Below are 288,358 nucleotides of genomic sequence, written 5' to 3'. Positions count from 1 at the left end.
ATTTTTGTGATGCATGATTATTTTACGTGTCCTCATGTTGAATGGGGATTCAAATCCTATTTTATCGGCGAGGTTGCCTCTCCTCCTCAGTTCCGGTTTTTAACACACGGCACACCTCTCTTTTATCCACTGTGACGCACCGTGCAGTCGCCAAAAAACAGTTTGTGACTCAAATGACGGATAATGTGAAGATTTCATTCCCGAACACGCTATCCTCATGTGTCCGTCACATGAGAAGGCGAGCCGACGGCACAGTCCAGTTGAGGTTAGAGTCAAGATTTCGGCTTTTAAAACAATTTGGTTGAGATTAGGTTACAGTTTGACATGTTTAATAGGTAAAAAATCTTGCTGAGAGCTCCAGTGAGGGTATAAAAATTCTCAGCATGAGTTGGGAAGTTAGACGGGCTGAAGGTAAATGCATCCAAAACCCCTGTGAGGCTGTGTGTGACCTGCGTACCCTATGACTGCCTGTTTCTGGCTCTTGAATAGGAAATCCTTAATTTATTTTGCACCAAGAAACAATAAGTTACAAGGTGCTTTGTAATAAAAGAAGGGATATGTAACAAGAGAGCCCAGACACAAAGCAATGCACAACAGATAAAAGCATAATAACACGACCAAGAAACCACCAGTGAAAATAAATGAGTTTTGTGATTTGCTTTAAAAAGGTGCACTGACTCAGCCTCCCCGAAGCTTTGAGGGAGGTTGTTTCAAGGTTTTTGGACCTCAATCGTGGAGGCAGGGTCACCTTTAGCTCTTAGCCTTGACTTTGGATAGTTAAGAGTCCACGCTCTGATGACCCAGGGGCCCTGACAGTGTTGAAAGGGCGCAGCGCATCGCTTAAATACAAAAGAGCCAGAGTGCGCAGTGACTGCCACTAAATCATAACTTTAATTTCCCTTGATGAATGCCTTATTATAAAAAAATAAATAAATAAATAAAAAAATACAGTTTGTTCTATCCCATTATGTTTCTGGGCCCCTCTGGTCTGAATAAATCTCTGCATCAAACAGTGATCTGAATCATCTGAACAGCGTTTTTAAATTGTGACGCCGATTGTCTAATGAATCTAAATTTGGAAAACGTGACCCCCCCCCCCTGCTCGAATTAGGTCATTTACAGGAGAGCATCATAACAAATCATGGTATTTTTGGATACCACCACACCTCTTAATCGACTAAATTAAGACTCATTTTAGGGATCTGGGAAGGATGTGCAGTGTACGTTTGCCGAAATCGGAGTGCAGCTTGTACACGGTGCTGCACATTCCTAGTGCAGCAGCCATTGGAATTGAACTAGATTACCCATGGCAGGATGAAACTTTCACACACAGTGGAATTAAGCACACTGCAGTGCATACTGAAAATGACCCCCGCATGCACACACACACACACACACACACAGAAACACACATACCATTCACAAAAGTTCACAGGAGTCAGCTGGACTACATCTTGTTGCTGGAAGGCTTCTCGGGCAGCTACAGAAGTCTGATCATAACTGACTACAGAGAGGAAGTGTTGTTCCTCTGATTTCTTTCTCCTCTCAGCTGTGAGCCGTGTGTGTGCAGAGTTCACTGAGCACAGAAACAAAGGGAGAAAAACTCACCCAGTCACCAGGATAAAAACACTGGTATTTTCACATTACCGCAAACAAGGGATGCATTGAAATGTGAGGTTTTGTGACGTGGTATAAAGCGAGCGGTGAAGAGGTGGCGGATGGCACAATCAGCAATCAACCACAACTTTGCTGCTGCACACTGGGTCCCATGTTTGATTTTAGCTAACATTAGGCACCTGACATTTCATAATGTAAGACAGGGTTTTTGGGTGTCTTACCAATTGTCTTAAATTATAGGAGGGCTGTGGATGTCGTCAGAGCACAGGGACAACTTCTCTCATGCCACTCGAACCACTTTATTGACCAGAGCGAGAAAAAGACAGCTCACCACTAACAACCAAAATGACATCTCACCAGTTTATACAACACTCCGCCACTCCTAACCACAACTCAAATTACCTGCACGCAATGCGCACCACACCATATAGTTCCAAATGAAAAACTAAACAACTGAACACAATATTTATAAATGCAGTGACCATTAATTAAATTATGTGTACTCAAAATAATAAACAATACAAAATAAGGCAATCTGGTGAATATGTCCTCAAAAATAAATCTCTTCTTACAATAATGTCAACCATGACCCTGTCCAAACCATAACCACGTAGTTTTGGTGGCTAACAAAGCCAGTAAAGCAAATAAAAGTGGCTAATGTTGCTAACAAGCACTGTTGGAGGTAATGCATTTCTGCAATCACATTGCATTCGCCTGTAACACAGTGAAGTAATGCATTACTGTTCTGAAATGCAGTAATCACATTGCAGTTAGATATCAAGCAGCTGTGGTGTTGCTTGTGTTACATATGTTTTTCAGTTATCTGCATAATAGGCGGATAGAAAAAAAAATAGTCTACCGTGTCTTCATGCTTGTGCAACAGTCGCCTGACCTTTGACCTCTCGTGAGTCGTTACCTCACTTTGGCTTGAGTTTATGCAGGAGAAAGAACAAAATGGCAGAGCAGGCTACAACTTTTAAGCAGTGGAGATGTGCACATTATTTCCAATTTGTTGCATGAAAGGAGAGGAAGTGCAAACCGTGGCCAGAAACAACTCTCCACTGCTGCGAACACAACATCAAACGGGCTGCTTTTATTGTGCTATTACTTTATTAAAGAGCATAAAAGAAATATCTTGTGTATGTCTTTTGAATTAGGATGGAGATTTATGCCAGTAGGTGATCATATGTAAAGTTTAATGTCATATTGTTAACTGGCAATTGCATGAAAACGCATCTCAGGTGATGTTCCAGAGTAACACATAAGTAAGTAACTTTCCACCAGGATTAACTAAGTAAAGTAAAATGTTGGCATGTGACATTGACACAGGCTCCAGTCTAAATGTTGATATGCAACCCACTTTGGGGTCATAAATTTTAACATTTCAACGTATTTGTCATTTGCAGAAAAGTAAAATTGCAGCATTTTACTCTGGCGCCTGGGTCGGAGGAAACCGATACATGCAAACGAGGGAGAAAATGAATAATTTTCCATGTTTAACTCGAGTGCCATCTCTGTTAAAAGTCTTCTTTTGACCTGTGGCTGCTACGTAGACTACACTGTTTTACCGCTTTATCGCATAAGAAAAAAGTAAACAGGCAAAAGAAGTTATAATTCATGTGGTACTGGAAATGAAATCTTAAATTCTGTGGATGCTTGAGAAGAATGAAAAGAAGCTAATTGCCACAATCAGAAAACTGAATCCTCTAATTGATGTCAGCTGTGAGTAGAAGAGTGCCATCTCATCTCTCAATTTTGGCTGCGGGCATAATGAAATAAAAGCCAACACAGCCACATGTACATGGGTAAAACATTTATATTCATTATGACCGTAATTTAAAAAATGCTCTGTAATCATATCAGTCTTTGGATGGCACTGTTTTGATGATGCACAGATAGTTTGACTTTATATCCAAAATGCTCCCAGTTGTAGAGAAAAGTTAATTCCTCACCTGAAATATATAAATGATCCAATTCGTTTTTGCTAAGCCCCGCCCCCTTCCGGCAAAGTTTACGTTATAGGAAACACCCCATTGGGCCAATCAGTGTGCAAAGTGCTGCTTTGACCCAAAACCAACCATCCTATGTTTGTAGTGTTACATGAATGCATTTTATATGACCATGTGTGTGCTAAGTCCCGCCCACTGCCATGCACACATGATGCTGATTGGCCTGCATGTATTATTATTTATTTGTTGGCCCAGTGATCAACCTCCTTGTCAGATTTTGTGATATACAAAAAGCAAAAAGAGGATCTCTATTATATGCATGTTAAGAGCTACCCTAATGTTCCTAATAGCAGGTGTCTTTTTTTTTATTTATTTATTTTTTTAAAGGTGGACATTATATATATTGCGAACAGGTTTTGCCAATGACTGAATTATCTTTTTGAGCACCAGCCACAGCCACCGCTGTGTTTTGTGTCATCCGGTTTTTCCATCCGGTCTACCCTCGTAGCCTCCTAGTGCCTCAGTGGAACAACAGGCTTAGTGCAGCATTTTCCTTCATGTCGTTTTCAATTAAAGTCATCCTCATCAAATCTGGTCGGCCGGATTCTTCTCGCTAAATATCGTGGTGCCTGGAAGCGGTGCTCGTGTTAAAAGCAGACCACCCCTGCTATGCTGCGCCAGTCAAAAAACTCTCTCTTGGTTTATGCATTTTTTTTTTTTGTTTTGTTTTGTTTTGTTCTTTTTTCGGTGTAACGGTGGGCAGAGGAGGAGGAAACACAGTGTGTGTGTGTAAATAGATGCTAGAGTGGAAATCAAATACAGCCATGTACAGTATGCGATCTCATAAGAAAAGCTCTCTGATAGTGTCAACCTTGGTGAAATATCCAACAATATTCAGACATGACAGCTATATCTGTTTGAAATGCACAGCACCGGCTCTTATTCTCATTCATGATCACTGAAATCTAAAACTCTGGAATATAACATCAACAAAATAGCCAAACGATGTTCATCCAGAGGACAAATTATCTGCGGCACGGGTAATTTTTGTCTCGGCTCATGAGTCCAAAACCTCTTCCTCTCCTTCTCATTTACACCGTCACATGTGAACTCATGGAGTAGGCAGCAACTGGAGCCCTGCCAGGACAAATAACACAGCCATTAGTCTCGCAAAGACATAAAATGTCTGCAGATACCTTCAACTACTTTGTAAACTAGTGAACGTATTGTCTGCTCTCCGCTGCTGTGTTTATGATTCATGCTGTTTTTGGTGCTGGCCACGCAAAACGAAGTTCCCGTGGGACGTAAAAATTGTGTTGCTGTTGCATTTTGTATTATTCTGCCAATATGGTCAGTTGAGAATGAATAATACATATCAAAAGGACCCCGGTCAGAGAAAAAAAAACAAAAGGTACACTATTTTCCGGATGAGTCACACCACAAAAACCTCCATCTCCTGAGTTCATTTCAACTTGAAGTGGATCTTAAAGTGCTTTTCTTCAATAAAGTGACGATATCTGCCAGTGGGATGAGGTAATCCCACTTGTTTCCAGTGCATTGTCATTCAAGTGTCATTTTTTTTCATTCATTTCATTCTTTTTTTTTTTTATACTATTTGTTCCCTGCAAAAAACATCCTGAAACTGCACTGGAAACAAGCAGGATTATTTCATCCTTTCCCCCCCAATTGTTTAAAGATATTAAAGATAAACAAGATTTTAAGACATAATCTGAGGCTAAATGATTTGATTTTTTTTTTTATGTTTTTACAGTGCAGAAGAAGCAGGAGCTTAAACTTAATTCCCTGCAACATAAATTAAAAAATAAATTAAACAAATATTAAAAATTAACAAGCTGTTTAGTCAGGTACTGAGGTGTTAAAGTGTTTTGTTTTGTTTTTTGTTTTTTTCCTCAAAACAAATGAAATTATTTGCATTTGTTGCCAGTGGCATTTTTTTTTTTTCTTCCTCTCTTTTTCCCTGAAAATACAGACAGAAAACAACATTAAGTGACAGATTTATTATGCGCTACATGACTCACTGGATGAAAACTGCAAAGCTGACGTGGCTCAGACTTGCTGACGTGATTCAGATGACTTCATCTGCAAAATTCATGTTGATTCACTCTGGAGACACTCACTGTGAGACTGTGAAGCCACTCCTTGCAACAGGTAGTTATTCAAAAAGTCATTGAGCTGCCGCTTTTCACACCGTTTCCACACAAACCCACATTTCAATGTACAAAAATACAATAAAGTCATGGAAACAACATCACACCCTCATGTAGGTTAACACAAAATATGCACATAAGTTTTTCCTGGAGATGATGCCATCACTCCGACAATATACACAGCAATCTTACCCCTGCTAATGTTGATTTTTGTGTGACAAATATTTGGCGTTGACAAGCCCTGATTGGAGACTTGTTTATTGACTCTTTGAGCTGATATGGCTCTGGGGCAGCCGCTCAAAACTATCGAAAGTGCTAAATTAACTCTGATAGGTGTGAATTTACATAAACACTGGCGTGGTGTTGATTTTTGCACTCTCAGAGTGTAATTCACATCGACAATTTCGCTGGATGAAGGCTTTGCAGCTGCCTTGCGTATCTCCAAGCAACCGTGAAAGGAAAACAGAGGCTTAATTAGCCGTGCACAAACATTTGCTAAATATAGCGCTATACCTAGAAAATACAGGAACCTGAAAAAGAATATGTGTGAGTGCAGATCCGTTCAGCACGTGAATGTTATGCGCAAAAGAGAATAGTTTGATGAGTTCGACTTGTTTCTAAGTACGTTCTGTCACAATGAATTGTCTTGTCTTTAGCCCTGGTCACTCTGGGTTTTAGGTTGCTCTCTGTTTGCATGGTCCAAATGTTTATTTGTGCATCGAGGAGGATTCGAGAAACAGAGAGGCTGTTCCCACCCAGTGTTAACAGCCATCTAGAGAAATCTGGATACAAGCTGACACCTTTAAGTGCCAGTGTAAACAACAGCAATGCATCCTGAGTGATGGGATCTCAGGCTGCATTTGGAGGTGGTCTAGGGCGCTTGTGTCTGCATCACATTAGAGGTGTAAACACACACGTGTCCCAGGATGCATTGAACGACCGCCTACTAACCCAATGTCCTCTGTCTTGTCCAGCCCAGCACCCCCAACGCCGGCCAGATCGTCATTTTTCCAGAAGAGAAAATATCTCACCTGACTCTTCCCAGCAGCTGAACTATCAGATCGGTTGGTTAAATGCAAACTGAAGTGCAGGTCGACTATAAAACAGCAGTTTGATGAGTAAAAACTCCCCGTAAGAAGACATGAGCTACCCTGAAAACAAGGTACAAGAAATTTTGGGGGTCTCTCTCTCTCTCTCTCTCTCTTCCTCTCTCTCTGAAATGTCACATGTTTATTTGCATACACAGAGGTGGTAAAGTGAGATCCGAACACAAGTGGGCAGGCGAGATGCATGTGCAGACGCATGTTAATGCCAGGCGTGTACGGGCGGACTGACAGCTGTCCACTTGTATTCGGATTTCTCAGGACGGTTGTTAAAACCAGGTGGAAACAGCCTCAGAGTGTCAGAGAGGATGAGGTGAGGATACCGGTCTGTTGTTTTATTTGAACAGTGCTGGGGAGCAAATAGTGACATGTAACTAAATGCAGCTAATTCAGTTACAAAATAAATGAAACTGTAATCAGTTACAGTTACTGAAAATTAGTTACTAATCAAAATGCTGATGATTACTAAGGGGTTCCATCCGAATATATTCTCGTTTTTTTTTTTTTTTTTGATAAAAAGCCTCTATGTAGCATATTATTTTAAAAAAAAAATATATATATAGAAAATTAATTCTGTCGTTTTGCATCTTTTCGTCGTGCATGAATGTCTTCTTTTGGCAGATTTCCAGACAACAGGAGTCAGCAAAGTCACTGAGACAAATTTAAGTGCAACATGTGTGCCCTGGTAGCTCAAAGGATAAGAGGCGATTCCCGATCGCAGTGTCCTGAGTTCAAATCCGACCTCAGACCGTTTGCTGCATTGCTGCATGTCGTCCTCTCTCTCTCTCCCCCAAATGAGTGAAGTATATTCCAGAAAGCCAATTTATTGTCACTGCATGTTCACATTAAACGAAATTTGCTGTCTCACATAAAAGAAAACTGTCCCTTTCACTCTGCCCAAACACACACTCACATACCCACCGACACCAACCCCCCACCAACACCCCACCCCACCCCTCCCGCCTTTCCTGTCTCTCTCTACTGTGACTGTCAAATACAAAAGCAGAAATGCCAAAAAAATAAATAAATTAAAAAAATCTTTGTGTGCAACACCATCAAAGGTAGGAGAGTCAGTGTCGAGACCGGCTCCATTCACTTGGCTTAGAAGCTTGTTTACCAACAAAAAAATGTTAGGAAAGTCATCAAAAAGTAATCAAATGCAAGTTACATTAGCGAGTCACCTTCCCAACACTGATTTTGAAGAAGGTGCTCTGTCGTCGGAGCTCAGGACCAACGTGGAGGGTGGAGATACAACAGCAGGGTCGTGATTTCATAAGTGCCTCACAAGGGAGATGGATGAGATACGGCAGGCGATAAATTCTTTTCTCAAACCACCGTTGGCAGCGTTGGCGAGGTTACCTTTCTCCCTTCAAATGAACCGCTCCAGAGTTCACTTGGATCTGATCCAAGACCACCTCTATTTGATATTTATTTGATGCGCACCACATGTCGATTAGACTCTCGCCCGAGACGTAGTGAAGGGGTAAACGCGCCAGGGTTTGGACTCAGCTGGACCAAAGGGATCAGTTTCAGAAGCGCCAGTTCTGCTACGACCTGAACAAATGACTGTTTTCTGGCATTGTGAACGAGTGAACCAGCCAGCAGGACAATGTGGCAAAGTAAAACATGACCTCTACCCAGTAGTAATACTATTTTCTAGTAGATATATTCGCTAGACAGAGGTATTTTGCTGAGAATGTGAAGAAACAAAGCACCACACCAGGGGTGGACCAGCCTCGTGTCCTGCTAGTTTCCCTTCTCGCCATCTGATCAAGGCAACGGTTTGCACCTGGGATTCGCCATAATTAACCGAAATTAGCTGGCTGACAGCACCGAAAACCAGCAGCGCTCTGCGTGAGGAGCCACCGCTGCAGCGCATAAAAAAAAAAAAAAAAAAAAAAACACTGCTTCCTGCCAGTGTGTGTGAATATTTTATTTCACTTATTCTTAGCCTACATCAGGTAATGCATTAATTCTCCGTAATCCTCAATTTAACAGTTAACTTGTTTTCACATGGAGGCGGAATAAATAAATAAATAAACAAACAAAGAAACAGAAACAAAAGAAAAAAAAAAACAGATCTCCAAAGGCTGTGTGATATTATTCCTCAAATCATAACAGGCATAAAAGCCAAATATTGGAAGCATATAAAGTGAAACTTGACCCAAAAACATATTTCTTGTGAGTTGCACAGGGTTGATTAACATATACCCGGCCTTTATTTTATTTTATTTATTTATTTATTTATTTATTTATTGTGAGGGTTAGGGTTAGGGATCAAACTCAAACAACCCCCTGCAGATAAAGCCATATTATATCATCAGTCATTTTGTGTTATGGACGGTAAAAATCTTAGTTATTATAGCACAGTCAGATTACTATATTAGTATCATATATGTGATAATGCGATGGTTAGAGAGGCAGGCTTGTGACTGGCGGGTTGCTAGTTTGAGACCTGCAGCGATAGCTATTACCGAGGTGCTCTTGAAAAAGGCTCGGCAGCTGCCACAGTGCCCCGGTGGAAGATTGTGCCAGAATTAGATAATTGAATGAGATGAAAGCAGCTGAAAAAAAAAAAAAAAAAAAAAAAAAAGATTATGAGTGGTTTAGCGAGAAAAAGAAAAACCTTGGAACGGGCCCAAAAAAATGAGTGAAGTAAATGGGAAGAGTTCAAGTGCTCCTCATGCAAAAACATGCACATGATTTCTGCCGGGTCTCAGAATCATGGAAGCTCTCGGTCGTGGCAACGTGCAGGAGGTGGCAATGTTCAATGTCAGCTCAAATGAGGACAAAATTTTAACAATCTGATATTACGGCACAGTGTCATGGAGCGTTTGAAGCTTGTAGAGGAAGAAGATGATGTCTGAAATTTGTTTTGTTGCTATATTTATACATAATTTGCTTGTTTTCTTCTCTTTTCTCTCTCTCTCTCTCAGATCTGTGCCAAGTCAAAACCTTGCAGAGGAAAGATTGATTTGGGCAGTTCACTGTATTTTTAAGGATCATTATCTTTGACTTTTATTGACCTCTGCAATCAAAGACAAAATTGTTGTTGCAAAACAAAATGCAGGGCAAAAAGTGAGTTTATAACCTCATGAACTTTGTTTTCCCCTTTAATAGCTTCAAAGGTAGATTTTTTTTTTCTATCTTTTAGAACAATGTCATATCCGTATTCTGTGTCTGCTGGTTGCAGAGTCATTGAAGCACCATCCCTCTTACACCGAGTGAAATATTAGATGTCCATGCATCACTTTATGCATATTTCCTTGTAATTCAGCAGCATGTATTTGGCATATTTGGAAACTTTTGGGTTTCAAACAGGATTTAAATTCAAGGCAATGGTGAACCCTTGCATGGGAGTTGAAGAGGTTAAAGAAATCTCGAACTGATCACCAGCCCGATCAAACTCAAACAACCCCCTGCAGTTAAAGCCATATCACATCATCGGCCATTTCCTGTTATGGACGGGTAAAAATCTTAGTTATTGCACCACCTTTTAATTTAAAAATGTGGGCGGCTCGGAGGAGGGGCGCACCAGATGCAGCTCATGAGCCACCGGTTGCTCGTCGGTGGAGAAACACGGGTCACAGGTGAAGCAGGAAATGTCCACAAGCTCACACCTTGCTATCATTAGTGCCAGATGAGGCTCTGCAAGCCGATACGAGGCAGACAGGCGAGACAGAGCTGTGACCCGGCGGTGTGGTGACTAATGGCCCCGACAATGCTCACTAAATCTCCCCGGCAGAAGTGTGTCACCCAAACCAAAAGGCTCGGAGCGGGTGTGTAGGCTGCAGGCACCCAAACCGTATTTTCCATCTCCCCGTGTGCAATGACAAATCCACGCATGTTGCAATCGAGTGTGAATTCCAGCAAATAACACGTTCATTCTGGCTAAGTCCTCCACGGTAAACAGCCACTGATTTTTACAGAGTGTGTACAGTGTTTTTCCTTGGGTTTTTCTATTCATACATTTTGAGTTTCTGCCAGTGCTGCTCTTTTCTCTACTCGTCTATTCAGCCGCCACGGCTATCGTCGCTCATGCTTACTAACCGCCGTCGCTGTCTGTTCCAAATAAAATGCTGTTGCTGCAGCTGTAGAACATAAAACGCTTCACTTCCTGCGCACCAGGAGATTCTTCCTTGGAAAACGTCTCCCTCACAGCAGGTGTGCATCCCGAAGCTGTTCTCCCTCGCCACCTGTCCTGTCCAGCGTTGGGCGAGTTTCTCGGAAAATGGAGTACATCGCTCATTAGTTATTAGTCATCTTCAAAGTTAATCACTTTACTTTTTAAAGTGCGTATAAAAAGAATATAATGGCGCTAACACTTCAACACAACAAGTAATTAGTTACATTACCAGTTACTTTGCCATTTCCCTGCAAACAAAAGACGTCTGACACAATTATATTAGATTGACATGGCTTTATGTAGTCCAATTGTCCTCCAATAATTGTTATAATTTCATTTTAGTCATTATTCCAAAACCAAGATCCACATCAGCTATATGACACATCTTAAATTAACCCCCGAAACTCTGATTTGCATTTAAAATTCCCCTCAAGTAGCCTCAAAGTAAAATGAGGAATACTTAGTTTTCACTAGTATTCAATTAGAATTGTTCTTACTGTCGTGGTCCTGAGGTAAAATCTCTTCAAACGGGAATACGTGGCTCGGTGAAATTCAACTTGGAGGTCCAGAGCATTAAAAAAAAAAAAAAAAAAAAAAAAAAAAAGGTTTTAGGCCGTTTCTGTCTTTTGTTCATGTCGTTTCTCAGTCATCACTGGTCTTAACTCCCTGAGAGCGCCGAGCCGAGTCTTCCTGCTGGCAAAGTCACAGATCAGGTCTTTGAAATCCAACCTCATAACCTAAAGAGAGTCCTGACTCTGTGGTGCTCATAAGACACAGACTACATGACATATCCTATGTAATATCTTCATCATGCCATATCACCTTCAGGCACCACCCTTCTGCTTACTTTGATTTTGCAATACGTACATTTTATCAACTGTCAATATAACATGTACATAACAGTGGTGATAATATTGAGTGACTGATTGTAATTTAACACTGCCAGTCGGTGTTCTGACTTTCATTCATTTATTCATAATAATAATAATAATAATAAAAAAAGTTCCCAGGGACAAAGGTAGTGTAAGTAGGTTACCTGTCTGACATTGTGCTCTTCAGGGATTCACCCAGTTCACTTTTTAGCCAAAAACAAGAAAAAAAAAAAGAAAAAAAAAAAGAAAAAAAAAACAAAGACAGAAAGCTATGGTTTCATTTCTAGGAGCCTTCCTGCCGGCAAAGTCACTCTTATGTCCCCAGGGTCCTGTGCTCCCCGGATTTATATGGAGTCTAATAGGAACATGAGGAAGGGGCCCATGTTCCCAGAGTCCTATGTTCCACAGTATTCGGGGTGTGTGTGTGGAGGGGTCAGGGTTAAAGTGTGTTAACGGCACAATAGATACACTACCATAAAATAAACAATTAATACCGATTTGGTCATTATGGTCATGTATGGCTGAATAAATAAAAGGTGTTTGTATTATAAACCTTATAATCTAATATTGTCTGAGGGCCCTTAAAATCATCCCAAAGCCCCCTATCCCATATTGTCCATATCCACCATGATTTGTTTTGCTTTGGCTACATATAGAGGTTGCATGACATCCCCATATTAAACCAAACAAGGAAAATATATATATATATATATCAAAGGTGATAAAAGGAAAAAGTTGAAGGGTTATAAGAAGTACCAGAGTGACTAAGGTGTTACTGGGGAAAGTAAGAGTAATGTCATTACTGAATTTGAAACGGTAATTTGTTGCTCTGCTTGTTACTGAGTAAAGTAATGGTACATTAGTGGGTAATGCGTTACTGCCCGACACTATTCCCCTCCTACAGAGAGGCAAATGATGGAGGCGAGGGGAGGAACGGAGTCGGGCAGGGAAAAGTGAAAGCTATTTGGACAGTTCATTTGCTTCTCCATCCTCAAAAAAAGGACATGTGCTCATGAAATGCTGAGATTCACCAGTCACGATACAGATTAGAAAGTGAGAACTCGTGGAAAAAAAAGAGACTCTCTCATCTCCTCCACAACGGGGACAGCCAGCAACGTGGCAACACCAACATCGGTTTGTGGGTCATGAAGGAAAGGGGTGGTAATTTTGTAATTTTGGAGCTTTGAGGAGAAAAAGAGGCAGCGGCAGAAAGGGGCGATTTTTGTAATTTTTTTTTTTTTTTTTTGCTTTAGCTTTGGGTGGCAATTTAGCAATTGTAAAAGCCTCCGTGAACTGGGTAGAGAGAAAATCATTATTGTGGGAAATCAATCAGTAAACGAGAGCGGCGAAACCTAAATTTATTTGTACAAAAAAAATGTCACGGGTGATCATTTAAAATTTCGAAATGAAATCAGCTGTGATGTTTTTCAAGTTCAGAGGCTGCACCTTCGGTTTTCCTTCTGTGGCAGGCAGTTAGAAAATATTTCCAATCAAATGGCACGGACACACAGACAGACACACACACACACACACACATAAGAGACGCGATGTTTATGGATGATGCAATCGCGGCATGATTGAGCCATAGGTGAGGAGGAGGGGATTTCTAAAACCTCAATTAGGTGTGGGTATAGTGTGGGAAGAGTCCGCCGGGAGAATTGCAGTGTGAGTGGAGGGCTAATGCTTTTTTAGGATGGGTCACAGATGGAAGAGAGGCGAGAGTAAAGAGGCAGGCCCTGATGTCGCTGATTGGCCTCAATCATCGTGGGTGATTGGACGACAGCATGATGGAGGGGTTATTTTCTTCCTCGCTCATCGCTTTACCACTTCATATGGATTAATTAATTCATGTGTGGGGGATTACGCGTGCAAGACGAGGTAAACATGCTACATGCACGTACAGACAATCCTGAGAGTCTCATATTGCCATAATAGTGAGACGAATAATGACAAGAGAATGGAAATTTAGCAGGCATGGCAAGCTCTGTGAATACCTAAAAACTATGCCACGTTTCACAGTCATTATGTTTCATCCATTCTGTAATAATCAGCTAATTTCGCCGAACAAGGCGGCCAAGTGTATGCCTGATGGAATACAAGCGGTACACAGAATGTTGTTAACGGAGCAGAGCAAAGCAACAGCTAGCACAGAGAGTGACCTTGGTATCGTCCCGGGACGGGGCAGTGGCAGGCAGAATACACAATGCACGTCCAGTCACTCGGCGGCTAATGAGCTGCTGCGTTGCTCAGCTTAATCTCCTTAATTAATGATTGAAACGTGACTCATCAGTTCCTGGTGGAGATGTGCAAGTCAGCTCTGCGGGGATGTAACAGTAGCACCTCATGCAGAGCTATAATAGGGAGGCATCTCACAGCAAAAAGGGGGGATTATTAGGTGAGATGCTGTGTGGTGTAAGCATAAGTGCCCGGGTGTAAACGCTTTTATAGACGCACAGCTTTGTTTCCGTCACCCCGCCGCGGAAAAGTCAAAGCTGCAATAATGGAAACTGCAAAAATGAGGACTGTATAGATTCAGCTGGCAAAATGAGTAGAATAAGCAGTTAATTAGTCAGTGAGTCGGGACAAAGATGACAGCCATGTAAACTCAACCAAATTATGTGCTTATCCCACTCGTTTTGCCAGCTGACCCTGTGAGTCCCCGGTTAAATCGACCCTCGCAGTTTTTGTTTACCGCAGCTTTAGCTTTGCTGCATCTCTGCCCAATTAGAAAAGCTTGAAAACAAAAAGGTAACATGGACTGATCAGTAGCTCATCCGTCAGTGACATGAGGTTCTGCGGAGATTTTGTCTGCAGGAGGGCAAATCACATCCAGTTCCTGCAATTTTAGTTAAGAATGATGGACTTGCCTGCGCTCTTTGCCGCAATTTACCTGTTTTACCGGTAAAGGGCACTTGAGGAAATAACTGAATATGAGCATCCCTCTAGACTTCACTTTGACCTTACATGAGAATTTCCAAGCAATGAGTAAGTGCTGGCTGCCAGATGTCAACATCCGCCTCCATATTACCTGTAAAACCTTGTTGTGTTTTGTGGTCATTTATTCAGGCTGGTTCAGGTTCTGTTATAACTCACAAACCACGCTGCAATCTGTTTGGAGGAGGTGTATTCTCAGGTGTTTTGGTGCAGGTATTTGCCAGCGCCTTGGTTGAAATTGCATTGCTCTGAACTGGCCGTAAAACAAACTAATAAACACTCAAGTATGCGATTTTATCTGACCACTAGATGGCGACAAGAGGAGCAACATGTCGACACGTAAGTCACTCACCCCTTCTGCGTTATTATGAATCCCACCAGACTTCCTGGCAAGATACAGCCGCCTGGTTCAGTTTTAGAATAGACTTTAAAAAAAAAACTTTTATCGGTGTTCAAATCACTCCGAATTTTAATTTTAATGTATGCTCCCTCTACATCTCTAAGGTCCTCTGACACCCCAAGGTGAGGACAAAGAACTACAGGGAGGCGGCATTAAGTGTCTACGGTCTTCACCAGAGGAGCTGCAGTAAGGACGACACAAGCTGTAAACACCCTTTTAAAAGAAATCTTACAACTTACCTTTTAAGCCTAGAATTCTCTTAATCCATTGCATTTATCGTATTATCTTTGCTGTTATTATTTTTTCATCATTGTTTGTGTTTTAATCCACCTTAATCCCTCTTTTAGTGTGGTTCACTGGTGTTTGTCATATTTCTTATTTTATCAGTCCTCTATTTTCATGGTATTGTTAAGCACCTTCTATTGCAATTTTGCATGAAAGCTGCTATATAAATAAAGTGTGATTTGATTTGATTTGACTTGATGGTTAGGTGAGGGCTCATGTCAAGGCTGTTTTAGCAAACAGGCAACAGGCCAACAAAGTTTATGCCCAGTCACTGTGCTTGTGGGTGCAGCCTCGCCCAGAAGTCCGGTGGGATTCACACTGTGCTTCTTTGAAACAGCGGGGGAAGACGATTTTGGCAACAGAAACTGGAGAGGAGAAAAGGGCTGAAAACAGCAACATGGCTCCTGTTGAGTTCATGTTGGTTTATCTCAAAATGTCTCCGCAAACTTTCAGAATTGCTAACAGGCTGTGGAGTCGCGCGGCGCAGGTTTAACGCTCGAGATAAACTGCTCAAACATGCTCGCTGTGAACGCAGCCCCTGTCTATTGTAGCGGCAGCATATGCCTTATCAGAGCTGCGACTGTATAGATGTATTAAGGCTGAGTGATTCTGGGACGCTGGTATATATATATATTGCCGAGCCGTCTGGAGGTGTCACCGGGTGAATTCAACAGAAGACAGAAACAGATGGTGCCTTTTGATAAGTCAATGACCTACCTGCTGTCATCCGACCTTCTTTCCTCTGTCTTCCCAACCGGGGGACCTCGTTCACCCGAGTTTAACAGCAGCCATGGGAGACTCTAGATTCAGGTGCTCGATTGATTTCTAGATCTAGTTTGTAACTGTGTCATGCAAAAAGAGAACGACTTTAGAGCAAATTGCTCGATGGATCTTGGGATTACGGGGCTGCACATGAGGAGTTTCATATCTAAATAATGGCAGCGTCATTTGGAAAAAGTGGCCTACTCTTCAAAAATGTTTCAGTGGCCGCTTTATTAGGTCCACCTGCACAATATAATCAAATCCAATCCAACTGTTGTGCCATAAAGTTTCCTTTCCTGCTGCCTATAATGCTCAGGTTTTCTTTTTGTCACAGTAATAGAGGTGTTCATTCACTTCTGTGTTTGGCATTGAGCTCATACTTAGTGCTGCTGTTGGACTGGACTGCATTTTATTGAAAGGTGTTTCCACTATTCTGCCCCCCTCATTTATCTATACATAGGGAGGACAAAAAATTAGAAACACCTCTCACTATAATGTAATCCAGCAAGGCTTCTGCAAACTACAACCTCGGTAATAAACATAAAATTAAATTTCTCCACAATGTCAACAAAAACTGAACATTGTAAACTTTATTAAAACTGAACTGCATTAGACTGTGCAGGTGGACCTAATAAAGTGGCCACTGAGTGCAGATATCTGTTGTTTTTTGCTGCTCGCTTCATTGCCACCTTGGGAACACGTTGTCTTGTGACCCGTTGCTGTGTAAGCTCTATATATATAAACTGTGAGGATGCGGCCAAAAATTAATGTGCCAGACATTATTGCCACACTTCTGCTTCAGCATTTACTTAGTTGAGTGGAATTGACAATAAGCTCGACGTCAGCAGCTGTGACTGTTTATTTTCCTCTGACACTCGAGATCGAGAGAGAGAGAGAGAGAGAGAGCTGCTGCAAAATTCTCACGGTGTTAACAAGGAAGTAGATCATAAATAGATGCAGTATGCAAACAAAATGATATTCAAACAGTGGCACAGCGAGGAGGAAATGTGCTGAATCGCAGACCATAATTTTGGAGCACTCAGGCACCAAAATAAATGAGAGAGAGGAACCGTTAGTGCAGAAGGAGGCATAGACTCTGTCTACTAGCTGAACAAGCCACTACTTAAGTGTCTTTTTTTTTGTTTGTTTGTGTGGTTGTTTGTTTGTTTCTGCATGCTAATACAGCAAGTGGGGCGAGAATGTCTTCGGCACCTTTCTGTACGCCACCTCTTATTTTTCTACCCCTTTAAACTTTAAAAGCATGTTTAATAATCGCATTGCTTGCCAATTTGTTGCCATGGGGATACAACTGACATAATGGGTAGACACATAAGGCAGTCATTTTTTGAAAGGAAAATAGACACTTATCTCTGTGGAACTCAAACATGGCCGCTCTAAAAATAAACCACAGAACACAGAGGGAGGGAGGCAGGCTGTACAGTATATATTTATATATTCATCTCCATATAAGTGCATGTCTGTGCGCGCGTTCTGCATCTCCATGGATGCTTATTTATCTGCCTGATGTGCTTGAGCAACATAACCCTGTGAGACCTCTTGGATCACCAGGGAGTGGATTGCCAGTGGTGCCCAGGGCAAAATGGAGATGCAGCACAGCGTTGGAACCAACAGCCTGATGGGATATCATAACGAGCCGGGCATCGCTCTCTTTTAATAAAGTTTTGATTTCCAAGGTGCGTGGTCACAGACAGTTAAAGGGCTGCAGACCGAAATGCCTGTGAATGCAATACAGCCAATCGGAGCACAGATCGTGCGTCGGGTCTCAGCGGCACTCCTCTGTCAGTCATCGTTTCAAACCCGCCCCAAATGAGTTAAATGGTGGTGATTGGTCCAACCCGGGCTGGATCGGCTGGAAATCTGTCTGCACGGGAAGACGGGAACGTGTGCTCGCAGATACGTCTGGTTCCTAGGCCCAATCCATGCAGCTTTTAAAGCCCTTAATGTTCTCAACTCAGTGTTCTTAAAATTGAAGGTCTTATTATCATTGCATTAACCCTATAAAGCCATTCGTATCATATATGATACACATTTTCAATTCCGTTTTTCGTTTTCTGTTTGATCAAAACTTGACCAAAATACTGTTGTATTCCCCTGTTCACCCTGGTCCATACCATTGGCACTTGGCAAGTACATATCATATATCATACACCAGAAAGGTTGTGTAATAACATATTTTTTGATTTTTTTTTTTTTAATATATATTTTGTTATAGGACTAAATAAAGGGTTCAATTTCAAAAAAATTGAATTTTCTGCCAATTCTTTCATAGTTCAGGCTTTATAGGGTCAATATTATTTTTAATCTTTTTATGCTTCTATTTCTATTTCTTCACCTTTATTTTACCCTTTAGTTATGTCTTTTATTTTGCTCTTTTTCAGTTGTGTTGTTTTAACTTGGAATTGAGTTGGTTTAACTTTGGTGTTGTGCCGTACAACACCATCTACCTCTGTCTATGCTTTGTAAATAAAAAATGTCTCTGCCTTGGCTTGCCTGTCACTCAGCGTATCCACATGTGTTTAGACTGTGTGAGGGTGGAAAGTGCAAGAGAGAGAGAGAGAGTAAGGGAGAGAGAAAGAAGGAGGAGGTGCATAACCAAAGCCCGACCTCCGCCTCTCTGTCACAGGTCGTCATTTAACCTTTAGCGGGACGGCAGCCGGGGCCGTGCATGGCCACAAACCACATCCAGTATGCCTCACACCAAGAAAAATAAATAAATAAATAAATATTGCTCCGTATGTATTGCTCTTTTATTTGCATTTTCCAAGTCTATTTCTAGTGGGCCACACCACAGCTACTCCTTGTGTGCGCTACTTTTTCTTTACATATACCTTTCACTCATTGCACTCATACACCTTGACATGTTCGTGTGTCCTTTAGCTGAGTAGCTGAGAAGCATAAAGCTGAAATATAACATCAATAAATCTCCCGTTCTGTTTTCACATTGATTATTAGCCATATGGTTTCAGTGGTGAGATTTTGCATCAGTCAAAACTGTTTCTGATAATCTATATATTCTCTAGAGGATAATGTATTGATGAAAAATGGAGAGAAAATCATCTGCACTTTTTTGAACTGCAGTGCACGCAAGCATCCGTTGAATGTGCAGTAGCTAATCTGATGCAATGACGGTGGAAAGTTCTTTTTTTTTTTTTTTTTTTTTTAATCAAAAATAGGAGAAATTGATAGCAAGCTTCCCCAAAGTCTACGACACTTAGAAATGCCAGTCTATATGCCCACCCTTTTCCCGCAGCGGCACACCTCTATTTCCATATTCCAACCGCACACAGAACGGATCCTATAATACATTCATCCATTTCATCCTTTTCATCATTTTCCTTTTCTGGCTGCCCCCTAAGGTCAACCTATTTAAAGACTTACCACGAGCTATCTCGCTATGAAACGACTATACAGTATATGTATATTCCTGGAGAATCCAGCAGTCGGTCTGACTTCAGCGTCACTGTCGAGAACTTGTGTTTAATTCCTTGTGAAAAACTTCATTACCCGCAAGCTTTAGGGAGCCCCTGCCAACCAGAGGTGTTGCTTTTACCACAGGAATATTCCATATAGTTATAATCCAGACCTGCAGGGGGTTTTTGTACCCAGAACACAGTCAGGGGAACCTGTGTCAATGATTGGTGTTGTGGTTTTACTGTCTGCCTCAAATCCGTAAAAAAAGGCCGGCATTCATGACAAATCAGAATTATTAGCATTGTTCGCGTTTTGAAAATGAATTAAAGGGATCATAATGTCATTTGCCTACCGTATACATTACATTTTACATCTTATCTTTTTTCGTTTTTCATATACACTCCCGTCCTCTGAATCTCCTGTCACCAGATTATGATTGAACTTGAAGCATGTTGGTTCACCTCTCCATATTGGGATTTTTCTGAGGGCTCTATGGACAAAATGGGCAACTTAATGGGAAACTTGCCTCCGGAACCAGGGTCACTGAGAAACGACACATCATTTTTGATGGACATATATTGACTGCTGCATGGCTCACCTGGGACATTTTGGTTGCAGGACAGTCTCTCTAAAGGCCACATGGGACATGTCGTTTACAGCCTGAAACCCCTCCCTTTTCCCAGTAGTTACACTAATTAGTAGGGATGCACCTGATTCCGAATCAATATTCAGCAGGAAATGAATAATGTCTTTCCGTCAAAAATAAATGACCCTTCTCAACACTTTTCTTAAACTTCGGCTTTTAATTAGCCATGCAGTTTCTTGACAATCTGAGTTGACTTGCTAAGATAATCTTTGATATCCAGCCCTTTATTTTGAAGTTTTATGAACATAGTGGATGGAGATGGACCAAAAAAATAGACAATAACCATCACGGTGCACAAAAAAATGTGAATAATATTTTATTTCTAGAGTGGGTTTCCTAAACCTATACAGTTTTAATAAGCAGCAATGTCAGTCATTTTATATCTATTTGTAGTTAAAATCCAATAATAATAAAAAAAAAAACCCTTCCAGTTTAAGCTACACACACTTTTTTCCTGAATCGGAATCTGAAGTGAACAAATGCGAATACAAATAGCAGTGCCTCAGCACACTCCTACTAATTAGTTGCACTAATCACATATCTTTAATTCGTCCACCGTTTCATGAGAAGACAGCAGTAGTGACTGTATTTACGTTGTGTTGGTTTGGCTACTTGTCCGATGACTTAATAGGATAAAACTGGCTCAAGTGATCACTTTCTGGATGGATTAAATGATCGATTGAGTGAGCACAGCACTGCGTTATAGATTGTCAAAGTTACAGCTCGGCTTCTTGCATCTCAGAGCGAGATTCGGCTCTTAAGGTGCAAATATTATGCAAATGGGTAGAGGGGATATCATCCGTGTAAGACCTTCCTAAAACAACCTCGGGGGTTGTTTAACAAGGGCTTTAAAGCGAGAACACGTGCCCGTGTCACCGTGTTGGAGTGCGTATCCCCGCTAGCTGTGTGTTATCCATTCTGCTGCTGGATTAATGGGGCAATTGATCAACGGCAGACTTGTGTATCCCAGAGAACTGCTGATCAGTCACCTACAGCAGGCCCCGACACAGGAGGACCAATCAGCGCGGCGACTGCGAGAATGATTATGGACGCATGGCTGGGCCGCGCTGCAGAGGAGCCGACGCCGACTCCCGCCTTCCCCTGACAGCCTGACATTGACAGGGGAAGAGCCGTGGCGGGAGGAGGCGCGGGAGGAGCCGGGGACGGGTTCAACAAGGCAGAAACGTAACAGGGATGAAAACACAGGTGTAAAGCTCAGTCGCAGAGCCGAGGGCATGCTCAGAGGGAGACAAACGCTCCTCGGCGCCGTCAATACAGCGATGTACACCCGAGGAGGCATCGCAGCTGATGGTATGGATTGAAATAAAGACGGGAGAAGAGTTGCCGTCGATGGTTTCTCCAGGAGTGAAGCGTGAAAAAGAGAGAGCGGCGGCTGCCACGCATTGGTATTCAATCGGGGCGCGCACGTGCAGCCGTCTCTTAAACCAGAGACTCCAATCAGCTCAATCACCCACCTCAAACGAAAAGAGGAGAAAATGTGTCTTGGAGTAAATGGTCTCTTTCTGTCTACAACAATAACCGTTACAGAGTGCCCCAAATCTATTGTAGTACTTGTGGTGAGACCTTCAGGTATACTGGAGGAGGCTTTAACCCTATAAAGCCATTCGTATCATATATGAAACACATTTTCAATTCCGTTTTTCGTTTTCAGTTTAATCAATACTTGACCAAAATACTGTTGTACACCTTTGAACACTTCCCCTGTTCACCCTGGACCATACCATTGGCAATTGAAGTACATATCATATATCATACACCAGAAAGGTCGTGTAATAACATATTTTTTGATTTTTCTTTTTTTATATATATTTTGTTATAGGACCAAATAAAGGGTTCAGTTTCAAAAAATTGGAATTTTCTGCCAATTCTTTCATAGTTCAGGCTTTATAGGGTTAAGGGATTTGATAGGGGGGGAAAAAATCATTGCATCTCGGCGCACATTAAATGTAAAATATACATTATGCATTATGAAACATATCCTGCATTAGCTCAGTTACTAAGCCACAATTTCTTGGATATATTTAGAGGACTACTCAAGGTTGAAGGCTATTGCAGCGATTTATTATGGATGGTATTCGCTGAAACACAACCAGTAAGAATGTATTAGTCGAAGTGGTGATCTGCGAGATCTTGCTTTTTTTTTTTTTTTTTTTTTAATATTCATCATCATCTTTGGTGCTAAGTGCTCCGTGGTGTTTCGGCACCGCACTTCCCAGAGATCATCTGTCAATCACGCGGCGCTGGCGGGTCTGTGACGTCTTTTTTTTCCTTGGATTCCCTGTCGAAAGGCATGCGAGTTTTCTCTTTGCTGCTTTGCTCTGTTTAGTCACGAGCCGGCTGCCGCTGCTTATGCTAACTACCCAGCTGCCCTGTTATCTGTGCAGATAAATAAGCACAGAGGGGAAGTACAGTAGGAACTCCGCGGTGTCCCTGCACACCAATACCTCAGCGCTGATCTTGAATGGAAGTCTATAGAAGTTAGTCACATAATGAGCTGTGGCTGCTTACTGTATTGGTTCCTGAGCATTTTAGAAGTCTCGATCCATTGCATTCAGACTGCTGGGTAATTGTGACTGTGCTGCTTAGGGCTAGTTAATCAGAGCAGATGAAGTTAAAATCAGAGGTGAACCTCCGTGGTGCACGCGCTGCAGGCTCATACACAAACAAGCGTCGAACACCATTTGCATATCAGTGCCTGTCATTAGGGTTTGCTCTCCACATGCAGGAGCCGCACAGACTCCGCTGTGGTTCTACATGACGACTGATGAATATTTGAGTGCATCAGATCAGCTGGTCAAGGGAAATAGAACGGCGCAAGTGCACAACAACTCCTGCCAGCAGCTAAAGGGATTCACATCGATCTTTGTTCTTTGTTTCCTCCAATCATACCACTGTTGCTGTTGTCAGAAAGTAAAGTGCATCGCTTCATGTGCTGTGGAAGATTTTTTTTTTTCATTAAAGATGCTAAGAACAACAAATGTAAAAAGCTTGCAGATAATTACTTTAATAGATAGATAGGTAGATAGATAGAGATATACAATAGTGATTGATAGTGATTCTTTAGGTGATGGACGTTATCGTGTACCTCGCAGAAGAAGATGAAGATGTTTGACTCTACATTAGATATTTGCACATCATAGCATCGCTGTTCTGTTACTATGAAAACAAGTTTTCAACTGGAGGAGAGCAGATCTCCTCCAGGCGTATCTCCCGTTTTCCGGGCTACGTGCTAACCTTTGTGCCGAGCGAAACTTGGGAGCGACCCAGCAGCCAAACACATTTCAGATTCCAAATTAAATCACTGCGTGTTTCAAATATAATTCAGTACAGTACAGGGAGTACACTGCAAAACTCCCACTGCCTCTCTGGTTGAGTTTTTTTTCTTGCTCTCTCTGTACCTGTTTCACTTTATCACACACATTAAACCAGTGGCCTTTGCCAGAAGTCATATGGCTTTCAGTAGAAACCGTGTTTCAGAAAGAGATTGAATTAAAATATAAAAATTCAGACGACTAAGGTCTCTCTCGATTCCTCTCACTGTCTCTCTTTCACACACACACACACACACACACACACCACTTGGTCTAGCACTGCACACACACTGGCTTGCCCCGCCCCACCTCTCTAGCCCAACACACACTGGCGGCGTACGATGCGCGTCAAACAGCCGCCCCCATTATTTTCTATGTATGTCCACACACCGGCGGCGGCTAGACGCACGTCAACGTGCCGCTACCTTTTACGCCACTGTCCTATTTCCAGCGTCAACGCGCCTGAAAAAGCGTATTTTCTCCCTTCTGGATGTCCATCCCAGCTTCCGTAGCTGCTCTTCTTCTCTGCTTCTGTGGCACTTTCCTGGCTCTGTCCCAATTCAAAGGCTGTACGCTACCCAGGTCGTATTTGTAGGCTGCTTACGTCACGGCGGCGCGACAAGTGCTGTCCCAATTCAGTTTTACCGCGCAGGGTCCTGCAAATGCAGCCGACAGATCCAGCCTATTTTTGACTAATTTGCAGGAAACACCTCCACGATGCTTCGTGGCCGACATCACAGCCTACTTCCCATGGTACCTTTCGGTCCAGCTGAATTTCTGCATCAGCCACCATTGCTGGAATTATTAAGCCTGTTTTAGACCGTCTTCATGTTTATATCATGACGTTTGGATAAGTTTTCATGCCTATAATTACCACCATAGATTCTCTTTAGCTGTTAACTGTATCCCAACAACGCCTGTAAATGCAAGTTTAGTTAGATAAGCTAGATAGGCATTTTGCATGATGTTTCCATAGCAACCATCAGCGCATCAGGTACGTTACAATGTAGCCATGTGTACAATTACTTTAATTGGGATAGTCTGTTGCAATTTGTGAGGTGCAACAATTATCTTAATTTCCTGCATCTTCACGAAGACAAAATAAAATAAAATACATAAAACGACAGAGTCAATGTTGTCCATCTTGAGAGCGTTGAAGCTGCTTATCGTTTTTTTTTCATGCACAGGTGTTCACTGACACACCTCCCAAACCTACTTTGGCATTTTACGCTGCAACACTCGAATGCGCTTCGGGAAGCCTCGATAATAATGACGTAGGAATCCTCCGCAGGCTACACCGTCCCAATTCACTAAACTTTTAGTTCCGGAAAACTTGATATCGGCACCTATGTCGGACACCTCCTACGTGGGCACTGTGGGCTGCGACCTAGTAGTCATCTAGCCCTTCAATTGAGACAGACCCCCTGTATTTTCGAGCCATAGCGAGCTGTAGCTCTGGAGATTGGCTCTTCAGGTGAGAAATCCAGTTTCAGTAACGTTACTGGGTGTCAACACATGATTTTAAAACGTTACTGTCTTCACTTTGCTGTAAATCCGTTTTTAAATGAGCCATGGCAGTTTTACATATAGCTAAAACGTTGTGTTTAATTATTTTCATGTATAATAAATAAATGAAATGTAATGGATTATCTTGGTCATATCATTTTTTTAAAGATAAAACATGTTGAATTCAAGGTGATACAATGGGCGTTGGATCCTTATATATCCTTAATTATAGACGTCCACAACTGGCACAGTAGGTCAGCAGGGGAGTTATCACATGAGGAAGGTTATTGACGATCTACAGCGCGACGCCTCCAGTTTGTGTTGGGCTTCTCTGTCTCTGTCTGCTCTGTGCTCTGCTGACTTTCTTCATCAGCAGTGTGTTTTATCACTGCAAAAACTCAAAATCTTACCAAGATTATTTGTCTTATTACTAGTCAAAATATCTCATTATACTTAAAATAAGACATGATCACCTCAGAAGTAACTTGTTTTAGACAATTGTCTCTCGTTTCAAGTGAAAATTTGCTTGAAACAAGTGAAAATTTGCTTGTTTCATTGGCAAAATTTGTTGCTTGTTTCTAGCTAATTTTCACTTGTTTCAAGTGAATTTTCACTTAAAACAAGTGAAAATTGTCTAAAAACAATTTACTTCTGAGGTGATCATGTCTTATTTTAAGTGTAATGAGATATTTTGACTAGAAATAAGACATTTTTGACTTGAAATAAGACAAATAATCTTGGTAAGATTTTGCGTTTTTGCAGTGTATAAAGTCAGTAGGATGTGTGCAAAGAAAGTCACTGTGGTCGAGCAAGCTAGTCAGTGAATGAAGAAAGCGAAGAGAAATGTTTTTACAGGCTTTGAATCTGAGGCACATCTACGGGTGGGCCTGGATGGGCGTAGGCCCACCCAGATTGACAGCTTGCCCACCCTATCAGATTCAAGACCAAAAAATAACTAACTAAATAAATAAATGTTTTAATGTCCTTTTTCCAACGTGTATTTTATGCTCGTTTACAACCTCTCAGCTCGTTTACCGAGAGTTTTTTTTTTCTTTCATCATATCATTTTATACATGTCTATCTAAAAAAATAAACAAAATGAAATAACAGGCCCATCCAGAATTTTTTAGGCCCACCCATTAGCCATGTTCTGTATCCGCCACTGCTTTGAATCACTGCGACCACGAGAGGCTCTTCATCATACAGTCACACACACACACACACACACACATATATGCATGCAACCAAACACACGGTTCCCTCCAGGCTGCCTCCCGACAGAGATAATTACTCTAAAAACTACATCAGTCGTGAAGCAGGAGTTTGCACAGAGGCTGAAAAACACAATTGTTTACGTCCGTAGTCAAGCATAGCCGGGGATGCAGGCCATCAAGAATCCCAAGTCGTGATTGGCTGGTTAAAAAGAGGACCATTAGCTGCAGTCAGGGTGTACTGATTAGACAGATGAGGAATGTGTGTGTGTGTGTGTGTTTAAGTGTGTGTGTGTGGGGAGGATGGAGTGAGAGAGGAAGAGAAAGCGCCAGCGAGGGGGAGACAAGTCGGGGAGGGAAGGGGAGAAAAAAGACGAGTGTTTAGCACGCCAATGAAGAATCGGTCCCCTCTGTAACACTTGTGCTGTGAGTCTCATGTAGCATAACTCTACTGTCCCCATCCAACCCCTCCAACCTCAAACCTCAAACCTCCCAGAGCCCCCCCCCCTCCACACACACACACACACACACACACACACACACACACACACACACACACACCCCTCCTCTGCTCTGTTCACCGCACCGACCCAGCCCTTCAGTGGACTGTGCCATTTGATCCACGCAGGAGATGATTCACGCTTCATAATCTGGGGAGTGAGAGCAGCAGAGGAATCTCTCTCTCTCTCTCTTTCTCTCTCTCTCTCTCCTCCACATCCATAATTCAGCGTTTGCGCCTTCCTCCTCCTCCTCCTCCTCCTCCTCCTCTTCTTCTTCTTTTTTTTTTTTTATTTCCCTCCCCTCTACCTTCCTCCTCCTACTGCTTTCGCTGCCGCTGCTCGCTGTCGTGTGCACTCCGGCGCAGCATCCGCACAACCTGAGGTACCAGTTCGTCTGTGAGCCACCCATCTGGAACTCTCCACGTCGAGCCGCGCAGGTAAGGAGAGAGGGGGAAACAAAGTGCTGTGTACTTTTGCCTCCTTGAGACTCCAGACTTTGCGGCGTGTGTGAAATGCGCGCCCACTGCATGCGTCTCTTAAAATCTTGTGGCTGGTTTGCTTCCTAAGTTGCTGCATAATTTACCTTTTTAGTAATGGGAGGTTTTGGGATATGGGGGGGGTGGAGGTTGTGTGTGGTGGGCAGACTTGGTGAAACTGTTGCTATGCTAACCTGGAGAGAAGAAAGTAAAAGCTTGTGGTGGTCTTAACACATTAGGGATTCATCAGAGACCGTTGGAGCGTTCATATGCAATAAAGTTTTATGTCCCCCCCTCGCATCAACCCCCTCCTATTCCACCCTCCACTCCTACCAGCCCAGACACACACACACACACACACACACACACACCTACACCTACACACACACACCACTCGCCCCTCCTGCCGGCTATTGTAACCCCTCTACCTGCTCATAAAGACGGATGATGAAGCTAATCATGTGAGTTCGCTCATCCGACTCTTGGTGGAGCTCAAAGGAAAGTGGACGGCGTGCTGTGCCTGTGCCGTATGAAGCACAGAAGCAGGATGGAGCAAATTCTCTGCTGTGTTTCATGGACGGATATGGAGAGCTCAACCACGATGTTTACCATGTGGTGTGATTTTTTTTTTTTTTATGATGTGTCGCTGTATCTCGTATCGATTTCATCAGAGAGGGTTGTCTTTTTGGATGCCCGTATGGCAGATTTGTCTTTGCAGATTCTGTGTGTGTTTCTGTGAGTGCACAGGCACTGTTGTTTTGTCTGGTGCATGTCTTTTTGAGAAACTTGTGCAAAAATATGTTCATGGCTGTCTGAGTGCTCTTATTTGGGACGATAAGAGGCTTTCAGCGAAGGCAAAAAAAAGAGCCAAATTTAATCAAAATTATCATTTCAAATCAACAAAACTCAAGACATTGATGAGCATTATCCCATATTTATGTTTCTGAGTGCCAAATTGAACAAACTGCCAGAAATGAATATTTCTGAGCTGAAAAATCACTTGAATCTGTTTTGGCCTTTAAGGGAATATCTGTGCATGCCATTCACATACACACTCTCTCTCTCTCTCTCTCACACACACACACACAAATGCATTCACAGTCACCCACAGTGGCCATACAGAGTGTAGCCGTACAGAGATTGATATGCGGCCAGTGCCTGGTGAAGTGAGTTAATTTAAAATACCAAGGCATTCCTATCGGTTGATTTTGGCTTGACTTTCCATTTTAGAATGCAGTGCAGTGCACAGCAGAGTGCTGGAGAGAGCAGACAGGAAAAGGAAGAGAGAGACGCAGACGTAATATGTCAGTGAGACCGGCTCCTGATGTGCTGCACATTAGAAAGTGTTAGGGCGCGTTAAAGCCAACGTCTGAGACAAGACTGTCAACACAGCTGGATTTCAAAGAGAGTGGGATACCAAGACTGGAATAACAATGTTTACCAGGTAAAAAAAAAAAAAAAAAAAAAAACATCCTAAAAAATATTGCTTATGACTTGATCCTGGCCACTCAACTGTTCATTATTCTGTGTGCGAGTAAACACTTTTATCTTCTTTGTTTCATTTGATGATTATGAGATGGCATGTTTGCTCAGCCTTATCCCGCGTGATCCATTTTTGATCCCGAGTATGCACCGAGTATGCACAAGTCTAACTTATTCAAGACCGAGCTCACGATGCTTATAGCTATATGTGCATACAAAACAAGATGCACACTGAAGACTGTTGCCTTGGCTGCATGGGTGCAGAAGAGATGTGTTTCGGTGAGGATGGGGCATCTTCATGTCCATGAAAACAAAAGTAAAGAAGGTCTTTTTTTTTTTTTTTTTTTTTTTTAAGTGGTGATTCTTGGGATTATTTTCAGTCTCTTGTGTATTGCTGATCAGCCACTGCTTCTGTGAAAAATCCAGTGAGGAAATATGCTGGGTTTATGACAGTCTCCCACAACTCAACATCATGGTCCTGCTTTGATAGCAAATAGATATTATTGAAAAAAAAAAAAGACAACACCGATCCACCTAGGGGTCTGTCTAATCACAAATGAGTGTATTTAAAGGATGAAATTATGGGCAAATGATAACCTGAGACCATATTTATTTTCGCCATCATATGAATCTGGAACACCAGGATTGCTTTGGGATCTGTAGTCCTCAGACTGGGATTGTGCTAGCATAACAAAGGGATTTCATGAAAGACATTTGTATTTGTTGTATTGAATTGAGTTTTTTCTTGCCTGCTATGAGGATGGAGTCAGGGGATGTCGTCTTGTGGGCATGTAAAGCCCTTTGAGACTGTAAAACAGTGATACTGGGCATTAAATAAACTTGAACTTGATCTCCATGGGATTAAAATGCATAATCAAGTCGGGCTGCAAATCACTAATTTAAAAGTGAGTTTTGAAACGTAGAAGTGGCGACATGATCGTCTGCAAACAGTGAGACGTGCGCGTTTTCCTGCTCTATTTGCACTGGGAGGTCTTTCTCAGTTGCGTGTCTGTAGGTGGCGCTCTTGTCTTTGTCTGTTCAGTCACGGTAGCCATCACCGCTCATGATACCCCGCTGGTTCTTTATTTAATCCTAAGAATTTTTGACGTTTTTGCTCTGCCACTGAAAATACACGACTTTCTGCCAGGAATAGGATTTTTTTTCCCCCCAGGAGAGACGCATGGCACCAGGTGGTTGAATTAAAATATGAAAACTTTTAATAAACTAGATCCGTCAGTTCAGTGTGTGATAAGGTAAATTTCTTTCTTTGTGCAAAGTGAAGAATCTTCGTTTGGGACGCTGACGGTTGCGGCGAATCTCATTAGGTGAGTGAGTTTTATGAAACACAGAGGTCGAGGGATAATTTATTAATACTATACACAATATTAGTCTTGTGCAAATTGGACCAATGGCGACGGATGGTCTGCATCTGGGTTTCACTGTAACAGGATTTCTCTGTTGTCGCTTGCTGTATAGCTGTTGATTAAAAATGCCTCCAGCGCATGCATGTGATTAACCAGCTGCTACCTGATATTGGAATACAATAAATATAATGGTGGGGATGCTGTGCGGTCAAATTACAGAGGGCTTAGTTGTTTTGCATGTCACACACTATTCAAATTAGGAGTTTAAATGGGACCCAAATGTGTGTACGTGTAAGCACGGATGAAATAATCACTGAAAACTTTAGATATCAAGCCGGTGTTTTTTTTTTTTTTTTTTTAACCAAAGTAGTTGACACGAGATTCATGAATTCATTTATGTGCAATGTATCCTTCCTTTATCTGTTTCAGGTAAAGAATATTTGGTAGGTATTGGTGTGTTCTGAAACAAGAAATCTCAGCGTGTGTCATCGGAGTTGGTAGATGATTATTTCACGTTGGGGGTTATTATTACTCAACGATGGTGAAAGCAGTTGTTGAAATTTTGTGTGCAGCAGCCGTAGTAAACAGTGCAGCGTTTGGCTTTGAAGATGAGTTGTACAGTAGAGGCGGATATCTCGACACTCTGCAAAAAAAAAAAAAAAAAAAAAAAAAAAAATACAGATGCCGGGCTCACCAGAAAGTAATTGAGTCAAACATTATTCATGGACGGCATAAACGCAAACCTCAGCATTCATCATTACTTAAGTTATCAGATATCTCAAGCCTTCGGGGATGTAATCATATGTTATGCAATGGACACCAGATTTTGTTTTTCTCTCTCCTCCCGAGTTTTCAGAATGAAACCATTTATATTTTGAGCTGCCGCTGGTGATTTATGGACCTTTTTTTTTTTTTTTTTTTTTTTAGCCTGACTTCCTTTCTTTGAGTGAAGTTTGCCTCACTTATTATTCTGCTCTGATACATTTCTTGCCAGGCAAATCAACCTTTGATATTTACAGGCTGTGGCCTGTTTGGTGTGATTTCATTGATCCTCATCGATCCATTCCACATGGGGCGTCTCACGGAGTGTGTTTACTTTGATCAATGGCTCCAATAGGCAAATACAAATACCTGCTTCCCTTCCCCTGCTCCAGCCAGCCCATACTAATCTCCATGTATGGCTTGATGGAGATAAGATATTAATTGCACTGACCTAGAGGGCAACGGTTTCTTTCTGTCTTTGGATACCCATATGGCACATACTGTCTTTGTAGATGCTGGATTTCAGTGAGTTGTATGAATTGTATGGATATTTGTGTTTATTTATTTGGTTTATTTGTGTGGTGGATGGTTGTTAGGAAGCTTGTGCAAAATATCTTTATTGCCATTTGAGAAATTACTAAGATATTACCGAAATACTAAATGAGAAGGCAGCTCTCGCTTTGAATTCTTTTCTCTTTCTGTCTTTCTTTCTTCATCACGCCGTATCTCGATCTGTTTCCCACTTGAAATACCCCCACAACCCTCCACCCCCCCTCCTCTCTCTCTTTTACTCTGTCTCTCGCAGCTCATTTCTTTTTATGGAGATGGCACACCATTAGGGAGATGATTCTCCTACAGATTTCACAGTAAGGTACACCACAGAGAGAGGCTGCTTCAGTCTGAGAGATGTTCCGCATGAACAGTCTCTTTGGGTGGGAAAATCACATTTTATCGCCAGCCGGCTGCAAGGCCTTACGCAGCCAGAGGAGTGGATGCAGTGTCAAAGCGGCCCTGTGGAGGCGCTGTTTTTCCACCAGTGAGCTGCCTGCAGAGAGAGAGAGAGAGAGAGAGAGAGAGAGAGAGAGACTCCTAAACCAAACCTCCACTAAGCTGATGGGGAAAAACTGAAATTGGGTAAAACTGAGAAGAAAAAAAAAAAAAAAGCAAAAGGAGGCAAATGTTGATTCAAGTGAGTCATACATTATAGCATGGAAATATTTTTTTAAGTCTCAGGCTGTTTATTTCATTAACATTTCACACAAAAAGCATTCAAGCATTGACAGATTGGGCTCTCTTCTAACCACATGCACAGTTGTGTTATTATTATTATTTATTTTTTTTTGGTGAGTGTCTGTCTGCTGTCTGCTGTGGTGCTTCCATTCAAACTGACAAGTCCCACATTAAACAGTGCTACAACAACATATCATGCGGCTTTTTTTTTTTTCCTAACACGATGAAAAATGCAGTTTTGCCTCCTCCATCTAATTTCTGAACATCACACTGACTTCTGCTGCACTGAAATAGTCCAATTCATCAGGGCCTTTACTCAGCAGTGAGACTGTGGTAACACTGTGTGCTGTAAAAAGCACTTTAGAGGTGTGGGAGCCCACAGTGATGTAGAACACAAGCATGTGCCTGTTGTCTTACAATGCTACTGTATCACCACAGAGAGCCCTTTAGTCTCATATTCACTGTTACAATCACATTTTTCTTCGTATTTGAGAAAAATCTGGCATTTTTTTTGCCATGCAGTTTCACTCGTTTCAGGATTTTCTGGGGGAGGGGGGGCAACGCGCATAAATATTTTGAAACAAGGCAGATTAGTCCCCTACTATCAAGACAATTACACTTGATTCAAGAAAATTATGGAAACACGTTGATTAGTATTGGAAACGTGGGATTTCCAGACTTTTGCACTTGTTTGAAGAAGAAAAAACTGCATTGCGTTCATTATCAAGAAAATGACAAACAAATTAATTTGATTTAAAACAGGTCAAATTATCTCACTTCTGGTATACTTTCCTCACTTATTTGGAATATTGGTATACTTTCCTCACTTATTTGGAAAGAATTGTGCTTTAAGACTCAGTATTGGATGTAGAAGACTTGGCATGGAAGACTTTTTTGTTTTTGCAGTGTATAGATTATAGGAGTAATACCTCCAGGTTTGGCAATCCTAACTAGGGCCACATATGCAAAATTGTAAAATGGTAAATGGACTGCATTTCTATAGCGCTTTTTTAGTCTACTGACCTCTCAAAGTGCTCACATTCACCGGTTCACACACACATTCACGCGCTGATGGCAGAGGCTACCGTGCAAGGTGCCTAGCTGTCCATCAGGAGCAGTGAGGGGTTCAGTATCTTGCTCAAGGACACTTCCACACACTTTGGAGGAGCTGGGGATCGAACCGGGAACCCTCCGATTACCAGATGACCGCTCTACCTCCTGTATGCACACACTGGATGAAAACACCTACCTAACAGCATGTGCATGCCGTATATTAATTTTCAGATCCGTGCAAATAGAAGGAGGGTGACAAATGTCTGGCACTTCACCCCATCAAGAGGACAGACATAAAAGCTGTCATGATAGGCCATGACAGCATAAGGCGATTTTACATACACCACTGGCGTTCAAAATGCCGCACTCGCGAGATAAAGTCCCAGTTTTTAAATTGCCTCCAACTCTAAATTAGCTCTGAATCTAATAACCATTTTGCATGATTTCTTTTCACCACATGAGAAAAGTCATTATCAAGTCTCAGCACAGTATGTCAGCGATATTGCCAGCAGCGCCAGTGCAGCAGTTTAGCGCGAGGTCAGGGAGTTTTGACAGTATCTCTGTTTGTTTGTCAGCTATCAAAATCCACTGTGTTAAAGATCAAAAGACCCACGGGGGCGTTTTCAGACCTCATTCTGGTACCCGAAAGTACGGCGCGGTGCACAAAGCAGCAAAACGGCGGCGGCTGCAGCCATAGTTATGTGTGTGTGACCTCATTTTGTCATATTCTGCTCAGCACTGAGTCAGTCCCCAAACGGCGCCATGGGATAACTACATTTGTGAGCTCTGAAATTGAAAGGCTACCACGCCGAGGGTACAGTGCAAAAAAAGACTCCTCCTTAACAAGTCCCTTAATCTTGACTTGAGATCAAGCGAAAAAATCTGCCATGGTGGACAGATTACTTTGCTCGCTGCCTGACGTCTTTGAAGAGTTTTCACTTTAATCACTTGACATCTTGCCTTGTTTGAAAGAATTGAAAAGTGAAAGGTGATTGTTTTTCACTTCTTCAAGAAAGAAAGAAAAAAAAATATTTGCTTTGCTCCCCCTAGATTCAATATACCGACTCCTATTCCTAGAAGATTCTTGAGTCAAGTGAAACTGTGCTGGAGAAAAATGGAGTTATCTCACCTGACTGGCAGCATTTTTCGCGTTTTAACCTCATCAGCTCTGCCGCTCCCATTGTTGGGTTTGTCATTGCTGTGTGGCGGAGCTTCTCAAACCAGCAGAGCTTCATTTTAAATTTCAGTGGACATCAGGCGGTTTCCAAAGATACCAAAGATGTCCAGCTGAATTGAAGGGAAATGTGGAGAAAATGATGCACCAGACATTGCGATATTTTTCTATTTGATGTAACGGTGCAAACATAAAACCATGGCATCCTGAGGTTGGATACTTCACTCAATATGAGTGCAATGTGGCTTAAATAAATTTGCAACCAGCAGATGCAGAATATGGAATATGGAAAAAAAACACTTGTCATGGGGAAATTTAAGGGAAAATCAGCTCTCAGGGGGTTAAAAAAGAAAACAAGACTTTTAATATAATGAGACAATATGAGCCTAAACTCACTTGATAATGTGGACATATTTTCAGTGCAAGATAAAAATATTTTGGCATTGTGGGGGAAGAAATAACTGAAGAGCCTAATCCTTAATCCAAATTTCAACAAATGTGTTCCATGAAAGCCAAAATATCCGTTACCAAACAGCTGCTGCTCGCGATTCAGGTCCAAATATCACAAAAATGAGGCTTTATCATCGGCAATAACTCACTATTAGTCTTACTGTTATTACAACATAAGTTTTACTTTCATGTCAGCAGTCGTTTTTCAAAGTAGTGGGGATCTCATCTTTAATCGGCCGAACTTTTGATTAAAGTTCTGACAATATGTAACGTCTTATTATAATTATTATTTTAATGTACTTTGAAGCTCTGGAAGATCTGTTTACATTTATGCTGCTGGGAAACATTTGAGTAACCGCGATATGAAGCATGAAAAATGTCACACAGTTAAAAAAAAAAGAAAAATCATGTTTTTTACGGCTATAGCAGAGCAAATTAGAGCCTTAAAGGAGCCGGCAGTGACAGTATCAGAACAGTGTCAGACTGTTAAAGCGGCTACTGTTTGTGCAAAAATGCCAATTTATCATTATTTTTGACTTTCGACAAGCACAACCTGAGGTAATTTCACAGCACTGTTGCTACAAATAAGACCAAATGGCCTTGAGTGGAAGGAGGGGGTGCATATTCACCGCCAATATGAAGGTACACTCTTTAGCCATGACCTATTCTTTTTGGCCAATGGGAAAGAGAAGTGTGCCAGCATGATTAATGGTCATGATTACCTACTCAGAAAATGTGGTTTTCTGGCCCAGCAGCTTCACTTTTATGACTTAAACCTGGGGCAAGATGCTTCATCATGCAGGCGACGCTGCAGACAGACCTCAAAGACGCCGCGCCGCGATGACCAAACCAAAACACACACACACCGATAAAATGTTTACCGCCATGCTTTTTCGGTCTTTTACATGGGAGAGGAACACCTGACATAAATCGTTACACGGATATTCATGCTGAGGTGTATGCATCAAAATTGCCCTGGGAAATTTGGATTTATTACGAGAGCAACTCTAAATGCACGCCGTCTCTCTCACTGCTTGCTTGTAGGCGTTTGTGTGTAAGGGAGGGCGAGAGAGAGTGAGAGAGGGAGTGAAAGTGAGAGAACAAAGTAAAGTAATTCAATTACAAAATGCACTGAACAACACAAGCAGAGCAGGCGAGTGCACTGCAGCTCAGATGCCTCTCAAATCTCCTGCAGTACCTGACCTGAATCTAGAGCGGCCAGCTCATATCGCCCAAGTGACTCTCGGCCAGTCGTCGCTGACCAAATAATCCCAGGGAGTCTCGAGGTTTTAATCAACAAAGCCATAAGTTTGACACTGCTCATTTGCCGCACCCCTTGCTAAGTCTGTACGTGTGTTATGTTGCATGCATAAACAGCTGTGTGTGTTTGCGTGCGTGCAAAAGTGTGCCTGCATCCATGTGCTTGCCTGTGCAGTACCTATTGGCGTGCGAAGTGGCACCCAAATGACACTAGCTAATCATTAACCTTAAGTTAATTTCTGTCACAAACAGCACAGCGGCGCTCATTAGAACCCAGCACTACTCAGCCTCCTCTAAATGACTCTCCATCTTGCCACTGAGCCTCAAAGGTTAGCCTCTGTAAAAGGTTACGTCTCCATGTGACATTTCCCTTGATGACTTATTTGGTCCTTTGTTTTTGAGAAATATCAACTAGCTTGTTGTTGCCACTTGGAATTAGTCACTTGTTAAAGCATAATAAGTGAAGTGGGCATAGATTAAAGTGAACAGATACAGAGGGGACTGATTTGTGAGTCACAGATGATGAAAATAATCATGCCTGTTGGAGGATCCATTTAGTCATTTATGACTCTGTCAGTCTATCAGTGATGAAAGAATTGCAATAACATCAATAAGTCTCTTGCATAGCCTATGGTGGCATGTAAATAATAAAAGAGAGAAAAGAGATTGATCAAAAAGAGGTCATATATTAGGACCTAAAAGTATCATCCCACTTCCAAGAACTCATTTGTTTATATCACCTATCAAAAGGCCAATACAATATTTCTCTCAAATAACATTTTTTCAAACAAGACTAATGAATTTTTAAGTAAAACATAAGAGGATTCTAAGTGTTTGGCACTGTTTGCACTCTGACATCTACCTCTACAACTTTTTGATAGACTGAATAAGAGGTGAGTGGGAAAATAGCTTTTGCATTTTGGGTGAACTGTGCCTTTAATGTTTGAATGAACAACACGGTGTGGCAGCAGTTGAAGAACCCTTACCAAATAACATGTGGACGAGATGTCCAGATCTATTTCAGTTTCACACCATAAGATCTAAAAGCTGGATTTGTATCAGTTATAAATAATACATTCTTGAATAAAGTATCAACTGAGTGAGAAAATATTACTTTTTTGATAAATGATGAAAACAAACTGTTCTTGGCAGCGCTCTGTATATCACCATGCAAAAGAACTGTAATAGTGATACTTCTTTGTCAAGGCTTTTTTGGCCGGATAACAAAATGTGTTATGAGGCCAGCCTCTTGCTTTTAGCACCATCCTTCATTGTTGAGCAGTTGAAAATGCAAGTTGGTGTTTGTGTGTGTGTGTGTGTGTGTGTGTGTGTGTGTGTGTGTGTGTGTGTAACTGGGGTGGGGGACAATGACACGGATAGCATAATCCACAGCCCTTGGGGGTAAAGAGTTTCTCTGGGAACTATTTCCTACACAGGAGAACTGTGGGAGGCAAGCTATTTACCTCAAATAAATACAAATTTCACCTCGCCAAATCAAACATGGATTTTATTCTGGGTGAACTCCTCCTTTAAACTCCCTGTGAACTCGTACAGTGACTTAAATATTACATTAAATATTGTGTTTGAGGCTGGTTGAGGTCCACACACGGTTTCCTCTATCAAACATATTCCTCACTTAAACTGGCTCCCAAAAAACAGCACACCCACACAGTGTACATAATTAAGTATCACAACCTACACAAAGGAGTGAAATGTGCCACTTCGCTCCCGTCTCCCTCCTTCTGGATCAAATCAGCATTTCAGTCATTTCTGTGCAAGCTCAGCCATTCCTCTAATGACTGGCAGCTCCTGTGCTGCTGCCAGCAGGCGGACTGCAGCGGCTCAGCTGAGGCTTTAGGTGCTGCACGGCTGGCGGCCCCGTGGAGTTTGTAGCCACCAGACGTGCAGAGTGCAGCCCCGCTGGCCAGGTTGTGGACTTTTGTGCCCATTTTGGTGGCAGAGATTCATCATGGCCCGCTGTCTTGCTTATTTCTCACTTCACAGAAAAAAAATCTCCATCCTGACAAGTCATCTGGTCTCACATTCAGTGTTAAAATCTTGTTTTCTGACAACATGTGAAAAATCTGCCAGTGGGATGAGATAATCCCACTTGTTTCCAATGCAGTTTCACATCTTTATGATTTTTTTTTTTTTTTTTTTTTTTTTTTTTTATGGGAACAAGCATAAAAATCAGCCGATCAGCCCACAAGTATCAAGACGATGATGCTTGATTCAAGAAAATTCTGGAAACAAGCTGATTAAGAAACAAAGCCCAGTCGCCATGAACAGTGGCGGTTCTGCCTATGTTGCCGCCCTAGGTGAAATTACTGGCTTGCGCCCTTCCATGTTACTACTCCTACCGCCCCAGCTGCTCACCTGTCAGATCCGGCAGACCTGACCGGGTGGGCGTGGTACTGGCCGGTGCGGCGGCCAGCCCGCCTGATGCTGGCCGGTGGCTTTTTTATTCAAAGAAGATTCTGTCCATATAAAAATTAGCCTATTTTTTCTAAAAAAGGGTTTTGAAAAAGAGGGGCTGTCTTAAAATCAGGGTCGTCTTTTATGCGGGTCAATATGGTAGTCTTTTTTTTTTTTTTTTTTTTTTTTTTTTGGAGGGCGCTCGTGTGCCCCCAAGTAGATTGCGCCCTGAGCCGTTGCCCACATTGCCCATAGCAAAAACTGTCCCTGGCCATGAAAAAAAAAGTTGGAATTTCATGTTTCTGCAAGTTAAAGATGCATTGAAATGTCATGTTTTCAAGTGTTTTGATGTTGCATAAAGCAAGTACAAAATACAGCGTTCACTGTGACATACCAGATACCTAGCTAACTAATATTAGGTAACATTTCCTAATCTGAACCATGACCTTTTCCTAATTGTAACCATGTTGTTTTGGTGGCACATGAAGCAAACAAAGTAAACAACAAGCATCTAAAGTAGCTAACAAGTTAACATTAGCCTAGTTGTACACATGCAGCCACTTGACGTTAACATAGTGTTTATCAGTCTAAATGTTGATTTGCAAAATTTTTTTTTTTTTTTTTTTGGCTCAAAAACATTGACATTTCAACATATTTGTTGGTTTGCAGAAAGGAAAAATGACAACATTTTATTCCGGTGACTGGGTTGAGGGACAAGTGAGATTATCTCGTCCCACTGGCAGATTTTATTCACCTGTTTGAAGAGAAAAAAACAAGATTTTAAAACTGAATGGTGTGTTGAAACGGATTTAGTTTTTCCCCCCAGTGTCCCTTGAGAAAAGCAAACTGAGTCCTATAGTACCAGTGTGCATTGTGCCTCAGACAGTGGGATAAATATAGGCTACAGATTATAAAAGAGGGGGCTCTGGCTGGGTAAAGTCAACATTTAATACATACAATACATAATTCACATCTGCTTTGATGGAGCTGCTCAGTGGCTTTAAGTAAAGACTGTAGTTTTGCTCAGAGTGTGGATGTGCTGTACACTGCGAAAAGAAGTTTTAATTCAATAATCATAACACCACTTGTTTCCAATGTTGATCGACTTGTTTTCTAGAATTGCCTTGAATCAAACGTCATTTTCTTCATCCAAGTCGGCTCAACTCTCTTATTCTGCCTTGTCTTGACATTTTTATGCTTGTTCCCATGAAAACTCCTGACACAAGTGAAACTGCATTGGAAACAAGCAGGATTATCTCATCGCAGTGTCAGATTTTTTTGTTTCACTTGTTTGAAGAAACACTGAATAACACTGAATAAGGGTATTATATTTGTTGTGATGGAGTTTGTTTTTTTTTCGTCTTTTTGCAGTGCACTGTGTGATTGTGAAGCAAGACGTTGCTTACAAAAAAAAAAAAAAAAAAAAGGGGGATGCATGCTCAGCAAATGTTCCCCAGATGAATGCAGTGTTATTGTGTTGATTCGTGAACCGGTGCTGCTCTATAGGTGTTCCTGCGAGACGTGTTACTATGCTGAGAAGGTGTGTTTATGTTGCATGGAACAGATTAAAACCACCCAGCATAATTGTCAGTATTAATCTAATTCTAAGAGTGTAAAAATCAACGCAACGCCAGTGTTGGTGTACGTCTGCACCCATCAGAGTTAATTTAACACTTTAAATTGCTTTGAGTGCACAAACAACACTGCCAACATTTGTCAACACCAAATACATGCTATTCAAAGCATATCACTTCTTAACTAACAATGTAAAATATTTGGTGTAGACAGAAAAAAACAAATCATATTAATTAATTAACACCAAAAGTATTCTGTGCAGACAGAAAAAAATCTGAATCATTAGACATACATCATCTCAGAGGACTATAAATAAATATATTGCACAATTTTCCAAAGTGGTTCTTGATGGAAGGACAAAAAAAAAAGCTTATTATTTCCTTTGATGAATAGGCCTATACAAAGTAGAAAATTACTATGATCTTGAATCATTAATAAAACTTGTTAAGAGGCTTGCAAGGCTGAATTTGTCTGGCATACAGTAACATTATTTAGATAAGGCTCAGTTTAATGCACAGCACTTCTATGGATTGTCTATCCTTTGCATTTGGCATCGCCATTTCAAAAAAAAAACAAAAACGTATGGGATTATACTATAATAATCCTCTCATTTATTATCAACTCACTCGTATTATGGTTTTCGCGTACCCCACACATCATTGACTTCTGTGTGTGTGGATACTTGTCGAGGTTGCGCCGGGGTGAGCGCACATTCTCACGAAAAAAGGTGTACGTATTGTTTTAGCGTGCATGAACGCCTCATCCATCTGTCCCTTAATGTGCCTCTTTTAGCTGTGTTACATGGGCCGTGAATTTAGAGCCTTCTCTTGTGGACTTCCGCTAATGTCTCCAATCCCAAGGGAGAGCAGCCCTCTCCCAGGCAGGGCGGTGATTCATCTGAGGCATCGTCTGTGTTACGTGGTACCTGTGAATGTGTAGTATTTTTTTAAAGCCACAGAGAATATTTAACCCGTTTTCTAAGATTTAGGACATCTCGCTTTTTATATTTTATGTTCTGCTCTCGAGTATCTTGTCATTGTGCGGTGGAAACCATGCATCTCCAAAATGTCAGCTTTCCAGGAGCTAAGGAAAAAAAAAAAGCCTTTGTTTTTTAGCTTGGTGACAATTCATTTTGACTTTATCCAGTGAGTTTTGGAAGGGTTTCATAAGCCCAAGAGGTCAGACGATTCACTCGGCCCGTGGAGAATGATGTAATCCCCCGACTGGAGGGAAAACATGAAAATCATCAAAATGGGAGTTCAAAGATTTCCCACACAGCAGCAGTGATATGTCACAGTTTGATTCACATCTGAAGCCTCTGTGCTGCCGTCCATGCGTGACATGTCACTGTGTGTATCTGCAAGCATTTGCAAGTAGAACCAGAGAGGCAACAGAATATAAAATATATTAATTAATAATAATAATAAAAAAAAAATCATTTGACACCTTGTAACAAGAGATAAAGTTATAACTCCATTAACGGAAAGGGATATAACACCCCTTAAGAAAATGTCACATGTGAAATATGCCTTTTCACATGTTAAAATTTGAATTTCACATGTGAAATTACCATTTTCACATGTGACCCTCAATATTCACATGTGAACTAACATTTTTACAAGTGAAAAGGAAATAATCTCACATGTGAATTAGATATATTCACATGTGATGCATGACTGAAAATTTCCACATGTGACAAGAAAATTGGTCACACAGAGTCATGTGGAATTAGCATTTTCACATGTGATTGGCCTCTGAACTGGACTTTCCACATGTGAAAGCAACATGAAATCACATGAGATTTGTATCTTCACATGTGAATTCCACATTGTCACATGTGAATGTATTCACTTCATGTGGACTATAATTATCACATGCAAAATGTGGAAAAACCAACTTGCTTTTTCACATGTGAAATAATCAAATGTGGTTTCATACCACACGTGGAAAAACCAACATGAAAATCGCATGTGAAATCATTAAATCACATGTGGTTTATCATGTGATTTTTTTTCATAAAGGCTGTTGTGAACATATTGTTATATTTGCAAATTGTACTTTATCATATGGTTTTCTAATTGATCGCTGATTAGTAATACTAGGTTTGCTCTCTGTAAAGTCCTTTGTGATGAACTGACTTGACTTGAAGAAGTTATCATAACTTTATTCTTATAAAAGTTTTGTCATTACTATTATTCTTAAATCATGTCCTTTCTTAATTTTTTGTAGTTTTGTTGCTGCTGAATGTGAGATTTATGGCAAATTTCTGTAATCAGTTGACCTTCTATTCTTTTTCATTTTAATCTCTTACATTTACAAAAGCCCTTCTAGGGATGGGTGGATGTTGCAAATTAGCATCCACTACAAACACTATGATACTTGAATTGGATAGCTGTTTTCAGTTTACGCACACTATTTTGGTACCTATAAAATGAACCATGAAAAAATAAATCATCATCAGTTAAAAATGTTATACTCCAAGGGAATGTGGTACTGTAATTTTTATGACATCTAATGATTTATCACATTAACAGTTTGAACATGGACTTGTTATTGTTACATTATCAGTTGGTACACTCTTGTTCATAAAATTTGCAATCATAATAATAACACTGATAATTTATTTTATTAATTTGATTTATTAATCTTTTATTTAAAGTTCAGTACACCTACTCTTAATGAGTGAACCTGGCAAAGCCTATAGGCACATGTTCATCCCAATGCATTTATTATAGACAAGATATGAAAGTAACAGAGCAAGTTGAAAGCCTTTTAGTTCCTTCATTACTGCGTCGATTTTTCCTGCTCCAAGAAATCTGGCAGTGTGCACAGGGCATCTGCAACCTATGGGATTAAGACGAAGAAAAAAAATAAAAAATGCTTAGCCGCCTCTAGGAAACTAATGGTAGAAACAAAAATACCTGATTCACTTGGCAGCCTGTGCACTTCTTTGTAAAACAGCCAACTAATACTGGCTATTTATTGTTCAAAGAGTCACTCAAACTGCTGATGTATGACAGCAAACTGTGTTGTCAGGGAATGGTGGGGAGCCTGTGTTTGTCAACATTTAACAATGATGGATTTCAACTTTAAGGGGAAATCTCTATTTCATGACAGATGAATGGCAGGCATTCCTATGAAAAGTGCTCTGCCGCTTGTACTGAGAATAGCTTTGTGCAAAGTGCGGCACAAGTAGCACGGCTGTCTGTACCTCCTCCGTTTAGCAACACATATCTGCATGTTGTTAGTGTTGTGTTGGGTGCTGAGTGCAGGTTTCCCATGCAAAATAAAGGCAACGTGTACTAATCTGACTTGACGAATGGACCGCGCAAATAGACCGAGTGAAAATCCTCCCTTAAGCAACCGAAAATTAAAATTATCATCAATCCAAATTCTCCCAAAAACACTAAGAGTAGAGTGCCTGAAAGTCCTGTAAGTGCTATTGGTGGTCGGGCCTTAATGGAACAATAAAAGCCCTCCGCAGACACAATAATACCCAAGACAAATCATTACATCCGCTTAAATGAATAATGATCTATGCCCGTATTTAAACCGCTAACTACTCTTAATAAATTAAAATAGTAAATGTTATCACCACAGTAAAAAATGCAAAAGAGGTCCCACATGCAAAAATCTTGGGGAAATCTTTGTTTAATTAGCAGCGAGTTCAGCGTGTGGAGGAACCGAAAGCCCAAATGAAGCTTTATGGCTTCTCTCCAAGTAAAATCTTGACAAATCATTATAAATCAGGGGCATTGCCCTTAAAGTGCTGACTGTGCACATCCCGGCTCTGAAGCCGTCCTCCGAGGGCCCGGGGACCTGGTTCGGAAAATAGAGCTGACGACTCCACGCTTTAATTATTTGAACATAAAACGTAGTCGCTGCAAGTGTCTGTGCTCTGTGTCACTAACTATTGTCTGTGACAGGCATAGCAAAGAGAGAGTCAAGGTTACGTTTTGCTGTTGAACAGTCAGTCACGAGCACACAAAGCCTCGAGTGAAGGAGTCCGTCGATACTGCATGTTACAGGAGTGCAAGAGATCTCTCGCAATGCACAAAACTGCACTATTGATATGCTACGCTTCAAAAATGTGTGTGAAGTGAAGGATTGTGTGCGTTTGTCGTTACTCAAACTCAAAGTCCATCATCTCTCTAATCAAAGTGAGCCTCGAATGCAGAGGCTTTATAATCTACATGATGACTCAAAGGTAAAGAAGAGTCAATGTCAATTTGAATTAATCTCCCAACTCCATGATTGCCCCTAAAGTCTTTGAGCCGCCTAAATATCTCCCACTTTATTACTCATAAAGCAATACCAATTGTATTACTCATATCTGGGCAGATTTGATTATGGTAAAGCTCTTTGGACTCGATCGCTGTTGATTTCCCTGGAGGCCATAGAGTGAACTTTAATGAATCTTCATTTTTACCAAAAAACCCCTCGCTGTGAGGTGCTTTAATTTTACATGCCACGGGCTATGAATGAGTCAAACCGCCAGACATCTGAGATGACTAAAGGTGGCAGCTTTTGACCCGAGTCAGTAATTTCTGATTAAGTTCCATCAAAATGAAGTCCTTCATCAAAAGAATTGGCAAAAGAAACGTTTTAATATTTCAAGTGATGACTCAGTGCATCCGTGGTGACTCGCCGACGTGAGTCCTGTGCGCTTTTGTCATGCTAACGAAGTGAATGAATTACCAGGCTGGAGCTTCTCCGGTCATACAGCACCCATGCGCATGTATTTCAGGACCTCCTCTCTGTCTTTGGACTGATCACTTAAAGGCCTCCAATGTTCCTTCACCACGAAACGATTCTGTGACAGTATCATTTTCATTCCAATCCATTTTGTCTAAAGATTAATCCTAGGCACATAAAACAATATGGCTGAGGTTAGAGTTAAGGTTAAGGTGAGGTTAAGTTAAGTTTGGGTCATGGTGAAATAAGAAAACACTTAATAAATCAATTTGAAGTGTGCTATTTTGACATCAAACTACTAGCTGTTTGTAGCTGTGTAATTCTCCATGTAATTCTGTAATGGCAGGGAAATGTTCTTTGCCTGCTTTTTGCAGACAGAGCACCTTATTTCCATTTCAAAAAAAAAAAAAAAAAAAAAAAAAAAAATCTTGAGATCAGACTGACCTCTAACAAATGAGCTTCACTTTGCTTTGTAGAACATATTTATATCATGAATGTTTAAATATCTGGTTAGATGTTGGTAATTGCTTGCTGAAATTCCCCAAGATGACCAATATCCAGCATGAAAGCAAAAACTCAGAACCAGAATCCTGCTTTTTTTTTTTTTTTAATTTGCTGAATTTATTTTTTAACTTCTTTACCGACCACATTTCTGTCAAAATATGCCCGGGATACAGAAATATTTTATATGTGTTGTTGTGACACTGTGGCTCTGACCTCTGCACTCCTTACTTTATGCTCGCGTCTTGTAATGTCAGCGAACTGGGAATTTCAGCGCGCTCCGCCGATGCCCTCTTCCTCAGCTGCTTTGCTTAAGAGTGTCAACAAAAATGCCTTGAATCCAAACTATAAGTGTATAAAACTGGAACTGAAATCTAATCAAAGAGACAGCGGTGACCTGACACAATTCTACAACATGGCAGTCTGATGCAACTCGCTTGCAATGAGAGTTTAAATTGAGCATGTCTGACTTGGGTATTAAACCAGCTCTGCGTGAGCCATCGATAGCCTTTTCCGCTGACCTCCATGGCGCTCACGAAGGTTATATCTTACTAATTGGATAAGCTTGAATAAATGTTTGCCTGCTACCGCTGCAGACCAAAAAAGTCTAAATTATGTAGGTGTGGTGCGCTCCTGTAGATTTATGACGGCCCGATGTCCTCTGTAGTCACCGTTTGAGGATTAGTACTTCATTCTCTTGACGTCTGAATCGGGCTTTTGTGAGAATGCTCTCTCAACGCGTTGCAAAATCAAATTGTGTTTGTTAGGCAAATGCCAGCGTGCCTTAAACTATGATGACTGATGTTCCAGACAACCTCATGCTCTGTGTTTACGCTTTACATTGTAGGCATTTTGCTAACACGCTCATCCACAGTGTCTAATAAAAGGTGCCTCCGTGGAATGAGCTTTCCTTGAACATCACAAGGGTCAGTCAGAGCCACAGCACCTTTATCACAGATGAAGTATACAGCATATTCAGTGTGTGTGTATGTTCCAAAAAGAATTACACATGATTGAGAAGTGCTATAGACAGAGAGGTAATAACACCCAGAGAGAAAAGAGAGATGTGTTTTTTTAAATCTAATGCGTCAATTACTTTGTCTATATTCGCTTCTCAATTTCAGGTTTATTTGCAGTCTCAGTGTGTCTGCTTGGAGCCAGACACGTTGAGGAAAATGGTCGATGATTAGCAGCAGGTGAAATAACAGAGCGATTTTTTTAATGACTTGATATTTACTGTACACGTTGCCTCGCATTTTGCGCTGGAATCGGCTCCAGCCTCAGCTGACCTCAAGAAAATGAGTGAGTGAATAACTAAAATGAATGATCTTTTGACTTGTCAGGACATTGTACCCACTCCAAGTGTGTAGCCTTGCTAGACCTTTCACAATGTCACTCTCACAGATGTATGAAGAAAAAAAAAAAAGCTGAATAGCCACAGAGCAGCGTTTTCTCTAACACACTTACCCTTCAATCTGATAACTTCATGGAAAATAATCATTTTACCAACTTTCAAGCCTGAGAATACACAATTGATTATTCTTTTTTTAGGGCACACATTTGTTTATCTCAATGGAGTAGGGACCAGTCATGGTGACAGCATGTCAATTTCAAGATCAATTGTTGGCTCCTTGCCTTCAGCCATTGCATTGCATTACCATAGTAATGACTTTTTGACCCTCCTCTTAAAGTGGAGGTCTACATTCTCAGATGCTGGGGAGACAAATGGTGCACCTGAAAGTCATTTGTGATGTATAATGAATTACTCCAGCGCAGGAACTTGCCTATCCGAACCTAAAAAATCATAACTGACAAATACCAAATGGATATGATGAACTAGGAAAGAGGTAGGCTGAAAATATCATCTATTAATGGTGTACATTTTTCATCAAACTTTATTATAGTCCTATTATAGTATATTAAACTATGGAAAACCATTCTTAGTACAGTGTCAATACTGTGTTAAACTATTCCTTGTAAAAAATGTGCACAGAATAAGGTAAACACATGAAATATGCACCATAATGCACTGTGTTATGCCCTGACTTGTTGTGTCTAAGTCACAACATGAAAAAGCCCCATCTTCCCCAAGTCCCAAGCAGCCACAAAGACAAATATGCTCAATATAAAGAATGCGAATGTACTTACAATGTGAAAATAATAATAAAGATATGGCTGAATGATGTAGCTTCAGGGCAGACCAAGGCCAACATAACACGCAGAACACATCTAACTGGGAAGTAATCAATGTAACTGAACAAAACTAAAGAAACCAAATAACAATAACTTACTTCCCAACCAAATAAAAACTTGAGAAAAGAAGGTCTAACAAAACTCGCAGTCCACCCCCACCACCTGCAAATAAAGTTAACAAAACTATAAACTACGCCCCAGTCGAGCCTCGAGGAGCAGCCAATCACCGTCGAGAGCTCAGAGCCGGTCCAATCACCTCCTCATCCATTCACACACCTATTTACATAAGAGCAGGCAAGCAGAGACACCTATACTGTACATACACACCCAATATACACTCAGTGGCCACTTTATCAGGTCCACCTGATAAAGTGGTACAGTATAATGCAGTTCAATGCAGCAGCTCTGCCATAAATTCTACCTTTTCAGAAAGTTTATAATGTTCAGTTTTTCCTAAGTTGTTGTGCAGGAATGTGTAAACTTAATTCTGTGTTTATTATTGAGGTTGTGTTTTGCATTATAATGAGTGGTGTTTCCATTTTTTTGTCCTTCGTGTTTATATACAATGAGGGGGACAGAATAGTGGAAACACCTCTCAATAAAAGGCAGTCCAGTACAACAGCAGCACTAACTATGAGCTCAATGCCAAACATAGAATTGAATGAACACCTCTATCACTGTGACAAAAAGAAAACCTGAGCATTACAGGCAGCAGAAAAGGAAACTTTATGGCAGAGCTGCTGGATTGGATTGTATTATATTGTGCAGATGGACCTAATAAAGTGGCCACTGAGTGTAAACAGGAAAAAAAAAAAACCCAGTAAACAAGAATTACAACCACAGCTGCAGCAATACTGCATTAAACTTTTCCATAAATTAATGTGCTACGGAATTATGCAGATGTGCCTCTTTTTTTAAAGTGTTTTGATCTACAAATTAGATATGTGCATGGTACATTTTTTGCGAAAGCCTCAGTGTGGTAGCTTGCAAGTGTAAATGCATGCATCTGTATAAATGTAAAACAGGTCACGGCTGGGAAAGAACATGCATGCTCAGCGAACCCTCCGTGCAAGAATTCAGATTAAAAAATAGGGACTGAGTTGGCATATAACAGCTGAACCTGCACTGCAAAAATCTCCATCGTAACAAGTCATGTAGTCTCATATCCACTGAGATATGTGATGTTTCCATTTTTTCCCCAATGCTAATCAATGTGTTTCCAGAATTTGCTCGAGTCAAGTCTCATTTTCTTGATCCTAGTGGGCTGATCTGCCTTATTCTGCCTCGTTTCCAACATATTTGTGCTTGTTCCCACAAATATTCCTGTGAAACAAGCGAAATTACATTGGATTATCTCATCCCACTGGCAGATGTTTTTCACTTGTTTTGAAGAAAAAACAGATTTTAAGGCTAAGTATGAGACTAAGCGACTTGTCGAGATAGCAGTGTTTTTGCAACATATCCTTTAAGCACACTACTTTTGATTCTATCTGCAGAAAAATGTGTTGCATTTTGGGAGAATTAGAGACATATTTGCTGTTGTTTGAGATTTACATTGACCGACCCATAATGCTTAGACAAATACTAATTCCTCCACACTTTAATCAGCATCCTCATAAAGCAAAATGTCCTTGGGATGTAATTAATAGCAGATATTGTACTGTATGGTGACCATATGGGAGCTATAACATTAAGGAGTGGCGGTTTATGTAGTTTGGATTTCAAGTAGGTGCTGCAGACAGGCAGAGGGGGGCTAATTAAAAAAGAAAAAAAAAGAAAAAAGAAAGAAAAAAGAAAAATAAACAAATAAATAAATAAATCCGATGCCTATTCACAGATGGCTGAAAGCCTGCCATGCAAGATGTCCCTCAGGATAGAAACTTGTCTTCACTGCCAGGCAGAAATTTGGCTTTTTAAAACCATCAGCAAGCCTCATTTACTCTCCTGCCATCCTGTGCTCACATAGCCATATAGCCCTGGGTAGGTTAACGTAAGGCATGCCTCCACCGCTTGGCAAATAAAAGCAAATATTTTATTCTGGAGGATGTACACAATGTCACAAACAGCTCAGACGACAAGCTCAAAAGACAATTTATCTGTCAGCGGTAGAGCCACACAGTAACGTGCGCTCTTCAAGCACAGCAGTTGGTGCGGGAATTACTTTTTGCTCAGCTATACAGAACATATTCGATTATTATATATATTTTTTAATACTTGTTCTGTTACTGTTTTAAATCCACAAGAGTCAGGGGAGTCACTCAGACAACAAAGCTGCAAGTCTACCCAGCATGTGTGTGTATTTATTGAATAAGTGATATGCAGTCTGAGGTTTTATTTCTACAAACAGATGAATGCCATTTCTGACAATAAATGAAATGACAGTTAATATATATACTTTCTGACTCAGCCCAGCTCAACATCTTTATCGTGTCATGAAGGGCGACTGGTTATGTAGCGAGGCAAGAATTAATGTTGCATTTTCAAATGTCTGTCTTAAATCTAAAGTTTTGATGTCAAATGTATATAATAAACAACGGAGAACTCCTGAGGCATTTCTAAATTCTATTTTTTCCATGAGTGAGACGACACCAGACGAGCAAAAAATAGATCATAGATAATAAAAACTATGACGAGTGAGTGTGTTTGGTTATCATTGATGAAATGAGACGAAAATGTTATAGTAATAAAAGCCACTTTCAGTGCAGGGCCCTATTACCTGAAACGTCACACTGGATCATTAAATGCATGGAGTTCAGACTGAAGTGCATCTAAAATCATCTGTGTGTGTTTTAGGAAAAGTTACTGTGTTGATTTCATTTTATGCATTTATGCATTTGACTGAAATGAGACTAAAACTGGACTAAAATTAATAATTCAGATGACTAAAATGTGACTAAAACTAATATGCATTTTAGTCAAAAGACTACAACTAAATCAAAATCAGCTGCCAAAATTAACACTGTTGGGGTGCCCATGCCTTTGAAACTGCATAATCTGCCTTTAAATTAAGGAAAATATGGATGATTTCATCAGCTTTAGGTCTCTGTCGTATTTAAAGGGTGAGTTCGTATTTTTTGAAGTGGGGTTACATGAGTTAATTGAGCATAGTCATTGTGCTACCTGCAGTAGATGGGAGTCAGCAGGCCCATAGCATGGAGAGGGTCTGTCAGATGGCAAGGTAAAGTAATGAAAATATTCTAAATAATGCTTAAACTGATATACATTTGCTGATAAAATCACCCATTCACAATTTTCTTAATTGAAAGGCAGACTGTGCAGTTTCAAAAGGCAGTGATGTGGTAAAGAGCGATGAACGCCACTCAGTTTTCAAAAGAGTAGAACTGAGAAATGCCTCGGGAGTACGGCACAACTTTTTTTTTTTTTTTTTTTTTTTTTTACCCCAGAGCATTTCTCTCCATTGAGCATTTGACATCAAAACAATAGACTTAAGACAAGACATTTGCCAGTGTTGCATTAATTCTATGGGTTATTAGTCTTGGCATTAACCTGAGGGGTTTTTTATCATTCCTTCCTCCTCCTTAACATTAGGAAACAAAATGGCGTGCCCTCCCATTTGAAGCCACATAGTCTGCCTTTAACGGCAGACCGTGCAGCCCGCAATGAAAAACGGGATCACACGCTGAATAAAAGAAGCCAAAATTTCGGTGTAAAATCCAATTTCACCTATGGCCTAGTACAAGCACGGTAGCTTTATTTGATATTATCTGGGAAAACAGCATGGTTTCTAGAAATGACTACAGCTGGAGAAATCTGTGGTTTGGAAATGAGATTGAGACTGAACAGGTAAACCAAAGCTTTTATCATTCAGTGACTGCAGGCTTAACAGTCTGGCTTAATCAGAGCAAAGTTCAACAGAAAGGTGATTTCGGCTGTTTAAACAGGTGAGCTGGTGTCCGTCAATAATGCGGCTCGGTGGCAGTAAAGATGATGTCATTGTAGCGGGATGAGCGGCTCCCTGTCCGTCGTGCGCTATCAGTTGTGGGCAGCAGAAAGGAGACAGGACTTGTATTTTCCAGCTGTCCGAAGGCATCACCTTGAGTCACCTTAAACTGGAATGACAAGTTGATTGATTTTTTTCTCTGCTGAATCAATACATTCTTATACACCGGCCCTGGCAGACATTTTAGAATTGTTTTAAGGAACAGTTTACCCAGAATTGAAGCCGTGTCGTTTTCTACTCATCCCCGTGTCAGTCGAACCTCCTCTGAAATGAGGACGACCACTAAACGGACAGACAGATAAGCAGTCGGATCCCGGGGCCTCGGCTCAGTTAAAGTGAGCTCGGTCTGCTTGCCTCCAAGTTTCTAAAAAGCAGCGCCGTTCAGAAAATGTTGAACCATTTTGTATTGCAGCTCCGAGCTTTTGGAATCAGTGGAGTCGATTCCATACACAGTTTTTCTTGATTCTCGGTTCCAAAAATCTAAGCGGATCCTGTTAAATAACTAGTGTAATATCAATTAAGTGTAACAACCTTTTATTATATCAATTAATGTTATGAATGAGAAGGGGATATTGCTCTTCAATATGAATTTATTAAGTTTATCAATACATTTTGCCATCACTGACTCTTTGCTAAGAGGCTTGAGCACAGAAACAAACACACACACCAATATTCAAAACACAAAAAAAGTTTTCTGAGGTAAGATATTCACAGATATGTATGACAAAGCTGTGAGTGTTTCAGTTTTTGATGGGAAGCAGTGGGTGGGATTTGAGTCAGAGAGAGGGAGGGGATGTTTTCTCTCCAGTTTTGTATTTTCAAAATCATATTAATTTCTCATCAATCAGGGATTTTGATATCCTTTACTTTCAGAGTCTTGCTCATTCCTATGTAATTGACTATACTAGCTTTAAATGCTCAAGAAGGGAGTCAAAACTTCTGGAGTTGATTCTTCTGAGTGCAGTCAGCTCCACAGAGTCGGCTCTCACTTAATAGTACCTGAAATCAGAGAACTGACTCTTTTTGGGACTGACTCCCGGCTCCACTGTACCAAAGAGGGAAAATAACTACCATGAAAATGTACTGCACATAAACACGTGCAGCATGCATGATCCAAGTATTCTGTGGCCAAATGGTTGCATTGTGAGCCGCAATAATCGCATTTAGCCCTTTTACCTCCTATATTTATCTTGCTGACAGTTACATAACTGTGGTCGTGCACACCGCTCCCCACCTCCTCTGTTGGAGGTGCAACATGATTGTTCGCACATTAACCTACACAAATGTTGCATACATCTAAATAGTACATCTTCATCATGAAGGTTTTAGAATAGGGGAAAAAAACTCCTAGTAAAGCACTAAACTTGGTCACATCCTCGATGAAGTGTGAGTTTCTGTAGGTGGCGCTCTTTTCCTTGTCTGTTCATCTATGGTGGCTATTGCTGCTCATGTTAACCACCCAGTTCTGTTTGTGCTGCAGCTGCAAAGTTAAAAGATGTTGCTTCCTGTGCACCAGGGGATTACCAGACACCTACAACGGAAAAAAATAAAAAACGAGAGCTTTCCGAAAGCTGCCGTGAACTGGGTATAGGTTGAATCACTGTTGTGTTACGTAATTTTTGGTGACTGGCAAAGGAGACGTTCATTTATATGGTAATGTAACAGATTATTAGTTCAAAAATACGGAACTGACTTGTAAATAAACTCTCCTGGGCAGCAATATCCAAAACAATGACAAACTTCATGCCTAAAGGGAGCAGTGACTTTGGCTGTGTGTTCAACTGTTGGTCCTGACAGGCTAGTGTGTGTGTGTGTGTGTGTGTGTGTGTGTGTGTGGGTTGGTGGGTGGGTGTGAGAGAGGAAGAGCGACAGAGAGAGAGAGAGAGAGAGAGAGAGTCCATGTTCAGAAACTCCCTCAGGATCACTTCGCCCAAAAATTCCCGAAGTGCAGCGGCGTGACTTTCAGATTCGGCACGCTTTAAAACTACAAATTTCTTGCGACTTTAAAGAGGATTACCATCATCATACCTTGATAAAAGCTTAAAGTTTAGACTTTGACCATGAAGCGGTGGTCACATTCAAATGAAGCCCCCGTGGCAGTGTTTCAAGTCAATAATGAAGCGAGTTCAGTGAATGACAATGAGTAGCGTTTCTCTCCCAATCACCCACACTCAAATTTAAGGACACCACACAAAAAAAAATCCTCAGCCTACATACACGGCCTCCTCTTCATGTTTGACCTGCGTGCAATGCTGAGGAGCTGCCGTTTTTTTTTTTTTTTTTTTCCCCCCAACAAAACACCACATATTCAAATCTAACATAGCGCTAGTTACATGCTTGCCAGCTGTGGCTTGATAAATAACATCATAAAATTAAATCACCACTAGTAACTCACTCCTACGGCCTAATAACTAACATTACAGCTCGCGCGCACTTTGCAAGGCCTAATACGTTAACATTATTTATTCTATCAGGCCGGGCATAAAAGCGGTGCTACTACATTAACCGGCTAAATTGTCTCACTTAAAAACAGGCTCAAAACGAGTCGAGCGTGGATTATGGTGCATGATGACGGGACAGTGTCGGACACTTGAGCTCAAGCCATTCAGAACAAAACACAGTGCGTTTTGGTCGCTATTTCTGCTGTGTGCACGGAGGGAAAAAATGACAACTAATCCACTGAAACAAAAAAAAAAAAAAATTACAAGCCTGTTCAGGCATGGGATGCATGGCGGGGACTATTTACATATTTATCTATCCACACATACTTATTTGTACTTTTTGTACTTTTTGTATATTGTTTTATATTGTATACAGGTTGTTCATTGTATATAGGAATGTCATATATTCTTTCTATTTTATCTTTATTTTTGTTTTATTTTATTTTATTTTATTTTTTTATTATTACTATCGTTATTATTATTTTTATTTTTATTTTTTATTTTTATTTTTTACTTGCACAGTGCTGGAGTTGTCGCAATTACATTTCACTGCTGCTGTACCTGTACATTCATGCATGTGACGAATAAATCTTGAATCTTGAATCTTGAATCTTAATGAGCGCAAGGTGTTGCGTTAGAGCCGTTTGAAGGTATGATGTGATAAAATTAATTATGTAATATTGATGAGCAAAGATGATTTTTCAGGGGTTTAATCAATGGCTGGAGGGGGGGACTGCAATGCTGAGATGTGTACTCGGTGAAAAAGCTGCATCGTTGTTGTTGGACACCACAGCCTCCATGGGGGTAGTCGGTGGTTTAATGTGTTTTTCTGGCCATCACTGTGAACAGGAGCTGCTAAGTACTCCCCCATTCTCAGGATCTCTGCCCGCCTCAACTCCCTCTCCTCCATTTGCAGTCTCCCCTCCGCCCGTCTAGACTCCCTCCACCGCTCAATTTTCAGTCGCTCCTCTGTCCACACTGTCGGCCACCTTGCTCTCCTTTCAGCGCCCGGGTCTGCTCAAATTTGTAAAAGTGATAAAGGGGGAGAGAGAGAAGAAAACCTTGTGGGTATATATTCAGGGTCGGGTGCATTCTGGCTTTTGGCACCTGGCGAGACAAGGGTTGAATTATAAAATGTGTTGATACTGTATGTCAGGCGGAATTAAAGGCAGCAAGCAGACGACTGTCTACAGGTTTCTTTCCCATGCAAAACAACTGGAAGTATGAAAGATTAATGTGACAACAGAGCTGTAATACCTGACACGGGATTATTCAGGCAGATATACAACCTATGTCTTGCCTATGTCAGCCATACCGACCAATGATCTCCCAGTAGGATCAACCTCTGAGAATTTTTTTTTTTTTCTTCTTTTGTTTTCAGTGTTTTTGCTGTACTGTTCTGGCTGAGATACTATTAATATTTCCCCTTTTTTTCTTCTTAAATGAAAGATGGTTTGATGGGTTAACCACATCCATAAAACCACAGTTTTTAAACCACGTAGCCCGGCCTCGGGGACCCACGAGCACAGCGTTCCCTGCCAGATTAGCTGACATAACGCTGACAAGGCGAGAAAGAAGCGGCATCCAGAAAACACTTTTAGACAACTTCAACCAACTTGGCTAGTGGACATTTTGTCAGGTTTAGCACAGACTACAGCTACAGGGGGCTCTCAAAGTCCAGCCCTCAACACAATGAGGAACATTTTCGCCTCCACAATAATTTAATTTCCCAGAGACGTCTTTGATGCAAAAACAAATGAGTTATTATTAGTGTAACATTATGTTCTAATCTCACCTCTTTGAATCCATTTGTCAGCGTTCAAGTATGACTTCTTAGCAATTTAATGCATAACACAAGCCACAGTGTCGTTTCATATAAGGGTCCCTGCGGCGAAATCATTTCAAATGGGGATGTAGAGCTTAATGAATGTCAACTTGGGAGTCCAGAACATGAAAAAGTCTTAAAATCTCTGTATAACCAAAGCAGGCTTTAAATACAGCAGCCCAGTCGTGGCTCTCTGCAGCGGCGGATTCCCCCAACACAAAATGCCCACTGCAGCTGGGAGTCATTTCTGTTGTCTGTCTTGTAATCTATAAAATGAAATAACCTCTGTCACCTCCCTTTTTTTTTTTTTTTTTTTCTTTCACCCCCAGCTTTTTTCCCAGTCCATCGTCAGTATGGCAGTGTAGTATCTCATTTTTTTTTTTTTTTTTTTTTTTGTTGCTTCAGTCAGGTTGTTCAAGAGGTCAGCTCAAGTCAGAGCCCTGAAATTGTACAACGGTGGCTTTGGGGTTGTTTGTTTTCTTAGTGCAACATTTTTTTTTTTTCTTTTTTTCTTTGCATTTTTGTGTTCGGTTTGTACGGTTCACCCTGTCCAAGTTCAAGTGAAAAGGGGCTGATCAGCTGAAATCACACTGACATGTATTGGTAGCCAGTCCTACTGAGAGGTGAGAGGTTTGGATGGCAAAGGAATCAAAACAAATCCAATTCCAGCGCCTGTAATTTCGACTAAGCGTGATGGACTTGTCTGTGCTCTTTTCCATAATTTGCTTTTTGTTGCACCACTGTTTGGAAAAGCACAGAAACCTGCATTAAGGCGATCTTTTGGGCATGGGTTGTGCACCCTCATTTGACTGGCACCGAGACTCTGGAGCAATTACAGAAAGCTTTAATTGCTCCAAAGTTTGAATGAACTGCTGCAGAAACGGCCGGTGTGGACGCAACCACCCCTCGCAACCACCCCAAACCCTAACCATAACCTTTTTTAATTAAGACTGCAGTGACTCCTATCTTCAGCAGCAGTCAGTAACACACTTTCCTCTCATTTCATTTCAGTCACTTTGTAAGGGAATCTGCCAATTTCCTGAAATGGTTCCAACCTTTGACAGAAAAAATCATTTGATGGTCCCGAGTCCCTTTAAATTTTGGCTTCAAATGATTGCACTTCCCTTTTAAACCCCTGTTCACTCTGAAAGGGGGAGCTGGAACACCTGCCAACTTTTTTTTTTTTTTTTTTTAACCTTCAAAGAGTGTATGCACAGGTATTCTTTCTTTATTTTTCTAACACAGTGTCATTCTCAATCTAAATATGTAATAATATATAAAACACACTGAGAAAACAAAACAAAAAAAACTTGATGCTGGACTGCAATTGAAACTTCATTGCAGAAATAACAAAGCAGTGTGTATGACCACCTCTTGAAAACACAACTAATGCATGACACGTCCTGCGCGCGGAGCCGGTGGGCCTCTGAGTCTGCAGTTGTCGGGTGCGATCCCACCTCTGCAGAAGAGTCCGGCCAAGTCCGTTTCAGGCGGAAGGTCGCGTCTCCTGTTGCGATCAAGGGCACCCACAGGTGCTCCGTGGGGTTCAGGCAACCGGATCTTGGTGAATCACGCCCAGTTGGGACAGTGTCTGGCGATGCTGGCATGTGACGAGCCTGCCTACAGCATGCCGGTGGCCCTGAGTCACAATAACGTGGTTGTTTTTCTTGCAGTAAGCTTTGAATTAAAGGCTTACAAAGACGACGTGACCTTGATGCTTTTTGTGTTAACAGTAACGACCTGCGAGAGCTAAACTTGGGCCCAACCTGTCATGTCAAGGAAAAAATGTTAAGTGTTGTTATGTCTTGTCTTGTGATTTCCTGTTTTATCACTTGCCCTTCCTCTTGTGTGTTCCCTTGGTTCCCTATTACCTTGTGTGTGTATATATAGTTGGTGTTTCCCTTTGTCTTGTGCCAGTTTGTCTTGTGTCGTCTTGCTAAGAGAACCCCGCCGTTCTTGTCAGGTTTACCACAGTTTATTCTTATTGTTCTTGCCTTGTTGCAATTCTTTATTTGTTACTTTGTTGCCATTGCCGTTTGTTTTACCTGTCCTCGCTACGAGTGATTTCTGTTGCTACTTTTGTATTGATTTTCAGTTGTTACTTTTGATTATTATTGCCTCCTTGATCGAGTGTTATTTTGGTTTTGTAGTTCCTCCATGAGAGTGATTTTTGTGTTGATACTTTGTGCTTTATTAAAGACTGTTAATTATTTAAATTCTTGTCTGGAGTCGTGCTCTTGGGTTCCCGTTTTTGCTCGGTCTTGTCACAACCCGACTGTTCGCCCCATCTGAACCCAGCTTGAGCCCGAATAAAACCGTTTTTTTTTTTCCGAGTAACAATAGACAATTATAGACTAGAATCAAACAGATCAGTGGCTGCAGAGAGCCTATAGGATGACAAGCTAGAGCAAATAATCTCAAAAACAAACAAGAGAGAAAGTCCGTGTTTATGTCATTCAGGCAAAACTCTTTTTGAATTGAGGAATTAAGTCAGAAATTCGGCCTGATCTGAACCAAACTCGCTCAAACGCATAAATATCATGCTCTATGCTCTGTTTTGTTGGCCATAGGTGTTAGGACAAGTCTAGAACTTTGTGTAAAAGTATACAAAAAATATATATATATTCTGGTGCTGGAAAATCTTGTGTTTTTCTCAGTAGCCTATATACAGTATAACGATGAAACCACTGTTTATGGTAACTTTTTTATTCTGAAATGTGATGTCTTAGAGGCCACTTCTCCCCGTTTTGACCAAACTTTGACGATGCCTTCTGATGCCGTGATCTGGTATTTCAAAAAATGGTCAAATTTTCAAACTCCGAAAGGCCACAACTGCTGCAGCGCTCGCTTGATTTTGATGAAACGTGGAGGGATTACACCGATGAACTGACTGGCCCAAAGGATCAGTCACGGGGATGACATGTTTACTGTTGCCTTGTTTTGATTTTTAATTACATCAAACCTTAATGATCCCGGTGGGAAAATTGGGAATGAAGCAGTGCCTGACTGGATATGACAGAGCCACTGGGCTGCTGAGGGAATGTTACAGTAGGCTTTGTTTTTATGTATTATTGTATTTAATACAACAGTGCAATACATTTCTGTGCTAACAAGGGACATAACCTTAGAATGAGTCTTAAATTTTTAATTTCCCTAACACACACACAAAAAAAAGTGGCATTGGATAATTTATCTGACAATTTCACTAGTTTGCTCACTTTGCAGTTTTATGTTTCACATTTCCTTGAAACCTGTGATGATTACCTTGTAATCAAGGTGATGCTTTCATTAAAATTATGTTACTCGATCCAAAATAAATCTCAGAAAAAGCTGGAAACATGAAACATGAAACCAGCTGAAATGTCACTGTGGTTTATGCAGTGAAAAGTTGATCAAATGCCATTTATTTTAGCATTAACAGAGATCAGTATATTTTGTAGGTCAACAGTCATAATATTACATGTCGTTATAAAGACGTGATATTACTCAGTAGGACATGTTGACATTTTAATGGCTTCCCCACAGAAGAACAGGCTGGCTCGGTATTATTATGGTCTCAGAATATCAAAATAGATTAAACAGGGATTTATATCCCCTTATAAAGTCTCCGGCTGAGAAATCATCTTTACATTTAATGCATTAGGGTCACACTGGTGTTTCAGGGATACTGGCTTACTTAGCACTTTGTGTGTTTTTATTCCCCACATTTTCTGCCGAGTGGAGTGCTGAATGTGTTGTTTCCCCTCTCTTACAATTCATGTATAATTTTATAACATTACAGACTTCAGATGAAAAACAGCACTATGGTAAATAAGTCCCTGCAGTGTGATGTGGCAGCAATATTTTTTTTTTTTCTTATAGCTTGATATGTATTTATTTTGATATGAATTATGCGGTCTCAGGAGTGGTGGAGGACAGTTTACAGACCTCTAAATTACTTCTTGTTTACAGGAAATAAGAAGCCTTTTTTTTTTTTTTTTTTTTTTTTTTATAAACAAAATATATATCACTCCCCAGATCTGAAGAGGTAAATACACATACCATCTGTCATAGAGGTCCTTCTAACTGCAAATTGTGAAAATAGTATGGTTTTTATTGTGTTTGTGTTTTTTTTTTTGTTTGTTTGTTTGTTTGTTTTTTTTATTTGAGTTTGCAACAGACCTGAAGCCTGATGATAATAATGATGTGTTTTATAAATACAGACATAGAATGAGGAAGCACAGGAGTTTTGGAAAATTTAGAAAAGCTCATTCTCATTTTTTGGAAATTAGTTTAATGTTCAAGTTGCAGTTCAGGTTTTAAATCAGTGTTTACAGTCTTAAAGAAAACCACCTGACGTAGAGGTGGAGTCTGAGATTGTGTAGAGAGTTTGTTCATAGGTGAAATCAACACCCGGATTTACCGTCCCGCTTGCACACGTTCCTCGCGCTGCCTCCTGTCCCGCATCCTTTACATTCCTCCCCCTCCCCCTCACCATGTCCTGTGTGCACGTGCACGAACGCCTGCCTGCTGCTGATTGGCTGGATAGTGTTGTGTGGCCCGATCAGAGCCACTATTATTCCCCATTTAGCAGAACGAGTGGACCACGAGGAGATTAGTTGATTTCAAATATCAGTGATCTTTCTCCAGAATCGCCGACTCTGACTTTCACCCTCAAAGCAAGCAAGCAAAAATAATAATAATAATAATAATAATAATAATAATAATAATAAATAAAACAGACAAAATACAGAAACATGGAAGAAACCAGAGAAATGGGGATCCCTCCCTGCACGGACAGGTTGTTCAATACTGTAGGTGTCAACTTTCAGTGTTATTCTACAAATTATGAAGAACAATACAGTCAAATTCTAAAATCAGAATGAGATTCAGCTTTATTGGCCAAGTATGCATTCACATACAAGGAATTCGACTCCAGTAAACTTTAAACTCTCAGTGCAAATAGAGAAGTGAACAGTGCAAATTGACATAAATTAAAACAAACAAACAAAAAAAAAAAAACACCTTGGACAAAGACAGATTCACTCACACAAGATGTTCACACAAATGAGCCAAAAGATGATGAGGGAAAAGCATGTTCCTGTGTTTAAGACAAAGAATCTAAGAATCTGCATCAAAGTTGACTCCTGGGATTTTTGGAGGAAGCTTAAGAGCTTTGTTAAGAATCATCAACGTGGAGCTAAAACTCCCCAAATCATAGTTTGAAATGAATCATTGTCGAGTATGGACCGTTTGATCATTTGCTCTTTTCACAGATTACTCATAAAACCAGAAACAATCTCACAGTTTATAGCACTCAGTGGCGGGAAGTGAACTAGAGAGTGAAAGCACTGCTGTGGAAATTGAAAGTAAAATAGCGTATGACAAAAATATTCATCTTACAAGTCAGTTTTTCTCTTAAAATCTTTCTTTTGAAAAGTGGTGAGATAATCCCGCTTCCTGAATTTTCCTCAAGAATTTATTTCCCGATTCGTCTTAAATCAGGTGTCATTTTCTTGATCCTAGTGGGCTGATCTGCCTCACTCTGCCTTGTTTTGACATATTTACACTTGATACCTGAAACAAAGGTGAAACTGTATTGGAAACAAGTGGAATTATCACATCTCAGTGGACGGGATATGAGGCTAAATGACCTGTTAAGATAAAAACGTTTGCGGTGCATGAGAGTACAGAGTTTGACTCGGTTCATTCAATTGGAAAAATAGAAAATTCCACGATAAAGTGCACCGACAAAGAAAAGCCAAATTACTCTTCTGCTCCTTGCTCACGGACCATCCGGCACAAACGGCGCCGCAAATGAAAACAAATGAATTTATTTCGGCCTGCGATGTGATTTAAACTACAGCGAATTAAGTAAAAACACACATAAGGAAAAGTTAAATAAAGAAACACTCAAAAACAAGCACATGCGCAAAAGAGCTGCACAATGAGTGAATGTAATTAGCGACTTCCGTGGTGGTTTTAATTGTCGGGGGTGGGACAGGAGTCCGTACGGCATGTGAAGTGCACACGCCGCCCTGGGCGGTCTCCATGGTTACCTCATATTCAATACGGCCCTGCATGGACTCTGGAATTGAGCAGCCTCCCTGTTTTTTTGCCTGTTGTTGTTGGGACTATCGAGTCTGATTGTTCTTCACCCCACGGTGGCAGACACATTAGTAAACACCCACAGCGACTTTCAATGCCATTGATTTTCACCTGTGCACAAACCTCTCCTCCTAATAGGCAATCTCAGTTGCCACAGGGACGGGGAGGGCGGGGGGGAGGCCTGGTGATGTCCAGAGCTTTTCACACCTGGCCAGACCGGGGCCGAGTGCCTCTCGTTCAACGGGGCCGAGTTGTTTTTTTTAGCAACATTAAACTCTCACACTCCGATGTGAGCCGTTTGAAGCCTGAGTTCACAAACATAAAGATTACATGGCAAACTGTCTGACCCTGAATACATCTGAAGGTGAACTGACAATTTGGCTGCGTTGTCAGTATAAACCCTCCACATTTGCAGAGGACATTAAATTCAGCAGAATTGATTTTACCTCTTGATATGTTGCCAAGAAAAGCTCCAAAATACTATGGAAGAGCAAAAAATTATGCCATTGACCTTTGACTTTGCTTTTTTTTTTTCTTTACTTTGACATTTTATTACATTATCGGTCAAATTATGACATTACTTGGTTTTATCACATTTTCGATCAAGTTAACAGTATATTTTATCAGGTGTTATTACATTTATGGCTGTTAGTCATCCAACCAGAAGCAAACTAACTCAACTTTAGGTGTAAGGCAGCTGATGTTATTTGAACTTCCAGCACACCAACATAAAGTTTTATTATTATTAATATTATTATTCTGCAGATTTTGTGATCCTATTATTTCACATAACATGGAAAACAGTGACACCGTGCAAGTCCTTGTGAGGCTGCCGAAACCCGTGCAAACTTTTCAGCAATAAGGAATAAGGAATATCCATCAGTTTTTCCACAATTAGTCAAATGCCTGAGCCAAAACATTTTCAAAACCGCAGTCGGCATTCCACAGATCCTGACAAATTGCCTTACTGCTTCATCTTCACCCAACATGGAAATTTTAGATGAATTTGAACAGAAATGTCAGCTGGTAAAACCTCCCTACATCAGCTTTAATGATTTCTGGGTAACAATGTCCTCAGATTTCAACCAGTTACTTCCGCTGCCATTTGGAGCCGCCGACATCTGGAGTTACCGAGTACAGCTTTCGATATCAGTCCCGTTGAGGATGGCGATCAATAACATGCATTATGCATGTTCTGTATGAATCCGGCACACGAAGTCCTGTAAACATACTGTATGGGAGACAAACGCATGTTTATCTAGACAGAGAATCTACGTGTTTGTCCATTTAGTCCTTATGGGGTCCTTTTAAGTGTTGGAGTGCATGATGAATGACAGTCACTCAGGCGGTCAGCTGTTTCCTCTTGGCTATAAATAGAGACGGAAAAAAAATACACAGTTTGACCAAGTGCCTAACAAGTCTGGTTCCACTTTATCTGCAGAATGTAAAGCAACGGTGGATGAATTTACATGACAGCACTCTGTATGTGTGCAAGTGTTAAAGCGGAGTGACTTGTGAGGAGCACGCTCTAAATGCTCCCCTCATCATCAGCCCATTTTCATCTTTTCATACCCCTGGGCAAGGAAAAAGGCATTACAGCTGAACCTCACTTATCCCAATGTCAGACATGCTGACATCCAGCCTTCAAGACAAATGGCTTGTTAACCAAGTGGGCTTTGTGAAGGAAATATTAAGTGAGGCAAAATATACATTATTTTAATTGCACACAATTGTGGGAATTACTTTATTTTGACTGGGGAAAAAAAGCAAAAAAAAAAAAAAAAAAAATCACATCATGCACAATTGATTGTACAGGACAGTTTTCAATTAATTCTGCTGCATCCTGCTGTTCACTCATAAGCAAGTTCACAGAATAGTGTGTAATAAGGCCTCTATGGGAAGGTTTCGCACTTATAGATTAGATTTATTCTCACCTAAAATTAAAATGAAACTGACATTCCCCTTAAAAAAAAAAAAAAAAAAAAAGGATTTCAGCCAAAATTAAGCTCAATTTCATCCTTCCAACCTGCTAATTGCATTTTAGATTTTTTTTTTTTTAAATCACTCAATACTTCTAAAATATGCAGGGCATCCAGTCTGTTAACATGTCATCATTCACCAGTAACACTAATGATCTAATAAGTAACAATAATAATCATTCAATAAATCAATCATTTAGCAGAAAAACTGTTACCTTTTACTGGTGGCAAATATGATAAAATGAAAATACAACTTTCAACAGCTGACCTGAACCCAAAGCTGTGCCGTCTCTGATAGCAGAAACCCAACCAGCTGCAGTACAAACGGTGGTAAGTCAAATCCTTTGGCAGGAACTCGTGGGTCCCACCTTTTACACTGATAGATTGCCGGAGCTGAGTTATGATCTGTCAGAGCCGAGCGGTTTTGATTTTTCCTGTCCTGCGTCCGGCCGTTCCCCACTGCCAATGTCCGCCTGAAATATTGATGGCAATTATCTGACATGCTGGTGGCCACACTGAGCTGCTGCTGTCTATTCTGGGAGACGACTTGTTACTTTGCATCATGGCATCACACATTTCATAACGCGTATTAGCGCTACTCTGTGAGATCTTGGGATGCGGCCGACTCAGATCTGATCCAGATCCAGCCGCTCAAGAAGACGATTCCCCAATTTGCTGTTCAATCTTCTTTTTTCTTTTGCTTGTTTGTTTTATTCATACTCCTTCTGGTAATGAGAAAAACACAGTGGCACGCATCTCAGTGTTGATAGATCATGCGAGTAGTAGTCGAAACAATCATAATCTTTCCATAATTAAATGCATGCAAACATGTCTGAGCATTTGCAATCTATAAAATTCATTAAGACGGTAAACATAAAGATTTCTGTTGTTGTTCGACTTGAAATAGTGAGTGGCTTTGTCACAATAATAAGACAGCACGCAGGTAGATAAATAAAGCTCTCGCAACTTTATTTTTCAAACATTAGAAAAACGTAAACAACTAATTATTAAGCAATTTTTTTCCTGTGGTGGCAGCATGCAGTGTATTTATAGCAGCAGTGAAACTTCTGAATGGCTATAGAAATACAATAAGAACACCACAAGAGCTCTGCACAGGCCGTGTAAACACCGCCGCTTTTCACTTTGATCAGGGCGGTGCATCTCCACAGACTGCATTTACATTTAGGGATACATTTAGTCTGTTTTATTGTGAAATTACAGCGCACACTGAGCGTCCGGGTGCGTTCACGCCTTGTTGTCTTGTTTAGTCTGTTTGAATCAAACTCTGGTGCTTTTACCTCGTTGTTGCAGTTCATTTGGACCACTGGGAAACGAGCAATCGACCAAAACAACCGCACCGAGCCCCGGTTGAGGAGGTATTTTGGGCTGAAAAAGCTTCCGTAGCCCAGCTGTGCATTACGGGTTCATAAAGGAATAATAATAAAAGAAGCAGCGTGGTGGTTTGGAGGAGTGACGATAGACATCACCTTCGAGCCCGAACCATCACTGCGATAAGTAAAAAATGCCAGAGCTGCTGCTGAGGCTCCACGTCCACGCCGGATATCGTACGGGCCAAATGTGTTTGTACAGTCAAATGAGAGATATCTGTCTGACCCCGGCCAATGAGCAAGCTCACAGCCACCAAACCAAATCGAATGATCAATGCAACAAACTTTCCATTATTCGGCCGATTCGGACCAAAGCAAACGGCCTGTGGGCGTGAGAGCAACCTTCAAAAAATCTATGACAGACGATTCAAAGAATCGCCTCTCATGGGGTAGCCCTAGTGAGATTGTTGTTGTTTACTTCATTTTGATAAGAATTTCTTCAGTTGAATCACATTTTGCCGCTCAGTTTGAGGATTTGACTCATTTTACACAGAAACTGCATTAAAAAAAGGATTTTTTCCCCCCACCCATCACTGAGGATTTAAACAGCAAATATAAAAGCTCATGAATTGAATATAGCCTGAACTACAATTGTATTACATCCTATAGCGATATATAGTTACAAAATGGATGTATTTGCATGAAAATGTTAGATTATTACTATAATATGGTATGTTTGGTCAAGTTGTCACAATGACATGAACTTGTGTTTCGCTGAATAGTAATCCAGTTGTTCTGTCTACTGATACGTTAGAAGTGGCACATCCTTTCGAAGTGTGTCAAGGTGAGATAAGAGGCACGGACTATTTTATTTTATTTATTCAGTTTATTATAGTTTATAGTTATTATAGTTTCCTGTCCTACGTCATCTTCTGCCTTGAACCGACAAAAAAGCACATGCCCCAAATTCCACCGGCGTAAGTTGCGTGGACTCGCACCCAAACACACTGAGACGGAGAAAACACACAGCTGGAGGTCAAAACAAAGTAGTAAAGCGAGAGGAGGCATTAGAGTGACAAAGGAGCCGAGCTGGAGGAGCTGTGGGGAGGAGGACAGCGGAGATGGAGATGCTAAGTAATGACCCACTTGTGGATAAAATATATTCACTGACAAAACAAGCAGAAGCAGTGGAAGGTGGTGACCATAAAATTAAAGAGGCAGAGTAGAGAAAAAGTAACAATGAAGTGCAAAAACAGGTCGAAAAAAGGCCCAGACCAATAAATCTTCAAAATGTAATAAAATGAGCAACTTAAGATTGCATCTGAACGTGAATTATGTGAAGATCAACCAGCGCTCCTTTAGCACAAATCGGTTAATGTGACAATAATACCAGCTGGATCATGTGACGATATCATGAAGTGACCTTGACCTTGTCACCCTGTTTGTCAAATGAACTCAGGTTAGGTTATAACATACCAAAAAAAATAACAATTTCATACTTAACACAAACCAAAGAATCATTTCATAGTAGTGTCCCCAGGCCCAAACTACTTTGAAAGGGGGCCCACTGCTCGGGTGTCGAGAACATGAAAAAGTTTGAAAACCTCTGATCTAGTTGCTTTCATAGACATGTTAATATTGTGCTATCCATATTAACATGCAATCTTTGTATTGGTTGTGCATGCATGAGACTGGGGTCTAACATCTCATCTAAATCAAAGAAAGAAAGATGAAAAGCTTGCCCAAAAACAGCGAGTTATAGTCCAGTAATTTTAGGCCAAAATTGGGGTCAACCTAGGACAAATTGCAAGAGAAGCAAACTCAACTGATTCTGTATCCTCAGTTTGTCCTGAGTGAGGGAAAAAAAGTCCCAAGGAATCCCTTTGGTGGAAAGTTTTGAAAATCACCTATATATGAGCATATAATACCAAAAAACAGCCTTTTTAACACACAGGGGAAAGGGGTTCAAAATTTTACCTTCAGATATCACTATAAAAATTCACAGGTTGATTACACACACAAAGACAAGAAAAAAAGTCAATTACAAGTTCTTTGAATTATTCTGTTTACACATGCATATCACACATTATCTGATTTGATATGCGCTAATTGGAATAAATGCCAGAACAGATATTTAAACAGTGAATTAAAAGGTCACTATATGTATAGTAACCTTGAATTAAAAGGGTACTATATAACAGTGAATTAAAAGGTTACTATATAGGCTATATAGTAACCTTTTAATTAATTTAATTTAACAACCGTTTATTCCAATTAGCACATGGAATGGAATGGAATTATTCCAATTCCATTTATTCCAATTAGCGCATATCAAATCGGATAATGTGTGATATGCATGTGTAAACAGAATAATTCAAAGAACTTGTAACTGACTTTTTTTCTTGTCTTTGTGTGTGTAATCAACTTGTGAAGTTTTATAGTGATATCTGAAAGTAAAATTTTGAACCCCTTTCACCTGTGTGTTAAAAAGGGTGTTTTTTTGGTATTATATGCTCATATATAGGTGATTTTCAAAACTTTCCACCAATGGGATTCCTTGGGACTTTTTTTCCCTCACTCAGGACAAACTGAGGATACAAAATCAGTTGCGTTTGCTTCTCTTGCAATTTGTCCTAGGTTTTTTCATAAAACGACTGGACTATTAGGTAGCAACTTTGGGTTAAGATTAGGCAACCAAAACCACTTGGCTGAGGTAAGATTTTGGTCATAGTTGCATAAGAAGAAGACTATAATGTAATTATGAAATAAACTGTAACCTGTTTTGTCATGTCAACAAGGCAAATGTTCACAGCCACGCACCACCCTGTCCTCCACACCCTCACTTTCCATCCAACTATCCTAATTCAGTGTCACTGAAAGAGCCGCCTGCTTCTAGTTTCTGTGGCAAAACAAATTTCTCTCATCTTTCATGCACGGAGCATGCATGTGCATTTCAACACATCCTGCTCATTTTTGCCAGACCGGTCGTCTTCTGGTTGACGCCGCATTGGCAGATTGCATTTTTGACCTGTGAAAATCGTTAGTCTAATTTTGTTGTAATCCACCGGTTTGTTTTCTTTATGGAGCAAAAGTCAATGTTCGTATTAAAAGTTTCATTTTCAAAAGCGACGCATCCGCTTTTGGAAAAGAAAATTTTACCTGACCCTGACGGCCGCTGCTCAATACATGCGCTAAACTGTTTGTGATTTGTAAGAACAGGGTTCAACATAGCTAATAACTTGATTAATAGTCAGCAGGGATGGGTGTCAGGATGTCTGACATTTAGATAAGTGTGGTTCCGTTTTCAAGCTAGCAATTATTTTGTCTGAGTGGGTGTCACATAATTTTAAACTGTGGATATATCATTTTGGAAACAGACTGTGAATGTACAGGTTTAATAGTGTGCAGGAAGTCCTGGCTGAGAATATCCATTCCCTTTCATCATCATAAGCCCCATATTCCAGCGTGCGCTTAGGGGACAAAAATGAATTGGTGCCCACACAAAAAAGCAGCACTATTTTTATCACTTACTGGGGAACTCATAACATTTACAGCGAGGCCAAAGTAAACTCAAGAGCCTACACTGAAGCTGTTTTATATTCAATTAGTGGACATCCTCCATGTATTGCTAAAGATGAGTTAAAAGAAGGTCAGGCCTCCATTTTATGCATGTCCAATATGAGTAATAAGGTTATTAATCCCCTCACGTGACCCAGAGGTAATGAATGTTCAATCGCTGTCTTTGCAAATGAAAAGAGGAGGCCGGCTATGAACCAGGAGAAGGGAAACGAAGAGGAGACAAAGAGAAGAGAAGACCGGGAGGAGAGAGGAGAAGATAGCAGCTGAGGAATAAAAAAAAAAAAAATGAAACTGAACGCAATAAAACTTCACAAAGTGTATTTTACATCATACGAGAGTTCCTCCGTTTGAAGGCTCTATTAACTCCGAGCCGATGATAATCTGCTCCTGCCGAATTTCCCCACTGCAGACTTGACACACTCCTGAAAGCCACTGCGACATGATTAGCGAATGACCTAACACATGACCTTCCATAATTGCCTGCATTAGCTGCCCCGGCACAGACCCTTGACATCACCATGTGGATGTCTTAGATGGGAAAGTCCTCTGGGTAACTGGAGACACTGACCAAAACAGAGCCCGAGCGGAGGAATTAATAATATTGTAATCAAGCGTCAAAACCGTGACATTATGCATGCACAGTGGGAGCACATCCCCTATCGTGGCTAACCAGCATGTCAGCCGCTACCCCAGAGGGGGCGGGGCCGCGGGACTCGCAGCCACTGTCTGTCAGGATCCAACAACAAGGTCAACTGCCGTTTAGTGGCGCAGCGTTCCTCGAATGCCAGTAAAACAGATCCCTCTGCCCAGGCTCCTGACCTTGTCTTGTTTAATGAAATGTAGTGACCATGCGTAACTTCTCAGCCTGTTAAACAGCCTGTGGACCCGCCTGCATGTGAGCGATGCCGACTGTGATTCCTGCCCACTGGTCTGTGATACTTAACGGCGGGAGGGGAAGGGCCGGCGCCGACGAGCGTGCATGAATAATATCCGTGCGTTAGAGGGGATGGCTGATTGGAGAGATTTGAAATGTGGCAATCATAATAGGTAGTGAAATATTACCCGAAGTGAGCGATGCCACCGGTAGCGAAGGGGTGGGGTGGGGAGGGGGGGGCGTTGCAATAAAATTTTGAGATTTCCATCCCTCTGCTGCATCAACCTCCCTAATCACATATGCTGACAATGGCAAAGGCTAGCAAAACACTGCGAGCTGCACTTGCATGATAATAGCCCATTGATCCTCTCTCTCTTTCGCTCTCCGTCTCCTCTTCTTGCACACTCCCACTGTAAACACTCTTCACACCTTTCCACACACACACACACACACACAAGACCGGACGTTGCTGCAGGAGGATGAGCCTCCTTTGGCTCTGTGGGAAATGAGCACTCTGAATGCAAACCAGGCATGCTAACAAACACTCGCGCATGATTGCTTGATGCATTTTCAGATGACAGGAAGCAGTCCATGATGGATTAGTGTGATCCAAATCGACAATTAATCCACTCACTCATTTTTTTTTTTTTTTTTTTAATTTGGCCAGAATTCACCCCAGTGGACTGAGGCTCAGTGGTCGCCTGCATGGCTCCTTATTTACAGTTGGGACTAAAAACTGCCATGCATTTTCACTTTGTGTAATATCTTTAGATTATAGAATTATTCAGGGTGAGACAGATATATTGGTCGTGCGTTTATCAGGTCGATATTGGCCTCTCAATATCGATGACAAAGAGTTTAACAGCCTCGCTGGAGTCCTGTTTAGAGCCCAGAGTGGTTATATGGGCTGTGTGAGCAAATGACTGAGTTTGCAGCAGCGGAGTAAATCCCTCTCAAAACTAAATTATGCAAAAACTGCGCTTGCCGTATACTTTGGGAACTTTACTGAGTCAACTTTACGGGAGCCCGGCCTCATTCTGCAACACCTTAATGCAGTGTTTTCGTCATTAAGGCGTGTCTTGGCTTTTTCGGATTTGCACACCGTTGCAGTGCTGGTGTAGCTCCGCAGGAAGTTACATGTGTCGTAAATAGATCTGAATACTAATTGCAGGCTCAGCAGATGCAATAATGCACAGGACACTGTGGTAAATGTGTTTCTGGCACCACGGGCATATGATTGATTAATCACACTTTGCCTGTTATATTACTATGTCATTACAGCCTAATGCTATCACTGGTGGGGGCTAAAAATCTGATATTGGCCTGTCAGGGCTGCCTACTGTTAATATGATGGACTATAGGATAAGGTTTAATGAATTCAGCATCATACGGGAGGAGGGAGGTTCTGTGGATTTTCATGGCATGAAAAAGAGCAAAAGCACTCAGATGCATCAGAAAAATAATGACGCTTAATTCAAAGTGAGGCTCATTGTGCCGAAACGTCAAGAAGTAAATAGGTGCCTTTCGCAAGATTCACCATGTGGGATTGTAATGGCAAGGAAATGGTAAATAACAGCACAATACTGAACATATGAGTAGTTACGGAAATATGCGTCGGTTTTCGTATCAATCTGTGAAAACTTTGAACTATTAGACAAACATCTTAAGTCAGCTACCAATGTCAGCTGATGAGCCAAACGCCGGGCTTTCTTGGATGTTCTTCTGGTGAGTTTAAGCGAGTATTCCCACGGCGTGTGCCTCATCTCATTGCAACATTAGCCTTGAAAAGGAGGGAGGGGGAAAAAAATACTTTGAATGTAATGTAATTTAGCCCGCCATGTCAGTCTCCTTGATGGCTGCATCCATCATTGTCAACAAAGGGTACATCAATGCAGACCCCAAGGTTTTGCCAAAGGATACTTGGAATGTGAATGTCTCACTCAGGTGTCTGAAAACATTGTGGGTAGCAACAGACGAGTCTAAGTGAAAGTGGCAGGGAACACCATGCCCTCCTTATTTTGAACAAGGAACATCTTTCTGACTGAAAACCTCATAGATGCAGACGTACAAGTTATGAAATGCCCGGCAGATGGAAGGGGGAAAGAAAAAAAAAGAAAGTTTTGAGGTTTGGGTTTACTATTTACTATAGGCATCAGGGTAAGCTGTAATATTTTCCATATCATCCACTCGGCGAACAGGCTTATAAAAAGAAGGTCTGCTTGTGTTTTGTTTACTGTTGACATTTAAGCAGGGTAATGGCTAAGTCCTGATATTCAGTCGGGGGCTAGTTTATCATATTTCATTAGTGCGGCTCATTAGGATCAGATGAAGGCCTGCATCACGCATTTCAGAGGAGCCTCCACAGTCAGTGGTTGAGTGATGTCTGTGGCTTCTCTCCCACCTACAACTTGATGTCAAAAATATATAAATAACTAAAAAAAAAAAAAAAAAAAAACATCAAAGATTTTTACCTGCCTTTCATCATTTTCAGGTTGGCAATTTCACAAACCAGTCAATTAGGGCTCATTAAAGGCGTCACACTGCGGCTGTTCCATATCCAGACAGTTATCTGATCCTTACAGGAGTTAGTTGTACTTGGTGTGTTTTATTAGATTCAGTTTATGAGCATTTCATTACTATTGCTGTCCTAACCTTGATCAAACAGTGGCTGCAGTCAGATTTGTTTTACAGCAACACTGACCCTGTTGGCACAGAGGTTTTATTGTGTGTGGGCCTCGTTTCATTAACAAATTATCCCCAACCCTTGCATTTTATGAAATCCCTTCTCTTCGCAGGATAATGAGATAGTCACTTCCTTATTAAGCAAAGGACAGCATAAAAATTGACGTCACAAACACACACAAAAACCTCTGCAGATTCCATTACGGTCTCCATTTTTCACAACAGGAGGAAAGTAGCAGACTTGCAAATAAACGAAGATGAAGAAAATGAAATCGCAGCTGAAATTGTTGAATTCAGTCCACGGTGAGTTTTTCTTCACAAATTGCAGCCACGGCAGATTGACGCAGGATTAAAATCACTGATGATCTCTGCGGTTATTACAAATCACCAAATGTTCCCAAGTTAGTTCTGTGTGAGTTGCACTCCTAAAGTATGTCTTGTTAGTCATTTATGCAACTTGCAACGTGCAGTTTCGATGATTGGCAAGGTTCACATTTCAAAATGAGTCCATCAGAGAGAGATGGCACTCATACTGTCAGGATCCTCCAGCTCCACATGTTGGATTTTCACCAAAAGTTAATAATTTCTTCTATGCCCCATTACCAACATATTTCACATGAGGAGATGCACACATTTGCCTGTAATGGGACATGAAATTCCTCTTCAAATTTAGCTATTTTGGGAATCAGCCATATATTTCTTAAGTAGCCATTCTGCTACTGTACCAAGTTTTGGAAAAATTGGCAGGATGGATATGCATAAACTGAAAATGAGCTCTCCTCTGCACCCATGCTGTTATAATTGGATCAATAACGGAGCTTTTGCCTCTTCTTAGGTCTACTGATCGGTACACAACGTTGGAAAGTGCATGTTGCATGAATCTATTTGGAAGTTAAAGAGTCACTAAATTTCTCGGAAGCCCGACCTCTAATGGTGAAAACCTTCGTTGGGTTGAGCGTGTTTTTCCTTCTAGTAATAAAACAGCATGAGGTCTGTTTGTTTGAACAAACAGATCTGAGATAATGTCTCCCGTCAGCAATGTTGCTTTGTGTTTTACAGACTGTCATTCCACAGATCTTTTAAAAAATGCTGGTGAAAACCTCCTTCTGTGTTATGTACAATAGGGACGGATTTTCTTGCCATAATAACAATGCACCACATTGAATTGACAGAGTTCTGTATAAAGCTGACGTTAGCTTTGTACATGAGGTCAAGACAACTTTTTGAAGACATCACCTGTCATTAATATTGACCTAGGTTTGATGTCACCACCTGTTGGACTCCATGGGTGGAGACATCACCTGCCACCAAACACTAGGCACCTTATTTTTCCACCATTAGAGATTCGGCTTCACAGAGATTTGGGTTTGGGGTTTTGTTGGCCGGACGGCACGGCGCAGCCAACCCAACAAATGCAAAAGTTAACCTGAGTGATGAAGTTATACTATTGGTCAGTCGAGTGTTGGAGTTTCCCCATTAGCTCTTAGCGCCATTGCTCTTTCAAAATGAATTAGCGTGAAGTTTTCTTTTACATCCTTATGGGGTTGTTTACAGTGGTTCCACTCGTTGACTGCAGGCCATTCCAAATGCATTGCAGGCTAAGGCAACAAGACCAACTCCAAATAGCTGCTGCACATGAACAACATGAGTGCAACTCAGAGTTTTGCTGAGAAATGTATTCTTTTACATGGACACATTATCCACTACAATACAAGTTTTTCGAGTCTCACTTTGCCATTGCCTGGTTGTACACAGAGCTGTGAATAACAAGCTTAACTCTACTTAATTGTTCAATAAGCCTCCACACACGGCTCACTTGCAGTTGTGAAAAAAAAAAAAAAAAGTGGACAATTAAGTGGAATTAAAATGGTGTATTTTTTTAAAAAATGCAGAGGTTGCCAGTATTTTTTTAATTTCATCTTGCTTCGAACCTTGAGCGGAAGCCCAAAATGATATCAAAAAAACCTACCAGCTACTATCCACAACTTTTGCCTGATGGGAAATCACAAAAGGCGAGCAGAGTAGAGTTGTTCCTCTTTAAATGCCTCATAGTGAACAAGCCGCACCCACTGCCACTCCTCCCTCAGCCAGCTTTAAAGTTTTTCCCATGACCAGCCTCTCTCCGCATGGTGCTGTACAAAACATTTCCCAATATTATGAGCAAAAGCACCATCCCTGTCCAGCTCCACTGGCGGTGGCAAAACTTGACACCAATTATGAAAATGATGCATGGCTGAGAATTGAAACAAACAGTGGTATTTTCCAAAAGGCTGTACCTACCTCAGGTGTCCTCGGCTGACAAAATAAAAACACTTTTGCAGTCCGAGTCATTAATATTTTACGGTAGTTTGGGATAATTCATGTCATTTTTTTTTTTTTTTCAAATTAAATTATCAACTTCAGCTAATGGCTCATTCCCCAAAATGGATATTCAGTGTTTTCATTTCCAACCCCGTGTTCCCCCGCAGCTGTCCTCTTACAGAGCTAATTTGGGCCGTCCCTTTGAAGACTGTTAATGTGTACCCTCTGCCGGTTTGTCAATTTCTGTGACTTTTGTCTTATATTGGTTCCACCTTGAACTGGTTCCTTGGCCCACTGCGAGGCAGGAGGCAGATTAATGCCACTCCTTTGAAATCGCCGTCACATGGCAGCAGCACCAACTCAACCATGAAAATAAATCTCAAGTTTGCCATCTGTCACCAGGTTGACTAATGTCCAGAGCCAAAAACTAGCCTTGATTTTTACCCAAACTGAAAGGAGAGGGGAGAGACACAAAGACTAGTTGACTGATATTACCCCCGTGCAACTTGCTTGTCCAATCCACAGACAAAATATCCAACAAGACAGGCTTCCGACAGGTTTGAAGGAATTTTTTTTATTAGTTTCCCCTGTTCCAAATAAACGACGACATGGCTGCCGGTGAAGGGAAGGGACTCAAGTCAACACTGTCTTGTGTGAAGATTGCTTTAATTAACTCTTGAATAAAGACTAATTCAGAGTCCATGCATGCACGGAACTGACGAGTGATTTATGATACAACCAGCCTGTTACACAATCACAAACATGTATTCCTATGAAATCAATAAGCTCCAGGCGAGGCCCCTTTTCCAGGAAGGCATTGTCTTTGAAAACAAGAAGGTATAATTAGATTCCTCATTCCTATATTTATCCTTATGCGCAAGAACATGGATGATGAGAACAAACATGCTTGGGCCAATTGGCGTTATGATTATGATTATTATTATTATTATTATTATTATTATGGCATTTGTTTCATTTTAATGAACCTATTGAAGACGGCTCTGTGGCTAGGCGGGAGGATATATATATATATATATATATATATATATATATATATTATTTATATATGTACAGTACACACAGTGACTTCTGATAATGCCAGCTGTCTTTGTCATAAACATAATGAGATGCAAATTGACGTTGTCACAAATAATCAGCCATGGCAAGGTGCTGCAAAGAATTACGGAGAGAAAAGGTGCTTTTTACCTCCATATGTTTCAGACGCTTATAGATGTGCGGTGAATTTTTAAGTCCGCCTCGACTCTGCAGTTTGCTGTGGTTGTGTGCCTCCGAGATGCATGATGATAACGCGCCGCCGAGTGAAAGACAGTGTTTATTTCAGTGCTGCGGGTGCACATTACAGACCACTGGGAAGCCCGCTGCTGACAGGTTTATGGATCTGTGCGAAGGTCCTCGGCAAACCAAGGCAAACTCGGTTTATTTGCCCATAGAAGTGAAAGGCTGTGATACCAAACAGAAGTCTTAAATGTACACATTGTTTGCCTGGAAATCCTTGGAGAGAGCTGTGTTTCTTTCTTTCAGGCTGGATTTGAGAACGAGCAAACACACCCACTGTGTTACCCACAATGTGTGTGTGTGTGTGTATGTGTGTGTGCCCGAACGAAATGCATGTGTGCTGCTGTGTTTGCGCTCGCCCATTTATGAGTATGCAAATGCTCGTATAGTGTTTAAACCCTATATGTGATGTTTCGGGGCCTATGTGTGCTTTATGTGTTCATTTATCTCTAAGCGTGCACATTGCAATTGTGTGCATGTGTGTGTAGATGAGTGAGAAGTGTGTGTGTGGGCGAGGCACATTTGGGGGATTTTGGGGTATCATGTTGCATGGGATCTGACTACGAGTGCAAACAAATCCACACATATCGCCTCTGCGAGTAGCAATGCTCTTAATTATTGATGAGGAAGCATTGATTTCATGAATTAGCAAACAAAGGCGAGGCTTTAGATGTAACAGCAGTGTGGAGTGATAGACTTGTTGAGGGGGAAAAGGGTTTGCAAGGAGCCACACAGCAAAAAATCTGTCTTGACAAGTCATTTAGACTCATATGCAGTGTCAAAAAGGTAAGAATAAGAATAAATCCATCAGTGGGATGAGATAATCCCACTTGTTTTCAGTGCTAATCACCTTGATTCCAGATTTTTTTTTTTTTTTTTTTAAATAGAATCATTTTCTTGATACTAGTGGGCTGATCTGCCATTATTTATTAACATATCTATACATTTTTTTTAGGATTTTTTTTTTTTTTTTTTTTGATGTGCCTAACACTAACAATCCAGGGCCGGATTTGACAAAAAAAAAAAAAAAAAATCAGTGTCAATTTATTTTATTTTATTTTATTTATTTATTTGTTGTTGTTTTTTTGTCAAAATTTAAAAACAACACCTATGTTAACTGTCAAAATAAAATAAATAAAAAAAAAAAAATTAAAAACAACACAAAAGCTTCTAAATGTCCCACTCTTGAAACTTTTTCTTCATATGGCCATATGAGCACTGAACTATTGCAACTTGAAACCTGAAAACTCGCGGTCCATGTGTAAAATATTACCAAGGGGGCTTACCTCCATTTAAAAACATACCTCTCAGCTACTCTAATAGCTGTCGTTCATTTATTCATGTCCTCAAATTGTACTTATTGAGTACAATTGAGCACATGTGCCTGTGGTGACAAACGTCAGATTCATACCGCCCGTTTGACGGCAGCAATTAAAGAAGAGACGGGCTAATATACAGTATGTGTATGCAACAGTGTGTTCCAGTGCCGCTGAGCCATGTCACATTAGCGCTGGGCGGATTCAAAAGACACTGGCAAGCTTTTAGGAATTACATGAGTGATTAAAGTGAGTTCGGTAATTCAAATGTCACACGTATGAGTATTTCTGAAGTGACGTGCTAAACTAGCCCGAGGGACCAGATGGCGAACACCACTTCAGTTACCACGGCGAGGGAGACGGGACGCTCGCAGCACTCGCGCTTTACTTCAATTTCGCCCTGTCACACGAAATGCTTTTATTTCCACCGTGCAGTTTATTAATGCGCGGAGAAGACGTTTTGGGCTGATGTTTACCTCGCATCAAATTTATGAAATTCCACTTAAGCACCGTGGCAATCCTTTAAGAGGGTAAAGCCATTACAGATAATTACAGATTAGTCCCGAATGTAAAATCCATATTAGTGTGATAGAATGAGAAAAACAAGTCTATTTAAAATGAACAAATAAGAGAAAAAAAAAAGTTTTGCACAGCTTGTTGATGTAATGAAATGGCTTCTACTCAATATCACAGCAGCGAGCGGCTCAGTTTGCATGGGCTGTGCAAAGTTTTGATCCGTATTTGTTTTCTTGCATCATATTCAAACTTTTACTCTCAATTAAAAACACTTTAGCTAGTTGAATGCAAGATTAAATGTTTCCTCACATGGGCACGGCGCTATTCTTCCACATACCTGCTTTTGGAAATCCTCAGGTGTGTGAGGGACCTGCCGCTTTAACACAGGTAGAATTGATGTGGTGCAACTTCAAAATAAAGGCGGGGGAGGTGACAAAGGACGGGGTAGCAATCAACAGAAAAGAGGCGATAAACCAAATGCATAACGTGAAATATGGAGGCCCATCTCCCCGCCCATAATGCATCAGGTTTGTGGAAATTGTGGCGTTCGAGTGCCCGTATACAACGCAGGAATCAACTTTTACGGCTGTTTGGATTGACGTTAACAGATGGCAGCGTCGCTCGTTTGTTCCAACTTATTTATCTGTGCGGCGGCAAAGACGCAGGAAAGTCAGCGCAGCAGTTAAATGAAACCACTTTGCATTGCAAAAGGATGCCACGAGGACACCTGCAATTAGCCGTGTTGTAGCAGTTCCGCGACATACCTTTAATCAGAGGGAAGCACCGTATTAATCATCTTTCAATGTGCAGGATGTGTGTTTTTTTTTTTTTTTTTTCCCTTTCCCACCTGCTCCCGTGATATCGTGCTGTGTCATAGCCTTTTGCTGCCGGACCATTCATCTTCCGAGGGTGTGAAGGTTAAAGCCTGCCCACCAGACCGCCACGCCGCACCACGCCGCTGCATGAGGACGCGTGTCACGCCTGGGTCGCACGCCGCTGCTCTAGCTGCTGTGGTGTGAAAACATTTACAGTTTACGAGGCCGCTGGGAAGCCGCCTTTACAGTGCCGGCTTGGTTTCCTCCCCGCAGCGTTTGGACAGGAAGGCAAGAGAGAGACTCCATGCTCAGGCCACAAGCAAACTGATTTATTCGTTAATTTATTTATTTAGGGTGGTATAATTATTAGCTGTCATTATGATTGATTGGCTGATTGTCATAGTGGCAAACCCGTTGTACAGTTTTGAGATACAGTGTGGGGCTTTCTATGCAGAAAAAAAAGGCCTTTATTTTTTGAGCTGCTCTAGAATTGCAATGGTTAGAGATTTTGGCACCGTGGATCATTTCTTTCTTCATTTTGTTGTATTTAGAGAACATGACAGCCAAATTGGCACAATGTACCCACAAAAACTGCTGTAGCTCATTATCCCCCCCCAAAAAAGAAAAAAAAAATCTAAATTAGACTTTTTTAAAAAATATATTTTTTACATATATTGTCAGAAAAAGCACATCAGAAAGCAGACAACATTTATTTATTTATTTTTTATTACATTTGTGATATCTATATAGGTATAATTTCCTCAATAGTTGCTGAAGGTCATTTTTATATTTTATACATAAATTGCTGAAAAGTGGGCAGCATCTATCTATCTATTTATTTATTTAATTATTTTACATTTATGATATCTGGATAGGTATAATTTACCCTGTAGCTGCTGTAGGTTATCAGTATATTAATAAACAAACAAGTTTTTTTTGTTTTTTTTTATAAAATACATTTTATACGTAAAGTGTTGAAAACAAGTTTCAGAAACTGGATTTTGATTCGAAAATTTTCCTTTATGAAGCTGTCCTTTGCTACTTTCAAAAAAAGTTTTGAACTATATTTCTAGCAGTTGTAGCTTTTGAGATATTCTAAATTTTTTTTGTCAGTTAAAATTACGCGAAATGTTGCCCATTTTTGCTTTTGGATGAATAATTTGGACCTTATAACGCTGCTGCTGCTGAATCTGAATGCTTTATGTTGCTTCACGTTTCTCATCTAGAGGCATGAAACTACTTTATTTTGTGGCACGAGCGGCAGTGAAAGAGTTCGATGCTTTGAATACTTTTTCAAACCATCGAAAAATGTGAGTGCACTCTGATCTGCAAAGACTGGACCATGTGGGCTCTTTTTTGTTTGCTGATCAGACTTTAGGGGGAAAAACACTGGGCCAATCAGATCCGCCAAAAAGCTGGATTTGAGCTGCCTGTCTGAACATAGCGAGTGTCCATTTTTTTTTTTTTTTCCGTTCTGAGAGCTTAGCATGTTTTGAGCGGATCGACTGCCAAGCACCAGGAATTATAAATAATCCAACTTTTGGTAAAAGAGCACCACGCTTCAAATGAGTTTTCAATAGTCGCTTAGCAACAACAAGAGCCGTGACCATCACCTCCCACGTGCAACCAATTAGCACTGCCAGCTAAAAAAGTGGCGCCCGGCGGACACGGGGCCGCGCGGTCCCCCCCACGTTGGCGTCCGCTCACCCCATTACACGAGCCGCTCTCACAGGTCAGGGCGGCTGATTAGTGGTAAATAAAAAAGTCACACACATCCTGTTTTATCACATTCAGCTTATTAGTGCTGCAATTAAAAATTTGTCCTTAAGTGTGTGAGGGGACGGGAGGCAAAACAGAAGGAGCCGAGGGAGGAAACAAACATGCATAGATAGATAAATAGACTGCATTTGGCTTATATTCAATATTAATCTTGTTTTTCTGAAAGAAAACTATTTTTGAGTGTCATTTTCTTGATCATAGTGTACTAATCTGCCTTATTCTGCCTGGTTTCAACAAGAGATTGCACCATATTTGATTTTTTGCCGATATTTTCCAACTCTTGCCAGTACATGGACATACTATTTTCCACTTAATTGCTGTGGTGAAATTAGCGTTTTACTATGCCTGTGCTTACTGTGAAGGCCCACTGGCAGATGCACAACGCTTTTCAAAATGTACACATTTTATAACTATTTTCTTTCAATCAAAACTGCAAGATTCATCCTCCTGAAACGGGACTGGATGATGCTCTGCCTGAGAAAATCCTGACAACAGACACAGATTTGATCTATTTCTAATATTAGCATGTCATATCTGCATAAGTCTCGATTTCAGGCCGATGCCGATATTTCGCTTCTGAATTTCGAACTGATGATGCGCCGATTGTTATTGTGCGTCCCTAGTTTCACCATATTTATCCTTGCTCCCAGAGGAAATCCTGTGAAACAAGTGAAATTGCATGGGATTATCTCATCCCGCTGGCCGATTTTTCCACTTGTTTTAAGGAAAAACAAGGTTTCAACGGTGAATTCAAGGCAAGAAAAGGGGCTTTTTTTTTTGGCGGTGTGCAAGATAGATAGAGCCGGTTTGTCATTTGCCTCGCGCTCTGTAGATCGCTCCTCATAATCATGCTCTTCTTTTAGGGCCACATTACCATGGTACACACCCTACAGGCTGTCTGATTTCTCAAAGGGCCTTTGCATATTGAATCAAATCAAGTGAAACAGAGCCAGCACAACTTAATGGGAAACGCTGCTCCTCCCGACAGGCAGGAAGGCGCTGTCATCATTTTAGCAGATCACACAGTCCTCTGCCTGACCACTAAATATTCAGTCAAACATTCGCTCTTTATTGACTAAACTTGCAGGGGAAAGGCGCGGCTGATTTGGATATGAAAGGAGCTGAAATTGATTATAAAACGGTATTCAAAAAACTGATTGCATAAGAGGAGCGCCCGGGTTCATGGCGTACTTGTAGCTGAGCTGCTTTGCAATTAATATCGGGGGGAAGGGACTATGAAGGCCTTACTGGGACGCACAACACAGGCTTCGTTCCACTTCCTCTAACTCTGTGATCTAACCACGGTTCGCAGGAAGAGCAGACCCTCGTTCTTGCTATACATTAAAGGAAACCCTCCGACATTCTGGCACTATTCGGGATCATCAGCGTTTGCTCGGAAAACCGCAGCATTTTGTTTGTGTGTTGTTTGCTCTCTGTATGTATGGTGAACCCCTTTTCAAGAGGCTATCCAGTTGAGAAAAACTTGAGAGTGATATCCTTTACTCATGTATTGTAACTCGTGTACTTGTGTGATGTGGCTGAACTGAGTTTTGGTCTGTGGAGATTTCAATTGCTTTTATATCTACAATGCAAAAAATATCCATTTTTAGTCTAATATCCAGGCCTGAGATCTAGATTTTCTTCAAAAAAAAAGTTAAGTGAATTAAAAAAAAAAAAAAAAAAAATCTGCCAGTGGGATGAGATAATCTCACTCGTTTCCAGTGCTAATCACCTCCAATCAACAACTCCAGACGTTTGTTGAATCCTTTGTCATTTTCTTGATCCTAGTCAGCTCATCTGCCTTACTCTGCCTTGTTACTCTGCCTGGTTGATTATATCATCCCACTGAGACATTTTTCACTAAATTTGAACGCTGAATAGGACATAGAAGTGGACTCGAGTCACATGACTTGGACTCAAGACACTAATTTGACTTTGATTCGACAAAATCAATCAAGACTTGCATCTTGACTTTGACTTGAACATCAGTGACTCGTTTGGTCTCGGAAAAACTTGGTCCCCCAGCGTCCTCAAAGCCAGAGATTAAAAATCATGCAAATATCTGTTTACACCACAAGGTTGCCAAGGAGCTAGTAGGCACTCACCTGTCGCTGTCTCCTGGACTGTCTTGCTCCACTCTTCCCTGTCTGTCTGCAGCGGCTGGAGCGAGCTTGCTGATATTCGCCGACAGCACTCAGCAATGACACTTTCTTTGGCCAGGTGCGTTAATTTGGAGCAAAGAGGTGCAGTGATGAGGTTGTGCTTTGACAAAATCCTTGAGGACGAGCCACATAGTGCTTTAATTAACCAATCAGAATCAAGACTTCAACATAGCTGTATAATAATTTGCACATACAGGCCAGGCAGAGGTAAAATAAATGATGAAATGATGAAATTAACATTGGTAAAGAGGACATTATGGCTTGTTAAGGACCCAAAGCTCACAGTTTAGGACTTGAGACTTGTGATTTGCAAAAATAATGACTTGATCCCACTATTAGATTTTTGTTTTTTTTGTTTTTTTTTTGCAGAGGATCATGCTCTTTCTTCATGATGGACTGGCAGCAGACTCTGATATTTACCTCTTTTGTTTTAGAGAGCTGAACGGCTCCCTGTTATCATCTCCATTAGGACCCACATTAGGCCAGATCCCTGCAACATATGAAAAGCAAACAACAAAACAACAAATCTACACCAGAAATCCACGATGCATTACCTCTAACTGCTTTTTTTTTTTTTTTTTTTTTAACAGCGTTAAAGTGTTACATGGTGGATTAAACCCTTAAATGGCTTATAACAACATGACCTGCATTGTTTGGTGAGAAGAAAATGTGTTTTGAATGTAATCGGAGCTCGTCTGAAACTGTTCTCGTCTCCAGGCTTCCAGTAATAATAACAATAATAATAAAAAAAATGCTGGATTTTAATGCAAGGAAATTCTGCATGAGCTTGCAGTGTGACAGAAGGGACTGGGTATGAAACGTTAGATACAAAGCAATTATCTGCCTTTTATACCTCTGAACAGTTTTTTCCCATTTTTTTATTTTATTTTATTTATTTATTTATTTTTACAGCACTTGCTATTACTCTTGCGCTGCTATCAAGGACAATCAATATTAATGCTGTTTTTCCTGGCAGAAAGGAGGACAGCATTTGTGACCTTAATTGCTTGGCTGGAATATTTCATTAAATTGAATTATTTGTGGATAGAATAATGTTATTAAAGCTAACAGGGATGCGGGCTGAGGGACAACCGCAAAGAAATCCATCGTAATAAGTTGTTTAATGTGACGGCGTAAACCTTATTTTCCTTTAAAGAAGTGGAAATCTGTCAGCTGTGTCGGATAACTTTTTGTATTTCCAATGCAAACCAGATTATTTCAGGACTCCAGTGCACCTTAACTCTAAATATGAAAATGAATAACTTAAAATGAATGGTTTTTTTTTGTTTGTTTGTTTGTTTTTGCATTGCTGCTGCTGCATTGCATTCTCAGTGTTAAATATTTACACGTATTTTGCTGATTCCGGTGGGATGAGATAATTCCACTTGTTCTCAACTTGTTTTTTTTTTTTTTTTTTTTCTGGGAACAAGTACAAATATGTTGAAACAAGGCAGAATAAGGCAGATCGGCCCACCAGGATCAAGAAAATACCACCTGATTTAAGAAAATGCTGGACATGAGTTGATTAGTGTTGGAAACAAATGGGATTATCTCATTCCACTGGTGGATTTTTTTACCTTCTTTGGAGAAAAACAAGACTGTCACTCTGAGTATGAGACTAAATGACTTGTTAAGATGGGGACTTTTCCCTTAGTTTGCTTAGGCATTGGTTGGGTGGCACAGGAAAAGGACGAGAGTGAGAATAAACGGCTTGTTACAATGGAGATTTTATTTATTTATTTATTTGTCCCGCAGTGAGGTGACCAGATTAGATTTGTTTAGACAGTGTAATCATTTGCTGTCACCGGCTGTCACACTAAGGGCGCATTTCCAGCTCAACAAGTCTGGGTGCTGCAACAAGTTTGCAACAGGGACGCTCCTCTTCCACCACCGCCGCCGCCACCGCCGCTGCTCCTGCTGCTGCTGACTCGGCCTGTTTTTGTGATGGCATTGTTTAGTTGCAGTGCGGGATGCGTTTGTCGCAGGAGACATCAGCGATGGAGGAGGCTGATGTCTTCTGCGTTGTTTGTGTCTGAAGCGGCTGTCAATGCGCTGCTCCTCTCTGTCTGGCTCTCCCTCACGTCTGCTGTTCTGCTCTCAGCGTGTGACGTTGAGTACGTGTCGCATGGTTAGTGACAGAAAAAAGCAAAAACAAAAAACAAAAAAAAAAAAAATTGAAATCTAAACACCAATAAGAGAAATCTAACACATGGACACATTCTGTATGGCCTTATCCCAAAGCAATGTTCTTATATCATGTTAAATATATGGTTATATATGGACAGACAGTATATTAAAACATATTGTCCTTATGTGATCATATATATCCACCCATACCTGCTCAACATACTTGGTGGCTGGTGCTGCATATGTTAGACTTACATATCCATACCAATGTGGCAAATGCAAAATACATTTCATTTATGGAATAGATATACATAATCAATGTATAGAAATACCCCATATGTACATTTATTATATTTCCAGAGTTGTCAAAATCAGTTATATTTTCAAAAATGTAATTTTAACCTCTTTAGCTCTGTTGCTCCCACGGGTGGCTGTGTCATCGCTGCATGGCCGAGCTCTTGTTCAAATCCACCCAACTTTATTTTAAATTCCAGAGGAGCTCCCAGTGTGTCCAAAGATATCATAAACGTCCTGCTGAATTACAGGGAAATGTATGTAGAGAATTACATCATGCGCTGCATATGATGTAATGCTGCAGCCATAAAACAATGGCATCTTGGCTTTGAATATATCAGTCAATATAAGTGCGATGAGCTTCAATGAGCACTGCAGTGCTGCTGTGCGATATGGATTTTTTTTTTTCTAAGCTATTTAAGGCGGATTTTAAGGGAAAGGGATAAATCATATTTAAAACCACATGCACACAATGTAGTTTAAATCTGAAAAGATCGTATTGGATGTCTTATTGGATATTGTATGCATGGACAAATCCGATTTGAGCTGCCTGAAGTTCTCTCTCCTAGGTGGCCTCCTTCCTTCCCTCTAAATTCAAATTCCTGGCGCAGGGAGGAGAACCTCAGAAATCAAATTCCTTCTGTCTCAGGCTCTGACTTTCCCTCTCTCGCCCGCTAATTTGGCATGTGGGTTCGTGCGGCGGGGTCAGCGGCTGGGCCAGGCCGCCGTGGTGGCGGCGGCAGCAGGGCCGCGCGCTCCCTGTCGGTACGACCTCAGCTCTGCGCCGAGGTTCATCGTCCCACGTCGGGAACCACAGAAAGCCCTACCAGCTCATGTAAATGGGATCCTGTTTGGATTCCCCCAGCAGCTGTGTGGTTTGCCAACACAAACACACACACACACACACACACATACACACACACACACCAATTATGTTCGTGATGATTTTGAATGCAGGCTACCGACTGCCAGGGTTCTCCCACAGAATTAAGTCGTTTGGTGCTGACAACATAACAACAAACAGTGGTCACTTTCTGCTCAGCGGCGATGATTGAGGGGGCGGGCGACTGTTGTTGTGCGACAGCAATCAGAGAGAAAAAGGGACCGCCGTCCTCCCAAGATCTGTTTATGGTGCACACACAGCTAGGGAAAGAGCAGATCGATGCAGGCTACACGCTGGCTCCCATTTCCCTAAGAGGAGAGTGATGATAGTCATCATCTGCTTTGCCACACAAGCCCAGTGTGGGTCGCACCAGGTCACACCGGTCACTCATTTTCTCATTTTTCACTCGTTTTTTTCAACCCCCTATGGAAGCCGAGTAATCCTACCCTCCCAATGAGATGGCAACTGTGGCCGGCGTTGAATCATAAACACCGGTTGGCATCTTCACTGCCAAAAAAAAAAAAAAAAAAAAAATCCATTTTACCAAGTCATTTTGTCTCATCTTGAGTCTTAATCTTGTTTATCTGAAAACAAATTTAAAAAATCACCACACTTGTTGGATTCTTTTCTTTCTTTTTTTAAATGCAAATGGACTGATCTGCATTTTTTCTGCATATTTAAACACCATTATACTATACAATACAAGTGAAGCTGCACAGGAAACAGGTGGAATTATCTCACCACAATGGCTGTTTTTTTTTTTTGTTTTTTTTTTTTACCTTGTTTTTAAGAAAAAATATGATTTTTTTGACTCTGAATATGAGATGAAATGACTTGGCAAGATGGAGACTTTTTCCCGTGTTGTTGCCGCCGTGCCACATTTGTTGGGCTGTGTTTGCCTTTTTATGTGTGTGACCTTTTCCAGGAGACAGAGTACCTGTTGGAGAGCCAAAAAAGGCTGCATTCGTTTGAAGTGCAGTAAATCTAAAATGCACTTTCAGCATTTCATACAGCCACTTTTTTTTTCATGCCGCGGCTTTACTGTGAAAGCAAACAAATTAACATATTTATTAGGTTTATTAGTCTTAAAAGCAGAAGCAAACAGGGAAGCAAGACAATATTAGGGGACAATAACAGTGAAGCCATTAGTGTGACGGGAGACTAGAGACAGAATTTGCCAGTAATAAACCCAGGGGAGGAGACCTCTTGATTTAAGAAACTGTAAACACAGCAGCTTGTGGCTTTTGTGTTGTGGCATGAGATGGCATCTATCAGTAGGGGATGAATTAATGGAACAATCCAACATTACAACTGTTCTCATTTAGAGCCATCCTACTGAGTTCATGGCGTGTGACTCGGTGCAGAATAAACAATTTTTGTCACACGCACACACACACACACACACACATGCGCACACATACACTCAGAGATGTTCAGAGAGAGCTAGCACTGCCGTCGGTCCTGGGGCTAAGAAGCTCTCTGATTTACTTTGGTAATCCCAGCCGTAAGTCCCCTTATGACTGTCAGTTGCACTGCTGATGCTAAATAAGAGCACGGAGCAGGAAAAATGTAATTACTCTGAATCTTTATTTCATTTGGAGGTAATTAGCAATGTAACGTTACGACCTTGGCGAGATTTGTTTTTGTGCCGCCACTGCTAAATGAACTCATATGTACTGTACATCTAAGAGTTTAGCGGCGCCTGCGAACCATAACCGATGGCACCTGATTAGCATTTTTTGTTTACTACATGGATATCAGGTTGGCTATAGAGAATAGCCTCATTGTTGGATGGCTTTTGAAAATGCACCATGTGCCTGCTTGCCCTCGGATGTTTTTCCCTTTTTTTTCAGTGATAGTGCTGTGTGGTTTTATGTTTTAATGGATTGTGAATTACAGTAATGAATACAAATGCTCTGTTCTCAAGAACATGCACACTGAGAGGTTAAAGGCGATCGGGAAAATGGGAACATATTGCATCTTATTAAGAGTTGCTCCTTCTTCCCTGGCAGGGACAATCAGACTTGCATGTAGGAAATTGTGATTCTGAGATTGGGCTGAGCATAATGCACTATGGCTATGTGCTGCACAGTAAGGGAAAAATTACTTTCATTAAATTACACTGAAGTTTATACATCAGTGATGATAAGCTCGCTGAGGGGCCAGCCATCTCACCAGCTACAAGATTGAAGTGGCCCATATCCCACAATATGAGGAAAGAAATGAAATATTCTATTCATTTTCTGCAGATGCATATGTAAAAGTAAATTAGATCAGGGGGTAAAGAAAAGGCACAGCCACATGGCAAATACAGGCATTTCATATGCTGTACAACCTCAGCAATGAATGTACATGTAATATATTTTAGTACAAATATCAGAAATGCAGGTGTTTGAACAGTCTGCTCACTGGTTCGCAATGGAGCTTAATAATGGGTTTTATTACAAAGACCAGATGCTCAGCTCGTTATTCGTCCTCTGATTTGATTAGCAAATTGTCAATACAAAACCAGGCTCTTTGAAGAGCTTGGATCGAGTTGCATCAGGCCCTAATTTAGCCGTCTGTTTACTGAGCCACCTTGCAGCGATGGGAGGACTGTGTCATACATGTCAGCCAGCTTGTTCACCTTTTCACTGCAAATTTCAAGGATATGTCATGCAGGGGAGCGCTTGCCCTGCAAACATTTGGAGACAGTTGGTGAATGCGGCGTTACAGCTTTATTCACCATCCAACCCCCCCCCCTGCAGAGAATAACTAGGGGTTACCTCGGGTGGTTGTGTCAGCGACTGTCCTGCAATCAATTAAAGTGCGAGGCGAGGAGCCAACGGCTTTCAGAGGGGAGGAAGAAGTGCCACAATTAAAGCCGGAGCGCCTTGCAATGGTGGTTCCACAGTTAATTTCTAACCAATTAAAACAAATTGACTTTGCTCTGGTTTGATTGTCAGTTACACCGCTTCCATTGGATCTTCATCAGCTGTAATTGCACTTCAAAGTGGGCAAAAGAGGGACGGATCCACCATGACAGCTCAGGACATGGGTAGTAGGCATATGTCTAAAATGCAGCGGTAGGGAATCGGGGGGGTGGGAGGAAGGGTGGGGGCATGGATGCGAGATGAGGCTAAAAATCTGGTTTCACACTTCTGCTCATCATCGGTGAAAGAAAGAGGCATATCTGACAGGTTGTAAGTGGTGAAAGCAATCTTAACAAGCCAGTCTTTGAAAAACCACAAAACGTTAAAGCACTTGGCCACCATTGGGACATAGTGAATGAGGAGCATCTCTATTACATTCCCAAGCTGTTGAAAATACAAGAGGGATGGCTGTACCTGAAAGCTTTATAACTCCGAGTCGCAGATTGACGGAAGGACAACGGGGACCTTTCTGTGTCAAGCGAATGCACCGTTTCCTGCCCGGGTTTTTGTCGTTGCCGTGGTGGATCCACATAAACCACGTCTGACTGGAGAAGGTTGAGCGGAATTGATGGAGCCAAAGGGCTTTTATCGGTCAAGATTCATGACCTGCCATTTCTAGATCACTTTTCAGGGTGAAGGTGTGTTGTCAGTCGGGCTGGACCCGGTGCCCTTAATTTACACTGCTTCAGTGGACTGTGTTGCACAAGAGAAATGTTGCCAATAATGTTGATGTGCTGTAAATCCTGAGGTCCCTAAGTATGTGGTCCTCTTCCTCCAGCGCCGTAAAGAGTATATATGGGCAAGGGGAATACCAAAAAACTACAGTGAATGGAACAGCCCACCCAAAGCCCAAAAAAGAGGTTTTCTCACACACTTGTACTGCAGTCTATGCATTCTGATTCTGTTTCTGTGCGATTTGGCAAAGTTTCCAGTCTATCTCGCTTACCTCAATACAGTGGGCTCAGTGGGTATTCATTTGCAGGTGGTACAAAAATGGATATGAAATGTAAGATATAAAGATTTAAAAACAGAGTATAAAATTGGGGCACTCTGATTTTGTACTTTTTGCACTGCTGGTGTTGTTGGACAAGAAATAGACTAGAAACTTTGCCAAATCGCAGAAATGACTGGGCTGGATTTATTGCATTAGAGGTAAATGGGATTTTTTTTTTTTTTTTTTTTTTTATTATTATTTTAGGTGAACTGTTCCTTTAATATATTGTGAGAGGTGGCTTCTCTCACAGATACCAGTTCAGTCAGACTAATCCAACTGTCCATTCAAACAAATAGCCTTGGAATGGACAACTGCCCCTATTACATCCACATTAATTGCTATTATATGTAGCAACAAAGGCGTTACAAGTTGTTAGTCAGCTTCATCCTCGATGCACTGAGAGAGGCACAATGAGGAGAGAGGAATCTGAAAAAAAAAAAAAAAAAAAAAAAAAAAAAAGTGGCTGCTGAAGAAAATTGGCAAGGTTGGCGAAATTATTCCACAAAGTGTGACCCTTATCTTTGCTCAGAAAACCATTTCAGGTGTCTTATCAACATCCTTTTTATTCATTTATCATTTCCTGTGTCAGCTGTGCCCACTCCTGGGATATACACATATATGGAAGGTTGAGTATATTTGGCCCTTTCCCCATATTTGATAATGGGCAGCAGTTCACCTAGAGGGTAATTTATTTTGCAGAAAATGTATAACAAAGGCATTGTTTTGGACTGTATGAATATACAGCGGATAGGGAGAGAAAAACACTATTTTCCTCATTTCCATTTACCTACCAACCCAGACTTAACCTGACTGTTTTACAAGCTACTGTAAAGTGGGAAACTACTTTATTGAAGCTGACATTTCCTATCACTAATGAGGATTTGGCTTTGTTGTGACTGAAGCAGCCCCATTCTGAATCAAACAATCACAGATCAAATGGATGATGTTGTTTGCCTTTGTTGCTTCCCCTGATGAGGGGGCAGGAAAACAACTGCAACTGTTTGTGTTCAAATCATTAACAACCAATTAGTCATGAAGCTTAAGCTTTAAGCACAACACAGTTGGACGAAATGAGAGTTCACATGCTAGACTGCTCTGAGAGGGGCGGCGAACTCGCGACGCTGTTCAGTGGCAGAGGAGTGATGCCGTCCGATTTAAAGCGACAAAAAACGCCTTTTCATAGGAACAAACTGCACTGTCAACGACGAAAATGATATCAAAACTGGTATAATCAGTTTACTTTGGGACAGGTTGTTATTTTGTGGGTAAGCGCGAGCCTCATCAGGGAGCCACTGATGCAGTCTCTGTCTTTCAGAGACAATGTGACATGATTTATGCTGGCTCTGTCAACTCCATGCCAGGATTATGCGTTGTGGTTGTCATATCAAATTGCAACTTAAATTAGAGAGAAAAGGAACGTGAACAATGTTTAGGTGATGGAAGTGAATAAATTCAGGAAAATGCTTCTCAGACGGCTTGATCAATAGCATCGCTGTCTATCACGGTGGCAGGGACAGGCCTCTTGTTCTTGCTACGATGTAAAAAATAATAATTGTTTTAACTAATCATTTAATTATGTCACTCACATATGAATGACAAATGAAGTGGCGTCATCTGCCTTATTTCAAGAAAATTCTTTAACAGTGACGTTGCATTGCCGGCAAGTGGAATTAACTGAATCCTTTTCCCTTTCCTTTAGAAAATATAAATGTTTAAGCCGAGCTACAAGATTAAATGACTTCAAGATGGACATTTTTTTTTTAGCAGAGGACATTTGTTTTTTCAGCTTCACTTAAGCACAGCTCGCCGTCTCATTTGTTTCTCTATCATCCGTCTCCCTCTTCTTTAACAACTCCTGCCAGTTATTTATTCCCAACTGAATGAAGAAGCAGTTGCAGTACGGCAGTGCATCTGTTGGGTTTTTTTTTTTTTTACCAGCTGAATTCTGAGCAGCTGAAGTGGTGGGAAACCACCTTTACTTTTGGACGAAAAACCCTCTAACATAATAGGAGCCTTGCTTACACCTGCTGATGTAAGGCGCACAGCACCAGAACAACAGGAAGCATCTCTCACTTTCCCTTTCCGAGCACGATCCAAAGCCGCTTGGCGACTCCGAGGCCAACAACGCGACCTGTGTAGGATCAGCGACGTGATCACGCCGTTATCAACACCGCTTTGTAAAAGGCGAGAGAGAGCTTAGTGCAAACTTCCTGCTTTCATTAAAAATAGCTGCCATTTTCATCAGAGCAGATGCCCCTGCACTCAGCATATGTGCAAGGTCATAAATCCAGATTACCTACTTCTTGTGTCGCTTCTTGAGCCATCTGGTGCGATTTAAGAAGTGGGCAACACTTTGCACAACACTTAACGCTGAGGACCAAATCCTGCAGGAGCAAAGAAAAGGATGGCAACCGCTCAAAATGATACTTGGACCAAACATTCAATCAATGAAAAAAAAAAAAAAAAAGTGTAAGACTATTAGTGCCTTAATATGCACCCTGCAGTTTATTTGTATTATTTTATTTTCATTTATATATATATATATACAGTGTGTGACTGAGGTTTGTGAGCTGAATGGTGAAAAAACAAGCACTAAACACGGTGCATGTGCTGTACCACAAATGTATTTACTTGGATTTTACAGTTTATTATATCTATATTGTATTAATGAAATACTCTTCATTGAAGCGTGTGCTTTGACTGTTCATGTGTGACTTTTCATATGTTTACCATGAAAAAGGGAAGCGTAAAGGGCAGAACACAGCATCCACCCTCATGATTTCATTACTTATTTTTTTTCCCCCCGTCTTCAAGGTAACCCTACGACAAAGTGAGCATCCATGTCTGTCTCTCATATGAAATTTGATCCCCCTCATAAAGATTTTATTGAATCACTAGAGGCAATAGATGGTGGCAAATGCCAGAGGTAATGTTGGGGATTAGCATCAGCTGCACATACCGGCCTTGTTACACAGAGGTTGTATATTATAACACAAGCGGTTCATAACTGTGAACAGGTATATAATAGTAATTTTTTACAAGAACTATTTATTTTATTCTGCATATGCACTTACAGGGTGACGTAACATCCTGTATGGGTCTGCTGAGATAAAGCAAGTATAAAAGTGTTATGAAATATTACTGTATTGATGTAGTACAGCAGCTTTTAGTAGTGGTTTTCATAGTGGGATCCAGAGACCTCTAGGGGACTTTGTGCGGGCTTTTAGGGAGCATCCAGTATAATTCACTAAAATATGTTACTATGCAAAACAGTATGAGTTTTTATCTCGCCAATTTGAATCTATTCGCCAGTATTCAAATATGACAACTGAACAATTTTACATATTAAAGGCAGAATGAGTAGGATTTGTTGTTGAGGTTCGTAAACACAATATTCAACGTTGAAACAAGAAAATCCACGCAGAGGGCAGGTTCTCTGAAACACATACACCAACACACACTAATGGGTCCTAACTGATGATCGAGACGGATTAATTTTGTGTGAATAAATGCGTCTTTTTTTTTTTTTTTTTTTATTAAGAAAAATCCTACTCATTCTGCCTTTAACACAAACCAGAAACCTATTTTTTTTTTTTTTTTTAAGGAAAATCCTACACATTCTGCCTTTAACACAAACCAGAAACCTAAATGTCTTTATATCCATTGGGCAAAGTCACTTCAGTGGCTTAATGGAAGTCAACTCGGTGTCCAGGACATGAAAAAGTTTGAAAACTCCTGGAGTATCGTGCAGTTTAGTCGGGGTCTGACATGAACAACCGCCAAGCGCCAAATGCCAGTAAACTTTTGCAGCTCTGGATGGGAACTTTTTGGAGACAGAAACATCTGAAAGGCCCATTTTATATATGGTGCAGTCTTTTGTGTCTGCCTGTTCTCATACGCTCTCCCTGCTGGCCTCTGCACAAAGCAAAAGCAATGGCTCTATATCAAATACGCTGTTGACTGACTGCCTCTTACACTGATCTACACAAAGCGGTATCATCCAAACTTTTGTCTCCCCCGCTGCCTGGATGGCTAACTAAGCCTAACATTATAGCTGAGGCTTAACATATGAGTCAATTCGAAGATGAATTACAAAACTGCGCGAGCGACTGGACAAGGTTTAAACATCAACTTGAACATCAATGGCAAGAAAATGATGTAACGTGACATCAGTAAACTGCAAAAAAGCACGCTTATGTTTTCCAACGCTGGCTGCTCTGTGATTGTTTTGCACCAAGGAATATCAAAAGAGATGAGAGAGGCAAAAGATGTAATGTTGGTGAATCCAGTTTTCTCTGGTCAGCGTGCCCCCCTCGCCTCTGCTTAGGAGATAGTTTGCGTTTCGCCCTATTTCACATTTGGAGGAATCCACGGCGTCTCAATTTGGGGGCATGGGGCACACTTCTTTGGTGCAGCTCCACTTTGTGATTTAGGCTGATACTGTAGGTCGGGTGTATTTTTACATAATGGGCTAATCTCACTTAGTGCAGCTTTAATTTCGGACACCGATATCAGGCGCAGCAGTTGAAGGGAGGGCTTTACGCTTCCAGAAGGTCTTCTGTATCTGCCAGGGCCCATTGAGAGTATGGCACTTCTTCAATGTAGCGGACTTGGATAGCTACCGACACCTCAGTAACCCTGGGCCCTGTGACGGAGCATCTCTCCTTGCCAGGTGGACATGCTCATTGTCCGGCTGCCTTATCTGCTCAGGGCCATTCCTCCCGAAGATCAGTGGGACTGACAGAGCAGAAGCATAGACATTCCTACAGAAATTTCTGGAGCAGGCAATGCCCTGGGGAGGTTGTTGGCGATGCAGGCTGGGAGAATCTGCGGCGTCTGGACTAAAAGCTGTCTGGAGTATCCTATACAGTCTCGCTGAGAGGCAGCAGCTCGATGGTTCATTATAGATGCTGGTATATATTAAGGAAGCAATGTGGTAGGGCTGCTTAGTGGAGACTCTCTTGTGGACACACTTTCACTCCTGCTATTATCGCGGTAGTGGTGATGGAGCGACGGAAAGCACCCTCGGGTTTAGATCGATGAGACAGATTGGTGTCTTATGCATGATATTTGACAAGCAATTTCTATATCCGGGGATGAATTGTTATTGTGTGGCCGACACCGAAGTGCATTTTGACGTGGCTGCAAAATCATTTCATTACAGGAGGGGAAAAAAAGAAAAAAGAAAAAAAGGATTTCATGGGTTCTGATGTTGTGGCACGCCGTGCGTTGAGATACTCATCATTTTCTCATTTATAACCCTGATTGTAATCGCGCCACGTAGATCCAACATACAACACACCATGCCAAGATTTAAAATTAACATCCTGCTCACTGTACTCACTGCTAAGATTTGGAGGTCAAGTTACGCAATGCATGAAGTGAAGCACAAGGAGGACAAATGTTGCAGTAGAGTCAAGATGAAAAGTCTTTTGACGCGGAGTATGCACAAGTATGTATGATTAAGTGTCAGGTATAGGTGCAGTGTGTTGGCACGGCATCTCCTGTCAAAGACTGTAGAGAGTGAAACCACATCATCCGCTGTGCAGTTACCACTTACCACTGTCAACCTGCCACCGTCAAACATGTTGTGTTTTTCTTCTTGAAACATAAAGCATCAATTTTGAACTCAGACGACACACAGGGTTTGAAATCTTATTTCCCATGTCATATCATACACCTATTTAACAATGACCATAAATATGTTTTTTCATATAAAATCCCATTACCATCCAATTACGTTTACCACCTAGAAAACAACACATTTTAGAAGTTTCTGCATGACATTTTTACTCCAGTTAACACGCACACACACACACAAACACACACACACACAAGTTGGTTTCCATCACTTCAGGGGACATTGCATTGACTTACATTCATTTCCTGGAGATTTATCCTAACCTTAACCCTAACCACTACCTGCCTAACCCTAACCCTAACCCTAACCTTAACCTAACCCTAAAGTTACCTTAGCTTTAAATCAAGTCTTCACCCTAAAATTAATGATTTTCACTTATGGGGACTTGCTTTTTGTCCCCATAAGGGAGGCGAGTCCCCACAACATGACTGTGTAAACACATTTATGTCCCCACAACATTAGCAATACCAGGTACACACACACACACACACACACACACACACACACACACCCTGTATATCAAATATGGCCTCTGTCAATTGACATTTGAATGATCACTCCCTGCATTTGTTCATTATGCCCAATAAGGAATATATTGTGCACATATTCATGTTATATGTAAACTAGGATGCAACCGATATTGGCTTTTGAAGGCTCATGCTGTTACTGATATTATTAAAATGGAGTCAGTGATAGTCTATTAGTGCTATTTGGTGGCTACATTTGACCAACCGCATGCAAAAATTGCCAAAGATTCGCGTGTCTCCGCAAAATCATCATACATGTGAGGGTCGAAAACACCATGAAACAGCATTTAGACCATCAGCGTGACACGAAAACTCACTAAAAACTTTCAAGCTAATGAAACTGTTTTAGAACAAACGCGGGGTGAACCGCCACACCCCCTCTTCAACCGCACAGGAAACTCCGGGAGACATTTGTGCCATTAAAAGGAAGAATTCATTTACAAAAGCCCTAATGAGAAAATTAAATGTGCAAATAATATGAAATTTGATGGCACCTTTTACAGGCCCTTTTTTTATGTAGCTGTTATAAGGGAGGGACCTCCTTCATATCGGCCTTAGACGACATTGTCTGGCCAATTTCTGGTATTTAATAAAGGCTGAATAAAATATCATTCCAATAGATCTGGAAAACTGAGATGTCAGTCTAACTCAGCCATTAGCTATTCATCATTTAAATTGTGCAAATCAATTACTTTGACATCAAAAGTCCCAGCATCCTCCAACATTAAACCATGGATGACTAGACGTCGGCTGCAATCTCAGTCTTGTTTCAAGTATCTAATGGCTGCTGAGTGCTGCTCAGAGTGGAAACTCACAGATTTTTAAAACCGCAACGCCCCAAAGATGGCTTACTGCGCGGTCACAGCACTGCCAAGTGGATGGAGAGACTTTCCTGTAACTGATAGGTCACAGGTTTGATCCCCTTTGACCGCCATGTGTCCCTGTTGACGCATCCTAAAACAAGATGCCGAACCCTTACTCACATAAAGCATCCGCTAGAAACGCCGAAATCTAAAAAAGTTAAGTCCACACTTAACAGACGTGCTGGAAATCATTTATAAAAAGGCAATCCCTTTATGTGATTTCTATGGCTAAGTTGATAAGGAGGGATTACCCAGGTATTAACAGAAACCCCTGGTAGAAGTGCTTGGTCCTCGACACGTTGCGTGTTGCTTCTCACACGGGAAGCCCGCCGCTGCCCGTGTGTGATTTATCATCCCTGATAGCGCCTGGAACATTGGACTCCAAAGTCAACACTCTCCTGCTCTGTGCCTCGAATAAGAATATTTCTCCACATTATGCAGCTTAATGAGGTAAGAGATTAAGATGTTGCCCTCACATAGCAAAGGCTCTATTAGCACATTAGATTCAAAATGACTCTGCTCAGCCGCTACCTCTCACGGCATTGTTTGGGGAGAGAGTGATGGAGTGGTCGGTGATTACGCCACAAACCTCTAATTTGGATGTAATTTTCCAGCGATGGAATTTGCAGTTAGTAGACAGGGCTTCTTTTTTTTTTTTTTTTTTTTTTTTTTTTTTCCCTCCTGCGCTTAGGTTGGCTAGACATTTCCATTTTATTCCAGTTATAGGTTATTGCATTATGCAATCATGTTGTGATTATATTCCGGCAAATCCCATAAATCCATATTTAACCTCTGTGCAGTGCTTGAAGAGTTTCTTTGCAAAATGACAACATCTCAAGATAATGGCACCCACTTATTATTTCATTTTAAAGTAAAACTCATTTTGGAGGAAGGATTTAAAGTCAATTATTTGCTATATTAACACCTATTTTAAACACCTGTGTACCTAATTAAAACATGGCTGAGGATTGATTTATTTATATTTCTGAGTTACTGATTAATTCAGCTGAAGATTTATTTTTCCGAAGTAGATTTGTTGTATCTTGGAATGAAACAAATTTATAAAAAAAAAAAAAAAAAAAAAAAAAAAATGGTTATGTCCTTGTTTGCCCTTTACTGCAAAAACAACCCAACATGCGTTTTTAAAAGCCGTGGCTGCAGTTTGAGGGAAGAAAGGATTTATTTCAGCTTCTGCATTAACCTGAGAGGTAGCGGCCTCCGCCTCCTCGGGGTCAAGATGCTACACGGCGTCTGTGTGGCATCACGGCGCTGCAGGCTGTTACGGGGTAGCTCATATTGATTGGGCTGGGCGTGAAGGCAGCTTTAAATGGCACCGCAGTTCACAACGCAGATATTTCACTATTTTTGAACTGGATGGCGTCTGTGGAGAACCTCGAGATGTCTGTGTTTGTGTGTGTGTGTGTGTGTGTGTGTGTGTGTGTGTGTGGTGGGCCGGGGAATGCGTGTCTCAGAGTGTAACTCATCACCCTGACTTCCTGGTGAGAGCTGTTCTCTTGATCCTTTTGAGGGCGGGAGGAGGAAACCCTCCTTTGCCTTCCTGGAGTCGGCGTTTGGAGATTAAAAGAAATGTGCGGTCGGTCTTTGGTGCGGCAGAGCAACAAGGGCAGCGCCTGACCTCGTAAAAACGCTCCCATTGATTACATGTTATTAAATGTTTATGGCCCCTGTGAGTGAGGCACTTATGTTCAGATTTATTTCCAGGGGGTCAAAAGTGCGAGGAATTTACAGGTTCAGACAGGAGAATAAACTTTCAGATTATACACAAATCTACCGGCGGACAAACCAGGCCAGTTTCAGAGTGCACTGACTTGACTTACAAACGGTGCTTGTTAGCGGGGGTGAGAGGCTTATCCCACTGGATTCTCCCTGTCATTCCGCAACATGTCGGCTGGAGGCCATATTTAGCAACAGACGCTGACATCCTTGACCTCTGCCAGCGAGACGCACAAGCTGGATTACCTGGTGATATGCTCCTGATTCTCTAATCCCAGCTCTGTCTCGCGAAGATTAGCACTGAGGAAATCAACCATATGCAAGGCTGAGAAGTGACACACCCAACCACCACACACACACGCACACACACACACACACACATGCACACAGACACATAGCCACATCACTGCTGTTAATATTATTTCTGAACCGCACTACAACCAGCGCTCACTAAATAGCTGCTGGAGCCAGTGGCTCTAAAATATTCATTGAGCTATTTCCAGCTTCCCCAAACATTGCTCTCATTAGATAATGATTTTTTTTTTCCCACTAGTGAGTGGAGAAGAAAGTTTTTTTTTTTTTTTTTTTTTTGTTCAGTTTCATCAGAAAAGCAAAATAAAAAAATAAAAAAATAATAATTATAAAATGAAACCACATCCTAGATATGTCATTTTTACACCTCAATTGCAGCTCGTTTATGTCTTGCGGGCACTTTTAAATTCTGTCTGGACTCACCCTCAACAATTCCCTTTATTAACTTCAAACTTGAAAGAAAAAGCTGAGTTTATCGGCATGATCTAAACATACACTACTCACAAAAAGTTAGGGATATTCGGCTTTCGGGTGAAATTTCAGGATGAACCTAAAATGCATTATAACCTTTCCAGGTGAACTTAATGTGACCTTCTGTAAACTTTTGAATGCACATGTCCAACTGTTCAATGTTTCAGTACTTTTTGCACAAGTTGCTGTTCTCTAACAAGGAGTTTAACGGCAAAATTCACATCAGGTGTTTGATGCTCCAGCTCATCGAGGTCGTATAATTAGGGAATGGCTGCTGGAGACTGGGGTACCTCAGATGGAGTGGCCTGCACTTTCTCCAGACCTGCATCCCATAGAAAACCTATGGGATCAGCTGAGTCGCCGTGTTGAGGCTCGGAGCTCTGTACCCCAGAACCTCAATGTCCTGAGGGCCGCCCTTCAAGAAGAGTGGGATGCCATGCCTCAGCAGACAATAAGTCGACTTGTGAACAGCATGAGACGTCGTTGTCAAGCTGTAATTGATGCTCAAGGGCACATGACAAGTTATTGACACTGACATTTTTTGTTGTGGTATATCCACCACTGTTGTTGGCTTTTGTTTCAAGAAATTGTTTGAGATGAGGAAATCACCAGTGTATGCTTCTACTTAAATGCCCAACACCCAACGCTGCGCTGCTATAGGCCGCGTTTAAAATGTTAAAAAGGCTTTTGGTGAGGAGCTACACCCAGTTAACATTGTTTTCAGGGTGTATTTAACTTGATGACAGTCAGGTCTGAATGAAAAAAATGACACACTGACAAGGAGAGATCGCTGTTGCTGGACACCGCATTACGTGTTGGCAGATCGGAGTTTTAGTTATGCAAACAGGTTTCAGAGTTAGAAATGCTCAGAGGCGGAAATAATCTCATTGGTTGAGTTAAATGTCAACCGGTGGAGCCAAATAACTGCAGTTTACAGGAGGAAAACAAAAAAATGTGCCAAATGATGCTGGCATTTGGACGAGCATTTGAGTAAACTATCTCCAACTTGTCAGTGTCTTTCTCACAAACCTTGTGGGTGTGACAGCTGACATTTTATTGTCCAAATGTTTTCATGTGGGTTCTGCGTGGATTTCGTTGAACTTTTAAAAAAGGGACACTCCACTAAAACACACTGACTTTACTTAAAACCTTGGGGTGGAGCTTTGTGTTGTGTTTTTGATATTGTACCTTTGTCAGCGAGCAAAATGTGAATCCACCGATGGAGACATTAAAGGAAAAAAAATCATACAAGGGGAAATCCATCATAGAACAGGGAGAGCTCACATCTTTCTATTATTAAGCTCTATTGGAGCGGCAGCTGCTCTTTGTGCATGTCACAATTGGCAATTTTACCAAAGAAGAAACAGAATTACACATAGTATCCATTAAAATCCTTGTTTTTCAACAGAATTAATGTGTTTTATGGTGGAATTTTTCCCTGTAAAGAGCTTGAACGAATCCGAGGCGCTCCCAATCAAATTTTTTTCTTTGTTCTGGACCAGCAGCTGTACAATAGACCTTTTTCCCAGCAACCATTTTGCCATGGACATCAGAGAAAACACAGGTTCTACTAATGATATTAATTATGGTCTCATTCCATTTAAGTGTGGCGGAGCGTTTAAGGTGATCCAGCATGCACAACAGCACCGAGGCTCCGGCTATTTTCGACCTAAATGAAACAGACGGTTCATTAATGTCATTAGTAACACCTGTGCTTACCCGCGCTTTTTCATGTCAAAATGGCTGCTGTGAAGAGGGTCTGTCGCATGTGGGCCTGCAGCGCCGGCACATGGTGCACGGTGGGCACAAAGTTTGACAAATTTGAAGTGAGTGACTGCACAGCCGGGCCCTTTTTTTTTTTTTTTAATTTCCACTAACGGCAACGATTGGACTAGAATCTGAAAAAGTGCAGGGGCCAGATTTGCATTTTGCTGAGGGTGCGAGGGACGTATCCCGAACCCTCCCCTCGTGTGTCCGCTCTGTGCCCGATCGAAACGGAGATGATTCGGTCACAGCGAGTCTCCTGCACCTAAACAGCTGGCTTTAATTATAAATCAGACACATGTTCCATAAATTTAGAGTGCACAACTTTCGGTGTGAGAGAACATAATGATTGCTGCCTCTAGAGACGCTCACTGTGTGGGAGAGAGAAGCCGAAGCAGGGCCTGCATACAGATCAAGATGCTTGCAACATTTGTGATCAGCCTCACTTCTCAGTAGGAGAGCATCTTGTTGCTCGAAGATTATGGAGCCTGACTCTCCAAGGGAAAGACACAGCATTGTGCCAAGGACTGAGGGAGAAAATGACTCTCTCTCGCAGTCTGCAGCCATACACTAGATGTAAACCATGGCTGTGTTTCCTATTAATCGCGCTTTGAGGTAAACTCTTTCATTTTGTCAAAGTATGTTTTTTTTTTTTTTTTTTTTTTGAAATGTGAACAATACCTTTCTGCACCATGTCTTCTTCAGGGATCCAGAGATGTGCAGAAATAAACAACAGCAATTGCACTTGTACCAGATAGACAAATATCTAATAATTAAGATCGGAGATGTATATCATATAGTAGTAGTATAGGTAGTATAGACCAATGTGTAAATATGTATTTATCATGTGATAGCTCTTGGTATAAATATTGTCTGATGCGTTTCAGTTTCTAATCACAGTGGGTCATCCCAAGCCAGCAGATTGACATTGTCCTTAGTATTAAAAGGCATCCAGCTGGTCGTCATTTCAAAATAAAAGTCCCTCTACTTCATGTCAAGGTCCTAACAATCCTGCCAGGGTTTATGCTTTCAATATTGACCAGCTGGTTGTATATTCACTCACCAATTGGATTGCTATTTATCAAAGAAAGTTTTTTTTTTTTTTTTAATAAACAAAAATGATCATTTTAGCCTTAAAGACTCTAGTCTATAGAGTCCATTTGTATGTCCATAGCAGCTAGACCTGGATGGCAAGCAGGCATTAGTAACACTTCAGCTATGTTGGTTATTGTTTATCGTTTACTGTTAAGAATCATCATTAGCTAATGCCAAGATGAAAAGCAGGTCTTACAGGGGTCCTAGATAGCATATCATATAAAAACAGACACAGTGATGTACAACACAAAAACCCAACCCCACAAAATAAAGAATTAAAATTAAGATACAATGCACAATTAAAATCAAGCATGAAACCAGAGACTTCATGACCAGTATAGACAAAAGCAACCAACACATAAATCAGTCAAAACCTCAACACCACTAAAGTAATAAACAGTTGCTAGACGTTCCAGTTTACTCTGTTGCTATGTTATAATTTACTTTACGTCACAATGATGTGCTTTTTATTTGTTGACTTCAGCGTGTCTCAAGCTGCTTCTCAGTTCAGTGGCTAGTGAACTGCCAAGAGAGTTAGTCATGCTTTTTAGGGTATCCCAATCCCAAATTGCACAGGAATTGCAGCTCCCAAACAAATTCCCAGAAAACTAGTGAGCATTTTTGGCCACTACGCTCACTGACTGGAAGGAATATGGACCTCCAAACTTCTGGTTCACAACATTTGTGACGGTGGAGTACAGGCCGAACTTTGTTTGCATTGTAAATAACGGGAACACCACCATCGTTAAACGGTTTTCTTAGTTTACCCATTATTTTTTAATCCTTTATTCACAAAAAGTGAAAAACCAGCTAGTATGAAACTATTGTTAATCATCATAATCAGTTGCAACTGCCAGGTTGGAGTCACGTTGCACAGCACTGTTCACCATCTATACAACGAGGCTACAGTTTGAAAGACAACCGTAGTAGTTTGATTTGATATCCATGTTGTAATGACTTTTTGGCTCCAGCAGGTGTCACTGTTAGCCCGCTTGATTGAAGGTAAACGCTAAACTTCCTGCGTGAACGAAACCGCTTTTTTGAACTGACTGTCGACAGCAACTGTTGGCTTAACCGACCATTAACCAATCAGATTCAAGTATTTAACACAGCCATGTAAAGTAGTACCTGTTTCTACAACTTTGTTTCTGAATTGCTGAGCGGGTTGTTCCATGCCAGATGTGTCAGACATCCCATCAGCTGGTCTTGTTGAAATAAAAAGTGAGTTTGGAATTAAGCAATCACTGTTAGGAAGAATAGGGATAAACCTGTGAGTTTAACTCCAGGATATTGTAGGCAACCTTTGCTGTGTTTGGCGTTGGCAGCAGATGTTTGGGTGGTGGAAGTTTGGGATGCATCATAACCCAACTCCCATCTGCGTTGGGAGGTTCCCACTTGATCACCTGGTGACACACCCTCACACACACACACTCAACCCTGTAATATTTTGATTAAATGGCGACTGAATGGTGCTGCCTGTCTGCTCATCCTGTAGATTTATGACGACGTAGCCTCTATAGTCACCGTTTGAGGGTTAGTACATCATTCTTTTTGGCATCTGAATAGGACTTGTGAATGCTCAGTCTGGATTATGGCACAAAACACTGCAACATCGACTGCTGTCTATTGGTAAATGCAGGCACCCATGTCCCATTTACAAACTGATGGAGATAATTATATCTGTGGTTACAAACCGTGCGAGTTTGTACAGTGTGTATTCCAGAGGAGGCAGATTGGAGTTAAATCAACATTTCTCTGAGGCAGAGCTGCTCTGGAGGCGGCAATAATGTTGGTTGAGTTAAACCCCAATGAGTAGAGCCAGAAAAAACAAATTTTCTGAAGCGCAGGTTTGCCAACTGCTAAACTTGAATGGCAACTCAGGAAGGAGCACTTTGAAATGTAAAATATAAAATATAAAATATGCATACAGTGACTTTTTTTTTTTTTTTTTCCTACAATCAGGGTCATGACATTCAGGATTTTAATATAACATTTACAATACAGCTTCCAATGATTATAATCCACCAATTTCCATTGTATTTTTAAAGTTTTTTCTTAAAGTTTGGATTATTATTTAGAAAATTCATATACTGCCGCTTGTTCCTTGTCTCTAGTGGATGTTTGAGGGCTTCAGCGCACGGTGCAGTTAACTTTTTGGATGCAAAGGTGTCCAGCTGGACGTGGCGTAGCGCACATATTTTGCTTGGTTCAGAGGGTGTTTGTTCATGCAGAGGCCATTGAAACAATTTGTTTTTATAGGACGGAGTTGGAGTAATCCAGCATCCACATCAGTTAGTATTTATCCACTACCATCTTCCCACGTGCAAAGAGCTTTCAACAGCAACGTGATAATCACATCTCAGAATCTTCAGTTTTTCTGAAAGCTTATATATCTGACAAGATGGTAACTAATGTGAAAGTATCTGGGAAATAAGACGCACCTTAATGTTAACAAGGCAAATAAAAGACCCAATTTAATCTTACCTGTCTCCTGCATGAACTTTTTTTTGGCTATTGGTTTATTAGCATAAGATTTTCATGTAGAATCCTGTTGCACTTTCCGTTTGGCATCCATACGACACTTGCAAGTCGCAGCTCCTTCGTGTAGCCTGCCTTTCTTCCCATATGACGGAAATGCAGCTTTATCAAGTCCTGGGTGAAAATGCCTCAAAACTACTTAGCCAGAACAACTGCGGTTCTCCAGCTGCACCGGTTAAGCTCAACCAGTGCGATAATTGCAACCTTGAGAGCAGCTCTGCCTCCGAGATATTTGCATAACGTAGACTGCAATCTGCTGAAAGGAGCCCTGCTTCCTGTTATGATCCATTTCTGTCACCACTTCCTGTCCAAGTCAACTTGAGGGGCACAGGTGTCTCCATACATCGCCGCCTGCTTGCGCGAATAACATCTGACACCAAAGGTACCCAGCTAACAATTTAGTGTAGGCTTCAGGCACCATTCTGGTAGTCTCTTCAGCAAATCCCTTTCAGACATTTAGATGGTGATGCTGTGGAAAACGTGGTTGTCACTTCACGTTTCATCAAATGCTCTCGACCCAGTGTAATGAGGGAAACACTCTTAAAGCCACTGCCATAATGTGACTTGTATCCATGCCAGTGATGCCTTTGAACTAACTCTGTTTAACCAACAGAGTGTGTGGAAGATATTGAAGCTGATCTTTGGGCCTATTAATGTTCATATAGGTTTATAGCAGTATGTGGGTCACAAGCACAGACAGAGGGTGACTGGGATCTCAGCAGTAAAAGGATATTATTCTAATTGGTCCCATGAATTTCTACAATCATGCCGTATTGCTGCTATTCCAGGAAAAAGTTCCAATATCTGCTGTCACTTAACATCGCCGTAATTCATTTTTTGGGGGCACACGACTTTATACAACACTAACAGTCACAGACTGTGCCTTTTAGAAAGGGAATATCTTCTATGAAAATACCCTGCCAACTACAAGAAAGCATTTTTCTTCTGTTTCTCAAAAGGACAAAAAAAAAAAAAAAAAAAAAAAAAGTTTGTCCATTGTAGCAGAGCTCTAGTTGTACGGTGTCGGATGTCTGCTGTGTCTCCTTAAAATCAATTTCCATTCCACTGTTATTTTGCTGAATTAAAACATCGTTGCAGAGTAGTTGCGGTGTGTCCCATTCAGTGAAATATTGTGTTTTGTGTTCCACTTTTCAGGCTTAAAGGAAAATGACATTTTGCTGAAACACCGGCCTGTACGTGCTATAAAACCCGCAGATTCCTTTTTGATAAAATGTGTCTCAACCTTCCTCATGTTTTACTAGGAACTGTGTTTTGGAGTATTGGTTTGTGAAGCACATTGGAGCGGATGGGAGGATGACTAAAACCTAAATCTTTGACATTCAAAATGCCACCGCAGACATTGCTGGTGTGGGTCAGTGATTTTCTATGGCTTGAAAAAAAAACAAAAAAAAAACAGACTTTCTATGGCTTTATATCATAAAAAGTAACACGTACAGGCCATTGTTTTACAACTTCCATGTTCCAACAAAGAGAAAAGGAGATTTACAAACTCTAAATTCAGCAGCGGTCCTCACAGAACATGGGCTGTTAAACATCATCCGCCATACAGTCTCTCATCCAGCTATTATTATGTATGATTCAATGGCTTGTGGTTACTGGGCCTGGCCTGATATTAAAGTCTTGACTTGGATTTCATCTGCAGCTGCAGTCCTCAAACCCGGTATCGATCATCCTGGTGTTTCAAAGGGCAAAGTGAGTCACAAGCAGCCATCAACTGGCTATAATAAACAAACATAATGCTACAAATACGATTAAAACCCGGGGATCTTATTTTCCTTAATTGGGACCTGCCATCGGTGACAAACTACCTCGTCTTAATTTTAGGATTAATTAACTTTGGTGGATAATTTCTCAGAGGCCGTGGCATCTCACGAAGGTGGCTGCCAGAGTTTTGTTTGCACGTCCAGGAAGGTTATCCAACTCCATCTCTCCTCAAATAACGACATTGGCGGTGCGGTAGGTAGCTTGAGTAAGTGAGTTATTATGGGCAAATGACCTAAAAAAACAAAACAAACAAACAAACAAAAAAACACTATTTACAATATTTTAAACAGCGTGGGTGAGCTCATCTGCTAAGCTGTGATCAAGACTGTGCAGTCAGCCAGTGGTTGTCGATATTTAGCATCATTCAAAATCTCAAAAACAGGGAAAGACTTTATTTAAAGATATTTTGATACTGTAAAATATCAATCAGTGCATTCATGAAAATGAATATTACATTATTCTTAAAAATAACATAATGCTATGTCCATATTACAAAATTTACTCCATGATTATTAATCCATAATAATTTTAGTCCATAAGCTCACCACTGGCCCTATTGTTTAAGTTAATCATGAAAGAGTATTTAACATATTTTTGACAAATTTGGACACATCATCATTATTATTATTATTATTGTTGTTGTTATTGTTATTATAGGGTTCTCCTGGTCTTCTGTAGTTCTTATTATACATACAATCACCCATGCAGAGGAGCCGTGCTGCAAAATGGCTATCCATAACACCATCCACCACCATGTTTTTAACTCTGGTTTTCTCTGAAGTAGCTTCAGAGTTCGAATTTTATGACAATTTCACATAGGCCTACGTGTGCTGTGTCAGCTGGTTGCAGCGCTTCACTGAAGCTGCATCACACTTACAAACCCAAGATGCCATTGTTTTATGGCTGCAGCATCACATCAAATAGTAAATCTAGATGTGTTGTGCATCATTTTATGCACATTTCCCTGTAATACAGCAGGACATATTTGGCAACCTTAGGATCTCAGTTAGAGTATAACATCAACTAAATCAGTGGAGTTGGAGAGGTTACATGTAAAACTTGTCAGAACATGTTACTTTTTTTCCCTCCATTGCTCATTGGTTAAGGCTTTGTCCTCTTTGCTTCTGGTTGACTGATTGAATCCTCTTATCATTTTTGAGCTTATAGTTGTGTGCTGTTTACCAACTATCTTGTTTAGTGTCGGTAAGCTTTGTCTTTTGACCACCGTTTGTCAGAACTGAATATTTACATTATTACACATTCAATAATTTCATTTTTTTTTTTTTTTTTTTTTTTTTTTTTTTTGTGATTGCTGCATTTTGCAATATGAGCAAGGACTATTTGACTTATTTCTTTGCATATCGTTGGAGATTAGGTGGCAGTGTGCGCCAGTGCATGCATTCATCAATCAGCTCAATCTCTGTTGTTTTTTAATTTTTATCATGGGACAGATTATACCTCTTTAATATCGCAGAGGACATGTCCCTCGTGTACCCCCCCGCATCCTGTGTCCTTGGTTAATTTCATCATGTCGCTTTGAAAGCGCACATGTAGAAGTGGTGATTGGCAGACCCTCTCTTAGTGCTGACACATGCTGCTAATTGCCACTCAGCTTAATAGGATTCACCTGTGTGGCTGCCTTTGCGTGTGTGCTAAAATTGCTTCAAAGTCCTTTTCATGGTGTTTCCACTTTTTGTCCACCCATTGTGCATTTCCCTAATATATTGGCTCGGTTTTTCAAATGTTAGTTATCTCAGTCTGAAACAAAATGTATGTATCCTGATTAGCTCTGTTTATTCTCGGGTGCCCCTTGCGTGAATGAGATCTTTATGTAGGGGAGGGCAGAGCTCGTTGAGGCGACACCAGGAGCGTGAGCACGCAGTCGTGGAGAAACTGCAGCACTGACCCGCTAAGCATGCAGACTTTCTGACATAATGTTATCACCTGGATGTAAAATGAACCGTTCGTCTGTGTGTAAACAGGAATGCAAGCAAGCGAGTACCCGCACTGTCACCCAAATAATAGCGGATAGCCTACCACACTGTGCGAAATGCTAAATAATCCAAGCCTGAACTGCAAAAGAGACGTTTTTCACACATGAAGATGAGCTTGTTTTTCCACTGGCACACATTTATTTTCAAAATTTTACAATGGAGGTATAAGTTTCAAAGGCCCAAGAACCATGAAACTCACTGATACAAATAACAAACATGTAAATTGACCCATTTCAGTGAATCACGGTAGTAATTAATTTTAATAAAATGAAGCATTTTAACTATTAACAATCTAAATACAATACTTTGACAATGCACAAAATGGATGAAATTGGTATTGTTTGCTGGACTATTTTGCTGGAACAATCTTCTTTGGTTATAAATATGGTATGACATGCCAAAATACCCACTGCGCACCGAGTTGCAAATTCAGTTTCCACTCATATGACTGCAATTTGGACATGATTTCTGTCTTGATGAAGATGCAGACATATAGCGGCGGCGGCAGTAAATTGTAGATGAAAATAACAGTGTCATCACATGTCATTTGTTTTTTACCAAGCCGTCGCTGATTGAAGCTCATCAGGATGTGAAAAATCCGTTTCCCATTGAAGGAAATGAACAGGAAAATAAGAAGAGGTGGAAGAAGAAAAAAAAAAAGAACACACATTACACCAGAAGTAATTGTTATTCCGCCATTGCTAAAAGACACGCTGATCAAGGTTGCCACAGTGTTTCAGAGTGCAGAATAATAGTGTCCTGCTGGGAAACCTTTGACCCTTCAGTAAAGCCTTGAGGTAGGATGGGAACGAGTGCATTGGAGCCTGACTTATCACTGCACATTAGAGAGATTCTCAAGGTCATTCTGAACCATGAATAGAGTCTCCTTTCCTGCTCTGCATTGCACCTATATTGCAGTTGAAGATTGTGCGGTATGAAGACTTTACCAGAAGCACAATGCCCTTTCAACACACATCAATGAATCATTATATTTAATGGGATACCAACAGGCATAGACCTCAAGGGGTTGGGGATTAAAGACCCTATGCTCTGTCAGAATTATCCTTCTTTGGTAATAAACATCACCATAAATAATGTTTGTTTGTTTTTTTCTTTTGTTTTCTCGTTCGACTACAAGCTACATTAATTTTATTTTGACTGGGCAAACCAATCAGGGGTTTATTTGAAAGAGATTGGATTTTTCCGCACTTCGAAAGAGATTCATATGCCTTGACCCACTTCTATAATTGTACCTCTTGTTTTCATTAGCAGCTGTTCCATCATTCAGGGAGAGTGCATGCGGTCTATTAGGAGTTCTCTATCGTATGAGAATATCTCTCCATCACATATAGAATATATGTTATGGGATTTACTGACATTCTAGCAGCTGACGTGAAAACCTCTTTAAGACACACCACGCCTACCGTGGCTTCCCCTGCGCCCTATAAATAGACCCAGCTGCGCAGGGATCAGCTGATTTCTCTGATTTTCACTGCAGATCAGAAGACGTGAGAGACAAAAGTTTTGAGAGAGGGAGACGAACGGTGGCTTTGTGCGATCCACATACCTTCGGGTAGAGAGCTGGTCTGTGTTAGACTCCTCTCAGGGTGAAAAGTCGCCTTCTTGCTCCCTTGCATTTCTTGGGGAAAGGAGTTGAGTTGGGGGTACCGAGCGTACAGTTGGTCTGACGAAGCGACGAAGTCGCGGGTGCAGCCAGCGTCCTCTCTCATATCTCCCTTTTCCCTTTAGTGTGGGGAAGTTGTCTGTTGGGAGGATTGTGCCGTACAGGTGCAGCTGGCCGGAGAAGCGACAAGTCGCGGGCACGGCCAGCACTCTCTTCTTGGGCAGCTTTCTTGCCATTTAAAAAAAAAAAAAAAAAAAGCTTCCCCGTGTATTGTGTTGTGTCGGCAGTGGCACAACAGCGTCCATTTCTCCCCATCCCCATTCCAGGTCGATTCTTGTGGGAAAATAAAACTCACAGGGAAACTAAAATAAAGCTAACAAAGTTAGCAAAACAAAACGCAAACTTTCCGGGTCACGTGACGGTGACGTCACCGCAATGACGAGCCGGGAGAGTCCATTGTGCCTGGGCTGTGGGGGGAAGATCCCCATAGATGATCCCCATGATTTATGTATTTATTGCTTGGGAGGGGAGCATGCATGGGCAGCACGGGAGGATCCTGCTGCATGTATGAGCTGCTTTTGCATGTCAGCAAGGCAAAGGGAAGCACGTTGCCGGTTGTTTTATAAACAGGGCACAATAAGGGAGACCCCTACTGTAGGCCTACATGCTACCAAGCGGTTCAAGCCTACAGCTGTAGAAACTGGGCAGGCTGGCATGGCTTCTCCTCCAGGCCCGCTTACTGTGCGCACAGTGGGGGGTGTGCGGTCTGTGTCCAGGTCTGGCCCAGCCGAAGTGGTGCATTCGCCCCCAGGGCCCTCACATGAGGAACGCCCGGCATCCCCGTTGATAGACGTGGAGGGGGATGACGAAGAGGTTTCCTTGTTTCCTTCCGAAGAGGAGGATATGTTTGCTGCGGATCAGCAAGAGGAGGGGGAGCTCGATGAGAAGCGGTCACCCCTCCTGCAAGGTCTTATTAGTAGGGCAGCAGCAGCTCTGGGTGTTGACATGCCGCCTATACAGGGGCTTGGCCCGTCACGGTTTGATGACGAAAAAAGGGGGTCCCAACCCTCAACACGCTTCTCGGTGCCCCTCCTCTCAGACTTTGAGGAGGTGGTCAGGAGGCAATTTAGAGCCCCACGGGCATTGGGTCACTGGTCCGGGCTCTGTCGGGCCATGACTGCAGTTCACACTCCAGAGAGGATCGGTTGTGGGCCGCCACCCTCGGTGGACGCAGCATTGGCAGCTCTGGTGGCTCCCTCTAAGTCAGTTCTGGGGAAAGGGAAGAGCCGGAGCAAGAACTGCAATATGATGGATGGCTTGCTGGTGAAGATGCATGGGGCTATGGCAGTCCAGACGAAACTGGCCAACACGGCGGCCATATTGTCCCTGTATCAGCGACACTTAGTCCAGCAACTTTCAGAGGAGTGTGGGGGGCAGCTCATAGAGGACCTGCAGCAGGTCTCCTCACTTCTCCCCAAACTTATGAGAGAGCAAGGGGAGGCAGCCGGCAAGGCCTTGTCAGGTCTCTGGCAAGCGCGGCGTCATCTGTGGCTGTCACAGTCCCAATTACAGCCTGACGACAGGGCATGTCTGCTCAGGCTGCCTGTGGAGCCGACAGCTATGTTTGGGCCAGATGCGACGATAATGATCCAGCAGGCGCAGGAGGCTCGTCGCGCGGCTCGTGAAATGTCAAATGCCCTGAGGCAGACCACGGGCTGGCTTGAGGTGCGTCGGTCACAGCAGGGGCACCAACAGCAGCATCAAACCAGTCAGGCGAAGCCAGATCTGAGGGTCCGGCTGGATGCAGGGCAGCGCAGCAGGAGAGGACAAAGAGGGCGCGGGGGTAAAGCACCCCAGGGCCCCAAGTCCCAGTCCTGACGCCATTTTTCCCCCTGTCGGGCCAAGCCCTCAGGGGCCTCATGCAGTATGGGAGTCCCTGGGGGCAGACCCCTGGGTCGTTTCAACAATGACTCAGGGGTATCGTCTTCAGTTTTCGAGTGCTCCTCCTGTGACTTCGGTACCTGCTTTTACCATCGTTGCAGATCACCTACGCAGAGAGATTTTGCGCTCAGAGGTGTCCAGTCTCCTGGCCAAGAGGGCCATCAGAGAAGTGGGGCACGAAGACAGGCGGGCGGGGTTCTATTCGCGTTACTTCCTGGTCCCAAAACGCGATGGGACACTCCGGCCCATTTTGGACCTCAGGGGCCTGAACAAGTTTCTTCGGCCCCTGAAGTGCAGGATGCTGTCCATCCCACGGGTGAAGCAAGCGGTCCTTGTGGGAGACTGGTTCGCAACGGTCGACCTCAAGGATGCATATTTCCAAATTCCAATTTGGGAGGGCCACAGAAGATTCCTCAGGTTTGCCTTCGACGGCAAGATCTTCGAATTCTGTGTCCTCCCCTTTGGGATATCGCTGGCTCCCCGCACCTTTACCAGGTGCATGGATGCAATCTTAGGGCCTCTGCGGCAGCAGGGTCTCAGGGTAATGAATTACCTGGACGATTGGCTGATATGCGCTCAGACAGAGGAGCAGTGTCGTCGCCATGTCCAGATGTTGTTGGTGCACATCCAGTATCTGGGTCTGTGCATCAACGAGAAAAAGTGCAGTCTGCAGCCATCTCAGGCCACCCAGTTCCTCGGTATGTGGCTGGATACCAGGACTGGGTTGGTGACATTGACTCGGGCCAGACAGGATTCCCTCAGGGAATGTCTGGAGCAGTTTCACCTGGGGGCCAGGGTCACATGGAAGCTGTGTCTTCGCCTGTTAGGTCTCATGGCCGCTGCCGTACAGGTAGTGCCACTAGCTCTCCTGTACATGCGGCCAGTACAGAGGTACCTGTACGGCTTGGGGCTCTGCCCTCAGAGGCATCGGTGGGCATCGGTGCTTGTTACCGGGAGGTTGTGCACAGCTCTCAAGTGGTGGAAGGTCCCAGAGAACTTGGCGAGAGGCAGCAGGCTGGGCCCTGTACTGCGCCGCCAGGTGATCTCTGTGGATGCATCCCTCGAAGGCTGGGGTGCCATCCACGAAGGCAGAGGGACCAGTGGACGTTGGGGAGCCCCGTGGCAGGGCCGCCATATCAACGCCTTGGAGCTGAGGGCAATCCACCTGGCCCTGGTGCATTCCCTCCCAGTAGTGCAGGACTGCCACGTGCTGGTAAGAACCGACAGCACCACGGCAGCTGCGTACATAAACAGGCAGGGAGGCATGGGCTCTCTGCGCCTGAGTGGGATAGCACACAAACTGTGGACGTGGGCATACAAGCAGTTCCTGTCACTCAGGGCAATGCATGTGCCCGGTGTGGTGAATGTGGCGGCGGACCTCCTTTCCAGGAGGGGACCACATCCAGGGAACTGGAGGCTCCATCCAGCAGTGGTGGAGGAGATCTGGCGCCGCTTTGGAAGAGCGGTGGCCGACCTGTTTGCCTCGAGCGAGAACGCTCATTGCCCACTGTATTACTCCATCGAGAGAGATTCGCCTCCCCTGGGCTGCGATGCCATGGCACACCAGTGGCCTCAGGGGCTGCTCTATGCTTTTCCCCCATTCAGCCTCCTGCCCAACCTGCTGCAGAGGATCGGTCAGGAGGAAGTTCAGGTGATTCTGGTGGCACCGGATTGGCCACACATGACATGGTTCTCATGGGTGACACCGCTGTTGCACGGGACACCATGGAAGCTCCCAGTTCGCCGGGACTTGCTGAGCCAGGCACAGGGGACCCTGTTCCACCCCTTTCCACAGGGGCTGAATCTCTGGGCCTGGCCACTGAGAGGGCCAGCTTATTAGGCATGGGGCTATCAGGTTCGGTGGTTCACACCCTGCAGAATGCTCGAGCCCCGTCGACAAGGGCGGCATACTCCTATCGGTGGGAGCTGTTTGTGTCATGGTGCAATGCCAACCAGCTTAACGCAATGTCATGCTCAGCTCCAGAGGTACTCAGATACCTGCAAGAGCTCCTTGAGTCAGGCAAGTCATGCTCCACCCTGAGGGGTGTAGTAGCGGCCATAAAAGCCTCTCGTACTGGGGAAGCTAAGCTAACCGCACAGGATGCTAGCCTCATAGCGCAGTTCCTCAAGGGGGCACAGAGGCTGGTGCCTCGCCATAGGCCGACCATCCCGACATGGGACCTGGGCAGGGTCCTGTCAGCTTTGGGACAGGCGCCCTTTGAGCCCCTGGAAACTGTGAGCCTTCAGTGGCTGTCACTCAAGCTGGCTTTCCTCCTGGCAATCACATCCGCTAAGAGGGTAGGGGAACTGCACGCTCTCTCTGTGCAGGAGAGTTGCTGCCGCTTCCTTCCAGAGGATGCAGGGGTTATCCTCCGTCCAAACCCAGCATTCTTACCTAAGGTGCTCACTGATTTTCACATAAATCAATCAGTGGAGCTGCGAGCCCTTAGGCCCTCCCAGGGGGCAGGCAGGGGTCCGCAATGGTCAGCGCTGTGCCCGGTTAGGGCACTTAAGATTTATGTTCAGCGTACAGCTGCATTCAGGAAGACTGATCAGCTGTTCGTTTGTTTCCAGCCTCAGCGTCGGGGTAAGCCGGTGTCTAAGGCTAGGCTTTCTCACTGGGTGGTGGAGGCTATCCACCGAGCGTACAGTGAGATGGGTGAGCCGGTGCCGGAGGGAGCGAAAGCGCACTCTACACGAGGCGTATCCACCTCCTGGGCATTGTGGCGCGGGGCTGCCCTCTCAGAAGTGTGCGCAGCCGCCACATGGGCCACGCCAAATACCTTTACCAGGTTTTATAGTTTGAACGTGGCCACCAGTACCTCCTTCGGGGAGCGTGTGCTGGGGGCCATGTCAACCTGAATGTTGATTCACTGTGCCCCTTGGCCAGTCGACCTCGGGCCTGGCCAGGGTGATGTCAAGATCCTAGTCAGTGGCCTAGCAGAGTGCGGGCCGTCTGAGTGACATCTTCCTTGCACCCAGCCCTTGCGTCTGGCAGGGTTGGGTATGCAAGACTCACGCACAGCTGGTGGTGGCACATAGCGTCTTGCGGTGTTGCCACCTCACATGCGTGCATTTGTATATAGTTCTAAGGTGGTGATTTTGTACACACTGTAAATCTTGTGCACTCGGGGTGGGGACGTCTCATTCGAAACTACCTCATGGGGTTACTATTGGAGCGGTGTCTGCTCTGTCTCCTTGGGACCCTCACGGTGTGTCTTACAGAGCCCATAACATATATTCTATATGTGATGGAGAGATATTCTCATACGATAGAGAACGTGGGGTTACAGTGTAACCCTGGTTCTCTGAGAATAGAGAATATCTCTCCATATCGAGGCCGCTCGGGACCCGTTCAAATCAGAGTGAATCAGCTGATCCCTGCGCAGCTGGGTCTATTTATAGGGCGCAGGGGAAGCCACGGTAGGCGTGGTGTGTCTTAAAGAGGTTTTCACGTCAGCTGCTAGAATGTCAGTAAATCCCATAACATATATTCTATATGTGATGGAGAGATATTCTCTATTCTCAGAGAACCAGGGTTACACTGTAACCCCACGTTATCACTCTTGACAGTGTCTCTCCACTCACACCATTTCCTGTGTTTAGTCATCACTCACGCTGCGTTTCATTAGGTTGGTCCATCTCCCCTCGCCGACTTCCCCTCAGCCGCCAGTGGTACGTAAGAAGAGTGCGTGGGAAGAGCGCCTTGTGGTCAGTCAGCAACGTCTTGTCGCTTTTTACAGGTAGAAACGCGGTTATGTTACGTTTTCTACATTGGCGTTTTGAAATTTGGCCCGCACTGATTCCTGCATTTAAAAATCCTGTTTTCTGACCATAAAGCTGATTTTATCATTATTATTATTGTTATTGTAACCCTTATTTCTTGATGTTCTCCAGCACTTTGGGCCATTGGTTAATAAACGGCAACAGCAACAGCACACTATCGGCTACACTAACACATCCCCCCATAAAATAAAGACAAGTAGGAACTAAAATTCCTTGTCCTTAAGCAACGGAGACATGAATAGCAACTTAAATGTTTAACATGAACTTATGATACTGGAACAATCTTATGAAATAATTGACTTGATCCTGCCAAAGTCCAAAACATTATTATAAAATTATCACTACTGTAAAACTTAGTAGCAACATAAATTAATATGGTGAGCACAGTAACTAAGGTGGCACTATCATAGTTGTAGTATTGTTGTTAGCCTATCATTGTTAATGATCTCAGGCGATGTATGCAACAATAAGAAATGTGACATTTAGGTTGAATTTCTATAGGAATACTGTGCTTATATGGATATTGGTTTGTTTACATACACATAATATCATCATGTCCTCCTACAAATTGACGCTGCATCTGAAATAACATAACTGCAACGTTTTCGTGGTTAATATTCACCCCTGGAGTGACCGTTGTTGTCGACTCGCTCCCCCAGCCCTCCGTGGGTCGATCTCACCAAGTTCGCTTCAGTTTCTCAGACAAATGGAGCAATACTTATGATGGCGGCAGGTGGGGGAGGGTTGAGTGGGAGTCCAAGGGCAAGTGGCGAGGTCGACAAGGGCAAGTTAAAGCACTAATGAAGTCCAGTGTTCGAGCACCAGAACATAAGTGCAAAAAACACCCCCAAAAAACAGTGATTTTCTCCTCGTTGACGGACTGCTAAATCCTGTCTGTCATTTTTCAGCTGTTCTTGGGAATACCTGATTACCTGGGAAACATAAAGCTCACATATTTCTGTTTGGAGTCGAATGCCAGATGTTATTTTGCACTTAGAGCTTCTCTAAAATTGTCAAACTATCCATCAACGCCTTGAGCTGGATGTAAATAAGCTGTGTGTAAATTTCCCCGTGTAGAACAGATTGACTCTTGACATTTTTTCCCTCCTCTCCCACCCAGCAGCACCTCTGTTTGTATTGTAAATCAGATCCCATGAATTCATAATTAATGAGAGTAAGAAATGTAGACAGGAAATGTGAAAGCCTTGTATGACTTGGCATCGCATAACCACAAAAGAAACAAACAAACTAAAAAAAAAAAAAAAAGGGGAAAAAAAATTACCGAATACATGCATTAAGGAAACCACAGTGTGAAATAAAACACCCTTAATTCTTTCAAACACCCAATAAATTCACCAACAGCAACGTGTCCTGCTGAAATGTCCTGGAATGAGACACCGTGCCTCATTGTAAGTCGCCGTGCATAGCAGGATCATCTAAAAAAATAAATAAATATATATACACTGTAAAAACACTCTGCGCCCACATCCAGCGGAGGCTACTGTATAAGCCATTGTACATTAAACAAAATATTGGCCTCTTGATGGGCTGCATATTCAGCAAGACACCCTCTGCATTCTAACAAGGAAACAATGTGTTTCCAGAGAGGGGAGTGAAAGCAACTATTTGTCTGAAGCATGAGCGGCAATTTGTTTTGGCTGGCCGAGTGCTCCGGGGTAACAGTGCTCAGTTTTCACTACAGGGGGAAAAGAGTAGTATATGGATTTTTAATGGAGGAGCACGGTGTAACCTTGATGCCCGTCCACCACATATAAATTAGACGTGTTGCGGGAAAGCAAACAAAGTCCCAATTCTGCCCCGGTGATGCGCGCCTCCCAGCTCCGGCGGAGGCAGAGGACTCCGCCGTTTGTCTGTGTCGCCAGCGTTTCCCACGCACACACCCACCCGAACCCGCAGCTTGAAATGAGATTCACTCGAGTGCATAATCCCTCAGTTCTGCTTAGCTGTGATTAATTGACCAAATGTCTCTCAAACGACGGGGACCATGGAACCAGTATACACCACCTTTACATTTATGTGTGTGTGTGTGTGTGTGTGGCTATTTGCTAGACCACACAGTGTCGTCGCTAGTTAATCGCTTGCAATCTTACCCGGGTAGCACTTTGAAATCTTAGGGTATCATTAAAGGCTCGTCAGCAATTAGCCCCGCGGTGGAATTATTTAGAGACCTGTCATTAAAAATCCCGACGCCATGCAGAGAAATGGCCCTCCGGATCAATACCCAAGTAGCCCTCGAAGCACCGCGGAGCATGTCGTTGGGGAGAAACATAAACGCTTAGAGAGTTAGCGCGGTCAAATATGAACCTAGGTGCTGTCCTGACCCTCATCAATAAACCATCAATGAACTCCATTTGGTTTCTATTACCAGTGGCACTGAGGCTAACAGCCCATTTACCACTGTCTACACTCAGTTTATGTACCCTTGAATCATTTTGCAGCGCAGGCCACCATGTAATTAGATTTTTGAACATTTCTTCATTTTCCGTTGTTTTTAAATAACAACTTCAGGGTGTCAAACCTAGCTTGAAATTAACTGACAAGACACAGATGCGACAATATAGATATGACTTTATGGTATTACCTCCTAATGGGAATTTTCCCCCTGGCGCACGCATGAGTTTAATATCGTCACAAAGGATGTCGGTGATTGGTGAGAAGTTTTGTTTCTTTCCGTTGTTACATGCGCACCCGGCAACCTCATCCAATCAAACATCTTGGAGGGTCACCGACATGAAAATACTTCAAACTGGACACAGTGAGATAAATAAAAAATTAACAAAATCAAATTCAATGAGCAGTTCATCCAAAAATGGTCTAATCACTCATGCACCTATAGTGAAGATCCAATCATTTCTTTTTGGAAGACTTTGGAAGAATCATGCTTCACAACCTGGAAACAAAACTCCTAAGTAAATTGCTTTATCCCTGATTTCTAACGCCATCCTCACTTCCGCGGTGATGCTGTGCCGGTATCAAATCAAACCATAATGTGTGACAGTTACGCTGCGTTCACGTCACATGGCATTTACCGCGAGTCCCATTTTCTGACCTGTAAATAGCATTCGCGTCAGCATCCAGTTGGTAATTACAACTCGGAGGCTCATATTTCTCGAAGCTGCCATATGTCCGCCTGGATGGTATAAATAACACGGAAATACAAAGGAAATGGCAACCGTTAAACATAAACGAATCCAGATTTAGCGTTTTTTGTTTTTTTTTTTAAACTACATTGACTCTATCTATACTAAAACTGAGCTTAATTTTGTGAAATGGTGTTACCTTTTGAAATAGATGTGAAGAAATATTAAAATTGGCTTACTTTGCTTTCCTTTTCAAACATAAACGTCCATCTGACCCAACAAGTTGGCGCAATCGGAGTTTTTTTTTTAACCTCTACATTCCTTCTCATACGACATGAACATCGCATAATGCAAGTACAATGGAGCTCAGGAGATGTGGTTCTTTTTTTTCCCATTTTATATATATATATATATATATATATATATATATATATATATATATATGCAGAGTGCATCTAGAGAGTTTTTGAAGGTACAGGCTCACTCTGGATGTGAACCAGAGACACAGTTGTGCTGGCAGGGAGAACTAGGCCTGGATGATAGATGAAGCTGGAGGCGCTGTGCTGAGGTGCCGGTGACGTCTGTGTAAGACCCCCTGTCTTTCCACGTCCGCTTCCTCCTGACTCTCATCTCGCTGCTTGCCTCCTCGTCTCCAGAGCCTAATCTGTCTCCTCACCAAGCACCCTCTTTAGTTTGCAGACTTGCATCCCCCCCCAGCCCTCCACCCTCCTCCTTACGCACCTCCTTACAATGCTTCGCCCTCTATCCTCTTCGTCTCTCCTTCACTGTCTAATTGATGGGTGAACACTTGCGAGTAGCCCTCGCTCCATCTCTCCAATGTGTCATAGTCCTGAAGGGCCTCTTTCCCTCCTACTGCCCATCTCCTCTACCTCCACCCTCCCCCCCATCCCATCCTCCACCCATCTCTTTCAGTGCTCTGTTCATTATTCATTAAGTTTCCTGTTGGATCCTGGGAGAGCGAAAGCATAGCTGAATTCAGAGGCAGACTCAACAGCTGGCCCAAGGGTACCTGAGTGATGTGAGTGTGTGTGTGTGTGTGTGTGGGAGAGAGAGAGAGAAGTAGAAAGAGAATAACTGACAGACAGACTGACCAACTCACTGACAGAAGCAAAAAAGAGAAAAAGAGAGGGAGAGAGAGAGAGAGAGAGAGAGAGAAAGGGCGAGAGTTAGAGAGTGGCCTGTTGAAAGAGAGTGTTTTGAAGCAGGGCGATTGCGCTTTGAAACCAAGAAACGCGGTGCAGCCAAGCTGAGAGCTGTCATTTGCAGGGGCTGATTGTATTTTAAAACCAAGAGAAGTGCTGCGACCGAGCTGAAAAATGGCATGCAGATGGACGCTTGAGCCGGAGAGCCGAAGGTAAACAGGAGGCGGCGAGACGGCAAAGTCGCTTAAAACACCATTAATGCTTTGTGAAAGACTTATTTTTTTAAAAAGTGTGTCGAGATTAACTTTCAGCGAAGGGCATAATCAAAAAGCTTAATTTTGTCGTCCTTGATTTTATAATTGTTTCCAAAAGTAATTACAGGATAATGAAAGGTTGAGTGGACCTGCAAATGTTTCTTAATGTTTCCCGGCGTGTTAGGGTCTGTCATTCACGTCAGCAACTTCCACAGCTTCCTGTCAGCCGTGAGCTCCCGTCCAAATCTAAAACCCCGGGTCGGTGCCTGCTACCATGATAGACATCTGTGCAAAATCCAAAGTTTGCAGTTGAATTGGATGACGGATAGATTTTAGACCAGAGGACTGACTTTAACTGGCTTGCCCACTCATTTGAAACCATTCTGGTGCACAGGGCACTTGTATACAGTTTCAGATCAAACTCATTTCACAGGACGCAGTTGCACCTCTCTGCTCTCTGCACCGTGCCTTCAGAAAACGAGGACACTAAGTGGGATGAAACTTTGAAATTAACCGTATGCATTAATAATCACTGATTACATGTGATGCTCTGTCCTTGTTTATTTGTGCACATATGTTGTCGATTACGCCGAATACTTCAAATTTAAAGATTTTTCAAGCAGAGACGCCCGATGTGGGGCCCGGCAGCTAAATTTGGCCATTGGGTTTTTTCAGGACGTATACAGGATTCAGACATTGATGAGTTGCTCTGTTATTTTGCATTTGTCATGCAATTCAATTATGCCAGCGCTTTGATTTTTAGATAACTTGTTTATTGTAGGACGTATTGATAATCACATTTATGATACACGACTTGCATTTTAAATAAGCAGCGTCCAATAGTTCTTGTTTGGGTGCAGCCCCCCAATCAGATTATAGCCAGACAGGGAACATCATAAAACCGTCCCAGGAGGACAGGCACTGCAGCAGACCATAACTTACACAATGCGCCGGCACTTCAGAGGGAAAGCGTGACTTTTTTTTTTTTTTTTTCCATAGATGCATACAGTAAATAGCTGCAGAAAGAAATGTGAGCTCCAGAGAGCAGTCTGAAGCGTCAAGAAACACCAGCCAACGGTTGAGAAACCAAACTCAAAGCTTAGCCGGGTTCCTTAATGTGTCGCTTTTGCATTTCAGAGCAACGGCCGATAATTGTGTTGATGCAATCTGTGCTGTCTGGAAACACAAGCTGTATAGGCGGCCATGTAGCCTTTAATAGGGATGGGGTGGGGAATAAAGTGGAGGGAATAGCCTAACAAATCCGTACTTCAAGACACATTAAAATGCACAAACTGCTGAACATCTTACATTACAGTATGCCGGTTATATACTTAAAGGGATATTTGGCATAACATAATAGCAGTCAATAGGTGCAGCTAATGATTAACATTTTAAAAAGGATGCTCAAGCTAGTTTAAAAAGGTATGTATTTCCTTATTTAATAGTATTCCTTATCTTCATCAGCCACCAAGATTAAGATTTAAGAGTTTTAGTGGCTGCATTTTCTACAGTAATCTAATCCAGCTGGGACTGGATTAGGGCTTTAGACTGGGTGGGCTTTAGCTCTCCTTGTAGGGAAACAATGTTGTCCAGACCCTGGTGAGACCAAGCAACTTGCAATTTGGGGGTTTGCAGTAGTAGAGCTGGTAGATAGTTAGATTGACAAAATAATGCTGGGTAAAATGGTGGATTTATATCTAGGAACAACATAAAATAGTATGCTGTGCTAACAAAAATCACTCATTTGGAGCAATAATCTGATGGCCTTGTCTTTGTATAGAAAGTACCTTACCTTTTCACAGTTTGATAATGTTTCTACACCATATCCTTCTAAGTTAAAACCATCCACAGCAAACTGCAACAACCATAATGCATTCCAATGCTTACTGCTTCTGTTAGACTGATATTATATCTTGGAATTATTTGGTTGATGCAATGAGAAGAAAAAAAAAAGTCACTAAAGTCCCAGTTTCCTAATTTGTGGCCCTATGTTGCCTGCTGCAGTCGCAGTCTGCCTCCAGAGGAAAGGAAGAGTACTGCGCCTTTATCTTGTTGCCATGAATTAATTAAATTGCGGGAGCGAGTTATATCTCATGGCCACAAAGTAGTAAATGATTTTTTTTTTTTTTTTTTCTCATTGCGGGAGTGCATTACCATGCCAAACTTGTCTCTCAGAACTTTGTCTACTTGCATGACTGATGGGCGGAATGATACGGTAGGTAAACAGGCTCTGATGTGTTGTAACACAGAGACATGTGTCAGTCACCAAAATAGTTCCTGGACCTATACAATAAGCAATGGAGTGCATTATTTGAAGGGAGCTGCATTCATACTGTAAGCAAAATAATGAAAATTCATCCCTCTTGGCCTTAGAATAAAGGTCATACACACATAATGCCTCTTTATATACAATACATAGTTTAAAATGCATTCATTATGGTATACCTAGATATTTCAAATGTCAACTGGCAATGTTTTGGCAACCAATTTTGTCCTGTTACTCTCTGTAATAGCAAGAAATTGCATATTGCATCTCGTCTGTCGATACATATGGACACACTAGTTTAACCTATTGAAGAATGCTTTAGCCAAAAATCCATTAAATTGTGCTGGAACCTAGAAATCTAAGGCCCAGCACTTTACAAAGTGATATGCGTGTTTTTCCTCTGTCTTCTCCAAAACGGCACAGTTGTTTTCCCAAGCTGGGGCCCGACAGGCACACACCGCTTTATGAATCTTGTCGGCTTCCTGAAACATGGCTTATAGGATGACCTTATTCTCCAAAGTCCTCTGAACTCACTGGAGTAATTGGTAGCCATCCTTTATTGATGGTGCGACTGAAATTCTGCGAGATGAAAGTAGCACTCCGCTCCTCACGATTCAAATCTCAACCAAGAAAACCCCCACCCCCCAAAAAAGATCTGCGATTCCAGTATTTACTTCTGAGTATTTTTATCTTCCTGTGAAATAGCAAGAAATTATTTGTGTTGGATTTAATTTAACACGGAGGAAGGCGGTGCTGTCACTCACACACGCTCACGGGCATGTGTATGGCGAGATATTGCCACGCTGCACGTTTTGAAGCACGGTCGAGTTTCACCGAGGCACATTTTGTGTTTGACTTTTGGTCACAAGCACAAGCCCCTCTCGAAAAAAAAGAATTTAAAAAATAAAAATAAATTTAAAAAATGGAGCTCTTCTCCTTTGATAATGTTTGCCCATATTGTTCCTGTATTTCACACTGACTAATAACCTTCCTCACACTTTCTCATAACTGCATATTTTCCTCATATAAAGTTATTATCTTCTTTCAGCCTCACCAATGAAGTGAGGGAAAATTGAACTGCATGTAGGCCCCAGTTCAGTATGTCACTGTGATTGAAAGCTCAGAGGCAGAGGTGGATAGTAACTAAGTACATTAACTCAAAGACAGTTTTGAGGTACTGCCGCTTGATTTGAATATTTCCATTTCACAAGATTTTATACTTTTCCTGCACTACATTTCAGGGGGGAAATATTGCACTTATTTATCTGATGGCTGTAGTTACTATTTGCATTGCAGACTAGGCTTTTCACACGCAAAACATCAAATCTGAAGCACAGGCCGTCGTTATATTTGTCTTTTCAAGGCGACTTATGTCATTCGATCGTGCCACGACACTGGATCCTGATAATGATCAGAATACATCAGATCACTATCCGATCAGGCAGGTTGATCGCATTGAGGTATCTAGTCTGAACTCTGGAGCCCCCTTGTGGTCAGCTGAGGGCAAAACAAAAGTACTCCGTTTAGTAACCAGTGTGCATCATTTACAAACCGTGTTCTCGGATTCATAAATCCCCAGATTACAAATCAGTGTTCACAAATTCGGAAAATGTGCCCTCGGATTGCAAATCCATGCAATTCGCATGCTTTTCAATTCACGTATGTGTGTTTTACATCACTGGAAAACACACATACGTGGTCGCGGCGTAGTTCCCATCTGGCGAATCCAATCACAAAAAGTTGCACTGAAATGACAAACATAACCATGGCCGTTGTTTAGAGTGCTTTTCATACTTAGATGCATTTGCTGCTAATATTTCTATACTTTTCCTTCAGTAAAATTTGGAATGCAGGACTTTTACTTTTAATGGAACGTTTTTCTCCCCTGAAGTTAAAATGAAACCAGCCACACCAAACTCACCTAAAGTTGGTTTATGATGCAGAGGAATTTGTTTGTTTTTAATGCCATATAGTTTGAATTTGCTGACTTAGTTACTGATTATGATCATTCATTTGGGGCGACTAGCTATTTACAACATATTTAGAGAGGGAAAGGATTTGCTTTTTTCAATAAAAGAAGGGGTATCAGCTTAAAATTGGAGAAGGCCCCATATCAGAACATTGCATTCCTAAATCAAGATACTGAGTAAAAATGCTATCAGCCAATGAACAAGGTTATAAAATGGTAAATTCCCTTAATTTGATGTTCCACACCACAGCCTGGTGCATGCACTGATATGCAGGTTTATTATTTGTGCATGTGTGTGAGAAACAGAATATATTGCCACCTGATCACCATCCTTTATAACTTTAAAAGTGAAGGAGAGAGGGGGTGAGAGGAGGGAGAGCGACGCTGGAGAGAGAGGCAAAGGGAAGCACAGGGAGGCTGGTCCAAGCTTGATAGGCATGGATTGAGCTGAAAACCGACCAATCGGGTGTCTTCCTGCAGTTGAGCCGCTGCAGTAGCCGGGCAGGATTGGAGGATGGCTCACAGAGAGACACACACACACGCACTGGCTCGGCTCTCCCATCCCGTCGCTCGCACACACACACGCGGTGAGAGAGAGGGAGAGTATCGGCTCTCCGCAAGCCGTGCATTAAGCACTGCCCCAGAGAGAATGACGGAGGCAGGGGGAGCAAATTGAAAGAGAGAGAGAGAGAGGAAGATGGAGAGAGGGAGAAAATGAGGAATGCACTCTAAGTCCCGCATCGTCTTCACCATTAAACAGCTGTCATGTCTGTCCGAGGGACACTGAACAGGTAAGAGAGGGAAATAAGTTTTTTTTCCTGTTTTTTTTTTTTTTTTTTTTTGTTCCTCTAACGCAGCTTGGTTTGTGCGCCGATGTGCATATATGTAAATATTAAGTTTGTATTTGTACCTGTGCTTAAGTTTTTTATATTTATGCCAAGGCTATGCTCTGTATATACTTGTTTCTGTATTGGAAAGGACGCAGGTAATGCGTGGTGTTGGTATTCACGCGCGCGTGCAGTTCAGTCTGCGTGTGTGTGTGTGTGTGTGTGTGTGTGTGAGAGAGAGAGAGAGAGTGAGAGAGAGAGCGTTGTCGCGCGCGCGCTTGAGAGCAGCGAGTCTGCGTGGGAGAGCGTGCGCGTGCGCGTGCGCTCCTATTTGCGCCTGTGTGCGCGTCAAATTATGATCCTAAGGTGCGGGGGGGAAAAAAAAAAAAAGAAGAAGCAGGCAGTGGGGAATACTCACAGCGGGGAGTACTTTCCCCCAGTTATTTGTGTTTATTTGCTTATGTTTTTATTTATGTGGATGCTGATGGGTGCACTTGTCTGTCCTGCCCCTGTGTCTTCCCATGGAGTGTTGCATTCAGCTACTCGGTGGAGTTATGAATGATAGACGGTGAGTTGGAGGCTATCTGATCCCTCTGTTACATGTGCGGCACTGGTGTAGCCAGACTGTGCACTGCAGGAAACAGGAGTCCACTCACTGATTGCAGCCTTTCACAAGTCAAGATCCCCTCTCTCCCTCTCCGTCTCCCTCTCTCTCTCTCTCTCTCTCTTTCTTCCCCCCCTGCATTAGACACCATCTCTCCCCGGCAGAAGAAAAATAAAAGAACCGTTTTGAGTGGTCGGCTTAGTCACGAACACAGCATCCCGTGGTGCTTTGAAATGCTTTGACAACCTTGTGGGTATCCGCGTGTGTATGTGTGTGTGTGTGCGCGCGTGCGTCTGCTGTGGAGAGATGTGGGAGCAGAGTGTCCGGATGCATAGCCGTCCCTGTTAATGTTGCATTGATTGGTTTGTAGTGAGGAAGGTGAGAACTGCATGGCTGCTGATCTTCACAGCTGAATTGTCGCAAGGCATAGACATCACCGATGTGTTTGTGGATGCGGAGACAGATGGAGCAGCTGGCAAGTGATATATGTAATTTAATGGCATAATGCATGGCGCACGTCAGACAGCTGTGAGTGGTAGCCCAGAAGTTGTTTGTCTCCTATATAGCTGGACAGTTTGCAGTTCAGAATAAATTGGCCAGTGGAGTAGACATCAGGAATTGGGTGATTTCTGCAGTCATATTAACATGCAGATATAACATGCATTAAACACAGCATGGACTGTAGGTAGCAGCACAGCATCAGCCAGAGAGGAAATGCACTGAACGACCACCCATCGGGTTAATCTCTTGTTTCAGAGGTCATTTAGTCATTTATTAAACACCACATAAAAAGGGCAAAATCTGAATTATCAAATCGTGATTACAGCACCAAGACAGACAAGTCTTATTAAATGCAATGGCATTATGCGGTAGGTGTTAGCTTTAAAAACACGTCTGGCAATCCCTACTTTTGCATGAAGGTTTTTCAAAGCAAATGGAGCCAACCAGCAGAGCTCCAAGGAGGCCAAATTGTTGGTCACTGAGTTGCAGGTGCACTGGTCACACAAACCTGCAGCATGAATATGTCAAGGAGAACAGTGTGGGAAATCATGACAACATACATAAAAGCGTGGAAAAACAAAGTGGTTACTTGTTGAAGCTCACAGGCACAGAGATACAGAGGGCCACCAAATAGTAGCTGAACATCACAAACGTAGTAGCCTCTAAAACCACCACAACCGAACCGCCATTCAAAAAAAAAGTGGTCGCATCCAAGGCCTGCACAGAAACACGCATAACCCGGTGCAAAGAGCTCAAAACCTGGAGCCTTCAGCAATGGAAAAATATCGCATGAGTCATCTTCAACCCTTTTTCAAATTTAGACTGCTGTACCTGTGGAGAAAGCCAAAGGATGTTGTCACCTCACAGTGTCGGTTGCCAGTTATTTAACAAGGTGGTGTAATGCCATGTAATCTGTGATGATATTTTGTGGGAGTTATTAGGTCTGATGATTACCTGAAGTGTTTTGTGCACACTATTCCCTCATGATGCCCCCCATATTACAAGGTGATAATGTGCTCCTACACCCTTGTGAGCAAATTCAAGAGTAGTTTCATGAATATCAGAATGAAGTCAAACACCCCCCCCGCCCGAGTAAATAGATGCAAACATCAATGAATCTTTATGGAGTGGGGGGTTCTGATTTCTAGCTTGGGCATTAATCACTGAACTGGCCTTCTTTTCTTGATGAAAAGCTCCAGTATTCCTCTAAACACAGTTCAGCTCTTGTATGACAGTAATTCAAGGATGACTGAAACTCTTTCAAAGGGAAAAAAAGTGGCCCTTCTCCTGATTAGGAACCCAGTGCTCATATTTTAAAATCAGGTGTTTGAGCTATTTTGCCCACCCTCTGTACGTTTGTGTGCAGCAGTTCAAGTAGATACGCAATTAATCTGTCGGTGAGAAACACCGTGTTTAAATGCACACTCTGCAGGATGTAAACAGTCTGTATCGCCGTGACTGCACACAGGACAAACTGTACATGTCGGGAGTCACTGAGTTGACACCAGTAATGAAAACCCCACCCTGAAGTGTTGTGTCAAGTGACGTGTGAATGGTGTGCAGTCATCAGGCACTAATTACAACGCGCCGTCGGCATGCAGTGCAGTCATTTCAGCGGGGCCATACATTGTTCAGCATGATGACACAACACAAAATAATGATTAGGTTTTTTTTTCACAAAACCAGGCTCAATTTCAGATGACACATTAAATATTAAAATTAATACATATTGAGGATGGTTAGTTTCTTGCTTTACTTATTACAACTACACCATTGTTACTCCCATGCTGGAGTATATGCTGCAGAAGTCAAAAGCAAAAAACTAGTAAATTTTGTGAAAATTGTATTGCAAACTTGTAAAGGACAGTTTGTGTCATTATTGATGTGTGAGCAATTCCCAGTTGGACCGCCACCACTAAAAATGTATGCACAAGTGCAAGTTATCATAGATTTAAAGCCCTCTTAAATCGCAATTACAATTATTTATGGGTAAACCTTTCCTCGAATGGTGCCAATTCAATACTAAAAGCCAGCATGGTCCATGAAAGAATCATGAACCATGTAGAAATGGCTCTCCGCAGGATGTTTAAATGCGATGGTTGCCATAACGTCCTCGGTTATATCACTGGTAGACTAGACAGGAAAAGAAAACTGTAGTTTATTGTTGAGACATCACAGTCACAGGGCCATTGAAGAGATGAATCATGCTTTTTTTTTTTTTTCTCCCAAACATTACCACAAAACCCATCTCAGTCTCTCCAGTCTCTTCACAGATAGCAAACCAAAAGTGGTCATTCAGTGGGCCTCTGTCTGCCAACTGAGGCTGGCAGTGTGGGGTATTTTGCAAGTCAGATTTATGGCTCGGGAGAGGCAACTGTTCATTGCCACTCGCCACTCCCCTGCCATCTTCATCCAACTCCGAGATAAAACAAACTTGGATAATCCACAGTTTCTAACGGCGCACTGTGGCGTATCAACCTGTGACTCGTGGCGGTCGATGCCTCAGGAAAGTCTTGGTCATTAAATTGCTCGTATATGATGACGGAGCAAGCGTGCACACACACATAGACAAACAAAGACAAAGACCTGTATTAACACACATCCTTGTGCACTTGGGATGCTGCTCACTGCTACTTTAAAAACACACTTAAAGATGATTGCCAAGATAATGACAGTGTTATATGATTGGTTCCGGTTGGATCCATTGGCGCCAACCCCTCCCAAATCGGCGGACAAGTATACACAGCAAATGAGTGCAGGAATGAGAAGTTTGTATATCCATAGCAGAAACAATGAGGGGATGCACTACAGAAAACCAGCAATCTGATTTAGAATAACATTGATTCCACCTATAGCTGGTTCATGAACAGTGTCGAGGAGTACTTTCTCAGGAAAAATGCAATGGTGAACCTGAAGTGACGAAATAAATAAGAATTGGGTAGTTAGCATGAGTACATGGCTGAACAGGCAAAGAAAAGAGCGCCACCTGCAGCAACTCAAACTCCATCCACATACAATTCAAGGGGAATTATCGGAGTCTCGCGGATTTCTTCTTGCATTTTCCTGCGGTGCTTGAATGTGGTTTGCTTTGCTTCAAATCTAGAGTGAGTTATTTGTTTACATCCCTAACCGGCAGACAAACAGGCCCACCGGAGAAATACCACTGTGCAGTGCCAATGAGACTCCGAAAGTTACATTTCTATTACAGCTGCTGAAGTCGACAGTCCTCAGCGACAGCTTCCTGCAAGAGAGGCATTAAAGCCTTATCTCTTTTCAGCGGCTCGGAGGCAAAATTATAAATCTGAAACAATTGCTGTGCCGTATAGATTCAACGGTATTGAAACTATGGCGCGGTTAAACATTGCCAAACTTTTTATAGTGTCGTGGTTTGTCGTGGCTCCTGTATCTCCGTGTCTCGTCCAATCCGGTGCATTATTTAAATCACTCAACCATCTCGACTGTACAACAAGAAGCGCTTGTATCCACCGAGAGAGACAAGCAAATGCGGGAGAAATATAAAAATAAAAATGGCAAAGATGTGTTAAAGATAACTTTGTATTTGTTCAAAATACCCATTTGCTTTCCATCCAGTAAAGCTGCTGTGTTTTGCAACAGGCACTTCATGTTACTGGCAGATTGACTGATAGATGCTCAGGATAAAGAGCCAGTCTTGTTCAGATGAGGACTGAAGTGCAGCACTATTTTATTTTCATTTCTATTTTTATGGGAAACTCATTCCGATACTTGTATTTGTGAGTAGGCCTGCTTATTTTATTTATTTTTTCTTACTTTTACAATTTTTCGAATGTGAGAATGGCAGGGAAAGCTACTTATTTTTGAATTGTACTTTATTACAGTTTATAGTTACATACACACACACACACACAAATCACAGGAAAAGTCAGATATGATGGCTTGGACCGTTGCTGGGGAGGAACTCTGAGTAAATCAACCTCCTAATTTTTAAATTGAATATCCCTGATTTATCGCATTCGCCCGTGTTCGTTTGTAGTTTGTTCCAGATGACTTGATGCCCAATTAAACTGCCTTGAAGACGATCATTTAAAGATATTCAAGTGGCATTATTGTGCCGAGTTAGGTTGCTTCATTAATCATGTTGTGCAAAAATCCCGCCTGTCACTGTTACTGCCTACCGCCCCAGTATCAATTAAGCCTTCTCGTCATCATCACATTTATCCACGGATATCTTCTCCGCTGAGTCGCTGTCACAAACTGCAAACAGCATCATCTTTCAATGGTGGCATTTCCTAAGTGTCTGAAATATCGTCCGCAAATATCATACATACCTGTGTGTCTGGGTACATTTTGTATTATCAGGACAATAACAACAGTAATTCTGCTTCTCCTGATTTCATGAGGAGAAAATCAATCAGCAGCATACAGTTCTTGATTGAAACCACATATTTGCTTCGTCAGTGTCATTAGAAAAGGAGGTCTGCACTTCAACACGCTGTGCCTGCAGTGCATTCGTAGTCTCTCGGACCGTTGATTATCCGGCGTTTCCGTTTTGGGCATCTGACTTTCATCACTTACGATGGGACATGGAGCAGTCTGCATCACGCTGACATTATTTCACTTCGGGTTCCTTCAGCATGGGTGAGGGCAACGGCGGAGTGATTCATCTCCTGCTCTTACTGTCAGTGACAAATGGGCGGCAAACCATTTCCTTAAAGAACGCTCAGCTCTATAAAAAGGAGTCTGATGAAGCCAAAGCCTCTTTGAAAAGGCCATGGCATTGAAATGGCTTTGGGTTTTGGAACATTTGGCTCGTACCTTGCGCCAGATTTAGCCTACTGTAGTACAGTACGCAAATACGACCCATTAAACGAGCAACTACAGTGTGTTTCGAAAAAACGCCTGGGATTTCAATGTCTTCCAGAGGCAGGCTATAAAAATGGACTCAGCATTTAGTCACAAAGCCTCCAGAGTGTGATGTAAGAGAAAAAATAAAAATATATATATATATAAATGCTACTGCAGCGGGATGCACATGAGAAACTGTCTACATGTTGGTCCATTGATTTAGCTTTATCGTAAAATGTGTCTTTCCAAAGGACAAAAACACAAAAGCATTTGATTGGCAGCCTGAATGGTTTATGTACCATTAGGGGATTGGATTCCCCTCTCACATTTGAGAGTGTTTGCTCACAGACTTTTCCTTTTTAAAGAGCTCTTAAGGGCGAATTATCATTATGTAATCGGTGCGCGTTTGTGCCTGAGATCCTGAGGGCTGCCTCCAAGTATTTTATTTTGTTCTCCGCTTAAAAGCATTGGGGTGGTGGGTATGCCTTTTTGGACGGATTCGTGAGGTTTCAGGCTCTTCAGAAGGAAAAGCCTGTGTGTTATTCACCTGGGCACATTCTTCACTGAATCCAAGCCTCTCTAGATTTACATTTTACGCTTTAGGCATTTCACTAACACTTTTATCTTCAACGGCTTACAATGAATGAGCTGGTAGGTGTTCGGTGTCTTGCTCAAGGAGAGTTCAACAGGATATATAGCTGCTGATGGACACACTGGCTGTGATTAAACCTGTGAACTTCTGTTAATGGCAGCCTCTCTAATGATTCATTTCTAATCACTAGTCCACCATGCCAGGAATTTTATTTCAAAATGATATATCATCTCAAAAAGTGGCTCCGCACGATGATGGAGAGCAAAATAATAGGAGACTTATTTCTTTAAGGGATAGATAATAGTCTTTTCTTTATTTAGATGGTGCTGAATGATTTTTCCAAAACTGGTGTGTTGCATTTTGAAATGCAACCTCCATAATAAATATTTAGGGCACACAATATTTCAGAGTTTAGAGGCATAATATTCTCTGACTTCTATTCAATGCAGTATGGATTTTTACTGACAAGCCATGCAGCATCGCACCCCACAGAGAGGAAAGAGAACCTAGTCAGGTAGTTTCAGTGTTAGAGTGCAAAGAGAAGCCCTGATGTGTGGCACTGATAAAACATTAGTGTGCGATGTGCCTGTCAGACCTACTCACCCTTCACGTGCAGTGCCGAGACGGGGAAATGTGAGAGAGATGCTAATTGGGCCACGCTGATGCTTTGTGAGAGCGAGTGTGAGCGAGAGAGGGAGAGACACAGAGAAAGAGAGAGAGAGAGGGAGATGGACAAGGCGTCCCTACTGATCCAGAGATGTGAGGTGGATGAGAGAGAAGCCGCCGGGTGCTGTCCACTACTGTTACCACCATAACCAGAATTTCAATAGGACTTCAATACCACTGCGAAAGGTTGAATTCAATACTGATTTTTTTTTTCTTTGAAATTCTCTTACCAATTGTGCTCTGCAGGCTGAAATTCAATTTCACCTGCAGAGGGCGTATATATGCAAATGGTTTATTGGTTGGAAGTGGGTAAAAGAAGAAGGACATGATCACACAGGATGCTTTGTTTGAATGCTTCTGCTTGTGCCATTTTTTTTTTTTTTTTCCAGTTTTCATTTTCAAAAAAGGTGTGTGCCTTGCATTTTGGGGACGCTCCAAGCTGAGCATGTGTCAGTTTCAGCTGTGTTGCATATTGGATGTCAGACAGAGAAAAAAAATTAGCAGAACCTGGAGGGTAAAAGAGCAGCCATCCTCGTTTTGCAGGAATAATAACTTAAGCTACATGCTCACAGTTTTGGAAAAAAATCTCCACATCTTTTCCAAAAATATGATCACATGATCCGCTTTGGTCCTGTTCAGACTTGGTTTTATCACCCATCTCAGGTGATTCAATCACAATGGCATTCACATCTGGCATTATCATGAGTCCCAAATCCATTGCATGTAACGTGATCGATTTTGTGATCGGCCACAGAATTACGTCATTCCCGTCTTTTCTTACATTGATTCCCATACCTCACTCCCTTTTGTTGCTTTTTCATCCTCACCTCTGCATCTAATGTGTTCACTATCTTTCCAACACTCCCCAGTCATCCTGTTTCCTATATCTGGCCCGTTAATGAGGCAGCTGTGCCCGACCGGTCTGTTATTAGGATTGCTCAATGGAGACACGGCCAGCTCACCTCATCTCAAAAACAAACCTTATTCAAATTTGAATTTCACGCCAGCAGTCCACTCTATCAAACACTCCCTCTCCTCACCAAGTGACTAGATGGTCTTCTGGTATTGTAGGGGATGCATTGAGACGCTTTAGTATGTACTTGTTTAATGCTATGTGGCACAATTTGTCCCTGACCACAACCAAAACGTGGTTGCAACGTGTCCCCAAGATGCATTTAATCCGACTTACAAATGTACTTTGCATTTGGTTTGGGTTAGGTGCAAGATGTGTGCATCGTTGTCCTCAAACAAATGTCGTTTGTCCTTTAGATGCAAGCTGATTGTTGATTCTTTACCTGAGGACTTATTCCTTCTGTGTCTGGCCACGCACATATTAAGTTGTTTTGTTTCCTTGTTGGACTGGCTGGATCTTGCGGGTGGACGAGTCGTTGGCCCAGTGTGATCCTTGGGTTTTTAGAGAACACAGGGATGCAGCGTTTGTTGAAGTTCATTCTGTGCGGTCATGCTAACACTGCTGCCCCGGGGGGGTTTCCCAACAGGTCAGACCTCCGTTTATGTGACTCTAATGACTGCCACAAGACCGCCATGTGACCCCCCCGGCGCTGTCAACGACACTCTCGCGAACACGAGGCATGAATCAGCCACCGCGCTTTAAATGTCGGAGAAATCACCGCCCCGCGAGGACGGAGGAGGAAGCCTCCCGGATGAGCAGCATTAACGCTGTCGAGATTTTGCACCCAGTCCAGTCGCCTTTGACTCGCTCCTTGCAGATGCACCATGACCTGAATGACTGAAAACTTTCGACTGACTTCAGCTAGCTGACTCCACTTCAGTTAGCTGGCTCTAATTAGATAACTGCTGCGAGCAACAAAATTGATGTAATGCGCCTTGCTCACACTGAGCTCTTGCTCCCTCTGATACGAGCAGTGTTCACAGCTGCCCTTTGCATCTGAGCAGGGGGGGGAGAGAGCAAAAAAAAAAAAAAAAAAAAAAAAAAAAAGCATCAAATGCGATCATGGCCAAAGAAGGACTGGAATATACAGAGTCACAGCTTGGCTCTTGTGAGTGGAGCGCAGCAGCCAATGCAAAAATCAGTTAAAGAGCTGAAAACATGGCAACAGCATCAAACACTTCAACACATTTTGAAATGAGTCCCAGTCCACCTAAACTAGTTGACAAACCTGGTGCTAGGAGCCAGATATGGAAATGTTTTGGTCACTGACCTGGACGCCCAAAACGAAATCAAAACCCTTGTGCAAATGTTGCTATAAATCAATCAAAGTGGCGATTTATTTATCTGTTTTTTTGCTATTGTATCAGCAAGGTTTAAATGTAAAACTTCACGACCACATAAAATGCCGCGTTTATCTAACATGGGGAGGGATTATTCTTTATTAAAAGTGTAAACCACTAGGATATCACTTCAGATTGTTCAGAAATTGGTTCAAGTATTATTGGCTGAGATTCTTATTTCCCACATGAGCTCACCATTAAAAGATACTTTTATTTTCCTGGAGGACAGTGTAACAGGAATTCATTTTACGGCGACTTTAATGTTTGTGTCAAAGTCAGAATGATGGCATCACGACAAGACCGCTGTCGGTTCATTATCCACACAGAACATGCTCTCGTCTGCTCATCCTCCCCTGCCTTTCCTCCTCCATCCGTCCCCCTCTCCTTCACTGTGGTCTCCAGCACTGGCTTGGTCTTTATTAGGACCATGAGGCAGCATATTTGTCTGTTGCTGCTCCTCACAACCCCTCCCGAGTCTCTGTGGGCACTTGAAAAGCAGTGCAGCGAGTGGCTACAAAACTCCAAATCTCTCACACTTCATCCCCTCATGAGGGAATCTACCTGGCAGCGAGAAAGCAAGCTTATCTGTGTATGAAATGGTAATGCGAATAGCCTCAGCCCTACTTTGTGGATGAGAGCACAGGGGCCCTCTACTCGCTGTAAACCCCACCTGCTCTGTGTATCTAGCATGTGTAAAATGGCGAAAGCCTGCCAAACTGCAACAGTCTCAACCAGAATTTAGACTTCCCAGATATGAGAATAACTCAGCTCTGCAGGTGATTTGAATATATTACCACCCTGCATCCATTTTGTTTGTTTTTCCTCCTCCTGTTTGTAGTCGGGGGGCGACTCAAGGCGCGATAACCCCGCGTCGCGCGTAGCCGTATCATGCAAAGTGCTCGACAACGCGCCGAGTGATCATCAAGATGTCCACCCGACAGTTTCAGTTTTCCGTACCTCGCGTGCATAATGATGATGGACCCTTGTCTACATGTTCTGCGGCGGCGCTGCAGTGAGAGTGGAGAGAGATGATGATGGGAGTTGAAATGCTGTGTGTTTTTTCCCTGCAGTGGCCAGCAGATGGGTGCTGTCTGCACCATCCTGGCACTCCTGCTGTATGATGAGAGCTCAAGAATCCAGCCATTAAACACACAACAGATGGGACATTTTCCATCTTCCACCCAGCTCTCATTAAGCAGCCAAACAACATATAGCGAGGTTGACGAGTGCAGGGATGTTTTCTAATTTGACACCTAGGAAAAAAAAAAAAAAAAAAAAAAAAGGAACATAAATAAATAACTAAGGAATTATGAGGTTGCTCCTCCTTCACAGATATAATTACGCTTGTTTAACTTGGCGTGTAAACGTGAAAAGATGAAAACATCAGAGGCCGGCGTGCTGTTCCTCGCCGGGCAACGCGAGGAGGACAGTGCAGTCAGGTTTGAGGTAATCAAGGCTGATGCGGTAGAGGGTTAGGACAGATGGTGTTTGGAGCATCGCGTGGTGGAAGGACAAGGCGTTGTTGACTTTGGGAGAAATGGTGGGAGGGGGTGACTGACACACCATCCTGCCCACATGACTCAGTGGGAGTCATTACTGCAATGGGCCTAATTACCTTCAGGCCTAATCTGTGTTTAAAACCTGCTGTTGATTGGCTTTAATTACCCACAAGTGCTGGAAAAAAAAACAAAACGAAACGAAATGCAAGGTTGCAGTATTCGTCTGTGTGTTCCGGCGTTTGTGTCTGTGTGTGACAGGGAAACAGAGCAAGGAGGATTTAGGACTCGGTGTGTTGTACAGTACGTTCCTGCGTCAGATGCCTAATTGTGGCTGTGTAGTTCTGCATTGCTGAGACTGTTTACACAGGGGGTTTCGACTGTCCTCACACTCGACATCACACGTTTGACAACAAAGTATTCTCTTTTTCTTTCTTTCTTTTTTCTTTTTTTTTTTTTTTTTTATACAGCATACACCTTGATTTAAAATCTCACTTAGACAGCTGTACTGCATGTAGCCTGGAAAACTAAATTACTCCCTCCCTCATCACTTCAGGCGAGAAGAAAAGAGAGCGCCTCCTGATTCTCAGATCTCGGTTTGACAAGGCGAACAGCGAGGGAAGTGTTGTCTCTATAGAGCTGCATCATGATTATTAGATGATCTTGAGGTTTTCTGACGCCCATTCTCTGTGGTTGTGGGATGGATTTGATGTCACTCCCCCTGCAGGTGTCAGACTGTGTGTTCAAGTCGGCGGCGGAGGAAAATATCAATCAAGCGCTTGTTGAAATGCATTCAGACCGATGAAAGACGTGTGTGAATGCTCATTAAAAGCAACCGTGATGATGTTTTTTTTTTCACAGCAGCTTTGAATTTACAACTCGGGTGTGACATTTATGAATACAGTTTCGAATCCCAAAGGATAGAGAGGCGTATGGGGCATTGGGGTTGCTGGTTTGAATCCCAGCTGGGAAAACGTGGATGGAGAAGGCGAATGAGACATTTTTTTTTTCTGCAGCGCCTGATTTCAAGAATCAATCAATCAATCAATCAATCAATCAGATTTTATTTATATAGCACCTTTCAAACAAATGCATGATATTCAAGGTGCTTTACATCTTGATTGACAAATAAGCATAAAATAAGAAGTGAAAGGACAAGGAGACCGATGCACACTCATAAAATATGGTTAATTTAAAATAAATAAATAAATAAAAATAAAATAAAATAAAATAAAATACTGAATAAAATATAAAAAAATAATATGGAACGATTTAAAACAATAAAGACACAGCAATAATAGAAGCCTTTGAGCAAGGCATTTAACACCAGAATTATGATGATATTTCAGGACGGCTTTTATAATGTATGTAACACACAGATGATTGATATAGGTTTTAATGGGACTGACGTTTCCGAGTCGCAGATGGTCGATGCTTGGTGATGATATCCACTAAATAATTTTTAGACCATGAAATATTTCACGTATATATATTTTTTAAAAAAACGAGCACATGTTTTCTTAAATATCTCGTAAATAATGTACATCTCACATGAGACGAAGGTTCAGAGTGTTTCGTATGTTTAGAGTGAGCTATTTTAAAAATCGAGGTAGTGAGGGGCCTTTGCAGTGTCGGCTGCGGCGCTGGCATGAAAGAACCGTAGAAGAAGAGGAGCTGGCAGTTACAATAGCATGTTTGCTGTGAGGCAGTGAAGCATAAAACCCTCTGTCATTGTGAGTGTAACAGAATTTGTTTTCAGTGCGGTTTCACTTTTTTTTTTTCTTCAAGAATTGTTCTGGGAACAGGTATAAATATGCTCAAAGAAGGCAGACTCAGGCAAAATCAGCCCACTAGGATGAAGCAGCATTGTCACCATACCAGAAATCCCCTAGTCGATACCAATACCGGTGAATTTCCGGTGAATTAAAAAAAGAAAATCCTATTTACTTCAGTGTACACTCCTTTATTAAAATCTGTTGAACATTCAAGTATTTAAGCCTTACAGTATTTAAAAACAAAAAAATAAGTCAACTGTGCTTAAATAGAGACATGAGAGAAATATGGGAAATAGCAAGTAGGCTTATGCATAATTAGAAAAAAGAAACAACGATTTAATGGTAAACATTCATGGCACCGCTTGCATATTTTTATTTTATTATCATCTCCCTGAGCATCCGCCTCCAACACAAAATCCTTCCATACACGACTCTCACGCACTTGAACAAGCGTGAATCGTATGTATACTGCCCCCATCAGGTCTGGAAGAGTATGTTAGGGTCCACTGAAGGCGAAATCTAAATAAATACTAAATCTAAATAAATACATCCAGTACCTATGGTGCCGTAGAAAAATGGTTACCGTCGTATTTGTGCACAGCTGGCATCATCGGCTCTTGTTTCCAGATTTTTCATAAACTTGTCTTCATACTAGGGATGTCACAAGTAAGATCATCTCATCCCACTGGCAGTTTTTGCATTTATTTATTTATTTATTTGGAAAACCAGATTTTTAAGACTTAATATACATAATTTTTGTTTTGTTTTGTTGTTTTTTTTCAGTACACGTCTCTGATTCTAACATCCCTGCAGCATCAAAGCTAACCGACAGTTTCACCATCAAATGAGCTGATTGGCCCCTTCAGAGCCCGCGAGCGCGGTATTGAGACTCGCGCGGCGATACATACAACAACAAAGACGACGCTTTGCTGTAATCACTTTAAAATGAGACGGGATTCATGTCTAAAAAATTACAAAGTATTCAGTGTTTCCTCCAGAGATTTTTCTGCCAGGGTAGAAAAACCTCTGAAACAGCACTTAGACCAGCATTCTCCATTGAAAACAAGAGTAATGAAATTCTTTTGGGATTAGCGGCTCCCTGAGGCAGGGTGACCTACCCCCCTCTCCCAATAAATAAATAAATAAATAAATAAATGGCAGGGGAATTCTGGTATGCATTACTGCTTGTAAATGAAATATCATTTTACAAAACGCCATTTTGTTTTTAAATAGCTTCCACCACATCAGTCGTGGATAAAACTGACAGACTGAAGTCCAGTATTTACTAAAAAGGCTAATATTGGCATGATGCATCTGAAAAATGATATACTGGGTGATACTGAAGGAGCACAGAAAGTCTTCCTTAGAATAAATTATAGTCAAAAAAATAAATAAATAAATAAATAAATATATATATATATATATATATATACACACACACACACACATCATTGAGCAAAGGCACACTTTATATTTTCTAGTAAGATGTTGCATTATGTTTCATAGGAAATGTCGCCGTCACCTTGGCTCTACTGCTGAATTTGCTGCTGCGCCTCTCCAACTTATTTGTCTCCTCCGCTTTTGTGGCACCTCCGGGGTATGCAACAAATTTAGAGGATTGCCCCACTTGTGAAGCTGATCACACTAATCTGCTTCCCTTCACAAACAATGGGCTGGGTCAAATCTCCTGATAGACTCCCAGCGGAAAGAGGAAAAAAAAAAAAAAAAAAAAAAGAGCATATTTTTAGAACACAGGTGCACTGAAATCAGATGCCTTGTTGCTCGCCTGGCGTAGTGTAATATAATTTGCAATGTCAATTCTAAGAAAACCGGCGATGCTGTCACTGCCAATGAAGTGTAAAGTCTTTTAAAGTGATGCATTTGTGAAGGCAGCGGCAAAAATAATGACTGCCCCTACGCGGGATGATAGACCACTCAGGGGCCATGATGAATCCATAGGATTTGATTAGATTTTGAGTGTTGCCCCCCGTTTTGGCGCTGATTAAAGCAGGTTCATGTACAGCAGTTTCGGCTTCACAACAGAGGAATGGAAATAAATTCATGTTTAGCCTCGGGAACATTTTCACCGTGGCATTGCTTCCTGATTTCACATAAATGCATGTTGCTTTGTCACTATTTTTTTCCTCCCCCTCCCGCTCGTGTCTTCCTGTACTTATTTCAAACCTCTTGTTTACTTACCTCGACTCAGTGAAGCGTTGCCTGAGAACACAGGCTGCAAACAGGCCGTACAAATGAGTGGAAAATGTTTGTGTTTTTTCCATTTGGGCGAGGTGAAAAGTCAAGAGACTCTCTCTCTCTCTCTCTCTCTCTGTGGTCCTCTCTGTCTGGCTGGCTCTCTTTGTTCTGAGGACAGAACAGCCGCTCAGTGATACGCGTTTGACCCGCCCCGCTCCTCTGCTATCTGCTGTTCGACATCGGTAGAAAGCTGATGCTGTGAAATCGAATGCAGTGTGTTAGCGCTCAGCGGGAGTCCAAAACATTAGCTATTAACGGCAGACGACAGGGGCCTGATGCTCTGCCTCCCCTCCCCCACCCGTCTCTGTCTCACCGAATCGCTGCATCTCCGTCGCTATCTCTGCCTTTCCAGGTGTGTCACCACCCACCGTGTCATCAATGCCCATGTTTACATGCGAGGAGTAACCCGGGTTTCGGCCTTACACCAGTTAAAGCCCATTCAAGTTAAGCTGTGAGCATGAACCCTGGGTACCCTGCATCTCCCTGTTGGGATGATGATATCATTTAGTGGAATATTTTAGTCCAGCTGGGGCGTTCTGTCTGCAGATTGGACGGTCTGCAAGCCAAAAAAAAAAAAGTAGGTTACACTTTATATGAACATCCCTGGCCCTAGTTAGCATTCACAAATGCTCTCTACCACGACCATAATGTAATGATAAACATTACATAGACAACTTTAATAATATAGAGGATCATTCGGTATGTTCAGAAATTGTGAATGTCTACATGGTGATGATATTCCTGCCTACTGCTATGATATAGTGTGTTAGTAAGCACTTACACACTACACATAAATGCTTCATGTGGGAGTGGAGTGGGGCGAGTCAGTGTACGAATATCTATCTGTAAATCTGTAAATCAGGCAGATTCTGATTGAGGGAAGAGAATTATTGGTGTGTTATTGTGATCATTACTGGAGTATTGCTATTATTGGAGTATTATTGGTAGTAGATAGGTTTGAATACTGCTGTCTGCCATTTGTTACTTGTTTTCTTTCGTTTGGACATCATAAGTATTTGAAAAACATAAGACAAGACAGATGAAATCCAATATTATAACAATATCTTTAACCGAACACCTTGATATTGACATTGTAATGACATGCGAGGGATGACTGTGTGCTTTCGTGAGATATTTACATGAGAGATTCGATAAACAATTAATAGTAATTTGGTTGTGATGACCACTTATGCCACAATAATGTGATATCCATATTATCATATCAACATCATATCAATATACTGGGCAGCCATGCTTTAGAATCAGAGTTTGCACAAATGGCAGAAGCCAAAGGCGAATGGATGCCACTGTTGCCGGTTTAATTAAAATAAGAGGAACCCAGGAATATGAATTGGGTCACTCTGACTTTTCTCTGAGCCCCTCGCTCTCCTGTTGCACACGAGCCATCCTGTTCAATGCTGTACATACATAAACATGCCTTGGGCGGAAAGCTGCTCAAGACAATATCATCATCATAAAGGAGGGAAATTATTTCCATTGACACAGCCAGATGCTGTTGATTTCATGGCTCCCTGAAATGTATTTTGCTTAGAATCGGCATGATAATCAGACAATTAGGAGACTGATTGAAGAGGGCCCCCGGGTGGCCCTGGAGGATTCATTTGAAAAGACACTGACACTGAATCTAACTCACTCAGGTAACTAGACTGACTAAGTGACGGCTCATCCGTTTAGGAAATTGTGCGGCAGTGTGTGGTTGAGTTGGGATATTATCGAAATTGGATCATGGAGAAATTGTGGAATCTGGAGAAAAAAAAAAAAAGTAAAACTGCTCAATCAGGCTTCATGGTTTCGGAAATTAAAAAAAGCAGAAATGGCTTTCATGTAACATGTGCGGATGAGAATACCGGCCCCAGATTACACATGTTTAGCATGTGGCTTCGTATTTATCCATTTCCGCCGTAATCCAAGCTGATGTGCAGCAGTCTTTGCTGTGGCTCAGCTGGCACTAGGTATTACACATTACAACCCCTCCACTTAGTGAACATCACCCACAACTATACTTGAGCTGCGTAATTTGCATGTTGAGATATTTGAAAACATGGGGATTAGTCAAGGGTTCTAAGCATATCTTAATCCGCATATATGTGAAATATTTATATATATATTTATATATAAAAAAATAAAGAATTTGGTGATTATCCTCCGAAAAGTGTGACAGTCACAACTATGGTAATGCCTCGTTTCACCATTTCTCTCTTATGGTGTCACATGCATTGTAAGAGATAGGGAGCAGTCGCCTTTGAAGTCTGTCAGTCCCTGTATCCTATTAAATATCAAGTACATGTGTTTGTCCCCTCAATAATCCCCATGAAGCGGCTCGTCTACAATAGCATTTTGTGAAAACTGGACCAGCAAGTCAAACAATTTTCCACACGGCGGCTCCTCTTCCTCTCATCCTTGTTCTTGTTACGTCGGTTGATGGTGTAATGAAGTTTTTTGTTTTTTTTTTGACTAAATTTGCGTTCGTGATTTGCCTCGGCCCCGCAAACGAAAGCCTCGTGCACATTCCCCGCCAAAAGGAATGCGAGAGCTTTTCACTGACAATGCTAAATATCATAAAAATTCAACAATGCGTGCAGTTATTTTCTACCTCTCCAATGCCATTTCCAATATGTAATTTTCATTTTCAAAAAAAGTCCATTTGCCCCAACTGATTTTTTTTTCTCTCTTTTCCATTCCAGTGCCTCCTAAAATCTCCCACTGCCTTACGTTTGAGTGGCTTAATGTCTGTCCTTATCATAGTAAATGTATTTCTTGCTGCCGCGGTTATTATTCACTGTGGTGAGGCACACACTAAGCCTCGCAGTGTGCCCTGGCAGTGTTAAAAGAATCAAATAAAACCTTTTTTTTTCCTGATATTTTTAACCAAACTGACTCATCTGTGTTGCCCTGATACATGGACCCGACCTCGCCGGGCAATATCGCTCGCCGAGCAGCGCTCTGACCTCACAGGCATGGACAACCTTTTAATAGCACGGTAGCCCATCAAGTCCCAACTTGTTTGTGTCATCTCCTTAATGGTGAAAATGAATAGAGCACCGAACGGCGGCTTCTTGTTGCCTCTTTGTGCTTTATCACCGTCAACCAGTTTGAAGTTCTCGTCCTCATCTGTATGGATTTATGAGCCGCAATTTAATTGGAGGGAATTAGTGGACATTTAACTTATAATATCCATCAAATTAATCTCTAACTCTGTCTCTCTTCCCCTCTCATCTCCCCTCTCTCTCTCTCTCTCTGCCAGGAAATACAGCATGGCTGCCGGGATTAACCTCTGCTCTTGGTAGAACTACCCAGAAGTTCACTTTCATTTCCACTGCGTCTCACGTCCCGGGGGATTCCACGATGTAAATGTATCTCGCCTTTTCCCAAACCCTACGGCTGTGGGCCATGAACCTTCGAGGATCTACCAGGACCACCTTTTTCTCAGTTTGGATTTAAGGGCGCCTTTTGCCAAGACCACCACCACTCGAGCCCGCAGCGGTGGCTAGTGGCGGCGGCGGCGGCGGCGGCGGCAGCGGCAGCGGCGGTGGTGGGAGGACCTTGACACCAGCGAGCACGGGGATACGTTTGCAAACGCGCGCGCCACCATGAGGATATCCACCACCTCCTGTCTCTGTCCCTTTCTGGTTTGCCTCTGCTTCATCCAGAGGTGCTACGGGGCGAGCCACCACGTCCCCGCCAAAGTGCCCTCCAAGAATCAGACCAAACTGGCCAACGGGGAGACGGAGGTGCACCACAGGCCCAAGCGTGGCTGGATCTGGAACCAATTCTTTGTTTTAGAAGAACACATGGGACCAGACGCTCAGTACGTGGGAAAGGTAAGATGTTGTTGAACTGACTGAAGCTGTTAAAAAAAAAATCTTTTGATCTATGAGAACTTGCTTTCCAGAAACTTACCTGGCATTTTCTCTGTCCTCTTTGTTTGCTAAGAAATGGGTTCCGGCAGGAGCAAGCTCTTCCACTGAGGTGGATGTTTTTTGGGGTTTTTTTGTGCTCTGAAGTGGAAATTCACATCTCATTTGTGAAGTTTTTTTTTGTCATTACAACGTCTGACCGAGTCGCTCTCATCATAATGGACCAAAAAAAAAAAAAAAAAAAACCTTTATTTTCTATAATTAAGGAGTTCCTCCCAGCATGTCTACCGCTTTGGGAAGCCGGCTCTGTGAGAGTGGATTAAGTTTGAAAGTGAGACGGAGAGGAAGAAAAATATTAGATTTGGTCTCTCGGTGGGAAGTCAGCCTAGCTTTGGAGTCTTGGAGGGAAGTGGACCACCAGTCAGAAATTGGACAGTCGTGCAACGCGGACGCGGGGGTCGCTTAATAGCTCGAAAAGTTTATGAATGCAATATCACCGCACGGAGCGCTGCCTTTTCAGAATGAGCGATGCCGCTCACGGTGGAAAGATGGAGTTAATTGAAGGCGTGCTCGCTTGCTTTGAGGATAAGGGTAGCACTGGATGTCTGGTTCTCGGTGGTTGGTAGTGACTTTTCTGTTAGTCCCACAATAAGCCACAGGGACCTGGTTAAGTCCTCTGCTTGCAGATTGCCTGCCCTTATCTCCTGAAATGTGAAAATGTGTTTCTCTGCTGCAGTGATCATTATTCTAGGCACTCAGGCACAGACTAATCCCCTCAACCGCACTCTGAGAGAAAGAGAATGTGAAAGGCAATGCTCCTCTGACGGCACATATGTCTGTATTTCAACAACAGTACAATTTGAAGTGAAGAAGGAAGAAAGGAGAGATGACACAGTTGGAAAGCGGGTGAGAAAGACAGAAAAAAAAAAAAAAAAAAACTTTAGCCCAGGATTGCTTTCTACCTCCAATGTCTCCTTATTGAATAATACTCAGGTGTTAATCGCAAATGTCCTTGCTGTGTCTACAAACCGGGAAAGAAAGGTTATTTATTAGGGAAACATGTTCTTGCAAACGTTATTAGATGCATGAGTGAACCATAAAATCCCAAGGTGCCAACGGAAACATTCCCCCAGCATTCATGTGGCATTGTATCTCGAGTGTTACATGGTTATTACTTAAGGAATTTACAGTACACTGGAAGCGCCTGCCTCTGTGATGCCAGTTTACTAATTGCATGAAGGAGTAATTCCTCTCCTGGATAATATTAACATTAAATGCAGCCACTGCCTTTGAAGTGCATGATTGTTTGGTTTGCTGGCTGCTTGCTTGGCTCCATCACATTGGTCTTTTATGATAAAACTGATGTGCTCTTTTCTATCCCTACCTTAGGGGTTGTGCTATGTCTGAGTATGAGTGTGTGTGCGTATGTGAGTGTGTGTATGGGGGGGGGGGGTTGCTAATGAAAGCAAAAGCAAAACAAACATAAACAGCTAATCCTGGATGATAATAAAGTACTGAGAACAAACATAAACATTATTAAGGAATCAATTTGACACGCACGTTTAAAGAGATAGGGTCTCCCGGTGGTTAGCACAGAAAACATTTAATTATGTGGGTTGGGATTGGTGTGCAGTGTCCTAATGTGGCCAGGAGACAGAATGACCCTTAATTAGACCAAGACAGGAGAGGAGGAGGATTAATCCACTCGGCATGCATTGCACTGTATTTTTTTTTTTCTCTCTCTCTCTCCTTGCTTGATTAAAAAAAAAAAAAAAAAAAAAAAACCTCTGGACATTATCAAGCAGCAAATGAGCAGTTTTTACAACAGGGAATTGCCAGCACTTTCTTTGTTGATAATTGCATTCATCAAAAATTGTAATTTTTTTTTTTTTTTTTTAAAAACAGACATTCTGTGATAAGATACACAGTAAATACTCGGCACAAACACGGCGGAATTTCAATTACGGCGCAGTCGACATCAAAAGAGCTATGTTCTGAGGAATCTACAAGGTCAAACACAACACTAGTTACCCACAAGGTGAGAGTTTGCCTTGGCACTCGCCTGTGTTTTTTTGTGTGTGTTTTTTAGCAACACACTCGCACGGGGGAAATAGATGCAGGCCAGCACAGAGTGACTTCTGGGAATGAGCGAAGCGGCCAGTCTGTCAAGAACATTTTTAATCCCCCTGAGGTATCCCATAATCCCCAGTGACACCCTTCTGGGGGGCTGATGCATTTGGGAAATGACAGCTTTGTGCGTGAGTGAGACGCAAATGCCAGGCAGGGGGACAAGCCTCGCCCAGAGAGGAGACAGGAGACTACCCACTATCCCAATGGGAGGTGTGAATGTCTTTGTGTCAATCACAGCTCAGCGTGGCGCCTTGAAGTTGTTCGGCAAGTTATAGACCGCTCGGCAGTTTTTAGGAGATGATGCAAATCCCAACCCTGCTGCATCTTGTAGAACGGATGTGCACCGCTGTGAACTGTCAGATGTAACTTAGCTGGAGGACGGCGCGCGGGGGTAATCACTGTGGCTGTCGGACAAAAAGAACTCGATCCCAGGTCAGAAAACTTCGACTTGATGTAACACCCGGCGGCCGGGCTACCTGCGCAGACCATCACGGAAATATAAATACAGCGGAAAATTGACAGAATGGGTGCTTAAAGCCAGACTGCAAGGAATACCCCGTTGTCTCATCCGAGGCTCATTTGCAGAGCAAAGTGGCAACCTCTAAGAAAGGTGCCTAAATGTTTTATTCATACAGCTAAAAATGGATCGTGCTGTGACAGAATCAGGCAACTGTCTTGTTGTATGTAATAGCTCAACAGTGGAAAAAGAAAGTGAAGCAAGGGTTTTGCTTTAAATTGCTTTTCACCCGTGCTTTGCAGTGCAGGAACCGAGTGCGAGATTTGAATGTTTATTACCCGTTGCGGGGTAAAGTAAGATAAAATGGGAAAATGCCACGGCGAGCATTATCCTTCTGCATATATGGCAACATATACTGAAAAAAAAAAGAAAATAGGGCAAGGATTTCATGATACAACCAACATCACGACACATGGCTAATACAATTTGTATGATACATCGCAAAACTCAGTAATGACCTGTAAAAATATAACATACTGCATAACAACTGTGTAGACTAATAAGATACTCAACATTATGATAAATTGCATGACAAACTGATACTAAAAATTTTACTAGAACAAAATTAGCACAATATTGGCCCTGTAAATGCAATGCAAAATGTCACCATCATATGACACTAAAGGGCATAATCAGTATATTTTGATACAACCCATACGCAAATCTGATACATGGCCATATATGTAAACTACATGTTAAGTATGTCCATGTATGTCTCATACATATGATAATTATATAGGCATATATGACAAATTTTAAAATATAAGAGTTGGCAAGTATGATCCAAATATATGTATACATAATTGCATCATATATGTGCAACACAAATACATCTGACACATATTCACACTTAAAGTTCTTAATATATGTGGAAAATAAATAATGTAATCCAGTATATGCACATATATGTTACTTTATGTCAGAGACCCAATATTTACGCTACATATTTGCACACATATCCTGAAATATATGTGCTAAACAAATATATCTGCCACATATTCTCACTTAAAGTTCTTAATATATGTGGAAAATAAATAATGCAATCCAGTATATGCACATATATGTTACCTTATGTCAGAGACCAAATATTTACTATACATATTTGCACACATATCCTGAAATATATGTCCAAATATGTGAACTTATATGGCCCATTATTTAATATATATGTTCATATATGGCCATATATCAGATTTGCGTATGGGAAGGGGCTAAAGAATCAGTGTAGTATTGCAATAATATCAAAATACTCGCCGGTATTGATTCATGAATTTTGGTATCACACAGACATTAAGGTTTTTGCAAGTGTGTGTATGTTTGTGTGCACAATGTGTGTGCAAGCCTGTGTGATATTGAGAAATCCATCGATTTTTCCAATCCCATGTTCTAAAGCCATTTGCATCAACACATTGTCCTTGTTTGGAAGGGCACGTGTCCCATCATCACCTGGTCAGGTTAGGAGCGTGCGGCGCTTTGTCCTTGATACGGCCGCTTGGGTCAAACAAAAGAGGATCACAAACCAAGAAGCAAACAGAGTCAAAGCCAAGTGAATTACAGTTTAATTATCATCGATTGAAAAGCGGGCAGAAAATAGCATTTCGGGCTCATGTCTGCTGTCCACACAGGCATGCGTAATTTCCAGAGTCCATTGCCCTGTCCTCCGGCTCCGACGCTCCATCATATTAGCACCGCACAGACACTTGAGATTAAAATCATTGGCGTTTACTCCCCGTGAGAGCAAAGGGCCTGCATTTGACGTTTTCCAAAGTTGATCTGCTGACGGTTTCATTTCTGTATCATTAACCAGACTTTATGGAATATCAAAATCTTGCCGCGGCGAGAGGCAGTGCCATTAAAACGAGTGTCAGAGTTGATTCCGGGACTCTAATAATCTCATTACTGTACATCAAGAAGTCAACCATCGCGCCGGAGGAGATGCCGATTCATTCTGTTTCCCTCCCCGCAGAAGTCAAAATAGAGGACAACTATTAGGGCGGATCGCCGCGATGTGCATCAATGGCACGTCTTCATCACGCCCCTCATCACTCTCTCCTGATGTATGGTCATTAGCCGTGCACTCCATCATCAAGGTTTACTGTGACTGTTACAAATCAATCGTGGAGAAGGGATGCTCAGAGGATTTGATTGGGAGGGAGCACTGCCAAAAACGTGGCGATAATCAGACAATCAAGCACACCCACATAAAAAGTGATTAAGTCCTCTTGAGTGAAGTATAACAGCCGAGATTTAATCAAAAAACGACCCCCTCCCCCTCTCTCTCCTTTCGCTAATTGCAAATATGAAGCCCAGGCACTGATCACCAACCAGGGCACCTCCCTTCCTCTCTCCCCTTTTTCCCTCATTTCTCCTCCCCCTCCTCCCCCTCCTCCTCACCCGGCTTGTTGACGGAGTAAACGCTCCACACCCCTCGCTCCCCACCTTCAACTCCGGCTCCCATTTCTGCATCGGCAGGCCAGCTTTCAAGATCAAAGTGATGCAGATTTAATGAATCTTTCCGCACAAACATGCAGCAAATGTCACTAATGTTTGTCCGGCGCTTGTCTGATTATAACGGCGTCCAAGGCCACGGAGTTGCCAGGGAGAAAGCGCAGATAGAGAGTTCCTGTGAAAACCCCTCGCCGTGCAGATCAACACAGATATGCATTTGAACTCGGGGAGTAAAAGGCGAGGGTTTTGCAGCCGGGGCGGGGTAGGCGCCGCGCTCCGGTGATGCCTGTATATCGGCTCCTTTATGCCGTAAAGTCGAGGCCTCACTGAAATTTAAACTAACTGGAAAATCTGTCATAAATCAGCATGGGATCAATCGACTGAAATGTATGCGCCATAGTTACATTATGACTTATATTTTATGTTCTCGGCCCAAAATTCCCTGATATAAAGTTTTATTCTGGATTTCATATAATAGTCACATCCAGCTAGCAGTGGAATCAGAGAGTTTTATGTCGCACTTATTCATTTTCTGAGTGCTCCATACCCAGAGAAATATCTTTCTTATTCACCTAGCTACACAGCTCATGATGAGAGGACATTACAGCAATAAAACTGCATCTTCTTTTACAACCAACTGGGCTAGTTTCTCCATGCACACACACACTCACACACACACACACATGAAACATCAGGACATGAGCACTGAATGAGATGATGAGATGGCCAAGCTTGTAGCAATGGATAATTGCTGGAAAATGTAGTATCTTGTCAAAACATAATAAGACACCCCTCTGAATACACTAATCATGTCACAAAACTTGTTAATGCAATAAATTCACTCATAATGCATACACAGTATTACCTTACCTGGCGATTATAACTTCATATGTGTCATATTTTTAACTAAAAGGTGCAAGAATGTGATCATGCAAAAAGAAGAGGAATGGTATATGTATTAGATTATTAGTATAATTATTGCATAAGTTGCAAATCCAAGTAACAAATGCGATATTAATACATTATATTGGATTTTTTTTTTTTACATGCACGGGTTTCATTATACTTTCATTACACATGACTAAACTGGCGTTGTTGGAATAGTGTTTGAGTGTTGTTGTTTTTTGTTTTTTTTTCCCTGACAGGGCTTTTGGGTTGCTTACCTCCTCAAAAACTTGTCCCTCCTCATAATTGTTGCAGGCAGGTGACAAGCGCTGTGACGGAGCCAAGGGTAAACTGTTTGGCTGGAAGCATCAATTAGCTCGCAAACACAAACAGTTTAAGGCTGCGCTTGACAATGAGAACCGACGATCAAACCCCCGACCGGGGAGGGGGGGGGGAAACGCGCGGCTGTTGACAAAAGAAAAGCAGGAACACCGTCGCTCCGGTTGCACCTCCGGGCACCTGACGAAATTAAAACTTGAGGTTATCCCTTGGATCGGGGCGTTCTCGGCGGCGGCTTTACGGCACAAGACGCTGTTGATCTCGGTAAACTCCGGAGAAATGCATCGCCAGCCGCCAGCCACATGCCAGTCATCTATTCCCCTAGTCTTTAATAAAGTCACAGAGAGAGAGAGAGGCAAAGAGATAAGCACAATCCCTTGTTTCGCCGCCCTGTGGGGGAAAAGGATCCCTCTAAGTCGAGAAAAAACAAAGTTACAAAAGGTCATAATTTCTCCCTGTGCTAACAATCATGTCCTCCTCGCGTGATGTCTGCCTCTGCTGATCAGTCTGTGTTATCTCCGTATTCCCTTTCCTTCTTTATTACACGGACTGCCGCTTTAGTTCCCACTATAGGCCGTTGCAGCAATTTTCTCCCCCCCTCCCCTCCGTTGGATTGCCGTGCACAGCGGTGATATATGTTAAGCTCACATCAGGCCTGCTCCGTGGTTTAGCAAAATTGACACTAATTACATTCAGGCAGGGAGTCATGAAATTTTCCGTGTGATCAAAATTAATGAACTATAAATAAAATATCCCAATGCTAAAGTCAAATGCATTAGGAGCGCCCACTGCAGAGAAACGGAGGCCCTTTCTTTAAAAATCGTGAGATAGGCGGTTGCTCCGAGCCAATTTTCTCTGCGTGCACGTTCGATTCCTTTAAATTCTCATATGCAGGGTTTAGTTATTATTAGGATAAACTGATCTCTGATCTATAGAGACGTTTGTTCCAGGGTTTTGTTTCACAGGGCGATATCCATAATTTGAAAAGAAGCACGTTTTAAAAAATACATTATAATGCTGTCCACATCAGCATTAAAACCACACAGAAATCCATGGCCGAAGCTCAACTTAAACATTCACATACATGCACACACACACACACCCGTGGCAGGAGGGAGGGATACAAATTAACTAAAAAGAAGCTCATCTTAATCATGAGTCAAGGAGACAGCTAAGCTCACAACAGTACATATGGACTTGTTAATTACAGCCAATCAAAAAAAAAAAAAAAAAAAAAAAAACACCACAAGGAAAAAAACTGAAACTGTGTATAAATATGAATGAGGTCAAACCAAGTCCAGATATTGCAAAAAAAAAAAAAAAAAAAAAAAAAAAACAGTTCAGTTTCTCCATGTGAATAACAGAAACAAGTTCATGCAACCAGTTTCTGGATCACAGAGGAGCTGGTGTCCTCCAGTCTTTGAGAATATATGTATATGTATTTGTTTATGTGTGTATATTTGCTTCTGCCATTCCCATCAATAGATCTGTTTGAATGTGAGAAGGAAAAGAAGGACTTAATAATTCATTCCTTACCATTGGCTGTCCAAAATAACAAAAATGGTGCTACAATTCCCCCTTAACTAAGACTTTACCCTTAATTGAGATTTTCTCCGCCTAAATGATATGCCGGTGTTGGCGCGGACACTTCCCTTTTCCTTCCACCCACGGGAAAAGAGTGAAAGCAATATTTATTTTTTGGTTTGTTTTTTGTTTTTGTTTTTTTCATTCCGGGGTGAAAAACAAACCATCAGCGGTGAACAAGCTCTCCATCCCGAGAAACAGTACTGACCGATGTTTGATCTTCTGCCTCTCTCATCCCCATCGGTACGCTGGAGCAGAGAGCACCACACGCCAGCCGTGGTAACCATGAACCTGCTGCGTGCGGCTCTCAGATGTTGCGTAATGCGGTTTCTGGACGCTGAAGGTCGGGTTTTTCAACAACACTTACCCCTCGTTGCCGTTTCCCATCTCCCAGATTCTGAAATCCTCTACGATCCAATAAAATGATGGTGCTTTTGTGAAGGTGCCTTCCCTCTTTGGTTGGGGAAAAAAAAAATGGTAATGCTTTCAGAGATTGAGAAGATCTGGATCAGGAGGCGTTCTGCGTTGCTCCTCTACCCCTAGAAACTAGAAATTTGAAGAACTGATTCATGAATGTGAATAAATGCCTTGTGGCAGTTTCAAAACTAAAGGGAAATTCCACCTTAAAAACAAATCCACACTGTTTAGAAACTGGGATGGGCGAGTTAAAATGATGTTTCTGGTGCTTTTATTTTTTTTTGTGGGTCGACAGTGAAACCTGACAGCTAATATTTCTGTTTTAGATCAGGATGATTGGATGGGAGCAAACCCAGGGACATTTGCAATTTCCTGACATAGTAGTCAGAATCTGACATAAATTACAGGCTCCCTTACATGCATGTGAAAGCCTTTCACAAGCATTTAAGCACACACATTCTGAGGTTGATGCAGCATCACTGACCTGACACTTAAACACATATCTTTGATCATTATAAAAAATAGTTTTCTTGCATTCCCTCCCCCAATTTTCAGGGTTTTTATTTGGCTATTTTTTTCACATGGGAGTGAAACTGAAATGACGTATGACTTAATGACTTAAGATTCAGTGCCCCTTCTTTTCTTTTCCTGCTAATTTTCACCTGGTTATCTTCTTTGTTTGGACCTTTTTTTTGCTCATTTTCTAATCGCCTTTTTCCCTTTTTATGAGTTAAAATCAAGTGAATTTGCCTTGCATCACTGATCGGACGTGTAACCTCTCCAAGGTCTGTAAACTGACAATCTGTCTTCCACTTTTGAGGCAGCAAGTTACAAACAAAAAAGGAAAACTTTACACTTCCCATACACAAGCTCTAAAAGCGTCCCCTGGTAATAGCAGCACTGTCTGGAGCGGGGGGGGGATCCGAGGATATTTCCACGGATGGCTCTAGCCGGGGACAAAGCACCAAATCAGGTGATCGTCCCCTAATGGGGGTCACTACTCTCTGCATTCAGATCATCGAAATATTGAAATGCAATAAAAATCACTTCTCCAAGTTGTCGAGCAAATGAAACATCCACCATGTGTCCATGCAGGCTGGTGGCAGAGCATAAGCGATGTAAATGACTTTAAAAAACAACCAGTATTCAAACAGGTCAAAGTGGACAACCTAATGTGATGAGAGCATCTGGAAACAGACATTTTTAATCAGGCATCCTCACCTCTAAACTCTTTGGGTTGACTGCTGGTTCTGCAGGACCCCGTGTCACTGTGTTTTATTCTCAGCCGGCCTAACACTGCTTCACTTTCAGCATGTGATGTTTGTGTAATGACCCGCAACCTGTTGACACTTTTATCACCCGTAGCTCTGGGAAGGCAGTAGTAACCATATGCACCAGTGGCTCACACTTTGCCAAGCTTGATGTATTAGCCCCTGCAAACGAAGTCAATGGCTAAATTAGCACTCTGACTGAAGGCAAAATTAAATTTATGTGCCGGTGTTGTGGAGTGCTCCTTAAGACATGGACAGAAGTGGATATATCTTCTTGGCAGTGAGAGAGTAGTGCACTACCTCTGAGTAACAACTCTGGGTGTAGGCTTTAGGACTTAATACGTTACAAATTTTAAGCATGGATTGATGATCAAACTAAATCCAATGCAACTACTGAATGTTTTTTTTATGGCTTCCACCAAATTAAAGTTAAGCAGAATGAGAAGACAGGCCCTCCACAGAGTAATTGGTCCAGTTTACACTGCCTTTCAAGTGTAAACACATTTTGATTCCTTGCTTCGGAGGTTGTGTTACACACTACCACAATCCAGGAACTGATTAAGTACCTGATTGAATGGGATCTTTGACTCCTTACTTAATCACAGGCTTGATATTTACCACTGAAAGGACAGTTTGGTCTCATCTAGAGTCAGGCCTGCAATCAACAGCAGCTTTCTAATTAGTAATTCATTTGCTGGTCCAAGTCTTGATTAGATTTGGCCTCAGAACCTCCACTGCTCAACTTGTTAAATAAAAAGGTGTGTCTGTGTGTGTGTGTGTGTGTGGCTGTAGTAGGGATGTCGAGCATCATTATGTGTGTAGTGCTTTCTGCTTTGCGTTTATTGAATGGTGACCAGCATTTGCACATTGCTTGCAAAAGGTTGAAATGATCGGGAAATGCTTGCGAGTGGATTTTGTCCCCGACAGGAGTTCAGCAGCCTATAAAACACAAAACATGACGGCTTACTCATTGAATTTCTCCCCACTGCTGCTCGAGCTCTGTGATTTTCCAGGTATAGATGTTTGGCAGGCCGGTCACAAATCTCCGAGCAACCACATCCGGTGCCACCGCGGAGGTCGGCTGCAGAAGTGCCTGCGGGCAAAAAAGATGGCCAAATACGTTAGCCTGGCACAGCTTGCTGGTCTTGCGAGATCAAATTAGTTCGACTGGTGAAACTTGTGAGTTTTTTTTGGAGGCATTTCTGCTTTATTAGACAGTCACAGTGGACAGAGACAAGGCAGAGGGAGGGAATGACGTGGAGCGAGGAGTGTGGGCTTACATAGTACATGCGCTCTATACGGTGAGCCACCAGAGCGCTCCCAGTTTAACCACTCTTCAACTCAAGTGTTTTGTTTTCCACCATAAAAATTGGTGGGACCAATCAGCACCCTTTTAGGGACTAAAGGCTCGGTTTAGGTGATGATGACACAAAAAAGATGCTCACAAACGGGAGCATATCTATGTTCCCAATCTCCTATATTCCCTCAATGTAATGCTCCTTCAGTCCTATGTTCCCTTACCAACAACTGATAATGTCCACAAATCTGGTAAATTAATAAAAATGCATAAGTTGAGCAAGATAATATCTAAAAATGGTGGACAAGCTGGTGAAATGTTGATTGACAAGCCACCTCCAAAGACACGTTTGCTCTCATACATTGCTGATTTTTTTGAACATGCAAATTATGCATCTGTTAATATACCAGAGGTCATGGACATCCTTCTTATGTTGAGTGAAAATAAGACTGAGGGGAAAAAGTGACATTGAGGGTACATAGTTTAGCAGAGAAACCAAGGTTCATGTTTACATGTGATGAGCTTATTGCATGTGTGTCCAAAGAAATCGTGTTCACAACAAGATGCTGTGATGTGCCAGCTGGACCCGAGCAGAAATAGCACAGAAATGTACCACGGATGATGAAATGTGTTCGGCATGCATTCATTTGTTGATGGCCACAGTTGCTAAGACCTGAAGGAACCTCCGATATGGCTGGCAGAGCATATGTTACATCGCCTGAAAGTATTAGCTGTGCCACAGGAATAACATTTTCCATTGGAATACTGTTGCAAGTGGCTGTAGTTGTGTTTGTGAGCAAGAGGAATGTGTAGGTGTAACCGTGCCAGCGCACTTTGAAAGCAGACAAGCACCAAGTACATTTGAGTGCTTTGCCAGTATGTTTTTAACATACCCATGCTGATCCAGACTATGCATAAATCATAATGTTAAAAAAAGCATACCATACTATCCCCAAATGGGTAGAAGATGACACTTGTGCAGTGGAAAAACCTCATGATACAGTATATCTTATGCTCTCAACAGTGGCATGCAACTTGAATGAAGTGCGACAGAGGTGTTTCCCTGGAATTCAAAACGCCGTGTTTGCAGCTCTTTTGAAGTGCATCTCGAAAATATAAAAAAAATATATATATATGTATGTATATATAGCCGATATGTAAGGCACTGCCTGCTCACAATGAAAATTATATGGATTTTTCAATTACTTTGTGCAGTTACACAGAATAAAAGTTTCATGACATGTTTTATTCATGGGTAAAAAATGAAATTGAGTGATGATGGCACCCTGGTTTGGGAATTTGGCAGTATTGTAAAATATATTTATAAAGTTTAAAACTGAAACCCTGCTGAGAAATTGGCATGAAAGTCTTAATCCTCTTGGTATCAATTATGGCTGAACAAGTGTCTCACTTCCTCCCCCCTTTTTTTCTTCCTCTCCTGGAGAGAAAAGAGGCAGCTCTTCCATCTATAAGAGCGTTGTAGGGATTTCACCACAAACCGTAATCTCCAAAGATGCCGTTCTTCAGAGATACTTGAGTACAGTAAAGCTCCAGAGTGAAATGTTGAATAATGTAATGCTATCTGTATTATGTTAGGAGTTTTCTGAAGCTGAAAGGTGGGTTGAGCACCACTGTGCAGTGCAGCCATACTTTGAAACATAAGACTGTGTAAAATGCGGACACGTCTTTATCCAACATTGACAGAGCCTGTATTAACGAGTGTTTGATAGATATATATCACCATGCATTCAAGGCTGTGTTCAGATCTGTAGTGGTATGTGGATATCACAGTGACCATTGCAGAAATCCTCCTCCATGCATTCATCCTGCAATGATCATATAATGTTTGTGCTGCAGAATATTATGCAACATAAATTGGGATACTGTGACAAAAATCGTACCATTCCTTATGGCCTCTGATAGCCAAAAAGAGAGAAAAAACCTATTTTCTTCCACATGATAACAAAAGTGCAGTGATAGTTCGGTAAAAAGGTGGAATTTCTACAATATCTCCATCTGTTTATCTATAAAAGGCTCAGAGGCAAGCCGTATGAAAGTGTGAAATGAGAAGCATCTTTTAAAAAAAAAATTAAAAAAATAAATAAAACACTAGAAACCCCACAGTCTCGATCATGATACTCAAAATATTTTTTTACGCATAGTTATAAAACTGATTCTGACACCAAAATACAGTAAGGCTGCAATGTAAATTCAACTGTGGAAAAACACAAATCAAAAATAACCCTATGATGTGTTTTTGGCAATGTTCCATTCTCTGTGTTCATGTACTTTGTCTGGTTTCCCTTGCAGCTTCACTCAAACTCAGATAAAGGGGACGGATCCGTCAGGTACATTCTGAGCGGGGAAGGAGCCGGGACTATATTTATCATCGACGAAGTGACAGGAGATATTCATGCCACTAAGAGCCTGGATCGGGAAAGGAAAACACACTACGTCCTCCATGCACAAGCCCTGGACCGCAACACAGAAGAGGCCCTCGAACCAAAGTCAGAATTCATCATCAAAGTACAAGATATCAATGATAATGCCCCTAAATTTCCCGACGGACCCTTTGTGGCTTCGGTGCCTGAGATGTCTGAAGTAGGTGAGTAGCACTACCCAGGAAATTGATCGCTCTCTACCTTTGGCGGCAGAAAGGCTTTTTGTTTGAACGGCTCGGGTCTTTGAACTTGCTTTATCTCGGCACAACGGTGTGAACCCGTCTGTCACTGTTTCATTTTAGCCGCTCTTTGAATGCCCATATGCCTTTTGCACCGACCTAAAATCCCGCTATCATTAGAGGTGCCGAGCAAATGTATTAACCAGCATCTCAGGCCTCCGTTCTGAACCCTGCAACAAGTAATTATCGTCTTCGGCTCCAGTTGGCAGAGGTGCAAACAGGTCATTCTCTAATTTGCGACCCGCATGGTCGACTTTTTACGGAGGCAGTCCTAACCCCCCTCGTGTCGCTTTAACCTATTCAGTATGATAAATTACCAATAACTCATCATCCTTTTGAATCGGACTATGACTTATTCATAGTCCAATTATTTATCATTCGTTCATAGCAGGGCTGTAATGAGAGACTGCCGGGGCAGAATGTCAGAGATAAAATCTGGGGAGGTGAAACATTTGGTCCTGGACTTCTGCTGAAGCAAGCATGTCACCTGCTCTATTTTTACCGCTCACATGCTTGGCGGAAAAAGTGGTAATAGAATCTAGTTTGAACATCTGTAAGCTCCGTGTCCCCGGGAGAAAAAAAAAAAAAAAAAAAAGTAAAATATAGCTTCATATCCAAATATAACAAACGTTCATGAGTTTCAAGCAGAGCTGCAACAAAGTGCTACCTCCAAGATGGTTTAACACGGGGTAAAACATCCCATAATCAGTGTTGGGGAGTAATGCATTACACGGAAATACATTTGAATACTCTTTTTGTGATGTAATGTAACAAATAACAACTATAGACCTTTTCCACAGCAGCCATTTTGACATGAAATAGGTAAACACAGATGCTGCTAATCACATTAATTAAGGCTCTGTTCTATTTAGGTACAGAGCCTTAATTGATGTAATTAGCAACACCTGTGTTTACCTACTATTTCATGTCGAAATGGCTGCTGTGGTCTATAATGAGGAATCGGGATCAACTATGTTACAACCCCTATGCAGCGTTGCAGTTTGTCCTCCTCTGTGATGATAATAATAATATTTCCAAGAACGTTTGATCCTCTGCAAGCCAGTGCAGTCCTCGTTTTCGCCTTTGTTTTCTGGCTCTGTGATGCTTCCCCGGGTGGGCAGGTCTTTATGAAGCGCTCAATAGTGCCTCCCCAGCATCCCCGCCATCGAGGCCGCCGAGTCCTCCACATCAGCCTCTCCCCACCTCCTCTGAGACTAGTTGCTCCTCGTATGCCCGGCGTCACGTGTGTTTTTAAAAAATTTCTTTATTCCACCGTTCTGTTTTTAGCACGGGCGAACAAAAGCGACCCTTTTCTCAGTCCGATGGATTTTGCCTCACAGCGCAGTGGCTCCAAAAGTATTGTGCTCAAACATTTCACAGTGGCCCTTGAAAAAAAAACAACAACAACAAAAAAAAAAAAACGTTATGTAGGTTGTCCAAACGGCTCCCAAACTGCCACCGGAGTGACTCGGCTTCAAATGCACCGTGTGATCGTCGATTCCCGCCGCTGACACGTTTGGGGAAAGTGTTCCTCTCATATCTGTCAGTCTAAACTAATCCTTTCAGTCATTACTAAATACTAAATAATCCTTTCAGTTACTTATTATAAATATCTCAAACAGGAATTGAACGGCTCCATCAGTTTATTGCAGCTCGAAGATGGGGATGTGCAAAACCGATTAAATATGCAAACCCCAACAGACCTGTAGGCGCCCTCTTTATAAACAGTCAATATCTCCCTTGATGCCTTCATGCATATTCATGAGCAAACATGCCTGACACACATACAACATTGCCAATTCAGTAATATTTGTTTGTAAGTCGGATGTGTCAAGTGCACATCTTAATCTGCTCTGATTGTACTGTATGTTCCAGTGCTGTGACAGTGTTGTCGTTGGCAACGTCACCGAATACTTTATTTATGAATTTTAAATAGATAAAAAGGGCCCTACTGGTACTGTTGATACAAAAGAGATTTTTTTTTTTTCCCCCACCACAAGTCGAGTTTATTTCAAGTCCCCCTCCGCTCAAAAACGTGTTTGTTAATGTCACCCAAAGTGTCTGACCTTGACGACACTGACTTGAATCTGTGCAAAAAAATTTTGGCACTGGAGGTGTTTTCCATCCAGATTTGGGACATCACACATCTGACAGCCAATCCAGTCACCTGACGGGGCGCTACTTACAGGACTGCCGGTTGTGTTTTGTATTAAAAGCAGTACGACCCACTGCAAATGGCTGCCTCATATACTTCAACAACGTTAGTGCAACTAAATAATATTTTTTTCATGGTTAGATAATGAAATATGGCCCCATTTTTTTTTTATTAGTGTTAATTAGTATTAGGACTTCCGCTTTCTTCCATTCAAGTGTCTCATTTTCAAAAGACAAAATGTCAATGGCTGCTGCACATGCATGATTAATATTAATGCAACTAAGAGATCCACTGAGAAAAAAATAAAATAAATAAATAATACTGCAGTTTTCATGACTGTCGCAGGATGGGACTTCCATGTTCTGTGAACTGGGCTCTGGTTATTAGTCGGTGTGCGAACAGGCAGAATGGTGGGCGGCGACTATTTGCATACCGTATTTCCCCAATTAATCGCCTGAGCGTTTAATACACTAAATCAACTTGGACCCCGGGCGTTTAAAAGAACCAGGCGGCTATTTGTGGCCGGGCGATTAATTGGGGAAATACGGTATTCAAAGTCTGCACATTTTTAATGGTTTAGAGTTGCATTTAAGGCATAAAGGGCTGTTTTTCTTCATGGGAAACTTCTAAATATGTTGTATTGATGAACAGAGTGGATTTTTAGGGGCTCAGTAAATAACTGGAGTTGGACTTTAATCCTGAGGTGTTGAGTGGATAATGGAGGAATGCAAGTATTCTTTCTAGCGCCAATCTCCCTTATTGGCATGCATTGTTTTGTTCTAACAAGACCACTCATTTTAAAGTTTCAGTGTTCACTCCAAACTTCATCATTGGTTGTGCAAAAGGAATCAATCACCATTGATGACCCAGGGGAGGAAATCAAGGACTGTGAAGGGGAAAATAATTGCCCTTTTTTCCCGCCCCCTCCTTTGCTCATGTCCATTAAAGTAATTCCTCTTCGGCTTGGCGTCTGCGGCGTCAAATCAGCTGTAACAATCAACTGTCCTCACACTCCACAGCACTAATCCCCCAGCATTTGTCAATACCGGCGCTCCCAAGCGCAGGAAGGGGCTGTCTGGGAGTGTGGCAGCTAATTGGTCGTGATGTTCTTTTTTCCTGTCTAAATTGATTAGCTGGGCACGTGCCAGGTACTCCAATATTACTGTTTCAACCCTCCCATTCAACGGTAGAATCAAATTTTTGAGTGCTAGATGAAAGGGGTATCAATTTCGTACTGCCGGTTGAAATTTTCTAAATGGACATGCTGGGGATGCCTGTGTTTCAACCATTTCACTTCTGGGAAGAATGCTGTTTCATAAATGCTTTAAAAGCAGAAGCAGAGCTTATGGCCTGTTTAGTTCAATGAATAGTTACTGTTAAGCGAATATTATGAGAGGCAGTGTTAGAAAATTGTGCAAAATTGCCCACATGGGTAACTCTTTTTCAACCCCCAGAAAAAAAAAAAAAAAAAAAAACAGGTTCAGGGTTCCACACAGATGGCTGAGCACACATTTTGATTTATTTTCCTCTTATTTGCCCTCTCAAATGCGGTTCCCAATAGCTACCGCCATCCATCATAAAATACAGATCAATGCTACCATAGAGGACCTACCAAGATAAAAGGTAATTTTGTGGAAAATGGAGTGGATTTACACTCCTTCACCCATGTTTTTGTAAAATGCTTTGCAGATGTTGCTTTACGTGGGGATTCAATTAATATTTGGGGTCACTCACAAGTCACATCTCCTGTGCCTTATTGCAGAGGTCTGTTGGTGTATTTATACTAGGAATAAAAAAAAAAAAAACACCAGGCTGTGTACTTACAATAAGATGGCCATTTGCAACGCATTAAGACTGGCTTTCAAAACCATTTGCGGTCACCCAACATATCGTTCACTGACTGCTGTCTACAGGATGCACAGATCGCGGGGAGGGTCCTTTCTGTTTCATTTCTCCGCCAAGTTCGAGTTTTAGATGCTCTGAAATGGGACACGAGCATCGACTTTGACAAAAGTAGCGCCTTTTCTGTCTTGCAAGGTTGTTCGTTTTCACCGAGGAAGAAAGAGGAGAGCCCGGTGGCTGTAATCCTGTTTCAGAAGGCCAACCTTGAGCTTTTAAAAGTACATTATGTTTTGTGGCCACAGCAATAAGTCAACTTAGGACGGTAGAGATAGATGGATTGAAACCAATAGGAGGTGATGAAAGCGAACGCAGACAAGCTGGGGGTAAGAATAAGATGAGATATGTGACTGGGTTTCTAATAGAAAAAGATGATCTGCTGTAAAGGCTGAGCCAAGTAAAAAAAAAAAAAAAAAAAAAAAAAGTGGGGCTTACTTTCATTTCACTTTAATTTCAATAACTATAAATTAGCACAAAGACCGGGGTACAGAACATCCAGCCGAACGGGGTTGTCAAGATTTTACCACTTTTTGTGAAACTGATTTTTTTCCCAGGTAAAGGCTCATAAAATACATGCCGTCTACTTTTACTGCTGAGTGTTCACCCTTTGATGAGCAGAGTGGGGCAGTTTAATTTGGCGCTCCTTGTGTTAAAATAGTTTAAAAATACAGTGGCTGAGCACTTGAGCTGAAGTGCATTGTGAGCAATCATAAGCACATCACAAGTGCATCATGAGTGCATAATGAGTTACTGTCACTGCATCAGAATATGCTATAATGATGAGTCTGTCATGACGGTGTGAAAAAAAAGTAATACCTGTCAGCTGTCATTGATATACAGCCTTTTGTTTTCAAACTCTTAGCCACTCTGTAATAAAGCATTAACCTTAAAAAAAAGGTCACAGTTGAGTATTTTTTTTTCCTAACCAAAGCTGATAACAAAAGAACAATTCAAAGTTCAGCAATTATCTAGTAACCGATAAGTTTTCCTCGACAGGTAATTTGGAATCGGCCCAGCTTTCTCTCTCAAAGCAGTCCCAAAACTGATTAAGTCCAAATAATTCTCAGTGCAATTTTAGCTCGAAGGTTGACAGAGATTCAAAGTACTCAAGCATAGTGTGAACACATGGTTCATTATGGCTGGCATTTCAGCCCTGGTCCTTGAGGTTTCAAAAGAAAAAATAAATTATATCGAGCAAGAAAGTGGAATGAGTTTCACTTGTTTAATTTTGTTGAACTCCCATAGGACGGTAACAGTGTGTGTGTCCCGAGGAACTGCGGGCCCTCGTAATAACGTATGCGTATATCTCATATGTGCGATAAAACAATCGTATCATATCACATTCATCACATACGCCGGTGCATTACGGCGCAATTATAATGCACTCGTTATGCAATTATTAAAAACCGATGAAGCCTCGTAATGCCGTACGAGCAGCACTTCAGGTGTTAAATTGAACCACAGTGGATTTCAGAATGAATTTTTAAAAACATCAGCTCATCACTGAGGTCGGGGTACCGAACTCGGTCCTTTCAAGGGAACCGCTAGAATGACGTCGGCGCGAAAATTTCGGGACCTTGAGAGCAGGCGGCGTCGTGAATTCAAACGCTGATGAGCCCTTCGGAAAAATCCCTCCAAGTTTATTGTTTGTTGGAAGCGTGCATCTGAGTGAGAGGGCACACCTTAGACACAAAGAGAGAGTGAGAGTGCGTTACTCCGATATGCATTTGGTGATATTCCCTCCTATCTGGTGAGGAGTATGCTACTACACACACACACACACACACACACACACACAATCAGCAGGGAGAGGGGTGTGTATCTCTGTCACGTTCTTCCTTGCTCGACTCCGCTCGGGATGTGAATGAGAATGAACGTGGAGACACAATTTGCGGCTGCTGAATATCACACAGCTGGCTGGCGGCGGCGGCGGCGGTGCGTTCACGGACCCGAGCCGCCGGCTCGACCCTTCCACGTCGGCCGCCCTCGAGCCAAACTCCCTTTCGTGGAGGGATTGGCGGCGGAGAGGGTTATCACAGCTTCCTGGCTCTAATCAGCGACTAGATATGATTGTGAGCGGCTGGAGGCGGCAGGGACGGGTTCAGGAGGGGAGGGGAGGCGGGGCGGGATTTTATTTTGTGTGATGTGCCACAACAAAATATACTACATAAATAAAACCTTTTTTTTTTTTTTTTTTTTACTCGTGAAATTTCATTTTGTGTTTCCGCGATCCCATTCATTTAGTGCCTTGAAAACTGTTTACTCATTTCTGTCTCGAGGCTGCTCTGCAAAAAATGCCATTTCATTCATGTTGGAGGCCCTCAGCTCTCGAGGCCATAAAAGTGAGCGCCACCAGCTAATTGCATGTATGACTGACCAGAGCTCACTTTTTTTTTTTTTTTTTTTTTTTTGATGGTGAAGTGACCGTTTCACCATCTCACATCATTAACTAGCTCACCATAAGCAGGGCTATTACCATAATAGCTGATTTGCACTCGCCAACGTGTATAACAGGAGCCACCGTCGGTCGTGGCTAGTGGTCGCATGTTCGTACTAAAGGGCTAGTTTGACATTTTCGACCGTTATTTTTACTTTCTACTCACCTGTGCATTGTTGATTGGTGGGCGCCGTCTCTCAAGTCAATAATTTGCCTCATTTGCTTTGTATGCCTCATATACTCAGCCCCTGTCATTATGTTCCTGACTGTGTGAAGGGCCGGCTGTGTTCTCCCTGTAGAAGTTATAATGCCACAGCAGTCTGCCGTGGTGATTTGAGCCATTATTTCAAATCCCTGCTGCTAAATTCCTAACATTAAGCGGTAGGGACAGCATTTTTAAAAAGGCATTTTGTAGGCATTTTTCAAAGATTTTTTTTTTTTTTTTTTTTTTGTGGCATTTCTGCTTTATTTGATAATGACCGTTGAGAGAGACAGGACAGACAGGGGATGACAAAGGGCCTGGGGTGGATTCAAAGCCACGCCGCTGCGGTAGGGACTTAGCCTTGATATGTGACACGCGCTCGTACCTGGTGAGCTACTCGGGAGAAACAGGAAACATGTATTTACCAATAATACGGCTTCAGAAATACAAAAGAACGGCTTAAAATAACCAGGATAGACTGCCGTGGCATTATGTTCGCTTTAAGTGCATCGTGGAGGGTACAAGTACTTTCAGAGCTCAAGTGAAAATATTGTACAAAGTGCAAAGTAAGATTAGATGGCAAAAAAATCCTTCAACCGGCTTAATCCTAACTTTGGTTGCTTTACTAAAATTAGGGTTTAGGTTTAGGGCCACTGAACAGCGCATGCGCGGAACACAGCAGCACGCAGCAGCTATTTTTTTTTTTTTTTTTATAACAGTGGTAGGGCTCTATAATTTCCGCGATCACGGAATCACGGACGGACTCGCGGAATTAGCCAAATAAAACGGAAACCGAGTCCAAAAGGCAAAGAAACTTTCCAGGCTACAGCAGCGCACTGACATAGATTGTGTAACAAAGCGAAGAGTTACCACTCCGCTCTATTTTCACTGGCTAACAGCAGCACACTGGCTTAGCTTTTCTATTCAGAGAAGAGGTATCACTTCGGCTTGTTTCTCAATCTATGTTATCACAGGCATACTACTGCTCATTCATTGGTAGCTGAATTGTTAGGTCTGTTTGATAAGTAATTTACATTTTTAAAACAAATAATAATTTGACATATTGTTACTGTAAAAAGTACTCTGTCAACCCTCAGGTGAAATAATTACTGATGCATCCTCTTGTCATTTTTGTTCAGTCATTAATAACATATCATTTTCACCTTTTATTGCTATAACAACACAATCATTAAATAAATAAATAAAAAGTGTTATTTTTTACCTCAATTAATTTAAGGTAATTTCTGTTTCATTTGTGTGCATTCTAGTCATTAACATTTTAGTCATTAACATTAAAAAACGCCACCACCATAATCTCACTCTGAACTCAGTTCAAAACTTGAGAGCCCTGGTTTTATAGAAGTATCGGATTGGGACTCGGTGTCGGCAGATACTCAAAATCAAATGACTCGGACTCGGACTCGGACTCGGACGCAAAAAAATGGACATCCCTATTAATTTCATTGCTTAACATAAAAAAATGACCATAAATCACATCGCTACTCGAGTAAAAGAGCACCTTTGAGTTACCCACTTGCCGATTCCTGTTGTTAAAACACTAACCAAGCATAATTTTTGTCCACTTTATGTGCATTTGTGTCAATCAGATATGAAAGTTATAAAAAAATAAATAAATAGATCTGCCATTATAGCCGTTACCTCCAACACTGCTCACAGGGACAAATCTACCTTATACAAGTATTCCCCTTTATTGATAACATTACTCAGTTCACATAAACCCAAACCATAAAGCTTTCTCAAGGCATCGCTCTAATTTCTAACCCGGTTTTATATATTTAGCCGTTGCTTGTGCACAGCCAATTCTCAGCAGGACCTCCAAGATGTGATACGGCTGTTTGTCAGATTTATGTTGCAGCCACAAAGCCCCCCCATACGATAAAAAAATAAAAAAAAAAATAAATAAAAATAATCCCAAGTATGCTGTTACAAAGAAGCTCGTCAAAATTCCTCCATAAACCTTTGCAGGGAAACTAGAAAAGTGGGCACTCATTTTCGTCAAGTAATTTTGCTGTTTTCATTTTAGGGACGTCTGTGTTCCAAGTCACGGCGACGGATGCCGACGATCCCACCTACGGAAACAGTGCCAGAATAGTCTACAGTATTCTACAAGGACAGCCATATTTCTCCGTCGATCCCAAAACAGGTGAGGTGTAAATGTGCACGGCTGGGGGAAGTGGAACGCCGGTGCTCTGGCAGCGGCGGTAATTGTCACCGTAAAGTGGAATAATAGCTTTGTAACACTGGTTGTTGATATCTTAAAGTGGTGTGAATATGATGTTGTGAAATCTGTGCGCCACGCACTTTTAGCAGCGAACATCCTGCTCTGTTATTACGGCACGTCTGAGATCATAAAAGCGAAAAACAGCCACAGCAGAGTTATGGACTGCCCGTGCTGCTGCTATATTGTTGAGTACACCATCTACTTTTTTTTTTTTTCCTCTCTGGGCCATAACTTAACTCCTCAGGGGTCAAAGGAGACGTCGGTGGAGATGCTTTCAGAACGCCATTGTTTCTTCCTTTCTGAAAGGGGGAAGAAAAAACAACACAATAGGCAGTGCTCAAGTGTTTTCAAAATCCATCTTTTGTTTGAGAGCCTCCTCCTAGAATCCATTAAATGTTAATAGACCTTCCAAAGTGCAAGATATAGAAGGTCCATATGAAGTTAGCAAAATGTTTGTGCACACTTGTTTTCTGCATGAGTGTGTATGTGTGTGTGTGTGTGTGTTTTTGTGTGACAAATGAGAGATAAAGTGCTTTTATGCGCTCTCTCTCTCTCTGTGCTTGTGCATGTGTGTAAAGTTGTGCACGCCCATCGCTGTTGCTGCTGCCGGTTAACATGAACAACACATCCACTTGTATGAATTGATTCACCGCCGTCTGGAACATCCATTGGCCCCTTTGAGACTACACAAGCCATGTAAAACATGAATTCCTTGCTGAATGAGCAACACAAATGAATTGCTGAATATTTTGACTTTATCTCGAGGGAAAACACAGTTCGGATTGATGGAGCAATTTCACGGCAGCGTTAGTGAGGCAGAAGCAATAGCAATTTTTGTCTGAAAATTGAACTTTCTCACGCAACCACAGATATTTTGTATCATCAACTCTATGTGATACTGTAGTTGTATATGCTAAATTAGATTGTGAGCTTAAAAAAAACATTACATTGTTATTCTGCTGTGATTTTTTTTTTTTTTTCCTCTCTCTCCTCCTCGCCTCTCCATATGCAGTATGCTTTCGGACACATCAGATGAGTTGTTTTGCTCGAGCTGACTCGGCATCTTGTCTGCATTGTAATTCAGTGTGGTGGGTGCAGAGGAGGAGGGACGTGATTGAAGGCCCAGCCAGCTGCACTCTCTGCACAGCAGCATTCCACCCACACATATTAATGTATACAAGTCTGCTGTTGTTTTCGCCACTGGCAAGCCAACCCTCCCTCCCTCAAATTAGGACAAGGAGCCCTGGTGGTCACTGCAACGGTCACTGCGCACATGGATCAGTGTTTGTGTGCAGCCTTTCATACCCTAAGTGAAGCCTTAACGCGGCTGTGTTGGCATACCGCCACGTCTGAGCACCATGCTGGGCGGCTGGAAATGCCTCTGCATCTGTCTCACAGCGTATGAGCTTGCTCAGATATTATCCTATTAACATGTATCTGGCTCCCCGACGCCAAAACTGTACCGACACCCGTCACGGGGAGTTCACATAACATTAGGTGGATTAGAGGAGCTGAACATGCACATGCACCCGACCACCCCTTCCCTTTTTGACCTTGTTACTGGTGGCCTGATATAGCAGTGACAGATTTTACAAGACCCGTGAGGTAAAAGAAGAGATCACTTAAGGACAGAGGGTAATGATAGCATTTGGCCCGCACATATGGTGCAGAAGGAATCCCCAAAGGACTCTCTCAGACTTGACCCAAATCCTCGGCAAGTAACAAAGTGAGGGCGTCGCCAAAAAACGCCTGGCACGAAAGTGAGCATTTTACCTGGTTATTTTTATCTTATTAGTCGTAAAAAAAAAAAAAAAAAAAAAAAAAAAAAATCAGCAAGCTGTTTGCTGAACATCTCAATCAGTAACCAACTTCAAATGACACCCTTGCCCTGCTCTTTCGCAAATGTAAAGCACCCTAATTGATATAACAGATGGTAAATAATCTGATCGGTTAAAGATGCATTCCAACTGTGCTGATAATTCCCATAAAGCGTGGCTAGCATGGTTTCATTACTATTATTATACCCATAACCACAGTAAAGAAGCTCAATTACTGCTGTAGTGGGGCGTTGTCCATTCAAATTATCCGGAATAATGCAATGCACTTTACTAGTTTGTACCAAATTGTACAAACAAGGGCATTATTGTTGCATTAGCGCAGGTTGGCAGGACCCGAATGCAGGAGCAGGTTGTAGTGAAGAAAAATTATTTATTAACTGAAACTGCAAAATAACACGAGGAACTCGAGGAGCACTAGGGATAAACGCAGGGAAACACTGGAAGCACGCATGGCAGCAAAGTCAATGATCGGAAACAGAAGTGAACTGAAGACGGGACTTAAATACACAAGGAACTAATAAGATAGGGAGACACACCTGGGGGAGGGGCTGGAGCGTCAGACAGGTAAACACAGAGGAGAGACTGGAAACACAGGGATCAGGATGACCAGGGATAAATGACCGCCTCAGGACAGGTGTGGAACTGGGAGGGGCAAACACACAGATGAAATCACTAAGGCAAAGGAAATTACACCAAAACACAAGGAAAACACAGAAAAAACAAAAGTAGAGTCCAAGCCACAAGTCCAAAACACCAGCAACTCAGAATTATGACAGTTATAGGTCAAATGCACCTATTTTCAGGGTATACTCAATCACTAAACGTCCATGATTTGCTTCTTTAATGGGAATAGACCTCACTTAATAATAATAATAATAAATTTTATTTATAACGCACTTTACATTTAGCAAAAAACCTCAAAGTGCTACAAGAGAGAACACAGTCAACAAACAAATAGAGCAAAGAGTATTAAAGACAGTTGTCAAACAAGAAACATTTATAGATTAAAAGATTTTTTGAAAAGGTAAGTTTTAAGTCCCCTTTTAAAAGACTCAATAGTCTGTGGGGCCCTCAGATGTTCTGGGAGGGTGTTCCACAGTCGAGGAGCCGAGGAACAGAAAGCTCGATCCCCGAGTGTGCAGCTCTTAGTCCTTGGGGGAAGAAGTCTGTGGGTGTTGGTAGAGCGGAGTGAGCGTGTTGAGGACTGGGGGGTGAGGAGTTCTTTAAGGTACTGGGGGGCGTTGCCATGGATGCACTGGAATGTGAGGAGGGAAATTTTGTACTTAATCCGAACAGAGATGGGTAGCCAGTGTAATGAGTGGAGGAGGGGTGTGATGTGCTCATATTTACGCACTCTCAGCAGGATTCTAGCGGCACTGTTTTGCACGTGTTGTAGTTTCTGTATGCTCTTGCTGGGAATCCCACTGAGAAGTGCATTGCAGTAATCTAGTCTGGAGGAGACAAAGGCATGGACGAGCTTCTCTGCGTCTCTTAAGGTGAGTGTGGGACGAAGTCTGGCTATATTTCTGAGGTGGTGGAATGATATTTTGCAGAGGTGATTGATGTGGGCTTCAAAGGTTAGATGGGGGTCAAACCTGACACCCAGGTTGGTAACTGTTGATGATAGTGGGATGTCCTTGCCGGAGAAAATCTATTAAGTGAGGAATAGACCTCACTTAATAGATTTTGAGCAAATCTGGACATACTGAAAGATGGAGAGATTCATTTTTTGTTTCTATTTGTTTTTCTCTGCGGTGTATGCTACTCAAGTCTAGCGTCAATCCAGACACTGCATCCTTAATTACTTACTCCTTCGACTCTTTATTGTCTTGGAGACATTATAACGTCTGGAGCCAAGGAGAAATTTCATTTATTCAGCCTGCATATCAAAGCGAGATGATAAAGAAACACTTGTTAATACAGTTTCTCAATGAAATACGACACAGAGTTGCTATCTCTTAACTAACTTTAATTTATTCCAAGAGCAGTGCGAAGACAGCTGCTCATCTCCGTAGGAAATAAGATGCAATCATGGATGTAAAATTGTGTAATTGGTGCATCTGTGATGGTGGCACACTGGATGTGATGAAAGGGGAGAGGAATTAAATATGCAGATTCGCTCCTTTAATGACTTAATGAACATGACCTATTCTTTGGTCAGAGAGAAATTGTAGCTGATACACCTCTCGCTTTAGTCAATATTGGCGGCATTGACTACGCCGACTTTCATTCCCACAGTGTGATCAGCATAATGATGGACGACCTGAGAGAATGAGGTTGAAAATGTTGGGCTGGGAAAAAAACAACAGCAAAAACAACATGCAGCTATACCAAAGTTTTGCAAGACTTGGGTATAGCGGCATGCAGAAGTCATTTGGAAGTTATACTGCGCATAAAATTATCTACATTAAGTTCTCTGTAAGCGCACATGTAAAACAATGCATCCACCCCACCTTGACAATACCAAACCTAATCCATTATACATGTATTAGTGATCTTTCAGGATCTAGAGGGATCATTTCAGTCATACTGTCAAGTGTGCATGACGCCCTATCTTCGCCTGGTCATTCAGCATTATCATATTTATGATGGAGTGACAAAATTGGTGAAATCCATCGTTATATATGTGAGGGTATGCAACTTTAAAATAGGTCAACATATTTAAAAAAAAACTTCTCTTGTGTCCCTGCCATTATGTAAAGGACAGTGGGATGTAATTTAAGGATGTTTTCAGCCTTATTGTTGTCTCGTTGGTCTCTTTGCATGGGCATTGTGCCGCCGCAAGAGATGCTTTGCATGCGTGTCTCCATTTGACAGCAGCTATAATAATAGATATTGTGAGGAACGCAAAATGGCTGCAAGGCCACACAAAACTATTATGAGGAAATACAAAAGCCACTTCAGTATGTTTTTTCTTAACCCCAACGTATTCCCCCCCACTGTGTTCTTCCTGTAGCATTCTGTAGCAATAGAGCAAAGGAAAGAAAGATAAAAAAAAAAAAACACACAGCACAGAATAGGAATTATTGTTCTCGAATGCAATAATCGCTGTATCAATCGAGCATGAACCACTTTAACCAACACGAGCATATTTCTGAACCAATAATCATTGGCATGCAATGTTGAGAGTTTGCAGGGTTTCACTAAGTAGTGAAATCACCTGAAAACCTGCAGACTCTCAGCGCTCCACATGCTCGAAACCAACATTTATGGCAGACTGTGCCTTTATTTCACCTATCATGTATTCAGTGCACACCCTTTTCCCATCCGTAGTTATTCCAGGAGTAGTTTATAAGCATCCCCAGCTTTTAGGCATTATCAACAATAAAAATAAGACCCTGTGTTAAGAAACAATCGTTCAAATGCAATATCTGTAGCAATTTATACAGAGGTCGCAGGCTCTTGCTCCCGGCTGTACGCAGTGCGTCGATCAAACAGCGCTGAGTCCTTGCCGGGCGTCCTTTCGAAAGACACCGAGCCCCCACCTGCTGCTTATCTTGTGACTCGTCTGGGGATTTTGGTCAAAAATATGAGGAGATGCACAAGGACAACACAGTATTAGATGGACACGCTGAACCCCTGACTGCTCACTGAATGTAAATCACACAGGATGAGGGTGTCGGTTGCAAAGCCGAAAATGTATTCTCACACTGATGCATGGCTAGACTGGATGTGCTGTGTCACTAGTCTTTTTTTTTTTTTTTTTTTTTTTTTTATTAATGCCAAAGACCGCTCAAACAATATTAGGAAGTATAACTAGACTGATGACATTGGCAAGCTAAATGACACTCGAACAGCGGGTGAAATGGTTTTACTTGATTACATGGTTTGCAAATCTTAAAATCGCAAGCCAGCACTTTTTTTTTTTTTTTTTTTTTTTCCCAAAGAGCTTTCTACTTCTCAGCAAAAGTGTATCTCACTGGGTTATGGCATTTATCCTTTTTATAGTCGGGTCGTAACTCCTGTCTTTCCCAGCACTCGTGTGTATCTGTCACTTACCCGGAGAGACATCAAGGATGTGCCTCTTGAGTCTCATAGTTGGATGACCCCCCCCCGCCCCCCTCCGCCCTTCCCCCACCCCGCTAAACATCTGTACTCACACACATACACCCGCACAGACACACCGCGCCGCTGCCCCGTTAGTCCCTTTTGCATCTTAAATAGGCTAATTTCTCTGCTGATCTGGGATTTGGGAGTGTTCGACTTTATTGAAGGAGCTGACACAGATCAAGACGTTTCCCGGTCCATGGATTAAGTCCTTTCCGTGGTTGGATCAACGGAAAAGCTGTCACTTTGTCAGTCAATCAGCAGCCCTCCGAACGCCGCTTCCAGGCAGCCTTGAAAACCTGCTTAATGACTGAACAATTCAAAAGCAGGTGTATGCGCCATTGTTAAAAAAAAACTCTCGAAAGGCTTTGTGAGCGAGAAGAAAAGGACAACACGTATCAAAATCATTGTTATTGTTAGTATTCTAATCATTATCATTGCTGTTATTGATCAATTTTTCAAAGAAAAGCTATTTAAGTGCAGACAGACAAGGATAATACCGTATTGGATGGACCAAAAACCAAGGTTCCTGGAGTCAGAGATTGAAGAGCGCTTTAGTAATCTCCTATAATCCTTTTTGTTCACCCAGGAGATTGTCCTGCTTTAGAAGTTTCCAGCCAGACAAAGAGGTGGATAGTGTGATGGTATCAACTTTAATAGACTGGGGGGGGGGGGTGAGGAAAAGGCTAACCACCTCACTGTGTCAAACGGACCCAGGTTCAAGGGAGTCGTCTCTTTCTCAATTATTTTCTAAATTAACCGGCGTGTTCCATTGAGATCTGCCGCAGACTACCTGAGCTACTGCGGCTCAGGAAGCGGCCAGGAGAGCGAGGCGAGGTGAGATCTCGGTGTCAAAGTATTAAGATACCTTTCAGGTAGCTAAACTTCCAAAGAAAACACCTCTGCCCTTTTCAGTATTGCAAAGGAATTTCGTTTTGGGCCTGAATGTCACGCAGTCAATATGAGATTGCAATTTAGCCACACCGAATCAGTTGTTATGAGTTTCCACACATAGCTGATGTTTTTTTGCTGACCTCAGGTCCAAATTCCAGTTGAGTACACACACACAAACCATATATATACAGTGGTGTAGCTTCTTATCAGTTTGCTTCGATGACAAATGAATGACAGTAGATCATCTGAGGGGACAGGCAATTTATCTCCAGATACAAACAGTGAAATTCCCAAAAGCGAGAGACATTTCTTGCTTTTTTAGTGTGTGCCGATTGTCCCTAAAAGCTGCTGCAGTGAATGATTACTCGGGAGCGATGCGCCTTCACAAGTATAGGAGTAATAAGAGACTCAAAAGGTCAGATCGTCCGTCTTGGTGTTATTTTAATGGAAAGTGTGGCTGTCTGCCAAGGTCTCCGTTTCTCAAGGACCCCAGGTTAAGTAATGCTAAGACTCCAGTTAATATCCAACGAGTTCCAATAGAGTTTGCAGGGCTCACACCATTATAGGAAAGTGGCTGCAAGCACTGTGATTATGTTTTGTGACCAAGAAAAGCGGCGCAACCATGCTGAGACCTGGCATTTAAAGACAGCTTGAAGAAAGAAAAAAATGGACCTGTGCTGATTCAGTGTGTGTTCTACACTTAATTGATTTTCTTGGGAAAAAAAACGATTTGTCTCTTTGATTTTTGGTGTTTGGAGACTTCAACATTCATTCAGTCTTCGTTTTAGGACTGTGATATCATTTTTGAGGATTGTGATGATTTAGCAAACTGATGCACATGGATGGGAGATGAGCCATGATTATGATTTTGAGCTGTAGGGTTGCCCTTGGTTGCCAAACACCTTTCCCTGCTGAAGTATCCTTGAGCAAGAAATTCAATCTTTCCCAGTTCCAGCACTGCTGACCCTCTGCTCTGACCTGCAAGTGAATGGGGCAAGCAAAAAGTGATTTTCCCAATTTCCCTACGGGTGTCATGAAATGACATCTAGCCTGATTGCATAGGTTTGGATAAGCCTCAGTGTGCTGCCATATATTTTTCTTCCCTTTTTTTTCCACTTGAATGTCTTAAATTGAATAAAATGCTCAATGAGGGAGCATCAGCTGCTCCTCAGTGTGCTTCGACCAGTGTGGGTTTTTTAGTTTTCCCCATTTTCATGCCAGAAAATCACAAGTATTCAGTGTTTACTGACAGAATTTTATTCTTGACATGGCGGAAAAGCCTCTGAAACACAGTTTAGACCATTACGACACACTGCAGCTCTCCTTTGAAACCCAGACTAATAAAATTATTTAAGGGTTAGCAGCTCTTTAAGGCAGAGTGACCCAACCCATCTCTTTAATGGTAGGGGAAAACGCCGGGGTAGATTATTACATCTAAAATCAAGAATTAATTCTGCCTCCCCACAAAAACCACTGAACAATTACATGAATGCATCAAATCTGCAGAGAAAACAGCATTTCGCTGGAGTGTTTTTGTTTAGCCGTGGTCAGGAAGGAGCCTTCATCGTTTTTTTTGTGTTTACCCTGAGATGAAGTTGGTTGGGGATTCATAACCTGGCAGTCGTAGCACATTTCTTTGCTTTGATATCCCTTGGAATAAATCCCTGCAACACACTAGTGTCTGTCTAGTTAGCTGCCCCACTTAACGGTTGTTCATTCACGAGTGGAACTAATAGGCACAGAACAACACCATGCAGTCTGTAGATACTCGCAGAGGAGTCGGCGTATAAAAACAGACAGAACCACCGCGGTGTGATTCAGAACACTCAAAGAGCGTCTCAATCCAGCGCCGCTGTATCTCAAAACAGGCAGCAAGCAGCATTTCAGTGCAGCTCGTGAATACCAGAGACATAAGCATAGGTACCACGGCACTGTGCATTTCAAGATACTGTAACAGCCTGCTGATACTGTGATTTACTGAAAATATCAGGCACTAGAGGAATACAAACAGTAGGAATAACTAAACTGTAAAAACAATGTCCACCTTAACAAATTATTTAGATAGATAGATAGATAGATAGGTAGATAGATAGATAGATAGATAGATAGATAGATAGATAGATACTTTATTCATCCAAAAGGAAATTCACATTTTCCAGCAGTATCCACAGATTAAAAAAATTACATCAGAGGACTAAGTACACAATGTGTAAAAGATAGGTAGATAGATAGGTATACTTTATTGATCCCAGACTGGGAAATTCACATGTTACAGCAGCATCATCAATTAAAAAAAAAATAAAATTAAATTAAATTAAATTAAATTAAATTAAAAGTATATACAATAGAGACTAAATATGCGAAATATATACGCTAAAGACAATAAGGGCTAAGTATATACAATAAAGTAGCCTGAGAATATGAGATGTTTAAGTGTTGAAATGTAAGAAATGTAAGATATACTGATGAAAATAATAAATATGAAAAATGAAAAATACAGATAGTCGATGGTATGGCACAGGGTAAAAAAACAGTGTGCATAGATGGATACAATGTGCATATTTAAAAAGAAATTGACATCAGAAGAAAGTGACACTTGGCAGTGGCCTGCAATAAGTGTTGCTTAATAAATGAGTGGTTAAGTCTCATATTGAGTGTTTAAAATCTTGTTTTCCTCAAAACAAGTGAAAAAAAAAAAAAAAATCAACCAAGCTGCTTTATTATATCTTGTTTCAACAGATTTACTGTATATTTGTTCCCAGGAAAATTCCTCAAACAAGAGAAACATTGCATCGGAAACAGGTGTGATTATCTCATCCCATTGGCAGATTTTTTTTTTTTTTGCCACTCTTTGGAGAAAAACAGGATTTTAAGTCTCAATGTGAGACTAAATGACTTGTCGAGATGATCCTCCGCAGTGCAGGTTAGAGTTTATTTCGCACGGCGGTTGACACAGCTGTGAAAATGAAACGAAATGAAATCTGCGGCTCGTTCATTCATCGGAAATTTCATCCCCCTCGACGTGCTTTACCTGGGCAGCGTGACATAAGAGCGATTGTTGAAGGTTACGTCTTTGTCGTCTGCCCTGGATAGCCGCGCGTATTGCCTTGTGTCTCGTGCTATTTTTAAAAGTTCATTTCCCTGGTCCCCCGCGTTGATGCTGACTCGTGGCTCTCCAGCTGGATCAGTCGAGGTTCACAGGCAGTCTAAGGGACTTCAACCGCAGCCCTGTGTGACAGATGATGTGTAACCTAAGATCCCCTGGATGTTAATACTGTTGGCTGCCTCGTTCCTTGACCCACTTTTAATGATTATTCCGCCTGAGGCAAGTGGATTAGTTTCTGCCTATAGAGTCCTGAAGAAAGAGGGAGGAAAATAGTCTATTGTAGAACAGTCAGACATCACTGCCTCTTTTGTTAAAACAGGAACTTATGAAGCTTAAAATATCCAATATGCTGCTTTTGTAAATTAATTTCGAATCAAGTTCGGTGATATGCGTGCTTTTGATATGCGAACATTGGAAACCGAGTACTACCAAAGCATTTCCTCCTAACTCCTTCAGTCGAGTTGGTCAAAAGCTGCTCGAAAATGAATTGAATGGATGGACATTTTATGAAAGTTCAAATGTTAACAATGTCTTCAGAAAGCATTTGATTGTACATGCAGGTAAATAGAAGATCATCTAACTCCTCAGTATATTAATATGAAAAAAAAAAAACTGTCTAAGGAGGATGCTGTTGGCCTTGGCAAAGACTTCACAAACTCAGAGTTACAGCGAATCATAAAAAAACATTTTGTAGGTGCAGATCAGAGATGGAAATTGGCTTTTTCATCCACCAGCCACAGTAGCTCGTAAATTAAAATTTCTACCAGCTACTCATTTTTTCCCTTTTTTTTCTTTCACCAGCTTACTTTAATGGACATTGTGTTACTGATGCATTTTTTGATTATATACTTACTACAACAAACAACTAATACCCATTAATTTTCAAATAAAAACCTATGACTTCAAATTAATTAATGGATATGCAAATTCTGCTCCTACCTGACCCATGACGCACTGTGAAGAATTAGTCTAAGAACAAGTAGACCTAAACACAACAGAATGAGATAAACAGACGATATTTATTGAATATAATATTTTCTATAGAATATTAAGATACCACTTGATGGTTCATCCATATTGCCCAGTATAGCAAGCTAATCAGCATTTTCAATTCAGTATTTAATCAGTAGTCAGTACCAATCCGCTGCTTTCCATCTTGCATCAGTCCAGAGTTGCAACTTAACCTCCACTGATAACTAGATAATCACTGCCTTGTTTTAAAATTATGTTTTCCTCTGAGGAGTGCCAGCATGGCCGTATTTTGTCTGGATGGGTTCCCACAGAGGTTGCTGCCGGAAAATATGAATTTCATTTTGCGTCCACATGCAATGCGGCCATCTTGTCCGAACTGCAGTTTCAGCCGTAAGAACTAGTTGGATTTCACTCTCACTTTTGCAAGCCACAAAATCATTGAACACAGCCATGGAAGTAGCTGGAAAGTTAACCAGACACAGACAGACCACAGACAGCCATGCTCAGCTCACGTTGGGCCAGCAGGACAGACAGACGAGAGAGAGAGAGAGAGAGAGAGAGAGAGAGATGCAGTGCAAGCTCGCACTTCAACTTAACGTTAGTGTGATTTGCTGACATCAACCCTGTGAAGAGACAACACAAGTTTACCTGACCGCATCATTTGGTTACATAAAGCTTGCATAAACTTAACTAATGCATTTTTTAAACGGTAGAAAAAGTAAACGAGTAAACAGAATAGGCGTAAATAAGCCTAATTCAAAGTCCCTTTCACGTTTTTTTTTTCTTTGCAGCGGTGGTATAGTGTATTTTCAGTAGCAGCGACACTACGGATCGACATTAGAAATAGCACCGGAGGCAGGGTGTCTGTGTGTTTCTCTAGCTCTGTATGAGACCGCATATCTCTGTTTGTCACTTTGATCGTAAAGATGGGTCTCAGAAAACAAATAAATGTAAAACGTCTGCTCCGCTCAAACTTCGAGGGGTCCTGTGATAGATGACTCGACGTCAGATTTCACGAGGCGGCCCTAATGTGATTCAGTTAGACAATTTACTCAGACAAGTGAAACATATTTAACAGGCTTCAGTGATGCGTTCGCGGTGCCTCTCTGCATTCTGTAATCGTATCAAGGATGACTGTGATTTCCAGTAACGCACGCAGGGAGAAAAACAGCAGCAAAGTCTGTTCCCCCCCCTTCTTATGATCAACGCCTCTCCATCTCCTCCCTGATCTCACCGCTCCTGGCCGACTGTTGTTCATTGTTGCAGGGTTCACAAGTTCACTCGAGCAGTTTAATGGTTGCCAGAGGGTCTTGGCTCTGGGTAAGCACGCAATTTACAATGAACAGTGATGTAACAGGTAGCACAAATTAAATCAGGCTCCGTGTGGTTATGTGAGTTTCAGGAGCTACGGTGGCATATTAACCATTTAGCACAAAATCCAGTCCTGCACACTAAAACAGACAGGTGTAAACACCACACACACACACACACACACACACATTAAAGCTGCGTATGTGAGAGACATGGACCCATGGTTGCCAATAAATAATACAATGCAGCAACACAGGAAGCAAACACCGCAGTGTGAGTGTGTTTTTCAGTTTGCCACCGTGTTGCAGTTTCCTGCTTTTTCTCCATGGTGCGCATGGCTGCAGCCATATATCACAGGGCTAGCACAGAGAAAGTTCATGGCTGTGTTTTCTGTGTTATTGTAGTAATAAATGTGATTGAATGGGTACCTTAGAAAGTTGCATTCTGCCCTGCACCAAGGTTGCATAGTCATTTTGAAACATAATGAAAAGTGTTGAGAGGCTAACCTTGACAATGAGAGCCTGGGAGAGTCAAAAATGAAAAAGGTTTTGGAGGGTGCATGGTTGCATGTTAGCCTTTTAAAGGGAAATGTGTGAGTGCACCTCATGCGTGTTATTGTCAGGAAAGACACAGACAGTGGCACCATTTGCATGCACACAACAATGCGACTATTCCTAGTACTGTGAGTAACACAGTTGCATGATGCAGCTATCTACATGATTGCATAAAATGTCAACACCCGACGATAATCCTGTTTACTGACTGAAGCACTCATTTTAATTGTTTTTTTCTGCAAAAAAAAAAAAAAAAAAAAAAATCAAACACTAAGTTGCTTCCTGTCCTGCCACTGTCAAATTTTACCCAAATTATTACAGCTGTGATTCCTCACTAACCCGTCACGTTGTTCATTGTAGCCACAGGCCTCTCACTGTTGCAATTATAAAATGCCATGCTTCGGGTGCTAATTTCGGGAATCCCGTTACAAAGAAAGGGACAAAACCAGAACTGGTGGATGAGGTTACAGCATGAGCACTGGTGGCGGTCCTGAGGGAGTTCATTGATGTAGAATGAAGACATAATTTTATAATGAAGCTGCATTACATCCGCCGCTCCGTTATTATCTGCCGCATCCAGAGCATCCATATTGTCACCGACAACTTGTGCCTCAGATAATGAGAGGCAGTCGGACGGTCTAAACTTGTATGTTGTGGACAAGTAGTTTAATGCTCACAAATGAACATAAAAAGACGTTTATGTGTGTGTTTGGCCAGACCGTTGGTGCTGGTGCTGATTTAACCCCTTGTAGACTATTGTCGCGAATTCGCCTCAAACCACTTCCAGTCTTAATGCAGTCGAGGTGGTGTATGTATCCCACTAATGCTGTTGATGCATATTCCACACATACCAAGAATTGTATTGGAAGCACTTTACCACCAATAATTTAGCATCTGCTTGAAGGCAAAAATACAAAACAATTTATTTTTGTAGATAATTGTAAATAAATTCAGGCAGTAAGGGGTTAAGACCAGAAGTGAGACAGCCCAAGACACAAAATTTACTAATTTGCTAAAGTCCTGACTCTATTCACTCTAATGGAAGAAGACACAGCTGAGCACAGATTATGACTGATCCCGTTCTCGTGTCCCTGTACTTCAGTCACCGAAGTAAAATTAGGATCACAAGCCACAGACATCCCTAACATTTTCAAACACTAAACCGGTATTTTTCCGAAGAACAAACACGGAGAAAAGTGAGTTTGCTGGAGACTTGCTCAGTTCCAGCTCACCGCTCTCCTGTGGCTTCCTGCTGCAGAGAAGCTGCTAAGCCGACCGCGCCCGCCGAGCAGACAGGAAGTGCACCATTATCCCACCGTTGGCACAGACTGCACTGCTTCATTTTCATTTGTTAAGACTTGATCAAAGCTCCCGCAAATGGGTGAGGTGTGCACTTTGAAGACGGGGCCACCACATTCCTCAAATTACGGGTTGCAGGGGGAACGCAAATGCCCGCCCTGCATCAGCACGGCTGAGGGGATGTTATCAAGCGAACGGGAAGGTCCTCTTTCATCCTGCATGCAGTTGTGGCTCGCTAATGTTGATAAGAATTGCAGAAATACCATCAGCGTGGCGTTCACACCTTAATCACTTTATAATTGCATTTTTGATGTGAACGTATGACTGTTTTCTTATCCTTCACCTTTTTTAAATTATTTTCACCTTCTTTCATTTTTTTTTTTAAACTTACCCATTTTCTTTTTTTTTTCATGCATCTCAGGGTGCCATTACAGAGCTAATTAATTGTAGCTCACATGGTTTGTTTGTTTTTTTTTTTCCCTCCGACCCTGCAGGAATCATCAGGACCGCCTTAGCCAACATGGACCGGGAAGCCAGAGAACACTATGCTGTGGTGATCCAAGCCAAAGACATGGCAGGCCAGGTCGGAGGCCTCTCTGGCTCCACCACCATCAACATCACGCTGACCGACGTCAATGACAACCCGCCCAAGTTTCCCCAAAGTATGTAGCCTGCACGTTCAGATGACAGTCATGCAACCGACCTCTTTTAGGCCAATAGAGGGTTTGATTGTCTGTGCACCAGGTCTGCTGCCATCATGGAAGACCCATCACAAAACTAGAGAAACGTGAAAATATTCTGCTGTGGTTGCATGCCAATTACTAGGTCAATCTGACAGTTCTCTATGAGACAAGTTGTATCCCGTAATGCATTAATTTAGGAGAAGTATTAGCATTTTGTTGACTAAGGAGTTAAGCAACCCACTATCCTTTGAAATTTACATAATTTGATTTCATTTTGTTATCAGTTGTTTTGTAAGCGGATGCATTATCTTTAAAATAGTGGGTACTGTATCTCACTGCGGAAAGAAACCCTTGATTGCTCACAAAATGAAGCAGGTTATCTTTTGGAGTCTATTTTCTGTGCAGCTCCTTGGAGGCAAAGCAAGACCGTCACCATTTCAGGATATAGCCCTCAGTTTCACTTTTGTGCTGTTTAATTTCTCACTAATTAATTTTTGTCTTAGACATTTTTTTATGCATACAGCATTTAACCAAATATCAATGTGGGATTTTATAAGAACTAATCAACTATTGTGAAGGCTTCTCATCTTAAAAAGTCATAATGCACTCTTTACTATTATGTATTCTGTTGTATTATCTTGCAACTGAGCAGTCTAATATTGCAGTAAAAACGTCCATAATTAGCAAATTAGATGAGCATCAATCAAAACTCTGTTTTGCAGCTCGATTTTCTCTATTTTAATAGTACATTTAAATAATGATGAAGTTATGATTCTTTGTCTTTGAAACTACCTCATCAAGTGCAATCCCTCTTGGCTCTGAGTTATTCATTTGTGCTGCAGTGAAAACTATTACAAAACCATCAACACTCTCTGAATAATTATCTGCCCCAGAGTTTGATCTGCTCCATTCCAGTGCTATCAGACCCAGTTTAGCATTTAATGTCAATTGAAGCACTGCGGAATATTTTTAATGACATTCCCTCAGGAACAAATGGCAACAGAGTCAGAAAATGCTTAGCTAAGCTCCTCCAGTCGAACACTGGGGCAAAGATGTGGAGCAGATCAGCTTTCCTCTAAAATCAGTTTTTGCTGTCTCTGAACGGGTACACATCAATGTCCATCCACAGAAAATTACCAGCTGTACGTCCCCGAATCGGCCCAAGTCGGGAAACCGGTGGGGAAGATCAAAGCCAATGATGAAGACGCCGGCATCAATGCAGAGATCAAATACAGCATCATCAACTCGGAGGGGGCCAACATGTTCTCCATCACCACGGACCGGGACACCAGAGAAGGAATCATCAGCCTCAAAAAGGTGAGCGCACGATGTCCTTAGAGCAGAAATATGATGTAATATATTGTGTATTGATTTTTTGCGCTTTTGCCTCTTCTCGTTTGAAATAAAGACATTAAGCTTTACATGCATTCTCTGTGCAAGGGTGGCTGCAGTAAGACTTGTGTAGCTCTCTTTCCATTCAAACTATTTAAGTAATTTCTCCCAAAACAACTCCTAACACCCGGAGTTCACAAAGTTTATGACACTTCTGAGCACTTGGCACGCTGTTTGTAGAAATATGATCTCTCCAAGATTCCTTGGGGCAATTTTCTGAAATTTCATGAAAAAGCAGGTGTGTAATATCAATGCAGTTCATTGCATCAGTCATTTGCTGTTTGGAGGCTGGGTGCCGATTGATGAACATCGCTCATTGTCTATCGCTGATTCCTGTGCTGCTCTGCGTTGATGTTAGTAGGAATAGAAATAGAAATAGAGCTCAGTAACGTGACAGTGATTTTCAGTTTTGCTGTCATTTAGTTTCTGTTGTCTGTTTCAGTTATGTGTTTGCGTCTCAACCCGTTTCAGTTTTGTTTGCTTTTTTTTTGTTTTTGTTTTTGTTTTTTGTCCTGATGTAAGATGATTCTTATGTGCTATTGCTGAACTAAACCAAAGCTTGCATAAAGCTTGCTCTGAGAAAAGCACTGATGTCGGATTTCTGTGCAAGGCACGTGGCCAAAAATGGATAGCTCTCAGATGAGAACTGCTATTCTAAGACGCTTTACAAACAGGTTGATGTGGTTGCTTAAATCTATTTTTGCTCCGTTTCATTTTGCTTTGTCGCATTCAAATCACTTTCGTGCAATTTAGTGCGCTCATTTGCACAATTACTCTGATGAAATAAGACATAAGGCGATGATAAAATACTAAGCAAAGAAGAAAATACAAATTTGCAAAGGTGAGATAAAAATGAAAGTCCAACCCCAAAAGAAATGAAGGAATGAAGGAAAAGTTTAAGTGTGTAACTAAAATGAAAATGTAAAGGTTGATCCTGGAGGTACAGAATCTGTGGGCATGCAGCAAACAGGCAAATGACCCGCTGCCGAACATCTTTTTTGTCACTCTATTGCTAGGATCAACATTTCACAGTCCAAGTAAAGTGTTACCCAAACTAAATGTCAGTGACTAAATGTTTTACCGCAAAAACTAATCATGTCCCTGTGGTGCCTTTTTTCCCAACAGCCGCTGAACTATGAGAGAAAGAAGACCTACACTCTCCACATAGAGGGAATGAATACTCACATCGATCCTCGTTTTTCCTATCTTGGCTCTTTCAAAGACACTGCCACACTTAAAATCACAGTGGGGGACGTGGACGAACCGCCTGTTTTCTCTATGGATTATTATATCATGGATGTTTATGAGAACGCACACATTGGCACCGAGGTGGGCGCTGTAACGGCCCGGGACCCCGACAGCAGGAACAGCCCTGTAAGGTAAGAGGTTGATTGGAGTTTGGTTAGACGCTACAAACTCGTCTCGGAGGCATGAATAATATTGTTGGTTAGTCTAGCTTACAAGTTGTTGTTTTTTTTGTGTGTGTGTGTGTGTAATGTGAGTCTTTGGCTGAGCAGAGATTTCCATTATTTAACCATACACTCAATTTAAGTGAGAACATTTGGACTCATAGACAAAAAAAAAGACAGAATAAGCACATCATTTTTCAGTGAGACAGGCCAATAATGAGACCCATGTACACTGAATCAAATTCTGTTGCTTATTCCACAGTTTTTGTCTAAAAGTCCAGACATAAATGGACCTTCGGCAAATTTTGCAGAGTTCCTCACAAATGTGTAAAAGACACTGACAACAGAACTACTTTATTTATTGCATCAGTCTTAAAAAAGTTGAATGATTCATCAATTCAGACTAAAGTCAGAGCAGTTAGATCTATGTATTTCTTTTAGCGGACGTGAAGTTGAATCGGTAGAATTTATAATCGATGCATAGCTGTGCCCTGAAAACCTGTGGTTCTTTGGCTTTCCCAACCAATGAGATCACCGCAAAATGTTGATGTGGTTTCTCTGCCCCGTATCAATGTAATTTGTTAGCTCCTTGCATTCTCAAGGTTATGGGTTTTGCTTCCACCGGGTATCCCATCCTAAACATCTCTACATTCACCAGTGAGAAGGGAGCTTTGGATAAATGCATTTGCCTTATGCCATATCCTGCACCTTCAGGAAGGCACCGGCATGTGATGCAGCACATTTTGTGACTTGCAGCAATCGTACCGTGACGAATCACAAAATATTATAGCCTTAGAAATAAAGTGAAGATGGAAATGAGATGACTAAAATAAGATGTTGGAAATAAGAGGGAAAAAATCATCAACAGGAGAACACAAAGAAAATGTTTTTTCACATGTTCATTTTGTATGAGAACCGACTAGGTAACCTCAGGCAATACAACTGCTTATCACATTTGTATGCTTGCTAAACACATGCTGTGTACTGTTGGAAACCCCTTGATAATAGCCTTAGGCAGTGGACTAATCCTAGTTTTTGCTCTGCACAGGTAACTTATTTCATGACATTACGCCAAAGCCACTCCGCGCTGCTCGTATTAATTTCAAATTCCCTTCATACCATACCCCGAAATGATGGAATGGCTATGATCTTGCAAACTCCTCATGAGATGAAACCTTTCTCATACATCAATAAGTTGCAATCTTCTAATGCTATTACATGTTGTGGGATGATAGTTTAGAGCCCCGCCATTTGCTGAGGGGCCCGGGGATTTGCGGCAGTAAGCACAGACTCTTATTATGGACATCTGTCTGTCCTCCATGCTTTGAAGAGGCAAGTGCTACCTGCAGTCCTTCCTGATGATGATGATTTGGTGGGGGAGGGAGATAAAAGCGGGGGGTCTGCATCTCTGATTCATCTCAGAATCATAAGACTTTGTGAAAGATTTGTGGTAAACAAGAAGGTAATCTACATATGAAAGGGTCTCCATGTGGGATACCCCCGCCTCGTCCATTCCAACACGAGTCCCAGCGTTCGCCGCATAAAGGAGGAGACAGCGGGAACGCTTTCGATGACATCCATTTGAACCCAGGAAAAAAGCTCAACAATGCACACGCGGCTGCTTCCTGCGTTGGCACCAGAATACGGCAGAGATCACTATTTGGCTCTCTTTGATCATGGCCGTGTCAGTTGTTTTCCCCGCTCATCCCATGAAATAAAGATAGTTTTTGAAGTGGCCTTTCAAATGTCAGTCTGAAATTGACACGGACAAATAACCAAAACAAATAAAGTCCTGGTGCCTCACTCCCAGTGTGCTCACGTCAAGACACATCCAAGGCAACGCTCACCATCTGTTTACTATCATGCATATCGTGCATGGGAATCAGTCCTGTTTTTGTATCTCATCTCTCATGAAATTACATTTTTTTTTATTTTGTTGGGGTGTAAGAAGTAGTAAAGTACAACACATACACAACCAATGCCATTAAATTTTAATCGGCAATAAAAATTCAGGACAAAATTTACAAAACATAGCACTTGATACACTGCAGTTGTGGCATGTTTGCATCTTATTGTAAAAAAAACTATTTATTTTAATAGTAGATTTATAATTATATCATATTTTTTTATTGGGGTGTAAAAAGCAGTAACATACAATGTATACTAAGCAATGGCAGTAATTTTTAATGGATGGCATGGGTCACTTCAGGGATATTTAACAAATAGCACTTGATACTTTGCAATTCCAGCATATTTGCATGTTTGTTTTTTTGTGAAAAATGACTTTTTTAAATTGGAGATATCTTATTTAAAGGATAGTTGCACCCTCAGCTACTCACATTTGTGTTGTTCAGTGCATTCATAAGGTATTTTGTGATAGTGTTTCTTTTCTTTTTGGATCCACTTTCCCTCATCCTGTCTTATCCATTTCAGTTATTGATTTACCCTTCCCAGGATGACTTTCAGTAACCTCTAGAAAGAACATTTTCTGTGCTATATACACATGTACTGTAGGTCTAGAGTGACAGAGACAGTCTTTTCTCTTTGATTTGGACTGGTTGACACCAAGACCTGGGTTTACCATTGATGTTTCACAAGAGACTTGCTATCTAATTCCACTGAAACTGCAGTAGAAACATCTCAACATGACCTCACATCACTTACATTTGGCCAAAATATCTGTAGGAATCCCAAAAAATACACCACCAAACAACCAAAATGGGCCAAGAGATGCATGCACTGTCAATTGCTGTTTAGTGTTGGTGTGTTAGACTGGATTTTTTCCCCACAAGCCAAAACAAAGTGACTGCTCAGGACCTGAGCGTAAACTCACTTTTGCAGCTGAAAAGCCATTACGTGCTTATGAGCATAAGCATTTAATAAATCATGACAGCATTTCTACTGAGGGTGTCTGTTACACTTGTAGGCAATCCACGGTAAAAAACAGTTCATTATGTCAAATGAATGCAATCCTGGCATTAATATCCCTATACCATTTCCATCTCTCATTTTGCATGTCAATTGAAAATTGTCGACTTATATTACTCAGGAGAGTGAATGCTGGATTAAAAGGTGTAAATAGGTCATTAAAAGATAAATTAGGGAATACACAGTCAGTGTTCATTTCATGCTTTGACTCATGAGAGGAACAGTTGAACCCATTTCTACTTCTTACTCCGCAGTCGCCTTTCGCATTTTCTTCCAGCTTAATAAATGTGCTCGACTAGAAAGCCATTACAACAGTGTAACAGTGCAGGATGAACATCACCTTATTTTTGTCTTCATAAAATATTCAAGTTAATTGCTCTTCACTTAGAAATATGTATTTTGAGAACATTTTGTCAAAGCACTAAGTACATTTAAAAGTAGTGGGGATGTTTGATTCCCTGTGTTTTGATGGCGAGACAGGACTTTAAAAATGAAGTCCATCACTTTTTGCCTCTTTTGCGTCTGCATCAGAGACATTCTGCATAATTTTACAGCATGATTTTATTAAACCAAGTCTCTTGTCAGTATCATAAGGGTATTTTTTGCTATTTTTCAGAGCTAATGCAAACCAGCTTTCCAGGTGCAGCATATAAAAACATGGCATTTGATGTAATGTCCATTGCTGGTGGTGAATTTTGTTATATATGGCCTCACTGGAATAGGTGAACTAAAGTCATGGGAGAAACTACACCTAGATGTGACTAAATCATATTTACCAATAATTCTTAGTGTTTGATTTAACCAGCCTGGAGAAGCAGATGGGCAGAGTTTTCTGTGGGACTGCTCAGATAGTATCTCTGATCACAGAAAAGCATACCAAATTGACTTTCAAGTACTTTGCTTTGTCTGAACCAGACCCATTTGGCACCTATGTGGGCTAAAACAAACTATAAAAAGTGTCTGCAAATAGCGTTTGACCCAAGTGTGCTTCACATCAGTACAGAGCCATCATAACTCTTGTGTTTCCCCCGTTTCGACCTTTGGAATTTACATTTTAGGCATTTTACTGGCGCTATTATTCAGAGCATCAGCACAGCAGGTAGGAACTCACTACCCATGCTACAGGATACTTCGAAAAGACTGTCGACGGACATACATTGCCTACATTTACATGTGCACATGAAACCAAATTACTGTGGGTAATTAGATTAGGGCAGGAAATTGGATAACACGTTTAGTTGTGTTACTGTGATTACTCAAAAATCCCCCAGCTCCCACCCCTGACGTTCCCCAGAGTGTTACCACCGCTGACCGGTGTCCTGTTGCCTACGCAAAGCCGCTGGAGACACTGGACAGCCAGGTTCATGTGGCAGCATCTTCCATGAGTTTTGGCCGAATGCTTCAGACAGCAGTGGGTGAGATAGCTCAATGGGTGAAAATAATAGTTTTCTACCTCTCTATAGCTGGACTAACAAGTGAGGCAGGCTGCAGCCGATGTGGTATTTTTTTTTTTTTTTGTCATTATATTTCCATCACAGGCCGTGGTGACATAAAATTGGTAAAAATCATTCTTCAACAGCCATGTAGAACAGATAGTGGAGTGTTTATTGTCCCTGGCATCATTTTTTTTTTTTTTTGTTTTGTTTATTGTGCCAGTTTCCTTACCCACTCTCTTTTCTTGGACTCTGTTATCAAGTTTCTCTAACAGAAATCCAGCTGTGTTAACCAGGTTTCTCTTCATCACAAAACCCGATAACTGAGATTGGGTTTTCCATTTTCATTTGTGAAATCAATTCGCCAACATAACCTGCTCACTAAAGTGCATATGAACACACGGATTGGCTCCTTAGGGAATCAGATCTGTGACTTTTCCAATCCAGTACTTGGGCCCGTTTGACCATGTCCTGCTGTCTGTTGATTATCCATTATTATATTGTTGTAATGTCTCTTTATCTTTCACTTTGGTTTTTGGAAAAAAGAAAAAAATAATAAAGTTTTTTTGTAGTGGGCACGTTTGCTCATGCATGTCCTCTACACAGGTACTTCATGGACAGCAAAGAGGAGGGAGTGCGGTACTTCAGCATCGAAGAGGACAGTGGCGTTGTCAGGACAACCCAGCCTCTGGACAGGGAAGACATGCCTTGGCACAACATCACTGTGATGGCCTCGGAGGTTGGTAGGTACCCAGACTGCCTTCCGTAAACCAAATGTTTACAAGTGGACTGGTGAATGTTTATTCAAATTTAATACAGCTGCTGTTTGTTTGTCTGTCTGTGTGTGTGTATGTGTGTGTGTTTGCAAGTGTGCAGGTGTATGCGAAGGCTGGTGTGTTCTGCTGAGGTTTTCTCAAGTGTCATCACATCACACGGTTTCCCTTACATATGTGGAAAGTCTAGAAAAGTAATAAACAAAAAGGAATTGATAACTTCTAGGTCTTCAGAAGTGTGCAAACGAGAACAAATACCACAGTTCACTCTCAAAGCAAATATGACAGCACATTTCATGTAGCGGTAGACCTACTTCCTTTGTTATATTTTTGTTGTGAAGAGGATCTTCAGATACATGTTGAGATGGCCTAATTTACAGTCGAGTCGTGATATTGCCAGCTCTTAGCATTGAACATGTGCAGCACTAATTCATGTCCTTACTTAGTCCAGCAACATTCCCCAGAACTTTTCCGGAGAAAAAGGCAAGATAAATTTTTAAGACATTAAAGTAAGAAGTCCATTTTTTGAATGCAATGAGTTAAACCTCAGATAATATATGGTTAGGGTCAATCTTTTTTTCTAGTCCAGCTCTTATGAAATGTGTTAGCCGTTCCTTTACCTTTGTGTGAAAATAATGATTTACTAATGGTTCCTGCACTCTCAGAGGTACTCTGAGATGTAGTGTAGCGGTGTAATATGCATTCAATGTGCATTTATTGCCAACGCAATTAGTGGATTTTACAACGTGATAGATAGACAGACACACACTGCATTGTACATAGCATAGCTATAATTTTCTCCACTATCATACTTAAAAGTTTTCATTAAAAGTTTTCATGATAGATTTTTTTCCATGTTTGACACCTAAAGAGACTGTAAGATTTAACATAACACAATAAACAGTTGACATGCTGTTATGTAAGCAACTAAAAAGAGGCATATGAAAATAAAAAAAAACAGTACTCATTGCAATGTCAGTTCCCTTTGTATTCCACCCAGGTTTTCCAAAGACTGAGAAAATTGCTCCTTCTTTATACAGTGATCTTACTAAGCTGCAAGTTCTATTTCACACAGACTTCGCCCTAGCCCGCCTCTGTTGATTACAGTGGTTTGCTCTGGCATTATGCGGATGTCTTTGAGGACAGGTGGTATGGAGTAGAGGCTGAACCGCCGTTCTCTATACTCAGACATGAGGTGAATGTATTTGAGAAAAACGAAAAATAGAGTCTGCACACTAGATAATGCTCCCCTGAACGTTTATTGGTAGATCACTGTATTTGAGACATGAAATGCATTTATACCAATGTGTCTGAACGGAGAATAGCCTGTTCTCAGCCAGTTTTGGCCATGTCCTCACAGATGAGTGGTGCCTCCGATCGGGTGGTTTGTCACCTGCCATTTTTGAATCGGGCCCCCATGTGCAGATTTATCCACACCAGGCTGTTCGGCAGCATGCCCATGCTCTGACGGAGTTTTAAGAAATGGCAGAGCCTCTGTGGTCTATCAGAATGGATGGGCAAAACTCTTACTTCCTGTTTCCCAAGAAAACTGGAGAACTGAGACCTGTAATGGATCTGCGTTTCATTCAGTGTGTGCCTTAGACAGAGACTATTCCAGATGCTTATGTTAAAAATGCTGTTGGAATTGGTCCAACCTCGCTACCAAAATAGCCCATGAAGACACTTACATTCATGTCTTGGTGGCTTCCAGGCACAGGAAATTCCTTCACTCCTCCTTTCAAGGGATAGCCTACAAAGACAACAGGCTGCTGTGTGGTTATTCCCCGGCTCTCTGCATCTTCACAAAGTGTGTCGATACAGCTCTCCAGCCGCTGCGCCAACAGGGGATCCGAGCCTTCTTTAAATTAAACCTGATTCACATGCACCAGTCCAGAGAGGGGGGCATGTTACAAAAAGGTCCCAGCACCTAATCGAGTTAGAATTGCCACCAATTGGAAGAGGAGCACATCCCAGCCAAACCAACAGGATGATATACTTGGGAGTGCAGCTCGACTGTCACACTCCAGGTCTGTCTGTCAGAATCCAGACAAACAAATTATAGTGACGGTGGTTCCACTGGGGCCGTGTTTAAACCTGAGATTCCACAAATGGCTCCTGGTTAGCATCCCCCAGTCAGTTAGGATTACCCTGGACTACTGAGGAGAGCCCCTGATACAGGTGAAAGGAACAGGACAGAATAAACTCTTATTTGCTGTTGTTCACGCATAGGGTTGTGGGAATGTGCCTCACAAGATCAGTAGATGGTGAGTGTCCTTCAGTGGACAGCCAACACATAAACCTATCGGAACTGACAACAGTCTTGTTAGTCCTTGGACACTTCGCCTCATTTATAAGTGGAAAGGACGTGTTGGTGAGGACAGATAACCGGACCTTACTGTCCCTCAAAAATAGGGACGGCGTAATACGACTGGCACCTCTTTTGAAGGTGGCAGAGAAACTGTTTCTGTGAGTCTCAGACAACCTTCACTCTATGGGGGCTCTGATTATTCCAGGCATAGAGAATATGGGAGCCAACCTCATGTCTATTGGCGGTACCCTGTCATACGAGTCAAGATTGCATGCGGACATTGTAGACAAGATTAGACTGTTCAGTAAAGTGGAGGTGTATCTTTTTGCCACAAAGTAGAACACATACTGTCAGCTGTGGTTCTCTGTGATGTCCCCGAGGACTGTCTTCCCCTGTCATGCTCAGTCATGCCCCACGGACAAGAGCGTTACTTTCCTCTCCCTCAGTCTATTTCCATAATACATAGAAATGAAGCAACTGTCAGCAGCGCCGCCGTGGACAGTTCCTCACTGTTGCTGGACACTAGTAAAGGTGAACAGAGCAGACGGGTTGATGCCTCATTTGGGCTAGCATTGGTAATCCTGCCAGCCACCAGCAGGAATTGCCTTTGGTTCTCAAAGACCAATCAAAAGAACTGTTTGAGCCAATTATTCAGACTCTTTCTTAAAACACTGTCAATCAAGACAGTGCTGCTGCTGGACTTGCCATCAACTAACAGTGATTTTTGGGTGCCAGCCTCATGAGTTGGGTGTTAGTGCTGTGTTTAGATAAAACCTGTCTATACCTAAGCACATCACTAATTATTTTAGCTGCAGGATGATGCAGCTGGACCTGTGTCATTCTTTTGTCCATACTGGGGATCGGTAGGAGATATCACTTTGGTTTTGCTGGGTATGGTGTGCTATGTGACTGACAAGCCCCTGTGCCTGTCAGACTCACTTACAGACTCACTTAGTCATTTTGTGAAGGCATTCACAAGATAATGCATTAACAGACAGTGGCTATACCGGTGCACTGTTCAGACTTTTGCAGGTTTAACAGCCTTAATCAGAGGAATAAATGTGGATAGGGAAAAAAATGCCATAGTGGACACCCTATCTGTTCATTATTATATCTGTTGGGCATGTCTGGATCTTTCTCTGGGTCTGTGCACACCTCTGAGACTCAGGTTATGGCTTGAGGAGAATTTATAGAGATGTCTTACAGTGTTTTAAGGGGGAAAAGACTAAACATTGAGTTGGTCATGCTGTTACACCCAGGCGATATGTACCGGTGGGATATAGCATGAGGTTCTTTCCCTTTCCTCTAGAAACGGATAAGAGGAGTAGTGACCCTGTATGACTTATGCCTGTACTTGGTGCGAGTCAGTCAGGTCTGTGCGTGTCAAGTGGTCAACATATCATGTTGCAGCAGATAGTGTACTTATCGCACTTTCCCACCCTAAGCCAATAAAATCCTGTTCCAGGGAGAAGCTTGTGTTAAAGAGAAATACAGTTACATATGGTAACCCTAGTTTCATGATTAAGGATTTGAGATGGAGCCCTCTAATGAGTTACTCTCCTGAAGACTTAGTGGATGCAGAATAGAGGTAAACAAACCCTTTAAATAGCAAGAAGCCATAGGGTGAGATGGCTCATTCTGATTGATGGAGGCACATTTCAGTGCGCTCAGGCAGCTAGATGAGTGGCTAAGCCAGTAAAGCCCCATTAGAGAATTCCACCTATGTTTGTAGACCTATCACTAAAGGCACCTGCTTGCCTGCTTATTCCTATTCAGGGTCAAAGTGGGACTGGAGCTTATTCGAGCATATGTTGGGCAGAAGGGAGGGAAACACTCGACAGATTACCAGTCCATCGGTGGGATAGCACATAAACCGACAAACACGCTCATATTCACATTCACAACTGCGGGCAATTGAAGGTCTCCAGTTCAACTGGCATGCCTCTGTTTTAAAGTGTCGGAGGAAACCTGAGCACCCAGAGGACACCCACACAAACACAGAACATGCAAAATCCATGGCTGAGGGCTGAGATTCCAGCCTTGACAATGCTATCCACAGTGGAATACAATAACATGCACATTAAAGAACAATGGCTCTAAGCTTTCGTAGGTGTTATACCTCCACCTACATATACCTACATAACTATACACTTTTCTCCTCCGGCAAGATAACAAGACATCCTAAGGGGATCACAAAGTCTGAGTTTTCTAGGTTTAAATTCAGAGAGTTGTCGAGGTTCAAATTCATAGACTGTAAAATTGGAGTCAAAATCAATACCGACCGTAAGAAAGGTTTCATAAAAAAGGCATGCCTGTATGGATCTGAAGTACACACTCTCACCTTATCAAGAGTATATAAACTGCACCGCATTTCAGCCACTAAGCGAACACTCTACTCCAAAGGGGTTCAGTGTTGTTCAAAGACATTCTGACAGGACACGAACATTGATGGACACGCTGTTGTGGTGCTCCGATCTGCTCTGAGCCATAGTCTTGTCTCTCTTACCATCCCTTCTACTCATTACAGATTTTGAAACCTGACACATTTCTCCGGTAACCAGCAGGAAGACTATTTATTTTACTGTCGACATGCTCAGACACATCCGTTTTTTTTTTCACAATCATATGTAAGACGTCTAATTAGAAGAACACAACAGTAAAATGCTCTAATGACATAATTAACAGTAGCATCATGGACACTATTAGAAACTGAACACAGCCCAATTCCAGGTGAGTAAATAGTGAAATTAACAATTAGCGTGTGGATAAAACAAGGATGAAGACTATAATTTGCATATTGATTAGAATGTGTTCAAATGGGTCAGAGTGTATTTTCATTATAATCAACTACCAAATCAAATTAGTCCCAATCGTTTCAGTGTCCTTTCCTTTCAGTGGTACGTTGAAAATTAATTAAATCAATGTAGGCCCGACTGACTTCAAGAATTCCTATCAGGTAACTTGGCTAATTTGTAATCGCAATTAGGCAAATCCCTTGTCAACTGACAGAGGTGCTGCATGCTAATGTTTCTTTATCTCTTCACCTCTCCTTAACATTCAAGGATATTCAAGTTGCATATCAAAAATTAATGAATAAGTAAAATCACAAAAGGCAGAAATAAAATGGTTTAACCAAATCCAAGCAGACAAAAACACAATTTGTAACGTTCTGCGGTGTTTTTGCTTTGGGCTTGTAGGACAACCCTCCATAGAAAGTACAGTGTGCAGTGTTGAATTCTTGCATATTGCACTCACATGGGGACACTTCTCAGTGCACACGATAAAGTAAATTTAAAAAAGCATTCATTTAATGGAGGTTGCTGCACCTGCTTGATTTTTCCTTCACATGTAATTTTTTTTTTTTTTTTTTCATAGCTATATTTATTTATGCAGAGAAGGTTTTGCTGAGCATGCATGCTATTTTTCAGCACTGTCCTGCCTCACATTCACACGGTAACACACATTCACACCTGGAAGCTGCCTGGTCATACCACAGATTTCTATTGTTAGTCACTGAGCTGCCCTGCTGGAGCACCTGGGGGTTAATTGCCTTGCTCAAGGGTACTTTGACTAGACTTATTGAGGCAGGGGGTACTTGTCTGCAAAAATTTTCCCACCCAGATGTTTTAACACTGTCTTTCTGGACATGCTGTGTGGCTTTTGTGGAAGCTAATTCATGTTATCTTGTGTAATCTAATTTTGCATCAGAGAAATCAAGACCGCACTGATTCATGGTATTTTTCAAATGAATAAATGGAATAAATCAGCTTTCTAAATGTCCCTCTATTGCTTCTCATAGAGTCACTTTGCATACAAGTGGGTGCTGTTTGATCCAAAGGAAATAACAGCTCTAATAATATTGACCCTCTTGAACTGACTTATTGGTCTTTTCTTTGGTCTCCAAAATACACTGGCCTTTGAAATCTGTAGGGGGTCTAACTCTCTCTAGGAGGTCATAATTGTAGGAAATGCTGCTAATCAATGCGCAGTGTATTAATTGATGCTTTTTCCTTCATATCAACTAGAATGTTCTCAAGAATCGCCTAAAATAATCTCCTGTTCTTTATTTGGCTTACGGATGATAGTTTGCCATCATACTGGCTTGCAGTGGTCCTGTACTGCCCAATAGATAGAGCAGTCTGCATGAGACAGGGGTATTCTTTTTGCTCCCAGACCTAATTGTGAACACAGTGTAATTCACAGAGGGGTATATTTTCAGCAGACAAGTAAAGACACATGATGCACAAGGTTCACGAGCTGTTCATGCAAATCCAGGGGGCAAAAAATGCATCACAACCGGGAAAGTAGAGCAACTGAAACAAAAATAAATAATTAAAAAAAAAAAAAAAAAAAAAAAACCCTGCTGCAAGATGATGCTACTCAGATGTGCCTTAATACACAAGATTACCTTCTGCAACATCACTCCCCGCCGTGCCTTTAGAGTGGAAATCCAAAGACAAACCTATAAGCTGTCTGTAACTAGAAAAGCACAGTGTGTCCCACTTAAAAATGCAGTGTTGACTCTCTCTCTCTGCTTAGTTATCGAGACGTACGTTTGACTTTCATCTTCTTTGTCATTTGCTCCTTGTTGCAGACAACCCCAGCCTTCTCAGCCACGTTCCCGTTACTGTTCAGGTCCTGGACGTTAACGACAATCCGCCAGAAATAGCTGCAGACGAGGAGGTCATTGTGTGTGAGAGCTCAAGGCCAGGACAGGTGAGCATCCAGGATTCACCTAGAAAAATCCTTAACACATCTCTCTCCCTCACTCTCCTCTCACTCTCTCTCCCATGCACTCACTCTTTCCCCACATCTCTTGCCGGACACACATTAAAACCTACACACACACACACAGAGACACACACTAAAACATACACACAAACCTCACGGGGAAGGTGCTGAGAGCCATGCATTATCTCTCGTCGTCTCTCCCCAGCTGTCCGGACCACATGCATTATGCAGTGAACTGTTGTTTCCCTTAGCAGTTCGGGTTGCTCACCGAGAGCCAGGCAATGAGAGAGTGTAAAGGCGATGGAGAGAGCTGGTTAATCATCCCTCATTCAAAATGAGTATCTCAGCAGCAAACCATGACAGCTCTAAATCGAAGCTCATTCCAATTTGCTTTCAGTAGCCTTTGATTCATTTGAATTAAGAAGGTTTCTGAGATATGGGGCAATCAGCCGCACGGAAATGGCTGAAAGGGTGGTTGGGCAAAGGATGATGGAGTAAAGAGCGGGAAGACACTACTAAATACATATTTACTAGTTTCACACTCACGGGAAAGAAAAAAAAAAAGTTTGGATCTAAGTTTTGCATTAAGTTCGAATTGCATTTACATTACGGCTTCAGGGGTATTGGTCCATGGGATTAGGTGAGGTGTATTATCATATGAAATGTGAAATAGGACGCTGGCAGCACCCGGGAGAAAGGACAACAAGCTATTATGTGCAAGAACAGATGTGTGGGCCTATTTGTACTGTATAAGAATGGCTCTGTAGGAAAAGATGATTCACTGGCCAAACGGTGCCATATTTTCTTTGTAAACATGATCGCTGTCACGCGGGTTTAAGTGACATCAGGAGAAATACAGCTGGTCCTTTTAGACATGGCTGTGTTGGCTGTTTCAATAGAGCCTGAGTAGTTAAGATACCTTTACTAGGCGGAGGAGCGCAGATGTAAGACGTAGGGCCACAGAGGGCACGGCTGTACCACCTGCCAAACACACTTCAGTGAGTACCCTGCTGATAGAAAAATACTGATTCCTGACCTTTCAGATATGCTCGACAAAAAAATTAATAAGTACTTTCTATATTATGGATTCTGCATGAAGACACCCATAGCCCACAGCAGGCGGAGATGCTGGTGACTGATGGTTTGCTCATATTAAAGAAACACACAGATAACACCTCCCTTCCCTCTGTTAATTCCTACTTTGCGATGTTATCAATCAATGTGAGATAGGAAATTTACTGCTGTGCTTGATTGGGGTGCTTCTCTGGCGGTTTAAGTCATGCGGCTTTGAATTGACGTAAGTGAAGCTCAATCGGTCTGAACAATCCTGTGAGGATAATGGTGTCTTTCTTAGTCTATTATTTATTCATTTATTTATTTATTTATTTTTTAGCTTTTCTGTTTCACCTATTTGCCTTCAGAGCAGCTGTCAATAGCTGAATAATCCCTCTATAATTGATGCTGTTGGGGAATTGTGGTTATTTTTGATCTTTTGCTTTGTGTGGGATATTAACTGTATGCACCATCAGGTGGGGAACCTGGTATCCCAAAATCTGAGATCATTCTCTCAGTCAGTAAATACATTTTATTTGAATTGTAGACATTTGCATTACATAATTTAGGGGTGAGACCCAGCCTATTCAATGATGTCCTCTGTAGTAGACAGCAGTTGATCGTCTATATCCTTTTACTCATTTGAGCTACCCTATCAAGTCCTGGTGTACTGTACAGAGGACATCCAAGCCTTTCCAATGATATCTCATGTGATAAGGTGGGATGAGGGAAACACCCACTTTTTATTGAGCCAAAATGGCAACTGCAGAAAAACGCACATGTGAAAAAAGAAACAGGAAGTCAAATATTGTTTAGCTATTGGTTTTTACTTATGAAAATTATATATTTTCTTCTTAATGGCATTGATTGTCTCTAATTGATTATCTGTAGTTATTTGATTGTTTTTTTATTTCATTTCAATTTAAAAGTATCTGTTTTTTACAGTAAAATCCACTACAGTGGACGTACTGTAAAATCTAAAATAAAAATATTTTTGTGAAATTCTAAATTGTGAATTGTTGCTTTAACTCTAAATAGACAAGAAATCACAAAAAAAGTTAAATTGGAAGACACTTTTTTTCCTCGGGTCTCAGGAGGATAATTCTTATTCTAAGCCACAGAGTGTTTGAAAACGTCATAAAAACAAACAAAAATGTTGGACCTTTAAACACTTCAAGAAGTAGAATTCCACTCCGTACGGCCAGAAGCCACCATGCAGTACCGCCATTTCAGACATGCACACTCTCAAATAAAAAATATGTCCTAAGACTGTGCTGTTAAGGGAAGAGACTTGTCAAAGTACAGCAGTATCATCACAACACACCAGTCGTCTCACTGTAGATCAGAACTCCCCACAGTCGCCGGGGCTATTAGGTCATTTTTCTCTCAGGGTTCTCTTTCTCCTGGCTCTCAGTGAGCCTTGTTACCAATTAAGGGTAACAAGCTGACAAAAGTGGCAGTGGGGTTGCCCTGAGAGCACCCCTGTCACTGTTTGATGCCAACTCCCCCCTGGCACAAGCCAAATGCTCACAAATCCTAGCCCAGCAACCACCCGTCCTCCTTCAGACGGCATACACAGGTAGAGGAGGAAGTTACAAGGCCAGTTGGCTGTAGGTCAGAGGAGCTGTTTTGATGAGTTTCTGGACCAATTACGATCAACAAATTATGATGCATGTATGAGAAGCTGAATGCATTCCCCCTACTGCATGCAATTAGAGTGAAAATGGTGCAGCGGCTCACTGACTGTTGCAGGTGCTGCTGGCTGTGAATACTATTGGTTTAATTCAAATTGCCTCTCCCAAACAACAGGTGATCCAGACTGTCACAGCGGTGGATAAGGACGACTTTGCCAACGGACAGCGGTTCTCTTTCGCTTTACCGAGCCAGTTACCAGTTAATCCCAACTTCACCCTAAAGGACAATGAAGGTAATTACAGTGATCAATATGTTTGTTTGCATTTCTTATGAGTTTTGCGCTCTCCGGGGCAGGGCTCCCATCTCATCGCTCACATTCAAAGATCCAATAAGCTGTAGTGATTTTCATGTACCTTAGAGGTGTAATAATAAATATGTGCTTTGTCAATTGGGTATCGTTGACATTTGGAGACCCAAATGCCATTGGGGTCTGGTCTGAGTCGGGTCTCAATGAAACACAAGAGTCACAGAGGTTTGGGCATGTTTGCCCATTGTGTTGTCAAATGGATTACCTGCTCTGGCGCTCTTTCCCTCTTGCTCGCATTGTTTTGCGACGGCAAAGGGCCAACGGTGGGTGTTACTATGGCAACCAGCCTGGTCTCAGGTGGACACCTAGCCCTAGGTTGGTCTGCAATCACAGGGCTTTTAAAGCTCTCAGCCAGAAGATCTCACGGTTGCCCACTGAGAAGAGGAGTTCACATCCCTGCAGATGAATCTGTGTGCCAGGGAGAGGCACAAAAAAGCGGGAGAGACAAAGAGAGCGCGAGAGAGATCAAAAAATCAATGTGATAATAGGAGATAAGTCTGTTCAGTGCTTGGTCCAGTAGCTTCCCACAACCAGCCTCCCTGCGCCTGCTTCTCCCACATTGTGGTGCAGAGGCAAGTTTTGCTGCATTCACTCAAGTGGCACTCACAGACACTCCTCACCTCCCCTCCATCTCCAATCCCAGAGGGCAGTCAATTCAGCAAGGCGAGGACTGACTGCAGCACTCTTAAAGAGAAGGCAGTGAAATGTACGAAAGGTAATCAGGATGTGTTTATAAAGTATACGCTGCAAGGCAACAAAATGAGATATCCATTTATTTTTTTAAACGATATTTATCTAGGGAAGGCCACTGAGCCTGAATGCACTTTGTAGGTCTTTTTTGTGTATGGGAACCAGCATAACACATCGAAACATAGCCACAGCAGAATCACAAACAGTAATTTGAGCCACAATATTGTCCTTGTGCACTGGGTAATCACATGGGCATTTTCCTTTTGGACAGCCACATTTGTAAAACTGCAGTTAAACCATGCTCGAGTGGATTTAGCCAGTCATTTTTAAAGACAGCTCAAGGGGGGGATATCTAAACAACGTAAGCAGGCTCATAGTTAGCATTCTGGACATCCAGCTGGTCTCCAGCACGGCAATAATGATGAGGACCGCATCACTGCTGGCCTACATAACACTCAGGGAGGGAGTGAAATAACATCAGATATTCCAAACTAGGTAGACTATCCCTTTAGAGGTTCTTGCTACAATCTTGCAGGAGTCTGCTGTTGGCTAGTGAGCAACTGTCTGTAACTGTTGGGGCTAAGTTTGACGCTCAAGGGCACCTTCATGGTAGTTGTTTAGGGAGGGGAGAGCATTTCTTATTCATTTTCCACGCCTGATCATGTATCAGACATTTTCTTTGATGTGTTCTCTTACTATTTCTTGCTGCAGTGGCCCAATTTCCCCATGGGGATCAATAAAGTTTCATCTAATCAAACATGCAAACACCAAACAGAGTGGGCCATGGCCGGGCATCAGATCTGGCTCCTTCTTACTGTGTGATTTCAGTGCTAACCGCTGAGCTGCACTGCCCTTTTTTTTTTAGATGTCTGCTATAAAGTTTCGTCGTGACTCTGTGAATTTTGGCAGCTGTTTATGGGTATGAATATATGTATACTATTTATGAATTTTGGCAGCCTTTTGCCGCTATGAATACTGTATAAGTATGCCGTAAAGAAAAGGAAACATAAAAAAATAGCGCCATCACTTCCTACAGATTTCCCATTAAATATACTCCCTATTTTCACGTTGGCACTTTATTTTACTATTAAAAAAAAATAATAATCGTAAAAAATTTTAAAAAGATAAAAACAAACATTGCTGCATGCATTTTTCAGTACGTCCTATTTTACAGATTCTGGCCAGAAGTCCTAAACTGTAATGTCATCGTATTAAAACCTCCCCTGTGGCTCGAGACTTGCAGCACTGCATGCAAACCGCACCATCACAAGCCAATTTCTCACACACTGCAGTAAAGAGTTATCTCAGAGTCCCGAACTAAAACTAATGGAGCCTAATGGTGAAAAATCACCAGTTTACCAGCACCAAGCCAGCCACAAAGATAGGATCTGTCACGAGGCTGTAGCTGGCTAAACCCAAATGTAAAACAGGGCAGGCAGGTGCGGTGAAACACACAGATTTATCGATAAGCAGATGGGGAGTGTGAGGAAGGCGGCTGGCCGGCCGGTGTGGCTGAAGGCTTCATGGCAGAGCAAACGGTATACGGGTAAACGGTAAACGGGACCGCTGGCTGGTGCGGGGTTTAAGAAGGCAGGTCGCGATGACATGATGACTGTCAGGTGTGCAGGGAGAGTGCAGGGGAGGGAGGGGGCGGGGGTGCAAGCACAAGCCACACACACTCCCTGCGTTCCAAATCGCATACTTATATTTTTTAATTTTAGTATGAACTGCAGCTGCCCTTACAAAGTATGTAGTTTAGTATGAAATATGCATGCGTATGCATCCTATTGGGACACACTACATACGTCCTCCCTGACCTCCGCCCTTCTTTCTCACTTCCGCCGCCGTCCGTAGCGCCACATTTGAATGTTGTTGTCAAAATGCCGGTGCTGTTTCATACTGCGCTGTCCTCTGTCTGATTTCTGATCTTCTGTCTTCCTGGCGCTGCTGCTGTCACTGAGCGAGTTTTGTGCGACATGTGTGTTTTGTTGTCTTCCGTATGTGGGCGTGGCTTGCACACGCAACTCAGTCAGTGCGACGTAACGTCCGCTGCACAAAGAATTGTGGGTCAGAATGGCCAGGGAAGCATGCTGAAATGCATACTGCGAAATCTGACCGGCTGTAGCAGAACATCCTGGTACTCTTGGCATACTGCATCTGACATACTATGTATTGGGACATACTAAATCTTTTTTTTCCCTACTAAATAGTATGGTAGTATGAGTATTGGGACGCAGGGACTGAAACAGACCGGGAGGCACAGGGAAACACCGGGCCAGACCGGGATCACGACACAATCTCTGTTAGCTGTAATGCCTGCACAGCTTTATTTCCCTGCTTTCTGTAAATGGCGAAATTTGCTCTGGATGAAGTGAGAAAATCACAGATACGTATCCCACATTGATGTGCTACGCCCAAATACACACACGAGTCTTGTACGCCTTACATGAAACACACACCACTGTGAGGATCTCTCTTTGACGGGAAATGTCTTCTATTCTGGGTAAACTGAGAAAACTGCATATGCGTTTGTAACAGACGCATACACAAAAGACGCTGGTCAATAAACGGGAGACCCAGGTGACGCAGGTGTAAAGCAAGTATTTTAAAAAGTGTGTGAGCTGTTGCTGTGTTTGGTGAATGAACGGCATTTCTTAAGTGCTTTTCTAGTCTGCCACCCACTCAAAATGTTTTGCAATGTCACATTCACATAAACTGAATGCAAAGGTGACCATGCAAGGTGCCGGTTCAGAGTCTTGCTCAAGGACACTTCCTCAGACTCTTTGGAGGAGCCGTGGATCGAACCAGGGAGCTTTTGATTACCAGACGACCGCTCTAACTCATGAGCCATTCTGCCCACTGTGTTTAATAGTATGCATTTTTCATGGATATATGCAAGCATTTCATCATCCTATCATTGTGCTTTATATAGCGATGGTAAAGCAGTGGCCAAAATTTGCGCTGGTGACTGTCAGCTCGCTCAAGGTCACCTTGGCAGGAGTTTCTGAGGGAAGAGACTGTGTGCCTCCTTCAGTTTTCCTGACTGGATTTTGCAGGGGATTTGAGCAAACGACCTTCCAGTTGCAAGCACACTCCACTAATCTCAAGCCTGCCGCCGCCCTTGTTACTACCACAGAGTTCCAGTCATGCCTTATTCAGAGCAATGAAGAATTCATCTGCTTTGAGTGCAGTAGTGAAAATTAAACACTTGAAGGAGTTTTTACCCAAATCAAATATCCAGTATTTCACCACACAAATGCCCACTCATGCATAATTATATTTTTTTTTTGGCTGTGAAAAGACAGGAAATTATGGGTTACTATTAAGATTGTATGTTGTTTACTGAAAAGTTGTGATATTTGTGAGGGCAGATGCATCCGTGTTGTGGAAATATTGCCTGATTAGTTTCTGGTAGCAAAATATTACCAAGCAAAAGAGAGAAATTCTTCTTTTTTTTTTGCAAGACCGGTGGCAGTTTGCCGGGAAATCTGCTTTAGGCTGCATTCAGATCAAATCTGGCAATTTGAAGTGGGGTTGTGCATTTAGGCATCCACCAAGAAGTTGCACCAGAATGAACACAACCCAACATTGCGCTGCGGGGACCAATCACGTAAGCCAGCGCTCAGACCGAAGACACCCATGGGAGCAAGAAATTTGTGTCTCCGATGCAACCTGAGTGCAATACATTATTAACTTTAGTGCAATACATTATTAACTTGAGTGCAATAAACACTTTGACTATATACTGGTGTCACATGTCTTATCATTTATTCTCACCCTTTGGTCAGTACATACTCATAATGTACGTACTGACTTAGAACGATTTTTTTATACTTGTATTACACTCACTGAGCATTAGAAAAACCTGTTTTTGTTCTACTGTATCTACTGATACATAACTCGTACATATACATATATATTGATAGATAGATAGATAGAAAGATAGATTTTTTATGGTATATATTTTAAGTTGCAACAGGAATGCTACAAAGCCTCATAAACATATTGATAAATATATCAACCATACTGTAAGTAGTAGTTGTTCCAATATTAAACTGCAGAACAACATCTATAGTTGAATGACCGTGCTTATTTTCTTTACAAAATAATAATAATGAAAAAAAAAAAGTAACTGTAACAAAAACTGTTCAGAAACACCTATGCAATCCAGTGCAATTAAGACATCGTCAGAAAGGTGATAATTCTATAATTATTTGTCAATATAATGCACTGCAGTTCACCGCCACCACCGACTACGACCTCAAAAGTTACTCCAGGCGGCAAATTATTTTAATTCTTTGATAACTGTATGGGCAACCAAAGGGAAAAAAAAAGAAAGAAACAGTTGTGTTGGAAGTTTTTCCTCTATGTTGCTTGGTGCCTCAATCAACAGTAATGAATAATAAATAATGTGGTTTATTTTATGTGCCCAGCTTCCACATCTGCATCTGGGTTGCAGTTTTTTTCTTCTTCTTCTTCTCCTACTTCTTCATCTTCTTCTGCCTCCTCCTCCTCCTCATCTTGTTTTTTAAAGTCGGTTGGCAGACAGCTTTTAGGTGCCTTACCGGATTGGTGGTGGTGGGGTGGGGGGTTGATTTTATTTGATTTGATTATTTATTTTAATCTAAACTTCACAACACGACGTGAAACAAATGGGCCATGTAGCGACACGCCCACACCTCCGCACAACCCTGCGCCTTGGTCTGAAAGCAGCCTTCGGTAATGATTCCCCTCATTTTGTGCCTTTACCTCCTGCTGCGCACCAACCCACAGGCTGTTGTTTTTCTCAATGTGCATGTGTGATATAATCCCATGTGGGAAGGGCCAATTATGTGGCATGACATGAAAATGGAAAATAATTCCTACACCCATTCACCAGAGAGCCGGAGTCAAAAGGGAGAATTTCACACGTACGAATCGAGATACAAGGTGCAAGACAGACGTTATCGTTCCTTCAGAAAGACTCGACAACATCTTTAATGCAGGGGACACGAGAGGCGCTGCAGTAATGTAGTAGTCAGCACTTACCCTCGCAGTCACAAATGTTACCCACACCCTCACTGGAGCACAACTCGAGCTTGTGCCCACACACATGCACGCACAACCCACCAACCTGCACTGTTATACACACAAACACATCAGGGCATACACATCACTCAGTACAGAAACACATAAAGTGACACGGTTACTCCCCTCTTTCTGGAGTAACTCCATTTTCCTTTCCTTTAACCAAGAAAGGACCATGTTTGAATTACTTATGGTTGCGACATATGTTTATTTTTGTGTATTTTTCCTATGATTACGATGGATTGTTTATGTGTCTTACAGAATAAATGGCTGTGGCGGCCGTGATTGTCAGCAGCTGCCGCTTTCCAGCCTCCTGTTCCCCCCCTGCTGATGTGTAGAACAGAGCAGTTTAGAATAGAGCAGAGCGGTTTATTCGATGCCTCTCCCTTTCCACACCTGTCGGTAAAACCTGAGCACATGTTGTCTCCACTCAGTGTATTCTGGGAGTTTTATTCCGGGAGTTAGGCCATTCCTTGGAGGATGGCGGTTCGCGGGGTTTGCTGAATTGCTGAGAGTGCATGACCCGGGGAGACAAAGACGGCTTGTGTGACTGCGTGATGGTGTGAGGCTTTACATTTTAGGCACTCATGCTAAACGCAACATATGCACAGAAAACTTGTGACTTTTATGAGAAGCAGTGCATCTGGATCAGCAGTTCACTCTTGGTAGTTTTGCACGATGCACACCATAAATACATTTTTTTGTTTGTTTGTTTTTTTCTTCCCTCAATATGGCTTCTTGGCTTCTCTGTTGGCTTTTCCCTGTCTAAACATTTTCTTTGCATATTTTTTTGTACTTTAGTGACCAAAACAGCCAATAAATTCTTGAACAGTGCAGCAAAAGCAATGGATTAAAGCATCTACAAGCCAATAGTGGCAGCACAACCCCAAAGTAATGCCAATTGCCAAGCTCTATTGATTATGAAGTGCCAACCAGTGACTCTGATGAAGATGCAAACAGCATCAATAGGTTAGTCATTTGCACCTTTATTAAAAGAAGAGACAGAGTTGAGATTTTTGCTTTAGGAGCCTGCTGTCCTTTGACTGCCCTGCTCTGCCTGAATGCTCAAAAAGAGGTTGATGCCTGGTGTTGCTGTCTGGTTAAAGCTGTGTTCGTGTGTACTGTCCAACAACAACCTGGAGGGTTAGCTGACCAGATGAATGAGAATGCATCCACCAGTGTCTAGGATACAAGCTGCCCATGCACCGCCACAGTCCTGTGCTGTTCACCACAGATTAGCTCCACTGGGCCAGTTAAATGCCTTGATCAAGGGTAGAGTTAAGTTAATTTTTAGGAGGAGGAAGGCAGTTCTGGTTAAAAGAACCGCTCCCAACCCTCAGCACGACACCCTTGCTTCTCAAGCCAGCCTCTCTCTTCTACAATCTTCAAACGTGCCAGAGACAGTCTGTTCTGTAACCCATTAAAATTTGAGTTTGAGACAAAACCAGGAGCTGTCACGACACCATGCTCATGAAAATGCGTTCTCCCTCAGAGACAAAACCGAACCAGGAGATTGCAGTGTGAGCTGTGCATGACTTTCTGTATTAGAAACACCCCAGATTCTGATGGAAGGGGTGGAACGCTGATGGAAGGGGTGGAACGCTGATGCAAGCGGTCATACAGGACACAAACACAACTGGGTAGCTGGGTATCGAGTGGTTTCCAATTGGACTTACCTAACCGGCTCTCCACCTTCACTTCCTGCATCAACAAAAATCACAAGCATTTGGAAATGGCAGGAGCCACGTGTCTGTCTTTGTTGTTTTTGTGGGAGAGTGAAATGTGCAGGGCAAAATGACATCAAATGACAAACTATTAGATTTTTTGGTTTATTTTGCATCATGATATATTCTAGCATCCTAGGTAGCTCCCATCATGCCCTGGGGCCACAGACCCATAGACAATTTAACCATCGTAATAATTGTCAATTTAACACCAACCTCTCTTTAAACATAAAGCTATTATATCCCGTGTTCAGGCTACTGCAGGGATCTCCAGTTGGTTGGAGCTTATTTTTACACTTGCAATCAAAAGGGGTCTCAGAAGCGAGAAAAAAAAAAAAAAAGTTCTACTGTCACTACGTATTAGAAAGAAGTTATTTGCTGTGTTCACAGTATCCGGGCGCGAGAGAGGTACTGAACAATACACCATACTGTTGACTCCTGTGTCTGATAATTAAAGTAAGCTCCTCACACTTGAAGCAGCTTCTTTCATTGCCGTTGTAGCAGGCCGACAGTTGGTAGCTGGTCTGCGCCAGGGCCTAATACCTCCCTCTGTTGTTGTGCAACTGATGAAAATCCCTCTCACTCACTGAGACAACTAACTCTCTTGTGACCTCCTTTCCTCCTCAGTTACAGCGTGTTCGTAATGGCTCCTCATTGAACTTTATGTGAATTTTTGCAGCTGCATGCACATAGTTTTCACAGAGGAAAAGGGGATTTGTCTTTAGAAAATGACAAAATGATACATTAAGACGCCTGCTTTGGTTAAATAACTAATGATTTTTGCAATCGCCCCGTGCCCCTCTCAGTCATTTAAGGTAATGTTACAATTGTGAGCCATCAGCGTTATGGCTTTTTTTTTAGTAGGGCTATTTTTCTGTCTGCCTGCAACCAGATCTGATGCACTAAAAGCTGTTATTGTGTGTTAATTACATGGATGCTATGAATAGACTTGTGAAGAACAGCTTTTTTTTCACAAATTACATGAAAACACTCATTTTTCAAGTGTTGATTTGTGGAAAAAAAATAAAATAATGATGTTGGTTGAACCTGAGATTCAGCTTGAAGATTTTCCTCATATTTGAAGCACAGGCATTGTTTGTGGAGATTAAATTGGGGCTCCTAAGGCACAGAGTTATCAAACCAATATGTTTTGCAGTGGAAGTGCTGAATGTGCGATAATAAAGGCAGGTCAAACTCTTCTACTGCTTACTAGGAACCATTAGTGCTGCAAAGAGGCAGGCTTCGGCTTTGTTGGGCTTAGAAAGCATTTGGTGACAAACCTGCTTTGTTTAACTCTATTTCTTAAAATAAATTTGACCAGACTATGCTTACTTTACAATGACTGCAAATTGAATGCCTCTCTGATCTTGTTAGCTGTCACATTGTGATGACATTTGCTTCTAAAAAGGCAATTAAACCGGGGCTATGATCTCCAAACAGCCCACATACTTAAACAGATCAATTGATTTCTGAAGGCATCTTCCTCCATTATGCATACAGAGGACCTACAGTATATTACAGTTAATCAGCTGTGTTGAAAGTAGTGCTTTCATGCCATTGATATGTGGGAAGTTTAATTAGCTTTTATGTCATTCATCCTTCACTTGCAATGGGCGTTATACAGCTAGTTTTCCAAACACCCATTATCTGCTGAAACAGCATGATTTGTGCAAAGTGGGCAGAGCAGCCTATCTCCTGCTGCTTTTGTCAAAACATACCCAACAAAATCTCAGCTGATAAAACTCACTGATAATTAACAGTTGCATCTAATAACGCAAGTATATTTACAACTGTATATTGATTATTCTCTAAATCAGAGTTGATTCATCATTGAATAATTGGTTTGTTCTTTCGACATTTTGTCTTTAGCATGTTGTGTTGCTGGAGCTGTCACCGTCCTGGGGAGTTTTTTCTTTGTGGTGCATCCAATGCTGGGGAGTGAATGGGTGTGGTACAAAATCAGCAGCCTTTGGTTTTGCATTGGAGCACCGAGCCAATTTGGTCCTGTTTGTGCAAGAGGGGAACATTATTATTCATAATAGTCTCCTTTTCAGCTCTGTTTGAATGTTTCATCACAAGGTTTCTAGGATACCCCTAATTAACTGAACTGTGAATATGCTGTACCCTAACACGGTGGACAAAACATATTAGTCCTTACAAGTAGCCTCATCACTATCCAGTATCTGTTGTCACTGCTGGGCAATGATTTTATTTAAGCTAAGCCTTACCGAGACAGTCTAATCCATACTGAATGCAAAGGTTTCTTTTTAAGGGGGATTTTTCCATTTTCTGTTTGTCTCTTGATGTGCTGTTTGTTATTCTACATGAAAGACCTTTTATTTCTCTGCACAATGATATTAGTGTTTGAACAACACTGAGCTTTTTACAATACTCAAAGCTGACTCGGAATGATATATGCCTATGCCAATGTTTGCCTGTTGCTAGTAGCCAATAGCTGTCGATATGATTTTCTCCAGCGGATATTCAGTCCCATTCGTCATTCGTTTTCTCGTATTAACAAGCTGAGCATCGTTTATTTGATAGCACGGTACCATTATATATGCTATATTATGAGCATCAGCAACACCTGGATCTTCACAGGTTTGACTGATTGACAGTGAATGCTTCACACAACTGTGAGTCATTATAGGAAAGCACAAGCTAAACACCTGATCTATAAATTATAACTTACAGTCATAAACGCTGAGATGACTGGCATCTGGCAGTCTCTCTCCAGTAACCATCGTTGCATTAATTGCACTGACAACTGTTATTATGGAGAGGTAATAGAAGTAGTATGCCACTTTAACACTGCAGCATCCATTTCCTAAAGGCAAATAAAAGAATAATAAGAGCTTTTGTAATTTAAGCATTTTGAATTCTTAGAGTATTAACAGGGAGATACAATGGTGCTATTGTAAGCAGAGGCTTTTTGGTTTTATAGTGGAACATAAGCAGGTGCTTAACTACCTGCAGCACCTACACATTACACTTTGTGATATATGCAGCCAGTATAGACTTAAGCCATTATAAGAATCCCAAACATGATGTACCCACCTTCACAATGTGACCCAGTGTTACAGTCTGCCCAAAAATAGCGCCACCGTAGCATTATGTTTTGTCCTCCGAGTGGCAGCTGGAAACAAGGCTTGTACTGAATCCCATCAGCGACACCTACACACACCCACCGAAGTGCACAAAGAATCCGGCTAAGTGCATGTGTAGGCAAGGTGCAATCTGTTGAGATATGGTTGTGTGTCGCATGCGTCTATTGTTTCCCTTTCGGTTTGCTTTTCATCACACTCCATATGCTTTGCCGATCAGGCAGGCTCTGTGACAAACATGTTCACATTTACTGTGCAGTAACACATGAACGATTATCTGGAGGCTGGCACTGCATCCCTTACCATTTCCTAAAGCACATACAGCAGTCCAATCGCACAAAACTATGATCACAATTGATTGAATGTCCGTCCTGTGCTGAATCATTTCTATGAGATCAAAAGGTTTTACATATTGGACATGAACTGTAATCCACTGTTTATCAGGAAAACAAGCCATAAGAAAAAGACCAGCAATACGTGAGAGAGATGCAGAGAGAGACAGAGAGAGCTCCAAGATCATAATTGAGATGCAAAGGGCAAGCAGTCCCAAGGACTTGGTTCATTTCTGCACATTTCTACCAATATAGTTTTTATCAGTTGCTGTAAAACCTCACTTAATTTCATATCTTGAGAGATAGAGGCAGGAATGCATAAGTGATACGTAAGTTACATAAGTGATACTTCGCTTACCATTGTAATGCTTTAGGAAAAGAGGAAAAATTAGGCCATTTGCCAGTGAGTGCCTCATACTTTGACTTAACGAACCCGGAGCTATGGGAATTCCCCGGGGTGGCGAGGAATCTCTCTCAGACACACATACACATATACATGCATACAATTCCAGAAGTAATGCATTAGTGATTAGACTAATGATTTCATGCACGGACCCATACACAAGCACATTTATACACACCCACCCACACACCAATGACTTTTTTTATGACTTGACACCAAAAAAATTACGCTTTGCTGTGGCTCTGTGGCTCAAACTAAATCTCTGATGTGCACTGTGTGTGTGTCCTCAGGACTAGAGCGTGGACCCGACCCGACTGTAGTTGACAAAATTTTGTCTGACCACCACCAGCCAGAGCCTCAATAAAACCTGACATTTATTTTGTAGAAATGTATCTTTAGGCTACTCATTAACTGTAGTCTACTGCCTTCAGATTAAAATGGATAGATGAAAATCTAAATTTAACATCGGGCTATATAGGTCAAATCCATTCAAAAACTCAATCCGAAATTAAGTTAAAATGCCACTTTAATGATTTTATTCATCAGTCAATATTTACATTCAATAGACCTTGTAAGTGTGAGATTAGCATTGCCCAGTGGTTCTGTAGCATATTTCCCAATGAGAAATGAGAAGGGGATTTTACATTGTCGTCTCTGTCATTGTCTCTGTTCATCACAGGCTTTTCAAACTTAATACGTCCTGTCTCACACAGGCTCTACCCTCTACAGGGCTTGTTGGAGATAGCTCTCTCCAATCATATGCGTGGATTCACCCACTGAAAATTTGCATGAATGTAGCCGGCCAGTCAGGGTGTTGCCTGCTGAATAGGACTGAATAAAAGGCCATCAGCCCAACCATCTGCATCCAGCTCTCTGCAGCAACCAGCGAGTTACCCGCTGAGAAGACCAGCTCCAAGGATTGGGATGCCGCTACAAGAAGCCGAGTGCCCATCGTGTCCCAGCTTCATTGCTGCCGCCCGTCAGCACTCCCACTGTTTTGAGTGCCTTGGCAGGGATCACGAGGAAGCCAGCACCATCCAGCCTCTGTCCTGTACTGCCTGATGGGTGTTGCCCAAAGCAAGAAGACAGCACAAGTGGGATCACTTCAGAAGAGCTGAATTAACTATCCGCTGTGACAAAAGCGAGGACGAGGACAACATTTCCTCTGTCTGCAGGACGTTGGCAGCCTTTTGGAACCTCAGTCTGATGTAACTTCCCGAAGGTTATGGCAGCAGTGTCGGTGCAAGTGGGAGTCATTTTACTGCCACCATTATCACCCAAAGCGATCAGCCTCCTCCATGAGGCATTCTATGGACAGTCTCATCTGGCCAAGCCGACCTTTGTTTCCCTGCCCATCCCGGTTATTTTGGAGTACCTCGAGGCATCCTTGAAGGAACCTTTGAAGACTTGGTGGGAATGGTGAACTTCCTCGGAGTGCAGGGTTAAATGGAGGCTGCCTACCCCGGCATGCCTGCTCTGGAAGGGACCCTTGCTGCCCTTCTGAATCCCTCAATCAGCAAACTGATGAACCACCACTGATGCAGGACAGAGACAAACTAGAGTATTTTGACAAAATATTCCAACTAATCATTTGGCCTGCAACTGCAAAGGAACAACCTTGCTCAGGGTGTTGTAGCCACTCCATGTCATGTGATGGCATTAGCCGCAGTTGGCTTCATCATGTGTGGCTAGGTCGCACCTCCCTACAGAATGACTGAAAGGATCTCCTGGGAGCGCTCATCACAGCTGAGGGCCTCTTTGGATCCAACTTGTGTATCACCCAGTGCTTTGGACGTCTGGAGGAGGGGAGGAATCAGTTGAGACATCATCTGCCACTCATCCCGTCTCCTGGAGAGTCACAGTGACAACGTGCCATGCAGGAATGCTGCGTCGAGGAGAAGGGAGCACCGCCGGAGCAGGGCATCATGCAGCCGTGCCGCTGCCGCTCATCAAGCCAACCCCTTGGAAGCACAATACCATACCAACAGCCCACATGTGACTGGAGAGGCATCTCAGCATGCACACTGACAGAGCCCCACATTAGCTGACCCGCTCCTGGGTTAACCCAAAGGCCTGGAAACAACAGGCTATGGGACCAGACTGGGGGTTCTCATCACACTGCAGCCCCCCCCATCAGTGTGACTCTGGAGTTCACCTCCCCCCTGATGTTTGTGTGTGTGATGGTTCAGTTGCTACCAGTGTTAATATTGATGTTGGTTGTAATCATGTTGAAAACATTTGCAATGTTTTGATTAAAACAACTTGCATTTTCCTATGAAAGAGCACTTCCTACTCCCCGCCATTCTCCCCCCGCTCCCTCCCAGCCTCCTGTACCACTGTGATAAAACGGGCTCAGTCCTTTTTATCCAGCCGAGCACAGAACTCATGTGAAACATCCACTCACTCACATTGTGTCCCCGCCATGTCTGCCATGGAGGGAAGTGGCGGAGCAAGACAAAATATCGCCGTATACAGCGGTAATGGGAAAGTCCATGCTACTGTTTACAAGCGTAGTGAGAGAAAGCACATGTTTTGGAGATGACAACACGGCTCTGTTCCCATTCATGAGCACTACGCCAGATGACATGCTGTTTATACATACAGTACATGTCATCTGACGGAGTGACAAGGGGAAAAATTTCTCACTCTCCTATCCCTCTCATTAACTAAGTTCGGCTGTGTCCGGCTGTATTTTTCCACGTGTGTTGGTTATTACATGTGAGCGTCTTGGCCTCATTCTCCATATATTCCGTATTTCCATGCGGAATATGCAGGAAAAGGAAGATAGAGACACAAAGCCATCCATGACAAAGGCACTTTTGCAGATGGAGATGCATTCATGGACCCCTCCATCGGCTTGGCTCTATTCATACCGGCCCCCCATGGGCAAATTTCCACTTTATTAAGGGATTTGCAGTGGAGAGGGCCAAAGAGGGATATCACAGTTTTCTGGCAGCGGTGCCAGAGCAGGTCGCCTGTTCTCTGACACAGTTTTTACGAGGAATTGCGACGCCGCTGCGCACTGACAGTATGCGTGGACAATACACTGAAACTGGGTTATTCTCTCCAGTTCTGCCATGTTGCTCCTTCATTCCTGTGCACGGAGGCAAACCTATCATCCCCAGAGGAGATAGATTTCCTCTCCCTAGAGATCTAAGACCCGGCGGTGTCTGTTATTCCCACTCTCAAGGGGTTTTACTCCGTGACTTCCTTCTTCCTAAGAAGCCAGGAAATTTGGGACCCATTTTTGGATCTCTGCATTCTGAACCAGTGCATCGACCGCAAAAAGGTCAACATGCTACCCATTAAGAGGTTGCTGGAACTAGTGCGGCTAGGCGATTGGTTCACCGCAGTCGACCTGAAGGACACACTTTAATGCTGAAGTGGTGTTAAAATCCAGGAAGCTCCTGTGTTTGGCCTTCCAGGGGTAGCCTAAGAGTACAACAGACTGTTGAGCTACTCCCTGGCCCCCTGCACTTTCAGGAAATGTGTGGACACATTGCAGTGAAATGCTCAGTTGGGAGAAGATTACAGTATCTTTTGCTAAGCAACACAGAAAGTGGCAGTGGATGGTGTAGGTTATCTGTGTTTAGCTTGCCTTTACCTAAATAACTGCTTTGAAACCATTACAGAGATCAAATAACCCAGGGAATGAGCACCTTGGAAATTAATTAGCCTTTGCAAACAATAGACAAGACATAAGTAATAACCTCTCAATTTTAAATAGTTTGTGAGGGGGGCATTCTATCAATGGCCCATGGGACTGTAAGGGCAAGATTGCATTCTAATTTACTCATTTCTATATCTGTTAAATATGACTGTCAAAAATATGAAGGAAAAACCTAAAAATAAGGGAACTAATGACCCAACTAGACCCATATACTCTGTCCCATCTCTTTGAGAAGCCATCTCAAGCTGCAAGAAACCTCTATCTTAAGTTTCATATCATCTCATACTTCCTCTGCCTATCAGCTTGTTTCCACTTAAGTGTAATTTTCTTGACACATGATCTGCCTTGTTTCTGCATATTTGTTCCCAACAAACATTCCTAAACGAGTAAAACCGAGATTATCTCATTTTAACACCGAGTATGGGGACCAAATGACTTTCTAAGTTGGGGATTTTCTATTTTTTTTGGACCCACAAAGGTAGATGCCAGTGAGCAGCAACATTTTGCAAAATAACACATTCAGGCTCAGGTTCTTGGTTTGTGCGAAATATGAAATGCTGTAAGATCTTAACACATATTTTCATCTCCTGGGCAGACACCTGCTTGGAAACGCGTGTAATGCCACAGAGCACGAGCTGTCACTACAGACTTAAACTGTGACGGCGCTACTTCATGCCGTCTCTCCTCTTATATGTGGATGCCGGGCGGCCGCAGATGGCTTTTCTCACTGTGGTGTTAATCAACAAGCGCATTGTTCCCTTCCCTTCCACCCACCAGCGACGAGAGGTGGTTTAATGGGATATTAGCATGGCATAATTGACCCGCACTTCCTCGTTGTGGTCTGTACAAGGACCCGCACTGCCATGGATCTCTGCTTGAAAGTGCGAAGGCCGTGACGGTGAATACCAAGTACATTCGGCATCCTTCGCTTTGTCTACGCACGTATCTGTGCTCTCTCTCGCTCTCTCACACAAACACACACACACATACATACACACTGCCTCAGCTTCCGTCTCGTCCTCGCCGCATCTATGTGCTCTCTCTCTTCGGCTCACACGCACACATACACAAACACACACACACACACACACCTCTCCCTCCTCTCATCTTCCAACTCCCCATCTCTCTTCCTTGTTATTTGCATCTCTCACACTCTCCTCTCTCAAACCCCCCACCCATCTGCTTGCTGATACAGTGATGCTGTGAGTCTGACTTAATAAAGCTTGAAGTACGTGTTGTCATTCCAACTGTCGATCATTATAATTATTCATAGATGGAGCAGAGATTGGAGTGGGAGGCGAGGTCTCAGAGCAGCAGTATGATACTACAGCACGGCGGAGGTGTTTTCACAGCAAGGAAGAAAAAAAAAAAAAAAACCTTCCCCCCATTCACGATTCAGTGTCTCCTGCATTATCATAAACTTTTAAACATCGTGAGGATATACATTAGAGGGCAGTGTGTCGGTTGCCTTGGAAATGACACACAGGAAGATAGTCATCTGGAAGTAAACGCTTGGAGTGTTGATCCACCTACTGGCCCTTATTTCCTTCAGCGTGGTTTGATTAAACGGTATGGTGATATATTTTTGTTATTTTATTTTATTTTTTGGGGAATGGCTCACCTAGAATTCAAAAAAACAATATTTCCCCCCTTACCCATAGTTGAATCTATCCATCCTGATAGATTCTGTGTGGTTTGTCAGGGTTTCCCGTTTAGCAACAGTACCGACCCAGATGGATAAATCCGGTTTGCGACTGTTCTTGGCCAGGAAATAATTCCCAGTGAAACTCTTCACCCCCAAGGGCTGTGAATTGTGTCAAGTATCTGTGTTATTGTTTTGAGAAAGAGCTGTTGCTGTTGAGGTTTGCATATGTATTTTTATTTTATTTTTATTTTTTTTATGTTTTGTGCTCCACAAACACAGATTGTGTCTGGAAACTTCACCGAATCACACAAACAATCTGGAAGGATAGGTTGTACTTGGGATAAGTATGAAAATATCTTTTTTTATTATTATTAATATTATTATTTTGGGTGAACTATTCCTTTAAAGTCACAGTGGAATGGAATTTACTTTTTCACCTTGTTCTCCGTATCAGAAAATACAACTACTTCTTTAAAACGCATTCGTTCTGGATAGCAATCAAAAAAATCACACTCGTAGGCAGTTTAAGCAAAAAAAAAAAAAAAAAAAGCAATATCAACTTTTGCGACAACATTTTGGATTTTGGATTGGGAAAGTATGTTATGTGAAGCATTTTAATTCAGCAGTCATGTTCTCCAGGAATGAGGAATGGCGTTTATCTGTATTTTTTTTTGCATATAAACTCATTTTATTTGTTCCTATTTTTAGAGCGAAATCCCATTACTTACACTTCCTTTGGAAACAGCACTTTTGTGGTGGTTACTTCATGGTGTGCCAATTCCGGCTGATAATACCCGCACAGATTTTTGAACTCTTCAAGTCCATGCTTCCCCCCCACATACAGCCTGCAACTTTGCACCTTTCAAAATGAGTGGCAACATTTTACACCGGTGCAGTTTTTGGATGTTCCACCCCAAAAACCTTCTTTCCTTTTTTATCCGGAGACACTGTGGTAGCCGAGATTTACCCATTTTTGAAAAGCATTTTTATGGTCGGTATTGGAGTGTGCTCCGTGCAGAGGATGAGCACAGCCGGCCTGCTATGACTACAAGCCAATTAAATGGCTGCATTTCATCGCTCATGCTCCTGATTATTTCTGGGATGTTTCGGGCCGCTCCTGGCAGATGGTCCAGACCTTGTATTCGGGTTAAAGGAGAGGCTCACCTGGGAGAGAGGAATGATGTTACTCCGGCTGACTGCTCACTATCAATTAGTTTTCCACCCGTCTTTTTTTTCTTCGCTCATGGGTGTCTGTGGGCGTCCATTTGTGTGCTGTTTATCCCTCTCTCTCTCAACTTAATCTCCCCGTTACACTCCTCTCTCTCTTTCATTTGCTCTTTTCTTCTTACTCAATTTCAGGCTTTTTATTTCCATTTACCCATGCAACATGTTGCATTGACAGAAGAGTGTTCCAATGGATGTCCAAGGTGAAATGCTCTTTTAAAGCACAGTGATACAGTGAATGAGCACCTTGGAAATTAATTGGCCCCAACAAATATGAAAAGTAGGAGAAAGAAAACAGAGAAATTTTGCTAGGTTGAGATGCACCAAAAGCAAGGGCATGGATTTTTTTTTTTTTTTTTTTTTTTTCTGTTTAGCTGAGTCTGTACTTGATATTAAAATACACATCTGAAGTATTGGGTTATTGCACACTCTTGAACTTGCTTGGCAAAACTGAGAAGAAATAGGGCCACATTCAGAATTTGACCTACCCAGTCCTCTAAACTCAGGTGGATGATTTCCTTGGAGCACTTTACAGTAAGGCTACATGAAATGACATGAATTCATGCATGAATCCATGCATAAATTAAAAACTTGCGTGGGCATAAAACAGCTTAAATTGTGGGGGGGTGAGGGGGGTTAATCTTCATGTTCTTCAGTGAAAGGAGTCCTGTAAAGAGTGTTATAAATTAATAAACTTTGCTGAAATTCATCAGATAAGATGTGTGTGTGTGTGTGTGTAATTGTTGTAAATACCTGAAAACATGACAGATAAAGATCAGATGGCCACTTTAATGATTTAATTATGATTTCATGATGTGCTCTGTGTTGTAGTGGCTTGGATTTGGTTCAGCGGTCAAATTTTTGGCAAAAACTACATTATGATTATGCATAGTAAAGCTGAAGTGATGATGATGTGTATACCTTAGTTAATGCTTTAATTAATGTGTTGTTCATGTATGGGGTCATGAATGAAAACCTCTGAACGTATGTTATTTCCTGATGATTCGTGAGATATTAATGCATGTTATGTGTCACAATATAAATTCACAGAAAGTCACTCATTCACCTCAGTGGCTCCTGCAGTTGCATTTTGAATATGGACGATTTCAGTTTCGGTCATTTCTCAATTCACCCCAATGTGTTTTACAAACTGAGGCTCGGAAACAGTCTTCCAAGTGAGAAGTAGGCTGAAGTGTAGGTGTGTGTTTGCGTAAACATATACCCAATTTTAGTTCTAAAATGAATGTAAAAAAATGATAGTGTGAGTTCCTAATGGGCAAAGCAGTCGTCTGCCAGTGAGACATGATTATTCAGTCCACACTGTGAGCATTGGTGTGTGAAACACATTGGAGTGAATGGAGCAATGACTGAGACTGAAATCCATTCAACATGAAAATGCAGGCACAGAAGCAATTGATGTGGGTAAGCCACCTTCTCTGGCTCTGTGTCACGAGAGCTGACACGCGCAGGCCAATCTTGAAACAAATTTCCATATCCCCCTTAAACAAACGTCCTTCTTGCATTGCAGACAGCACGGCCAGCATCATTGCGAGGCGGCGGCGTTTCAACCACCTCACCCAGGAGCTGTACGAGCTGCCCATCGTGGTGTGGGACGGCGGGGAGCCGTCGCTGAGCGGCACCAGCACCCTGACCCTGCGAGTGTGCCCGTGCCAGCGCCACGGCAGAATCCGGACCTGCCAGGGCGAAGCGTTCCTCTCGTCGGCAGGTCTCAGCACGGGGGCTCTCATCGCTATCCTACTGTGCATCGTCATCCTGCTGGGTAAGTTGGGACAGATAGTGGTGGGGGGGGCGGCCCAGGGGCAACTATCCTGGGGGTATAGATGGAGGAGGCGGACCATAGAGGAGCAAGAAAGGGTGGAAGGGTTTGACAAGGGCAAGGGCGCAGGAGGAGAAGGATGAATAGACATGTAAGGACACAGGTGGAATCCAGAATGAGGATGGAGAGAGTTCAGACTGGCAGGGTTGGAAGAAAAGCGGGGAGGATATGAGTGATGAGGGGAAGCGGGACAGAAAGAGAAGGCTGTGCGAAGGCTCAGAAATTGGAGAGACAGAGATGGAGAGGACAATGACAGCAAAGAAGAGGCGCACAGAAAGAATACTGAATAATCCTGCCACTAGAGGGGAAGATAGGTGAACTTCAGGCAGAGAACAGAGAGGAGTCGTGCCATGTTCAGAGAGACAGCTCAAATCTGTTTGGTTTTGTTTTTTCGACCCCTAAAGCCGATGCGAATCGGATATTTTCTGAGCAGCAAAAACCAAATCAAATCTGGGCTTTTCAGCTCAGAGTTGAGTCACATCCAGACGTGGTTTGAGATACAGTTCAAATTGCATGACTCAGAGTCTGACCACTGACCCACCCAGCACCTATTTAACATCACAGCAACAACAAACAAGATAGCACACAATGAATAGACACCAATAAAGTGCAATAGCATCAAAATAGACTGTTATGTATAGAATGATGCAACAGAGCAAAATGCAGTATCTGTAATCCAGACCACTAGTGATGCTTGCTTTAAAAACAAATTAAGAAGAAGAAAAAATCAGTTTAGGTGTGTAAATACATTTCCTTACATGTAAACATTCTGTTATACGTTGTGCTGCTGACTGTTGGCAGCACAGTTTCAATTTTGGGGATTTTTTTTTTTCCCCTCTGGGAGCAAGAATAAATATATTGAATCAAGGCAGAATAAGCCTGCTCAGCCCACCAGTATCAAGAAAATGGCACCGGATTCAATAACATTATGTAAACAAATGGGATTATCTCATCCCGCTGTCAGATTTTTACACCTGTTAAGACTGAATATGAGATTAAATGTCTTGTCAAGATGGAGATGTTTGTCGTGTGCACGCTTCTGTGCCGTTCCGGTGACAGCCCAAGCCGCGGGGACGGTAAAATAAGTTTATTGTCTAATCACGCCAATTTGATCTGGTCACTTATGATTCACAGTGTGGACAGTCTGCCTCCGAGATCAGATGTGAATGTCAAATTAGATTTGCCTCCTGCTGTCTGAACACAGCTTTAAAGGTGCTCATCGCTTCATATTTAGCGCTCTGGCCATTATTTGGCCACGATTTTCATGGGAGGTACAAATGGCTTGGAGTCAAAGATCAAATGGAGCTCGTTAAACAATCGTGCATCAGCCAAAGTTGGGGTTTCGGAGGCGTGTATATATATGTGTGTGTGTGCAGCGGAGAGTGCATGCCATATAAAGAACAAATATCTTTCCGTGCAAATAAAACCGCAGTAGGACACGGCTAGAGGAACTGTATAATTAGCACAGTTCACAGTCGCCCCGCTCCCCTCCTCCCCTCCGTGATTGTCTGCGGACATTAGCGCGTGAAGGTTATGCATATTCATACTGGCAGTCTCTCCTCTCCATTGCCAGAGCCTGGAGTTGCGAGGAACAAAAGGCCATCGCCACTGTTTGGAGCAAACGTTTAAGTGAGAGACAGAGGCTGCATCGCTAATCACCACCACAAGGCAGGGGAAGTCGCTTGTTTATCAGGCGGAGATTTGCTAACATGTCATCCCGTGAGATTCGACGTTTTGGCAGCGGGGTTAGTCGCAGTGAATCAGATCGCCGTCAATGTAAGCCACCGTCTCTGCTGTTCGTGCTGAACGTCACGAATAAATGGCTGAATGTGAGCTTGAGCCCAGATTGCAGTTTGCCTTCAGATCATTATTTATTTTTGTTGGTTGTTAGGAGTCAACACACGGTGACTAGACGCCCCGGCTCGTCTGGGATTGTCCCAAGCCGGGTGTCTCAAGTTTTCAACATTCACTACCGAACTGTCCTGATTTTTTGCTATTCATGCCCACAATTTGAACCAAACATACATGTCTTATATACTGAAATTGGTCAGTGTTTTCTGCGGAGTCTAATTGTGGCACAGTCGCAGCGAGCTGACCTCTACGTTTGACACTACGGCCCTCAGAAGTCGGCGATGTCATTTTCAACGCACATTTTCCTAGCAGATCCCCACAGAAACGCCTCGCTCTACAAGCCCGGTCCGGCTCGATTTCCACATTTTTAAACAAACATCAGAAACATGGATCAGTTTCTGCTGAATCTAATGGAGCCACGGTCCAAACAGCTGCAAAAACAGCCAACAGAGGAAATGTCACCGACAAATATTTTGTGTATGTGTTTTTTTTTGTTTTTTTTTTAAAGGTATCTGACCATCAATACAAGTATTTTATTACACCAGTGCAAACCATGTGTCTTCTGTTTGCTAGTGTTATTATACCATTTTCAAATAAACTAGGTTTTTGTGGATTTTGGGAGGAAAAAGAAAAACAGTATTTGGGGCGCTGTCCATGGTGCTGAACGGGGCTCATACATGCATACATGTGCTTGTACATTAACATGTGGTGCATTTAAGAGTCCTGGATTTTGGCTTTGAAAATATGGCCAGTCTAGGTCAACATCCATTTTTTTCTGTTAAATTCACACATTTTTGCATCACTTCCTCCAGTTAGGTAGGAATTCATAATTCATAATTCATGATTATGAACCATGGCGCTTTGAAGTGGACTGAGATTTACAGTTTCAGGCCTTGGCCATGCTAATCTGGGTAAAATTTGAAAATGCTGTTTCGGTGGTCCATCCACACCGCACCACAGTAGCGTTTTCAGACAGAAACACCCTGAAATGTCCCCTGCCACACTTGATGCTCCACTAGATAGATAGATAAATAGATACTTTATTCATCCCGAAGGAAATTCCCAGTTTTCAGCAGAATCCACAGATTACAAGATTAAATAAATAAAAAAAAATAAAGAATAAGAGATGACACTAGAGATCTAAGTACAACAATGTGCAAAAAATGTGCAAAATACTGTGTGCACTAGATCACATGACTAGTTTTCCCATCCACACTCAAACACTATGCCAGTGTATTCAAATTTATACCCGTTCATTTTCAGAAAGGTCCTGTTTTCGAGGGTGGAAAACGCCAGCTTGGGTGAACAGAAGGTCAAACCGAGGGGAGAAAAAAGATGCGTTTTCAAATTTGCCCGGCTTAGTATAGGGTTGCTCGGTGCCACCAGATGCAGACCATATAACGTTGTTGTCACCTGCTCAAACAAACTAAACTGAAGGAATAAACACCGCAAACATTCATGTTATGGACAGAGACACAGATGAATAAACAAGAGAGGGACGAGTAAACCAGACAGAGAGAGAAAGAGTAAGACAGAGTGAGGTCTGAACAGGGTGTGGTGAGAGGCAGCCAAGCTGGCTTTAGATACGCAGGCTGAGAGAAGTGAGGGTGATAGAAAAGTGGCAGAAAGACAAAGATATCCACAGGTGGCAGAGCACAGAGAGAGCACCATTGTCTGCATCAGATCCATAGACATGACTGATTGAATTGAAAAGCGTATTGGCTCGTCACAGTGTTTGTGTGCGATTGTGTTCATTTCTATTTTTTTTTTTTTTTTCTCTTTTGTCTCCTTTGAGCTAAGACTCTTTTATATGTGTTTCCATTAAGCCCGTTTTATCTCACTTGTACATTTTTTTCCCCTTTCTCTTCTTGTGTTTTATCTGTAAGCAGTAAACAAAATGATAAAAGGAAGGAGGGGTGATTGCAAGACATGGCCACAGGCATGAATTGTGCCTATTCTAGTCAAAAATTACCCTTTAAACTTGACTAAAAATGACATGAGTCTGGATTTAACTAATCTGTCTTTAAAAAAATCATCATTACAGGACTAATTGCGAGGGCTAAATGAGGGATCATAGTGAGGATATTTAATGGAAAGAGGATGGGTTATAACAGCCACTCAGTATCATCACAGACCAAAAACTAGCAATAACTCAAAATAATCTGATTTCTTTTCACTTTCCATTTTTTTATTTTATATCAATTTCCGGTCATATCTTGTAACAGTTCCATAGAAACCCAGAAAGCAAGCTGTCCACATCGGGATCGGAGTGCTCACATATACAAACACCTTCACCAAATGTATGTCCTGTCCTTTAAAAATCGCTTAAATATTGTAGATATCCGCTGTCTTAAACCTGGATTAGTCGCTCTTGGGAAAGATGCTGGTTTTACATCGGCACAAATTAAGTCTGGATGACAGTGGAGAGGTAATAATGTGTGCATGTGCAAAAAAACATGAGCAGGTGCATGGCATGAAAAAACAAAACAAAAACAATGCTCTATGCAAGTGTCGCTATGATTTCAGAAGTCTCACTTATTACTTTCTGCGTACTGAATGAACGTTGTACTTGTGTTAATTCCCCCAAGAGGACACGTTTGAGGAAAATAAGCTTTGCTCTCGTCAGAAGATACAAGCAACGGCCTGCTATTTGGTTGAGAAACATTATTTTTTTTGTTTTACATCGGTCCTCTTGTGCAGTTTTCAAGAGCGAATCCTCTGCAGGGCCGATGAGGGACAGATGCAGGGTGATTTCACGAAGGGAGCCCTGCACAGTGGCCTCCACAGCAGAAAATAGATATCTGCAGACTGGATTAATGCTCCCTGGTGTAAAAAGTAGTTTACTGAGCAACGCTTAGGCCTCAACAGGGCTTCAGTACGGGCGTATGAAACAACCTGAATAAACCATTATGGGTGCATTACTGCAGGCGGTGCACACCAATATACGGAGCACAGGTTCCTTAAAATATTGTCGATTGCTGTACATCATGAACTGCAGAGTGTGCGCTGGAAATGGCATACGAAATGTTGGCGAGTAAATCACTGAGGGAGCATTAACCCAGTGTGTGGGCATCATTTTCTTTTTTCATTAAATTTGGATTATTCACTTTTGGGCCACATTGGGGTCTTAAAACTACAGATAGTGCAGTCAGGAAGTGGCCAAAAAAAAAAAAAAAAAAATGTAATGCCTCGAGGAAAAAAAAAAAAGTGCATGAGGAAGTAATTTAAAAAAGAAAAAAAAAAATAGTCTTTATTTCCAAGTTCAGCTCACAGTGATTGACCCAGCGTACCTCACACACACAAACTCACATCCTTGCATTGTGTGATTGGCCGCTTTAAACACTGCACCGATAAGCGCTGTCCCAGATAAATTGCTTTTTTCTTCACACTCCCTAAACCCACTTGGGCAGCACCGGGCTCTCCTTAAAAGCCTGGGTGGAGTGAAGTGAATTCAAGACTAATCACACACAGAGCTGCACTGAGCAATGAAATATATGTACATATAGGGTCATTTCTGTATAATGAAGTGTTTTAAAGAGGTGTTGTGCGGTGTAAGTTTGTCCTCTCTAATCCTAACAGAGTGGAGCATTGCATTTTTAAATCAGTCTCACTTGAGTTCACTCGGCCAAATAGCGGGTGAACTTGATAGGAATTTTGATAATTAACCGTTTAGTCATTTATCAGGTGTAAAAACCAAATGTTTGCTGGTTACAGCTTGACAAATGCACAAATTTGCTGCTTTTATCCATTTGGTATCATAAAAGATGTCGACCAGTCATTCCATGCCGTGAAAAACGTAGATGCCTGCCTAGATTAACACACATTTTTTTCCTTTAGGAACCGTTAAAATAAATGAATAAATAAAAAATTGTGTATTTACAGCAACAAAAGTAGAAATGAAATCAGGTCGTACGTTTGTCTTTGTAGTCAAATTTAATGAAAAATTGGTCAAAATGCGTCAAAGCCACACAATTTCCATCATTTTCCATCAAGTCAGTTGCCTTGCGTTATATTTTGCACCTTTGCACTGTCATGTGACCTCAAATGTGACTTCAAACACAACATTAGGCGCATAAAATATTCAGAATCACTAATCTGGATTATTTTAATTAAACATTTTATGAAAATGGCTCTAACAAAAGATTTTTGCATTTCGCCTCTGATCAGATTAATTAAGCAAATTTTAAGGATCACTATCGGCCCTGGTCACTTGTGATGGGCATTTGACATTATTTTTAACATATTATAGATAGATTGTAGTAAAATGTAATACAAAAATTCGTCCTAATGGGTCAAAATGTGGTTTTTAACCAAGCCGCACATTTTCCATCATTTTCCATCAAGTCAGTTGCCTTGCGTCATATGACCTTTGCGCTCTCATGTGACCTCAAATGTGACTTCAAACACATTTGAGCACATTAGGCCCATAAAATATTCAGAATCACTAATCTGGACTATTTTAATTTAACGTGTTTTATGAAAATGGCTCTAACAAAAGATTTTTAGCAAATTTTAAGGATCACTATCGGCCCTGGTCACTTGTGATGGGCATTTGACATTATTTTTAACATATAATAGACCAAAGTGATGGATCAGTCAGTCATAAACATAATTGATGGCTCAATCCATAGTGAAAATAATCATTAGTTGCAGCTTTACTTGTAAACAACAGTCACATGGATACACAAGTAGCTCATTTAATGAACAGAGATTTTTGGTAATCCATCATCCTGGGAGGAAACAGGGTTCGGATTTAGATTTTGACTCTAGCGCCTCTAATTTTTGTGAACCATGACGGACCTGTCTGCATTCTGCTTTACCTTTTTGCATAACTTAAGACACCAGAGCATCGGTTCAGACGGGTTGGTTCATGTCGTTATAGTATCTTTTCCCAGCATTAGCAACTGCAGTTATCATATGTCAGCATCCATTTCCACATGTTCCATACACTCACATCTTGTGTTTCGCAGTTGTTTCCTGCGGTTGGTTCAGATTACACCCTCTCTCCTAACGAACCACTCCACAGCTCACTTGGAAAACGACCGAGACTCGCATTTTCAGTCTGCCTCGGTCGAGTTATTTGGTGTAATGAACTGAACCGAAGGAATAAAGGCTCCAGTGTTTCAGTAAAGCGCTTCGAATATCCTTGGCGTCACCGCAGCCCCCAGGTCTTGGGCTTAATCTTTGTCTATGAAACTGTCCCACAGCGCATCCGCAGTATGCCACACAACAGCAAAATTAATTTCATGAATAAATAGATTAGCCAAATGCATCATCGCATCCCACACCTTGTGAAGGCTGCGAGCTCTACCTCCGCCTCCCCTGCTTTCACTCTTCTCTCTGTTGTGTCTCCTTCGGTATCAGATAGTAGTGATCCACCCACCGTCTGCCCGCTTCAGGGTTTTCAGCACTAAAGATGAAAAAACTCTTCACCTTGGATGTGTTAGAAGGTGCCACATCCTGAGAGAGGAGATTTCTAACACAGTAGTACATTGCTTTTTTTTTTTTTTTTTGTATAAATATAGACAGCAGTTTGGTGTGGAGCATTTCTTTTTTTATCTTGAAGATTTCCCACCGCCTCCTTTGTGCGAACCTGGACTTTTTCCTGCCGTTCAGATTTTGTGAAGGTAATTTGATTGTAAGGCAGAGGGTTCACTGCTAAATTTCTCCACGGCAGCAGCGATCTAAGTGGGTCGTCGCCCGCCAACGTTGCATAATGAACTCCTCTTAGATATCGCACCGCTGTAAAAAAAAAAAAAAAAAAAAAAAAAAAATGCACTTCCCTCGCTGCTGCCGTTATATTAAGTGGATGTTAGTGGTAACATGGTGTAGAGCGGCGGCCATCATTAACTCAAGAAGCATAACTCTCATTAGTTGTAGCAAGTCCCGAGCTGTAGCATGTCATCAAATATTACTTTGCTTCATGACTTCATCAACTGTTAGATAAGATTTTCACACACTGCGAGCTACTTATCGGCCCAGACGTACTGCAACCTCACGCTACGTTTCATTTACCGTGGCAAAAAACGGTGCAGGTTTCCCATTAGCGAGCTCACGTAAAACTGCGAGTTGCATACTGCGGTGGAAAGAGTACTACAAATTGCTGCTCCAGTGGAATTACTGTGACTTTGCTGATATTTTACCGAAGTAGAAGGTGAAATACTGCTGTAAAAAAAACTACTAAAGCAAAAGTTTCTCATTTAAAATGCAGTAAAAGTTACTGGGTTACTTTCTCCAAACAGTAAATGTGTCAGTGATCTTTTCCATGCAGCTAGAAAAGGAGTACAGGGTTCAAACTTGATTCTTTTAAAGGTGCATTGCGCACAATTGCTGAGGGCTGATTGACTGACAGATGTGGAATATACATATAATGTAAAATGCAGATAATACATATGGTTCTCATCATCAGGCCAGCTCATTGATTGACTGATTATTCCCCAACAACCATTTGCAGTTTTTCCATTGTGCAGCTTTTATTGTGAAATTTGGGAAATGACAAAAAGTAGAGCCATCAAAGCAGAAGCAGGCTCCCCTTCTCATCTTTGCTGCCTGAGCTTTTATTGTGAAAGGTTCCACAATCTGTCACTGATCATTTGTTCTCTGTGACTGATCTGATTTAAAATGTAGTGAAGTACTTGAGCAAAAACGGACTGGAAATAAAAGTCAAATTACTGAGTGAACATGAGGAGATCTAATTAGTCACTTCCAGCGTCTGCTTACATGAAGCAGACTCGGCTGCATGTGTTGACACGGGGTGCCACGTTCACTTTCTCCCAACTAGCCGTGCTGCGTTTTGGCCGGATGTGATGCTAAATCTGCTGCAGGGATGATAATGAGTGCATTCTCCTCAGCCCAGCAGCTTGCATTCAAAGAATCATAACAGCGCATGCTAATGATGGCTAATGTGTGTTATTGATTTACAACTCTTCAACGCTTGGCTAGTTTTAGTGTCCTGATGGAAAATCGGATAAATATGCACATAAAAACGGCTAATGCTCGCCTCTCATTTGGTTAGCTGTTTACGAACCACAACATGTTAATCTGTTATGAGCTATGAATTAGCAAACAACATAGGCACACACAGGGAATGAATGGCATTAGCATAAAAAGAGGATGAGCGTTGTAACCACATCCAACTGTGCCGCTATGATGTGATGTTCAGCTTGGCGCTTTGTCGTTAATTTTATTGTTTACAAAGCAGTTTCTTCCTCGTCTCTCTCCTACAACTGTTGCCATCATCATCATCTCATCACTGTGATGGATAATCACTGTCACTGTACTGTATGAATTAGTACATTTCCCAGAATTTCCTTGTATTTAGCATTCCTTTTGGATTGGATCAGTCAGATTGGATCCGTTTACTTTTCATTTCTCGCTTTAGTTTGTTTATTTACTTTTTCGGAGCAAACTTAGCCCTCATATTCCATCAAAATCATCATCCACATTATGGCGTGATCATAGCATCTCATGTAAACACAATCATTCTGCAGTTTGTCTTCGTTTTAGTTTAGTTCTAGTTTGGTTTATGCTGGCCATTTGCACCATATCAGTGCAAAGAGTCCAGCGTGAGTTTAAACATTGAAATTAATTAGCAATAATTCATCAGTTGTTCTAAATAATAATAATAATAAAAAAAAATCAGCATAAACTTCCTCTTTCACAGTGATGTTGAATGGAAATCAACTGAAGGAAATAAAAAAAAGTAGAAGTTGTTCCCAAATATTGCTTGCTCTTCTGTTTTGCACTTGTAAAATATAGTATTTTTTGAACAATCTTAAAACTACACAATTTACATAATTTTTAATTAATTTTCACAGCTTCTCCACAATTTATCCCCCACAGCTACAACAGCTAAACACCTCTTTTTTCCTTTTTTTTTTTTTATTGTCTATCGGTGATCTCATGACTATTGTCTCCTCCTCCTGTCCTCTCTTGCAGCCATCGTGGTTCTCTTCATCACTTTGCGGCGGAGCAAGAAGGAGCCTCTCATCATCTCCGAGGAGGACATCCGCGAGAACGTGGTCACCTACGACGACGAGGGCGGAGGCGAGGAGGACACCGAGGCGTTCGACATCATCGCCCTGCGCAACCCGGCCGCCGCCGAGGAGCTCAAGTTCCGGCGGGACGTTCGCCCGGAGGTGAGGCAACACTGCGGCCCGCCCCGCGGACGCCGGAGCCCCTCGGTGGAGCTGGACGTTGTGGACGTGCACGAGTTCATCAAACAGAGACTGGTGGAGGCTGACATGGACACCAGCGTGCCACCCTACGACTCGCTCCAGACCTACGCCTACGAGGGCCAGGGCTCGCCCACGGGATCCATCAGTTCTTTAGACTCGCCCGGTACGCACTCGGAGCAGGATTATAACTACCTGGACGACTGGGGGCCCGAGTTCCAGAAACTGGCAGAACTCTACGGAGAGGCAGATTCAGATGTGACGACCTAGTCTGTGATTTCGCTCCTGTGAAAAACCAAATCCGTTTGAAATCCTTTTTTTTTTTTTCAAATTTACACTAAACAGTATAAACAAACAGAGATGCTTTCAAACTGCTCTGGTCGTTCCAACTTCTACCGTTGAACTAACTGACTGCCCTTCCTTTTTTTTTATTTTTGTCGCTTTGGATCATGGGTCGTTCATCTGGAAGTATTAAATAAGATTTTGAGATGGAAAAACAACAATAAGGAAAAAAGGAAAATGATATTTTCCTTGGTGTATATTTTTTATTGCTCAATAAAGTCCTGAAATCCATATGAGTGGATATATGTGACAAAGCGTACACTTCTCTTCCTTTGAGAGCGGATATGCAGTCGGTAGTTATTGTGGCGTGAGGCATTAGCCGGGTTATTCATGATTCATTGCACAAATAATGATATTGAGCCAGCCATATCATATGCACTGTAATGACAATTCAAAAGTCAAACGAGGTGTGCTTTGTCTCATTTGTTCTACTTGGGCATTATCTTTTCAGCGGTCATTGAAACTGGCCATGTACGACATTACAGCCAATATGTGTGGAGCCACTCAAGCTTGCCTGATGTTAACCTTGGAGAGGGGAGCCAATACAGAATAACCCTGTTAAAATACAACTTTAAGATGATGCTATACATGCCAAGTGCTGTTTGGAAAGTCAAAAGCAGTCCAGTTATTACTGTGAATGTGGACAACTTTCTCCAAAAACCCAGAATCCGTAAAACCTCCACAGGCTCCAGCGAGATCCTATCGAGATGCAAAATCTTTGAGCTCTTTCTAATGAAATCGACCATTTTTTTTTTTTTTTTTCAGGACCCACAGAACCGTAAAATGCAACCTTATCCCCTTAAAATCCCTCTGGGGCTTCTCATGGTCAGCTTTCCAATTTATGAGGTGTTCGAAAGCCCCTCAATAGCAGCTGGACTCTTTGTTCGTCGGTTCATTAGTTCGTTGCGGTGTTCATGCGTGACACTTTCTGCAGTGCGCCGCGCTGAAAGGAATTACGGTAGCCGGTCTTTAGGCCGCGCAGACCGCCAAGAGCCCCGCAGGCGGGTTGGCAGAAGTCACACAAGCATGAACCAGCATTAAGTCGGTGCATTTACATGCTAGGAGGTGGCTCGATGAAGTCAGCGCCAATTAACTCAATCAAATCAGCAAAACCTTTAGTTCAGCAAATCTCTTACAAAAGTGCTGCAGCCCCGTGCTTTCACAGTGACAGATGGTGTTTTTTAAAGTCCGCATAGTTTCACGCACCCCATGCTTACCTCATTCTCCGCAGAGCACCTCCAGATGTCACCGGAGGACATCAAAGGTTCAAATTTTATGTTGTTCAAAAATGTCAATTAGGTCCTTTATCCTTTAATGTTAATTGTCAAATTCTCCTTTCCGTGTCCTTTCATCTGTGCACTGGCACCGTCTTGCCTTTTCTAGCTGCCACAAGTTAAGTCTGTCTATGAGAAGTGCTATTCTTGCCTTAAGGAAAAAATACAGTGTTATCTGTAAAATCAAAGGAGTTGCATCATCCCAGCATGTCCTTAACTGAGGAGTTCTGCTCCAAAATGAACAGTGCATTTGAAAAAAAAAAAACGAAAATGAAAAAAAAAAAAAGAGTGTGGCAATCATTTAATATCTCTTGAGTAAAAACGGACCTATCTGCATTGACGAAGTGGTGTTATTTTGCCAATTAGTGACTAAAGCTACCGACTGACCTTCAAAAAGTAGCACAATTTGCTTTAATGTGCTGCAGTTTCAAGCGTTTTGTATAAATAGGGATGTGTTGAAAGGCAAACAGCTGTCACAATTGGTGAATGTTACTTTGGAGGTTCGGCTCTCGTCTGTATAATGAAGACACTCACTGGCAGGATAGCTTCCATACAAATACAGACAACGCACAGAGGCGGATTTAGGATGTACAACGCTTTGCTAAAGTTAAAGAAAGAAAGCCGCAAAGCAACCGGGTGGGGCGGGGGGCCAGACAAGTGAGAGTCAGTCAAGGCAAAGTTCAGGATAACCAGTGGTTCAGACAAACAAACTTGGCAGGGATCAGGTAAAGCAAAGTTCAGGTAAACAGCAGACCGACACAAGGACATGGAATAGCAGAACGCCAGGAAGCAGACTAAAAAAAAAAATCTATCGAGGGCTACTGGTGGGTAATCGCCTGGTCAATAAAATGCTGAAGGCTGATTAGTGATGAGGAACAGCGGGGTTGATTACGGACAGGTAACAGGTGTGTAGCGGTGGGAAACTCTGGGAAACTTAAGCCCAAATCCATTTTTGGCACATCTAGATTGCATCCAGACTGATTTGGACAGCAAAAACCCACAATAAATGTGATTTTTGCTTTTGGAGGTGTTTTTGAAACGTGATTCCAGTTGGATTTCTACAGAATGTGACACGCACCGCGACGCACACAGCGACACCGTCAAATCCGGAGTGATGGGAGTGCATCAGAGTAGCCGGGCGCAGCCTCCTCTGCCGCTGGGTTCATCTGGTGCGACTGAAGAGCTCTGCACTGCGACCTGACAGAGCTATTGTTTGGCGGCTGAGATGATGATCTCCATTTCTCACGCTTCTTGCATTTTAATTGCGCGGCACCGTATCCATATGAAAAAACGCACCCTTGTTTTTGTCACTCACACCTTCGTCGTTACCACGGCAACCCATGCAGATAGGCTGGGGATGCCTGGACACAAAAACACCGCCTGATTGCGAGTAGCAGGGCAGAATCTGTCTTATAAATCCGAGAGATCTGAAGAACAAATCTGAAGAAGAGCGCAACTGCACAACTTGAGAAGACAACACACACACACACACACACCACACAGGAAACACAGAGGGTCTGTCTCAATCGAAGGGCTAGATGACTACTAGGTCGCAGCCTACGGTGCCCACATAGGAGGTGTCCGATGTAGGTGTCGATATCAAGTTTACCGGAACTAAAAGTTTAGTGAATTGGGACGGTGTAGCCTGCGGAGGATTCCTACGTCATTATTATCGAGGCTTCCCGAAGCCTCGAAAACGAAAACGATAAGCAGCTTCAACGCTCTCAAGATGGACAACGTTGATTCTGTAGTTTTATGTATTTCATTTTATTTTGTCTTCGTGAAGATGCAGGAAATTAAGATAATTGTTACACCTCACCTCAATTGCAACAGACTATCCCAATTAAAGTAATTGTACACATGGCTACATTGTAACGTACCTGATGCGCTGATGGTTGCTATGGAAACATCATGCAAAATGCCTATCTAACTCATCTAACTAAACTTGCATTTACAGGCGTTGTTCGGATACAGTTAACAGCTAAACCGAATCTATGGTGGTAATTACAGGCACGAAAACTTATCAAAACGTCATGATATAAACATTAAGACGGTCTAAAACAGGCTTCATAATTCCAGCAATGGTGGCTGATCCAGAAATTCAACTGGACCAAAAGGTACCCTGGGAAGTAGGCTGTGATGTCGGCCACGAAGCATCGTGGAGGTGTTTCCTGCAAATGAGTCAAAAATAGGCTGGATCTGTCGGCTGCATCTGCAGGACCCCACATGGTAAAATTGAATTGGGACAGCACTTGTCGCGCCGCCGTGACATAAGCAGCCTACAAATACGACCTAGGTAGCGTACAGCCTTTGAATTGGGACAGAGCCAGAGAGAGGACGATGACCATGGCTACTATTTTCTCTCTGGTTTGAGCTTCAGTCCACATGAAAACAGCATTTTTGGTCACTGAAAACACTCTCCAGAATGGAATTAAGAAGAAAAAAAACTGCCCTTTTCTTTGAACAGTGCAGACAGGTGACCAGTATAATTTGATAATGCTGACATCACTGCCACAACTTCTTTGCACATGCTCAGAACGGAGACGTTAACCTCACACACTTTAAACTTGCCTCATGACAAATGTTCTTCATTTCCAGTCCAGTGGGTCTATTTAATTTGCAGGGAACCGTCCACGCTAGGTAGTGTTTTTAGGGAATATGTCGGCTTAGGACTATCTCATTACTGCACAAAGCGCAGGACACATCCTGGTTAGGGTCCTTAATCCTTGATATTAAATGCAAACATGTTCTATGTAACGTTTCATGTCATGTCTCATGTGACATTTCCTTGTTAATTTGTCTATATTTTGGATAAAATAGGTTCCTATTAAACAACACGGAGGCCTTCTTGCATTGAGACAGACCTAAAATTCTGCATTCATTTGTCACTTTGAGTCGCTCAACCTTGTCATCCGTCCATATGAGCAACGGAGCCTTGCTTTTGGCGTCCAACTTCATTTTCCAGACATCTTAGGACATTACAGTTGATTTTAACCGCGTTTGTATCTGCATTTGCAACTCATCGTCATCAAATGGCTCCACTTCTGTGTTGGATTCTTTGTGTTATCGCATGTACAGAGATAGGCTTGTTTCCTGTGTGGAAGGATTTTTAAAGTTGTGTTTTGAAAAATATCTGTATCCGTGTGGACGTGACCAGTGGCATGGCAGATGAAGGTGGAGGGCAGGATGGTGAAGCGCTTCCCATGACAAAACCTAGCATAACCGTGGACGAAACAAAACTACTGAGGCTCTAACATCAGAAGTTGCGGAAATTGCATCAGTTGTTCTCCGCATTTTAAGCGTGCTGTTTAGCAATCTCAGCCCAGCCTTGACTCCGCTCTGTCCTGTCATGGTCTCCTGGACCTCTGGGTCTCGGCTGCTCGAGAAACGCTGACGGGGGTCGGAGGAAAGAAGAGGGAGGGCGATGAATATTTTACAGACCCTCTGCTCGCACCTCCTGACACTGCCACTCTCCTTTCTCCATAAAAGTCCTTCCTTTCTCCCTCTCTGTATCTCCATGTGTCTATCTGTCTTCCTCATTATCTCCTGCTGCCCACAGAATAACTGTGTGTTTTTTGTCTTTTCACAATTGGACCGAGACAAGGAGACAGGCGGAGAGATTCCTCCAATGCCTGTGAGGAGCCTGGGGGCTGGCCTAGGGCACAGGTCATATGAGGTAGCCTGAGCCAACCAGAGAGGTGCCCGAAATTGCATTTTAATGCCCATTTGCTTGTTTGTTCGTCTGTGATTGCTGCTTGATTGACGCTTCATTCGCTCATTGTCAAATTTGTGAAAGCTGATGCTATGAGCCAATAATTAGTAATACTCTAAATATTAGCTCCCCCCTCTCATATAAACATCATAGCTTAATTGTCAAATTATGCAGCAGCAGCAATAGAAGTCTGGGAGATTACCATCCCATCTTTCATTGTTTTCGCCTGCTCTAGAATGAATAACGGCTTTTCTTAGCGTAGTAAACAAAGTCAGCAAAAAAAATGTAGACTTTCAGATGAGTCCCAGGTGCCTAAGGTGTTGAAATTTCCTACCCCAGGCGGCAAATATAGTAGGACATGCCCTGGAGGGCCGTGCTTGAAAAGCAAGTGAAAGCTGGAGAACATGAAGGGTTTGAGGAGGAAACTTGATCTGGAAGAGGGACACTTGCTGTGCATATTTTCTAGTCATCCAAATAGCACAGATCTGCTCCGTTAGAAACCATTTAACTGCAATTTTTCTGTTTTCTCTGGTTATTTACCCCTGTGTTGAACTTATTGGCAATTTGTCATAGCGTTAAGCAGCCCACATTTTGATATAATGACTAATTTAAGTATACTTTTGGATATGACTAACATCAACATTGTGTCATTTCCATTAGCATGAGCTGGGTTTTATGCGGGGCTAAATGCCGCTGCAGCACAGTATCCTGATGTTTTGCAACTAGTAACAATGACAACTGACACACACTGGATATAAAAACATCAGTCTGTATTAATATGTAAAGTTTGTTTTGGTATCAAATCTCTGGCCTGTCAAAGTTTAAACAGCATAGTGAAACACTAATAGCACCAATGTATTTTTTGAGGACTCCAGTTATGACATAATATGTTTCCCATTTTGGATATGTTCCTTCACAACAGTCAGTTCCAGTCCCAACACTTTTGTTGGCGGATGACACTCTACTGCATTTCACAGGCACTTAATTATGCAATTATCACTCTGCCATTGTTTACCTTTGATATCTGCAGTGAGGCTTATGCAAAGGAATTGCTGACCTGTTGAACTGTAGCAGATGATACACCACGGCTTGCCAAACGAACAGCAGCAGCAAAGAATTACACTGATTGTGATTTTGCTTTTGAAAAAACGCAAATGAATGACCAGCCTCCACTTCAAAGTTGCACAAATGTTTTTATTGAAGTCGGCAACAAGGACCTGGATGCTCTAGAAAGGAAGAGGAATGAGGTGAACAGCGTAAAGCAGACGTCCTGGGCGGTTGAATACATTCACCAGCTGGCGGAAAAGCACCACATGATTAGTCAAGTAAATGCATGGGGCGTATCACGGGCCTGTGTCGCTTGACGCTGCTTAGCAACAATGCCGGCAGCTGCATTGTACCGGGAACGATTTTTCTTAGTGGAATAATTTTCCCAGAAGCAAAACTCACTAATGAATTAATAATGTAACCGTGATGAATTCTCAATAATACACTCAAGGTCATGCTATACCATGCGATATTGGCACTGGTGTGCTGCAGCTGGAGACACAAAAGGCGCCGGCGCTCACTCTCATGTATCATTGCTTACATAAGCATTATCTTCCTTATTCCACAAAAAAAAAGCAATTTTATCACTTTCACCCAACAGCAAAGACAGTCTACCTACAGTCAGAGTTGAATAAGAGTGAGTGAAACATATTTATGGGCTTACAATTTACAATTTATATTCATAATGTGAATATGTCTTGTGTTTACGGTATTTAAAAACAAGCAAACAAACAAACAACTTATGGCGTGCACCCACCTCTTCCCCTTGCAGCTCTGCACGATGATGTTCATGTCTATATGCAGCATATCCAAGTCTGCCCTGAAGCAGGAAATCATTTACTACCTCTAATTGATTTAGTTGCACAATTAGCTCATTTTACTGTGTGTAATTAAGAATCCCATTCCATCTGAAGGCAATGAATTTGACCCTTCATGGGTAATGCGGTTTGTATAGCACGACGCTGTGGTGTCTCCGCATTAGCCTGATAACATGAAATCAACATAATTTCCCACAGCCAGCGCAGTCCACTTGATTGTGTGCTTCTCATAAATATGGGCAGAAGATAAATCTTTGTGTAGAATACAACATTTAAAGGGAGGGGGGGGGGATTTTTCATCCATGACTGGAAAAACTAATCTCAAGGCAATTAGTTACTTGTTAGGTAATTAAGCACACATGACACTTGCAGAACAAGTTTCAGCTGAGGAATGAACTCAAATGTTAATAAATTAAAAAGTGGTGTAAAGTTTCCAGAGGCGTGCCGAGTGTCACCTTCGCACCGTGCGGAATATGAAAAGTGAGATAATGTGGTAAAGGAGACACAGGGAGAGGTTTACATGGAATTAAACAGGCGCTCCCTGAATAAAGATTTCTTCCTTATGGAGGCACAATCTATCAAAGTGCTGCCCATACGTTTCCAAGATAAGGCAGGGGTAATATCTCTCAGGCTCTATGAGGATATGTGTTGGGCGAAAATAGCCCCCAAGGCTTTATCTTTTGTCAGAAGAAGCAGAATGGATTATCAAACAAAATACAACTCTAATAGCGGCGCCGATGCTTCTCGTGATGTTTTACTGCCGCCGTCACCTTCTCATCTTCTGAAAACAGCCGTTCACCGTGTTCACATGACAGCCGTAATGCTCTTGAGTGGGAGGCACAAATTTTCTCCACAAAAGGGCAATGTCGAACTGCCGTGTCCCAGGTCGCTCCTCTTGCAGAGATCGGAGTCTGATTATCTCCTCGCTGCTTTGCCGTAGAATGAAAACGAAGAAAACGGTGGATGGTGGAAATCGTGTGGGTCACTGGGCTGTATTTGGAGGTGAAATTGCAATTTTAATCAGCCGCTGGCAAAAGAACAGCTAACACTGGCATTCAGTCACATCTGTTGTATAATAGCTTACTGCTTGTTATTATACAGTCGGCATGATTTACTTATGAAAAATTAACAAATACATTGGACACATTTAATTGTCTTAGGTTCACTTGAGCCTGGAAATAACTTGATGGCTAATGTTAGCTGAGCTGAAAGTTGGTGTTACATCCAGTGCATTTTATTTTCAGGCTTCAGTGAACTTTAAAAATTAAATGAGGCCAAGATGTTTGGTGATGCGTCATGTAAAAATGTAAATTTCATTGAGCGATTCTTATCATGTATAACAATATCATTTGGTAGCGATGGATGGCAGAAGGATAACATTAGCTTTTGCCACCTGAAATATAGCATGATGTCCCCCTGGATTTTTCCTACCAACTGTTTTGCGATGTTCACGGGGGAGGTGGTGAAATTATGTGATGTGAGGCGATAATGTCATGATGTGTAAGAAATGCAGCTTGGGACACACACAGGCCTTCAACACTATGACACTGCTCTTTTGTCCCACTGTCATGCCCCCCAGCCCTGCTAGGGTCAGGTTTGACTTTAGGGTCATGGTTAGGGTTATGGGTTAGGCTTACAAAGTGGAAGTACTGCCTTATTAGGCAACTGTCAAGGCAAAACAACCTAAACTGGGCCATAATAGCATCATACAGTGGAGTCCACTTATAGCAAATTTATGCACTCCAGTGGTATTGTGCATATCAGGTCAGGGATTGAGTGTGCATTTGTTTGTCTGTTCGCTTGTGTGTGTGTCTCTGTGTTTGGGTGATGCTTATGAATGTGTGTTAATGCTGGTGTGAGAGTAAAATGGTCTTTCCAGTGGGTTGTGTAAGCTAAGGCCTCGGGGCCTGCACACTCAGTGCTGACAGACTTTTCACAGCATTTGAGGTCAGAGACTTCTAAGAAGACTGAAGGCTTGAAGCCTTCACATAGAGTATGATTTAATAAAAGAGGGCTTTGCATATTATAAATGTTCATGACTCCAGAGTATCTGAAGGTGAATTGGAAATAAAAGATCAAAGGGACTTAAAATCCTTTCAAATTCAAACTTGCTATCATTAAAGTTGTTTTACTCAAACTTTGCGAGGCTGCGAAGGTTTGTTTGCTGTTGAAAACGTACGAGTTCAACATGGAATTTCAATTTTGAGACGCAGACTTATCAATGTCAAGTCCTCCTCCACTGATGTTTGTGAAGGTGGCCATTATGGAGAAAAGACGGGCCTCTGGGTTCCAGGTTTTGAAACGAATCTATTTAGAAAATACAATTACAGCAGTGGAATATAATCCAGATCTTATGGGGCGTTTATATGCCTGCACTGCTGTCAGGCAAAAGAGAAATATGCCTGCAAATTCCTTGATTAGCATATGTCTCCCTGACACCTCACCCCTGCGCTCATCATTTCCAATGAAATGAAAGAATAAACAACTAAGAATTTGAAACCGGGGTTTAAAAACGCCACCGTCAGCAAGACAGATGACCTAGATAGCCTTGAAAACTTATGGGGGGGCAAACAGGCTGCTGCTGACTTGCTTCAGTAGCGTGTGACTAATTTAAACGACTGCATCATGCCACAGCATTGAAATCTCTTCATGAATATGAAACTTATTCATGTGCTGCTTGATGAGGTTAGAATGGAAAACCCAATCAGGGAAAGCACTGAGAAAAAAATCTCCATCTCAAAAGATAATTTAAGGTTGTTAGTTAGCGCTACGTCTCTTGAAATAAGTCGTATACCATATATGTATTCTATATAGTTTGAATTTTGTTTAATGTGCACTATCCCAAGTCCAAACACACTTTACAAAAGTAAAACAACAAAATAAACATCTTATATCCTAGAAAATGTGATGGAATATCCCATAGTTTACCACAAAATATATCATATTAAACAATACAATGGATCTTAAACTGTATTAAGAAGTGGTGGAGGTAGACTATTTATGCATCACTATAAGATGTTGACAATACAGTAAATATGTATGTATGTATATGTGTAAATATGTAGTTTATATCTCCAAGGCCAAGGGCGGTCAGACAATTTTGTGCATTTCAGCATTTTCTCGGTCTGTGTCAATATTATAATCAGGTCACCTTTTCCGAGTCGCTGCACCTTGTTTGTAGTCAATTCTCACTCATTTTAAGAAAAAAATAATAATAACATTAACATTCAACAGGAAAATACATCACTGAGTAATGATGGAGATTCTTTGCAGTGTGGTCACGTTTTTTTTTTTTTTTTTTTTTTTTGGTGCATTTGAAAGCATCTAAAATATGTGACCTGGTAATGAGAGTGCAATAGTAGCAGTGAGCAAATTTCATAGCGTTTCAAAAAAAAAAAAAAATGGCACTACCTTCCCCAGTGTCAGTAGCCCTATAAACACAAGACATTATAAAAGAGTAAATATTATGAACATTAACAATTTATCTGGGTGTGCTCTGTTCTGGCATTTACACATAATAATGGTTTAAATTATTCAGCATGAAACGAGCCGCATAGTGTGTACATGCATTAAGCTACATGTACACATCGACATATAGTAATGTATTATTACATTAGTCCCAGTGCTTAGCAGGTAGGACTGTGGTTTACTGTACTTACCTCAGATGTGCTGTGTTTTCCACTCGATAACCTCAGCCCCTTGTGGGCTTAGCGTAAGCCTATTTGTCGGTTCAGTGTCAGTGTAGTGTAAGTAAGTGTGGGTCTGATCAGCATGTTGCACGCCTAATTCAATGAAACATCTGTGATAGGAGGTTCCCACTTGATAACCGTGATGCCATGCCAGCTCTCACCCACAGCCCGCCGTCCCTTTAAAGCCGCGCGCGCTCGCCGAGGGTTTTTATGTGTAAATTTACTCTCGTCTTATCAGTCTAATCCACAAAGTGGGGCTGAACCCGAGTTTAGCAGCACGAGGCGCCCGAGACGCCGTGTCTCGCTGCAGCCACCAAGCAATCCGGTCCTCACAGTTTAAAGTGCACAGCATTGCTGTAATGAGGGATGTTTTGGCAGTTAATACAATTCAATACAAAAAAAAAAAAATCCACGAGTCTTGAGACCTGATTTGAAAAGAGAAATTAATTTCCGCACAAACTCCATTATTAAAAAAAAAACTATGTATGAATAGTAACTAGTAAACAGAACCTTAGTGTTCATTTATTATTATTTTATATTATTTTCATTTATTTAAACATATAGGCAATTAGAAAAAGAACACTTGAGTTACAGAGTGAGGTCTCAAGTTGCATCAGTACTACCAAAAAAAAAAAAAAAAAAACTAGAAAAGGTATCTCTAGACGGAGATTATGTTTTTTTTTTTTCCAATCCATCTTTTTTTCTGTTTGATCTGTCTGTTTGTTAGCAGGATATCTCAAAAAGTATCACAAACTGTTAAGAATGGATTTGCATGAAACTTGGTGGAAGGAAAGAAATTATTATTTTTTCACACTGATTGGCCAAAGTCGGGCGTGCCAGTGGGCGTGGCTTCACATAAAAACGCATGTAACTTCCAAACAGATTCAGGCAACATCATGAAACTCGGGGGAACGGTCGGTCATGTGGCAAGGAATCATAAATCAGATTTTCACACTGATTGGCTGAAGCAGGGTGTGACAGTGATATCTAAATACTGGATTAAAATCTCACTTCTCCAGCTGCCATCTGTGATAGTTCACTTCCACTAATCGTCTAAGTCTTTTAACAACAATGCATGTCTGTATTACTATCTGACTGATGAAACACACTTTATAGAAGCAACAGTGGGATTTTTGGGGCGGATAAACAGAAAAAAAACAGACAAAGGGAAGAGCGCCACCTACAGAAACCCAAAGTTCAAAGTGGTTTCTGGGAAGCGTAGCGCAAAAACACCACAGCGACATGTAAATTGCACCAAAGATGTGGACAAAATCAACAATTCATGGATTGCCACTTTAATGTGTCATGTTTTGTCTCACCAGCCTTTCTAATAATCATTTTATTTTTCTTTCCTTTTTTTTTTTTTCTCTGTCGTGTGACATTTTTGCTTTGTTTGACAGTTTACAGTAAAGAGGGACAGGAAAGAGGGGGTGAACATGTGAAAAAGGGTCCCTGCCAACTCAGTCACCAAAATGCCGGCAAATATCACTTTCACAGACGCCGCTACTCCCCTGGTGCAAACACCCCGGCATATCTGATCGCACGTCAGCCGCAAACCAGCTTCAGCACAACAGCCAGCCGTGATGTGCCTGATACGCCAGAACCAGATGCACAATTCTGAATGAAAGGGAGGACTTGTTTTTCAAGAGTCTGAAGTCCTGCTGGAAATTTTGCCTCGCTGAAATATGCCAAAAAAAAAAAAAAAGAAAAAAATGTTTGATCGTCGGCCCATTTATCTCCAGTGAGAGGAAGCGCGGATGGCATCATCTCCCATGTTCATCATTGACAGGTTTGCTTGGGATGCCAGGTGTACTCATTTGTCTTTGAAATAATTGGAAATTAAGAGGATAATGAGGTCTTTGGGGAGACACTGCTGAGTGTTCCTGACATTCCACTGAATGAGGGACAGAATATATAAACCACTTTGATTGATTTGCCTTCATGATATTCATAAGAGACAAAACCGGCGAGCTTTCTCAAAGTGACGCCTGTGAAAGGAGGCACTGTAGCGTTTCATTTCTGATAACAATAATAGATGATAGCGGATAACAGCGGTCAAATACGACAGTGCCCTGCAAAGCTGGAGCCTATACGTTCAGCGTGATACACATCTGAGGCTTCTCCGAGGCTTATGCCAGTGTTTCTCACAGCTGATTAGGTATCTAAAAAAAATCCACCATTTCCATGCCAAAAAGTTACAAGGATCTGCTTTCCTCCTGGAATTGTGTTTTTGTGGTGCAGAAAAGCTTTTGAAACAGCATTTAGACACTCATGTGGAACTAAAACTCTCAACTGAGACGCGGACTAATCAAATTATTTTAGGGATGGCAATTCTTAGAGGCAGGATGACCTACCACACCTATTCAGTGATCACATTTACACACACACACACACACACACACACACACACAAAAACGCCACTAATGCAATCATAACCCAATTAAGGCAACACTCCAGCTACTGGAACTGTCATTTAAATGCCTTCATCTGTTTCTCTTAACTGGAGGAAGATCATAACCAGGATAAACATAACACCAGTTAATGAACTGTGATTTCTGCTCAGTCTTCCACTAACAGGGTTTTATAAACACCTCCGTGTGCTTTCTTTTGTTTTTCATGTCAGTCACCAGACGCAGTTGTATTTACAAAGCATTAATATAGAGAAGCCATGGTTGCTCATATATATATATATATATATATTTTTTTTTTTTTTCAAATCATCTTGGGATTGCAACTTAATTATCTCATTATCTCAATAACAAATTAATGGTTTTGCTAAGCCTGTTAGTGTTGCCAATATGCAAGGCTGAAGAATTGACAATGCAAGACGGCAAAGTCACAAATTATCAACGTGTTTATTAAGTCAAGGTGGGGCCGAGGCAGAAATTGCAACCACGGTCGGTAACCTAGCCACTTAAAAGTTGTGATCAATGTTTGAAAGCAATTTCTCGTTATCTCATAATGAGAGAATAAATCACGATCGCAAGTAAACAAAGTCGTGATCTTCATGTAACGGGATTAACAAATGTATGAGCAACCGCAGCCAAAGACCGATAATTAAATGAATCACACAAAATGGGTTATTAGAGAAACAGAAATAGTTCGAACCATGCAACTGCTGTGATGGAAATATTACCTCACCCTGATTACTTCCAGTGATCAGTGCGAACATCCTCAGTGGTAGGGGAAACTGGATTATATTACTGCCTTCAATTGGAAAATAATAATAATAATAATAAAAAGTTACAGGGTAATTCAGTGAATAAAAGCAATGTGCGAAGTAAATACATTTTCATGGCAGGTTTTTCATTTTTATGTAAACTGTGATCAAAAGAGTCCCTCAGCCATGTTGGCGGTGGATAACACGGACTGGCCGCTATCCAATATTTAATAAAAGCCCAATATCAGCCTTAAATGTAAGTCTTGTAGCAGAATCTGAAAGAAAACAGAGGGTTTAGTGAAGACGGTGCCCCCACTGAAACCGTTTTACATCGCAGTGACACCTTCCCAGAGTTGAGAAGTGTCGCGGGGGCCATGCAAGCGTGAACTGTGAATACCTGCGGGGAGAAACAGCAAACCCGCCAAAGGTAACGCAGAGGGTCCGCGTTCATCAGCGTCTGCGGTCTCCTGATTATGCATGTTTGTGTAGCACACGGGGACTTGTTAGTTTCCCATGTAATTCTTGCTGATCTGGAGATAAAAAAGACTGTTAGACTGAGAGGAACCTCGGGGGACAGGCTTTCCCCATGCCGTCCATGCTTCCTGTGGCGCCCGTGTGCCTATAAGAGAGGCTGAGAACAGCAGTCGCATGCTCCATCTTGGCGCTAAATAGCATCTTAGTGATTTCTAAATGAGCACGAACCTCGAGAGATCAAAAGCACAACATATGCTGAGATTAGTGGGGAAACAACGAGCGGCAAGAAGTGGAACGATGGTTATTGTTCAAATGGGTAGGGCTTTGAGAAGCTTTTTGCAAGCTGATTTGAGGAATTCTTCAGCTATTACCTATGCATGGCGGTGACTGCGATGGGAATTTCAGTACAAACAATGCGCTCGCATCCGTGTACCTGTGTTCATGTCTTTGAGCATTTTGCATGAACTGTTACGGTGGAAAAAAAAAAAAAACACACCAAAAAATATTGCGCACAAGCAAACAGAAATGGACAAAGAGTTAGTACTTTTTGTAGTGCGGAGAGATTTCCCCAAGGAGAGCCGGGGCGAGATGACTTTGATTATCATGTACGTTGTGTGAGGAACACAATTGGCTCTCCAGACTCCGATTCCGAGACTCTGGGGAAATGTTTCGCGACCCACATGTGTGGATAACATATTGAAATCATACCGCAGTGCTGAATCTTGTCCTAGTTCCTCTCAGAAGCTAATATCTCGAGCCTGCGCGGCGGCTGCCTCGTAGCACAACCGCGTCCCAGCTGGCTCGCCGAGTCTCAAAGGAAAGCTTATTTAATATGATGCTTTAGAAGAAATAAACAAATAAATGAAAACCCGGCTACGCAACACTTTATTATCACTTCCACTGTATTCCCTCGGCGGCTGCGATGTTTGCAACCAAAACAACACAAAAAAAAAAAAAAAAAAGGAAAGGGGAAAAGAAAAGGGAGAGCTCACCAAACAAGCAGCCAATTAATGATGACAGCACCCGTAGACTCCAGATTGCCTTTGGTATTCACTCCAAAAAAAAAAAAAAAAAAAAAAAAAAACGTTATATTTCACAGAGAAATCCCCCCAATGTGACCGTTTAACTTTTGACTTTTTGTCCCAGAAAAAACTCTCATGCGAGTGCCTCAGAGAGGGTTATATGGGTTTGCTGTATTTCCATGAAACACTCTAAACAAAGTAGTTTAATACTTCAGAGGAAGAGGGAAAATAGTGAACCACTAAGCCAATAGTCCTAAGTCACACAGGACCGCTACGACCTGAAGGCTTCCAGCGATTAATTATAATTGTATAGATCTTTGGGTGATTTCACTCCCATATAAATCCATCATGTCTATAATTTGTGCAGCAAGAACTCCAGCGCTAAGTATATTTGGTGAAACTAGAGCTTCCCCTGATATTACTGAACCTATGCAAATCAAACTCTCAGTCATTTCAGCCATAATTTGTTTTTTTGCACTTGATTTCTTTTTCCCCTTCTATTTGCATGATTTCTGTCTTCCCTCAGCCGTGAAAAATGGAAGCAGAAAGGAGGGTACAGAGGGGGGTTGTGAGTGCATCATCGGTGCACAATTCAAATTTTACTTTGCAAAATCAGAAAATGACTAATTGTCAAAAAAACCCTAACCTTATACAATTATACGTGGTGCATCGGTGATTCCGGGGGATTTCATTAATTTTAGTGTTTCATAAAATGCAGATGCCGGGGTGTAATTCGTTCATTCAGTTTGTCCGTGGTATCCACATAGGAAAAATACCAAGTTACAAATTTAATTTACATGTGTGTATGTGGCGGTGGCAATATGCATAATTCCATTACCAGGCGTATCATGAAAACAAGTCACAAGGAGCCACACCACACTTGAGACTGCCTGGTTTTGCAAGAGCTGATAAAAAGCTGCCAAAGAAATGTATCTAAATGTTGATGATATGCATGGCTTTTTCAAGTAATTCATCTGGCTGTCTTTCAGTGAATTTCAGACTCGTGTGATTGCCGAGGTGATAAACATCTTCCCCGGTCTGATTACTTCATTAGGAAGCTAAAAACGATTTCCTCCATGCTGCAGGATGGGAGCGCTCCACTCAGGATCCTCGGTAATTCTACATGTTGCAGAAGATTATCTCTCCCGGTGCCCTGACAGGTGCACATACCAAGGCAGGGCGCTCCGTGTGGGACAAATAAAGGCTTTATCTGCTCAATTCAAAGACCAAAGAAAGACAAGCTGAAGTGCAAATATGTGCAAAAACTGGAACAATAGCCCAAAGTCTCAAAACACGGATGAATGGCATCTGTTCAGCTGTCAGAGCGAACGCGTTTTGGCACGACGCCTTTCATCCGAGTCGCTCAGCAGATAAAAAGAGGCAGCACCACCAGGGATGTAGTAGGAGCTAAACCCACCTAAAGTCATTGTAAATATCAAACCGAGCTACATGAGAGCGACAAAGAGAGAAAAAAAAAAAAAAAAAAAAAACGGTTTTGTGAAAGTGTAATTGATTTGGCTCATAATGGTGGTGGAACTCATTTTACCCACCTTTTTCATTTGCCACTGCTTTGAAGATTGCCAAGTAAATTATCTCGTTCACATTTCTCGACTTTATTTGTGTTTTGTTTTCATCGCTGGCACATCACGACTGCACATGAACTCGCGTCACTTTCCCCTCAGAGTCGACCTAATCCTTAGCTGTCACCTCTAAATATACAAACTGCGAAATATGAAGGATGAGTCGGTTATTATTGCCAAGTAAAACTAGTAGCGCCATCTGTCCTACATGAAAAACACTCACATTTCACAGCTGGTATTCAGCAGTGACAACCACGTATGGTTGGGTGAACACATCAAAGACACAAACAAACAAAGAAAACACCAAATCTGTGTCAGGATTTGACACAACAACAACATAGAAACATTTTCTTTTTTCTTTTTAAATGTCTCTATAAGTAACTGTACCCGACTTCCACAATTCCCCCCCCTGTTGCCATATTCCTGTGTGTTTTTGAGTCCCAAAAATGTACAGGATGTGCACTCGCTACTTTGAGGCATTTTGAATAAAAGAGTATTTCTACTGGTAAATTAAACATAAGGTTAAATGCCCTCCGTAGCATAAATGCATGGTTCACCACCGGTTACCTCTGAATCCACTGAAATAAATACTATTCAGTGTTAAAAGTATGATTAGAATAGAGAGAGAGCACTAAAGGGGTTCACTGTGAAATAAAATATCAAAGGAATAAGTGGAAGGTGGTGTTTTTTGATAACGGGGCTCTCAGTGTAATCCTAAAAAAAAAAAAAAAAGGCAGTCCTCACTTTCAAATATGAAGCCCCATTCAAATTTAATACCTTTTTTTTTTTTTTTTTGAGTGGAAAAAGTAATATCCATACATGAAGGTAATAGTCCTCTCCATGACACCCTGCAGAGCTGGAAGTAACCAATAACATTTACTCGTGTAACTGAGCAGCTTTATTGTGTATTTGTACTTTTCCGAATATTTTTTGAAGTCAGAAATTTCACTTGTACTTAAGAGCATGTTTGCTTGATTATTGTACTTCACTACATCTTAATTCACTTGCATCCATTACGGAGAACAAATGGTCAGTGACAGATTCTCGGACCTTTCAAAATAAAAGCTCAGTCAGCAAAGACGAGAGGGCATCTGCTTCTTCTTTTGTTGGTTCTGGTTTGTTTCATTTCCAAATTTTCAGTAAAATGTGCACTATGAAAAACTGCAGATCACCGTTGAGACTCAACTTGCAAAAATACGGAGTAAGTGTAGGCAAAAGGAAAAAAAGGGGGAAAATATTAATGAGTTGGCCTGGTGATGAGAACCATGTAGACTCAACCATGTAGACTATTTCCAAATTTGCCTGTTGAGCCCAGAAAATAATTTAAAAGAATGTAGTTTGTACTTTTTACTCTCATCCTTTCATAACTGTATGGAAAAGATCACACCTGACACATTTTATTGTTTTGAAAAAGCACCATGGCTACTATTTAAAAATTCCATGGCTACTGCAAATACTTGAATCTGATTGGCTGGAGGGTATCACCGTACATTGGGGCACCTCAAACGTAGCAATTTGGGGGGGGGGGGGGGGGGGGGGGGGGGGGATATATTTATATAATCACGGTTTTCATATCAATGCTCACAACTAGGCCTATTAACCTTATTGTGCCAAATCATAAGAACAATAAAAGTATACACCTGCTCCATTATACTAAGCTAGTTGCATTATAAAATACCAATTCAAAACTATCATGGTTATGTTCCATAAATGAACACTGGCTTAACATTAACAACAAAACAAAGCTAATTTTTGTGTATGTGTCATGCTATTATTATTATTATTATTATTATTATTATTATTATTATTATTATTTATTTATTTATTTATTTATTTATTTTTATTTATCTATTTATTTTGTAAATCCATGATGTCTCCAATGCCATGGCTGAATACATAAATCATTTGACAGTGTCTCTGTCCCACATATTAGTTGCTGGAAAATAGTGCATGTAGCAGGCAGACAGTTTTTATCCAAGTATATTGTTCCCTAAATTGATTAACGTCTCTATATTCTTAATTTTTGGCCATTAGTCACCATCGTTTAAACTCAATAATAAATTGCAATAATACACTCGCCTCCACCAAGTCCAATACCTGACTATCAGGATAACTATTATCACTTAACATCACTTACAAAATTGTTTGTATTTATTTTTTATGGCTTGTATTCCTTTGATGTTATTGTCTATATTCCTTCTGTAATTGCTAATATTTTGGTCATTTTTAATGCTTCATCCATCTGATTAAACCTTTTTAAGATGTTAATATCCATGCTTATATTTTCATGTAAACCTGGGGTGTGTCTTAGTCCTTTTTTTAAAAAAAATAGCAATTAAAGGACATAACTGTAAAGACGCTCATCTCTCTCTCTCCCAAAGCTGAGAGAATACAGGTTCCCTCCAAAAGGAGATATAACTGAATATGAAAGTGACACCAACTGTTATCACACACACAAAAAATGTAAATTAGAAGGAAACTTTGGTCCTTGGCTGGCACAGTTGCCCACCGGGGTCTCTATAATAGGGAGAGCAGATGATGAACACTTTCTTTTTTTTCCTTTTAAAGATGGGTAGATCATTTTTCTAGGTAATCTCTGAATTAGTTTTGTCTTGCTATTGATTATACTTTCACTCTGTCAACAAATAGAGCAGTATAAAGATTCAAATGGACGATTTTTTTTTTAACAATTAAAATCATAACACACAAGGAAGCACCTGTGTTTTGAAAGTAAACTGTGCATCATGTAGCCGCCCCAGCAGCCATAGTATGATTCAAATGTTGTCATATTCGAATGAGACTGGGACTGAGTGAATCCAGTGCACCGTCAACATGCTCTGAACGTGGAAATTCGCTTTCTTCAGGAAACACAAACAGCACGTGGTTCGATTGTGCTGACTCGCCCGCTGCAGACTAACATGTATGAGCGTTATTGAGAAGAGCCACTGATGTCGCCTTCGCATGTCAGCCTGCATTCGCCATTTCGTCTCTCCCTTTCTTAGCTCGACTGAACATGAGGCTTATGGATTTCTCTTTTTTCCATTTTTTGCTGACTGTATCTGTTTTTTTTCCACAAGTGAAGGACATTACTGTAAAGACGCTCATCTCTCTCTCTCTGGGTTTCAGCAGCTATCTGATGCTGAGGAGCAAATTAGAACATGTTTAAGGCTGAATTTGAGCCGTCCTTTTCTCTGTCAATGAATATTTGAATGTTTTCCTGTCATTTGCAGGAAGCAGTTATTCCCCCATGGACGGATGTGAACGGGCTTCCATTATATTTTATGCCAAGCTTAAATCACCGAACGTGATGCGGCTAATCACTGATGCATGGGCAGCCGGCATAATGCTGTATCCACTTGCATTTCACTACTGCAGATCATTTCTTTTCTTGAGAGCCTTTTTTTTTTTTTTTTTTTTTTTTTTTGAGTATATATGGTGATGCAAAACTAAATTAACATACTCTGAAAGAAAACTGCCTTTGAACCAACTTCTTACTTTTTGGTGTATTGGAGTTTTAGTCATATAAACATTTCTGAGAGGCAAACCACGAAAAAAAAAAATCTCTGTAATTTAATCTCATTTAAAGTTTTAAAAATCTTGTTTTTCTTAGAACAATGAAAAAAATCTACCAGTGTCATGAGATAATCCCACTTGTATCCGGTGCTGTTTGATTTGTTTTTTTTTTTTATTTTAAAGCACTAATACTTTGAAATGAGACAGAATAGGGCAGATCAGCTCATTTGTATCAAGAAAATCCAGGAAACAAGTTAATTATCATCAGAATAAAGTGTGATTATCTCATGCCATTGGCATGCCACTTGTTTTAAGAAAAATGCGATTTTAACAGGGGATATGAGACTAAATGGCATGCTATATAGGATTTTTTTTTTTTTTTGCACTGTGAGCCTTTTAATGATATATAGCCGTGACGGTTACCCCTTTACCTGTAAGTGCACAATACCTGACCCTTACATACCATCTTATCTCATTAAAGTCATCATAGCGCAATGAACTCCCGAAATATTACCATATCTATAAAGAAAATGGATCCAATAATGACTACAGAGGGAAATATCTTACTTCTGCCGAGTTCAAACACAGTGGCATGGCGAAGGCTTAGAGCTACCCTCAGAAGCACTAATGTACTCAAATACCCCGGGGCCCTCATTGCAGGAAGATTGAAAATACTAGCAGTGACTCCAAGCCAGGCACTTAAATAGCAACAGCCCCATGGTCACACTTTGAGACTTGTAGTATCTTAATGGTCTGGCTATGATGAAAGGTATGGCAGGAGCGTATACAGGATGTTTCCCTTTCCTATTGCCAGCCTCATCAAAAGACACGCCAGATCCCCCAAAGCGAAGAGAATGCAGGTTCCCTCCAAAAGGAGACATGATATGAAAGTGACACCAACTGTTATCAGACACACAAAAAAAATGTAAATTAGAAGGAAACTTTGGTCCTTGGCTGGCACAGTTGCCGACCGGGGTCTCTATAATAGGGAGAGCAGATGATGAACACTTTCTTCTTTTTTTTTTTTCCCTCAAAGATTGATAGATCATTTTTGTAGGTGATCCCTTTGAATTACAAGTTGTGTCTTGCTGCTGATTATACTTTCACTCTTTCAACAAATAACAGAGGAGTAGCCACATTGCTGCATAAACATGTTCCCTTTTCTCTGTTGGTGCAATACAAAGATAATTTTCAGTCGTTCATGGTTACATACATGGAGAAAAATAGACATTTATCTCTGTTTATATTCCACCAGGACATGATGACATTCAATGACATTCAAAAAAATTGGGATTCAGTGGATTTAGGGACAATAATTTTAGATGTTTTTCGTTTTTATTTTAGCCTTAGATAAAGGAGATAGGCATGATAAAAGTACTACATTTACATTTACACTTTAAATTTAACATTGAAAGTTTTATAAGCGCAAATGGCGTTTATAGATATATGGAGGATCTTGTACCCAACAACAAACGTATTTAGATTCTTTTCACACCCTTTTCAAGGCCAGATGCATATTTATATCCGAAAATTCAATACCTGATCATGCCTCTGTTATTGCAGCACTGATACCCGAGGAAAATGAGGAGAAAACAAGAGTTTGGTGGTTAAAGTTGGGCACAAGGTTTGTGGACCAATGAAGGAACAGATTTTTGTGAACCAGTGAACCGATGGACCAATAGAACGAAAAGGCGCGGCCAACCCACACCAATGAAAAAGGTGCCTCTGCGTCCAATGACGCCTCCCACAAGTGTCTACGTCAACCGGTTCATGACCTATGGTAGGGGGCGTGGCTAAATCATAGGAGGCGGGGCTAACTCTCACCAATAACAAATGAACCCTTCTTAGTCTAATTATGATGGCCACAAATACCTGAAATAAGTGGTTACGAGTCATAAAAGGGGTTGGGGCTAACTAACAGCACTCAAATAGAAACTTTCTGCTGAGATCAATGACAAATGTCTATAAAAAACAGTTTATGAGTCATATCAGGGGGCGTGGCTTGAGTGTAGGGGCGGGGCAAACTGCCATCAATGAAGGTGCCCGTGTTTGTGTATATGTATGTCTGTGTATGTGTGTGAAAGAGAGAGAGCGAGTGTGCAAGTGCATATCGGATGGTATATGTGTATAATATGTGCGTGTTGTGACTGGGTGTGTGACGTCTGCATGGATCGATCTAAGCGTTAGTGAGGGACGTGATGGGAATAATACATGAAAAAGCAAAAAAGATAAAATTCTTCCAAAAAAAAAGAAAAAAAAGAAAAAGAAAGATATGTTCAGTGTAATCATAAGCCTGGAACAAGGGCAAGACAGCCAACTTGCTCTTTTTCTCTTTACCTGAATCAGGATTTTGCTTCAGCCGGCGCACAGCATGGGAAAAGAGCTTTAAATCAAAGCTATAACTTACACATTGTAGCTGATGCTCTTATCCAATGCGATTTACAAGAGCGAGCAGGCAGGGCGTCAGCGTCTCCCCCAAGGATACTGAGATGACAGTATGCAATGACAGGGCACTCGGGACTGAACTTATATTAGTTTATAGTGGCAACTTCTAACTTAACATGTTCATTAAATCCTGTTTGCTGTTACTACTTACTTTTTTAAATGTTGCCACTGATTTTAAAATTCTGTTTCATTCTCATTTTTGGCCTTTTTTGTGCAACAAAAGTAGAAAAAAAAGTTCATATCCTGCAGCATCTGCAATCTCGATCTGCTTTATCAGCCAAACTGGCATACAGAGCAATAATCTTGCATACACATTCCTCATTTTGATCAACAAAACTCTTGGCTGCACAAACCATATTTCCAGCCATATAATAACTTTGTAATGTAATTATTTTCTTCCCAAGGAAAATAAAAAAAAGTAACTGCATTTAAAAATATTTTTTTCCTCTAGCTTGAGACCTGGGATTTCCCAAAATTCTTGACAAACATGCACAATATAGATCATGGGCCCCAATCAAGTGAACTCTGAGTGAAAGTATCCCATCTGAGAGGATTTTTTTTTATTTATTTATTTTTTTTTTTTATTTTTGTTCTTAGTCAGGAGGTAATTAGCAAATGATGATTAGGTTCACTATCAATTATGATGAAAACACCCTTATACATACCCATATTTCTCCAGGGAATGCCAGGTAGTGAAATTATTGTCGCTGTTGACCTTTGTTACCATCTGAAGGACCCCTGGCGGTCCCCAGACCCCAGTTTTGGAGCCAACACTCCATCACTACAGTAAGTGATTCCACCCTGCTTCAGTTTGCAGTGCACATAGCTAAATTTGCTCACACACACATCCCCAAACACAAACAAGTGCAACACAAGAACACCTAAAAGAAAACACTGTTTGCATTAGTCAGTGTTATATTTTTACACGATGGTATTTATATCGGAGGTCAGAGGTTTGCATGCTCCATTATCTCCGACAGGCTGTTCAATTTCTGTCGGACACGAGAGCGCGGCGGTCGGGCAGCCGTGATGCGTCGTATTCATGTGTGATGGTGGGAACAGGATGCTTCATTAGACCTCCGGTGCCCCGGTTCGCTGCAGTCCCCGTCCAAACACAATAGCCCATCTTATTATATCTGTCTCCTGCCCACCTGACCGCTCCATGGAGAGCCCTGGCAGCTACAGTCAAGCTGCTTGTGATCACGGGTGACTGGGACCTTTGTCCACGGTAACATCTGCACCCGAGCTGTCGGTGTGAAAGCCTACTGCTGTCATCGCCCCCATATCCTCATCCATTTTTCTGTCTCACCTCCTTCTCTATCACCTCCGCCCATACACTTAAAAAAAAAAAAAAAACACACGATCTTAACAAGTCACTTCATCTCATATTCAGTGTTAAAACCTTGTTTTTCTTCAGACAAGTGAAAAAATATGCCACCTATTGGGATGTGATAATCTCACTTGTTTCCAATCCCAATCAACTTGTTTCCAGAATTTTTTTTTTGATACTATATTCACATTATTCTCTTAGATGAGATGCTCAAATTCTGTAAATATAAGGACAATGCCATTGCTGCTGTGCTGGAGGTTGCGTACAAAGATCAGAGTCTGATTATTATTCACCGCTTCACCACTGAACAAAGACAAGGGAAACAATGGAGAGGGAAAATCCAAAGGGACACCGGGCCATATTTCAAGGTTAAACAGCACACTTGGTCATCCATCAGCTACTGTTACCTATTGATAGACAACAGCTACTGTGAGCATTCAACCTCAGTGACTATACACTGCATAACAACCTACATCTAGTCTCATATTCAGTGTTAAAATCTTGTTTTGACACAAGTGAAAAAGCCTGCCAGTGGGATGAGATAATCCAACTGATGTCCACTCTGCTTTCTTTTCAAATTAAAAATTCCAAGAAAAAATCCTGAAACTGGAACTGCATTGGAAACCAGTGGGATTACATCTCATCTCACTATCAGATTTTTATTTTAACATTAAAAAACACAAAATTAACACTGAATATGAGACTAAATGACCAAACACTGTCTCCTGTTCTCTCTCTCACAACCCGAGATTGTTCACTCTGTATGTAACCCCTGCTTCTTCTCTTTCACATGAAATTATTCAACATTTGTCTTCTTGTTTTTTTGTTTTTTGTTTTTTTTTTCCCTGTGCTTTTTTCTCTGACCACCCCTCTTAGCTTCATGTATCCTCTCAGGGTTTGCAGGCTCTATTTCCCCTCTCTGCTCTTCTGTCCCAATCCATTCCTGTTCCTCCTCTGTGGATATCCGTGCCCCACCACCACCACCACCCCCTGTAAGTGTCTCTCTCATCTTCTTTTAAGTAGTTCCTCCCTCTCTACTTTTTTTTTTCTCGCTCTCTCTCTCTTTCAAACACACAGACCCTCATTCTCTCTGTCGCTCTCCCTCTGTCTGCTCCACCACCTCTCCTGCAAAGCTAAAGCTGTCTGGCTTCCCACCTGCACAGTCCTTGGAGAGTGCTGACTTATATTCTGGCACGGACTGCAGCATGTGGAGGAATACTTTCATACCGGAGTGGGGAAGGGCAGTAATAGCGGCAGACATATGCCACTTGTCAGCCGGAGCTGGTGCAACCACTCTGGAAATACCAGGCTATAATGCATTACCATTTCGCTTCGCTTTACCTCCATGTCCGCCGGTCTGCTACTGAGCAGTTTCTACGAGACAAACTGTTGTATCAAGGACCGTTCCCGCATCTCCCACATCACAGCAAAGTCTTGCTCCCAAGCTCGGCTGTTTTGATTTATTGGTGAGAGGGTTTTCCAGGAAAGATTTAGTGGATGAACTTCCCATGAAATTAACTCCCATCCTGGAAGGCAGTGTATCTTCATGCTGCACTCAGGAACCTGCTGGAAAAATGTCATGCAGCTGACTTGCATTTTGTATTTGGGTGGCAAATATAATACATATGCTGGAGCAATGATATCGTAAGATGTATTGATAGGACTGGCTACTGTTACAGTTGTTTGCACATATTATGAGCAAAATTCACCACTGACCTGCATTGTGCTCATTGTACTCACGTTGTCCCTATGCATCAAAATGATATTTCACAGCTTGTAAATCAAACCATGCAGCTTGCCCAAGTTTATCACTCATATTTGTGACTTCAGAGGTTGTACAAGTTCACGTTTACGATGGTAAGCTTGAAAATTTCACAAATTTCACAAGCTTAGAAGAAGGATTGGTTGAATGCACTGTTGTTGGTGAAGAAGTGCATGCATGAATAATAATTTCAATCAATAAAACCTTCACAGTTTTTCCACAATCCCTTCCACCCATCCTATAAAATATGCCACCTGTTTACACTTTTGAATGATGCCTTCCTAAATTACATTCCAACCCAACATCCTGTTTCAACAGGAAATGTAGTACATCAAGGAAGTAAAATTGCCATTTTTTGAAGTATTCAAGTTTTTTAAGTTAAAGTTCTAACTTTCAAGACAGTGTTTTAAGTTGTGTTCATACCACAGCATGTTTATTTGAAACTGTTTTGGACTCTGGACAATGCCATTTGAGCTTTCTCTACACGCCTGCAAGCACAGGTCTCAGCCCTTTTCCAAAAAGAACTGAAAGAGAAACTGCACACAATAGGAAACTACCCTGAAACACAAGATTTTATGGGTGTACCAGAGTGATAATGAGTATTTTCATGTGTTAATCAAGCAAGCAGGAATGGCAAATGACATCTAGGGCTTAGCTGAGTTTACAGGAACTAAAACTCGCTACTTGTGGATCTGTGAGGCTTTTGTTTACCAGCCTCATCTCATGTGTACACGGGCCAGCGTGAGCCCAAAACAGCCAAATGCAAAAGCACAAAAATTAGGTACATGTGAGCTTGTTTGCACTTCAGCTCCTTCGTTATCAGGCAGCGCGCACGGCGGCGAGGCTTCACTGTGGCCTCTGTGTCATTATGCCGTTGATTCTGCGTGTGTACACTCTTAGCTGCCTGTCATCCCTCTCGCGGTGCACTCCATGATTAATGAGTCATTGAGTTCGGGGCCATCTCCGCTCATGTCAGCGACACCGACTGTGTGTGCTTGCACTCCCAGCGCTCCATCACACATCGCTAACTATCCCCCAATCTGGGCTGGCTGCGCAATCTTAACATCACAGTCCAACAGGAGAACAAGTCAACACTTGATGTCGCAGCCAATTACCAACTTTGAGGGAGGTGGCGGCGTCGGGGTGTTTGAAAGGCAACGTGCGCCACTCCTACAGACAAGGATCCAAATTAATAACATCAACCGTGGCTCGAACAAAGTGCAAGGGCTATCCATCTCACTTTCTTCAGTCTTGAAATGGCACCCAGTGTCTGGTGGTAATAGCCTCTCTATGCCAGGCAGAGAGCAGTCACGTATTAATGAATGTTGCTATTTGCATGGACAAGCAGTTTTCTGAGGGTCCATGAAAGCAAATTACTTTATCTGGAATGAACGTGACCCCACCGCCGACTGGGTTTTGTAAATAAGCCATTATCCATCTAAAGCATAATTACATCGTTAACGGCGGTATGTTTCGGGCCCCCACTGCTCCGTCCACACATCTACCTGAGCCTAATTGATAAGCTGAACGTACGTTGGTGTTCGCAAAGGCCGGAGGATGGAAAGGTTGCTTCGCTCCGCCAGATGCCAGGTGAGAAAGCTACGGCTGGGCTTGAATGAGAGAGACACCTATGATCAATGAGGTTATTCAGTTGAGAGGAAGATAGGTGGAGGATAGTGTGTGTGTGTGTTTGTGTGTGTGAGAGAGAGAGAGAGGAAGAAGAATGGGGGAGCAGGCAGTGAGCAGTGTTTACTATGATGGCCTTCACGTAGCCACGCAAGGATCCATAGCAACACGGCCTCTTGAATGCACGTAGAGGAAGACTGTCAAGCACCGAGCGCGATGCTGAGTGGGTGTATGATAACAACAGGCTTATTAAAGGAGAAGGAGGACATCCCAAAACACTCGAATGTGGTTTAAAAGAAGCTTCTGGTGATGTAACTTGCTTTTCCGAGTCCATCCTGTCGGCCGGTGGCGTGTTGCTCTTATTTCATCACGTAACGTAACGTCGGGCAAGATTTCTCCAGCGGAGCTACGGTGGGGCTTGACATCAGCGATCTAAAACATTAACAGTGAATATCAGGTCTGCAAGAGGGAGAGAAAGAAGGAAGGAAGAGCTTATTTTGTCGGTTCACCGTTTTTGCAGCGATGTTGAACAATCATAACAGGGCGAAATTCCATCACAGATGAGGCGGAGTCACCAAATTTTCCCGCTGACAGTCGCCTTCAATAGAGCGGCATGCAGCACAGCCACAGCTTGCATCTTTGTGGATCTGTCACGAGTAGGATGTGAATGTGAAATACAGTGCAACGCCTTCTTCGACGGCTTTTTTTTTTTTATAATTTGAACAATGGGGCACGGCGCCATTCTCTCTCTCTCTTCACTGTCACAGCAACATGTAGGAGAGACTGGGGTAAGTTGAGCCAAAGGGTAAGTTGAGCCACCCCCTGTTGCTAGGAAACGGTAAAAAACATTGATCATTTGACCAAATATTTAGGAGGTACACATCATTTCATGGAGTCTGTGAGGGTAAGAACCACATGGGTAAAGTGGTTAGACATTTATTTCCAAAAAAACATTTTTTTACTCTTGAAAGTGAATTCAATCTATCATCAGTTTCATGAGAATTGTGTCAAGATCAAAACAGATCATTTTAAATTTGTTTTATACATCAGTTGTGGTATCTATGAGCTACAACATGAGGTCATAAACCTAGCATAAAAGTGCACCATTTTAGCTGTGGGGACTAAAAAAGTCAAAATGGTAGCTCTGGGGTAAGTTGAGCCATTTGACCAGGGGTAAGTTGAGCCGGAGCCCCATACACTTAATAAGTGTATTTTGGCTGTAGCCTAAATGTCTTAAATATTAAATAAATATGAAATATTGAATGAATGAATGAATGTATAAATAAATAAATAAATAAATAAATATTAATTACTTATTAAGTGTATGGGGTAAGTGTATTTTGGTTCAGTGTTCAAATGTGTTACGTTCATATGTTCATAACTGACCTTACTGTCAGCAAGGACACCAAGAAACTAGTGTTCTAGTGTTTTCTTTCCAGAAACACAGCTGTTAATGTTCTCTTCCCAAGCGCACTTTAAGGCATGTTAAAACAGCTGTTTATTGTACCTGTTGGATTGTGTTTAATAAATAAAAATACACATGAATGTGAAGAAGTGACTGTTATTTAGGGAGGGAGAAGGTGAGGGAGGGGTGGGATGGAGGTGGGGAGGAGGGTGTGGGGTGAGTAGGGATACGGCTCAACTTACCCCGCCCCTATGCTCAACTTACCCCATACACGGGGTAAGTTGTGCCACGAGACCACTTTTTTTGGACATGCTATATTATAGAAACAGTTATGTTTACACTCATTCTGTTTGTTTGAAGAGATGCACAACATCCTGAAATATATGCAGATATATTAGTTATTGCCTTGATGTAGTGATCCTAAATATGAAAAATGGCTCATCTTACCCCAGTCTCCCCTACCTTCACTGTCATCATTGCCTCCTCAACCTACATGCATGCAGCACGGCGGAGGTCATCACACGTCGTCAAGAAAAACGATGAACATCTCTAACTGAGGTGCGCGAAGCAGTTTGAAGGAAAGCGGGTATGCCGAAAAAGTAAATTACAACACTTCATCACAAAATAACTCCCACAATGCGTCGCCCATCTCGACTTGATGATATATAGTGGTGTGAGAGGATCTGAGAGTGGATTTTTTCCTTTAATACAATATCAAACGCTGTAAGTCATCCGTTTTTTATTTCCAGGTGGTTATCCGTTCACACATTACTTTATCCAGTATTATCCATTAAGATGATTTGCTGAGGTAAGGCCCTATTTCGAGGCTTTCATAGAAGTTAGCAGCTCACAGGGAAGTACAAATCCAGATGCTCCTCCGGATCCTATTACAAGCCTGTAGCTTTACAACAAAACTCATCGCGGATTAACCTGACTGAAACCTGACTAATAGCGGTCTGAAGAGGCGAGGAGAGGAGTGGAGACGGCGCGGCGTTTGCATACGTTAGGAGGCGCGATGAATGGATGAGTCACCGCATTATCAGGTGTCAAACTGAGAGGACGCGGCAGGCGGAGAGGAGCGCGGCTGCACCGTGTCGCCCGGCGCGGTAATCAGCATGCTATCACACAGCCCGTGTGTTTAGAGGTGTCACCGCTAATTAGACGTTCCCAGGTTCAATTGTTGGTATACTCCGACTGCCACTGCTGTGAATTGTAAATAGCCTAATCATGCTCATAAGATTGTGGATGCCTCTGTTGGTTTCTATGAGGCCCAAGGAGGGATTTTCTCCCCCCCCCCTCCTTTGGCATAGATGGGTTTCAGTGTTTACATGTGCAATATGGGCAAGGGAGGCCGTGTGCCAAGCTGATTTAATTTCTCAAATGTTCTCCAGAATTAATAATAACCTCAAGTTGAGTGCTGTTCTTTACTTTGTTGGCATCGCAATCGGAGCTGTTGTCGGCTATGAAATTGTTATCCATTACACAACTACAGATCCTCCACACTTCTGATGAAAAATCGTCTAATTCAGTCCCCTCCTGCAGTCTCTTTGTTGTTCAAAGAGGTAATTTTCCAACTGTCAAATTGCTCCTTTGTCCGATGAGCTGACATACAGGACATTTCTGTATTTTTTCCCCCCTTTTTTTTCAGGTGTAATTTTGCTGCTATTGTGACTTTCAGCACACTCACACAAGCTTTTACACTGATAGAAATATCCATGGAAACAACTGCCGCGGATGTGTATATCTTATTTCCGCAGAATGCAAATGCTGTTTTTGGGGACAAAGTTATGGCAGGCGCTTTTTCTGCATCTGTGATGAGGAACAGCACATGTACTTTTGGCCACTGACTCCTGGTTGCATTGAATGGAAAACAGCATTAAGACTGTTTACTCACCACTCACCCTGTAAGACTGCATTGACTCAGCACTGAAATTAAGATGACAGTCACATAAACATCTGTGTTGACTGTGCAGACAGTTTTTTTCCCCACAAATGCTTTTGACACACAAGAGAACAACAGCACATCTAAATAAAGGACAGGACAAAAGAAAAATGGCTTACAAGCAGCTGAGAACAGAGATTATGGGTCAGAATCCAGAATGCTAGCAGGCAATTAAAAACAAGAGAATGCAAAGCATGCTTCCTGATGTTGTAGTCTTTGGGAAATGAAGTGAGGGGAAGAGCATGCGCGTGGTCCCTTTGTGTTATAAACAAAGTGTGATAATACCCCGGTTGTGCTTCACCTGCATTTAATGTCTGTGCAGGCAGCCAGATATGCTAATGTGACGCGCATGTGAGGAATATGAACAATTGCTCAGCCAAGCCCCTCTCCCCGGGGGAGAGTGCACTGTGGAGTGGTATTCTACTTCCCGGTTTTTGCAAACAGTCCTGCAAGCCCGGGTGCAGCGAGCTTTCTGAAGTGCTGGGTAATTAAATGCAAAAAAATGGGATTAAGCAGTGCACTCCGTTCCCTGTTTCCATGTGATTCCGACAACACGATGTGGGTCTGCTAAGCCAGGGATAAAGAGAACTGCTGTGTAACAGTGCAGTGTAGATTACATAAGATTAGGATGTGCGCTTTTATTTTTTTCCTTCCAAATAATTACCACCCACTTTATTTTTTTTCCATCGGATTCATCAAGCTTTTCTGACTTGCACCCGTATCTTATGTAAGTTTTCTTCAATAACACGGTGTCCTAGCTGGAGGAAATGGTAATAATGTTAGGTCACTTTTATGCTTAGACTGCAGTATCACAGCTGGAGTCTGTAGGTTGCTACCCTGGACTTATAAAACAGTGTACACTGACAGTAACACCGCCCCTTCTTTCCTCTTCTTCCTCTCATACTTGGTTACATGGCTTACATGCAGATGAGGATAAGTGTAATTTTGAATTTGCATGTGCTTTCTTTATTACCAAGCCATTACTTGTAGCATGTCAAAGCCGTTCAAGGGTTAGTTATTTTTAGTATCATGTAGGAGATACGGCTGATAAGATCGTTGCACTCCCAGAAAGGTTATCAAACCAAATGAAAGCGGGTCTCTTACTTCATACTTGATTAAATCAGACCGTAATTAACACAGATCACAATTGTGTAATCTTTTAATATGGAATAATGTACTCACTCTAGGTTCATCAAATAAGAACGGTGAAGTGAAAATCAAAGCCTCGCCTGAGATGAGCAATTTTGATAAAATTACTTTCGGAGATTTATCTAAATTGCGCGCCCGCCGGACCGTGGAAAAACAGTTATCATTATTATCACTGTGCACGGTCCAGCTTTTGTCCATGACTGGCCATGCCTTTCTGCCGCACTGACTGCCCATGCTCTGTCAATGTTCTTTTCACTCCGCTATCTAAATAACAAGGTCAGAATTCGTTATTTCTGGATAGCAGCAGTCAATCCTGAGGGGTCCGATATGGCATCGCGCCGCATTCCTCCCGCCGTTTCTGACACCCATTTTCTATTTCACAGTCAACCGCTCGTGCTCACCGATAATGTCTATTCACACCTGGCCATCGTTGTATTCCTCAGGACTGGGGCTGAGATGCAGTGATAGGATGGCTCCTGTGTTAGGGACGCTCTACCGGGCAGGGCACAGATGCACATTCCACTCATCCATAAGCAACACTGCACATCTCCGTGCAGCCTATTATCGCCGAGCGGGAGGTCCACGGGAGATATTCCTCCAGCAGGTAAAAAGGGGAGCTGTAACAATGAAGATATGAATATTAAAGCTTGTTTGCTTCCTTGTGAAGTAGCGCAAAGAAGCCATGCAGGCAAGAGGTTTGAAGTCATCAAAGCAGATAATCAGTAATCAGAAACCATGCTGGCTCTAATAGCCTTTGCCTGGTGGTAGATTGAATCTGAATGTGCCATAATGACTGCATTTGGAAAGGCTTGCACTGTGCTTAATCACCTTGGGTAATTAAGACTACTGTCTCGAAATGTATAGGCAATGGTTATGACCAAGAATTAGACATAGGAAATATTATAAAGAGAGTGATAGCTGCTTTATCTGTGGATGATTTAACACTCAATTATATATTTATTATGGCAGTTTTGCACCTGCATCTGCTGCACACGAAGCCATGAGCACAGGACTTTGTCAACAGTGACATTTGCCTGATTCCCGGTTTAGCACAGGTACATGCGTATGACTGGGAACAGCATGCCAGTTACACATCACAGGATAATTACTGATCCTCACTATCCAATAGTGAAGTATTCATTACACAGTCGAGTTGATGTTTATCTCAGCGAACCAAGAATCCTCGTTCCATTTGGCATTTAACACGAGCATAAATTTGGACCTGCCATGGCAGGAGCTGGAGCCATGTTTTTTTTTTTTTTCCTGCTTTTTCTCATCTGTTTGTTGACTGCTGCCTGTTGCACAAGCCAGCATCGCAGGTAATGATTTGGTGCATAAATTACACAATACACTGATTACACGAAACACTCTTTTAAAAATGTTACACCGTCGTTTAACAGGTTGACTATGAATCTTTAAAAGCAGACATTTAAAAGTGGGAAGGGTGTTTCCAAGACTTTCTCCAAACACTATAAAAGTGGGAAAAAATCCCAACTAAATATCAGTGTCTATCTTTCTGGTTGGGAAGTCGAACCAGTAATCAGTTGAGAACAGATTTAGTGGCTCGGTGTTTGGCAACATAAACTGTATCTTCAAAGTTACAGTTGGTGTTTGACCTCTGTGCATCTGTGAAGTATACAACACTGCCCTGAATTTCAGATTAATGCACCATAAATTGCAATGTATTGTATCAGTATTATCATCCGCACAAGCAAGATACTTGAATGGAAGCATTAATGGCCACTAAGAGTAGCATGCTAACATTAAAGGACCATATCTGTACATATTTAAGTATGTGCATTTTGTTGATGTTGTGCTACATGTGCTAATATTTCTCCAAAGCAAGCAGTCATATTTCAGAACTCCCATATAATATTTCATACTTTTATCCAGCTGTTGCTTTCCAGTCATTCCGCCATGATATGAAAATTAACTCTCAGAGACTTCAAACTTTCCTCACACCTGTATTCCATCACTGTAATGTAAGGTCCTTCACATGATTTTCCCTAAAAGCAGCAGCACTGTTGTGTTTTGGTCACTTGAAATTGAATGGAGGAGATGGGCCCTCCGTCAGGGAAAATAGTCCCCGGAGAAATGTTTGCTTTCCACAGGCAGTTATCATTTCTGCGGTTTATGAATGCAGACAACTTTATTAATCGCAGAAGCAGAAAATTATAAGGTGAGTGGTGCAACCAAAAACTCTAATATGAAATTGAGGGATTTTGGGTAAGAGAGCAGCAGCAACACACTCTCAGGACAGTGAGGCCAGTCTTGGCTGCTGGAATGTTGCTGGAGCTACCTGCCATCCATCTGTCCATCCATCCATCCATCCATGCATCTATCCTTACATTCGTCTTCCTCAGTCCCCTGTCTTTCCATTACCTACCTGCCTCACATCTCTCTTTTTCCAGCTCTGTCACCGTCTGTTAAAGTTATTGATTTTTACGAGCAAATATAAATTTCACTGTGAAGCCCCCTTTTTTAATGAATGTTTTTACCTCAAAGGATAATCCTCGCCATATTCATATAAATAGCCTACATGTTTGTTTTGCAGCTTTCAACTCCATCACTTACTGATGCAACAACACACTAGAGATTAAAACAAAATCTGGTTCATGAAAGCTTTTACATTCGCTGTTCTAAACGCCCAGTGTCTGGCAAGGAACTGATGCATTTTACATTTTTGATTCGTGTGGAATATTTATATATATATATATGGACGTCACTCCCATCTCAGTGCACCTCGGTGGCCAAATTTTCCAAATCACTATATGATCCCTTAATTTTGGTTGCTTGAGAGTTGCTTGGGCCCCTATATCCCCTAAAGGTATTTTTGTCAAACATTATTTTAGATGTCATTTTCTGAATATTTATCAGATAATGTGTTGAAAGCATAAACATGACATTATTTTTTTCTTTTTATGTCATAGGAAGATATGGTTGTGTGTGTTGGTAATGTTTAAGGACATTAGGACATAAGGACGTTTATTGGCATTGTGGTTACACAATGAAATTCGTTACATATGTTGTTACAGTTCTTGTAAATGTTTGAAACTTGTAGTTGGAAACAGCTTGACCATCAACCTAATTTCAGATGTGATTTACCGAACACATGAAAAAGTTCCTGCATGGCATGGATCATGGCTGTTTTGCTGAATTTGCCTGTTAACTAGTTAATGCAAGAAAAAAAAAATGCAACTGTCTGTTCAAGTCAAATGAGCTGCTTCCAGTTCTCAAGCTGCAACACAGAGCATTTTGCAGTAAAGATTAGGGCTTCCTCTTCTTGTTCTGCTTCTATATGTTGACAGGTGTTTGATAAGAAACTTAAGACGTAGCTGCAAATCCTCCACATGCAGAGTCGATTTCTTTCTGCTCTCTCTATTTTTCACAGCTCCACTGGTGATCATCTTGAGTTTTTCTTTAAATAATTCCAGCGTGGTTGCTAGGTCGGGTAACCATCACAGCCTTATTGTTGAATCCTAAAACTAATTTGTAAACTGGGCAAAGAGCTCGCACCACATCCGCATTAACTTTGCTGTTTGCTTTGCTAATGTCTTTTGGATATTTAATGTAAAACATAACCGTTTGGTCAGTTCTCAAGCTACAACACAGAGAGGCCCTAATTTGCATTCGAGAGTTTTTTTCTTTGCTTTTCTATGATTTGACAGGTGTTTGTGTTGCAAAGACGAAGCCGCAAATTCTCTACATGGCGGTTTTCTTAATGCTCTCTCCATTGTTCACATTTTTGGACAGATTTTATGCATCAACTGTTTCTGTGCGTGCGTTGATGGGTTCACTCGCATCCACTCCGGCTCAATACCCCTGTGGATCTGCCAGCCAAATTTTAATTCTGCGAATGCGGCTCATAGCACTAGAGGCAAACAATTACTGTACATCCTGAGCCGCTCTGTGGGAATTGGAAAAGATGCGATGAAGAAACTTCGACCCCCTGCGTGCCAAGGTCACTCTAAACAGACTGAGCGGTACTTTCTGGAGGGCAATACCACTGTTTCCAATAAAAAGCCTGAATTAAAAACCCATTCAGGTGGCCACAATTGCATCCTCCCACGTTATCAGCCGCCTGATGCGATGAGTGACCCTGTGGTCGTCACCCGGGCGGCGGCGACCATCGATTCTGCCGTCATGGTGGTCGGCGGAGGGAGAGAAGCAATGTTTTCTCCTGCCTCTCCTCTGAGTTTATTGCCACCGCATCCCTTAGAGGAGAGCTTTAATGAGTGATGAGGACAATAAAGCTGACACATACATATACAGATACACGCACACACGCTCAGAAGTACACACAGCATTGACTGCTAGGTACTGCTGATCATATGTGGGCCACCAGAGGAAAGAAATCCTCTCTAGTCAATGGGTAATGAAGCCGTGGCAGAGATCGAGTCAAGAGGCAGAGAGGCTAACTCTAAGTCTCTCGAGACCAGCAAACCAGCGGCTTGTGGTCGTTTGAACTCTTCTTTCTGACTGTAGGGAGGGGGGATTTTTTTTTTTCATTTTATTTTATTTTCTCTGAATTTTCTGCTAAGCCTCCAGATGTGTTTTGAGTCTAAACCTCAGCGATCAGAGGACAAAACCCAACCGACACATCAGATCTCACCCATCCAAGCTACATTTCTATACAGGTACATAACAACCCTCGACAGTATTTCTTATTTCCCCATTCTATTTCTCATAATTTCACTGATGCTTATATATATATTTTTTTTTTCTCTCAAGAATTAGAGCAACTTGCAACTTCCCCTCGGTCAATAAAGCATATCTGATTCTCACTATTGTGATAACCATAAGTTTGATTCTAACACCCACTGCTATCTTTGAAAAGGCACAGCAACATGTTAAATAATTAAGTTCAATAATCATGTTCATATATTGAGCTGCACTGCAGACGAGGCGCACTGAGCTGCATAATAAAGCAACGTAATTGTCATATATTACCTAAACGTTTCGGGTCTTGTTTTTGTCTAATTTTAATTAGAGCTGTCCTTTCATTATTAATTCGAACAACACAATTGTCCACCATGACAACTCATGATTATTTCATTATGTTATGATTCTATTGCAAACAAACACTGATACTGAATTATTGCCAGCAATAATTAGAGCCGGGCAATATGGACAAAATCAAATATAACAATGTTGTTAGCGGATACATCGATATGGATAGTGTGATGATATTGTGGAGATGATTACTCGCGCTTTAACCCTTACACACATAAGTAAATGGAACCGACACTCTTCCATGAATGCGTCAAACAAGACCAGTATTAGATGCAATGGATTTCTTAATAATTTAAGCTGGTTGTTTTCACCCTTTATGCTAAACTTTATTAAATAAGCACATTTGGTGAGCACAACAATGATTTATAACTAAAAACATGCTTATTTGTGTAAGTAGTGGATAACAAGTATACACACCATCATATCAAACTAGCAACTCACCTTCTATATGGGCTTCCAAACTAATTATTTACTTAGGTTAATGTGTGTAAAATGAATGGGACAGTATCAAAAACAAGATTTTGTGGAAGACCTAGAATATGAAAAGATGGAATAAAAAAAGATGGAAAAAACAAACAGGCAAACAACAGAAAAGCTACAACAGTTGAAGTTCAGAGAATTGTAAACTTTAAAACCAGGAGATGATCAAATTTATTCTGTATCTGATGTTCAAAATCCCAATGTAACAAAACATCACACAGCCTCAGTCATAATAAATTAGTTGCATTAGATGTTAGCTGTCGATGCATGATGGAAATGTGTACATCACGTTATATTTCAGATATATCATTGCTCTCAGTGCATTCTGTACATCATGCAGGTTGGATCATGAAGTATATTTAGGACAGTTTGAGCACCAAAGTGTTAAAAGAGCACAGTAATGTGGTGCAGACAGACAGATGCAACCACAGAAGCTAATTCAAGGAGAAGCAGGTGTTTCATTCATACAATTTAAATATGTAAGTCAAGCTGATTGGACTATTTCACAATCAAGGAAGGGAAAAAACAAAAGCGGCGATGCTGATTTATTAACGGGAGCTTGCTAAATACGGTCATTATAACACACTCAAGCACCATAAAGGTTATTAAAGCAGATACGGGTGTCTGCCATCATAATTAACCAATTAAGCTTGTCTGAATAATTAATGAGCTCTGTTTTCTTAGCTTTGGTTAATTCCTTCACATGAATTAATGAGCATTAGGCTTTCATGTGCGCCATGTGTACTTGGCCGTACACACGCTCTCCTTTAGGGAGCCGGTGAGCTGGCCTGGCTGAGGCATTTTGATGTTGAAGCTGTCAAGATTAATTCATCCATCAGAGCGATCAGTCTCACCGCTGCACATTTGACAAGCTTTAAAGAGGGATGAAAAGGTACAATGAGCTGACGCAAACAGGGTCAAGTAGTTCAGAACAATGAAACGGCGTGCTGTGATGGACTTGTAGCACCAGGGAAAACTCCTTCACTCCTGATGCCGGAGAAAATGAAGACGGAGCAATGCCTCGTGGTTCAAAATATGAGGCTTTCGTGTGTTTTGCTGATCGAGGAAATACTGAGCTTTCCCACCAGGACAATACATAACTACGCATCTGTACACTCATATATCTATAGATAGATAGATTTTTTTCAAGTGGGAAACACATCTAAAGTCCAAACACATCTAAAACCACCCACAATAATTTGACTTTCCTATATAGCAGGGCACACACATGCACACACACTTGACAGCCGTGGTTATGTATTACCGCCGTGCAAAATGCTGAAAAAACCTTAAGGCAAAGTAATCATAATGCATTGGTAACACAGTGCAATTTTAATCATCTGCTCTAACTCCTCTGTAAATATTTACAGACATGGGATGTTTAGAGAGTGTTTACAAGGATGCCCCCACCATGTTGGAGGAGTGAAACAACAAAACTGTTAACAATATTGGCTCATCCCTCCTGACAAAAATATAACTCCTACTCTCTGAAATACTGTAGTCTCTTTCCCCTTTTACAAAGCAACTGGAGTGCACTATGGCCTCACAGGCATTTATTTTGTTTTGAAAGAGGAAAAAGTGAAAAAAAATCCCAAGGTGCTCTTCACTGTGCCAAAAAAAAAGGGTCACATTTATTGGACTAAGTTATGCTCTCTATAAACAAAACTGTACCCAATGTATTGCAGCCACACGAGTTCCTCCTCAATATATTTAACTAAAATGCACCAAACCCCCCAAATATTACATATTAAGACCCCGCAATCTGGGTTCTCATTTTGTGCAGGGAACATTGTAGCCTTGAGTTTGAAAATTCAAAGGGTTTCCTTTGGGACAGTCACTTCTTCACCCTTGTGGCTGTCCTGTATCACCTCCAACACTCTGGCCCACTTCTTTACAATGCATGGGATAGTTCTCATTCGTCATCCTAATGGCGTATTTGTGCTCCGCCAACCTGTCCCCTTATACCGCATTCACCTTATTTGGGAAAAAAAAGGTAGGGCTGGGAAAGATTCCCATCAATACGACTTGCACGTGTTCACATCAGTTGGAAAGTAAAGCAACTGAACAAGAAAGTAATATTAAGCTATCGTTACGATTTTTCTAATTTACATCAAAATGTAAACACTATTGATTTGTTAATTTTTATGACATGCAAAGATTTAAGGTCGGCAGAGTTGGTTTATTGGTTAATAAAGCTTGCATGATAAAAGTAGCATTAGAATTGGGTTTATCTGCATTTAACGGTCACCATTCAGATACTTACATTTGAATTTCCCTGGTTGGGATCAATAAAGTATATCTATCTATCTATACACCACCTAGTCAGACATATTACAGCTTTCAGAAGAATAAGACATTCCTACCTCTAATAAGGAATTGGTGGTTTTTACAAGTTGCGTTAAATACCATGTAATGTGAACACTGTATAAGCTTCTGTGTTTTTGAACATCCTCTGAAAGGGTTGGTCCAGCCTGTAAACATGGGTGCTATTGCAGTCATCCTACTTTACTTTTATATCGTAGTACAAACACTGCTGTGCATCATGTGGGGATAAGGGGGTGATTACAAAACCAAGCCAGCAAAATACCTAAAATAAACTGCTGTGTAGAGGTCTTCAGGGTTCCAAAGTTTATCCCCAAACCAAAAAAGACCAGAAAAACAAACCAGACCTATGCATTATTTGAAAGCTGGGTCCCAGTGTTAGTGTTAGTAGGGTGTGGGTAAATTAAAGGGTCAGAGGTAATGTGTGTTAACAGAATATTGAAGTGGGGAACTTATGAGCCTAGGAACATATGACCTTGGGAACATAGGATCCTGGGAACATAAGGCCCTGAGAACATATGACCTTGGGAACATAGGATCCCGGGAACAGATGACCCTGAGAACATATGACACTAGAAATACAGGACCTTTGGAACAAAAGACCCTGTGAGCATAGGACACTGGGAACACAGGACCTTGGAAACATATAACCCTGGAAATACAGGACCTTGCGAATATAGGGCACTGGGAACATAGGATCCTGAAAAAACAGGACCTAGGGAACAGAGGACTTTGGGAACATAGGACCCTTGGATCACTGGACCCTGGGAATATAGGACATTGGGAACATAGGACCCTGAGAACACAGGACCTTAGGAACATAAGACTCTGGGAATACAAGATGTTGGGAACATAGCACCTTTGGGACATAGGATTCTGGGAGCATGGGAAAAAATACAAAGGTTTTTCTCCAGCATGAAAGCTTACATTGGGCCACACAGCATAAGATCTGCAATAATTTGACACTGAAAAAAAATGATGGATTGACAGATACACTGACCTTCAACTATTATGTAACAGCAGATTTAAATTCCAACAAACAAAATCTTACCCTAATCTTAACCTTTTTTTCTTTTTTTTAATTTTAATAAGGGGCTGTTCACCCAAACCATTAGTGCAATCTGTGTGATTTGGCACTGTGAAACATCAGCAAATTGTATTGATTCATACAGTTTGCCAGTGATCTTTGGCAGGAAATAGTCCCCAAAAAACTCATTGCTCCTGAGGGCTGTGGATTATGCTGGGTATCCGTGTCATTGTTTGGAAAGAGCTGTTTCTGTTGAGTTATTCACATGTAAATTATTGATGGCTTGAGCTCCGCAAAAGAATACCTACCCAGCCTTGATGTATTGATGTGAGACAGGGACAGAGAACATCACGACCGACTAGAAACCTCACCAAATCACACAGAAATTATCTGGATAAATAGATCACATTAGGGGTAAGTAGGAACATGTACTTTTTTGTATGTTGGATGAAATGTTCCTTTAACCTAATCATTTTAACTAATTGTCACAACTTGTTTTACTTGCCTTAACTGTTTTCTAACCTTTCCACATAACAAGCATTGCCATATTGTCACAACGTCCATTTGTGGTGGAGGAACATAATGTTCCCATTTGAATACACAGCATATGTTTGTTGTTTCAGAGTTTTGTTTTTGCTCATGTTCTAGTGATTGGGTTTTATATACACGTCGCTTATATAATTTGACAGTAGTCTCAGAGAAAAACAGCACCAGGAGAGAGGACGCTGAGAAAAATCACCGGCCAGATGATTTCAGCATGCAGAGCTGCTGCAAATGAGAGGAGTGAGAGTTTAAAACTGACTGGGGAGAGATCACAGCTGAGACTCGCTGACTCTTCCTTGAGTTCGGTTATGTGGGTTGGCTGGGTGGTGAGTCACAGCAGTCCAATGGTCTTTCATCTACCCAACAAAGCAACATCGCTAACAGCCAGAACATTTGCAGACCTGCCTCCGAGTAGCTGTGCATGAGGTGTGTCATCATTGCTGGCCCACCAAAATAGGCATTCTAGCCGGGGGCGTCAAGTGTCATTCCCTGTGCTAAATACACTAACTCTGAGGCAGGCATGGGAGTGCCACGCACATCTGCAATGTGACCTCCTGTAATAACTTGCTAATTAAAAAATGGCATGCACAATTAGAGCTCAAAATTCATGATCCAATAAAGTCAGAGCATCAAGCATGATATTATCTCCCTCTAAAGTAAAAGGGCAAAGGACACATATATTATCCGCGGCAGAGTAATTGTGATGATGAGCACAGGCCAGCATTTTAATACAGTTGCGATGGTAGTGCATTAATATGAGAAATTATTATCATTATTATTATTATTATTATTTTTCTAACAAGCGATCACATGGCTGGGTTGAACGCTTGCCAACACATATATATTTTTCATAGTAAACACAACACAATCGAAGCTCTGAGGATGTGAGAGTACAACCCGGCTGCAAGTTTGCTCAAAGCAACTGAGCAGAACAGCCGAATTTACGAGGAAAACATTGGATTGATGTACCATGGGCAATCTATGAAAGGATGGGATGTGAGAGTTTGTTCGGTAAGGTAACCAAGGAAATTCATTGTTTCCTGCTTTCACAGAAGCTACATCAGCTTACACAATGTTTCCAATTGGACAAACACGAACTATTCATCTTGAATAGATTTACTGCTAGGGAATTGGCTGCAGGTATGTGATCTTCCAGAAATTGCTTTGTTTTGAGGGTGTTATTTCCCAGTGGCTTACATGCCGCAGCCCATGCACAAGTTACATTCTGTTTGGTCTGGGCCAGCATCAAAAACTGTGGTGTGAAATTTTCTTTTCCCAGGCAGAAAATGGCACCCCAGGTTCTTGAAAAAATATCAAATTGAAATGATTAAGCATGCATTCGATGTTTGCTTACTTTTTGACTGCCAATTTGCTTTTTCTTTTTAAGTTTAAAATTACATTCACCATCACATTGCAGCAAGCGCTGACAACAGTGTTCTGATCTTCCTTTGGTTATGAATCAGTATATTTACAGGTGCACAATCCCAAGATGAGACACAGTATTAAGCTTATAGTTCAGGTAAGACACTTCAAAGTTTGAAACGACAGGATTTCCCTGATATTGTTCTCTATTTTACTTTATTTTGAGGCTGATGCCGTTGTGACGCAATAATATCCAGCCTGTAGCAAATTCAATTCCAATATCAAACAAAAATGTCCAAAAAGTTATTTTGTTGTTGTTTCCATTGATACCAATTGAGATTGGACAGAGCACTTCACTTAAATGTAATGCCTCCATTTGTGTACTGTAAAGCTGCATCTGTGCCAGTGTCCTCTGAGACATTTTTGACACATACATACATTTAAAAATACTGTATGTGCAATAAAACGGGGCTAACAGGAAAGGCAAATAAATTAAATCATCAACTAAATATGCAGTAGATGTGAATACTACTTTTTTACATACTCTTTGCACGTTGGTGGGTTCAAATAGCCACTAGAGGTCACTGCTCAAAGCATGTAAACTTCAATGCCCAGAAGTCATGTGACGTTAAATCAGTGTTTATTGATTTATTTAGGGTTTATTTGATAGGAAGCAATACATTAAACATACACAAACTGATAACAGCCAGCCAATGCAAGTATCATAGTGTTTATAACAGATGCTAATTTGCAACAAGTGGAATAAGAGATTTAAAAAAAAAAAAACAACAGAACAGAGGGAAAATTAATTACAACAACATACAATAAAACACACAAAACACACATTTAGAGTAAAATTAGAGAGCATCAAACTGGCCATTAATGATCATATTACACCTACAGGATATCAAAGCGACATGAGTTTTGAAGTTCACACTTCAGCTTTGACTTCTCATCAGTGACGTGTCCATACCCCAACCAGAGTTTAATCTGGCAAAGACGGTGGATCTTCAGGGTCTCAATTAGGAGGGAAGGGATGTTCTTCTCTGTTGCACCCCCACTTTGTGAGCTACAACGCATGTATTTTTACATAAAATTAATCCGGCTTTAAGACCCGCAGGCTAAGACATTTACCTGACAATTCCAAGAGGCAAGCGGTTGCCGTGATTAGGTTGAGATTGTATCATCAGGGTGCAATTTAAAGGATCCATTGTGAAGTGATCATTCAAACTCAGACAGGACCGCGGCAATTAGGTGTCAGGCTTGAACCTTTGTCAGGGAGAGAGCGACTGGAGTGGACTTGATGAGACAACAAACTGTCCGTCAGTAGATGGAAGCAACTGAGGCGTGAAGCCGAGACCGGAGAGACTGCAGCACCTTCCATGACAGACACTCTTAGCAGCTCCAAGTGACCACAGTGTGTGCTATAGAGGAGCTTTATTTGCTTTCAGTGATCACATTGAAATGCACACAAAAATGCAACTGCGATTTGTGATTTAGACAACAATGTGAATAAAGCAGAAGGCTGATTATGTTAGTATGACTTACAGTTGGAGTAAGCATCATCACAGTGACATGGGAAGACATGGGATCTGATACCAGAGCAAAAATAGGAACCCCATTAGTGTGATTCCTTTATTTTAAAATGTGCATAAACATTTATAATCAGAAAATGTCCTGTGTTTCAAATTGTAGTCATATGTAGAATAAGAGCACAGAGTTACAGATGCAACACTGGTCCACAGCTTTAAAGAAGAGGAAACAGCAGCCCAGCAAAATGGTAATTTCAACTTTGAGGAACTGTATGAAAAACACAAACACAGTCTCCAAATACATTGCTGTATACAGAGCAAATTTAAGTGGCATTATTTTTGTAACCTGCAGTACAGATCGTACGTCAACGCTGCCTGGAAAGTCCAGGTTTCAAGCTTCTGCCTTTCAGTATTATCATCCAAAGACAAACAGGATATAAAAAAAAAAAGTTGCCATGTAATTATCACACGACATAATTAGCCATGCTATTACGTTAATTATACGATTCCAGTGGAAAATGTGAAATGGGGTTGACATGAAATGCGTCACAACACTACAAAACCTCCATCACAACAACTTATTAGTACCATTGTAGGTAAAAATAAATAAATAAATAACTAAATAAATAAAAATACAGAGCTAGGTGTTGGGGTTAGAAAGAAAGAAAACCTGGAATTTCTGAGTTTAATATCATAAATGTATGAGGAAAAAACTCCCACATTTATAAGGAAAACCTGAAAAATTCTGAGATCATAAAGATATGGACTGAACATAATAAACATTTATTTATATGTAACAGCTGCATGGTATGGCTTTATGCGGCCGCCAGTTAAAAATTCATTATTTGTGTCCACAACTTGTGAAACTATTTCCAAAGGCCGAGCAACCTGCCAACAGCATGGGGCCTGGTCATCAAGTACGGCTTAATTAAATACCAATTGATTCTGCGGTTTAATCCGCCTGAATTAAGGTATCATCTTGATTAGATGTTTACATTCATGGAGGCAGTCTGCATCCAAATAAATAAAGGAGCGGATTGCACAGAGCCGAGGATCCTCGGGCTTTCATTCCGCCGGGATGAAGCGCAGATATGTGTCTTGATCTCAGGTAATACCAGTAAGATCATTTCACTGGTGGCAGGTTATCTCGTTGCTGTAGATCCCGACTGAGAAATCTGCCCTGTCTCCCAGCGTGGTCTGTGTGCAGTAACAACACTCTGATGTCGAGATCTGGGCGGAAAAAAAAAAAAAAAAAAAAAAAAAAAAAAAACAGCTCCGACCCACAGAGAGTCATTTTTTTCAACAGAGGAACATGCAGCCCGGGGCCTGAGGCCTTGTAATTTTGACAGCGCTAAACCAACCCCACTGGTGTGAGTGAACAAGATGACTTTCAAAGAATTCAGTCATTTGTTTCCCTGTACAAAGCTACCAAGAGCAGGAGATAACCCCCCTTTGTATTTGTTCATCGCGCCTCTAGAAAAATAAAACCAACAATTCTACAAAACATTAAAATCCCCATAGTGCTCGACGTTTTGAAGTAAAATTTGAAATAACTGCCTGGTACAGTAACAATGTCAAAGCGGTCACTGTGTTCAATATCAAACAAAAAGAAAACGCTTCAAAGTATCACGTTTGAATCCCATATCTCCCCGCGCTCTGTGGTTTCTTGTCTTCCTTTCAGTCGCCTGGTTGGAGCTACAGAGCTGACTGAGTTTGAAATCGTCATCTCAGGGAAGATAATGGGAAACCCATGGGAGTCCCGCGAGGCAGGGAGACAATGCAGTCTGTGTCTCGCAAGTCAACCTTTAGCGAGAATGAACATGTGCTGCTCTCTTTTATCTTTTCTGCGGAGCTTCAAGGCCACGCCGCAGAAAGGAGGGTGCAAGGCAACACTCGCACAACAATTTGCCACTTGCCTTGCAGCAAATTCTTGGGGGCAACGGTCCTTGTGCACCCATCTGTATTATTCCTGAGCGCTCTGAATTGCGAGGAAGATTCACTGAGATTTTAAAGGACAAATTCACCCTGGAATGCTTTCACACTGCAAAAAAATCTCCAGCACCGTCTCCGTCTGGACGTGAGAAGGTCTACCGGCACAAAGAGATAATCCCTCTTGCAAATCAACTTGTTTTGAGAATTTCTTGGCATCAAAAGTCAAAGTTTTTTGGATCCTAGTAGGTTGTTTCGGCATTTTTCTGCGTGTTTCCAGAACTATTATGCCGCCAGCCATCAGACTCCTCAGACTCCTCCCATTATGCACAATTTTTTTTTTTTTTAATGATCACACTGTACCTTTGGCACTAACTTGCTCTCTCAATAGTTTATTTATTTATTTATTCAATTTTAATGCATATATTTATTCAAAACAGGGGTACCCTCCTCAGAAGACTCCACCTCTATTGTTGTTTTCTTTATCATTTGTGTTTTGAATGATTCTGTCTTGCATATGATGTTTTTTTTTTTTTTGTTTTTGTTTTACTGTTGTTTTTAATACTGTGTCGGCACTGTGAGCTGTTAAGCACTGCAGTTTCCTTCGGGGTCAATAAAGTGAATCTAGAATCTGTTGGAAAGTGGGATTATAGCTGCTTTTTCCCTAACGGTGAATATGAGATTGAATGACTTTTTTATGACGGAGAGTTTTTGCAGTGAACACTGTAAAAACCTATGTTGGTGCTTAATGTGTTTCTCTTACCCCTGTGGATAAATGTAGACAACATGATCCTATGCTGACATTTTCCCAGCACAGCTACACCAAGTGGTTAATTGCAGAACATGTTTCAAATTTCTACAACAGCGACGGTAAGTGTGTGTTTTTTGGTTAAAATCTTGTTTCTTGAATGAAATGTCATTATTTTTCACATTCCTACTGTGCTGATCTGCCTTATTCTAGCACTGAAGATGAGACTAAATGATTTGTTAAGATGGAGATTTTTTTTTTTGCACTGCAGGTTTTTTTGCAGATTCACTTTGTTGCACCAAAATTTAACAATCCCTTTAGATTGTATTGTGGGCAAAAAACTTTGGTCACACCATAATATTACCTACCTCGAAGAGCTGCTAGTCATCTTGGATTTTTATCTTAGTTGTGTCCTGGCTAGGTTCTTCTACATTCTTTTGGATAAAACAGGTTGCTTAAAAGGAATATTCATAACTGCCAAGGTGATAGGAAGCTTCCTTGCAAATAAACCAGGCACCATACATTTCAGAAAGCGAGTTAGCCCTATTTATACACCTATCTTTGGCTGAAAACAAGTTTATGTGAACCAGACGAGGCAGGCTAAGGAATAGTTTATACGCCGATGGTTGTGATGGTAGCAGTCTGAGAGGGGCAGCCCAGACATCCTTTTCCACCGCCCAAATCCGCCACATCTGCCGCCACCTCCTGAGAGATCCTGAGGTGCTCTCACGCCTGGACTGGGAAATTACAACACTTAATCACAAAGTAACTCCTGGAATTCACCGAACATCACAGACCGGTGATATTTAAATCAGGTGAGACTAAGTTTACAAATTCGAGAAGCCTGATTGAATCAAAATGCTGGCATAGACTCCGGTTGAGGCTATTTCCCAGCAGAGCCCGGTAGATTGGAAAATAATGACATTAACATCCAGAAACAGTTGTTAAGGGAAAAGTGGCACTGATTTGTGATTGGTTCCCACGTGGGCGTGAAGGAAAAGGATGCACTTGTTTAAGGACACCTGTTACCCTCCTGGTCACATGACAGGCAGAAACTAGCTCTTGCAGAGTTTCCCTTTGTACCTGAGATTACGAATAGATTGAGATGGCGGCATATAAAAAATCTGTCACCGTCATCACTCTTTGAATTGAGATATACCAATCAAATCACCTGTTTGAGTTAAAGGAGAATAATAACTATGAGTTATGAAGTCTAAAGCGAAATCCCATCACCAAGAGTGGGCTATACATGAATTTAGGCCTTATTAATTAATTCAAAGTAGAAAATGTTTCAAGCCTTGTGATTTTTTATTTTTTGAAAACTTACCCCTGCACTTATTGTATCTCAAAAATCCGGAAACGTAGCAGATGTGGGCTGTGAATGTTTGGCTTGTGATACTGTGGAGTCTTTACCCTTTCAGCTGTTTGTCTTCAGCCGCGTGGCTTTTGTTCTCCGCTAAGCCGCCACGTCATCGGCCAACAGGGAGCCCATACACGAATGCACCCAGGGTGTGGAAACGCTTAAGCCTAGCCGATTGGATGATGCAAATCCAATGATGTCTGTCTTTGAGATTTAAACTGACTGGGTTATTAGAAGTGAATGAAAGAGAAGAGGGATAATTAGCGAATGAAGTAGCCCTAGCCCTCCTGATTGAACTTCTGCTAAGCTTATAACACACTTACGTAAAGCAGCGTGTGTGAGGATGGATTTGTTGCCGTGACCAGCAGCTAGTATAAGTCTCTCCATTCGTCAGTAGGCCCAAAAATACAACAATAAACAAATAAATAAATGCAATACCTGCTTGCACTGCCTTGTAGCACCTATGTCCTTTAAGCTTTATGGCACTTGACGTGGTCGTTCTCTCCTGAATAGATCTTATTTTCTGATGTATAAAAATCTCATTTCTACATCGCTTTGGATAAAAAAAACGTCTGCCAAATGTGAATTGTAATTGTAATTATAAATCAATAACACTGCACATATGCTGCTGTGGGATGCAGGGTTTCTCTGGCAGGCCACACCGGTGCCTCGCCACACTTTGTAGGTGAGCAGACGTCCATATGGAGCTGCTTGGCTGCAATCTCAAGGTTGGAAAATCATGATTCAAACAGTTTGACTCTTGAACGCAACAAAACCCAGGATATATATAAATTATGCTGCTTGATATGAGTCAGTTTAGACAGCATTTTACCATCAAGATGCTGAGAAGAAAGTCACTAAAAGTATAGCTTGAGAACATTACTTTATGTTGCACACAGCGAGCAATAGGTCTTAATAGCAAATCATCATTGAGGCCATTTCACAAACATCCATGGCATTAATGACTAAAGTAGTTTTGGCCTCAGTATATTTTAAGCCATGTTCCAGACCTGCAAGATGGCTCTAAGTGATTTTACCCCGTCATGAAAAGATTATCTGTTTTGTTATCAATATGAAATTGTATTATACTGTTTAGCTACTATACTTCAAAATGATGAAATTGAAACATAATGTCAAAATAATGACTCATACACTCATTTGTATCATAAGAATTTCTAGTGAATTAAATTATAGCAAAATTACACTGCTCCTTATTTTGCTGACAAGCCTCTGGAGGTCCATCGCTGACCCCTGGGAGTCCCCACACCCCACTTTGAAAACCCCTGCACTAATCTGGCTGCGGCTTATCACAAATTATGCGCTTGTTCCTTTAAGCTGCTAGTAGATGTTCTCATCCAGAGTGAATTACAATGAGCGAGTGGGTTGAGTGTTTTGCCGAAGCTCGCCGCTCACTGACTGATTGACTGCTGATGGATCTCTATTGGCCAACATGGACGCTGAACCTATGACCTCTCCGTTGCAAGAAAACACTCCAAACACTAAAAGCACCCCGCTGAGAAAAGTGTAAAGCAGTGGGGCTGCTATCCTAAGCACTTTATTCTGCCTTCCACACCGCTGCCTTCCCTCGCTCGTATGACCCAGTTGAGGCTTTTCTAGCGAAGGCTCAGCGTGTCAAACTTATCCCTTCACCTCAGTCGCTGGCTACCAGCTCATCTGTTATGTGGCGAGCAGAGTTCAGAGACCCCCCTCCCACCATCCACATTGTATTTTGCTCTGTAACCAGCAGGATGATTTAACACTCATAAGTTATTCATCGCATAAACAAACAGAATTCCAAACAGCTGCTCAGCAAACACTCCTCAAACACTTCCTGCTCCATTTCCCTTTGCACTTCAGTGCATGCTTTAATTGGCATTTCTAGCGCCCAATGTCACTTGGTCAGGCTGAAGATTCAAATTCACAATTAGCCTACGACTGTGCTCGGCGGATGCGGTTGCTCTCTTATTGTTGTGGAACATGAAAGAGCCGCGGAGATCTCCGCCAACAAGGTCAGCGTGATGCTCCAATCCTCCCTCTTTCTCTGCCTCTTAACATTGCAATGCCAGGTGGGAGCTAGTGCTGAATACCAACCGAGGCTTTCCAGCTCTTTCCCGAGCACGAAAAAAGAGACGTAATTGTTTACTCTGCGTGCACAGTCGGATAGCTAGGAGGCCTTATCCTTATTATGTAGCTGGTGCTGCAGCAGAGACAGAGAGAAGAGAGGCCTGTTTGCCCTGGCTCCCCAGAGGGAGCTCTATTCAACAGCAGCCTGATGGATGCTCATGCTTTTGTTCTCTGGGTTTTCCACCGGCTAACAGTGGCTGCTTACACCATGTAGCCGCCATCTGCATTTGTGAGACCGGTGCTCTTTTGTTATTACTTTTTTCTCTCTCTTTTTTTTTTTTTTACTTATTGCAATGAAATGAAAATATAGCTGCCGGTCTCTTCAAAGTTTGTGAGTGGAAACATCATATGGCATTTTAATCTGCTATGTAGTCGGTTTAACCACTGAGAGGAATTTAGATTTTCTTTGAATGAGATCCTCTGTAGGGCCGGGCTGCTCGTCATAAAAAAGCAATGTACTAAAAAAGAAAGCATAACAACAAGAGGCACTTGAGCGGCCTAATCTCTCACCATAATCACCACGGTATATTCAATATAATCAGTTGTGCTAATTAGGTGATTAATTGAGCTAATTAATGTGTTGATTAGCATTTTTTATGTCAGCATACTCATCTTCGCATTACACGTGGGTGGTATTAATATGAACTCTTTACCTTACAGCGTCAAGGAGTTACAGTAGTTTCAAGAAATTCAGTTTACCTCATTAATATGCAAATGTATGCGTCAAGGTGCTCCAAACTCTATAGGGAGAAACTGCGGCGTGTGAAGTTTCTATCAAGTATTTTTCTTGAGCTGTTGTATGCAAATGTGTCCACAGATGGATAAACAGACACGTGCCACCATGTTTAACTCATGTTGTTTTAGCACATCCAGTTTATACAGAATAACTGGACTTTAATTTAATGAAAATATACCTGCCTGGACTTGTTAAATCTGATCTTAAAAGTCCATACCGGTCCTATTTTGACTTCTCGTCGTGATTTCCAGTCTGTTTTATTCAATAATAACCATTTAAAATGTATTCATGAATAAAAAAAAGTACTGGATTCAAAGATCTAAGAGGTTTTTTTTTTTTTTTTTTTTTTTTTTTTTGGGTCCACTTTGTTAAAACAAAACTTTATTGAATGCAAAATTTAATTGACCCTAGCTGGAGTGATCTACTTAGTTTGTAAGGAATGTGTATGTCCAATCCCTGACCTTCACCGTGCCTGGGGTCTGCTTTCCCAGCTGTCAATCAAAAAAAAAAAAAAAAAAAAAAACACTCCTGAGGAGAGCCGCTCAGCAGGACTTGAATGCGCATTTTGCACTTGCTCCTTTCAAATGCACAAATTTGAATGGATTTACATTCAGTCATTTTTAATGTAAGTATTCATAAGATTACCCATGAAATACCTGTGGATTGCAACTTTCAAGTCTCTCAGACCAGTTTTTCCACATTTTTTTTTTTTTTTTAACATGACTGGGTAAGTTAGCCTTGACTTCTAAGCTACCAAAGCATATTCTGTACACACTTGTGCAACTGATATTTGTGAAGGACAAATACCGCCCCGACTGCTGATGAGAAGTCAAAATAGCGCGAGCACGGTCGTGTAATCCACTCCCTCAACGAGTGAAGCAAACCCTCAGCTCGGTCGCAGCGTATATCCAAGTCAAACACACCCGCAGACTGCTCTGAGCTCAGCCGAACACTCAGGCACACAGCCGTGGCGTTACAAAAATATGGACGCCGTGAAAAAAAAAAATAATTTATGATCAGTTAGGAATGCCTTTGGCTTCTTCATGATTATGAATGATGCAATTCCTGCACTACTACACCGCCGGCTGCAGGCCAAACGTGCTATTAAGTGAGCGAATACACTTTGACAACTTAACAAAGAAGTTCACTGTTTTCATTTCATCACTTTTAATGAAATATGGATGTAGCTGATATCTATAATAGAATAAGGATATCATACGGCATGTACATGAGACAGTGAGATGAATTGATTATTTCATTAGGCCTTAAAAAAAAAAAAAAAAAAAAGGAGTTGCACCATCAAAACGCAGGATTGGTTGATGTGAAAATGTGATAGCCGGACGCCCGCTTTGCCCATCGATTCCCTCGTCTTCAAAAAAAAATGACGATTTGACCTTTAAATATTCAATTGAACCTAAGCAAAAGGATAAAATCGGTCATGTGGTGAGTGAGAGAATGGGATTTGACAGCTGGTTACAAAGAGGAACATCATTAGTTTCCTGCGGTATGTCAGAAAGATTTGTCCATGGCCTGATAGCCCTGCTGTCAGAGAGGCAATATCACTGAACAGATGACACCACATTATAGCTGCACATAGGAGGAATTAATTAACATGATCTTATTGTCATCTCAAGGCGGAAAGTAGGAAAAGAGAGGCACATTACGATCGCCCCAGATCGGTAACTCGCTGATAGAGTACCCTTTAAATGCCTCTGAATCCTTCTATCTGTACTGTCATTTCATAAATGGCGTCGTTTGTCCAATGCGCTGTGTATGACAGCTACAGCATGGGGCCTTGGGTGAATTGGGATGACGGGGGGTGGAGGTGTGGGGGGGGGTGTTAAAGGCATCAGCATAGCACAGGCTAAAAAGGAAAAGGTGATAACTGCATTGCATCAAAAATAGAGTGAGAGCCCACTGTGAAAATTTTCCAAGCGCCGCTTATAAAGTTTACACGCTGCAGCGCCAGCCCTTCTGCAGCAAAGACGTGCGGAAATCACAAAGATCACAAGGGAAAAGATGGATATGATTGCCATTAAAGCGCGGCTCAGCGCAAACAGGAGGAAAATCCGCGCTCCTCGGGTTTGAATTCACATTCAAATGCCAGCAGCGTGTAAGCTCTCCTAGCATAGTCGTAGCTGAACGAAGGCGACGGAGCTTTTCAACAGCTCTCTCCAAGATGGATCCCCACTGTGTCAATATGCTACCGTCTGTCTGCCTGTTTTGTCTTCGGTGTGCCTGCGACTTGAAGGCGCCGACTACCTGCTCAGGAAAATCAAATGAAATATGAATAGCTACACAGTCAGGACGTTATGAATACTTTTTTTTTTTTTTGGCAAACGGAGATATTCATTTCCAGTTTTATTTCGGGGACATCTTGGGTGTCTTTTTGTGCTCGACCGCCCAGATACCGCTGGGAATCAAACATTGTCGCCAGTAGGCCGCTGCATCGCCTTCTGTTTGGATTTTTTGTTTGAGTTTCTGTAGCAGGCACAATCTAGAAAGTCCACATAGGCTGTTTGCACAATTTCACCCGACTTTGGATCAAGTTTGTGCAGGAAATGGCTAAAAAATAGGTTAAGCATAAAGTTCAAAATGCCAAAAAAAAAAAAAGATAAATTTGATCCTCAATCACTCCAGTTTATTAGGCACACCTGCTTGTTAACGTGAGCGCCCAATCAGCCAATCATGTGGCAGCAACACAATCCATAAACGCTCGCAAGCACGATCAAGAGCTTCCGCTGTTCACAGCAAAAAAATCAGAATGAAGGAGAAAAATGTGACCTTTTGATTGTGGCATGAATATGCAAAAACACACAACAGCAGCCAGTGAGCAGCAGTTCTGTGGTTGAAAATGACAGGGAGGACAATGAATGCATGTGGATCTCTCAATAGCCAACAAATCTGATGGAGGAAGATGATGTTATTAACCCACATGTGACGCTGCTTATTAAAACACCACCATTTGGTTGATGTGTGTGTTTTTGGTCGCCTGGAAGATTTGAACTATATCCTGTTGTTTTGCATTAGATTACAGTTACCTTTCATTGATCACCTGTAGGGTAAATTCAAATTTTAATAAAGAGGAAGAAGGCTCCACCAGTGAATGTATTAAGTGTTGCTCATGTTTTTTTTTTTTTGTCCACACACACACACACACACACACACACACACACATTTAAATATGCATGTTTGATGAGTATCAACTTGCTCCCACGAAATTTGCACTGAACATAAATTCTGCATTTCAGATATGGCACATATGGATTTGATCTCCATTGTCAGTAAACAAGAAGGCTCCCACGACAGTTTTGAGAGTCTGTCAAATGAAAATGTGTGTGTTTGCTTATTCTATGAAAGTGAATGCAACCAAAAGAAGAAGAAGAAGAAGAAAAAGAAGAAAAAAAACACTGTCATTACTCAATATCATGCTTTTAAATATGGTTGAAATTGAGTGTACCAAGTCTGAGATTGTGAATGTGGCAGGAAAAAACACACACACAAAAAAATGGGGGGTGTTTAGCTCCAATGTGAACAGGGATCATAATCATAATTATAATAGGAATCATAATAAAAACAGCCATGTGTGCTAGTCCTTGATTACACAAATGCTGAGCAGAGAACATCAGGAAACAAAAAGGATCTATCAGGCCTTGGAGTGAAACCCTTCATATGTATGTCTGAAGTCCAGCTGTAGTTGTAGGCGCTAATGAGATCACAGGAAGCAAGGTAGCCTAGCTGGTCAGGCCTCAGTAGCACCGCTCACAGCCTCCCAGTAGGATCCCCTCCAACATCCAAGATCTGACTAACGAGCAGGATGAGCTGGCCGTCCTTATTAGCTGCAGGCTGGACATCGCCAAGGCCTCAGTGTTCACCAAAACTTGACTCACTGTTAAAGTCCTGCAATCTGCTCTGCACTGGCAAAGCCTCCTCTAAACCTGACTGAACACATCGCGCTCCGCCAATTGCCCATTCAAATGGAAGACTGGACGAGCTCCGCTGCTACGCTGCAAAAAATGTCCGTCTTAACAGCTCCATGTAAATTTGTATTCAGTTTTACTCCTCCTAAAACGGCTTAAACCTATAAAGCCTGAACTATGAAAGAATTGGCAGAAAATTCCAATTTTTTGAAAGTGAACCCTTTATTTAGTCCTATAACAAAATATATATATATATAAAAAATAAATAAAAAAATAAAAAAATATGTTATTACATGACCTTTCTGGTGTATGATATATGATATGTACTTGAAGTGCCAATGGTATGGTCCAGGGTGAACAGGGGAAGTGTTCAAAGGTATACAACAGTATTTTGGTCAAGTATTGATTAAACTGAAAACGAAAAACGGAACTGAAGATGTGTATCATATATGATACGACGGCTTTATAGGGTTAAAGAAGTCTGGAAATTGTTTCTGATGCATTGAGTCAGGCGATATTGCTTCTAAAACAAGGGCAAACGTGTTACTTGTTCAGATGGACGTGTATCTGAGTCAGAAATGGTGTCGTGACAAGAAAGGTCCTATTACAGCCCCGCTCCCCAGAGGTGGCTACTGCGGGAATTTCCTTCCCTTATCCTGGTAAAAGAGTTGTTGACATTGCAGCCGGGGCCGCTGCTGCAGCTCAGCAGATATTTGGCCACGCCGGGGAGGGGAATGACTTCCTGCAGTAGCTGTCAGTCTCCCGTTATTACCTGGGAGCGGCTGATGATTTGAAAATAACTGCCACAATTTTTGGTGGTTTATTTAATTCTGTTTGAAATTGTCACGTCTGTAATTTTCAAGGCTAAAATTCTCAGTGCAACACTTTTTTTTTTTTTTTTTTTTTTTTTGGTGAAAACAAAGGTATCTTGTTGATAGTAGTCCCACATGAATTAAATTATCAGTACTTTCACAGCGGTTTTCTCCTTTTTCTAGATGTGTGAACTATCTTCCTCTTGTCATGAAAAATAGATGGAATGGTGGAATCTATAGAGGAAGGGTTTGAATGGATTCCATGCACAAGCTTCCAGGTTTTTCTCTACTAAATCAGAAAATGCCAAATTATAAATCTTGACTATATGCAATTATTTTTTGCAACATCAGTGATTTCAGCAAAATTATTTATTCCTTTAGCCCTGGCCGTGCTAAGGTACACACAGGCCACCACCAAACTTAATTAAAGATCTGTGGTATTTAAAATCAATACCTCAGCAGAAAATCATGCTCAGGTGAAGGCCACGACCTATTTTTTCACCACACCGATGGGAAAGATAATAAAGATTTGTATAAACCCTTATGCAAGTGAATAAAACAAGAAGGCATAGTGTGCACACTAAATAGGCCAGGTTTAAATACTGTAGTAACATCACAATAGAAGACTTTATGCAGGATATGAGCTTCCCCGTCCCCACCTACCTGGCGGGCTGCTGACCTCCACTGCTGGCTACAGAAACAAATTGGTGACTGGAGGGTTGCAGGGGTGTGAATCCTGGGAAGGCTGAGCCCCTGTGGAGCGCCGCAGCCGCCAACAGTACACTGTAAAAGCATTTCTGGACCGCCCTCACGTAAACAATAGTCTTCCCCGAGTAAATCGGGCATAAAAACAACTTGGAAAGGCATAAGGCTTCCTTCACCACCTATGACCTTCATTACTTGTGCGCGGCAGCAGTATGCGTGAGGTTTTCTCCTCTATCATGCCGTGCAGCAGCGTCTGTATCTCTGAGGAGTTTATGTTTACAGACAATGCAACACTGTAAAATGAAACAGCTCATGCAGATCAGGCCTAATCAGGGATTTACTGCTGAAATAACTCACTGGTTATCATTTGTAAGGTTGTGGAAGGAGGCCAGCTTCAAATTCTCCTCGACTACACGCTCGTTGTCTGTGCTATGTCCAGGTTCGGTGACTTGACAGAAAATGAGAAACAGCAGCTCCAAGTGTTGCACGTTTAGCTTCCAAAGGCCAAACGCTTAGACCTCTCTCACTCCGGTTGCAATGCGAAAACTCAAAGTGTCTCAAAATGTACCGATCTTTCGTCTTGTGTCACTTCTTTTATTGCATCCTCTCGTGCCCCTGCACAACTTCGGGATCACAGTCTCTTTATTTGCTTGATGCAATAAATGTTCAGCAATTTGTCTTGGTGCCACCGGCGCAGGGACAGGAATCAACGTGTCAAATGCGACATTTATACCACTGGTCTTTATACACAGTTTTGAATTGCTGGCCATGTCTGTTTTGTTTTGGATTAGGCTCTGTGTCACCTCGTATTGATGCATTATCGACGCACTTGGATGAACCAGCAAACAACACTATATTGGCAAGAATCTGAACTATCGCTCTCTCAGAAAAAAAGGATTTTAAGTTTTTCTTGCAGTGCCATTGCACCTGTGATTAAAAAGGATGACTCAGTGCACCTTCTTCCTGTTCAAACTGATTAGAAAACGAGGAAAAAAAGAAAAAAAAAAAGTCTGCCGGTGTCCAAATTCAGACAACTGCAGTGCAAATACAGCCACTCCACCATACTGGGCAGGTGTAGCACAGGGACAACAGGTGCTGCTCGCGACCACCGAGTTTGCATGTCACTTGGCAGTCATGCATTCAGCGTTCATCCATTTTGTTGCTAAGGAGAAGTATAAACAAGAGAGGCCACTCAGAAAACTGTTTGTCCTCCAGCAGTGGAAAGTCCCAGCTCCATTTGGGCCGCAGCAGACTGAAGCCAGAGGCAACACAGCACCGAGCAAACTGTGATAAACACACTGACAGCCGCTCAGCTCAGACAAGCTCTGTCGGCAAGTGCTGCAGAACACACAGTGCAACATGTTCCTTCAAAAGAACACAAGTCACTTCACATAGTCTTGACACATGGTGGCATGACAGCGTGTAGACAAAATTTATTTACTTTCATTTTTCACTTCTTTGGAATGGTTATCTTTATTTGAAACATAATTTCCTGTTGTGATGTGATGCTATTCTTTATTTCCTGGCCTGGTTTTGTGGATTTTTTTTCTCATTTTCTCATTTATTTATTATGCTGATTCCTTCATTCATTCATATTATATAACTAAAGTGATGATGAGGATGATGAGTGATCAGAATTTAAATCTCATTTTAACAAGGTCAGGAAAACGCCCTTCTTTCATTTTAGGAATATCAACAAAGTCCAACCTTTTTTTAACTCAGAAAGATGCTGAAATTCACATTTGTGCTTATATTGCAAGCTGTTCAGGATTACCTAAAAAGTGCACAAGGAAACTACAGCTCGTCCAGACTGCAGCAGCACAAAATCTTACCCAAATCACAGAAAACTGATCACATTACCCCACTGCTTCAGACCCTACACTCTCATCCTTTAGCACATTTGCCTTTTATGAGCTGATGCAGTAACAAGACGTCACCTCGGCTCCTCAAAAAAAAAAAAAAAAAAAAAAAAAAAAAAAGCAGTTGTCATCCCACATACATCAAAAAAAGGCAAAGCCATTGCATGCCGCTCCAAAACACCATTCTGTTTAAAAAAAGGTCTGCGAAGAAGAAGAAGAAGAAGGAGAAGGAGAGGGGAAGAGCCTGGAAAAACCAAAAGCCTGCTGAGCCTGGGCTTGCATGTGGGCAAATGATAAGCGCTGGCTCGCCTCATTATGCCCATCTTGAGCCTGACCACGGCCAACAGGCTAACGAGTGCCAGCGAGTCAGACAGGCCTGTGATTGACAGCATATGAATTGTCTGGATGTGGTAAACCGCACTTATTTGCTCCTCCAACCAAGTTAAAAGAAATATGATACATTTTGTGCAAGCAAGGATTGACCCAGGTCTGTGTGCATGTGCGTGTGTGTGTGT

General features: G+C 41.8%; 1 protein-coding gene and 1 long non-coding RNA gene across 3 annotated transcripts; one reads left to right on the top strand and one right to left on the bottom strand.

Annotated features, from left to right (window-relative positions):
• The first annotated feature begins 125,054 nt into the window (after nt 1-125,054).
• LOC115378950 (cadherin-18-like) lies at nt 125,055-229,654 on the top strand. 2 transcript variants are annotated; one of them, XM_030079535.1, is made up of 12 exons: nt 125,055-125,243; nt 143,512-144,088; nt 157,323-157,617; nt 166,430-166,549; nt 181,143-181,310; nt 182,461-182,648; nt 183,849-184,102; nt 189,100-189,236; nt 196,169-196,290; nt 199,168-199,285; nt 218,748-218,999; nt 228,846-229,351. In XM_030079535.1, exons 2-12 carry the CDS (start codon nt 143,858-143,860, stop codon nt 229,349-229,351), a joined length of 2,391 nt encoding a protein of 796 aa, XP_029935395.1. In that variant the 5' UTR covers nt 125,055-125,243; nt 143,512-143,857. The 2 variants fall into 2 exon arrangements, with proteins under 2 accessions (XP_029935395.1, XP_029935396.1); XM_030079536.1 differs by lacking the exon at nt 125,055-125,243 and having other exon boundaries at nt 143,858-144,088; nt 228,846-229,654.
• Nucleotides 229,655-254,289: 24,635 nt separating this feature from the next.
• On the bottom strand, nt 254,290-263,326 carry LOC115378544 (uncharacterized). Its single transcript, XR_003930134.1, has 3 exons — nt 263,255-263,326; nt 257,695-257,697; nt 254,290-254,301 (listed from the first exon to the last, which is right to left on the bottom strand). It is a non-coding gene; the product is annotated as an uncharacterized LOC115378544 (long non-coding RNA).
• Nucleotides 263,327-288,358: the final 25,032 nt, after the last annotated feature.

This window comes from Myripristis murdjan, chromosome 20 (assembly GCF_902150065.1).
Source record: "Myripristis murdjan chromosome 20, fMyrMur1.1, whole genome shotgun sequence".
Classification (NCBI taxonomy): Eukaryota; Metazoa; Chordata; class Actinopteri; order Holocentriformes; family Holocentridae; genus Myripristis; species Myripristis murdjan.
Note: the sequence above shows the minus strand (reverse complement) of the source record. Positions and strands in the feature narration are given on the sequence as shown.

Excerpts from the sequence above, each read along its gene's own strand:
- LOC115378950 (XM_030079536.1), top strand. The coding sequence starts at position 143,858 with ATGAGGATATCCACCACCTCCTGTCTCTGTCCCTTTCTGGTTTGCCTC. Across the intron at positions 189,237-196,168 it reads TGTGATGGCCTCGGAGGTTG|ACAACCCCAGCCTTCTCAGC; the intron begins GTAGGTACCCAG and ends TCCTTGTTGCAG. Across the intron at positions 219,000-228,845 it reads GTGCATCGTCATCCTGCTGG|CCATCGTGGTTCTCTTCATC; the intron begins GTAAGTTGGGAC and ends CCTCTCTTGCAG.